The following is a 288,358-nucleotide window of genomic DNA, read 5'->3' as shown; positions in this document are numbered from 1 at the left end:
ACGTACACTCCAGGAAAGTGCTGCTATAGGAAATGCAGTTTTTTGGCAATAGTGAAGCAGACGGCAGGGATGGATTGGTGTGTGCGCAGAAACGGGTTTATACGAAGACAGGCATTTTCCCATTGCTGTTTCGTTCGGAAGGCTGTAGGATTTTATACGTCTCAGCCCTAGTTCTTACGTATCCTAAGCAACGTTGAATGCTTTGTTGTGCACGCAGCACTGGTTACATATCCGTCTCATTGTCTCGTATGCGTTTCTGTATATATAGCGTTCCGGATACCTCTCTCAACACCACACTTTCTCGTGCGTACCGTCATGATGTCCCTTTTCGAGATGGATAAATGTATCCTTCTACATTTCGTGCAGCTCTTTAGAACACCAAAGCTTGAGGATCCTAATGCGCAATGATACACGCACTGTTGGCCGTTTCATGCTATAATTTCGAAAGAATATCGAGCGTGAGGTCAAACAACGAGACTTACGATATTAATTAAAGTTCTTATTATTTTTCTCGTTCACATTTTTGAGCAGGTAATGTGCTTCCTTCCGTCCCTCGAGTGTCACCGTCTCTCTGACAGCGGTTGTGTAAAAGTATATATGCATCTGGCTGGATATATACGCACGTTCGAAGCATTTCTATGCTGGGTGACGTAACGGCATTTCGCCCCTACCTATCCTCCACTGGAAAATAACCAACCGCAAACATATCAGCGATGGTAGCGACTTTTAGTAGATTGGACCAGGGGCATATGGCCGACTGGATAAAGGCATCCGCTCGTAGGGGGGGTTCGAATCCTACCCCGACCGCCTGTGCCGTCTATGAGGTTTTCCGTGAGTCTTCCGGATAGACTTTCCAGAAGGATGTCGGCCCAGGATTCCAAGAAGTCACGCACTAGGACTTGCTGACATTGAATCACTTGCTTTGGGCTCAAAAGTCATGATTACCGTTTCGTATGACGTCACAGGGCAGGACGTCCTCGAGACACGACTTGAATTTCTTTGTGAGTTTTTGTGAGGCATAGTGAGCCCCCCCCCCCCCTCCCACATATAATTTGATAGCAACTTTCTGCGGTATCAAGAGTTTTCTAACAGGGTTCAAGGGCTCAATGCAACGAGGTGATAGATAAAAAAGATTACCTAAGAACCGGTACCAGGTCCTTTTGTAAGCCACCATTCCGGCTTGAATGCTGATGTTGAGTGACGCCTTACGATTGACAAGTTGACTGACATGTCGAATTGTAAATACACTTTCGTCTGGTTTTTATGTGCATTGGAAATAGAAGAAATAGAAGAGAAAAAGAGCAACATGCGGGAAATGTGGACTGCTGTGGAAATCAATACAATAAATAAATGGATGCCGGCTACTCCGTAGCGCTTAAAGCTGCACAAGTAAAAATAGAAGAAAAGTGGTAGTAAAAATAATTGAAGAAATTGCGTGAAGGACTCCGCCCCAATATGTGTAAGAAATTATAACAAAGCGTACAGTGCAGACCGTCTAAGTATACTGTGGGAAACTGAGCTTTACATTCGCTATTATGCACGCACAACAATCAATATGTTTATCATAACCGCATCGTCAATCCAGGTAACTAATATGATACTAAGACAACTAAAATGCGTCCTCTTTTTTTCCCCTTACAAATAAACAAACAAACAAAATGCGTAATGCACAATCTTTAAGGGTTTTTTTTAAATTAAAAATGTAGCATCTACGAAGTTTTGAGTCGACTATAGGCCTAGTAAGACGGTATTTCCCAGTTTACTGGCCTTCAGCGAACGATGTTTCATCATCACAACTCGGATCGACGTGGTTTGTCTTCGCCAACGTAGACCCGAATAAACGTTATCCTCTATGCTGTAATCAATGCCCTCTTCTGCCTCTGCAGGTGTTTTTGGCGCGAGCTACGCAGTAATATACAGTAATTACGGATTATATGTCGTAAGACAACCTTGACGAACTAAGAAGATTCAGAAAATAACTTCCCGATGTTTACAAACCGCGTGCTCATCCCAGTGGTGTAATAAAGACACGGAGGTACAATTTAACCATTCGAAGCGAATAATAAAGAAGGGCGTTTCGTGCAGCGTGCCATTTATTTCCAACGTCCGAATGTTTCTCAGAGCTTTCAAGAACCTTTCCCCTTCTAAACGTTCAACAGAAAAGTTTCCCGTCGACCTCCTGCTACTTGGACATGACATCTACGTAGTACGCCACGCCGTAAAAAACAAGTATAACACCGTAACATTATAACCCCATTCCTTCTAAACATTTGGACACACTACCGGAGATGTACCGATGAGTTAAAGCGGCTCGTGAAAGAGAGAGAAGGAAAAACCAGGAAAAGTATTTCTTAGGCAAGAGTCCTACATGGATGTCAACAATACGAGCGCTTCTTCCGCGTTGTATGGAAGAGGAAGAATACCAGAAACGCCGTGGACGGATGAACAACTCCACGTACCTAAACAAGGAAAGTAGGTCAACTTCCTGCAAGGCGCTCCGGAGGAATAATGACTCCCACCGAAGGAGCTTGAAGTGAAAGCGAAATACGGACATGCCAGATGTATGTTCCGGCAGTCACGGTAAGCGGACCAAAAGATAAGTGGACCAATCAATCACAGCTGCGACGCGAAGCAGAACTGAAGGATTGACGATGAGCAAAAGACGTCCCCGGGTCCTTCTGTGCAGAAGAACATTACAGACGCACTTGTATGATGCCTAATGCAAAATGGATTTCAAAGATGTTGGAAATATCTTCAAGTCGTTGCTCACTCATTCATCTCCGCAAGTGCACACTATTTACAGAAACAGACACGCACGTATATGTAATTGTAATGTAATTGTATTGCAGTATCCAGGCCGGTCGCTGCGTTATTGTGAGATCGATGAGGATGATGGGAAGAAGAAACACGGAGACGTAAGGTCGCGACTCGACAAGGGACTGGCTTCCCCAGCACTATTAGCTAATGAGAAGGAGCAAAAGATGTGGAAGAACAGAAAGTAGTAATTGGCTTTGTTTGTTGTTTAAGTTCTACCATTATCCCCATATTCTTCCTAGCTATACTTACATACTGCTTCATATGTTTCTTCCAGAATTGACCACCCCATTTCAAATCAACCGTTCTCCATGTATCCTATTTAGGCCCGGTTTCCCCAACGCCGATTAACATTTGAACCGAGATCAACGGTCCCTTAACTTATATAACATCAAATATTTCACGCCTTATTCAATACGAAGAATGATGTTGCAGTCCTTGGGCTATGCACTGTTAAGGTACGGAATCACGATCTTTTTGAACTGGTCTTCTAGTTGGAAAAGCAGGATTAACAAATCGTTAAATTCTGCCTTCAAAAGTGTAACATATGCACTCCCTATTTCTGTTGATGAAGACCGTACTCTTTCCCAAATTACAAGGATGCCAACATTCGATAACCTCATGTTGGAAACAGTTGTTGTAAAGAATTACTGGTCCAATGATTATACTAAAAGAAGACGTCTATACACGAGGCCCGTTAGGAAGCCGGAACCATTCTTCGTGCCCAGAATCATCACTAATTATGGGAAAAGTCAACGAAAATATTATGTACCTACATTTTTTAACTCTTTGCCTTCTGATGTTGTTTCCCTGACCACGGTCAGATAAATTAAGCTTTTTTTAAGTGACGTATTGTACTAGGCTGGTGCCTTACTGAGTGGTGAGGTTTTCTTCTTTTAATTGTTTATAGTGTTCAGTCTGTTAATTAGATGGTTCGTCACTTTCTAGCCGTCTCGAGCCCACAAGCCCCTTGGGGCTTAGGCCGGACGATATGTACAGTATGCCTTGCACCTTCAGTGAAAATAATGAATTGAAATGAAACTTGAATTTAACGCTTAACTCTGCTTCATTAAAGGGAGTTATTGTCACTGGTACATTCATCACGTAACTAGCTAACGTTTGTAAAAAAAATAATTGAGTGTTAACTTCAAGTTTTAGCAACTCTTCATCTTGGTTCAAAGTTAATCAGCGTTGGTGAAACCCTCTGGTGTGAAACCGGGCCGTAGTGACTCTAGGATCCTCCTGCTTGATCCCAGCAGTGCATATGTCTGTTTTTGTGTGTCGCGGACTGTGCTCTTCCCCATGCGGTGGTAACCATTACTGACTACCAAGTGTTGAAGAACACTTTTGCAAGTTACCTTTGTGTGTAGAGTATCACTTCCTCGTGTAACGCCCCACACTGACGAAACAGATGGTGGTGGTGGTGGTGATAGGGCTTGCTGTCTGACGAAACAGAACTTCACCACATAACACGCTGAAGGCTAACCACTGCACAGAATGCTGTTATCACTCGTGATTTGTAGAAAGCAATGGGCGTACGCCTTTTTGTGACAATTAACTCAACTGCATAAGCGTCACAAACTGGCGTACACTCTTAGAAATGAAAGAGGTACCCGGGTTCGAATCCCGGTGCCGGCTGTGCTGTCTGGGGTTTTTCCTGGGTTTTCTTCAGACGCTTTCAGACATACGTCGGCACAGTTCCCTTAGAAGTCGGCCCAGGACGCACATTCCCCCAGGCCGTCAGTCGTGACGTTGTCCACCTCTGTGAGGCCGACAACGGCAAGCCCTTTCCCCAGCACCACCACCACCACACCACCATCATTTCTAAGAGTGTACGCCCCCAGCTTTCAACAAGTCATGCGGGAGTGAACGATGTCATTCTTGGTGATGGTAGGCCTTTAGCGCTGTTTTTTTAGAGTGCATGGGGCCCTTGAGGCACTGCCATCGTAAATAAATTTTAACGCTATAGCTGTTTCCTCGGAGAAAAAGCAACACTACAGGAGCGCATTATATGTCCCGTAGCAGAAGAAAAGAGCGACCTTATAGGATCGTTCCACCAGGTGTCTATCACGACCGGCCACTTCCAGACTACTTCCTGTTTCTACCATTCATTTTGTTTTCTCTTTCAGGTGGTCAAAATAGTAACCGGCGCTGTCGTGACAGCAACTCAGGAAGCGAACCGATGGATCGGCTGGGAGACAATCAGCCCGAAGCTGGGAATGCGAAGAAGCAGGTACCTGACAATGACCCGCAGCTCGACGTGCTTTCACTGGGTGACTACGCTCACCAGCGGGGCGATATCGACGACGTTGACATCTTCAACCTGAGGTTCCTGGAATTCGTGCACCAATCACTACTGGTGGCAATGGAACTCTTGAAGATGCACGGTCAATACGCGTTTGGCTCTTCTTAATCTCCTTCCATGCCTGCCAAGAACTGTGTTCTCCTCGACGCTGAAGTCGTCATCAACTGTATTTCTAGTCATGCAGAATATGTAAGCTTACGCGGTAATGTTGCTAGGTCCGTAGATTACAGATGCACACAGGTTGTCTTTCCGCAACATTTGTGTAGTTGAGAAGCGCAGTTCATTGTTCTCAAATGAGAAGAATTGTGGGAAGTGTGGGTGTAGCTTTGGGTGCTTGTTGCGGTGTCTTCGTACTCGATAAGCAGTAATCCCTGTGACAATTAACCGAAACCTGATTAGATTAGATTCTAAGTTAGGTTAGGAACGGCTATATCGGAGGTCGTACTCTATGCGGAAGTATAATCAGGAACAGCAAATAAACACCTCCATAGCCCCGGAACAAAAGGAAGAAATAAAAGGAATGATCAAGCCATAAGAAGAAGAAACAAATCGGACAAAATAAATCAAGGACTGGGAGGGATTAGCTGCTGTCAGACAACAATGAAACACCACACGCTCTGTGTTTGTGTAGGGGCAGCAATGTGGAGGAATACGCTATGCAAGTAGGTCGCCTGTCTGCGCAGCTCCCTAGGTTCCCTCTCTCCCGTGTTGCCTGTGGAGCGACCTTATTGGTCCCTCTCCCAAATAAGCGGGGGGTGGGGTGGGGGGGGGGGGCTTTTCAAGCCTGAGGCGCATGTGGTTTCTTCTGTGAGCACATGCCAGCCTATGAATAACCCTTATTGCTGCCCTGTAAGTGGACACACCCTTTGTCAGGTTTGACCAAGCATGGCCCTCTAGCCCTCGCAGAAACAAACTGTCCTGGCGTAGGTATTTCGCACTATGCCAGTCAGGCAGCTTGTCTCCAAAGGTTCCACCAGTGCGTGAACGCTTGAAGAAACCATTAGTGACATCACCATAGCAGGAAGACGCTTGTGCACGAAGCATCTCGAGCTATTCCTGTGGAGTAGTACACATACCGTGAGCTGTGTACGGTTCATTAAGTGCAGCTGAAAATAGCAGTTCCCTTTCCTGGTACAATGTGTCTTACAAAACATCACCGTGCGCTTCATGTAACATTGCGAGCCCGTTTGGTTAAAGGTATACCGGAAAGCATGCAGCTTATGCTGACGGCGTAGTTTGGCAGGTTGTTGCTCATAGACCCCGGGCAACAAGTTATACATGTGACGGAGCACTCTTAATATTTTTAACTTGTTGGCAAACTCGCGGTAAAAGCGTTCAGGGCGACGTCTGGTGGGAAACAAATCCCAATTCGTCGAGCAATAGTGGTCTATGTACCCGAGAATGGGATTTGCTGCTCCCGGCTACGTGGCCGACTTTGTTTTAGACACAGTGTTATGCGCATGCAATGTAGTTTTTCCGCCGTACTTGACGAACAATGCGAAGTTGGTGGCAACTTGGATACGGTTTCGCTCGTAGTTTTTAATTTGAATTCTCTATTTAAAAAAAAAACTATGAGTGCAACTGAGACGAAAATTGTGACGGGAGAGTACTGAGGGCTCAGGCTATCAATTAGATAAATTTTCTGAGGTGGCACACTATTTTTTGGTACCCCCAGCCCATATTTAAGGGTGGTCTCTCGTCTCTCCCACACATACTTTAAACGTACGAGCAGAAGACTTTCACAACAAAATAAATTTGATACCCGTTTTGCATGGCCTCGTGTGATTTCTTTCAAAGTTATACTTACATTGACTGCGGAAGGAAGTCAATGGTCCTATTGGGGTCAATTGAAGTGTACGATATGCGCAATTTTGTGTTCAGTGAATGAAACGACGTATACTCTAAAACTGCAACAGCCCAGGAAGCATCAACATCAGCCCAACAACAACAGAGCTGCCCAGAGCCGCTCAAAGACAATAATTAGAGGGTCTGTCTGGTTCTGTGTGTTAGCCATGAATCATTCGGTACTGTATTAATCGTATACGCGGTATGGCCCGGTAGGAGTCCTCCTGCTTCTGCAGGACTACATCGGAACGCAACTCTTTTAAAGGGACCATGAAAGGATATTTGACAAGCCTGCGATATTGTTCCTTTTTATTTAAGCATTCACGCTGTAAAATATGAAGTTGAAAATCGTTTAAATAGCGAAAATATTCTACATTAACCATGGCCGTGAACGGTGAGAACCCACCTGCGAGGCGAGCTGATCGTGACATCATGCACAGGGGATGTTGCCGATCGCGGACGGTCTTTTGCGAGCAAATTGCAAACTTCGTCATGAAATCTGTTTTAATTTGACCTGGAACTAAGAACGTATCTAGCCACTGACACAGAATCCTACAAGAAGTGTAACGTAGCTGTTGATTGTCAGCATGGTTACCGGAGCACGTGGACCATCGTACGTTTTCCTCTCTGAGCTTCTTCTTCGTCAGAAAAGGTCTCTGTCGGTGGCCTTTTGGGGGCTGCCGCGTACGGAACGATTCTTAGACGCTGTGTGTGTCGCATAATCTCTTCCTCCATCGCTGACAATTTGCGTTTCGCCATATTTCTACCGATTTCGACGGCAGATATACGACGTTGTTGTTGTCCTATATAACCGAAACCATGCACACACGTGGTCACGCGGGGTGTGTGCTCCCGGTCGTCCACAATTGGACTGGACGTTGATGACGTAAGCCCGCTTCGAGGCGATGTATACGACGGCCAGCCCCGCTTTTTTTGCGTGGTAACTGCGCCCCCGGTGCACTGCATACGGTTCAAAGTCAATGCGTGTATGATGGTGAGGGATCATGAGAACCGTTTCCGCAAAGTATATCCGAAATTCGGGAAAATAATTTCATGGTCCCTTTAAAGGCGGGTCAACTACGTTGGACAGTCGCCAACCCGAGGAATATTTCACATTCCTTTCGCAACCAGCGTGATCCTAACTCGGGAACGGGTCATCGCTTAATTTATCTCTGCCAGGCCCCAAACAATATAGGAGCTGGTTAATGCAGAAACAATTTTGTTTATCGTCCAACGCGAAAATTGTGACGAGGTAATTTGATGCATATTCTCAGGAAACAAATCTTCCACAGAAGCAGTCCGCTTTAGCATCTCGGTTCGTTCGTCGAGACAAAAAGGACCAACGCCCTATAAAGTTCTGCCCGGTCGTCATCGTGACACTGCAATGTCCTTCGTAAAGTGGAAGTGAGGACAAGAGGTAAACATTTCACAAAAGGATGACAGAGACAGTATAGGACTACTGGGAAAAAAGTGTACGGTGCGCATCGCGAGAAGTCATAGCGCGCGTGTTGGAATCATCTCGTTATCTGCAGAGCGCCTTGTCAGTATTGGAGGTAACGTGTTTAGAAAAACCGGAGCAGGCTATCGGATATAGTGCTTTTGAAAAGCAGTTGTTCCTGCGAGCTAATAAAGGTTTCTGGTAATGCCATATTCACGCTCTTCGTATTTCTTTGATAGCGAATTCCAACTGACGTCAAAGTAGTTACTCTTAAGAGTATTTAATACTCTATCTTAAATACTTTTTTGCCCTGTGCTCAGTAATTTAACTTAAATACTTTTTCTGAGTATCTTGTACAAGCCTGCAGACACTTTTGTGACTGTGCATGCGTTTACTCGTGCAAATGTCGTGCGGTGCATGTATATTTTCCCCTGGTGATTCTCATAAGTTGAACTCCCTATCTACAGTAGGGGAAAGGGGGGCACATTGAAGCACGGGGTACACTGAAGCAGCTCTGGTGCCCTTCTGGAGCAAGCAGCTCCACCTTGCGACGGTAGCATCGTTCCACACTTCTGCTCCATTCAGAACAGCGTCACGGCGCCGCGTACCCTCTTCACCGCGTAGCAAGCTCCTATCCAACCATAATCTCGAACGATATCGTTATCTGCCCTCATTTGTTGAAAACGGGAGTCGTACCCCCTTTTCTGTGACACTTATGCTGTTCATAATTGTCACAAAAACCGCGTACGCCTCCCGTTTTCAACAAATCCGGGCAGATAACGATATCATTCGAGATGATGGTTGGCTATGAGCGTGCTATGCGGTGAAGTTCATTTCTTAGAGAATAGAGCGAATCGCACCCGAGGCAACAAAAAGTGGTTCCTGTCGTCAAAAGCAAATTTTCTCTGACAACACTTATTGTCTGTGGGCTCGAGAATGCTTGAACAAGAAGCACGAAAGTTTGGACGTACTTGTAGGTCCTTCTTTCGCAGTCTTAACTTCCCAAACTCTAGTAACTTATGGCGTCTCTCTCAACGGCAAAATGGCGTTTACCAGTGCCATGCATATCGCTATGGGACAAATTGCAACGAGTGCTTCATCTTGGAAACGTAAAGGTGGTATGTACATAGCACAGAAAAGCAAGACACAGCAAACGCCTAGGACGGAATAAACGGCGCCCAAATACTGTTGTGGATGACTTCATGGAATATTACTGTATGGTGTTACATGAAAAGTACGAACAGAAGCAGGAGTGGGTTCAGTGCAAGGTTTACAAAGGCTGGTCACGTTGGGATTGTAGTACCAAAGATCTATTATACGTTTTCCACGACTGCACGGCAAATCCCTGGAGTATAGCAAGCCGCCGTAGCGGTGGCTAACCTTTCCCTCCTATTTTTTTATATAATAAACATATCCCCCCCCCCCCCTCTGATTCCTGCCTGCGCAATACCCAACCCGTATCCTGTTGCTACGTGACCCAAGGTTGAGGCACATTGAAACACTCTGCCTTCTGTTGCATATTAAAAGTTTCTGGTCATATTGTCATGAAATATTCGCGTTATTTTTATTCCACAGTATTCATCGGGATCAATTCAGTGTGCTAGTTCACTGAAACGCCCGCGCCCCTAAGTACGTTTTAAAATAGGATCTCAAAAAATGTTTCAACTTGCCGCCCCTCTCCCCTACTTGCTTTCCCTTTAACTTCTGTTATTTCTTCTTATTTTTATTCTTATTAGCTAATCTGGATGCTGTGGTAGCCAGAACGTCCCTGTCGCAGTAATTTTTATGTCTTTTCTTCTCCTTGTGGGAGTAGCAGAATTCGTCAGTGACGAATTCAATATCTTCCGGTTTTTTCTATAATCAAACTCAAACTCAACTATGTCTTTTCTTCTTCTTCTTTTTTTTTGTGTGTGTGTTTTATGTTCCAATCATTACCGCATCATCGTCCAGTGCCTGCTCGCTTACTCACCAAGCCACTGCCGGCTCTGTCAGCACCAAATGCCGGGCGCACAACAGACAGAAAGGGAGCTGTGCACGTCGTCGTTCAGGAAATGCTGCTTTCTAAGTAATGGAGCCTCCCAAAACCGCTATACGGATGTCAACGACTATATTCCGTGACACAAGCTTCGACGGCAATTAACAGTAGATTTTGATGGTATCTACATGGGAGTTTGATGACGCTGACCAGCGCGAAGTGCTGTCTTGCGGAGAGCACAAATAAAACAAGGAGCTAATAACGATAAAACAGGGCGAGGTGATTACTAGCATGATGATGAACGCAGAGAAACATGGACAACAAGGACACGCTGTCTGCATCTGTCGTTTTGTCGGTGTCTGTGTATACGTTCATCATCATGTTCAGGAAAAGGAGCTTCAGCGCCGCCTGCCATACATCTCACGTGATTATCCAGGCTCAGTCCGTCCCGTAATATTTCGTAGACAGCACCCTTTTCCTCCACAATACCATTTTAGTAGCAGCGAACATCAGCAACAATTAAATTATGAGTGATGATGTCATGGCGTGTGATTATAGGCTACAGGACCATACAGCATGCAGTGCTTGAGGGTTAATATGATGAGTTAGCATGACGCTCACTCGAACGTAGCAGGGTTAAGAGTTCGTCCAGTATATGCCTGTGGCTGTTAGGAAAGTCATAAGTAATCAAACAGCCCAGCGCTTTGCGCGCAGGTCCGATAAGAATCTTGGGGTATTGCCGAACGGTCTGATGTGTATGTGTACTCGTGCAGCGCTCGCAAGTCACGAGCTGGTCAATGATGAGCTACTCATAATGTGCTCAATGAAAGCTCTGACAGCGCAGGTTGTGCACACCATTGTGTAGCTGAAGCTAAACTATGCCGAAACAAGTGCGTTCAGCCACACAGTCGAATAAAAATTGCAGTGTTTCGATCTCTGGATGGAATGAACTCGCGGGAGGCTTGGGATGTACATGAGGTGCGAGTTTTTTTGCATTCTGCCACTAAAGCTGGATCGTGTTTCTGCATCCGAACTGTGCAGCAGATAAGAGCGTATGGGCCGTGTTGAAAACAGCGACTTGTCTCAGACATCATGCTACTCATGTCCAAGAAAGACGCGAAATATGCATGATATGTACACACTATAGGTTCATACCATACGATAATATTCTATAGGTTCTACAAGTTACCTCTGATGTCTGACTGCGACAACGCGTGACGACTGAAAAGAGGCGACACAATGCGCGCATGGCCGGATAGCCTCGTTCCAGGACCCTGCATGGCTGCCATCCCGTACTGTTCGCAATCATAGCCTTTACGATACCGCCATCGAGTACTGTGGCGACGTACGTTTACAGTTTCTATGCGCAACCAGAAACGCACCGTTGCGCGTCATGTGCTGGTGCACGTTATACGCAGGAAACTACGGTAGTACTCGGAAATATGTATACTGACACGCAAACTCACAAGTCTTGTGGCATGAAAAGAGACCGGCGCGAGTCAGCTGCTCTCTTAATTTTTTCACCCTTATCGTAACTATATTATAGACATGTTTCGTGTTTACATGAAGTGCAATCTGTCACAGATTCGTTCACTACATAACCCTTACGTGACGTTCTAGTAGTCAGTAACCTTCTTTCTCCGTTCACACACGGCAACAACGTAAACCAAATCTCTCCCATGGATGTTCAAGAGCAATATGGGCACACACAGAGAGAACGTGGTTCGTTTCACGGATATATTTCGGCGTTAATGCACCTCATTAGACAGGTTTCGGTACACGATAACAAACTCGTCAGCAGAGTTCCTAACTCTCGGAGGCGAGGGCTCAACCGCGAGCCGGCAATTAGGCGAGATGCAGTAATGAACGAAAGCGCCTCTCTGTAATGCCCCGAACTACGTGCCGTGCATTCCGCCAGAGGCGCACACGGCGTATAGGGTTGAAAACGCGTAGGAGATGAATTGCGTTCGCAAACTTAGCACTTTGCTGTCACCTTCCCCTCATGCAAACATCCATACCTCCCAGTTCAATCGTTCAAGCCGATCAGACGTATAGGAGCTGTATATTGCCTACAGCACTTTGCGATTTTACACGTGTTTCAGCATTTGAAAACAACTGTTAGTGCGCAGGCGCACTAACAACTGCGCTCTAGGAGAATGGGGAGTAAATATAGGGAGTACAGGAAACAACTTCTATACCCACGAGATTTCAATTACTCCCAATTCTAATATCCCCTGTCCCTGAAATTTACTTCATCACCACTGCAAATAGCCGCTAAACTACCCAAGTGTTTCCCATGCAGCACAGTGCTAAAAATTTACTTCACCGCATAGCACGCTCCTAGCCAACCATCATCCCGAGTTACATCGTTATTTTCCCTGATTTGCTGTCACCGTGTTTGCTGTTAACGAGCGGCGTACGCCATTTCTCTGGCATTATAAAATAATGGTACACTCTTAAAACTAAACTTCCCCTCATTGCACGCTCCTAGCCAACCATCATATCGAATGACATCGTTATCTGACTTGATTTGTTGAAAACGGGAGGCGTACGCCTTTTTTGTGACAATTATGAACGGCATAAGTGTCACAAAAAGGCGTACGCCTCCCGTTTTCAACAAATCAGGGCAGATAACGATATCATTCGAGATTATGGTTGGCTAAGAACGTGCTATGCGGTGAAGTTCATTTTTAAGAGTGTACTGTGACGTTACACGTAAGGCTTGTCTGCGCTCTGTGGCGTACGCCCCCCATTTTCATCAAATCAAGGACTGAACGTTGTCATTCGGGATGGTGGTTGGCTATAGGAACCTGCTATGCAGTCTGCGGAGAATTTGGTTGAATAATGCAATGTAATTAAGCAATCTTCTATCTACCACTCTAAAAACTGAACTTCACCGCATAGCACGCTCTGCGCCAGCCATTGCCACGAATGGTAGGGTTGTCACTTCTGATTCGAGCAGAGAGGGAGGTGTACGCCTTCTTGTGTCAATTATCATGTATCCAAATTGACACAGAATGGCGTACACCCCCGCTCTCTATTCGAATCGAAAGCGATAACCCTATCAATCGTGGCAATGGTTGGCGCAGAGCGCGCTATGCAGTGAAGTTCAGTTTTTAGAATGTACGTACTGTGACTTTATATTAAACTGATATGGCAAGTTACAAGTTCTTGTGACATAGCATACACTCTTAAAAATGAACTTCACCGCATAGCACGCTGCTAGCCAACCATCATCTCGAATGATATCGTTATCTGCCCTGATTTGTTGAAAACGGGGGCGTACGCCATTTTGTGACAATTATGAACAGCATAAGTGTCACAGAAAAGGCGTACGCCCCCCGTTTTCAACAAATCAGGGCAGATAACGATATCATTCGAGGTGATGGTTGGCTAGGAGTGTGCTATGTGGTGAAGTTCATTTTTAAGAGTGTATGCTATGTCACAAGAACTTGTAACTTGCCATATCAGTTTAATATAAAGTCACAGTACGTACATTCTAAAAACTGAACTTCACCGCATAGCCCGCCGTGCGCCAACCTTTGCCACGATTGATACGGTTATCGTTTCTGATTCGAAGAGAGACGGGATCGAATGCCTTTTTGTGTCAATAAGGATATATATGATAACTGACACAAAAGGGCGTACGCCTCCCTCTCTCTTCGAATCACAAGCGACAACCCTATCCTTTGTGGCAATGGTTAGCGCACAGCGTGCTATTCTGTGAAGTTCAGTTTTTCGAGATTACTTGCATTTACGAACTCTTAAAAATGAACTTCACCACATAGCACGCTCGTAGCAAACCATCATCATGAGTGATATCGTTCTCTCCCATGATTTTATTTTAAAAAACAGGGGCCGGCCGTACGGCGTTTTCGTAGCGTTATGCATTTCACAAATGCCACAGAAATGGCGTACGCCCCCGGTTTTCATCAAATCAAGAGAGAGTATGTTGTCATTCGGGAGGATGGTCGGCTAAGGGCGTACTATGCGGTGAAGCTCTGTTTTTAGAGTGCATACACTCCAAAAACTGAACTTCACCGCATAGCATGCTCTGCGCCAACCATTGCCACGAATGATAGGGTTATCGCTTCTGACTCGAAGAGAGAGGGGGCGCACGCCTTTTTGTGTCAATTTGGATGCATGATAATTGACACAAAAAGGCGCACGCCTCCCTGTCTCCTCGAATCAGTAGCGATAACCCTATCATTCGTGCCGATGGTTGGCTAGGAGCTAGGTAGTACGCGGTGCAGCTCTGTTTTTAGGCCTGTGAGAACAAAGTCGTTGTCCACGTTGGTGAGGTACAGCCCGGTTATGTCTGTAGCGCGACTCAGCGCCACGTATACCAACTTTTGCGGATGACTCTTGGCTAATGGGTACACGACTTTTTCGTACATGCCTCCCAGAGATTTGTGAATGGCGATGGCGCTCGCCTGCACAACGGGTAGCTAGCATATCATCACCGATATCTTCGTCTTCTTATCGATAACGGGGGTGACTGTGCCCTGTTCGATAGGTATCCGGTTTTGCTGAATGCCTCTGTTGAGCGCCCGTAGCTGCCGCGATTTTGCTGCCGCCACGGTTCCTGTCGCAGGTTTGGACCCAAGCTCACCGATCTGCAACTAAATGCCCCCGTTCCAGCTTCCCGTGAGTCTCCTCCTTCCTCCTTGCGCCCTCTTCACTCTCGCCGTACGCTTCCCAGCAGCTTTCCTCCTCACGCTCTCCCGTACTTTCATCCTTCGCTTCGCTCCTCGTTCGCTCTGCCAGTTACAATGCCGACGCCGCTCAATGCAGTAACGGGCGCCTAAGAGCTGCGCACGGAACTTTAACGCAGAATATGCAACTAGCCAACCATCATCCCGAATGACACCGTTCACGCCCGTGATTTGTTGAAAACGGGAAGAGCGCACTCTTTTTGTGGCACTTAAGCAGTTGTTTTAAGTGTCACAAAAAGGCGACGGCAATGCGGCGACAGTGGCGTAGCCTGGAGGGGGAAGTTCTGGGGGCTCCCCCAAATCGTATCTTTCGTACACTCACAGAAATGAACTTCACCGCATAGCACGCTCATAGCCAACCATCACCCCGAATGAAATCGGTGGGTGAGCGATGGAAGCGATTAAGCCCCCAGATTTGTTGAAAACGGGACGCGTACGCAGTTTTTGTGCCAATTATGTTCCATGTTTGTGGAATTAGGAACCGCACAATGCACCAAAAATGGCGTACGCCCCCTGTGCATAAGTGGTACAAAAAGGCGTACGCCTCTCGTTTTCAGCAAATCAGGGGCAAGAGCGATTTCATGCAGGACGTTGGCTATAGGGGCGTGTTATGCAGTGAAGTACATTTTTAAGAGCGTAGTGAAATTTAGGAGAAGGAAAACGAGGCTCCTGTTTCTCTCCCCCCCCCCATGTAAAGTTCCCGTATAACACCTCAAGATTTTTTTATTTTTTTTCTGTGACGTTCTGTTCTAAGAATGAAGGATACTGGGGGATGCTCGAATGTTTTCTCCGGTGCACTCTTAAAACAGAACTTCATCGCATAGCACGATCCTAGCCAACCGACATCCCGAATGACATCGTTCTCTCTCCTGATTTGCTGAAAACAGTACGCAGACACCTTTTTGTGACACTAATGCAGTTATGATAGTTGTCACAAAAAGGCATACGCCTCCCGTTTTCAACAAATAAGGGGAGAGAACAATGTCATTCGGGATGACGATTGGTTAGGATCGTGCAATGCGGTGAAGTCCTTCATCCTCCATCCGTCTTTCTTCTTGTTTTTTTTTTTTTTTTTTGCTACAGTCGTGACGACGCCCACTTCTGTGTGGCCAACAACGGCGAGCCGATCCTGCCACACGAATGTCGACTCCCAGAGCAAGAGGACTTGCGTTCAGTTCCTTACTTCCCTGTACCGCCATCGTCTTTCCCTCCCACACTCATCTCTTTCCCCCTTCGCACTCGTGTTTCGAGCTTGTGTTACAAGATAGATCATTCACATAACTCTAATGAAATCTTGAACCGAATGACGGATCGCATTAGTCACGTCCGTACCAAGAAGTTCTTGAACCATTTCGAGTGCTGCTCATTGTACTGCCACACAGACGCCCCCCCCCCCTCCCCCTCTGAAATGGAACGAGTTGACCGCAGTCTACGTGGGAGATGTGCTATTCTCAGACGGCGACCCAATCAGAGCGTGAAGCCATTTTTCGCTGCTTTCGAACCGAAAACATCTTTTGAAGGAAGGATTTTAATCTGGCCACGTGGTCTGTTGAGGATATACTACTATACCTTTTCTCCTCTCTTTACGCAGCACTCCGCTTTGGTTTTTCTGCCATACGACTTCTATGAAACGCGTCGAACAGTATATCTATATTTTAAAGCCAAGTTATTTGTATATGCTTTCAACGTTTCCGGTTTGTTGTGGCGCTCCGAAGAGATTACGCCTTGCTCAAAATCAGAGGATGGGACTCTTACTTTTCTTCCTTTTCAAGTTTTTTTTTTCTTCGTGCTCTAACGTTTCAGTGATAATTTAAATGTTTTTTTTTATTTGTTATTTATCGTACTCGGCGTCTACAAAAGAATTGTCTGGAACCCATCCATGCACAAGCGAGACATTACGAAACAGGGTAATCTTCAGAAAGGTATAGTCAAGTCTGCAGGCTCGTTGTGCTGCTTTGAATACGTACCACTCCGAAAGTGCTCAGGGGAGAAAATCATAAAGCGTAGACAGCAATATGAACATTACGACCCCTACAACACGCAGCAAACGGTCACCTTCAATGATACAGCAGCAGGATGAATCCGCATGACTCCCACACTATTTCAAAGATGGCAAAAAGGTGATCAGAGCGTATGATCCTTGTATGATCCATTCATATTGTCAGCATTGGTCCCCTTCCCTTTCGATTATGTTGCGAGATTTGCTAATATACCCATGTCACACGGGCTAATTTAGTGTTATTTTCGTTAAGTGCACTCCAACCGAGCGAATGTCACTTTCACTACATACTTGCTACGCGGCTTAAGTAAGTGTCACTTAAACGATCACGGCAATTAGGCAATAGGTAAGAATAAACAGCGTCAAGATTTTTAGGTGTGCGCCACAATACCTTCCCGCGAAGGTTTTTCTTTGATTTAAAAACACTTCGCGCAAATCTTCTTCCAACATAAGACAAATTGTGAGAGCGGCGACGTTTCCTTGAGTCTTAGGAAGGACAAAACACAGCAGGAACACGGAACGCGGAGTGGACGACACGGGACTCAAACCAGACTGCTGGTTTGAGTCCCGTGTCGTCCACTGCGTTCGGTATTTCCTTCTGTGTTTTGTCCTTCCTAAGACTCGAGGAAATGTTGCCGCTCTCACACGTTCCAGTAGCTCACTTGCACCCTCCTGATTTGTTCATAAAACAAATTGTCCTCAAACATGTGCCCCAACAAAAATTACCGCCGCCGGATCGCCGAGAGCGCCAAGTTTTCACGGGCTGTTAACGAGAGTAATGAGAGTTTTTTTTCAACACTGTACTAAAATCAACTAAACACGTTGTTGAAAATACTTGTTTAAAAATCTGTCGTGTCGGGGCCCCGCTTTTTTTTGTTTTTGTTTTTCTTTTTCTTTACCTCTGCCACTAAGCCTGCTGTCGACTCTACGCACTCGTTTCGCCGAATAGAAGTGAAGTGAGTTTGGGGAACTCACTACATCGTTGGTGCACTTTCTGCCGAATGTCACTAAAAGATGCCGTGTGAGAGTACACGAATGACACTAAGTGCAGGTGTCACTCGTTGAAAGTGACACTAAATTAGTCCGCGTGACAGCAGGGGTATAAGTCTGATCTATATCAAATTGTAGCTTCCTCACTTTGCTCCGTTTCTTTTTCTTTTCCTTTTTGGGCCTTGACTTCACCTATGTGTCAGTTGTCCTCTACCCCTGTATCTGGGATATATCGCATAGTTTCCTATTAAGATTTTTCTTATTCTTTTCTCTCTCTCTCTCAGTTTTGTTTTTCTTCTTCTTTGTAGTGTTTGCCATCTTACAAGCATTGAAGTAGCCGACATCGTCGACTACTTCGGCGACATTGTCGGAGCTAACACCTCCGTGTTTTCATTTCCTTCGTAATCTAATCAAATCTAGTCTAGTAATTTTCGATTTGAGGTAGCTGCTGGTAGGGAGGTGCTACGCAGTGAAGTTCTGTTTCTAAGAGCGTGGCTGGCAGGCTGAAAGCCTTCCCCAGACGAAAAAGAAAAACTGCGCGGAAGGAAAAGGGCAAAAACAAAGCGGTATATATCTCACAACTTCTTGGGAAGCAAGCTGCCTTGTTTCCTCCCCTGCTTCTCCTTTGATCTGGGCATATCATTCGGACCTCTTCTGGCCGGCAACGTTGAGTTTTCGCACCGGCCATGGCCAATGGGTGAAACTTACCTCTGCGGATAAACAATATGCAGGCTAACATCGTACAGAGCACATGATGGGCAGCGTGCAAGATATTGGTGACAATTCTTACATAAGTGAGGAGCGCTGCATGTGAGAACAATTATATATTCCTCACGATACTATTGCGCGCTAAGATGCGTGAACTTCGGCGCACTTTAAAAAACCGTCAGGGGGGCAAAATTAATCCACAGACCCGACCACTGTGGCGTCGCTCGTGATCGCGGTTGTCTCGCGACGTAAAGTCTTGAATCATTATTATTATTATTATTGTTAGATGTGTGAACACGGTTGTTGCTAAAAATAACGTTACACGTAGCGAAACACGTCACACCTTCAACACTGATTTCACTGTACGTACTTTCTACGAGTCTTCCCAGAATGCACTGCGATGGCCTTTCCTTCTCGCCTCCACGCCTTGTACCATCCCAGCCGGGATTGGCTCACGACGGTTGGACTTTTTTGAGGTCTAAAGAAACGAAACACCGTCACCGGGGCAACGAAGCTTAGAACTCTAGTTTTATAAATCCGTTCGTTCAGCGCTCTTCCCCCACGCCCTTTCCACTTTTAATCAAATAGCCGCGTCAGGACGCATGCGCAGAATCTTTAAAGCATAATGTCTACGTAGGGTAAAAGGGGAGGCTATACCTGTATAAAAGTGACAAGAACTGGCAAGAACCTCGTCCAGAAAAAGCCACCCAGGTTTGATAACTACACTGGAGCACCAACTCGGGTAAGTCATAAGGGGAGGGGGAACGATAAGATTTGAAGTTGCCGACTGGTTGGATGTGACAGACGCTTACTGTGAGCAACGTAGTTGAAAACTCCTTTCAAATCCACTTTTCATTGCGTTGTTTCTTTTGAAACACGTATCGATAAAATCTCGGCTTAGCAAGTGTTTTTAACCGCTACTATTATTACATTTGCGGTTTCACTGTGGGTCATTGCACCGATTTCCGTCAGAAAAATTCCGCAAACTCAACGAATAGATTTCTCACTGTCCGGCGCTCGGTAACAAAAGAACCGTATGCCTGCGGTCCATGGTCAGTGATAGCAGGTATATGTTGTGCAGGCTTGACGGACACCTGTAGTCATCTTCAAGACGCATGAACAACTTAGTGTTAGAGCCCTACACCAACCAGCAAAAAATTATACCAAGTTCTTGAAATCGCTTCGGTACAAACAAGTTGCCGATGGTGTGTCGACGATAAAGGATTATTAAATATGTTCATGCGACGAGCTAGGTCCTGAGCGGCGCAAGAGCACAAGACAAAATCTATTTTGATTAAGACCGAAATGACCAAACACTAGCTTTTTCGCAGCAACGGTACGGCCGCCCATAACAAACCTGAGCGAGCATCGAACCTGCACTCTTAGAAATGAACTTCACCGTATAGCACGCTCCTAGCCAACCAGCACCTCGAATGACATCGTTGTGTGCCCTGATTTGTTGAAAACGGGAAATGCGTGGTTTCTAACAGCGTGCTTAGCGCATTTAGCGAACGCCTCAAGCGCCGTGAAGAGCGCTTTCCTTCCTCCGCACAGGTTACGTCATAGGTCACGCGTGTAGACGTCATGATGTGACGAAGGATGGGAACATTAGTGAAAGGCGTGCGGATCGAGGGAAACGGGAGATTGTTATGGTAGAGAGAGAGGGCAAGGTCATGCCTTGCGGATCCCACGTATTTTCATTTGCACACATAAATTATGTTCATAGGACTATGAGGACAAAGTGTGCAATGCGGACTGCACTCTAATGACATTCATTTAGTTAGTACCGTGCATTTTGTCTCGAAAAGGACTAATGGTTGCGACAATGCATCTATAGTCTCCAAAGTGGCTAACACTGCTCTATTTTAGCGTGCGTGTTTCAGGAAGTCATAGTTATGTGTCATAATTATTCGATCCTTTTCGTGCAGTCGTTTTTTTGCTCGAATGTTCAGTCATAGTATATATGTTTCGGTGTCATAGATTATGATTAGGTTTAAAGTTAGGTTTAGGTTACGTTTAGGTGGTTAGGTTAGGTTAGGTTTGCCAACGCCAATTTTTTGAAATAAATTCTTTCTCTCGGAGCAATATACCCCAATAGAACAATCTTTCATGTGACCTTGTCCTCTTTGACTGTATAGTGGTACCATTTCAAAATGGTTTATGCTTTGTTGGTTATCATATCTGAACGCGTAAGAGCTGGAGCCGCAGGCGCTCTTAGGGAAGCCACCTAGCTCCAGTACACCATAACCCAGTTAAACTTATCTTATCTTGTTGGTTATAAATGGTTCTGCATAATCATTATTGGAAATTTTGCTTATTTGTGTATTTCCTGTCAAGTTGATCAAGTGTGACAGCTCTAGTTCCCCGCGTTTTGCTCCTCTCTCCTGCACAGCGCCACCTAAGTGGGGGAGCATGATATTAATAATAAATAAAAAATTGTATAACTCGGGCTTCCAGGAAGACTAATACGATGACAACTGTACCAAGATGAAGGAAATTCCACAAGAATAATATCGATCAATCGGCTTAACTTCATTTTTATACCGAAACGTGGTCAACATCGACCGGAAAATTTGGCTCATACGATTAGCTCGGTCCGGGACGACCAATGCTTATGATCACAGGCCTCCCAACCAAAACTTGGCACCAAATCCATTCGAATGACTTGCCCACGTTGCTTTGGGGTCGATCCCCAGAGGTAGAAGCGACTCCCTCGTATAACGTGATCAGATCACAAAAACGCGATTCAAGGAATGGGCACCGCCATTAGTGCTGCCACCCCATGGTAGTTACAGGTGTAACTGTGCACGTGTGGACTGCCGTTTGCCGAGTTCCTTCATTTTCACGTGTTCATATCGTGCCCGTTCATTTTCTCCCTAGCGCTCGAGAACCGCTGTAGAAAAGATATCGTATCGGCCAGCACTCCTCACGTGAGCAACTATGCACATCGCACGCGGAAGCAAGCAGTCTTCTTTTTCCTTGAACTTTCGAACGTTGATACGCTGTTGTTGTTTACCGAATGACAATGTTACGTTATCGTCAGACCTATTCATTAAATACGGCGGCCACCACTATTCACCCCAATGGGAAGAGTAATTTTGGCAGTCCACCCTGTTGGTTTCGTCGCTGGGAACGAGGCTAGGGAGCGCAAGGAGATCGGTGGTTTGAGAGTAACGCAACAAGAACCGCAGTTAGTCCTTCACATGTTGACGAGAGCGCGATGTGACATGGTGGCACACCTGGTCAGCATTCGGAGAGGTGTGAGTTTGATCCCAGCTACCAGCACTCGTTGACTTCTCGTAGATTACCGTCTCATTCAGCCGTTGCAATTCCCTTTAATTACAGCTGTTTCAATGTAAGACCTTTATGAGAGCGCTACTGTTGTGACTATACTGCTGGAGCCCACAGTGAATTGCCAAATACAGCTAGCATTTCGTGGTGTCTTTTTCCCACCTTACAACAGTCTGCGAGATAAATGACGTGACGGGGTTGTCATAAGGCTATCGTTAGCTATAGGGCCATGCGGAGCGAAGGCGATATCTCGTTGGCGAGCATAAGACCAATATCAGGGGAGAGCAGAGTATATAGCCAAGATCATCAGTGCTGCGGGCGCATAGTCCAACTATAAAGAAGATTCATTCTTACGTTTTCAGATAAGTACTGAGAGTATGGCATAGATGCAGGGCAGTTTGTGGACGAACTCCACTGGTGGAGGCAGAGAAGAACTGACATCTCAGAAAGTCTGCAAGTACTGTATAGAGTACGGACTCTGATTGCTCCGCGATGAGCCGTACTTGATGTGCCTGTTTCCAACCGTGCCGCGCCATAGGAAATGCCTGCCAGTATGAGTGTCAAATAACGTCGCTGACTGGCAGAATGAACGAAACAATAGAGAGTTTTAGTATATGGTACGCTATTGCCTCTGCCTACGTAAGGGATGACGTTGGTGGTTCTGCGCACGCGCAAGGCACAGACATAGTTTTGCGCATTGCGCAGAGCCACCACGATATCCCTTACGTACGCAAAGGCGACAGCGTACGATAAACCATAAACTCACTAATAATTCTTATTCGTACGTAGAAGTATCGTTGACGGTTCTCCAAGATAAAATGTCAGGCAGGTCTCAAAACGGCCGGTTCTTTATTCCGACTGGACCAGAAATTATGATTCTTGACCTTTCCAATGCAGAAGCCAGGTCACCTTCCCCCGTTGTATAGTTTTCAGTCATATAGTTCATTACTCATGAATTGGGCAAGATAAGGTTTGTGTATTGCATGTCCTGTCTGTGACGAGCTAAAAACATTTCCCCACCCGCAAAAAAAAAGGGAAGAAAATGTTCGTTACAGGATGACTCGAGCCCTTGACTATATACTATACCATTACAACTGAAGACATGGGAAAGAAAAACAAGCACTGACCCATGCACGCAATGCTACTTATCCGCTTCTCGTCCTGTCCACCTTGACCCCTTTTGTTTCATTTCGTTCCGGTGCAAGTATAGGCGAAAAAATCCGACACACTTTGTCGGTATTTTCTGAAAGGGGCGGTAAGACTTCGTCCTTGCGCTTTGCCGAAGAAATGTAAAAAAAAAACAAAAAAAAACCGGTTATTTCGATCCATTCGAAACTGCACATTGCAGCAAAGGGGGTGATATGCGCGTAATTTGCTCAAGGGAGAGTATCTTGCCGACTACTGGAGTTCGGACCCGGGATCCCGAAATCCTGTTTTCCCGTCGCGAAGTCGCGGGATTTCGGGATAATAAAGTGCGGCTTTCCTCAGAACGAATGGTTGATGATAGGTGCGAAAAGGAAAGATCGGTTAGCGAAATTTGTCTTCAGGCGTCCCTTCCGCACGACCTACTCTATACTAGAGACCTGGACAGCTGGCGATCCCCTATGGGAGAGACGGGTCACGGGTTAGTTACGTTACTAACCGCTGCAAGCGCCACATAGCATTATTGGGGAGAGGGAATCACCCTTGCCACCGCCTTTAGTCTGCTACTGCTACGCAGGGATACACACGCTGTTGCTGAGCACGCGCTATTATCTCTGTACTGCTTCGTCGTTGTCAACACAGCCTACCATACATCGCCGCGGTTTCGACAAGTCACGTGGTAACGAATAGTGCGAGCTAGCGCCAAATCCCATAGCCAAGCGGCGATTGCCAGAACTACTACCCCGGTGCTGGGAGCATTGCGCATGTCCAGGTCTCTAGTATAGTAGTAGGTCGAGCCCTTCCGCGAGAGATAACCGTTGAAATCCGAATCCGAACCAACTGCGTCGTCCGCGACACATGAAAAACAGGTTAGCAGTTCACCCAACCCATAGCCAAATAGACACATCAAGTAGAAAAAAAAAAGAAAAAAAAAACTAATAAGAAATTACGAAGACTCTGTGAGGCTACACAGCACATTGCAGATCTCTCTGCTCTTTGTTCTTTTGATCCTTATTCAATACGTTGATTTGAAAGCGAAAAGAAAAAATTGAGACACCGTTGCCAGAAAACTAGACACGGCTGCTCCAGAGCGAAACACACTGTATGGTCACTACATTGGAGGACCAAAAAGAGAGCATAGGGCAACAACGCCCCAATAGGTAGGAAAGAATGGCGTGGATGCGAAAGTGGTTCCAGTAGTATACGGCCTCGTGGAAACAGTTGAACAAAAATCCCGATCCCGTCCCGTGACCATACATTAAGAAGTCCTGAAATTCCGGGATTGTAAAAACGGACAGGGATTCCGAACCCCGACTATATACGACACGTAAAAATATAATTGCCTCGCGACGTAAAGCCACGATTTATTATTAGTACAGTATACTAGTATTACGAGACAAATATTTTTTACTCGATACTCAATACAATGCGCACGTGATGTGATGATGAATGCGTGACGTGATGATGAATTCCCCTCTATATGGTGTACTCTACAAAATGCACCATTTCAAAGGGCATGCTCTACACGAAGCACCATTTAAGGAAGTGTGTTGCAGTTGGAGCACACTCTTAAAAACGAACTTCACCGCATAGCACGCTCTTAGCCAACCATAATCTCGAATGCTATCGCTATCTGCCCTGATTTGTTGAAACCTGGAGGCGCACGCCTTTTTTGTGACACTTATGCTGTTCATAATTGTCACAAAAAAGGCGTACGCCTCCCGTTATCATTCGAGATGATAGTTGGTTAGGAGCGTGCTATGCGGTGAAGTTCATTTCTAAGAGTGCACTGTTTAAGATAGCTGTTTTACAAAGAGCATTTTTTTTTTTTTTTTTCAAAACTGTCATTACACCTCTCAGTTGAACCTGCGAAGTAGAAAGGGACGTTTATTTACAGAGACACGCTGAAAGGTGTAGAAACATTCCTTTCCGACAAAGAGATACACATATAACTATACACAGTGGCGTCAGTAGGGGGGTGCGGTTCGCACCGGGTGACGCGACGGAAGGAGGTGACTCGTCGCACCAGTACTTCTCTTCCTGTGCGGCGACATGAGGAGCCCTCTGCGAGCTTTTTTATATTCTTCTTTTTGTTGTGCCTGCAGCAGGGTTTAGGAATGCGATCACCCATTCCACTCCAATTCCACTCCGAGGAATGAAGATTTGTGATAATTCCATTCCTTTCAATTCTTCGGAATGAAAACGTATGGGCAATTCCCACTCCTGGAATGGCTTGGCAAACCCCATTCCATTCATTTAATTCCACCAATAAAAGAATTAGGATCGGTAACCATACTAGCTAGCCCAGCAGTGCTATAGAGGATATTGACATTACCCAGCAGGGAAAAAGCATAAAGACAAGGTTATTTCGCCCTCCTCCTCTTCATTGGCATCATCATTACAGGAGTTTTCCACTAAAGTAACTAGTGAAAGCGATGTGGGGTTGCGGGACTCACACTAGTGAGGCCAAAATCTCAATTTTATTTTTTCTTAAAACCAAACCAAACCATCGCCCTTGACCGTGTGGCACCCAGACCATTACATTCCAATTCCATTCCGCCTGCGAAAAAATGCCTAATCCCATTCTCAGGACAGTTTCTGCCATTCCGGGCTCAGATAAATCTGGAATGATTCCGGAATCATTCCAACCCCGGAGTGGCAACTCCGCAACCCTGGCCTGCACTGTAATATTATGCAGCGCGTACCGTCTAGTGTGAAAAGCAATCCATTATGGGGGGCGGGGGGGATGACGCGTACCCTAGTGACGCCACTGTAACTACATATAGATTAGTCTGCGTATAAGATTATCGGGAGCTTTCTTGAAATGTCGAGGGCAAGAAACGCTACATACATGATGATGATGACATGTGCACTTTCTTCCAGGTAGCCTGCAATCCCCCACCCAGACGCCACACCATGAAGTTGCTGTCATGCGCACTGCTAGTCGTCAATGCGTTCCTGATGCTGGCCCTTGGGACTCGTGCTAACCCTAACGTCGCTGGAGTGGCACAGAGACCGCGCGTCAACGGAGCCAATGCAGCTATTGGACGGTGGTTCAGAAACGTCATACCTGGAGCAGACAACGTGGTCAGAGCGAACGACCTCGACGCGGACATTGTAGACCCCGGCCTACTTGTTCCCAGCTACGCCAAAAGGCGGGAGGACGACTACGGGCACATGCGATTCGGTCGTTCGGACGATTACGGCCACATGCGTTTCGGGCGGAAGTAGGATGACCTGCTTCCGAACTGAGATCTTCCGCAGACTTTCTCGGAGACCCGTCTGCTGCCAAAGGTTTCCGAGAGAAAATAATAATAATAATAATGGGGGTGGTGTGACAGAACTGGGACGAAGCGTCGGGAAATAAACATATTTTGAACCACTGCGAGGCTCTGGAAGACATCTTGTCTGCGCTTCTCTTTGAAGGGGACAGTCTCGAATCGCCAACTGATTTCAAGATTAGACTTGCACTCGGCTGCCAGGTATGCATGTAAACGGGATGGGCAGTCCGATGTTATTTTTAATCCGTGTTAGCACCGCGACGCCACTGTGGCCGTGAGCAGCGCCGTGTGCTGTGGCGTGGGGTTACGAAGGGGAAAGAGGATTTCACCCGCGATTCCTCCTCCCAAATGTACGATTTCGGAGGGGGGAGGTTGAACCATGGTGGTGGTGATGGTGAAAGGGCTCGCCGTTGTCGACCTCACAGGGGTGGGCAATGTCACGAGGCATGTTGCAGCATTATTGCTTTCTCTTTGGGTTCCGTCAGTTCCTACAGACTGCAACATGCACGGAGACGCGTCAACATGGAAATGGCGCTCTTCGTGCCCTAGTAACTCCGGCGGGGGGGGGGGGGAACTGTCTTCCCTGGTCCCACCTGAAGGCGCGCCAAAAAGAAAACGAAAATCAAAAATACAAGGGGGGCGTAAAATCCCACTGGTCCTCTCGGAGGTGACAAGTAGACGGCGGCCCTCGGAGCCCAGAAACCCATCGAAAAGATTTTCTGTTTCCTGCGAATTACGAAAGGATGTTACTAGACGTGACAACTAACACATACAAAATTATCTGTACGCATTATTTGTCTTGGAATAAAACGTCCCCCGAACATCCACGCGCGCGTTCCCGCTCGACTCGCTCTGCAGGCCGAAACGAGGAGGAGGAGGATTGTGATGTCATCATGGTTAAAAGGGAGACCGCCCTCCAATCGGAGCTGGCGCTTTTCTGGCCTTTTTTTTTTTTTTTCTAGTCCCAGTTCTCTGTGTGTAGCAGGCGACGCTTCTCCAAACAAGCAAACCAGTTAGCGGGTTGGACTGCGATCAGCTATGACGTCAAAGCGCCTCTGGCGGCTGTTTGCGTGCATTGCCACCGTTGCGCGCGGTCACGATTTTCTAAATCGAATTTCGCGATATGTATGCACCTGTCGAGCGAACCACTTCGCATGGTGCGTTTTAGCAGCCAGGTTAACGGCTTGGTTTAAAAGAATGGTCGTGACTGAAGCGCTTTCTGTGCTCCGTTAAAGTTGAGTAGTATAGTGACAGAAGAGCTTTTACAATCATATATCCTTACCAGCGCTCACTGCTAGCCTCTTTAATGCAAGACAAAGCATTGAATTTGGACAGTAAAAGAGGTGCCCCAGAGGACAATAAAACAAAAAGCGTGGCAGGAAAGCAGCGGCGTAGCCAGAAAAATATTTCGGGAGAGGACTTATGGGAACTTTACATGGAAGAGAGGGATTTCATCTCTTTCCCTCTCCCAAATGCACAAAGAAAGGTACCATTTCGGGCGGGAATTTACGCCAGTGCAGGAAAGGAGAAAGTGCCTCTCAGGTTCTAACTAACCATTATTCTGACACTACAATTTCACATGTTTGCAAAATACCGTTGATATATAAGATGTTATTTTCAGCATTTTTAAATCAGGTTATTAGCTGTTCTCTTGTCTTCACAGGGAACGCAGAGATCACGAGAAAGCAGTGTCACCTTGTGTCCCTTCAACATCGTGAAACTCGACTCATTGCAGTTTAGAATGCTCCTACTTTCCTCTCGTCACAAAAGAATAACGGCCGCTCAACGTTGCAGACTCGCAAAATTTACTGCCTTTATAGTTTACAGTAATTAGTTTCTACACCCCTGCATTCAGATTTACTTTCACTTATGGTCTGTTCACTTTGAGACAGTCTGGTATCTACAGTCCAACTGTTGTGAAACATCTGCGCACCGAGTCTTCAGCATACTTTCTCCCAAACAAAGCAATTCTACCCTGAGCGAAACAAAAATAAAGTGCCTTATAATTCAGAAGCATTCTCACCTGTATCAACGCTCAGTCGATCAATTTTATTTAACAGAGTTTTATTTCATTATCATAAAACAGTACGTATGTCACACCAGCAAAAGTAAGGGGAAGCAGTACACGTTTGTGTGCAAACTCCACTTCCAACAAAAATAGTCTACCTGACATGTACTAGCCATCTAGAATGTTTCGGTTAGGTATCACATTAAGATCGCTGTTGAATCTTCTCAATTCGAAGTAACACGTACATTTTAAACAAACAGCAGAATGAGACTGACAAAGAAGAGAGGAGGCAAGAGACAATGAAGAGGAGGCTGATGATGTGACAGTTAAAATTTTCTAATAGCTTCATCTATCTCCTCAATACGACCTTTGAGAGCATTCCACTGGTCCAGTTGTAAGCATATCCCTGCAAGAATATAAGAAACACACAACCAAGTTAGATTCAACTATTTGAGATACAGAATTACATCAACATAAAAGAAAGAGACTAAACACAAGAGAATGACACTCCAAATCTGGCAATGGAACACAGATGCCCCTGGGGGTGGTCAGCAGGAGGCAACAAGGAGCAAATCCAGAAAGTACCTGACTAGCACCGCCATGATTTTAGTAGCTTCAAAAGGAACGTAAGAGTCACCTTTCACATAATTAATATTTAATCCAGGTGGAGATGCAGTCGCTCCAAAACTCTGCAAGCTTGCAACCACTATATCATTCACAACGCCAGAAAAATGTTTGCATAGCCGCTCCTTAATACGCCCCCTGGCTTGGCAAACGTAGCAAAAACCCCAACCAAGAAAGAAAGTGTACGCAAATGACTTTTGCGATTGTCTAAGGGCTGTTGACCAATTTTGAGATTACAGTTGTACTTGACTGCAAGTTATGTGGAGGTACCAAACAGGGATGCCAGATTTGGCTACTTTGCAGCAAATTGGCTACTTTCTGGCTGTCATGGCACCAAAATTTGGGAAAAGGCGACTTGGCTACTTTCTGGCTCCCTTTGAGGGTACGTCTTTGCTTTACATTTGAGACTCCTGTGCACCTAAATCTGGATATTTTTCAGTATGCACCACATATTGTCGAAGTACGCACGCATGTACGCACAGCGTGTTTGTTCTTGTTTCCCTTGACGATTGGCCTTCTCTCATGTCTACGATCTCCTTTGAACTGTCTTGTTTGTCTGCTGGTGTTTTAACAGCACAGCCGCTATAGGGTACTTCCTTCAATATATGATGCACACAAGTGGCTACCGAATTCGCTGCACACAAGGAAAATTGGCTACTTTTGGCTACTTTCTCACGGCACGCTGGCAACTTTTCTGGATTTCGACCTGGTAGCCTGATACAAATCCAAAATGTCTAGGGTTGTGCAGATTTTTTAATATCATTGTTCAAATATCGAAGTGAATACAATTCAACCTCGTTAATCTGACATCCCCGCTTTATGACCGTTTTGCTGGGCAAATATGCCCTCCCCATGCAAATGCTCGTCATTAATACGACAATAACCACAATTTTTTGCACAATAGGGGACTGAATATAGTCCAATTGCCGGGAGTAGACATCTTTACTAGTTTCAACCGCACCGGCTTTCAACAAACATAACAAAATACAGTTAACGTTTCGGGTCCCATTCGGGACCCATCATCAGAATGACGCTGTCCTGGTCGTCACCGGGTATTTACGTAGAAGGGGAGCGTAGCATTCTGGGAGGGGGCCTGGTTGTCGATTGATAGCTTCTTTTGTTTTCTTTATGTGCCATGACTCCAGCTGTCTCCTCACCCCCCATTTGTTCTTTTTCGCCAGAATGCATGGGTTGTCCAGGTCTAACAAGTGTCCTGTTTTGCGCGCGTGTTCACACAGTTCTGTTGGGTTTGTTGCTGATTTCTCGATATCTTTCTTGTGTTCTTTCATTCTTGTTCGTGTCTTCGTTCCTGTTTCTCCGATGTACACGGCAGGGCAATCTTGACAAGATACCTTGTATACAACGCCTCGTTCTTCTTCCGGTGGTGTTCTGTCCTTGGGGTGGCTTAGTACGTTCCTCAGTGTTGTCGTGGGCTTAAATGCAGTTTTAATGTTCACCTGGGAGAGCACCCGTCTAGCACGGGAGCACGGGTGCTCTCCCAGGTGAACATTAAAACTGCATTTAACATGTGCCGCCTTGAACCAACAGTTAGTTCTGACCACGGAGTAAGAAGACTAGGAGATGACACTGCCCATAGAAGCAAGCGCCGACGGACAAGCGACAGTATCGCATGACCGCATGCTTCGCAAATTCTGTGTCGTCGTGCAACAGATGGCACTGTCGACTTGGGCGCGAAGCGCGCGCTCCTCGTAGAGAGTGAAGTTTCATCTCCTTTTCTTCTTACTCCGTGGTTCTGACACAAATAACTGTGCACGGCATCCGATCCGAATAAGTAATTTTCTGCGTCCTTAGCACTTTTGCATTCTTCATCATGCTCAATAAATGCAGATTCTTGGCCAATTTGTTCAGGTTCGGTTAACTCTTTCTTTTTTTTTTTTGCCGTCCGTAAAAGCAAGAATTAATGAGGTTTTGCTGTAGTGTGTATTTTAACTCAAATGTAAGCGAGTAAAGACAGATTTGCTGGCGCTCCATCCCCACTGAGTTTCAATCAATGATGTCACAAACATGTCTGTCGACATTCAAACTCTGATCCAGGAAATCAGAAAAACTTTGCTGAGATGCAACTTCATTGTGCATGCACGTCTATCTCCTCCTTGGATGTTGAAGAACATGTTTCTTGACAGAAAAAGCCGCAGTGCATTGGTCTTTTGTTTCGATCATGAGACTGTATATCTGTACAAGTTTATACATTCAAGGAACTGCCTATGAAAATGTGTGAGCTTGTTCAGTTTGCATCTCTGCTTCTGGATTTTTCCATTTCTGTATCCAGCACTTATGCTGTTTATGCGCTTTGGGTTTTGAAGACTTCCTCCATTAAACGATAATCCAGACACAAAGCGGCCATCCACACTGCAAGCCGTGAAACTGAGGTTAGGAATTACATACAGAAGACCCAGGGAAAAGACTGTGATGGTGTTGCCGCTGGCAGCTTTCGACTGGTATTACACATAGAAACAGCTTTAGATAAAAGAAGAAGAAAAATGCTCGTGTTATCACAAGTTCTCGATATTTATACGGAAAGAGGCTAACTCTCCAAATCTGTAAGGAATGTAGGAACTGCAAGAGGCGTGAAAACAGTTGAGACTTTCGTCCCTGGTCACCCTGTGCATCTTAAAACCAGAAAATTACCCTTTCTTCCTGGCTTTAGGTCAGCGTTGTTGTCCTCGTAGAACTCCCTAATATCCACCATAACTTTCCCCTTGAATTGTCGCACAGTGACAAAGCGCTTCTTGCCAATCTAAGGCGAGAAAATTACGAAATTGATTAACTTCAGCTGTGAATAGATCCATGCACTGTCTACAAAAACATTACGATACTTACAGAGAATGTATTGTCCTCATCTCCATCACCTGCACTTGCTTTACTGGCTGTCTCTTTGGTCTTGGGTTTTTTTGAAGCGGGAGTTCTCTGGGTGGGAACAGAAAACGCTAGTTAAAGAACTACGAAAAGAAAGTGGGGCTGCACATGTCTGTGGCAATGCTGAGGCTAACTAAGCGAAAAAACTTACATCATCCGGCCCAGAGTCAGAGTCACTATCGGCGGGTCTTGCTTTTTTCTTCGAAGACATAGCCGAACTGAACACGGAAACAAAAACAACGCCGACATGAATATATGGGCACTATCACAAAGACTGTTGGGGACAATCGTGTGTCCTAAAGGGTAGTAATCGAATCCCTACGATTGCGCTTCAATCCCAGATAAATGCTATAAATGAAAGAGCCGTACCTCTCGCGTGAATGTAAAAGCCGGAACACTATGTTTTGGCGGGCAATGGCCGTCTGTCTGCAGTGAACACGTACGTACGTAGCCTTTTACATGTCTGGCGACTCTTTTTCGCGTGTTGGAAACGTAAGGCAGGATTTATACCATGCTCAAAGTTAAAATTTATGTTACAGAAGAACTGTACTTACTTCTGTGTGCGGTGAAATGGACTTCCGGGTGAATCGGAACAGATCACAGGATTCAGGAAAGGAATGATAGCGGTGACGATTGCAATGCCCGTAGCAAATCAAGAATAAAGGAAGACTGCCAGCGCAGCTGTGCGCTAAAACAGCTGAGGAGTTTTGCTCGAAGCGAAAGATACGAAGATACGAAGCGAAATATAGACAACAACTTTATTACGGGATGATGATTGGGGAGCTTCATCGCCGGGGGCGATACTCTTCCCATTAAAGACCTCTCCCCCGAGAAACGTCATCATGACGTTGGTAGACACACTGAAACCGAAACAAATTGGAGGGGGAGGGCTGGGTTCCACGAATGGGCACTTGTTCGCTGCCTCCTATTTAAAGTAAAGTAGGACCGAAGGTCGCTTCCCTTTCAGGGACCATCGTAATCCCCTCAAGACCGTGGCTTTCCGGCGCGACCTTGTTTGCTCCTAGCTTTGAGCGTAGTTCAATTCTACCATTCTACCAAATTGGTGGCGCTGTCGAACACTATGACGTCATTAGTTTACAAACTGGGTGAGGTCTATTGCTGGTGGTGATGCGGGGAATGAAATAATGCCCCTTCACAGTATGGATTGAAGCGAAAGATACTTGCTAAAGTTATAAATGTAACTTGAATTTCTATAGCTCGATAAAAATCCAGCGCAGTGTCGTGTCTGGTCCTTTTTGTATGTTCCCCGGCACTGGGTGGTTTTAAAACTTTTTATTAAGCCAAGGTCATTGTAGGGTTCAACAAACTATATTATTCTTCAGTATAGATATCAGAATGTCCTCCTCCCGCGTCTTTTAAATGTCTCAGTTCACAACACTGCAGAGTTCCACAGGCAGAGAAACCATTGCGAATCACGGTACAGCACAGAATGTCTGAAATGGCCCTTGCTCCCTTTCTCCCATGTAGTTTCCAGATGCAGGTCTGGTATTTTTCTGATGAGAGGGGGTTCGGCTCATACACTAGCAAGTTGCATATTCTGCCAAAGACCAACTGAAGGACAGGGCAAAAAAATCTGAGGTAGGATCAGGGCATCTGAACCCTAATACATCCCCTAGTCCTGTGTACAGCGTTTTCTGTTATGGCCGCTACAAATAACAGGGAGGTTTAGAACCAAGAACAATCTGCTCCAAATTTCAATTGGAGCAAATTTTTTTCATATTTGGGGAACCGGAGAAACACAAATGGTGTTACATGCAGAATATCCGTGTTGTCATGGTGGCAACTCATTACATGAAATATGCTACACAACAAATGCATGTGAGAACACATTTTTTTGTTTTTTTTAGTGGTATCCTATCCAGATTGCATCTTACTTGTCTTCTACCCCAACTGCAGCAACTGTTCGAAGAGGGCTAAATATCTTTCAGTGGCAAAGGGCACTACTAATTTCCTGTGCACAAACATCAAATCAAACTTGCAATGATGAATCATTCAAGAACCCTGCAATTACTAAATAGATTTTCCATTCATATGTTTACCTTACCAAATTCCCATTATCCTAGTAAACAACTTTTTACAAGCGTTCATGTACAGTACTCTACAGTCGGCCCGCGTTTATCCGGATCCCGCGTTATCCAGACAAAAAAGCATGGGGACGGATTTCTCCCCATGTATTTCTCCCTCGTTTATCCAGACTTCAGCTTCCGGACTCTGACGGGAATTCCAGGGAACAGAAGTGACTAATACCCAACGATCGGCTTCAGTTATCCGGTCATTGTTCAGGAACGACACTTTGCCCACACCTAGTCAAGCGAGGTCGGGAACCCTTGTCGTGGCCTCCTTTTTACTGACACAACGAGGGTGTTGCTAGGAAGAATTTTCTCCCATTCAGACTTTGCACGTTACACAAAAGTAATCCCATGGTCATTTCAGACTGAGGAGGTCCGCAACCTGGACCCCTGCGTTGCAATCACAGATGACGATTTCGTCAGTGCCGTCGCTTCCGATAGTGTTCAAGAAGAATCTGATTATGAAAACGGGGATGCACCAGCTGCGACGGTAGAAAATGCGCGGGCGGCGCCGAGACCAGCGCTAGTATCTTTTGAGCAACAGAACAATATTTTGCGAGTTAATGCCATTAGCAAAAGTTTGCAAGAACTGAATGCGTGTATTAGAATGAAACGGACGCAATGGATAGTTTTCTGTGTAATGGTCAATAAAGATGTCCTGCTAGGATCACTCTGGGTTTTCGTGTTTCACTTATACAGTTCCCCCGCTATCCGGTCATTTTCACAGGAAACGGAGCCGTCCGGATAAACGCGGGTCGACTGTATAAAATTGTGTCCTTGTGTGAAATGGGAGTACTATCATAAAATGTATTTCTAGTCTTGAGGATGCCATGTGGTGCCCAACCTACCAACGTGTCTGGCAACATTGCTCCCCAAAGGTCAGTCTTCCACCTTCCACCACAGCTGTTGGCAGGCCTTTTAACAGTCTGTGAAAAGCAGATACGCTTGTGGGTTGCTCGGAAAGAGACAGCAACTCTCAATGACGTCACCCACTCTTCAAAAATCTGAATCTATGTACTTTTGAGACTTCTTTAAAAAATTCTTGGAAACACAATGTTCACCAACAGAGTTTATATTTTTCATATTGGAGTTTTGAGTTTGATTTATAATACAAAATAAAACACATTTTTTGAGCCTATAGTGGCACTTTAAACCAGGGAAAGGTAACAGAACACTTTTTTTTTTCTTTTTCAAAAATTTATTATGTGTCCCAGCTAACTGCAAACATACCTTTAAAGATTATATGTAGCGCTTTTCAGAGATGAAATCAATTGCAATATAGCATATGCTGAGGGGCACTCCTTAGGAGGGCACCAGCAAGCTCCTAAGGTAATGTCTTAGTTAACATTCAACAACAAACTTTTTAATTATAAAAGCTACGAAGTTGTCCCAATAATAACATCCTGTCCATTTCGTTCCCTGATATCATAGCCGTTTTCAGAACAAAAACCTGTTTGACTGGTCGTCCACAAAAAATTCATGAAGGAAAACTTTTTTTTTTCAATGCGCATCTTCAGAGGCGCGTCTTCCCTTCACCCTCAGTGTGGGAGGGTGAAGGAGCCTCGTGCGTCCTATAAAAAGATTAAAAGGAAACAGAAAATGAGCCCAAGACTATGGCAGCTCTGATAGCGTCACCCGATACATTTGTTTTGTTTTTGCAAGTTAAAGCTAATCTCCGACGCATGAGGCGCACTGTGCTCCTTCACTCTCTCACATTGGGGGTGAAGGGAAGACGCGTCTCTGAAGATGCGCAATGAACAAAATAAAGAAAGAAGTGGTTTTCTTTCACAATTTTTTTTTGCGGATGACCATTGACCGGATGGCATTATCAGAAGACTGAAGGGACAAGATGTTCTCATTAAGACAACATTATAGCTTTTATAATTACACAGTTAATTGTTGAAAGTGAATTATTACCGTAAATTATTTTTGTTTCCGTTTTAGGTATTCTGAGTGCACAATATCAGTTTCTGTTATCATTTCTGCTACCTCTCCCTGCTTGAAATCTGCCCCTTTCTTCAATGTACCTCGTCAACTGAGAATATGATCAGCACTTGAAGTTACAATACTTGTCAAACTTATACAATTTATTTCATTTGCATGTGGGTGGAAGTTTACATAGCTGCGTGGATCTTAAATATGTACAGCGTACCAAGAGAACTTCCTGGTGAAGAAGAGAGAATAGTGCTGATGACACTGACTGCATGACCATCACAATGTTTCGTTCAGTAGTATGGGCGCCTAGGATTGTTCTGGAAGAAAAGTCATTCACAATCACTCAGTTTCTAATCCTCACTCTTCCTTGAGATAGTTATTACTGCCAAATAAGTATTGCTGTAATTCCTTTCAACACACGCACATAAATTAGCTGCTCACAGACCAACTATCACATAAACCAGAATATAGAACGATCCCTCAATTTACCAATAATTTATTTGTTTATACCAAATTTATCAATTGTAAAGAAAAGAAAAGCAAAGAAGGAAACTCTGTTTGATAACCAATTTGATCGAGCACACAACAAGAAGGATAGCAAACACAGTGCGAGCACACTGCACAACTACAAGGAACAGGGGGCAAAACATGTTGGACCCACGACCCACTGTTGCTAGACAGTTTTTCTGCCACTGATTGGTGTGCAGTGTGTTTCCCCAGAAGTGTAAACAAATCCTATGAAAAAATTCTACTGGTTGGAACATTCTGGGGCCAACGCTCTTTATCTCGGAGGGGCTTTTGCCATGACATCAAAGCACTTTCAAGTTGAGAGAAATTGAATTTCCTGAATGGAACTCAGAAATTTCAAGCCCACATATTTCTGCCAGAAACAGAAAAGCATGTTGGATTCACCCCATCCCATTGCAAAATACATTTTGTACTATGAAGGTAATAACCGAAAAAAAAAAAAAAAAACACAAGGAGAAGCAATCGGGAAAACTCTCATTTGGAGGCACATAATTGTTGGCCGAGCTATTCAGCTGCCATTGCAGCAGTGAATGTATTTTGCAATGGAATGGGGTTAACCCGACACGCACTTTCTGTTTGTGGTGAAAAAACTTGGGGTCTAACTTGACAAATTACAGGGTTTATTGCGTGTACAGTGAACCCTCGTTAATATGACCACCACCGTTCGCGCAGATTTTGGTTATAAAGCGAATTGTCATATTAACGAGAAACGCACAATCCGCTGACCTCAGAGACCGCTTCGTTCCGGCCATTCTTAGGTGCACAACAGTAACAGCAGCACAGTGTGACCTGGTCTCGTGGTCACTGCTGTTTTAAGCACTACAGTGCTTTGGCAGCCCGAAAAGCGCTATGATTAATTCCGAGGTCAGCAAGATCAGGAGTCATCCCAAGCCTTGGCGCCCTACTTTAACACGTGTCACCCTCAGCATGAGGTATGTGTGTTAGAGCACTGCACGGGCCGACTTTTCCGGGCCCGACCCGGCCCGGGCGCATCGAAAAATGGCCCGGCCCGACCCGGGCCCGGACCTTCATATTTTTATGCGGCCCGGTCCGGCCCGGCCCGGTGACCCAGTGACTAGAGCCCGGCCCGGCCCGGCGTCTAAGCAAACAGAGCCCGGCCCGGCCCGGTGACCCGGCGAGTAGATCCCGGCCAAGTATTTCCAGCCGCGACGTACGCGTTTCTGGCGATTATCAAACAAATTTATAAGTAAATTTATAAGGAGAGAAGACAAACATACAAGTGATGGCGGTTTAATACCGTAACCGCACGATACCAAATTAAATCCAGAACGCACGGGGCGTTATCGTTACACTGTCAAGATTTTGCGGAGATAGAGCATGCTGTCGACAAACTGCTTCTCCCAGTCCCTATCCCTCTCACCAAGCTTTCCCAAAGTGATTGTGAAATATGTGAGGAGCAATGTAAAGTGGCTTGGAGAATGTTCTAGAGGGTCGAATCGTATGCATAATGCAGTACCCTTTGCTTGTCTTTGCAAAATATGCACAGGAATGACGCAAGCGCATGATGATATGAACTAATGTATCTCCAATGTGTGGAATTAGCTGCGTGGCCCGGCCGGGCCTGACTCTCGGGAACATATTTGTCGGCCCGGGCCCGGCCCGGCCCGCGGTGGTGGCGTATTTTGTCGGCCCGGGCTCGGCCCGGCCCTGAGCACACAGCCAATAACAAGCCCAGCCCGGCCCGCGGGCCGGGTCGGGCCCGGGCCCGTGCAGTGCTCTAATGTGTGTAGCCTCTCCCTGGGGCTACTCGGTCATGGGGGTCATGTGACGTGGTCATAATAACGAGAAGATAATGCCTGTGTTTGACCCTACTTGTGGCAAAAATCTCGGTCATTGTCAGATAAGCGGATTGTCATACTAACGAGCTGAATTTACGTGGCGGCGGAACGGTTCCCAAGAAAAACGGTCATAAAGTGAGTATGTCATATTATCGGCGGTCATATTAACGAGGGTTCACTGTATTTATATTTAGAAATAAACTACTGGAACATGTTAGAGCATTTTAGCCGAGCACAGACACATGTGCTCAGCCGAGGTGCACTCCTGCCCATGCGTTGCATCGGCACGACCACTGAAAAAAAAACAGTTCAGTTCAGGCTCTGTCCTACAGTGCCACATAGTTTTCGGGAGAAGGCACAGTGTGGACAGCCAGCCAAGCACACTCGAGCTGAAGTGTGTACGGAAAATCGAGCCGATCTTTTGAGAAACGTTTGATGTTGCCAATAGCCTTGCCAGAATTTAAATCGAGAAGATTTTGAAAGAAAGCAAACCCATTCAACCTTTCATAGGTAATGCAAGTAGGTGAGCTGTCGGCGTAGCTCCTCAGTTTCCCTCTTTCCCATATTGCCCTTGAAACAACCTGATTGGTTTCCCCCCCTTATTGCTGCAGTGTGTGGACAGACACTTTGTCACGTGGTTTCTCCAAACTTTACCCTCTTCCCTGCGCAGAGACAAACTGTCGTAGAGTAACTGAGTAGGAACAAAATACAGTTGAACTTCGATATAACGAAACTCAATGGGACAGCAATTTCTTTCGTTGCGTCGAACATTTCGTTGTATTGAACCGAAGGTCACAAATCGCAAAGGCCTCGCGGAAGGAATCACGTCGTGCCTAGAAGGTGCGCTGTCACACATTGTTTGTACGTCGCCAAAGCCTCCACAGCTTTCTCCACATCGTGTTGTGATCCCAAGTACATCTACATAAGACTCTCAGCTGCTATGACTGATGTTTGTCCCCATCAAGAAAATTATTTAGACTGATTTCGTTGTGTACATCATCACAGCTCCTTATCAACAGAATTAAACCAAAATAAAAATTGAGGCAAGAAAATAGACAATAACTGTTAATTTTCCATTACTGTCAGTGAAAGAGGTTGGTCGTAACACTTTTGTGTCTTCGTTTTTGGCCTATGCTGCCGAAATTCACGAGATATTTCAAAAGGCCCAGCACATGCTTTCCACCCACAAGCAGGGAAGGGTAACGGAAACAGAAACGGTATACATATTACCAAAATTGGAGATGGTAACGATAACGGAAACGGAAACACGTACCACTGTCTTCCATTACCGGAAACAGAAATGGAAACAAAAATTATCGTCCGGTATTGAATTCTGGTAATGGCTATTACTGATATGCAATGATATTTCAGTGACTTTTCATTTTATTTTTGCATTTTGATGGCCCCATTCCCTGTAATGCTCTAAATACTACATGACAGCATGGAAACAAAGCGCAGTATTGGATATGGAGTGTGAATCACTCGCTTACCTACTTGTGACATTACCTACCTACATGACATCAAGACATGAGACTTACACAACATAGAATACACGCACACTACTCCACCATAGCACGAGAATGACAGCATATGATTTTTTTGTTTTTTTACTTTCTTCATTTCCCCGTGGCTATGACAGTATTGTTTACTGCGTCCACCTACTAATGCGACATTGGATGAAGGTTATGCCCATCTTGGGTTGCTGGACTCAGAGAGACTGAAGACAGAAGACTGGCTGAAGACATGTTTCTACACTTCTTTAAAAATGTTGCAAGATGCGCGCATCCCAACGACGTAAAATTACTTGTGCAGTGTGTACGCGTGACACCAAAGCGGCACTTGGGCAAAACAGGGTGCTGACAGAGCCGGACGGGCTGTCCTCCTGACAGCCGTTCCATTACCGGAAACAGTAACGGAAACGTAACGGAAACGAAATTAAAAGCTGGTATCAGAAACGGATAACGGAAACGAAAATATAGCAGTAACGAAAATGGAAACGGTAACGAAAATACGTCCGTTATCCTTCCCTGGCCACAAGTCGCGCGCTCGTAAAGCGAGCTTCTCCTAAAGCACACAGGCGTTAGGTGAAGCCGACTTGCGAAACGGTGACGTGTAATGTTGCCAGAAGCTGTCCTGATATGTTCCCTCTACGTGTTCTGGTCGCTGTTTTTGTCACACAGCTTCGCGTTTTTTTGTTGTGAGGGGGGTAAAAAGGACAAAACAGAGATGAGGTTCCATGTCTATTGCAGGTTGAATGTCTGAGGTGTGTTTTGATCAGAGCAATGAAATTCTACCAATAAACAAGATTGGTAGCCTTTTAACGCATTTTTCCTTTGAAACATCCGTTTTAACGAAGTTACCTTTACAACGAAGATTTTCCGCAGTCTCCTGAAGTTCGTTATAAAGGAGTTTGACTGTATACAATTTTTTTACGCGACTATCCTTGCGTTTGTTGACCATGAGCAAAGGAGGTTCCGCCTCGTAGATGCTGGCCAATAGGAGGACGCGGAGGACAGTCACATCCGAAGCCTCTACCCTCGCCTAAGAGATGGAGCAGCATCACCGTTGTTTCGCGTGTCGAACCTCATATCCTCGGTACAGCCTGCCCCCAAGAAGCAGGTCGCACAATCGAGGTCCACAAATCCCAACTATGCTCCACCCACGTGACGAAGTCATCCTGTTGGACAAATGCCAGGAGGATGAACACCTGTTCTCCTCACATTTTATAGCCCTCGCCGAACCATCATCGGTGGTGCCAAGCGCGCCGCGCCAGAATGAGAAACGCTCTCAAAAAGTTCGCAATTCGACACTTGCTAGCCAAACTCCGTTGTAAAGGGCGCCAATTTCGCCCTACAGACTTCAAAATCACTTTGCCATTTCGGTAGATACGTTATAAATAGACCCTGAAGTTTTCGGGAAATATGTTTTTCTAAATTCGGGGGCGTATACGAAGAGGGGAGTCAAGTCCTGTAGATCACATAAACAAAATACAGAAGCCGACACTGAAGATTTTTGTTTAAGTTTAATTTGTACAAGCTTTCGCGTGGAGGTCCACGCTTCCTCAGGTAGGTACCTGAGGAAGCGTGGACCTCAACGCGAAAGCTTGTACAAATTAAACTTAAACAAAAATCTTCAGTGTCGGCTTCTGTATTTTGTTTAAGTTCGGGGGGTAAAAATCGGGTAAATAAACATGTGCTCCAAATTCAGGCGAATTTGGGTGAAAAAAACTTCCAGTACGCTAAATTCGAGGAGAAATCGGGCTCGGTTACTCAAAGTAACTGTACTGGTTTGGTACAAACGGTGATGTAACTGCATTTGCTGCCAAACAAGTTAGTGTGCATTCCTACAGACGTCTCATTGAGCGCAATTTGCCTGGTAAAAATCGGGTTTCGCCCTAAAGAGGGAACCTTCAATTCGGGGTGCAAATTCAGGGAAGAATCGGGTTAAACCCTAAAACTTCAGGCTCTAGTTATAAAGGAATTCGTTATAAATGTCCGAAGTACTGTATAAGTGGTTAAATTCGCGGGCTCAACAATTCGCGAATTTGCGAGGAGCCAGGATCAGACAATTACTCGCGGAACCTTAAATTTGCAGTACCGCAGTGCGTCGCCCCCGCACGAGGCGTCTTTGCGACTTTCCACCTTTCCAACAAAAGGACAACAACCCTGGACAATAACTCATTTCATCCCTTTTAAGCCCTTCTGACTCAGAATGCTACAATGAGGGGTCATTGCCGAATTTCCGTGTCTCCCGCCATTCTTGTGTCCGCATCGACGCAGTGAGCATCGTGACAGCTTCGTACTTTTCAACTCATTACCGCCATGTTCTTGCTCGGCTACTTGAAGCCACCGTCGCTGCGTCCTCCTCCTTCAACTAGCCACCACGTGCATGGACTGCCTGACAGTGCCGTCCTCCATACAGAAGGCGACTAACTTTTTCTGCTGCCAATGAACATGTCTCTCACGAAGTCGCTGACCGTAACAACCAGAAGCGTAAACATGGCAACTACAACAACTAAAGTCCTGAAGTCACATGCAGAACTGAAAGTGCAGTATAACGGCGTAATAAACCGCGTACATAAGATGTATCAGCGTCCAGGGACTTATTTCTTTCTCGTATTTTTCTGTCATCGCTTCGAATATTTCGCGGGACATTAAATTCGCGAAAAAAAAAGGGGCGTTCGCGAATTTCGCAAAAACTAGGTCCTCGCGAAAGTTACTACTTATATAGCATACATTGAATCCTATGGGCACCTGACCAGACCACAAAAAACGTTCGTTATAACGGTCTTTTCGCTAAAAGGCATTCGTTGTAAAGGAGTTTGACTGTACCTGCCGCTCCATCTTCGGAGGACACCAGTTATGTTTCAATGCCCATCAGCAAATTTTTTAGAACCATAAGATATATATATATATATATATACAGTTGAACCTCTCAATAACGAACGTCGATTTAACGAAATCCTCTGTTTAACGAAAAATTTTCGTTGCACGAACGCATCCCTATAGACGCCAATGTATTTTTGCATTCGATTTAACGAAATACATTCGTTTGATCACCTCTATTTAACGAAATCTCTGGGCTCTTCTGCGCGTGTCTTTCCCCTTCGCCACGAAGAAAAGGAGGAGAAACCTTCCCTCTCTGTTGTCCTTACGCGAGTTTTCGTTGGTTACTTCGGTTGTCACGTGCTGTAGGCACGAGCGTGCCGACATATATGCGTCTCCGCCGCCGGTAATCGTTGCGCCGACGCTGTTTCGAAACCGGCGCGAGGGTCTCTTCGCACCTGTTTTCGGACAAGAAAACACGCATTGCTGACATCTCGCGAAGTCTAATTTGCTTGTGTTGATGAAGACGACAGTACGTTGCGGTTTTGTGCCTTTTCATTACTTGTTTTTGTTCGCGCCGCTGATGCTGACGGTGGTAAAATGGGCATGATGCCGCTGCCGTTCAAGGTTCCATCTGCGCAGACGTCTACGTGACATGTACCCGTTTCTCGTTCTTTTCGGCGGTGTACGGTTGTTCTTTCCGGACGTCATGAGTGCAAGTGAACCAACCAAGAAACTTCGATACGCGATCGCGTAGGAGAAAGCAGTCGAGGTCATCCGGAGTTACGAAGGTTATGAATGCTCAGAACGATATTGTGCACAAATTACGCGTTACCTAGCGTTATGTAATGAATAAAGCTTGATATTTTGTGCCCTTCTTACCTTAGTACCTGTTTTATGACAAATGACGTTTTGCGGTACGCGCGGCGCTGGTAGTGCGGCGGCCATCTTTGTTTAACTTGGCGTGTTCCATTTAACGAATATCTCGATTTAACGAAATAAAGAGCCAGCATTTACAAATTCGTTATATAGAGGTTCAACTGTATACAGTAATCCCTCGTTACAACGAAGTCGCTTTATTCGAATTATCGCCTTATTCGAAGTTCCCCTGTGTCCCGTACAAAGCGCACGCAGTTTTAACCGGATTGTTCGAAGCATACTGTCGCCCGACTCCGCATTTTACGAAGCGCGAGCCGGCCCGTATGCCCCCAGCTCCCGCAGGACTCGCGGAGCGGTGGAGACACTGGGCAGCGTTCTCTGCGACCGTTCTTTCCCTCGTAGAGAAGAGGTGAAAGTTTCACACCCTCTCCTCTTTTTTGCACGGAAAGGGTAGCATGCGCGTTCCACTGTTTGCACTTCGCTCGATCGGCATCTTGCTCCCCGCGTAGTTCCCGCGTTTGCCAATGCCTCCACCGAAGATCCTACGGAAGTGTAAGTTGCGCTAAGAAGTTGAAAAGGCTACTATGCCTTTCGTGGAAGGAGCTGGCGGCAGCTAATTGCTTCGCGCACGCCAGATTTTCTAGGGGTCGTGTGCACGATGAACAAGAGCACGTCCCAGACATAGAGGACTGCGACGATCTCTACAGGCGAGTGCATGAGCTCGTCGGACAGGAGGCGGACTACGACTTCTCTTCGTTTGCACTTGAAGATGCGGACCTACCCGCCGTCTGCCCTACCAGAAACGAGGATATTGTGGACACTGTGATAGGATGCCAATGCGAAAGTGATGATAGTTCAGATGACGAGCCCCGGGAAGTTCCGACACGGGACATGCTCCGTTTGATCCGCAATAAAATTGAGTGCGGCGGTGGTGACGACGTCGGACGCAGCTCGCCTCTTTTTTTGTAATGAAATAAAAGTGCTACCATACTGATAACTTCCCAAGGTATGTGTCTTTTGGGATACCGTTGTTTGCGCGCAGTTCGGGCACCACTGGCAGCATTTTTAGCCGTTCCCGCATTTATCGAAATACTGCTTATAACGAATTTTTTTCCGGTCCCGACGACTTCGTTATAACGAGGGATTACTGTACATATATATAGGGGCTTGTAATCATGCGTGCTTCATTCATGCTTGCACGTGACCCAATGCTAAATGTGAGTGCAAAGCATTTGGACATACCAGAGGATTTGGCCGAAACCTATAGGCGAGCATCATTCTCTTACGGTAGGCCTCATATTCGTCGTCGTGTGCAGACACTTCTTGCGGCCGATCGATACCAAGTCCGGCATTTTCCACTGGAGCTATTGCCCTGGAAGCGCCCCCCCAAGAGATGGAGAATTAGCACCAGCCGTTCAACACAGAAGTCAGTTGACTTCCAAAATATGCGAATCTGAAACCCACTTGTTAACTGGAGCAGTGATCCCAGATCCATTGGCACCCAGGCCCTGACCTTCAGTCCATCCCAACTTCTGGAGCATCTGATAGCCCACATTGTCTTCCGTAATCTTGTGCTCCCTGTAATCCGAGAGATCGGGGTTTCTTCCGTCCTTGAGGGCATCATATTTTTCCATGAACTTCTCCAGTTCGTCAGGAGGCAAGAAGTCTCCAATGTGGTGTTTCCCTTTGGCTTGTGAAGTAAGCTCGTCGGCCCAGGCTACAGAGAAAAATTGCTCCATTCGTAACTAGCAAAGCTGAAGCATGTTAGAGGAAGGCCTCACATCTGCTTTTAGTTCACGTGTATTCAAACATGAACACCCCCCCGTAACGCAGAAACAGTGTGTCACAAGGCATAACGATCTGACGGTCCTCGATTAAGATGCTTCAGAGGATCATCACCATGCTGGTTGTATACTACACTTTTTTGTCTATCCTAGCAAAATGAAAAAAGAAACTTCACTTCCACATTTTTACACTTATCGAAGAATTTTAAAATAACATCTAGTTCCTCACCTCTTGTCTTTTCCATTTCCTCTGCACGTTTTTTGTGTTCCCAGGTACCACCTTCCGTTTCTTCATCGGAGTCATACTCATACTTGAACTTCCCAGCCATTGCCCTTGCTTCGTCTGCTTTCTTTTTGGCTTGCATCATCTCAAACAGAGCCCTCATCTGCAAAGAGAAACAAGTGTTTGTACCACCAAGCGTGTAACGTGCCAACCTGTTGAGGAGCATTGGACCCGTTTCTCTCTGAGGAGTTCACACGTTACACGCTTGATGACGCCACGCACATGTTCAACGGCCACTGGTTTCAATGATCATTGAGACCAATGGCGATTGAACATGTGCATAGTGCCACCAAGCGTGTAACGTGCCAACCTGTTGAGGAGCATTGGATCCATTTCTCTCTGAGGAGTTCACACGTTACACGCTTGATGATGCCACGCACATGTTCAACAGCCACTGGTTTCAATGATCATTGAGACCAATGGCCATTGAACATGTGTACAGTGCCACCAAGCGTGTAACGTGCCAACCTGCTGAGCAGCATTGGATCCAATTCTCTCTGAGGAGTTCACACATTACACGCTTGATGACACCATGCACATGTTCAACGGACACTGGTTTCAATGATCATTGAGACCAACGGCCATTGAACATGCGCACGGCGCCACAAAGCGTGTAACGTGTCAACCTGTCGAGGCGCATTAGATCCAATTCTCTTTGAGGAGTTCACACGTTACACGCTTGATGGTGCCAGGCGCATGTTCAACAGCCACTGGTTTCAATGATCATTGAAGATTGCCTGTGAGACATGGGTGTAACATCGTGAGAGCCTAAGGTAATCAAATGGAGTAGTGATCCTGGACCTTTACTTTTCATGCATGTCGCCTTGTATTCTGGCAACAGAAACTTCAACACTTGGACATGCGATGGATGTGGAACGTGCTTTACCTTTCTCTGATCTTCGAGTTGCTTCCACTGCTCAAAAGAAAGGTCAATTGAATTGAAAACCTGCCTTGCATATGCAATGAGACCAGGATCTGCAAAGCAAAAAGAAGATTTTTCAAACAAGTACACACACAAAGTGCATGAAGGGTGCTGCAGTTCAGTTTTGAAACATGACTACAACGCTACACTAGCAAAGGGACAAAGATTACAAGGATTGTAAGTAATGTGTAAGCTACGGAGGTGGGTCACTGACCGGACTGCACGAAGGGCGGCAGCTGTACTGCAGCTGGTCCCAAAGAGAGTGTAATGGGTGGAGCCACTTGAGCTTCCTGCGGTCCCCATCGGCTCTGCCTCTTCCTCTTCCTCGTTCCTTCATCAGCACTGCTGGCATTGGAGCTGTTTCCCCGGTTTTTGTTTCCAGAGTCTGAGACGAAAAACGTGCCGCTATGATGAAAGCTTGCCATTGACTTTCTTTCAACCAACGGGTGGTGGGAAGCATGTTTCTCATTATTAAATTGGTTTCTGGATGTGGTGGAATGAAGTGCTGTAGCACTGCCAGGTCCTACAAAAGTGGTATCTAGGGAATAACCTAAATTTGTAAGCGTACCTAATCTGCTGGCTGAAGGAAGAGCTCCAGATTCTTCTGCCCTGTGCTTGGCAGCTGTGAGGGCACACACTCGTTCTCGGTAGCGTTGGTAGTCTTCGCCATCTTTGTCTGTGAGAAACCTGGCAACAGACAGGGAACAACGCTAGCATTAGAGCCTTTGAGATAGAGGCCTGGCCCTTTTTGTCACATGACAGCGGGCATCCGCGGCACTCTTGTTGAAACAAGGTCGCCATGGCAACGTACTTGCCACATGGGCCGCAGAGTATTCACGTATTTCTTACCGATAAGCTGGGTCGTCTGCATGGCTAATCCGCGCTGCCTCTTCTGCGGACCCTCCATTGATTGCGACACAGATTGCAACACGCTCTATTGCACCCTGGACAGCTTTCCCGTCTGGAGAAGAAACTGGCAGCGTGCTATCAGATTTCCTGCCCGTCAACACCTCTTACCGCTGACTCCTTCGGTGTGACCATGACTAGTGGGGGGGACACAACAAACGCCACATGGCACACTGTCAACCAGCACCACATCATTAATACCACGTACTATGCCATGCTTCAATCCAGAAGCGAGGAAAAAAAAAATACTGCATACGGTACAGTCAACAGAGCACATTCAAAATTCAATGCAGCTTAATGTCCACCACAAGACCCTGGGTAAGGTCCCAGAGATTCTCATTCCCAGAATATGAAGATGATACAGGAGGAAGGACTGTAATTTCAACTGGCGCAAGATTTGCTGATGCACATGACACAATGCAGTGTTTAGTACATGTTACAATTGCATAGGTGCTGGGCTGTGAACAGTTGAGGATAAAAATTGAGGAGGATTGTGGATAATTATTATTTTTATTTGACCAGACTAGCACATGAACATGTACAACAATAAAAGACATCTTTATCCTGGAGGGGGGGGAGTGATGTAGCAGCAGCATTATCATTAGGGTTCCGGATTTTCGGATTTCATTTCTGGATGTTACCGCAGGATGTTTCAGAGTGTATCATTATTTTTTTTTTTTTTAAACAAAGTTTTCCGAAGTGTATGATTTACAGCTCAGTTAATATCCAAAATTCGGAAAAAACTTAATGACGCACACACAGTTGTGCAGCGAAAATGCAGTTGTCACATTTACTGCTTCAACACTAAAGAGCAACATACATACATTTCGTTTGACATACTTAGCTGTTCCGCAATTCCAAATGCACCCTTTCCGTGTGCAGTGCTCGCTGTTATGTGGCAGTGCTTACATACAACCAGGGAAGGATAACAGATGTATTTTGGTTACCGTTTCTATTTTCGTTATTGCTATATTTTCGTTTCCGTTATCTGGTTCTGATGCCGGCCCTTCAATTTCGTTTCCGTTACTATTTCCGGTAATGAAACCTGTCAACACCCTGTTTTGCCCAAGTGCCTTCGGTGTCACGCGTACACACTACACAGCTAATTTTACGTCGTTGGGATGCGCACATTTTGTAAGATTTAAAAAAAAAAGTAGAAACATGTCTTCAGTCTTCAGTCACTCGGAGTCCAGCAACTCAAGATGGGCGTAACCTTCATTCAATGTCGCATTTATAAGCACACGCTCTCAGTAGTAAATAATACCGTCATGGCCACGGTGAAATTTAAAAAAAAAAGAACAAAGTACAAAATAAGTAACTAAATAGTAAGCTGTCATCCTCGTGCTATGGTGGAGTATAGTCATGTGTTGATGTCATGGAATTATGAGGACTGGGATGATGTAAGCGACGGATGCACCTTCGAGATCCAATATTGCGCTTTCCTTCCATGCTTTTGTGTAGTATTTAGAGTATTATAGGGAATGAAGTCATCAAAACAAAAACAAAAAAAATAAAAAGTCACTCAAATGTCATCACACAACAGGAATAGTCATTACCCGAATTCAATACCGGACGATAAATTCGTTTCCGTTTCTGTTTCCGGTGATGGAGGACCGTGGTATGTATAACACATACCACGTTACCATAAACGTTACCACCTCCAATTTCGTTAATATACCGTTTCTGTTTCCGTTACCATTACCGTTACCCTTCCCTGCATACGACAACCTGTGCATCGCAATTGCGAAACTACGTGAACTCCTCGAAATCAGGGTGCTCCTTGACGTAGTCGCACGGCAGCTTTTGCTTGCACCCCATCATGTCGTCAGCACTGCAACTAGTTGCCCATGCAAAAAGACCACTCCATGTGACCTTGGTTTGACGCTTATTTCAGTGCCTAGGCCGCGCGTAGGACAAGGAAATCTGGAAACAGACTGGGGAAAAACCCGGAGGGTCACTCCTCAAGTAGTCGAGATGACCACTGAAGAAAGCGCTAGGTCACGGAAAGCATTATTATGTTATTATTATGTTGCGGTGGGGCCGGTACCTGAGGTCAGAAGAAACCCAGGACACGAAAGGAGGCCGGTTACCAGGGAAAACATCTGCCAAGTGGAGTTTTTCGGGATTAATCCAAATTGCTTAAAATTTCACCGAAGTAAGTTTTTTGAATTTTTTCGGATAAATCCGAAAACTCGGAACCCTAATTATCATCCACAATCAAGCGATGCGCGACATACGACAGCGCCAGCACTGTTGAAGGGTCACAGGTATATTGTAGAAGGTCTTTAATTACCTGCTAGGCTGAATGCTGAAGGTAAACTGAGTTGGTTTCTACTCGCACTGGTAGTGCTGTAATATGACACACACCGCTAGACTCTGGTTGATGATGTGGCTGCTACAACGAAAATGTAACACATGCCAATCGTTCATGTCTCTGCTCTGTTCCAGTCCCAGTCTCTGGGGCATATTGCCCACATCCAACTGCACCAGAAGCCAATGCACACGCATAACAAAACTCTAAACTGTAAGCAAGTATAGAGCTACTTGAGCACCAAACGCAGCCAGGTATGAGTAATATGGCCAGTTGTTGCAATAAACACAATCATGACATAAGTACAGACCATGTCAGGTAACATTTCTTCAAATACTGAATGCAAATAACTCCTGAGACAGAAAATTCACCATATTCTTCATTATTTTTCATGCTAACTATTCCAACATAGAACACCTGACAGAAGACAAATAGAACACCGCCCGGATTGACATTTAGTCACGAAAATGTCGCATCTTTACTAACAGAACACCGCTCCGTTTGACAGTTAGTCACGAAAATGGAGGGTTTTCTCTCCACACCAAATTTCTCTTCATGTACATTACTGCAAATATGGAAGGCTTTAACTACCCAAGCGACACCAAAGGTGTCCTCTGCTGCAATAAGTAGCGTGGCCTTTTGTTAGACGCGAAGAATTTATAATTAACTTTATAACTGATATCTACAGAAACATAGACGCTGGCTCACTGTGCAGTTCTAGAATTACGATTCTATTCCCACCTTTGCAACAAGTCAGTGCCTTGTGTTTGAGGACGAAATTTAGGCCACATTTTTATTCAGTTCCTCAAGAAAGATAAAAGAACCTGTCCAACCAAGGCTCATAAATAGAAGGCAGCACGGATAACATTGACAGTTTATAGGTAGAGGTGTGTGCGGGCGCAGGCATACCCGCATTATCTGTGTAGATATCCATATAACATTTTTTTATTAGGGGCACAAATGTTTGAAATCCACACGGATAAAATCTGGATGAAACCACACACTTCCACTGAGCTCACGGATATCCGGATTTTACTTGCAAATAAGCATTGCTGCCTCTGCAGCGTCTGCTAGGTGGAGCCACAACTGAGAGCATTTAATGAATCCGAAATGACATGTCAAGGTGTGCCATACATTGCACTGCTGTGCCTTATGGGATTTACTTCTCAAAGCTAGCTTATCCCCCAATGTGGGCCTGCACAGCCAAGTTTTTTCCCTGCTACCAACAAGGAATGAAAATGACACAAGCAGCAGAATAACTTTCATGCTCTTTACTGTACGTCTCTACGATTTCTCGACTCCTGCACTCCCTAACTCCCATGTCCCGCAACACCTCCCACTGGCCTTGGCAGCCACGACGTTTCCAGAGAAGGCAGCTACCGTGGCCAGTGGAAGAACCCCAAAGGAACATTGGTTGGGGAGAGGTCACAGACGCTCCGGGGACCCCACAGCCTTTAAAGGCTACATGGGAGATGTGGATGCTGATTGAGTCAATCTACCCGTGTGGCTCTCATGAAGACGACGACAATGACAGTGATGCTGATGAGGATGACAATGATGATTCTGGCTCATGATATATATGTATACCTACCTTCTTGTAGTTGGACCTCGTCTTCATCCAGTTCACTAGCCACAGCTGATGGTTGAAGTGCCCTGTTGAGAGTGAGAAGAAGGATGCTATGAGGCATACAGTCTTTGAGCAAGACAGGGCTCATCCTAACTCCTGGCTGAAAGTAACGCTTGGTGAACGTAATCATTTCCAAGCATCTCAACGTGTCACTTCAGCAAACCTACTTCCTTCAGCAATTATGTGCATGCAATTCAGCACCAGTGACACAGCAAAGATCAGCAAAGATGCCATTTTGCAGTTGAGTTTTATGGCCAGGCAGACGGAAAGATTATGTAACTACAATATGACTAATTACCTAAAATTCATTAATTAACTCTCAAATTGGGGAACTTCGAGCAAAAGTAAGATAGCAGAGTGGGAGGCAATCCTCGTTGAAAGCCATTACATTTTCTTTCCTTTTTTAAAATCCTGAAACGCGAACGTGTGTTAAAACATCCACTGTTGAATTCTGTTACGCAAATGAGCCAAACCGCTCCGATCAGGAGCACAGGGAGGACGGCACTCATTCCACGTCAGAGGGCCACATGCTTTGGAGACGATTGAGTAGGAGTTGAGTCGCCGGCCAGATCAACTGCTCAGCGGCCCAGATAAGCCTCCGCCGGTGAAGGTCACGCGCTCCTCAGGCATGCAGTTTTGGCTTCGGCTAATTTACACAGTGAAATTAGGCAATGGATATTTCACGATACACACTGGTTTCAGGATTTCCAAAGGTAGAATGGCTTTCAATGAGGATTGTCTCCCATTCTGCAGTCTCACTTTTGCACAAAACTCCCTACTTAAAGAGTTAATGAATGAACTTTGGGTAATTAGTCATCTCGTAGTTACATACTCTCTACGAGAGCATGTCCGCAGTGTTCTTATATTTAGTGTGCACTACAAGGAAACAGCATCTGAGTTTACTCACTTTGGTTGAGTTGGAGTTTGAAGTTTTATACAAAGACCAACATTTGAAGATGCTGGCTTGCTCTCTTGGGGAGCTGAGGTCTTATTAAGATTAGTTCCAATGGGCACAGACGGAGGGGCAGACGGAGAGCTTGAAGGGAGAGACGGAGAGCTCAAAGAGGCAGGCGGGGAGCTTGAAGGGACAGCCGATGGTTTTGCTAATGAGAGAAACAGCTTGTTCATACAGGTTTGACACGAGTGAAAATTATCTCACCTGTGTCACCTTGTAGTTTTCTGAACTGATCTAAAAAACTGCCATCATTCCTGAATGTGTTCAGGGCTGAAGAGCCACCCAAGGGAAGTGGTGCTGAAGCTGGCTTCCTCCTAGTAAAAGTTACGCAAATATTAGAAAAAAGCCAAATATAGGTCACAAAAACTACGCTGTCACTGAATGTCTCCTACGCTATTGCAGGGGTGGATCCAGGATTTTTCTGAGAGGGGGGAGGTCCCGCATTGGATAGCATGCTACATGCAGTACATAGGGTCCATTCAACACCATGAAAAGACAGAAATTGCGGAGGGGCTGAGCACATCCGGACCCCCACACTCTAGACCCGCGCATAGCACACACATACACATAAAAAGGGTAGATGTATCAAAAATGCACGGGCACCGCATAGCACAAGACACTGTCAAGAAAGCACGATAATCAGCATTGCAAAACTGGGTACTATTATACACTCACTCTAAAGGAAGCGGTTTGGGACGTTCATTTTTTAGGCCTACAGTTGACTGCGCTGCTTGTGCGCTTGCCTTTGATTTTAACTTTTCTTCGATTTCGCGCTTCTTCTGCTGTATCAATAGCTCTTGCTTTGCTACGAGAGATCCTCCTTTCGCCAGCTCTCGAAGTCTGTTCTCGACCACACTATTATAGAACGACATTGCTGAGAGCTACGGAGAAAAAGCCACAAGAACGACGACGCTAAATATTGTGGCTTCGGTTGGCTACGTCTACGGCATACGGGACGTGCTGCGTCTTCTGTTGACACTTTTGTCGACAGTAGAGTCAGCAGAGAGTCAGTTGACACTAGCGCTTGTGTTTATGTAGCGGAAAGACGTTGAACCTAGACCGTGGAACCAGTGGAACCGTGAATCGCTTGTGTGTACATGATTGAGGCACGCGTTCAATTGTAAAGACTATTGTTTTTTCAGAATCTCTAGCATAGCGTTTCCAGTCTTTCCCTGAGGCCGTTAGAACCAGTATTAAACGTATTGATGGCAAGCGGGAAGGTTCTCTGGACACGGAATAAGGTACGAATGCATACATCACGGTTGAACTTTCTCAACATTTTGTGTTCCATAACCTATAGAAAATCGTTCTTTTGATTACAGAACGAAGATGACGAAATATGGGACGATACGGAGATGATAGCAGCATACGACCGTGCGATGTCAAAAATCAAGGTTCGAGCTCGCGGGAAAAGTCTTTGAAATTGAACTGGATAGCTAACTTGTTTGCAGGCGGAGATGTCGAGACGTGACAAACAACGATCAGGTGAAACGTCAGCCAATAAAGAAGTCCAGAACGCAAGTGTTAACTTTACAGTTACATAGTCAGGAGCTGTCATGATAACCGAGAAATATCGTTTTAGGCTCGTGAATGGAAACAAGGAGACTACTGTAGATGCGTTTATTCTGGCGACAATGTGACGTACGAAGCCAAGATAAAATGCATCAAAGGGGAACACTGCACAGTACACTACATAGGGTACGGAAATGAGGAGTGCATTCAGCTGTCAGACTTGTCCCCATCCGAAGGCAAAAAGGCGAGACAGGTCCAGCAAGCAAGAGCAAGGAGTGTACGTACAAGACCAAAACGAATCGTGGAGTCAGTAATGAAATCGTGTTCTATATTCAGGCCGTTCACACGTCTAGCTCCAATCACAGTCCGAAGCATTCTCCTATGGACTTTCCAAGTTTAGGCTCACTAGTAAGGCACTTCAAGTTTATGCTTTGATATATCATGCTGTCTCCCATGTAACAGGGAAATGAGATCCACATCTTCATCCAGCACGTATAATTCGTATTGCGTGCAAATTACTACTCCGTGGACGTAGGCAATACCACGAATGCGTATACGCTTTCTCTCTCTCTTTATTTCCTAGAAGCGTTCACCACACCAGCACAGTTGGAACCACTCACCAAAGTCATATCCTGACATGATGGTACGTTATGGCATCAAAAACAAACAAAAAAAAAAAAAGCGTTACAAACTTCTTCGGAGTAGAGTACCACCCCGGGCACTCATCATCATTCAAATAAAATGCTTCTTGTTTTGTTCTTCAGAGACCACAAGGCATACTCCCGCCTCCACCTCCAGTCTTTGACGGCAGTGTAAGAGACGACGAGGCCCTCGCATCCATGCTCATGTCGTGGTATATGAGTGGATATCACACTGGATATTACCAGGTCAGTATATTCAGGACATAGCACGTAGTGCATTATGAGGCTACTGATGAGACTTCCAACACCGAAACTTTCCTTTCTTTAGGCAATGATGCACTCCAAAACCAGCAGCCAACATCAGGGCCATCACAGCTATAGCTGACAATGCAATAAAACGCTCTTTCTTTTTCTATAGTTCTAGCACACTAATTTTTCCACGCATTTATAAGCAGAGTTTGGCACCATTTACGTGGCACCAGAAGCGCAGTTAAAGAAGAATAGAAGAATTCGCACAAAAGTGTGTCTAAAGTAGTATGACAGCAGCACGCAATCCTGGTGTGCAAGAGAGCTTTCAGTCTAGTGGATTAGAAATGCTCCTTCCTTCAGCTGCCAGTCGGCGAGTCCAGTCAGTGAACCAATGGTGAGGCATGCACCTTCTTTTTCCTTTCTTTCTTTTTGCAGTTGCATGTCGCACCGTCCGTTCTGTGTCTCAACTGGGCGCTTTCGCTAGCAGGAATTCTCGGGCAGCCAATAAAAAGTGCCGACAGACTTGATGTCACCACATGCCAGGAGTAGCATGGGCGAGATCGCTGCCGCTGCGCGCATTCTTGCAAAACTATTTTCTCGGGGAATTCGCACTTCCCGAACAAAATATTTTGCGTGGCGGCTTCATATCACAAGGTGAAAGAATAGGTGCTGCAAGAAGTGCCTTCGACTATCCTTGATTTTGCTGACCAAGAGTGAGGGAGGCTCCGCCTCCAAATGGCGCGCCAATAGGAGGTCTCGGGAGGCGGAGCGCTGCGGCCTCTGCTCTTGCCTAATAGATGGTGCATCGGTAGCGCTCGGATCAGGTTATATGAGCCGCTGTCGTCTGCTGCTTCCGGTAGAGCTACGACCTCGAAGCCTGTGCTCTCGTGTTTGGCGCAACATTGGCGCTCGGTAAGGGCACGTGTGGTCGCCACAACTTTGAGCCTCGACCTTGAGACTGGCCGGTAACCTAAATTCCGACGACGCGGCGCATAACTATTATGCAGAACACAAGGGGCACACCACCATTGAAACCAAAACCAGACCCACCACGCACATCACATCCTAGACTAAAAGGCTCGTTTGATGCCAAATGCTTGTTCCATCCTTCGTCACACACAAACAAAGTTGTCTGCTTCAAGCAATCACGACAGGTGCTTTCAGATAGAGATCATCTACAGATAGAGGAGTGGGGCAGTGCAGTTGGGCTGGCCCCAATGGTGTTTTCTCTCCACTTGTCTGCTACTAGCTCATCGAGGCACGTCCGAGAAGAATGCCGCTCGTACACGACCTGATGGCATTTCGTACCAGATGTCACCACAGGAGCACTTGACTGTTTCAGCTTGCACACCTAGTAGGCGGGACTGCTGAGACAGAGGGAGCCACACGGAGTTTGCCTAGCAAAGTTCCCTTTGCTCGTCTAGCTGAATCGGGGCCAGCTGATGGCCAGGGAAAGCCGCAAGACACGTTTCGGTGTTCCTTCTATACCCAACTGGGGACGCAGCTCTCTCAATGCATTCATCAACATTACAGTAAGGGCACACCCAGTGATGGCTGTGGGCGTTGTGCGCTAGTCGGATAGAGAAAGAATACATCTGGTGAGGCTGTTCTTTATTTTCAGCCACCCCTGTGTGTGAACCAGGCAGATGAACGTGCAATTGAGCCGGATAGCTCAACAAAAGAGCGCACCGCTGTGCTGCTCCGCACGAGAAATAAAAATCGCTCGCAGAGTGTTATGAATTATTAAGGTGGGGGATTTTTGTGGAACACCCAGTAGGGACGAAACCTGTTTTCTGGAATTCCTATGTAGATCAGAAGTGGAAGTGTACAAAACATCAGGTACCAGGAGCAAAAGGCGAAGCCACTGTCGCAAGGCGTTTGTGATCCGAGCAATGTAGGCCCAATATGTATGAAGCCAGTGTGAGACTTCTTAAAGGGGCACCAAGATGCAAAAACAAGTTCACTTCAAATCAATTATATCGGGCTCTAATCGGTGCTAAGCAGTCAACGTCGTTTCTGCTCGTGCATCAGTGTTTTTAGTCCATGCTACGCGTGCCATGCCATGGAGCAGTCCCGGTGAAAAACAAAGTGCGTGTTGTGAAGCGGACCGACGTAGAAATCATGTCACAAATCCCACCCCCCACTCCCAAAAGCAGAAATGGAATATGTAACTGGGGGAGAGTGTCCTGAAGAAGCATTAGTTCTGGATAAGGTATCTGGGATAAGGTATCACACACTGTTTCTCTCTCACACACACACACATGCACAAAAAAAAAAAAAACCCTCCTTGCCAATCAGAGGGACACTAAAGTACCAAAATTTATCCTCGCGGAATGAAAATTGCGGTTACCTTGACACCAACACAAAAGCAACGGGACTCACCCATTGTGTCGTTCATGATTTATTAGCAAAAGAAACCGTAATTTACACTTACCGTCTCCCTCTCCTCCTCAAGAAGCCCAACAATGCGGAGAGGCCTCGGATGGGGCTCCCAAAACGATCTTGTGTCGTGATTGTACAAATAGTTTTCAAATCGGACCAATGAGAGCGTGCTCCACAATGTCGGCCTTCTTGGGAAGGAGAGGGAGAAGGAAGTGTAAGTTGCAGGTTCTTTCACTCATGAACGACACAAAGGATGGCTCCTGTTCCTTTTGCATTGGCGTCGAGGTAACAGCATCTCTCATTCCGCGCTGAGAAAATTTTGCGCTTTAGTAGTGCCCCTTTAAACTTTCCTCCTCGCACTGCCTTTGTGTATGGAGCTTTCTTTCCAACAAACCTCTAAGACAGCAGCGCCTTAGAAGAAGGTGAAAAATTTTTTGATTTATTTACACACAGTACCACCAAAAGTACAGTTTAAAAATCGGAGGGATGGCGAAGTCCCATTGATCCAGACGAAAGTTCAGGGAAGCTAGTGTGATCCGATGGCACGAGCAAAATTTTAAAATGTACCAGAAAGAAAATGCACACATCTGCGTGCATTTTGTTGCAGGGAATTTTTGTGAAGCTTGACAGCCTCAATGTCACTGCGTCATCACTTCCCACCTTCCGGAGTTTTCGTTTCCGTCGCTTTTTTCTGTTTTAGTCGCATCACTTCGGCATCCCTGAAAAGAGAAGACCAAAAACAGATTAGAGAGGAAACTTGTAGCCACATGCTCCTTTGAAACGAGCACGTGGAGGCTCTAGAAAAAAAAAACAAAAAAAAAACAATATGACAGACATAGTAGAAATTGGGATTATAGCTCCTGGGACACACATGCCCACAAGAAGTATGAGTGCAGCGTGCAATCCTTGTCCTTGGAATCCTCATGCCATCCTTGCAGAGGGCCTTCAAATATCGCGGGTCAGAAAAACTCCCTTCCTCAGCTGTCAGTCTGCGAAGTCACGTCAGCCACCCAATAGTAAAGCGCGTACGCTCATTTTTTTTCATTTGCGGTTTGATTTGGCAGCGCCTGCCCCACGTTTGAAACGTAGCAATTGACCGGTTGCCTTGGTAGCGGACGATTCTCGGCAGCCAATAAAGGTGCTTGACTGACCCGTCGTCACAACACACCAGAAGCTGGAGGGAGATCACTGGCACTCTTGTAAACTAATTTTCTCAGGAAATGCGTGCTTTCCAAAGAAAAATTTTGAGTGACAGTTCCTGAAGGTGGTATGCTCGTATCATGCAGTCAAAGAATAGATGCTCAAGATGCCTTCCATACTCCTATAAACTATGCCTTGTAGATAAGGATCCAGAGCATGAACTACAAAATGAATGGAACTGGATTGAAATGAACTGGAACTCAAACTCAACTCCAACTCTCAACTTTGAGGAAGATTGTCATACTGGCGAACTGTTGCTGTCGGTAATGCCAGAGCATGGCGGCTCATCCGTTCTGATCGGCACACGTGATTCGCTGCGCATCGTCACGGCACTTGTTTATGATTTTCCCCGACTTCAGTAGCCTTTTGTCAACTCCCCTGACAATTCCCAGTTTCCACGTTGGTAGACACCCTGCTTCGAGGAAGAGGAGGAACACCGTCCACAGAAAAAGAGAAAGGAAGACCCTATGCACTGGATGTTTTAGAAGTGGATCTGATAGATCTCCCTCGAAATACCCTCATGCAAAGTGGTGTCACTAGATAGGGTACCATATCTAGCGGCTCCAATATAAAGCTGCCTCCAGGTAAGGATGAGTTTGCCCATGTTGACCACCCAAAGTGGATTTTTCCAAATAAATCCGAAATGCTTTACATTTTACTAGCATATGTTTTGGGTTCTTTGGGGACAAGTAAAGAAAAACTGGAATCCTAGTTACAACACTCAATGTACTTAAGCATGCCGTTCCCTTCATATGGTCCGCGCTCCTTGCTCTGCTAGACTGCTTCTTAGAAGCAGTCTTACTAATTGAAACACGAACTTTCATTTGAGAGCAAGTTGTTTTTGCATTTTAGTGGCCCTCTACCTCCCCTAGGAGACTGTATTGGTATAGTTCCCTCGTGCGCAACACCGCCGACAGGGCACTGCTCAGCCACAGGCTGGAGGTTTCAGGCAACCGTGTTGCGAGCAGTACATTCCGTTTTCCTTGACTGACCTTTCTCTTCATTTTTTTTTGTTAAAGTACGGCAACGACACTTCTACTGCGGCAGTAGCAGGGAGGTGATGACAATGATGTTGGGCAATACCCAATATCGGGTTAGACCAAGTTTGCCTAGGTTACTTTAGTATAGTGTAGGTTATGTTAGGATAGGGCAGCGAAGCCCTTTTCTGGTTTCTGTCAGACCTTGCCACTGAAGTGTCACTGCCAGAGTTTATCCTTCCTTTCTTCAAAAAAAAAAAAACATGCACCTCCCCTGCCCCCCCTCCCTCTCTTTTCAGCTTCGTACAGAACGGGGTCAACTCCACCACAAAGTTAAATTTAACAAAATAAAACAAGCCAAACTAAATCAAACCGAGTTAAAGTTCAAGATACAGTCAAACTCCTTTACAACGAAACTCAGGGGACAGCAAAAAAAATTCGCAGTAAAGGTATTTTCGTTAAAAAGGATGTCCATTATTGGACCTATAGGGCTCCAGCGGGACCGCAAAAATATTTGCTGTAGTGGTATTTTCGTTAAAAAGGTGTTCGCTATAAAAGAGTTTGACTGTATACCATTCGTCACCAGTACGCTCGTTTCTCTCGCACATGTTCAGGTTTCGGCAATGTATGGATAATGTTGAACATAAGTGGAGTATGGCTAATGTTACCGCACCACCGGCGGCTTCCAGAATCTGATTGAAACTGTTGTCACTCTCAGAATTTAGACATCAAAATTCAAAATACCAAACCTGTGACGCCGCTCTTCCAAAGTGAGGCCCCTGTTGCCATCCTTGTCGGTGGCAGACTTCTTTTTCTGGTGTTCTTGCTGCTTTTTAATGTTCTTGGCACGAGCAAGTTCACGCTGATTTCCCCCTAATAACAAGCAAAAATAGCCCGCTGGAGAGGAAGATACTGTGCAGAAAAATACCGCACTGAGCAAGAACACACAATTTGTGCTGGAATTTTCTTCCTTGTGCGTGGTCAATGAACAGCTGAACAGTACGGAGTTTCATCACAGTGTTATGAACTGTTGCAATATGCAGACTCCATTCGTGAATCAAAATAATTCTTATCACAGACAACCACTAACACAATAAACGGGCACACTGCAGTTAGCGGTTTGTGTTACGTGGAACGAGAACAGGGAATTTAGCGAAGTTGAGTTTAAGCCTAACGCAAATGCCTTACTTGTCATATTGGGTAACTCCGATATCAGAAAATAAAGGAGGACCAAAGAAGGCGCAGCTCCTGCTCTTTTTTGGGATCAAATTGGACTTGTTGGTGTTCTCGAGTTTCGTCGAAAAAACACGACCGAAGTCACACAGAGACCGAAAAGCCCTAACACCCAGCCTTCTTTTACTTTTGTTGTTGTTGTTTTGCGGCCCTCGTGAACAAACGGCCCTCTGACGGACTGGTTCCGCGGGAAAATTCGAAAAAAGTCTGCGTGATGTCGAACCGAAACGTTTTTCGTGAGGGAGGCGGCGAATGGTTCAGATCCTGAGTAAGAAAAGCAGGGTTTCGAACCGGTTCTGATTCTGGTGCCAGCGGAGGCGCAGTCTATGATGCATGATGCTCTCTGTGAACCACTTCCGGATCGCACGCGTCCGAGGAAGCGAAGGCGAAGCGCGCCGCGTGCGTTCTGGGCAAAGGGATCGGGGATCGGGTCTCATGGGCGTCTCGATTTTCTTTTTTCTTATTTTAAAGTAGCACAGAAGTCATTTTAACATCCTGTTTTCTTTCTACAAACCTGTGAAGTATGCCAGTAAAATGCACCACGAGAAGTAATTCAACCCACGGAGCCATTACTATCGCAGAAGCGACAGTGTGCAACGGTGGTGGAGAGCAGTGCCAGCCAGTGACCTTGCACTTATGCTACACTGTCCGGGCTCGCTCATTAGTTTAGAGTATCCTCTTCCAGTACCGTGCACTAGAGTACTGCACGGGACTGAATTTACTGGCCCAATCCGACCCGTACCTATAGCCCAGAGTCTTACGTACCTGGCCCAACTTCCGAAAACTCTGTCCAGCCCGGCGTCTACCTGATGCCACGGAGACTTACCTGACCTGGCTGCTGAAAACCCAGGTTGGCCGAGGCCCGGCCGGTAGCTACATGGGCACATTTGCGATGCAATCCACCCAACAGGTTCAGTGCTTGTAGCAAAACATTGGCATCGAGTCTCGTGTGCCTGTCTGAGGGCGTGATGCGTGACCCTCAACATAGCGAAGTCGAAAACAATGCAATGTCTATGTTGTAGCATTTTAGCGGAAAGACAAAAGAAGGGCCCAGGCACTTGGCTGTTCTGTTTGCAAAACGAATGTTCAGGATTAAATAATCTGAAAGAACGCCGCACAGAAGCTCAGCCAGACTCATGCCAAAGAACTCTCTGACTGGACCCAAGCCTGGCCTGAACCCGCAGGTCTGCAGGTCAGGCTCGGCCCTTTGCAGTGCTCTACCGTGCGCACCCAGAAGCCATCATGATATAATGTTGAGGCATTCCTGGAGAGGGAGACCTCCTGTGAGTGATGTACCACGCAGAGCGTGCACCAGCAATTTATCCAGACTCTCCCAACCCCCCCCCCCCAATTTTTTTTCTTTACGACATAGCTGTAATCATGTGTGGGGAGAGGTTTTCCCTCTCCAAAATGCACCAAAAAGATATGAATTTGGGAAACGAGGGGGGGCGGGGGGAAAACATCCTCAACCCTCCCTTCCCTTCAGGCTATGCCACTGTTGCTTCCGCACTCTATTCAAGCATCATGCGAGTCTATACCTAAAACCCTCTGCGCTCCAGTCATCTAGAGCTTGAATGTTGCCCTCAAAGCGACAATTCTTTCTCTTCTAGGCAACTGCTGTGTCCAGTCGGCCTCAGAAACTGTGTTGGCATCTCACTTCTGAGGCAGCATTTGAATTCATTCCCGTGGAATGGTGTTTTCTTTTTTTGCACACAAAGTGGAAACTATCGAAATTCTCTGGCCCATCTTGCAAAGTATACTTTTAGAAACATACAAAACGTTGTGCTCAGGGACTGAAACCGAAACGAAGATCTGTTCGGTTACGGTTATGGTTATGGTTCAGTGTCAGATATCTGAAAGCAGTTTTGGTTACAGGATTCACCATTTTAATATTCGCGGTTACCGGAAACCAAGCAACTCCAAGAAAGAGTGAACTCTCTCTTCAACGCACTTTCGCTGTTTGCAACATTCCCCCGTAAGATTATTTCTTGCGATCTTTATTATCTCTTGCACATTCATTTCGCTCGTGCTGTAACCAGCTACAAGGCAAGAGGAACTGTGTGTTCAGCGGTTCAAACAGATGTGGAAACAAGCAACGTGCAACGCTTGTTTTCTTGCTTTCTGTTTTCGCTTGTTATCACAATAATACTGTTTATAGCTCATAAGGGACGTACATACGCAACACGTCATGTGATGCATATGTCATCCGATTATGGGTCCAAGCGCATAAGATGGTATGTTGTCTACACAACTTCTGAATGAAAAACACATGACGAAGACATCTACTTTAACAGATGCACGTACCACACCACTAATCAAAATTGTAAAGTGATACAAAGATCACATCCAATGTTCGCATTCACACTTGAACCGATTCACATGAACCGGTTACCGAAATCTCATTGTCTGGTTCAGGTTTCGGTTAATTGCCGATGGTGAATTGTGGTTATGTTCCGGATACGGTTATTGAAAAAATTTGGGTTCCCAAGAGGTTTTCGGTTCCGTTCCGGTTTCAGTCCCTGGTTGTGCTTGCTAGAAGCAGGTCTTGCACTTCGAGTGTAGCCAAAATACCTTTCGCACAGGCTTCCATGTGGCTTTTGTCCGAGCACCAATAGAAATTCATGAAGACAACACAACGATCTCAACCAGAAATGCCCAGTGCTGTCGCCTAAATTTCTCGGCAAGTGGGGCGCACATGCCATGGACAGGCTTCTTTGTTCTCAACCTGGGCTCCATCCGCTCATGTTAGATGTGACAACATAAATTCGCAGCCCATGAGACTCACATGCTATTAGTATTATATCAACGATTTGACTCTTAAGGTGGTGGCATGAAATGGGTGATAGGCTATAGTTTGCTTCAATGTAGTAAAATTCCCATTCATCACTATATATATAATACTACTATATACAACTGTTTAATTATGAACTGGGAAGGCTCCAAGATGTAGATATATCATTCAGGAGTCTCAGATGAACCGTTGATATGTGCTACATGGCGCTGGAGAGTTCGTTCACACGGTAATGGGTAACCGAAATCTCTTAGGAGGCTATAGCCTTGGGACCCGCACGACAGGCGCACTTTCAACGACTTGACGAGTGTGTCGGTCTCCCATCGTACTCCTCGAGCCGAAGCTCGCTCCAGCGACGTAATCTGGTCATCGTTGAAGAGGTTACCCAGCTTTTTCCTCAACTGGTCTTTTTCTCGTTCGCTTTTGAGGTATCTTTTCCTAGCGAGACCTAGTTTCCTATTCAATTCCTCTTGGAGGCGCTCCAGCTCAGATATTCGATCCAGCAGGGCCTTCTGTGATGCTGCAAAAGACACCAGGTTATGCCTTCCAAGTATGTCAAAACCATGACCTACTAGATTATGGCGACCATGTCATAGGCACCCCTTCCCAGCGCTGCATTAGGAGGCTAGCGGTGGCGCTACTAATCGGCCCGGTTATTGCCTCCTCAATTTCTGCAATACTTTGTACTTCAGCTTACGTATGTCTCACGGAAGATGTTTCATTCTAAAGTTGATTATCATCATCATTCTACGCGTTTTCCTAGGAGCTGTTGCTGTCGTCTGCTACGGTAGTCGTACAAGTCCGCTTCTGCGTGTTCAAAATTCAAATTTCCATCGTCCAGTCATGATTAGGGCCCGGAAATTTAGGCACCAAAAACGACAGAAATAGGCAGGCATTTAGGCCTCAAAAAAGGCCAAAATACGCAATAAAAAGCAAAACTAGGCACGTTAATCTGGTACGCTCTTTGGCTTTCTTGGTGTTTCGGAATGTTCCACCAAGGAAAACTTGCTCGTTTATAGGCTACAGTACCATATCAGCCTTGGCGTCTGGTACATGAATGCTGAGGCAGCAGGGAAGCACACTATGTTGAACAATACTTTTAGTTTTCCGCTCTCGAAGATCTTGAAAGGCCCAGAGAGGCCAAATCTTTAGATCAAATGTACGCAAAAAAAAAAAAAAAAAAAGGGAAGAAACACGCAACATGCAGTAACGAAAAGCAAAGTGCAGCACTCGCACTTACATCTCTAAAAAAGGCTCTTATGGCGTCTAAAAATGTTTAAAAACGCTACAATGCAATAGAGTCGATAAAAAGGCAGGCAACCCCGAAAATGTCGTATTTAGGCGTTTCTAGGCATTTATAGGCAAATGCCTAAAAATCCGGGCCCTAGTCATGATGTAGGTCTCGCGGGCCGATGTGTAGCGCCTCCTAGCGGGTCGTGCGGACGGGCTCCTCGAAGGGGTTGCCCATTATGACACGGTCGTTATAATCTATAGTAGGTCGTGGTCGAAACACATAGGAGCGTAACTTACGAGCGTGCTCATGGGGAGGTGCGACGGATTCCACTGTTATGACGTTCTCAGCAAGGATATGTGTGGTAGTGGGGAGATCTGCACGAAAGACACAGTGGCAAACACCGCAGCTGCAAGTGTTGCATCAAAGCTTGCATTTACCGTAACAGAAGGGCTGGTACTGCCTGGTGGCCTCAAGCCTGATGCTTTTCTCAGCTAGGACTAAAAGGATGTGGGAAAGAATTGCTGAATAATATAGCAACTCTATGCACGAATGCAATGTCTCTTACGGGCATGCCCATCGGAAGATGTAGTGGTCACTGCATTTGCGACGTTTCCTTCAGTCAAATATGTGGTAGTGGGGATGTCTGCGTGAAAGACATTAAAACTGTTGCATCGAAAAAGCTTGCACTTACCGTCACAGGGTGTCTGTTCCTGGCTAGTGTATTCAAGTTTGATGCTCTTCTCGGCTATGTGCATGAAAGAGGAGGTTGGCAAACACTGCAGCTGCGAGTGCTGCATCAAACTTGCATTTACCGTCAAAGAAGGGCTGCTCCTGGTTGGTGCCATCGAGCTCTTGGCTTTCTTCGGGTGGGACTGAAACGAGGCCGAAAGGCATTGCTAAATAAATATAGCCGCAGTGATACCGAAACTATAACAATATTGAAACAACAGACATCTTGGCAATCTTGTACCTTTTAATACAAAAATTGCAAAAGCTCAAAAGCGTGCACGCTACTCAATGGTAAGATTAACCATATAAACAGTGAAAGATGAAAGATATCTCGTCTTTCATCATTAATTTCTTAGGCAAATTGAGGCTTTGTATGTATCTGTCCCTTCTATTGTTGTTCCAGCCTCAGAACATCAGTTCTTTCACTTTCATGCGTTTAAACAGAACGTGGCACTATACACTGGCGACGAGCAAGCAAGATACATTGACATCTAAATGGTTCACTACACTGAACTTCTATGCATCGACAAATTACTCATCATGGGCACAAAAACGTCTCTCAAGGATTGCAGCAATGGTGCAAGCGTTTTGACTATTATCACAAAGCAGTCAACATAAAAGACGACCAGCAGAAAAGAAACTTGTTGCTTCACCTCGCTGGCCCTGAAGTTTAGGACATTCCTGACAGACTCCGCCACTAGATCCCAACAACACGATTACGACCACAACTAAAAGCAGGTAAAAAGAGAGATCACAGTATCTGGCTAACTGCCCCTACAGAACAGAAACATCATTATGCTTAATAAGGAACTACAATGAGAAGCTCTTGAGCAAGCCCACAGAGGACAGAGGGCATAACAAAGACTAGACAACAGCTTAGAGACAAAGTCTGGTGGCCAGAGATGAACTACGACATGGAAAAACATCTATCTTCATTCATCTTCAGAACTGCATAACATGTCAGCTTGCACAACACAGGCCCAAGCCTGAACCCATGCATCCAAGATCCATACCAAAACCACCCTTATGGGTAAAAGTAGCCATCGATAGTTGCGCACCATTCCCCCTGGGAAAACCCACCATAGTAATGGTGGATTACCATTCAAGATAGGTGGAGATAAGGATGACGGAAGATACCAGCACCGCAAACAACACTCAGATGGCTTCACATAATTTTCACGAGATTTTGATATCCTGTCCACAATTCACCTCTAAAGAGTACAAGAGTGGGCCGCCAGCCCATATTGGCCATGAGCCAATGGATTGGTAGAGAGGATTAATGTTACACTGCCCAAAATGATAAGAGCAGCTGAGACAGACAATAGCGACAGGAAGAACTTCCACTGATTCTAGAAGTATACAGAACAACCTCTCACGGAATGACTGGGAAAAGTTCTCTGGAACTTACTATATCCAGGCAAAACCACTATTCCCTCCACTGGCTTAGCCAGTGGGGGTTTAGGGAGTACAACCCCCCTGAAATTGTACCTTTGTGAGTGAATTTGGGAGAGGGAAATGAGGGGGAAATCCTCCCCCATGTAGAGTCCCCATAGAACCCCACCCAAAATATTTTTCTGGCTATGACACTGATTCCCTCTATTGATGGATATAAGACAGTAAAAGGAACATGTGTAAAAGAAACGACAAGGCAAACAAGGAAGTGAAAGCATTTGCTGATGCGTTGAAATGGGGTATGTCAAGCAGCATCAAAAAAGGTGACAAGGTGGTCTTAATTCAGAGGAAGGTTAACAAGCTCTCAACACCATACAATCCCAGACTGTAGTCTGCAGAAAGGGAAACCAGGTAAATGCAAAGGACACGTACAGATGAGAGGTACTAACAAGCGGATATATATATATTTTTTTAAGTTCCAATACAAGGAAACGGGAAAGAAGCAAATGAAGAGCATGATGATAACCAGTTCCCAACACAGAGTGAGACAAGTTGGAATCCAGGAAGAAATATGGAGGACTTCCAAAAAGAAGGAAACGCAGACAAGTGTGCCTATAAAAGGCTACATTTGTGTGTGTGTGCAGTTAATAATATGTAAAAGTTTAGTTTCATAAAGAAAAGAATGGATGTAGTGATACTGAAACCATAAAATACAGCAACAGGTCAAAGGTGTGCAAGCTACTCAATGGTAAGATTAACCATAGAACGGGGCATAGCACTCCACAATAGTCACTCGTGTATATGCGGGAACGCAATGTGTCTTACAGGCATGTTCATCGGAAGTCATGGCAGGCCCTAATTTCGTGCTGTTTCCTGCAGTCAAATGTGTGGTAGTCAGGACATCTGCATGAAAGAAGAGACTTGGCAGACACTCAAACAGCAAGTGTTGCATCATAAAAGCTTAACTGCATTTACAGTCAAAGAGTGGCGGCACCTGGCTGGTGTCTTCAATCTTGATGCGCTTGTCGGCTATGTGCATAAAAGAAGAGACTGGCAGACGCTGCAACTGCTATGTCAAAGCTTGCACTTACCATCAAAGAAGGGCTGCCCTTGGATGGAGCCATCAAACTCTAGGTTTCCTTTGAATATGACTGAAAAAGAGGGAGAAAAGCACTATTAAGTAATATAGCCACTCATGAAAGCCAATGTATGAATGCAATGTTCCCTACAGGAATGCTCATCGGAGGATGTAGCGAACTCTGTTTTTGTGACATTTGCTGCAGTCAAGTGTGTGATAGCAGGAAGGTCTGCATGAAAGAAGAGAGTAGGAAACAACTACAAGTGTTGTACCAGAAAAGCTTGCATTTACCATCAAAGAATGGCTGTTCCTGGCTGGTGTCTTCAAGTTTGATGTGCATCTTAGCTATGTGCATGAAAGAACAGACTAGCAGACACTGCAAGTGAAACTGTTACGTCAGAGCTTGCACTTACCATTAAAGACAGGCTGCTCCTTGCTGGAACAATCAAGCTCTAGGCTCTCTTCGGATGGGACTGAAAAGAGGAAGCAAAACATTGCGAATAGCTAGAGCCACACTAGAAGCAAGCCACTGTGCTGGTACCATTACCAGGGGAGTCATAAGCCAGGGGCAGATCCGGGACTTTTTTCTTTCTTTTTTTGGTGGGGGGGGGGGGGGGGCAGTTTCGGACAGCATGCTCCATGCACACCAGAGCTAGGCCACTACCTAGGGCCAACACTGAAGCAATATGTGTAGACATAAATTTAGAGGAAGGCCGGAAGAAATATGGACCTCCTGACCTCCCCTCCAGATCTGCACCTGGTCATAAATATTGATAGCCTAGTCCCTCTCACACCCAACAACTGGTCCCCCACAAATTAACATCTCCGCAAACTCAGCGACGAATGGAAGTTTGTCGACAACTTCTTTAGATGCAGATTGACGACACTTCATCAAATGTATTGTGATGCGTTATTTTTCACAATTTAGATATCGGAAATGAATGGCTTGACATGGGTCTTCTACTACAGTTCATAGCTGGGCACAGGAAGGTTGGACACAAAATGATGATATGCATGCGGTGAAACATTGACGGTGTGGTGCACCACGAGTTTGTCCCAATTGGCCGTGGCGTCTGGGCTGAGCTCAGCCCAACGGAAGCGAATGTATGGGGCTTAGTCCCGAAAGTTTCCTAACCCACTCAATCGAAGAGGGTGCTTCTCTTGTAAGACAATGCATCTCCATGTGTGGCACGGTCGACACAGAAAACAATGCCTGATGCCTGCACCCAACAGATGGCCCAGCTCTCACACCCTGTGATCACTGTCCTTTCTAGTCCATGGCTGTCCCGCACTTCAGGCTGTTCCGTAACCAGGGTAAGATGGAAGCTGGAGTCCCAGAGTTTTTCGCCGCTACACCGAAGGAGGGGTACCGCGTTTATGACACAAAGTTTGACTACGCCGAAGGAGGGGTACTGTGCATGATACAAACTTTGGTTACAAATCATTGAATATAAGGGTCTTTATCTTAACGATCTTTATTTCTATGATCGAAGACCATTGCCGTTTCTGTGTAGGGACTAAAATAAAAACCTCTTACAGTATCAATAATTATATGACTTACCCTGTAGTACTTTATAGGCTACAAAAAGTGTGATTAACATCACTACCCACTTTTGCTTGGGAGCTCGTGACTTTCTGGAGGGGATTTCTCTTGCTTTGGTGCAGTCAGGTGAGGAAAAAGTGTTGGAACAGCATTGGGTCTTAATTTCTTTTTTCCATATTCTTGTAATATTCGTGGCTCAAACTGATCGGGAGTAAAGTGGAGCTGGAACAGCATGACGAAATACTAAGAACACGTGTTGCAAGAAAAATATATGTCTCAGTCTCAACTGTGTCATATAATAATATAATTTAAAAACAGAAAAGCTGCTGTGATGCACGTAAGGTTAGCAAGATCTAAAGTAACAGAAAATTGGCACGGTACCTCGCAAAGAACTGTTCTTTTTGTGGGGTCGAAGTCTTTGCGACCTATGTTATTGAGCCACCTCTCTCTCCGACTGACATCGCGTTTTCCTTGAGGAATGGCGAACATCGCAAATCCTCTTTCAGGCCGGCTACTGCAATTAACTGCGCAACAACAAGGCATCACGCCAGCGGCTCCACGGTATACGCGCAAAGAGGCAACTGGAAGAAAAATGGCACCGACGAAAAAGGAATGCACGAGTGTCGAAAGGCGGGCGAGCTCGGGCTGTGTTGTGAGCGTTTGTATAGTCCCTTTTATGCACCTATCAAAACACAGGATTAGCGCGCGTTACCCGGACGACGGCGCGGTGAGCCAATGACTGCCCAGAAAAGCGCGGGCGGAAGAAGCGATAGAGCAGGCGAGAGAGGAGGTATGCTTGGTGTCCTCGTTTACCGGTGGCCACTCCCAATAATGTGCGAGCGATGACGAAGATCCAAAGACTCATTCAGCCGATGCAATGCACCCACACATTGGAGGAATAAGCTCCCATGTCGAGCAAGAAGCACTGCCTAGAGTCACAGGGGTGCCATACACTCGTAATTTTTGGAACCGCAGTGCGGTTGCTTATGGCAAAAAACATCTTGACAGGCACACGTCACAGGTAACATCATTTTTGCCGACATTTCCCTGCCAGCACGACATTACGAGAGTGTAATGGCAAACGAGCCGAGGCGTACTAGCTCTATTTTGGGATATTTTGGGTAAAACCAGTTTTACAACTTCTTGATGGTAAACCACCGGCAGTGCTAGGCAACATGCGAACAAGACACAGACAAAGAACCAGATGTACACACTGCACATTAGTCGCAACTCAGATTTTGTTGGCATGCACTTTGTTGGCTTTATGGTATATCCAGCAACCAGTACCCCATGTCCCCGTAAAAAAACAAAAAAGAATAAAGGAAGACTCCTAGCTCACACGCGCTAGCTTAGTATGTTATTCTATTCTTCAGCGACATTCCTTTCCAACGTGGGTTAGATAAATTGCTGTACTGCTGATGCACCTTTGTCCCGCTTTTTCTGTGAAGAATGCTTCTCGTATTTCTGATACATTGTTTCGTTCTGAAAAGTGATATCTCAGGCGATTCTGACAGTTTCAAAATTACATTTCAGTAAATGCGTGGCTGCTGTAAAGGCTATACATAACAAACAGTTAGGCAAGAAGAAGCACTTGACACTGTTTTTCTATGTCTTTATCAACCTGTTCAACTCAGCAGAAAAAAAAGAAAAAAAAACATCCGTGACAGAGAGTTCCCTCTTCAGACACACGGTACGACCAAACCGGTCATGGGTCACTTTTCATGATGGCACGCATAGCTCTGTAAATCCTTTTACTCAAAGTGGAAGTGCACGAAGTGTGATGTAACACAGTGCTTGAACAGAATTTCTTCGCCTACCAGAAGAAGCCATAAGAGCAACAGGATGCAGAGGGTGTTTGTCAAGCCATAGCAGTGTGGTACCTACAATTTGTCTTATGTTCTTTACGTTCTTCGAAATGTGTACCGTCATCAGCCACTGATTCCCCTGCAGCAATTCCTGGGGCAATGGCCTACAGGAATCACTCACTGATGTGGCAAGCTCACTGAAAGCCCGAACGAAATTTTCCCCCTTGTTGTCCGCATGCCTTACAATTTTTTCGGACAATTTCAAATTTGGACCAGAATGGGTTAAAACTTGTAGTACACGTGGTGCAGACACGTCAGAAACTTGTCAAGGACAGTCGCTTTCTACATGTTTCCCCCAGCAAGTGTGAGAATGGTGCACAGGGGGAGAATTTGTTGCAGTCGTGCACACATGCAGAACATGATTCTTTCGTGTGCAGCCTCACCCTACGAAGTTTGGGCTGTTCTCTCACACTGAACAGTCGATGGAGACGAGCTTCCAATGATGCTTGCTTCACGCACACTTGGTACACACTCAAGAAATTATGCACACCTGGATAAGGAGGGCCTATATCCATTGTTTTTAGAATGAAACACCTCCACCGTTTCATTGCTGGCAGACACATTACAGTGTTCATGGATCATAAGCTGTTATTCGCCTTCCAGACAGATCCCTGTCATGTTGCCACTACGAATGATATGCTGGTGTGTTCTACTAAGCGCATGTGACTATACCTTGGTATATCGGCCAGGTAAGCAGCATCAGAAAGCAAGTGCGTTGAGCCGTTTTCACTTGCCCACGTACGTCGATGGTCGGGCATCAGTTGGGGACGTACTAATGCTAGAAGCACTCAACCGTGACCCAATGGATGCCAACCTAGTGCCCCCCCCCCTCCCCCTACTCAACATGAGGCCTTCTTGTCGAAAGTATTGGAAGGCGTTGAGAGCAGCTTCTCAGATTGGAACGCTTAAGAACTCGTTCCCTATAGATCGTGTCACGTGAGGTTCCCGTGTCTTACTACCTAAGGAAGCTCGGCCCTTGGCACCACAAATGCTACACACAAATCACCACAAAGGTAGCAGCAATGAAGAGCAGCGTTCGAAGTCATTTCTGGTGGCCCAAACCTGATGACGACATCCAGTTGACATTTGCCAGACTGGGGCACAAGCATCTCCGTCCTTGGTGGATGAACACCCCAGGACTCCTTGGCCTATGGTACATATTCAACTCTGTTGGTCCAATAGACGAGTCCAGAAAATCCCAGTGCTCTTTGTGCATGAATTGCATCCCGGGCGCTTGCTGAGTGGGGGAACGAAGAATAATCCTTCACATTTCGCTTTCGGTGACCTTGAGATGTCGTGGACAATGGACCGGCAGGGGAGAAATCGGAACAGTTTGGAGGCCACCCGTTCCTTTCGTATTAATAAACTCCCACAGTTCAAAGGGATGCCCTAAGCGCTCTGGGATTTTCTGAACTCGTCTACTGACGGGTGGTCTTACCTTATCATCGTAGATTCATTCTTTAAATGGCTCGAGGTCAGACGACTGTGAAGCACTACCTCGGTAAACGTCGTCCAGCAGCTACGCAATGTCTTTGCTACATTCGCCATACGCCGTGTACTCTTCTCGGACAATCCGCCAAACTTCGTAATGGGGGGAAATGTCAGAATTCTGTAAGCGTAATGGAATCGAGCAACGTGCAAGTGCCCCTTCCACACAGCTACGGATGGCCAGGCAGAAAGGTTGGTGGCAGCAACAAAAAAAAAAGCACTTTGCAAGTTCACAGCGAACAGTATTCAGTGTCATCTTCCCAGCAACTGTGAAGTACAAAGTAGGGCAGCCTGTTTACGTTAGGATGTTTCACAGTGGGCCCCACTGGCTGCCCACTACTTTGCAAAAGCAGACTGTCGCTCTTCATTCGCTGTCAAGACTACTGACAGAGCACTCCATTGCAGTCATGTCGACCATAGTAAGCGTCGAATTCTAGACACAATGGTTGCAATAAGTGACACGCCAGACATCATAACTGCATCCAGACTCTTGAATTTTCCTCTATCGACTGAGAATGAACAGAGACAGACGACTTAGTCATGGGCTTGTCTCACCTCTAGTGACTATAGACCACACACACGTTCACACTTAAGGTGCTCAACGGCCAACCAGGCGGACCGGACACTTTGGTCATCGAGACTTCGGCACATTTTAAAGACTTCGTCTTAAATTAGGGGGGGAGGGGGAGTGTTAGGGTCTGGGCATTCCTATAGTATTCAGCAGGAGTGAAGGAGAGGAAGTTGTGTTGTGGAACAGACAGTGTGGACTGACGTTCTTGTATTGTTTGGGGTTCTTTTGTTAGCAAGTTAGGATAAATATACGTTCTAGCAGGACATGACTGTAGACTTCTTTCTCACCTTTGCTGCTCACACACAAAGCGTGCGGTCCTCGACAGTGCTTGATGGAAAACTTGCCAACCGCTGAACTACTATATGATCTGTAACGTCTGCTAAAAAAAATTGTGCAACACTGATTTCACTCACATCAAATACTTGGTCATTAAAATGTTTAGATCTGTTTCCACAGCCTCGTCCAGCATGTGGAATAAGTGCCACATAAGTTCATTCGCTCATAGCTTGCAATGAGCAATAGACTCACAATTCAAGGAAGCCACGAAAGACAGAGTGCACTACTGCCCACCCAAAGTAGCATACTTTGCAGAGGCCCTTTGTAGCTCTGATGCTTGGTGCACACAAAATAGTGCTGCCATCAACCTACTGCAGTTTCTACTGTTTTAACAGGTATGCATACAGATGGGACAGCATTTGTGACACTCCTACCAACAAAAGAAAGAGGGGGGGAGGGGGGGAAACGAAAATCCTAGGGTGTATGCTATGTGCCTACTACATGGATAGCAACTGGTATTTCATCTCAAGCTGACCGCCACTTATTACAGAAACGTTTTCAGCATGCTTATTTGTAGAGACTTGTATTCTAAGTAACAGCCGGTTTGTACCTACTGATTTGCATCGTCGTCACTTACGTAGAACCTGAACCCCCCTCCCAAAAAAAGCTTGCCAACGTGCACACTCGTATACCAGAGGGGCTGCTGAGATGGGTGTGAAAGGACAACCGTGTAAGAACACACAAGACATAGCTAGGAATCTCGTGTTTGTCCGAGTGAAAAGTGCTTTTTTTTCTGCGATTGCCATATGTTACAGCTTCTGAAATAAAACCCAGTGTCTGCTCCCGATTTTTAAAAGAAATAAAGCCTGACAACACAAGGGTCTACTTGTATCACATCAAGCGCACACATGGAGGACAGGCATGTGAATAATACTGGTTGTTGCTTCCCCCGTCTAGATCAAATTCTGTGCTCATTCACTTACTCGACACATGCATCAGATGAACCTTCTCGGAACTTGAAAATGTTTCGTAGTTGAGTTCTTTTGGAGCAGCAATTCATACTTGCATGTAATTACATTACTTCACATTGATCTTTATTGACTTGCAAAAGGTTTGTTTTGCAGTTTCTGTTTAACCAGCTCGAGTTCATAGGTATTGCTGAACATGTACATTAAAAATTTTAAAATATGCAGGAATCATGCCTGCAAAACACACATACACACGTTCATACACTGACGTTGGTCACTTTCTTATCGCAGAGTCAACAAGTAAAAAAAGTAGACTAGAAAACACAGTTAGTATAGACACAAACAGAGAGAGAAAACATTGGGCAATAAAATAGCATATAGGCAGGCAAGGTCGACGATGGATTGGGCAATAAGACCTAATAGCGTAAGACATCAAATAAAAGTAGAAAAGGATCAGATTAGAAAGAGAATGCAAGGAAGAAAAGAAATAGAAGATTAGAAACCTGGTGGAGAATCCACATATTCTCTCCTGTGTCCTTTGCTCTGAACATAAGCACTACTCAAAGACTGCCTGGTACACTGCACGTGATGTCTTCAGTGTCAAACACACTTTGCAAATGATTTTCTGCTGTATGCATGGTGGAATTTTCAAGAATTCTATTCATAATTAATTTCACATTATGAGACAATCATGATCGTGTAATGCCCAGGTGACAAACTGACAAAAAGGATGCAATTTCCCACTGGTGTAACGCGAAGTTGTGCATGTCGTTGCTTGCAAGTCATGCCACCGTTGTCTTCCCCAATTGGACTTGCTGGCGATCTATGTTCCAAGGTATCGGCACGCAACACAGTCGGTTTAGAGGTTGTTGTGGAAGAAGAGCTTGTACCACGTGAGCAACTTGCTGGCAGCCATGGCTAGGATCGAACCTGCAACCTTGGGTGAAGCGAGACAGAGGCCAGTGGGTAGGACATTCCACCTGTTCATTTAGGAGTGCCTGAATGTGAACTCCAGCCATGGCTATCAGTTCATTAATTAGCAATGTTAAAATTTTAGGCACTGGTAAAATCGAGGACTCAAAATAGCCAGTTTCTAGACCACAAGGTACTAGATCTTTCCAAAGATCGGATTTCCTCTAATGTGCAGCTTGTGTAAAGCATGCAATGAACTATATAGCAATTCGCTCTCTCCACCCAGGAAAGAGAGAGAGAGAGGAAAAACTGCACCTTCACTTGCTTAGAACTAGTTCAAAGGAGGAAGTCCTAGTCCCAGCTCTACCTGAAAATCCCACCATGTTGTACGTGTTTTACAATAGTTACTGAGATATTATGAGTTCTCCAAGGAACCCATTTGCCAGTTTGAAAGCTCTCTTGTAGCAGCAGTTTTGCAGTAGAGTACCCCCGCCCCGAGAAGTAGGTAGAAACAAAGGCTCAACACATCCACACAATTGTTCTGGAAGCACTTAGCCACTTGTCAGCACTGAAGGCTCCCTTTCTGTCTCATGTGTTCAACTGTAACATTTGTTTGTACAAAAATTGTCTTTTGAGTGCATAGGAATGCTTACACCACCACTGTGTCTTTTTGTTGTTACGCTCCTCAGCACGGTTGTGTGTGTCTTCATGCACGTTAAGCAGCTAAGGTGAGAGCTGAATAAAAGCTCCACATCGGGTGCTCCAGATGCAGGCGCAGCTATTGAAACGTAGGTGCTCCTACGTTCAGTAGATGCTCACGTTGCAAAAATCATCTTCAGATCATTTGACGATGGTTGCTGAATGCATCTGACGAGCTCTAGAATATCACAGTCTGCAAGCACGATCAGTTTCACACGATGCTTCTTGCAATTTCCACTCTAGTTTACACATTTCTTGTTCGTGGCTTAAATGTCATCGTCCCGATACGGCTTTGCCTTCTTAACATCACTGGCCCTGTACTGCTCCATTCCAGCTGGATGCCCGTTCTCTTCCGCAAACATGCTGGTCTGCGCCGGGAGCCCAGAGTATCGTGCCCCATTGGAATCGTGGCGACTACTCGAACAGCAAAAATTGCAGAACGAGGTGCTCGTCATGAAAAATAATGCCACAGCCCCCACAATAATGATGCACAGCGTCATTATTGAGATGGTCATTGCCCTGTACCAGCCAATCTCCAAGTTGAGTTTCTCCACCAAGTTTTTTGGCTGGCAGTAGCCTTCACCGGTATGCTCAGCATCAGGGTAGCATTCTGCGCATTCGTTGTCATTGGGACCCTTGCACACCTTGCATGAATAGTGGCAATGCAGACACGCGGGTTGGCCACGTTTCTTTCCCTCGTCATCTTCCACGTCGTTGATGGATCTGTAGCTGCCTGGTGGACAGTCGTCGACACACATGTTGAAGTAGATGAACTGTGACGGTGGGCATTCTGGAACAGATAGCATGCGGAGGTTGCGTGAAGTCAGACTTGTATATTTTTCGAGATTGCACCAATGCTACAAAACTAAGGTTAGGAAACATCAAGGTGGTGAAGAAATGAATAAATAAGTTGAGCAAACGCAAATTATTTTGTTAGTGCCAAAGGCCTGTTACATGGTTGCGGTTATTGCGAAACGTGAAACAAGCATTTTGGCTCGACAGAAAAGCAGGCTAAAGAAAGGTTTATCATGCTCCTGTTGCCTTACATCGCTTTTTAGATTCGATATCGTGTTTCAGTGTATTACTTCCTGTTCATCCACACTTGTTTCTGTGCTTTGTACGACAGCATTTATAAGCCCACTCTATTTTGTAATACCCTCAGCATCCTTCACGTATCATTAAATGAAATGAAATTTGGCTTCCGCTGCTGTAATACGGAACAAGCACTTTGTAAAGGCTGCCATATTTGAGTAACTACCATAAGATACTTTTAAACTTCTTTTTTTTTTCAAACCTACTGAAGGAAAGATAAAACAGTGAATGTGATATAGAGATCATTATGTACAACAAAAAGTCTAACCTTGAGTCCACTGGTGCTTGTCAAGAAAATAAATGATTTTACATGAATTTCAAGAATGGAACAGTGGGAACAGTGTTGTGCCTCCTAACCATATTGGTAGATGCTCCCTTCGGAAGATCCTGCGTTGTCGTTTTGTTGGGTTGTAGGTGCTTACTAACCAACTTCAAGTGAATTTAAACTTCAAATAAATGAGGAAAGGGCAAAGCACAAACAAAAATATTTAATCACGGAAGCTTGTGTACACGTGCTTCATTTCCTTGCTGCTTGTCCTTTCTTAATTTATTTTCAAGTTACTCTAGTTAATCTCAATGGCATTCAAAATATGTGAAGCAGCAACAGAACAAGTTCTAAATGATCTAAATTTAGTACGCTGAAATACATGTATAACTAAATATTCTGTATCGCCAAAATATTCTCCGAGGCGCAGTATTACCCCACGCAGCAATGTATTCAGTACCTTACTGCCATGGGACATTCCAGTTATAATTAGAGGTGAGCGCAAATAGGATTGACAGCAACCTACGTCCTCACGGTCAGGTATTTGTTGCAGGATTTTCACATCGGGGAGTGGGGTGGGGTGTGTGGACATTCTGTGTGTGTGTGTGTGTGTGTGGGGTGACACTTGTACCTGCTGTTCCTTTTTGCATTTATTTTCCATTTTGGAGTTATTTCAGCCTGTTGAGCAGGACATTTTTTTTGGGGGGGGGGGGGGGCGGGAGGGTGTAAGGTCTTTTAGGGTGTCGGTGTCTGTGTGCGTGGGGGGAGCTGAGAAAGTTCCATCTGCATGGCACCATGCATGTAAGATCTGCGTCCGCACCTGCAACCGCACTGGTTGAAATAGGTGTATCCACATTTGCTTCTTCGCGGATATTGAGCATATCCGCATACTCAGTGGTGGTTGCGTTTGTAGGGGGAAAAAATCCCCATGACGAAAATGCTATGCTACAAACTTTACTTTTTTTAAGCGATCAAACTTTCTCGGGAACGTTACGTCACCCACAGTCGTGCAATATGTAAGGGCACAGCAATTCATAAGCAAGTAATAGCAGTTGAAGTCGCAGGAGTGCAAGAGATGGTGCACTTCGACACCATTTTGGATTCGCTGCTTGGATTCAATTGGATTTTAGACTCAATTATCGCTCCTCCTAGGGGACGTCTGAGGAGACACTAATGCGTATTTGCAGATATAAAATGCGGATATCCGCACGTACCGCAGGGGCCACATTTTACCTGCGGGGATTTCATATTCTATCTAGAATGTTGTGCGGATCTGTGGATATAGCCGCACCCCCATGCACACCTCTAGTTATAATGTATCAAGGTTTTGATAGCATGTCAAGCACACAATGAATTGTGCTCCATGCACATGAAGATGCTCTGTGCTGTATCTGTGTAAAGAAAAGCTAATCAAGCTATTTTGCTCCTGGCTGAATTTTTGTGGTTTAGCTAGAGACTGCCCCGTCTCAAACAGCGGCAAGCTTGTAGAATCTACGTAACACATTTGGATATGATCAGATGAAGGGTGTGCACTGACTGACAGCACAGGTCACAAAAATGGATGTGACAAAAGCTCATGCAATATATATTCAGAATAAAAGTCTAACACCCTTCAGTGCAACAAAATACAGGTCATCCATGTAAGAAAGGATCCAGAGTCACAAAGAAAGCCTGTCTAGCAATCTATGCAACAAAAGTATTAAAAATACAAAGCACCGCTATTGTTCAACAATGAAAGCAAGACATGCGGCTAAGTTACATGCTCTACATGGGTCAACATCTCACTAACATCTCTGGAACATCTCCGAAAAAAGTGGGGTCTGGAACAGAAATCAGGTACTACAGGTAGTTAAAAAAAAGGAAAAGCAATCTGCAAACAAAACAGCTCAATTAGCAGTGACTCAAGAGACCACTATATCATGCATAAAACCAAAACAAGAAAAAAGGCAATGTTTGTAGCACAGCAGCATTACCAGCCAAGATAGAGAATATGTTAGTGTGTTAGTACAACATGCATAAGCAGAGGGTCACAGATAGACCTGTCGAACTGCACACTGAAGTCGATTTTACCTACCTTCACTCTGCAACTTCAAAGGTGTTTTGAGGTGAAAATGAAGCACTTCCTACACACATTTAACCTCACTAAACAGTGACAACGGTTGTTGCTGGGAACATTTTGTTTGAGTACAAATGCCTTTGGGTTTACAAGTTCTTGAACATTTGGGAGACTTGTGTTAACAGTGAAGTTGACATTGACAGAAGAGAAAAGGTGCTTAGTGTGCGCACAGCCTTTCTAGTGCCTACAACTTGTGTAGAGAATGCGCAGTACACTGGGATTAATTATTATTATGGTATTCGGGTAGTTAGCACACTTCAAACACCATTTTCTATTTTCTCCTCTGCAGTACTTCAATACAATGACTTCTGTGACTTGCGCATACCCTATGCACAGTCCATTTCATACAAATATCAAGTACTTGCAATTGCAAAGGGTTCAAACTTTTCATAATACACAAAACCCTTCAGTGCTAAAAATACTGCTGGGGGCACCGGGTCCGGTATCGTGGCTATAACCAGCTTTACGTTAGGATACATATTACTAGACAGTCAGCTTGCTTATGAAAGCGTTTTCCAGTTTGTGGCCATCAAGAGCCAGTGGTAAATTGAAGGGCATGGAACAAACCCGTCCTGATCCCAAAGGTTTCTGTGTCAAATGCATGTCTCTATGATCAGTGACAGATACAGTAATAGATCGCTGTATGATGGAGTGCACACGTTCTCGTACAATTTGCACTTTATATGGTATACCAAAAACTACGTCCTGATATAAGACATTGTTTTTGGTCACGACTCTGGACACATCTGATAGAGTAGGAAGTCTCATGAACAGATAGGACATGACTGCAGGTTGAATTTGGAAGAAAGTGCAATTATAGCCAGTTATAATACACTTCAAACAACTCTTTATTGTTTTAACATCAGACTTAAAACTGTATCCACAGTTACCAATACAACAAACAGTACTGGGCATACAGATATATCAATGCTTAATGCCTGCTCATCTACAGTCAGCTGGAACAATACCTTTTGTTAATTTGTTTTATTATTCTGCATGCCTTGTTGGTGACTTTTGCTGGCCTTCTAAAATTGTGATGCAAGCTTTCAGTAATGTCTCTGTACAAACAGCTGTCTCTCAGTATTAAACCACTATATTAAATGCAGGTTATAAGTACTACTCACAAGGGCACGCACCAGTGTAGTGTTACAGATACAGAAAAATCGTGAAGCAACATTACCCAGGAGGGTCTACATGTTTACAGATATATCAACATCCAATGACAGCCATGACCATGAGCCATCTGCATGTTTACATTTAGCTCAGTTGTTGGCAGTGATTCTGTAATGCAGCCAAATATGCATTACCAGGGCAAGGCAATGAGATGCATTCCTTAGTTAGAAACGCAATCTGCTTCAATACTTTACCAATACCGCAACAGAGTAGTGCAAAAGGGTGTGTGGCACAGTGCTCATGGTACACCAAAGTTCAGCCCCAGCGCCTTGATGGTAATTACTGTGTGCTCACACAAGTAACATCCCCACAAAATATGCTTGTAAAAGAAAACAAAACTGTGCACAGGACGGAAGACCTGCCGCATCTTATATACTGATCACTCGCACGGTGCCAGAATATCGGGAGTGGTGGCATACGACACCATAGGCCCTCTTATCTGCCACAGAATGTCTTGTGGCTGAGCTGCAGGATATTCACCAGTGTGATACCCCCCGTCAGACGGGCGCGCTTACGGCCTTAACGGTAAGTGCATACTGTCATTAACTTCTTGCCAGATGGTCAGCAATATGGCCTTTGTGGCAAAACTGAGATAGAAGGGCAACAGCGTTCTTGCAAGACAGTTTACTGCATTCCATCGAAACTGCCCAAGCCCCGTCACCAAGTGCCATAAGCAAGATTTCTCACATTTAATTCAATTCGAAATAAAATGTTTTTACACAACTTAATGTTTTGTCATCTTTTTTTTGTTGTTGCATTTTTCTGATGCATTTTTGCAATTTGCTTTGCTTTTTATCTCGTCTGTTCAGGTGTACAGTTCGTAGTGACACCCTCGAACCACTGCACGCGGCATCGCACCGTGTTGTCTGCATCCAAAAGGTCGGACGCCATTCAGAAAAACTATCCAGTGCACTTCAAAGCAAATGTAGTCTGCTGTCGTATCTTCAAAGTTTTCAAACTACCAACCAAATGTTGTTTTCGTGTACTCTGTGACAAAAAAAAAACGTGACTTCACTACATTACATTCAACGTTCGCAGATGTGTTTATCGATGTGGACATCATCGGCAAAATGCCTTCACGGATACCGTCTGGCAGCTTCCCAGAGCCTAAGGCCGTATCTAACTTACGGCCATTCTTAATGCCGTAGCCTTAAAGGCCATATATGTGCCCGTCTGACAGAGGTATTAGAAGAGCACGACGAGACATCAAGCCGAGTGCTCACAGACGTGGCAGCAGAAAGCTATGATGTTTTGCACATCTTCCGCTCAAGTATTCTTGGGAATGTCGCTTGTGTGAATACATAGTTACAGAAAGGGACCGACCATTAGGAGTAGGACTGAGCGAATATAGAGACTTTTAAAATCCTGAAGCAAATAATTGTATGTTCGATGCATGTGGACCAATGGCCCTTTCTTCTGGTGTCTTGGGGCTTGAGAATGCACGTTTGGTTCGGAACTTGAATCGAACATGGAATTCTATATTCAAATTTCCAACTGAAGCTGTGTCTCTTCCAAACTGAACATGTCTGAATAGTTTTAAAGCTGCACTCCTGAGCCCAAAAACATCAGAATAATGGGCATAAAAAAGTAAGTGCTCCTTCATCCAAAGGTCCACATGCATAATTCCACTTACATATGTTGTATTTCCGGATGTGTGCTGCACGTGTGTTCAGTTTGTTTATTCTACAATTGCAATCTATGCTACTATTCACTTCAGTTACATAACTGTTTCTTTTGTACTTGCTTTGGGTATATAACTATTCGCTTTGGTTTTAAAAGTGTTAATTGCACAGCCCTAATTAGGGGACCTTAATTTGGGGCCCTACAGTGTACATTGAGTTCTCCTCCCAGGTTCATTACCATGTGTAGAGCTAGTGCTTACAGCAATATTTAGAACTGCACCGATGCTTACAAACGTAAAAACATGCAAGTTATATAGTATGATGAAAACCAAAACCCTGCATGTTACATTACTTTCAATGCTATACTGTAACGTGTATAAATTTGACATCCGATGCAATCAGTTTCAGGGCGACTACAGCAGCACGTTTATCGGATTGTGATTCTTCGGCAACGCTTCTGGCTTGAGTTCACATGCATTTTCTTGTGTGCATCTCACACATGAAATGATCATGAGGTGTCTTCCATGAGGTGTACTATGTCTTATAATACCACGCTCACGAGGCTACCAGCACTTAATTGGGAATATGATGCGTTGCATGAGATGGCTTTTTTACGCATTGTTGCTCAATTATAGCGTACCACACCTTGTGATCAATGAGAGTGTACCAGCTCCGACAAGGGCCGTATTATGAAAGACAAGTTTGCGATGAGGTATGGCCCCATATTTCTCCCCCTGAAATCTACCCACATCCTGGAGTAAATCTCGAGTGTGCACTTTATTGTAAGTATAGTTACCATTACAGGGTACCTCACAGGGTGATCTAATCCTCTCACAGAGAGGAGCCGTAAGTATATAATACTAGGAATATTCCTCAAAACATTAATTGCTCTATTTACAGAAGGTGTACTGTCACATGTGTGCGTAAATACAGAAATATATATATATATATTGTGTGATGTGGACACAGGCCACTTCTGTAAATGGAAGCAGCTATATTGTACATAATGACCAACAACAAAACAAAAAAAAAGAAAAGAAGAAACTAGTCTTTTTGTTGAACCGTAAGTAAAATCTGGCCTAATATAATTGTTCCACGCAAAGTGTGTTAAAAAAAAAAGTTCTCCATAAAAAGCAGGGGTTGTACTCATAAAAACTGCATGACAGCTTAAGCTGCGATACCAGTATATTCTATAAAACTAGATTTTCTGTGACCAGTATTACTTTGTCATCCATATGAATACGTCCTACTTACATCCACTATGTACACGCTCTTACAACTGGCATAAAACTCGAGATGTGCTTCCTTCTACATCTATACAACAACTTTACACCGGACTGAAAGCGACGTCTCCAAATTTGGCAAGTGAAAAGTCTCCTCAATGCTCTGCCAGCGTTTGACTATCACGCTGACCAAGACAGCTATGCCTGCAGCACTGTTTCGTGGGCTGCATTTTGTGACGTACTGCTAACAGCACAAAAGCAAAAAAAAAAAAAAAAAAAAAGCTTATCTTACACCAGAATCCTTTGTCACACTGAAGTCCTGAGTAAGATTACTTGAGTGGGACTGCATAGTCCAAACATGAGGAATTTGACTACAGCAACACAGCTCGCAACAAAATCGATGGAACTAGAGCACATCACCACCAATGAAGCAGCATGTGACCCTGGACAAAGGAATGATGCTCTAGGAACTCTAGGTATCCCCAATACGATTAGCAACAGTTCACAGCACATGTGTTAGAAAAATTCCAAAATTGTCAATGTAACATACAGTCCTAACCATGTGTGGAAAACCTGTGCAGAAGTAGGCATGATTTTGTTAAAGGCTAGCCATAAAGCACTGCCAGTACAGTGAAATATATGAACAGTATATGAACTTCTATGCATGATTAACCAAAGCATCTGAATCAAATAATTTTGCGTAAAGCTAGTCTTCCGTAACTTAATCTTCTGTGGCACACATGTTCTGCGATGTGAATTCAGTTCTGCCCAGTGGGGCAGCACCTTACAACGAAAATACCTCCATCTGGTCTCCACTGCTATGTGCAATTATAAGTGTTTTACAATCCATAGCAACAGAATGAGGACAGGCGAGTACAGAATAAACCCTCTGCCCCTGTGGTTATTCCGCTGGAATATCGTCGCCGCTATGTCACATACACAAAGCACCAAAACACACAGTAGAATGTCTTGAGCAAATAAGGGACACACAGCAAGCTTCAGCAGCAGACGGACGTAACACTGTGTTGTTGGAGTTAGTAGTAGCAGGAGCACCCCCTCCACCGTTATAAGGCCAGCACTGCCATCAAGAGGCATGACCACCAACCTATACAGGGCGCTGCAATGCCGCAGGGCGAAGCAGCAGAATCTGGCGCCATCGGTTTGCGTTGCACATCGGATGACGACGATGACGGACTGCGGTCCGAGTTCTCGCGCGTCCCATGAATTGCCACCGGAAATCCTGGGGGGCTTGCTGAAAGACAACGGCCCTTAGACTGCACCGTGTCTCCTTCAGGCACACGTCCAGCACAGGCAGAATGCATTGCCTGGCAGTTTTTAAGAGGATGTGGCAAAGCGCAAACAAGGGACAGCACAGGTACATAGAGCAAGTGGCCAAGGCACTCATCGAGGCGCAGAGATTGGGAGAAGCACGCATGGGATGACTGCAGGTTATTGTAGGGTGGACTACTAATAAAACCAGGAAAGATGCCGTATGTCCTCGCTTACACATCGCCCTACTGGCGTCTATGTTCTAGGATTGGGTAAGGTACTAAAGAAGCAGCCATGAGCACTTTCCATAGTGCGGTTTTACAAAAGTGATTTGGCACCAATGACTCAAAGTAAATGCAAAGTTAGTACAGGGTAACGTGATGCCTAGTGTGATGCCACTGTGACGAACCTTATCAAAGATAGCAGAGGCACTTGATATTCATACACAAACCGTAATGTCGATAACAAAAACAAAAATGTCTATGCTTAATTGTATGTCATTACAAAGAATAATCAATAGGCATGCCTACGCAGCATAACTATGAAGAAGAGAGGCTGCTGGAACTATAGTTTATACTTGTAAGCTACTATTATAGTTCAGTAATTTTCCACCTCCCTTTGGCTCCCTCTCCTCCTCCCCTTTTCCGGACAAGAGAGAGAGAGAGAGAGATGCCATATCACATCACTATTATGAGCTGTACCGTTGCTGCCTCAATACTACTGGCTATAACACAGTCATAAGTATTTCATAGGAAGTATTCAATCTACCTAATATGATCTGCCTATTCTATCTACTCGTCACAATGTGATAACATCAGGCCTACGAAAGAAGCACACAGTATTCTCATTTTGCACTGCAGCCAAACCTTGCCACCTTCCATATAGATGTCCTGGATATGCTGTTCCCATTTTTATTGGTGCTAGATTTATGAAAATATAAATGATCTTCCACTGCTGCTACATCTCGACCATTACTACGTGACTAGCTCATCTAACGTCAGATACGGTATAGCTCCTGATAGGCCTGCAAGCCATGCTTACGTTCGGTGAATACGTTTCTTCCCTTTGAGCATGCAGAGAGAAGGGTGAAAGGGTTAGACACGGAGAAGAGAGTCCTACGATGGCTCTAGAGGCGTTATCATTGCTGCTTTCAGGCATGACAGGAGCACAAGGTTAGTAGTAGTATTGCAGCGATGAGGAACTAATGACGAGCGATATGAGCTAATGAGGATGTTGTCAGGTGTGGACCAAACGCTACTACGGCAGAAAAGAAAAAAAAAAAAAACTATGCCAATGCTGCAGCACCTGACGCAAATCAGTGAAAACACAAATCATACCGCGAAAAATACCATAATGCAAAATCAGTGGCTACAAACTTGGAAACGCACTACCCCTGGCTAAACAGACAGAACGTTTAAAACTTTACGTTTTGCTAGAAATATAAAACATTAATCCTTTACTATACATAACACTTAGAAGGGAGCTTACGATGTTCCAATGAGGCTAAATTTCGCACAGAGCTCAATAAGGGAGCAGGCTCTACAGAACTATAACCGAAGAAAACATCTAATCTTAGGTGTGTAAGTACCAAAAGCCAGAGCAGGACCAATATGGCAGAGTATTATAAAACATACTCTTCTATACCATCAGTACGAAAAAAAGCTAGACACCAAATAAAAAAATTTCCTAGGAAGATACAAAAGAGCATCCCCGAAGGTCTCACCTGGCCTTCGCGAGCCTGGCCGCAAGAAGTTGTCTAAGTGTTCTTGCTCATTCGGTGGCCGTTCTAACGATGGTGGAGGTTTCATCGGTCTGTAAACTGGGAATGTCTTTGACTCCACTGTGGTCTTTGCAGTCGGTGCTTGAGTTGTTTGTGGTGCTATTTCGTTCTGCGGCTGGGTCACTGGCGGCGGTTCCTTCGATGTCGCGCTCTCTTCCGGAACTTTCGGCCCAGTTGGTGATTTCATGAAATCGTCTGGGTCTTCCGTCGTGCCATACAGGATTAAGGACCATTCTTTCAACGACGCCCTTCCTGCTAGAATACAGCAGAATTACGATCAGCAGGATGCTGACCAGGATGCTGAACAAAATCTATGTGCCCATGTTTGTCAATGTTCAAAGTGACAGTGAATGACTGATTCTTAATGACCAACTATAGTGGGACATCGCAATGCATCTCGGGACCATTAAGGCTGGCTTACAGACAGACGAAGCGGGGAGGAACAACACATGGCAAGTCGGCGTGAGACGTCAATGGCCGTCGTTCAACTCTTAGTTCGGCGGTGTAAAGCAAAGCGTGGCAGAAGAGCCGTGTGTGACTGCATTCTCCGCCGTCCAACAACCAGAGCTTACTTACCAGGCGGTAGCCTGGATCACAGTGTACAGCGCTGTATTTCTCAACACGGCATCTACCGATGTGCCTATTGGTCGTAGCAATAACGGATCATCCGAGTCTATACAACACAAGTCGTATGGATTGCGGAAATTAAAAGAAAAGACATCAGTTGGAAAGACGCAGAGAAAAAAAAGATGAACTTTCAAGCAGCGCGTTCTGTGTCCCCTTTTCTGATTGTGTTAATGCGGTCTTTGTCTTCCGTCGCTGTAAGTAATGATGCTTCATCTCCTCAGTCGACGAACATAAGAGGCGGTGGACAGCCATTCGGGACAAGTTCGCCAAGGACTTGAAGGCAGACGAAATGTACGTAGTACCGTGTACTGTGGACGTAGACGCGTGTACCGTAGTATCGTCAGACTATGCCCGAATGAAACGACGAAGCGTGGCATTGTGACCTACGGCGGGCAGCTCGGCTGGTGGTGACCAATAAAGTGTTGTGTCTGACTGCAAGCCGGCACTTTTAGAACAGAACTTCACCACATAGCATTCACCTAGCCAACCATCATCCCGAATGACTAGAGGTCGTCAACTAAGTCGATCTGTCTATGTGGAGCTCATATCATCGCAAATTCTAGTTCCCATACTTTTTGATCCCTGCTACCAATATATAGGGAGCAACTTTTTCGGGTTAAACCTGATTCCGCCTGGTTATTCCCCCCCGAACTAACCTCCGACCAATTCGGATTAAACCTGATTTCTCCCCGATTTCCAGTCACTATGAAATCCTCAAGTGATGTTTCCACTGAAGACAAACAAAGGTCGCCACGTGTAACGCATGTAAGAATGGGTCGCTTACGTTCCCAGCAATACACCCATGAGTGTCAACACTGTCTATGCCTTCGGGGATTACCGTTGGAAGGTCACGATCCCGCAAAAAAACAAAAAAAGAGAGATTAGGAAAGGACTTGATAGACAAGAGGAGAAACAAAAACACCCGATAACACCCGAAGGCACAATTATCGCCTGATTTCTCCCCAAATTACCAGATTTAGAAATACCACCCGATTTTTACCCCCTGATTCTGAGAAAGGCATTTAACCCGAAAAAGTCATTCCCTACCTATATATAGGGCCTGACATTTTAGGGTCAAACCCGTATCCGCCCGATATTTACCCCCCGAACGAAATCTGTAAAATTTGGGTTTAACCCGAATCTACCCGAAAACATCCGGGTCGCGTGGCACACTCATAAGCGTGCATAAAAATAAAGTTTGATAACATTGCTAAACATTAGTTCCATGTTAAGACAAATTTTTATTAAACAAAAAAAAAATCACCCGAATACACCCGAATTCCTGACGACAGAACATGCCGTAACGGGATTTAACCCGAATACACCCGAATTTTCAAATGAAAAATATCACCCGATATTTACCCTCCGAATTTGGCCAAAAATAAAACCCGAAAAAGTCAGGCCCTACCTATATATTGTGAAGAAAGTTCCACCGCAAAATTCACAAACATTTCTACCTTTACAGTATCATGTTTAAAGAGACTCAGAAAATATAATTTCTCTCGTTTTTGTTTGTGAATACGCAGCCGAAGTTTTATGTTTCACAAGCAAACGGTTTTCTCACAAGATAATTTAAATGCTGCACTGAAGTTATATGAGGCTGACACCTGGCAACATGCCATGGTGAACGGTAGCAGGAGTGTGGTAGGAAGAAACCTGACTGTACCACTGCTGGGCACCTTTACGTCACCTCACTCAAACTGGCCGACACTCCTTTGTACAGGCTGTGTGCGGACTAGTGTGCGTCTAGTAGTCAAGAAGCGAGAGGATGAACGTGAGAGGAATGAGAAACGCGGAGGAGAGGTTAAAAACGGCGCACTTTAGGAGAAAAAAGTTTCTGGTGTATGAGTTCCTTGGCAGAGAGAATGGTTTTCAGCAAACATTTTATGAGGTGTTTGGAAAATTCCCCTTTAAATACCTTTCTTTGTCCTGCGCAACACATTTACGTTCCAATACAAAGGACCAAAAGATATTAAATTTTGTAAAAGGTTCAGGTTGGATCTCGACTGTTATCTTTACGAACAATTTCCCATTCTAAAACAGTTCTCATGAAAGAGGTCAAAAGGTGCGTTTGCAAATGCCAAAATTGCTCTTGAAAAAAAATGCTCTAAGGGCTGGAAGCGCTGACGTACCAAAGTATCGTCCGTCATTGTGCACCTGCAACTTCCAAATTCCGTTTGGGCTCTCACCCCAAGAGTGGACCGTCATGAAGGGCCATGCCTGAAAGCCTGAACGAGAATTATCGAGGGCCCGTTGTGCAAGAAGGGTCGACCTGGGAAAGAAGAATACAGGTGGGAGGCTTAGGAACAATGAACATGTATGTGTACACATGTATGTAATATGGAAATGTGCGAGGCGAGGAGTCAGCGCTGCACGCACCTTGTTCCTGCGGGAGACGTCAAATAAATATGCAAGTCGCCCCTCCTCGTTGCTGACAATGTGACCTTAGCCTGCACGTGCTCCAGAAACTTCACATTCAAACAGTTTACTTCCAATTTCAGTTCCACGCTGCTCTTCGGCGATATCATCCTGCGTGTAAGCGTCAATTCAAGGGTGAATGTTCGGGAGGTCATTACAGTCGCCGTCCGTTTTTTCGGACTCGGCGGGTTTCACGCAAAAGTCCGAACAACTGAGCAGTCCGAAAAAACGAATTTCGCTTCAAAATAAACTTTCTTAAGCACGAGTAGGCTGGAAAAGTTTGTCGATGCTTTCCTAACGGGCTTCCAGCTCTACCTGATAACATCAGCTTCTATTTCCCGAAGCGGCATTTCGTCACTGTATACTGACCGCAGTCATCAAGTTCGCAAGTCGGCTTCACCTAACGCTTGCGTGCTTTAGGTGAAGCTCGCTTTACAGCGCTGTCGCGCGACTCCGGACAGCACGTGCTTTGCCTTTTGAATCAAGCCGTTTGCCAAAAACGAACACGCAAAAGCGTTACAACAGACCTCTTCTACTCAAAGAAATGGAAAATGAACAATCATTGCCTATTTTTTTGCCTCAGTATTTTAGTTGGTTGTTTTCTTTTGATACGAATTCCGGATGACACCAATATGTTCTGTCACCCCAAGAGAGAAATTCGCTGGTAGGGCAAACAGTCCGAAATATCGAGCGACGGGGCTGCACGGCGTCCGAAATTTTGTACGTTCTTATACATAAACTCTATGGGACCCGGGGCCGATCCGCGAACGAGTCCGAATAATCGAGCATGTCCGAAAAAAATTGGGGTTCGAAAAATCGGTCGGCGACTGTATTCAGAACATGGCAACACACGAGGGTCACAACAACGTACTTATCCATGGGGTCAGCCTTAACCATACAGGTCTTCTGAGCAGGAACGGTAGTCCAACGTTTGGCCAGATCAACCATGGCTGCTGCGTCCATGAGGCCGTAACCAAAAGAGTGGCTCACTGTTATGGTAGACAAGCACACATTGTGATGTTGTGGCACCCCTTTCCTTTTTGCACCAGGATTTGAAATGATACCCTCACCATTTCGATTGACTCCATTCGTCAGCCAATCGCTGGCATGGAGATTTGCTGGCCTGGCTGTCCGGACTACAATGTGTTGCATGTCCCGCCACGTAAGCTTTCGGCTGTAGAAAGAAATAACAGTAAATTTAGGGTGGTGGCAGACGGAGCATATGCCCCAGGGCCTCCACCAAAATAAGGGCCCCCCCCCAATTGGAAAGTTGGTCTTTTTCTAAATGATATCTTTTTAAAAAGTCCTCACAGAAATGACTTCTATCTAGAGCCTGAAGTTTCAGGGTTTTACCCAATTCTTCCCCGAATTCGCACCCCAAATTGGAGGTTACCTCTTTAGGGTGAAACCCGATTTTTACCCGGCAAATCTCCCTCACTGGGATGTCTGTAGGAATGCACTAACTTGCTTGTTTGGCAGCAAATGCAGTGACACCCCCGCTTGTACCAAACCACTACAGTTAGTTTGAGTAACTGAGCCAGATTTCTCCCCGAATTTAGCGTACTGGAAGTTTTTTCCACCCGAATTCGCATGAATTTAGTGCACATGTTTATTTACCCCATTTTTACCCCCCGAATTTAGAAAGAAATATTTCCCAAAAACTTCAGGCTCTTTATCAGTCTGAATTCTCAGATAAAAAAATATTGGTGCTATGGTAGGATAAAAACAGTAATGATAGCATAACGAACGGTCCTCGTATTGTGACGACTACCTTGACATCAGGACAGAAGACAACTACACAATGGCAGTCACTAATGTATGAAATTTGGCATGGTGCCAATGGACCAAGTAAGTTGAAAAAGTGAATTAGTATTTTTTACAACAGTTAATAAACAGATTAAGTACTGTACGTTGCACTTTATTGTGTACATCAACATACGGCATAATACGGGCTATGCAGTAATATCAGCAGGTCGTACAGAAGTTAGAATTTCAGCAAAAATATATCCTCCTCCTATCCACAGGATCCCCCATGCACATGCTCTGGGTCCCTTACTGCTGTAAATCCGGCACTGGTAATGCTCATAACATAACTATTGGGTTTCGGGGTCTTCGTGGAGCCTTGCGGAGGCTATTCTTATATGCAAGATGATGTCCTTACTTTGCTTCTAATGCCAGGGCACATATGCCTGCAGCTAGTGGAGCAGATGCTGATGTCCCTGTGTGAGTTGATGTACAACTGTGATGGAGATCTGTTGTCACCTTAAAAAAAAGAGAGAAAAGGTTTACAGAAAAGCAGCCACTTCTAGTGCTGTCAAATGCTCTCCTTCAGTTAGAGTTTACTTGTAACCGTACTTCTAAGTACGGTTACCAAACAAGAGCAACATTCAGTAGGGGCCTGTGAACACATGAGAAATAAAAGTTCAATCAATATACTTGGCAGTGCTTTCAATATTACTTCCGCGTTTGGCAGATTACGTGGACCAGTGACAACAGTCCCGGGATAGTCTTTGGGATAGTCTTTGGGATAGTCTTTGGGATAGTCTTTGGGATAGTCTTTGGGATAGTCTTTGGGATAGTCTTTGGGATAGTCTTTGGGATAGTCTTTGGGATAGTCTTTGGGATAGTCTTTGGGATAGTCTTTGGGATAGTCTTTGGGATAGTCTTTGGGATAGTCTTCGGGATAGTCTTCGGGATAGTCTTCGGGATAGTCTTCGGGATAGTCTTCGGGATAGTCTTCGGGATAGTCTTCGGGATAGTCTTCGGGATAGTCTTCGGGATAGTCTTCGGGATAGTCTTCGGGACTCGCGAGACGATAAGTCCCAAAAACCGCGCATTGGTTATATGGGGCGTTTCATGGAGCCAACAGTTTTGTAAAAAAAAATTGGTAAAAAAAATGTATAGGAACTTTATAGGAAGGGGCTTACAATACATGCCCTGTGGAAGTTTAGTATAGGACACCCTTTATGTTTCTCGGCTGTAGGGATTATTTAAGGGTCTTTAAATGCAAATTCCCAGACATCAAATAAAAGTCCCCCACTGCCACCGCTAAACTGTATACGGGAGGGACTCCGACCCTTCCTCATGCAAAGTATGCACAATGGACTTGGACTAACGTTATCTTAAACTAAACTAATAACAATTCATAACATAATAGTAATCATAACAGTAATCATAATCTGTCTGTACTGGTCCTGCAGCATGACCAGTTTCGTAAAGCAGGCTTCACCTCATGCATTGAAGCTTCAGGTGAAGCCCACTTTCGGGAGGTGTCGTTCGAATTCCAGATATTGGGTATTCGATTCGCGAATGAAATACTTCGAGTGATTAATATTTGATTCGAATTCGAGAACTCGAATATCCGCACACCCCTAAAAATAAGGGATTCCGTGAAATTCCGTGCCAAACAAAGAATTCCGCGATATTTAGCGGAGTTGCGGAAAACCCCGGGGCCTTCGGATGTGTCACAAAGTCATAGCTTCCCATTTCCGAGATCTTCAGAAATATAGTTCCCACTAATGAAACCAGCTTTTTTCCCATGAAAGCATAGTTAAGGCTTACAATTTGTCGCTCCCCGGTGGATCCGGAGCTGTAGGTGGTAGCCAGGGTGGAAGAGCAAGCCTCGCTGTACCAAGGCACGAGACCGTTCTCCGTAGCACTGCTGATGGACAGAGTCCAGATGGAGTTGGTGTAGCCGTCGCAGTTGCAGTTGTCGCGGTCTCGGCCGCCGTTGCCAGAGGCCCAGACGAAAATTGATCCCAGCCCTCGGCGGCCTTTCTCGATGCCCTCGCGAAACGCACGTGTCGCCAGCTCCCCAGGACCGTCCACCGTCTTGCCGTCGTCGTCGGGCCCCCACGAGGCACTGTACACGTCAATGTGCTGGTTGTTCAGGGACAGGGACCGTGCCTCCACCACGTCTGTCACGTCACCATCCAGCATGCGCACACCTGAGTGATATCCCTGTGGTTAGGTCATTTGTGCAGAATATAATCTGCGCCATATATGCTGTGCAGCAGCATCACTGGTAAAACACATGGGGTACGACGTGCACACACAATTTATGATGCACGTCAAATGTAGTAATTGAAAATATGGCAGTCATCGAGACGGCGAGACAGTGGCGGCCATATATTTTCCCATGTTCATATTCCTAGGCACTTGAGGCTTGTTGTATTTGCCTGTTTGTGTGTTTCAGCTCCAGAGCAGTTGCTTTCCACCGTGCAGCTGAATGTTGTTCCAACCGTCAGACGCCAAATAAAATTCGAGGTACACAGGGCGGATGACAGATATTAGGGTCCCGGTTGGTACATTGCTGGCATTAGCGACAAGGAACAAAGTCACACTTTGAACCTTGAAAGGTTGAAAGTGCGACTCGTCCCGTCTCCATCCTTTGTTCCTTGTCGCTATATACCAGCTGTACAGGGCCCACATAGCACACAGAGGCAGGCAACATTCATTGCAGATCACTTAGGGAAGAACAAACACGCTCTCAAGAATGAACACTTTCGCCTCACTGTCTTCAGAGGGCTGTGACACGTCAATTATCATTGAAGATAGTATGGAGCACACATAGTTATGCACCGGGGATATGGCAGTATTTAAATACATTGTAGTTAAAATATAAATACATGTATTTATATTTTGTATTTAAATATAAAGTTGAAAAATGTATTTAAAATTATATTTACATACCCATTTTTGAGTATTTATTTTTATAAATACTTTATAAATACTCCTAAATACCCAATATATTGACTCATATCTTAAAGTTACCCTGCATTTGACCTTTTGGTAAGATGGGCAAAGCAGAGTTTGGAGGGCCGCACAGTTATGCTGTGTTTTCGCAATACTCATATGGAAATGTATCTACGCAGAGTATTTAAATACCTCTTCTGACAAAGTATTTTGTATTTATATTTAAATAATCAAAAAATGTATTTATGCCCATCCCTGCTATGCACTACATATAGTGTGATATATAAACATTCCCACTACATAGCCAAGTACAGTCAATTCCAAACCTCGGTTTATGAATCACTTTTCCAGGAATATGAACCGTTCATAAATCGAGAGTTGACTGTATATGTCTAAAGAGGCACACCCTGCAGTCCACCGTACCCTTCACCCAGTGTGCATGCCTCAAGCTGTCCTTACTAGTTTATCAGTGGACATGGCTTCTTCCCTCAAGGACCTCGGGGAAAATTCTGAGTGTAAAGAGGCACATCTCTCATGCAAGCACATGTTTCAGAACGCACATTTTGGTGGGTGCCATCTTCTAAGTGACTCTAAATGTAAAGATTGGATTGGATCTGGTAGGTCTGTAATGCAATCCCGTTAATCCGAACTCGAAAGGACCGACGATTTGTTCGAATAACGCGGAATTCGAACTAAAGGGAGCTGGTCTGAATGAGGGCTTGATGCTTGGCAGCGCATACCAGCTGCATCGAACACGCGTCACGGCTCGCGCCCCCCCCCCCCCCCGGTCACGCGATGCCGGAAATATAAGAGGTTCCCCCATTCCAAAATATTTATTTACAGGCAAGTAACAATATCTCAGAGCAGAAAATAGCCTTTTACACGCTTGCTTCAGCCGCGACTCCATCAACATCGTTTTTGCGGTGTTGAACCAAACCCAGTCGCAACTCGCGAACCCCGCGAACGCGAATATCGCCAACGCAATTCGAGAAAATACCAGCTGTCATCAACGTCTTTTTGTTGGATGTGTTGTCAACAGGAAGGGTCTTGATCGTCTTAAAACAGCGAGGCTTATATGTACTTCCTTTGCCGACCACGAGTAATCGACATACACGCACAACCATTTCGGTGATTGGTTCTTTCTTCCTCTTTCCTCTGGTACAAGTATCGCTTTTATAAGTAATGACCTTATAAGTAATAGGTACATTAAATAAGCAAACATGTCCCTGACACGGCAGCAGCGTGCCGGCCGCCGCGAGTACTCTGGAGTCGCGCGAGGCCGCACAATCTCGCTGCGCACGTTCATATGTTCAAATTACCGGGCGTTTTCCCCCACTGAAATACACATGACTTTGACGGGACCAGAGCGTCAGTTCGAATTATCCGAAAGTTCGAATTAACGGGATTGCATTTATTATGGCTTGTAACAAGGCCTCTTAAAATGTTGAGAACAAATATGTGTATAGTCAGCGAGGACTGGCTAGTGTACCCGGTAGGACACCAAGACATTTCCACACAACAGCAAACACAATGATGACGTCACTGCACCGCAAAAAGTAGTATTAATGAAGTTCTGGCATACCTCCGATACCAGCACTGTACGCCACGCCCACTGAGCAAATAGAATTGTTGTGCACCGCGGCAACTTCGCCTGCACACCTCGTACCGTGCCTGCAAACGTATGCACATAAAGTAAACCAATGAACAGAGTGACAAAATGAAGAAAACAGTAATGCTAACATGAGAGCCCACCTGTTAGAATCCACCATGTCGTATCTGGGCTGCGGATCAGAATCGTGATTGTTCATGTCCCAGCTGGCCTGGGGATCCTGTACAACAACCCACAATATGTAAAATGCATGAACCTTCACATTACTTTGTAACTTCTAACTACTTCTAACTACCAGGAAAGACCGTATAGCTATCGTATAGGTATTTCCAGTTTTAGGATGCCAGGCAACAAGTGTACATGCACTGTCTTCAATATGGTATAGATAGCGCTTTGCATACTGGTAGTATGTCACAAGGGAGTGATGCTACTGCTTCCTTGTTCACACAGACCTGGTCTGTGTGCCATCAGTGTGTGTATGTGTAAAATACACGTTCACGCTGATGTGCACTTGCATGCCAATTTTTACAGCAAAGTGCGCAGAAGACACACGTGGTATTTGTCGTACAGCCTGCTGCTGGCAGAAACAAAATAAGAAAATGATGGAGGACCCTAGTAAATGAATAAAAAAGGATATGTTGGTACAACATTTTTGGAACAAACGTCCATGTGAGTGATAGCTATGTCTACATCCTGTGAAACTAACAATCAATGTACTTTGACAGCATATTGTGTATCAAAGTTGCTCACATAATTGTCGACAAGGTCCGGGTGATCCTTCTCGAGGCCGTCGTCTAAGATGGTGACCACGACACCTCGACCGGTGATGTTCTTCTTCCAGACTTCCTCTACGTTCATGTCCAGTCCGCCTCCTCGGTTCTGGAATACAGAATTGGACGCCATCAAGAAAACAGTCTCTATTTCCCATGTACAGGGTATCCCTGCGAAAAAGGAGTGAGCAGCATACTGCAGCAGCATTGTGCTAAAATCTGATATACCAACAATGGTGCTCATGGAACAACACATGACATGACATGACAAGAACAACTTGACGGCCCGAATGAGTTCTACTAGGTAAATGTGGTGGCAGTCATAATGGCTGAAATGCATATTTAATGATGCACGCAATGTTAGACACACAGAGTAGAAGGCTGTCCAGTCAGGATGACTGCTACACGTATAAGTTGCACAGCAAATACTTTTACTTTGTGGTCAGTGAGCTTGCGAATGAAAACAAGAAGTCTTTCCTTTATTGGTTAATCAGTTAAATAAGACTACATAAAGGACATCTAAACAAAGTGAAAGAGGTGAAGCTCAACAGATATACAAAGAAATTGTTGCAGCGCGATAGTGTAGATCACTATCTGGTCAATGGTACCACTAACAATATAATTCCCTGCGAAGAAGTTATTAATGATATCTGATTTTTTCCACTTCCTAAATGATTCTCACTTTTCATTCGCAGTTTTGCAAGATGGCAAATTCGACATGTTAGCATCTGCATAACGAGAACATTAATTTTCATGTTGCAATTAGAATCTTGCAAAACAAATATTTTCCGTTAGCTGGCACATACTGAGCAGGAGAGACCATGCAAAATATTTAGGCTAAACAGCGTCTTATCACTGTGCAGTTCAATTTAGAAAGATCAGCAATGCAAGGAAGGCCCGATCCTGCTGCCGTGACGTGTGCGACGTCATCTAGCCGCTACCGCCAAGCGGGATGACGTTAACGACACCAGTCACCTGATGGCACACCCAGGCGCGTCGCGGAGTGACGTCAGTTATTCGGAAGGTGCGCAATGGATGGACTCCGCAGCACGTGCTCGGGCGCCCCTACAAGTCTGCTGCGATGATTGTTCCCGTGCAAGAACGCATGATATTTGTCGTACATTGCGGCCCGCTTGCACGAACGTCGAAGAAATTCCTCAATGTCGACCTCAGTAGCTTTAGCGGTGCTCTACGCACGAGCAGTGTTGAGGATAGTAGCGCATGCCCTACTGAGGACACCACTGAGGAACCACCTCAGTGTTCGTGCAAGCAGGGCGGCCACAAGAGAAAAGTTTATTGCCCTTCTCTTTCAATGGGTAATTATGACGAATTTGTCATCTGAGCTGTAGACCGAAAAAAGGAAAGTATAACGAACACACAAACATAGCCTAACGAATAATGGGCAAGAGATAAATGACGCACCAGATGACGCACCCCGAAAGTCGCTGGAGAGGCGTGTTAGCTTAGCTCAATTGGTAGAGCCCTGGACCGGCAATCCAGAAGATGTGGGTTCGATCCCTACAGCTGGCTAACCTTTTCAGTGACTTTCATCTTTCATCGAATAATGGGCGCAAGGGACGAAAATCGATTCCAGGGTCCTGTGAGATCTGGTTTAAAGTCGGAAATGAAAGACCGTGCACATACATACGCGATGTTCCATTCGTCGAAGCGGAACATTTTTATTTCATTTACCCGAAGTTCCTGACGCATGCCAGCGCAACAATACCACAGAGAAATATGTGACGTCCCTTTCAACGGGACAATGGGACCAGAGACGAATGGCCTCATTGCATCGATAAAGCCAGGCACGGAAATTTTAGTATTATGCAACTTCATTGCTGCACTTTTGTTCACTGTCTTCGTCGCGCATATTGCACTACCGGAGTGGCAACATGTGGCAATTTTTGGAAGGACAGTTTGGTGTAGTAAATATAGGGCATTAGCGTATGCCATTACTGGCATGAAATTATATCTTCTTTTTTTTTTTTTTTTTTTTTTGTAAATGGAGTTTCACCTCACTGTCTTGGCTCGTTAGATGTGGTTTCACCGCATAACTATAGTGGAAGTTACGAGAAAATCATTCCTTGTACACTTGATTGCTACCCGTGCAACAAATTGCTAACTGATTTTCAAATCGATTCTTATCAGCAAGGATAGCAGGGAACGAAGACACGATAAACGCGCTTCATCCGTGGATGCAGACGACACGCAGCTTCGATTTCCAACTTCGCAAACTCCCTCTACTTCCAAGCATTCCAAGAGCAGCTCGCTTGATGCCTGACTTTATGCCATCCTATATATGGAGAGAGCCTTTGGAGAAAGTTTGCGGAGTAAACATATGAGGAACTTATCGACAGATTCCTTCGTAGCAGACAAGAGAGCCGCCTGAGCTTCTTGAGGAGAAACAGCGTTACGCTGTGTGAGTATACGGGCTTGCATTCTGGCGTATGTCGTTTAACTAATTGTATTTTGAAGTCAACCTGACGAATATGTGCTGACGGAGTGATTTGAACCAGATCGATAGAAATTTAACAGCGGTTGAAAATGTCCTTTACACATCGTTTCCTAAGTGATGCTGATGAAGTCCAGTGACGCTGAGAACATAGCCGACACCGCAGAGAAGAAGAAGAATAGGAAACGAAGCCAGTGGTGTGCCTGATAATTTTGAGAACGATCTTTACAAGATGACAGGTCCTGACCAGTTTCTTTCTTTTCTTTTTTTTAACGGGAATATTTGTGAGAACGAAAGAAAAATAAATATTAGAACCATATTTCAGCAAAGAAAGAAAAATATAGAAGATATTCGTTCGCCACTTCTCGGACGAAAAGGCGTTGTTCCTGCCCATAGCAAACGTGGAAAATAATCCCGGTTATCGCTATCAGAGCTCCCGACAACTGTTATAAAGCCTACAAATAAAGCAGAGAGGCATGTGCCACGTCCTTATCTCTGCACCGTGCGAGTTCTGCGGTGGGTCATCATTAGAGTCACTAGTCATCATGAGCCAATTATTTTACGTAGGGCAACTCTATGCTCTGCAGTGTACGTTACTGCCCAAAATATATAGCCTCCATGAATAAAGCACAACGCAGACTGTACTTTGTCCACTTCCACACGCGGTAATCAGGATATAGCTACGTGAGCCTAGGTATTAAACACAAGAGAAAAATAATAAAGACGAGCCTTCCACATCAGTGGTCAAAGAGCTCTCAACACTGTACCAGAAAGAAATAAAGAAGAAAAAAGGGAAAAAAATAACAAAAACACGACGACACGCTGCCGAGGGAGCCCTTGGAGCGAGGAAAAGACAAAACGAACAACACACACCGCTTATATCTTGGGAAGCTCGGGCTGTTTCCTTTTCAAGGATTCCCGCAAACGGAAGCCGCCCTCTCGGAGCTGAACGCACTACGTATAGAGTACACACTATATTGCCTTCTTCGTGTATCCTTAAGAACAGACGGGGAGAAAGCATATAGATAGAAACGGCGAGCTGCCCTCATTATATAATGAATACATTTCTTTCATAGCGTTCCCTTTTCAATGATGTAAAGATAGGCGAAGGCCTCCTCCAGGTCCTTCTTCCTTCGGAGTAATTAAAATTTAATTTCGAGAGACTCTCACAAAGGAAAGCCGCGTTAGACTGTCTGTTGCGAACGAAAGACCCGCTGGGGTTATTACATTCAATATGGATTTGAAAGGTTCTCGTTACGCAGGCTTTATTGGAGTCCTTCAACCGCAGCAACTGCATACTTCTTTAATGATGATGATCGGGATGCTTCATCACCGCTGGCAGTACACTACCGATGTACAAATTCGATGTTTGTCGCAGAATAAAACAACAAGATAAAGCCCGGAATGATAAGGGTTTAATCGACAGTCACCTCTCTGCAGTGACACAGTCGACCGGCTACTAGAGGTAAAGAGCTACTTCTGCGGTTATTTGTGCAGGCACCGTGTACTGTCAAATGACAACACGATTTTACTCGTGTATTTACACGAGCCACATTCCCCAGAATACTCGAGCGGAAGTTTCTCAAAACGTCAGAGCTCGGCGTAACCATGGGGAATCTACCTAATTCACAATGACCTATGCGCATGCGTGTGACCTTGGGTCGCCGGAGAGGGTTATCTCCGTCTTCACTAGATGGCGCAGTATGGGAACGACAGAAGTGGGAACCAGTGGGGAGACCGCACGAACGGCGCGAGCTCGTCGGTCCCACTACGGACCGTTTTTTGTCCTTTGTGCTACCCCCACGTGGATTTCTTTTGACGAGCGCCCAGCATGGTTCGCTGGAGAGCCGCTAGGATACGACGCCTATGTGAAAAAGGCCCATTCGCGCCGAGATCAAACGGTGTCGGCGCGCTGCGGAGAACGGAGAACTACCAGAGTGTGGACGCGTCGTCTGCTTTTACGTGTTTATTCCGCGTTCAATGCAGTAAGTGGAGCATTGGGGAATCGAACAGTGTCGTACCATCGCGGCACAAGTGAATATACACAAGAATTACGAAAAAGAACCATCAACTCCGAATATCGGCCCACGGGTTATCCACAGTAGAATGGTGAGAGTGTCGCCCCCTATAGGCCGATCTCGCAGCGAATACCACCAATCACCTAGACACAGAAAGCCTGCTTACTCGTCGCAGTGACGTAAAACTAAGAGTTAGCCAATGAGGATCGTGTTTTCAACGGCCGTAGCCAATCGCGAACGTGCTTTCAGCGGTCGTAGCCATGGAGACGAGTTACCGTCAGCCGCATGGGTGGCCACTGTCGTCTGCGAGTAGTGAACGTCCCCGCGTACTAAATATGAAACAAGATAAAGCGCAAAACGTTTCCAAATGTTTTCTCAAGACTGGTTTTCTGGAAAGCACGTTTCACTTTTAGTCTATAGGTACAACTTTGCTCACTTAGCTGTGATCATTTTCGAGTTCTTGAATTCGCAGAACGGCGAATTATTGTAGCAGACGAATTCTGACTATATGTGCCCACGTAGCAATGAGGGAGAGGAGGCACTGTGCAGGTCTCCCATACCGTGCGGCTCAGCAACGAGATATTCCGTAGCAGACGACAAGACCCATGGTGTCGTCTGCTACGCGCATCACTCTCGATATTTCGGCGCCGCGATAATGTTCAACGTAAGAGACGCGAGAACTTCCGCTCCGAGAACAGTTTTTTTTTCTTCCACTCGAATATTCCGTGTGGATGTCGCTCATGTGAATACACGGTATAGTAAGTGGGTGCTACGTCACAACGAAAAATTAACCGAGGCGGGCTACAAACATGGACGACACACACACGTAAGCGCCCAGAATCAATTAAGTCAAACAACTCGGGGAAAATCAGAAGGCCCAGGTTCGAATTCTGTCAGTTTTACGTAGTAAGTGGAGTTCTATTCAAGTCACGAGAAAAAGAAAAGATGACTCCGCCGATGAAAGAGCCCGACACTAACAGACGTCGCTCAGTATCCATCGCCGACCAGTTGAAAGGGCCCATCCCGCAAGTGATGATTGCTCCCACCAAATGATACGTCCGAGCTGTTATCGGGCCACCGAATCGGCTCCGCGCCCACCACCCGAAACGCGGTCCAGCGTACGCTTCCCCATTTGCAACCCGATTCTCATCGCCTGATGCACTCGGAAAGCGTAATCGAACGGTGCATTCCCGGCCGGTGGCACCGTGCTGGTAGTCACTGAAATGAAATGGCTATAGTATATTGTGCGGCACAAGAGAGGGGGGGGGGGATGCAGAAATGGGCCGCACTATATATACTTCTCGCGCAAGTTCTGCAATGTTAGCGCATATCGTAAAGCCCAATGTCGTAGCGGAATGTTGGAATTACGTGCGTTGAGGGTGGGCTCCCGTATCGGCTGACTAGTTGCGATGCATACTCATATAAAACATATTCATACCAGACACTTTTCTTGTTTGTTTGTTTTGGTGGTGTTGGAGGGGAGGGGAGGAGAGGGGGAGGGCTAAGAAAATAAATCCCTGATTTCGGATGAAAGACTCAACAGATACAGAAGCCGACGACGGAATACCTTCGGCTCTGTCATTTGTCGTTTGCAAAAACATTTCCTCCTCGGTGCATACCCAGTATACTGCATAGAAAACATATTTCCGTCCATTCGTGTCTCTTGTCTTCTTCTCCTACTGCAGACAATGTAACCGTTCCGTGCGGAATCAACGGGTTTCCGCACGGGTCATTTTATCGGGCGAGATGCCGTCGGAAGCGCGAGACGTGGGAAAACAACAACAACGTCCGAGTTTGCCGAGTGAATCCTCCGCCCCGGGAGGATTGCGTCTGCTTTGTCCATCTGAATATTCCTTCTTCCACCGCCTCTCTCCTTGCGTCGTCTGCTAGCAGCACAGCTTCGAGCGTCTTTCCTACTCGTTTACAAACAAATCTCCCATGGTTTATTCCACCGTCGTTCGGATACTCTTGGCATTTCTTACGCGATATCTTCTTGGCGCGAGCTTTTCTCCGCGCTTTTCCTCCGACGACGTCTCGCAAGATAAAAGTCGCTCGTACGGACAATCGGTCACGCGACCGTTTTTTTTTTTTCTTGTCCGCGCGAACTGGGCCTTATCTTTGAACATTTACTGTTATCATAGGCTCATACCTGGCCTAAACGAGGAAGGTCCAGCGGCGAATATAGCGTGTACGTATATGATACTCATTTTCGCAGCATTTTAAAGCACTTCTGTAATTTACCGGCAAAATAGTCTCGACTTATCTGCACCGACTAATGCCTTCACTGATCAGTCTGATCAGTGATCAATTTCACGGCCCGCAATGCTTAAGAAGTACACCCCACCGCGAAGTTCGTCACGTGATGACTCCATTTCGCGAACCAGAGATGCAGTACCAAGATAGCAGCTTTGACGTTCGGCAGGCTAAGAAACAACCTGCACAATCCGAGCGAGATATAAGCAACAACATCGCAGGAACCATTACATTTCACTACTTTCAATGAACTTAGAATGCTGTAGTTACCTGCGTCTTCTTCCGGATAAAATATTGTTTACGAGAGTTCTCAACTTCTTTTTTTATTATTCCTCTTATCTTTATTGCTTTTACGTCCTACTAGTTTTAGGCGGCTTTCGTCGGTGAACAACATCGTCGGGGCAAATGAATATAAAGAAAAAGAGCAACACATATATACGTCACCAACTAAGACCTGATGAACTATATGTGTCAGTATACAGTGCATAAGAGATACGACGTGCCAAGCGTTCAATCTTTATCTGTCCGAAAGAAAGAAAGGGGATCGAAGGAACTGCGCTTTTCTTTTTTTTTTAGCATTGGGAGGTCTGAAAAGAGAAACATTGAAAGGTTTCCTCATTTTCTGTCCGGCAACGGAATCGATATCAAATCCATTTAACGAGGCGCTCTATTTGGTATATTTCCTTTCACTTTTCTTTTCAGTTCGTATAAATCTCACGTTTCATTATGTACGAAAGATTTCACGTCACCTGGGCACTGAATAATTCACATTGGGCAACCTAATTTAATTTTCGTGGTTGTTTAAAGAAGAAGAGAGTGGAGGGATTTGGTTTCTCGGGGGACTGTCCGTCGTAATTCCTGCACTGGGTCGGTAGAAACAGGTAACGTGATGCAATTCACTGTGCTGCGACGCAAGATATACAGGGTGTTCCACCTAAAGTGATAAAAAATTCTAACTGGCGACGTACTCGTCGCTCGTACTTTCGGCAATTACGTTCTGGAAACTTTCACGACTAGTGAGGAAGGCTTTGAACAATTTTTAATTGCGGGAAATTTATTTTTCAATTGAACTGTGAAATTGCAAAGCGAATCCCACTTTTTTTTTTTTGTACGGAAATATGAAGTCCCTTACGGACAACCGCAGACCCAACAAAAACTATGCGCAGTATCGCAACAGAAATAGTCGAAACAAATTGTAAAAATTACTCTTTAGCCCTGCCTGCTTGACTTTTGCAAAGAAGTGCGTGCGAAATGTGCGTCTAGAGGAGGAAGCGTCCCCGCCTTTATTTGTTTTGCCTTCTTTGTGATAAAATGTTTGCTTTAGGTTGTCACCAGCATCAAGATCCAAGCGGGTGAAAGAAAGGTAAAACAAGAGGCGGGAACACTTCATCCTCTCCCCGAACCTTCCGTGCGCCCTTTGCGACGATCACCCAAGCAGCACAATGTATTGAAACTCGAGTGCAATAGGGGTGGACGGGTAGGTGGAAGGCCTTGAACAGACTTGTGAAACTAAGGAACATTGACAAGACACATACCGGCCACCCCTATTGCACTCTTTCAGTACATTGTGCTGCTTGGGCAAGCAGGCAGGGCTGAAGCGCAATTTTTACTATTTTTTCGACTATTCCTCTCGCGATACTGTGCATAGTTCTTGTTGGGGCTATGGTTATCCGTAAAGGACTTCACATTTCTGTAAAAAAAAAAAAAAGAAAGGGGTTCGCCTGGCATTTTTCGAAGTTACATTGAAAAAATAAGTTCCCCTCAATTAAACATTGACTAAAGCCTTCCTTTAGATGGCAGTAAAAGTTCCCAGAAAGTAATTGCCGAAAGCGCACCATCGCGACGTCGCCAGTTAGATTTTTTTTGTTTTTGTTTTTCACTTTAGGCTCTGTATACTAGGACATGAGCAGAACCTAGCGAAATATGTGTGCATGAACATCAACGCTCCTCCAGTTCTTTCCACGCCCTAGTCGTTCATCCTTTTCACATAGAGCATGAAGTGAAAATTCTCGGGAATGCGGAATCGCCAATGCTGAAAACAGGAAGTGGGGAGCGAGAAGGTAAATTATTTCCTGACCCGCTCCATCCGAGAGATTCGCGTCTGGACCTTTTTCAAACTCGCGCCGTATCTTAGTGGCTGTCCAGCGAAACACGACTGGCGCGCGCCAAAGCACAGCCGGCACCATATTGGCGCCATCTTTCGAATATGTAGGGAACCTTCTTGGGCGCAGTCATGGTCAGAGCATGCGCAGAAACGTTGTGAAAAAAGTCCATTGTTGCAAAGCATTGTGCTCCGTTTCGGATAGCTCGTGATGCGACCATCTCTTTCATCTTGCCACTTCGTGCGTCCGTAGTTTTCAAGAGCATCGTCATGAAATGTTGTGCCACATCGTCCCGAATTATTCAAGCATTCTGTATACTTTTCTTGACGAACAAATTTCGATTCCAGACGTTAAAACTTCGAAGTGCGAATGAAAGTCGTTGGAAGGGAGCTGAAACGACGGTCGGTTTCAATTGCAACATACTGGTCCCCGTAGGCACAAGTTTAGATGTAAATTCTCGGAATTCCAGCTCCTCTCCAGAGCGTAAATCAGTCAACGTTCGCGCGGTAGCCTCTAAAGGTATCGTAAAACAGGAGACGTGCAATAGATGATGATTTATCTATTCGATAGCCCGAACCCTCAGTATTATTAAAATTGAAAATTACGGGCAAAACTGCGCATTCCTCGTCAAGTACGTCGATAAAACTACATTGCATGCTCATAACAATGTGTCTAAAACAAAATAAGCCGGCTACATGTCGACTACGTAGCCGTCAGGGGCAGCAAATCATTCTCGAGAACATAGGTGGTTGTTGCTTGACGAATTTGGGGATTATTTCCCACCAGACGTCGCCCCAAGCCCTGTTTTGTCGCACTTTTGCTAGCAAATTAAGAAGAAGAAAAAAGAACGGTGGTTTGTCACTCATGTGTGTAACTTGCTGCACTGGGTTTACAAGCAATAAACTGTTAAACGGCGCCGCCAACATGAACGGCTTGTTTGCTGATTTACAGTGCCTTACCCCTCAGAACAGTTATTCCCGGGAGAAACAAACCAAATTTCCGAACGTCTCTTGTAAGAACAAATTTTTGCACTTTTTTTTAAACCGGCTAAATATGTTCCAAACGTCAAAGGGGATAATCATTACTGGCTCCTGGTGATCAGAGATGCTAAAATGTACATGAAATCGGTTCGCCTCTGGCAGGCAATGCTGGTCTGGACGAGTAGGACTCGCTATATTCTCGGTCCGCCCTCAGGGCCCCCCTAGAGACTAGTGCGCCAGAAGCCATTCGGGGACCCTTAGAGCCTATTGCGTTTCGAGGTGCCCTTCCTGTGACTCTCGAAGCGCACTAGGCTCTAAAGATCCGTGACGGCGGAGCGAGAATATAGAGAGCGCCCCACGAAGCGCAGGGACCCCTGAGGACGGAGCGAGAATGCGGCAGCAGTTCAATGCAGTCACACAGGACAGGACAGGACAGGACAGGACAGGACAGGACAGGACAGGATAGGACAGGATAGGACAGGACAGGATAGGACAGGACAGGACAGGACAGGACAGGACAGGATAGGATAGGATAGGACAGGATAGGACAGGATAGGACAGGATAGGACAGGATAGGACAGGATAGGACAGGATAGGACAGGATAGGACAGGATAGGACAGGATAGGACAGGATAGGACAGGACAGATCGCGCGACAGTCCAACAGAAATGGAGCCTCCTGCTCCCTTAAATAGCTCGTACATGCAAGTCAACAACCACGAACGATGTGACAGCGATTTCTGTGGTATTCTAGCCGATAAAATCATTGTAGTCTTAGGACTTTTTAAAGAGGTGGCTTTAAAAAGTGTCTGGGCCCTGGGAGTGACGAGGGAATTCTCTTTTAATGCCGACCGTGTTCAGTAGCTGCAGGCCTTGGGCTATACAGTACGTATACTTCGCTGTGTGTTCACTAAATTTTTAGTTGCATATAGCTTGCTATCTGTCTTCGTAGTGTCACCCGTCACCTGTTGGCCTTTTTCATGAATGCAGTGGTTTTTCTGCTGACCTTACACCGACAACTAGCTTCATCCGCTAACGACCTCTTCGCGAGGGTGTTGGAGACTTTCAGCGAATACGAACGCAGTGGACTGTTTCCATTCGCAAGCAATGAGCCTAAGTAACGTATATATGGAGGAATGAAAACGGGAGTACGCACACAGAATTACAGATGTTCAGGGCGGGTCACAAGTACGTAGGTATTATAATACCCCGTCCGTCGAGCATTCCAAGTCATTCTCGTCCACAGAAGCAAATTTCATACGAATCCCAGCAGAGCCAAAAAAAGGACACACGTTCCGAAACGGGCCGATAAAAGCTGGAAACACCAATTCAATCAGGATACCACTTCTGAGAATGGCAAGTTTCCGACGTGACTGTCAATTCTAAAAACGAATCCATCTCGAATCGTCCTCAATGGTCCCTATGCAGAGCCGAACAAGAGATACGTCACGTACAACTGTAGCTCAACCGTAAACGGGACAGGGTCGGCATACCGAGTGCGACGACCTCTCGCGTAAGTCACGTGACCTTTCGCTATAGCCACCTGTCGTCATCCGATCCGCACCTGTCAACCAATAAAACCCGTAATGAGATGGGTAAACTTCGACGATGGGTGTATCGCGTGGCCACACACCATCAGCGTCAGCGGTGGGAGTGTTCCGGGCTATATTCTTTGAGAGGAAGATACTATAGTTTTCGCGAGACCTCGTTGGATAGCCCTGCTTTTACCGGATACTTCTCCGAGCGTAGAGGTGTGCTCTGCAGGTGGGACAATATTGGTCGTAATATATTTCGCCGGAGAGCCCGCTGTTGCAAACGTAGTTTGCATGGATTCTTTCGTTCTTCTCCCATATAGTCTGCTTAAAATCTGTTTTGTATGTTCACTCATAATCACCAAAATAAAGTGATGTTGTTTTGTTTCCTCTGGCCACTTCGGTCTTTGAACTTTCTGTACCACTGGACATCATTCTCCTGGGTTCCGCCGAGTAGAGATGTATATACCTATCGGGCCGACTTCAGGGAAACTGTACCGACAGCGGCCTGTCAGACCAGAATACGAAGAAAAAAAAAATAGTGCACACGCCGAGGGCCCCACCACAGAAAGTCATGCACGTTGCCGCTGTCCTGCTGCAACGGTAAACTTCAAAGGGGGAGTCACGTTTCGGTTTCAGTTTGTTTTGCTTGATAACATCGCCTTTCTTGAGTCAGTTAATCCGACATTGCCAGCATAAGTGATATAGTTTTTTTTTTTAATTCCATGTTAGCACCGCGAAGCAACTGTGACTATGAGCGGCGTACAGATGTGGACAGGAAGCAGTGGGGGGACAGGGGGGTTAGTATGCGTCCTGGGCCGACTTCAGGAGGAACTGTGCCGACATTCGTCTGGAAAGTCTTCGGAAAACCCAGGGAAAACCTCAAACAGCACAGCCGGTGACAGGATTCGAACCCGTATAACCTCCCAGTCTCGGCATGGAAAGCGATCATCTTAACCACTATGCCACGGGAGCTGGTAAGTGATATAGTAAAAACACGATTTGTCTGTAGAGTATCGTTTCTGGCGATGAAACTCCTCATTCATCGTCTCAAAATAAAGTTGTTGTTGTTCTGTCAAGGAACAACAAGTGTTGGCTGAATGCAGAAGGAGGGTGGGAGGAAGACGTTTGGGGAAGGTGCGTTCAGCTTGCTCACCGATGGAATGGGCGAAAGAGGAGGAGGGAACGTGGTGGTGGTACAGGAGAAGGGAGCGGAGCGTGATACCTCCCGCTCTTGCATTTGCACTGGTCCAATGCTGGATAAATATTGTACCAGTATTGCCAATATTCCGCCGATATGGGGCCAATATGTTGCGCTACTTGGGGAAACATGTGAGCATGCTTCGGCAGTAGCTTTCAGGGGGTGTACCCTGGACCACGACAATCGCCAGGATAATTGGTGAAGTTGCTCGATGACGAATATGAAGAGAGCTTCGCCTGGAGGTGAAGAGAGAATGCTCATCCGTGTCAGTTGACGAAAGACTGGATCAGAAATTTCACACTCCAAGCACTGACTTTCAACGAGCCTGTCGGGTACAAAAGGAATCAGTGCAGGGGTCGGTCTACCTTCCCGCGGACTGTTTTCATAGCAGAACGCTGACGTCTAGACATTCAGGAAAATTGTCGGTACGAAAACTGTTACTGGACCAAAACCTTTCCAGGACGCGCGAAATTTCAGCAGGCTTCGATCGAGCAAATAATGAATGTGACATTTTTGTACCAATAAGGCGATAAATCGGGCTTGTTGGTATAAACGAGCTGCAGCCCTGCGTCATTGATTACGTAACGCAACCCCGCAAAGCATGCTGGTGTGCACTATCTCCTTTATCAGCCTATCAGCCGACGCCTTTTTCCCGCTTCTTGCCCGCCGCAACAAAATATAACCTCAAACCGGATCGACCTACAGGGGGTGACACTGTTACATTTCTAGCAGAGTCGTCTATGCTGTCTACTGTGAATGACACGCGGGCCGAGATGATGGTTCTTTTCTGTAATTATTGTGTATATTCACCGGAAGATTACTTGTGCCGCGATGGTACGATACTGTTCGGTTACCCAATGCTCCACCTACTGCACTGAACGCGGAATAAACGTGTAAAAGCAGGCGACGCGTCCACACTACGGTAGTTCACCGTTTCTCCGCAGCGCGTCGACAGTGTTCGATCTTGGAGGTAATAAGCAGTTTTAGCAAACCGTTGGCAAGGGTCAGGGTTGCGGAATGGGATCATTCCAGTTCCATGCCGAGGAATGGACACTTGTGATAATTCCATTCCTTTCAATTCTTCGGAATGAAAAGGTGTGGCCAATTCCCACTCCTGGAATGGCTTGGCAACCCAATTCCATTCCTTTAATTCCATCAATAAAAGAAATGGGACCGGTAAGCGTGCTGGGTAGCCCAACAGTGCTATAGAGGAGACTGACATTACCCATCACGGAAAAAGCAAAAAGACAAGGTTATTTCGCCCTTGACCGTGTGGCACCCAGACCAGTCCATTCCAATTCCATTCCGCCTGAGAAAAAAAAAGCCTAATTCCATTCCACTTCTATGACAGTTTCCGCCATTCCATTCCAATTCCATTCCAGGCTCTGATAAATCTAGAATGATTCCGGAATCATTCCAACTCCGGAGTGGCAACTCCGCAACTCTGGCAAGGATATATCGTGCCTGTCGGAACCAATCGTAGGCGTGCGTGGCTCAGAACCTATCCACTGATTAGTTCCGGTTGATACGGTTCGGTGGAAGCAACGTTATCAACGGTTTGCTAAAACTCTCTAATATCGGTTACAACATACAGTGATGAATAACGCAACAAAGAACAAGGAGCGAAGAGCAACACACACTATAGTACGTGTTGTTCTTCAATCCTCCTCTTATGTTGATCACGACAATTTGTGATATTTTTGGATGCATACACCGTTCCCATCTGTGCACGCATCTAGTCTGACGTCGCGTGTTCGAGATCACTAGACGGGCGAGCAAACGCCTTAGGTTGATGGACGGCCCGTGTATGTGGACCACATCATCGCTCTTTCCTATAATGGGCGGGAATTATTGCGCCGATGGTGCACGCTTCCGCGGGGAAGGGTGGCCACACGACACAACACCGTTGACATCCGCTGTACCACGCCCTCATAAATAGGCCCACTTGTATGCACCGGGCCACTGCCCATGTCGCAAGAAGGATCCGGTAGCGACAAAAGATCACTCAAAACATTGGTCCAGGACGACCCGAACCGCTAATTAGAAACCTAAAGTTTTTTTACCTCCTTTTTTTTTTTAAATTTCGTGTTAGCGTCGCGAAGCAACTGTGGCTATGAGCGCCGTACAGACGTGGACAGATCGAGAGAGAACAGCAGGAAGGGGTGGGGGACAGGGGGTTAGTATGCGTCCTGGGTCGACTTCAGGGAGAACTGTGCCGACATTCGTCTGTAAAGTCAGAAAACCCGGGGAAAACCTCAAGCCGGTGACAAGATTCGAACCCGTGTCACCTCCCAGTCGTGCATGACGCAAAAAAAAAAAAAAAAGATGAAAAAGGTGCGAACTTTCATTGATATGGTTGCGTATCAATGAAGATGAAAAACGCCTTTGATCTTGGTTTGGGACAGACTAGAAGGGGTTCTATGGTGCGTATAGACATATTTTGCACGTTATGGCATAGTATTTCGCATAAAAATGCACGCAAATAGTGAATATGTTACATATATTTAGACGATTGGATGCGAAAGCCTCCTTTTCCTTATTCAAAAAATGTTTTTTTTTTTTTTCTGGTTCCGGGAAGACTTAGGGCCCTCTTTCAGGAAAATTTCGGTCACAACCTAATATTTTCGTTATTTTGACGGGGTGGGGGTCCTCAGTTACCTGGTTGCTCCACTGCGCGAAATACGAATATTCTGCCTCGAAGCAGTGCCGAGCACACGATGTCCAAAAACGTTCGAGAGCTTTTCTTACAGCGGCGCTCAAGCCTCGTCCCGCGTCGGAGCGCGTGCGCTGCGCGTGTATTTTTGCCTTCGCCACTTTCTTTATTACCTTTGCGAAAGCCGGCGGCGGCGTTCTCATTTTAATCTGCACTGTGGGGCACTGCCGAAAGCAAAGCCTTCAGTTGCTCGATTTCTATCTCTTGTATGAGTCTTCTTTGTCCTGTACGAACGCGGCTTTAAGTACTTAGCTTTTACCAAGATGCACTGCTTTTATACCAAATGATGAACATTCCGTGTATTCAGGGTTTTTACTATATATTTCGACGATTTGCGAGGTACGCGTAGTTGTATGCATATTTCACGAGTTTCTACTGCATATTTATTATCCGCGCAAAGATATCATTACGTACATTTCGGACAGTGAGGTATTGACGTGGCAGTGACTGAGCCTTGCAAATGAGTCGCCACATAACACTGCCAACGGCTACTCAGAACGATATCTTTATGTCTCCCGACTCGTTGGAATTAGTAGGCGTACGCCTTTTTGGGACAATGGTTGCAAGGTGAAAAGTGCCGAGACATTGCTGTGTTGTGCGCGTTCAGGGGTTCATTGTTTCAGTGTTTGTGTCGTCCCAAGATGGAGCCCCCTTCAGAAAAATCTCCTTAGAGACACTCGTCCCCTTCCTCAGTATCAGCTATCTTTCTTCTTTGTGCAAAGCGTCCAAAAAAGGCATACTCGTTCCCGTTTCAACAAATCAGGAGAGAGAAAGAGAGAGAGTGAGAGATAGGATTACGTCATTCGGAAACATGGTTGGCTAAACGCGTCTGGTGCGCAGTTGGTCATATTGGGGTCCTGGCGCGTGACGTCACGGTGTATATGGAGGTATACATGTATTGCTATGTATTCAGGACGCCACCAACACATTGACATGACGATGACTGAACGTTGAACACGGGGATCATGCAACAAACGCTCTTTTGCTTCCGTTGTCCTTTTTCACCGTAATCTATATACAGTTAACCCTCGTTAATATGACCAAGACTGTTCCCACGGATTTTGGTCATAAAGCGAATTGTCATATTAACGAGCAACATGTATGATGCTACAAATAAGCTCTTCATAAAGGAAATCTATTTGGCTCAGTCTCATTTATGGAAGACGCGGATATTGCAGGCACAGTATTTCAATTCAATTCATTTTGTTTTACCGACACAATTTTTTTATTTACAACCTTACGTTCTATTTACAATTTATGGATGAAAGAAATCCGTTAAAAGAGTCAGCTGAGAAAACTGTCTACCGTCAATACGTTGTTTTTTCACTGTCTCAATTGCACGGGCGATGGCGAATACATACCGCGCGTACCTCATCCCTTGACCACTTGACTTTTGGGTCAAGAGGATGACTCGGTCTGTGGTGGACGGTCACAATAACGGGGCAGAATACACTGGTTCTCCCCAATTCGTCCCCAGAAATATTGGTCATAGTCGGATTATCGAGTTGTCATAATAACCAGGGGCCTATGCGCAGGGCCTCCATTGGGAACAAACGGTGCCCCAGAAAAATGGTCATAAAGCGAGGATGTCATACTAACGGGTGTCATGCATGTCGACTGTACACCGTTTTGGGTGACCGAAGATGCAAGTCATTAGAGAGTTTTAGTACAGCGTACGCAAAGGCGATAGCGTAAGTAACAGACAGCGTTGGTGGTTCTACGCACTGCGCGAAGCTCTTTCTGTTATGGGCGTGCTCAGAACCATCAACGCTATCCCTTACATACGCAAACGGGATAGCGTACGATGTACTAAAACTCTCTATTGTCCACTTGCGTAACTTCCAAGGCACTTTTTCTTTTCTTTTCCAAGCAGCACTGCTCAGAACCAGAATTAATTGGCTCCAAGTTGATACGTCAGAGAAAGTCTATCTTCTATTCATAGCACATACTTATCTAAGTACGCGCATGCGATAGGTCCACGGGTGTCCGCGTTACGTACAGCCTCCCTGCGTCGCGAACGATCGAGCACAAAGCTTGAACCACGGGGATCCAAAACCATCAATAAAAAGGGAGCTGTCGGCTGCATCTGGCCTAGCACTCATTCATCCTGTTACCCGCAGATATTCCGCATCCCTACACAGTTACGCGCGTGTTACGTGTGTGGAAAGACTACGGGAAGGCTATTACTCCATGGTGCCCTCCATGTACCGGCTCTGCACACGTCAAGTGACCGATATGGAATTCTTTTTATAGAGGTAGTCATAGAATGTGAACCTTACGCAAGCTGGTGTCCGCCGAATCCGGGTGGTGGGCTGTTTGGTTCATCGGTGGCGTGTTATTCTAGAGAGATCTGCCTGCCGATGTGGACGCATGTTGCTCGGGGCAGAGCGTGTGACCAGGGCCGACTTCGCGGGGAAGCGTGTAGACATTGTCTGACAAGAGCCCAGACAGCATACTGCAGGGATTGGAAACGGGAACACCTTCCAGTCTCGTCGTGGAATGTGATCGTCTTAGCCACTATGAGCAACGACAGCTGGCCAGGTCCGTGTGGCTCAAATGAAACGACTACAGGGTAGCTACCTATTCGTTACGAGATTGACCTATAGGGGGCGACACCGTCACCTTTCTAGTGTGGATAACACGTGGGACGATGTTCGGAGTTGATGGTTCTTTTCCGTAATTTTTGCGTATATCCACCCGAAGATCACTTGTGCCGCGATGGTACCAGATTGTTCGGTTTCCCAATGCTCCACCTACAGCACTGAACGCGGAATAAACGTGTAAAAGCAGACGACGCGTCCGCACTACGGTAGTTCATCGTTTCTCCGCAGCGCGCCGACACAGTTCGATCTCGGAGCGAATAACAGTTGACCCATACAAGCGCCATACTCACCATACTAGTCCATGGTGGGCGCCGTACTCACCAATTACTTAATGCAGGTGGAAAATTCCTGTGTCCCCGGGGAACTCTTGGTACGCTTCATTGTGGTAAATTACAAACCGATTCAACATCGCAATCCAAAGTTACAACAAAAAAACTCAAAATTCCCATGGGAAAACAATCAAGATGGAAGCCATGTTGGGCAAACTTTTATAACCTAGGACGCAAATCGGTGGTGTGTCTGACTAAGAGATCGATATTCTTGCAAAATAGACGAAACTTCCGATGCGCTCTGCAGGGTGCATTGCCCAGATGTACGAATTTGCATTTGTGACCATTTCACGCGTTCCTTCTTCTCGTAGCACGTGCACCACCTACACAGTCCCCAGCTGCTGGCGGTGGCTCTTTAAATAAACAAAATAACACGGAGTCCACCCCATGGAACAGGGCAATAACGTTCCCTGACCCATCATTCGCGCACATCACCACCACCGCAATTGGTGATGCGTCATTCCCGGCTTGTTCTGGCCATTAACGACTGCCACAACGTTGATACAACGCCTAAGCACCCACGCGCAGTTTGTTAGTGTAACGCGATAAGGGGCTCGTAAATTAAGGCCGCGAACGACAGACAGCCGCTAAATTCCTCCCTCGATGCTTACCCCGGTCCACCGCGTGCCAACTTTCAAACACGCTTTCCGGGGATCGAGGTCAGAATTCAGCGCATTGGTGCATTGTGTATGCCATAGATGCGTGCATGGGTGAGGTTTACGATCACCTCGCCAGTTATAGAGAAGGTAGGATATCGAGCCCCCTATTACCCGCGGACAACCCGCGCTTTCCTGCGGGTTGCGGATCCTAATTTGGTAGCTGTGTCAGCGTAGCGCAGTGGTTAGTGCATTCGACCGGCAATGGAGAGGAGCCTGTTTCGAGTCCCGCTTTCGAGTGCCGATCTTGTCTCGAGTACTCATATTTTTCTTTACGCATGCATCGCACTTCAGTCAAATTTCACTTTCTACGCTTGGCTCCTTTTATTAATGCGTTAGCATTAGAGTCCTCGCCACGGAAGAATCGCGGTGTGGTCTGTCTGTAGCCCCGGCGCAGCGCGCATGCGCGGCAAGTGGAGAGAGAACGAGAGCGCGCGTGGAGAGCGCGACGCGGCGCCAGCATGTCGGCAGTGCAGCTGTGGTGGTCGACAGGTTCAGGCGTGTCTGCGCGGGCGCGCCATGGGTTATGAAAGCTGTGCGGAAGAGCGGCGGCGAAGGAAGGCTGGCGCTGCGAGACGGCGCCGCCAAGCTGAATCGGAGAAAGCCCGAAAGGCTCGTTTGGCTGCGAATGCTGTCTTGCGTTATTTCTTTTTTTTTTTTTCTTACGTGGTCGAAACTCATACCCCTGCAATGGCCAATGTGTCATTTACGAACAAAAAGGCCGCTATATATGCCCTGCGTCGTTGCCCGTCCTCGTCCGGGTGTAAATGTAAATATGAAGAAATAAATAATTGGGAGTGAATCCACTCGTAATTATTTATCACGAAGAAACGTCGCCTATACTCTGTCTGCTCCTCATCCACCAACGGAACGAAAGAAGGCGAACGCTAGGGCCCAAAAACCTGGTAGCGCATATTAAAACATCTCAAGAATCCCTCACAAGTTCTTCCGCACCTGTCCCCGTAATATGTCCACGCTGATTCGGTGGTTTTGTGGCCGAGTCATTGTATTTCAAATACGACATACGCTTAAATAGTATATGACTCTCCATTGGCCCCCCTAATACGGACAACGTAACGTAGTAAATATCGGCTTGTCTCGCTGATATCCTTTCACAGGATTGCTTCTCATAGGGGGTCTGCCCCCCTTCTCTCCGGGAATGTTCCGGGGAAGCCCCACGAACCCGTCTCTATATGTATATGTGGAACGGAGTGACAATGTTGTATGGTGTGGTGCGGAACCTACCGCAGAACGGTGTGTGCAATACATTTGCAACTGAAGGTCAATACATTTACAGCCGTACACATTTACCGCGCAGTCACGAAATATGTGCATCCTTTCGATCGTGCGCCCTCCGCGAAGCTTCTTCAGTCCTCACTCGAGCACAATCACCCTAATGGAAACCGCAGTCATACAAGAAGGGAATGCTTAAAGTCTAGAGTCAGCACACGGCACATTCTGAGCAATGAGCCTCGCTCGCTCTCTCTCTCTCTTATCGCACCTATCGGACTGTGCTGTACCTTGCGCAGGGGGTTGATGAGCGTTGGTCCTGGCATTCTGTGTTAGGAATGCGTCCCGCGTTCGTTCGGCTGGTATTTGCCCAACGTCGTTAGAAATATGATCCCTCCGCCTCTGAGAATGTTATGCTCCATGTAGTCCCTCTACATAATTACAGAGTAACGTAATTGGCAGAAGACTCCACACTTAACTGTACAGGGGGTTTGCTCTTACGTGTCCAGAAATTTTATTTAAAGCGAGCGATAAAAGAGAAACGAGCGCTACTTTTCAGCTACGTGACTAAGAAACAGGTGCTAGTAGTGAAGAAGTACCTGTTTCTTACTCAAGTAGCAGAAATGTATTACTTTTATCGCTCGCTGTAAATATAATTTCTAGACACGTTGGAGCAAACACCCTGTATACCTCTCTATAAATCGGCGGAAGGCGAAACAGTACAAAACCGACTGTATTCTGTGCACAATGCAATGACCGATACACCGTGGGAATGTTACAATGCTACGGGTAATCGAACTGATATGCAGAGCCAACTTTTACACCACAGACAAAAGTTCAAATTGCATGCAAATTCCGTGTTCGGCAGAGAACGGTAACCACCTGCCGGAGTTTTCAAAGTATCGCCGCGAGAAAGCTGCCTTTGCGAGGCTTGACTTTCGGTGATGACGTACACAAACGATTTTCTTCAGAAATCAGGTCGTTATACAGCTTGTTTTTTCCGCCGTAACTGCCTTATTATGTGATCGCTAACGAGCACCGAATAACGCTGCAAAAAGAATTAGACGAAAACAGAAACGTTTGCGCTGCTCACATAACCTCGCAACTCTGGAGCAACCAGAGGTTACTGTATACCGCTGTATATCCAGTAACCAAACTAAGCCAACGCCACCTGCAGGTAAAGAACGCCTGCTCAAGCTGGGATGTCGCCTGCTTCAATCAATTCGCCGCAGACGATTGGCTTTCAGCGGCTACCCATGTGGCTGATGGTGGCTCGTCTCCATGGCTACAGCAACGCCAACAAGATAGAGAAGGCCTGCTTACTGCCTCCTCTCCCTCCTTCGCTACGTGGACATATAGAGTCAGAATTCGTCTGCTACTGCAATTCACCGTTCTGCGAATGCAAGAACTCAGGTATGATTGCAGCTAACTTGGAACCTGTAGGCATGAATCTGTAGACAAAAAGGGTAACCCGCCTTCCAGAAAACCAGTCATGAGAAGACGCGGGGACGTTCCATCACTGCTCGCAGACGACAGTGGTTCGTCTCCGTGGCTATGACCGCTGAAAGCTTGTTCGTGATTGGCTACCGCCGTTGAAAACACGATCCTGGTTGGCTGACTATTAGTCACGTGGAGGAGTAAGCAAGCTTTCTCTATATCTAGATGGAATTGGCTATAGACTCACTTCAGTGCGTGACGTCATAGCGATGCGGCGGCGCTGCTCTCCTGTTTGGTGGGCAAAAACTGTGCGATCGTCGAGTCAGTGTGTTTTCGGTCGTTATTAAAGGTATGCCGCAAAGTGGTGTAGCTATTGCATGTGCTACGCGGTACAGATAGGCCAGGCACGCCGTACACACCATGCGGTTTCCTACTCCCTTTTACCCACCAGCGACGTCTGCTACATGCGCATGCGCAGATACGCCCTCGTGTTTACAAACTGAAGGGGGTCCATACAACCGTCGAAGCACAGTCGTGATTATCAGACTCTAAATGACTACGTCACGTCTTCTAGGCGACCAGGCTTTGCTTACTGACGTTGACTAAACGCCTTTCTACGTCGCTCCGCGCACTAAGGGATTAGGGGCATCACAACTCACCAAGTACCACATATCCAGCCATCGCGCATCGTTCAGTGGAGTTGCGGGCGTACGGTAGCCTCTTTTCGTACGCCGCTTCAACGTTTGCTGTGAAAACCAATGGACCTGAAAAGAAGAAGAAACATTTATATCAGGTAATCCTTGTGTGATACTCATATTTTAAAAGGTTGAATCCCGTTTCTTTGTGTTGGTGTCAAGGTAACAGCGTCGTTCATTTCGCGAAGAGACATTTTTGCGCTTCAGTTGCCCTTTTAAACAGACGCCAACAGCTTATCGAAGAAGCAAGAGGAAAATGTGAGCGGCAGAGCACAAAGCAACGACAGCGCAAAACACCACAAGAAGAGCCGTTTTTTTCTCTTTTTCTAGTTTTGTATTCTTAGGCCGCTACCTGGAACACACCTGCGACGCCGTCTGGGGAATTTCTCTGACGAAGATTTTTTTTTTTTTGCTCTCTCTCTTCGTTTTCAATTTCGTACCAGAGCAACGCGGATGCCAATGTAATGTTGAGAAAATGCACCTGCATGAGGTGATGCTGCCAGACGACGATGTCGCCAGCGGAAAGTCACTACGCACGACTGACATGCGAGGGTAGTGCTCTTTCGTGCTTAATATAGCGTTCTGTCAGAACAGCCACAGTGTTGTTTCAACCGAACACAATTCCCACAAAGAGGCTGTAACCACCGCCTAAAACTGTTATCTGACAAAAAGAAAAAAAATAGAAAAGCGCAATTGCAGCTCGCAGAACGAGTGCAGGTGAGCTGTTTTCTGAGGTTTCTGCGTCAGCTATGCTTAAGTGGAGTGCTTAAGCTTCTTAAAGTGGGGGAGGGAACCGGCTTGCAATCCGCAGCCGAATCCACTTTTGTCGAACTACGTAGCTACAACTCCCATATTCAGCGTGAAATATCCTGCCTCAAAACACGACCGAATTAAAGCGGATCCAGAAAGAAAAAGAAGAGAAAACAAAAATACAGGGCGAAATTGATCACGTCACTTCACAAATTCTCCTTCTTCCACAAAAACCTGCTCGCATTCTGAAAAAAAAAAAAAAAAAAAAAAAAGAAGAAGAAGCAAGAGAAAAACAACCCGCAGAGGTGCACAAATATGACCTCACCTCAATTTTCGCCTCAATCTTTTTTGAGAAAATTTACCTCACCTCACCTCAGCCTTTGTACTCAACATTTGTTTTCACTTCATCTCATCCAATAAATAAATAAATCCCAACGTTCGTGAGCTGAGACTGAGGATGTCCCACCCTTCATCCGGCCCAACGCCACCCTACGCTTCGTCCACACAACTGGAATGAAGTAACACAACGCGAAATGAAAGGAACTTTTTTTTTTGTTCCGCGTTAGTGCCGCGAAGCAACTGTGGCTATGAGCGGCGTACGGACGTGAACAGATGGAGAGAGGACAGCAGAAAGGAGTGGGGACCACGGGGGTTAGTATGCGTCGTGGGCGTACTTCAGGGGGAACTGCGCAGGCATTCGTCGGGAAAGTCTTCGGGAAAACCTCAGACCTCAGGGAAAACCTCAGACTGCACAGCCGGTGGTATAGGATTCGAACCCACCACCTCACAGTCTTCAGCACGACCAAATGCAAGCGATAACGTCACTGGAACACAGGTCATGAACGAGTCACGCTATTGCACTGTCCCCTTAACATGCGACCGTTCAATTAAGAAAACCGAAAAGCCAAGCTCATTCATTTGCTGCGACGTCTTGACGACAAATTAACTCGTTTCGGTCGTACAGAACACAAAGGTCTTCGATGGCTCCCTCTATTCTCTAGAAGTTACATCACTGGGAAAGAGGCAGCTCCGTTAATAATATGTCATCGCGTTTGCCAGCGCGGTCTCGAGTGTGCGTATGAGTCGACTATAATGTTATAATGTGGCACACAACCACCACTCAATTATGTCGAGTGCCATTCGTTGAGGACCAGGGTTAGTTGATGAGAACGTAATTAAATTTCCACGGACTACATGCAGGGGAAAGATGATATACCGAGAACAATGTGCCTATACTCTTATAAATGCACCGAGGGTCGTCATGAACAGGTTTTATAACTTACACGGCCGCATACTGTTCTTCACAACAATGCGTGTTCGTTATGAAACGGCTCCAAGGCCGGGAAGTTGTGCTATAGGCTAATTATCCGGTCAGGAAGAGAGCCAGGAAACGTGTTATCCCTATAGCCTTCCGTATAGGAGATGATTGCCATGAGGAGACCGCAGTCCTCGCCACCCGTGTACACGTACCACTGAAAACTGTAGCCCTTCAATGAGCTGTACGCGGCCATATCTTAGTTGTGATGAAAGATGAAAGTCACTGAAAAGGTTAGCCAGCTGTAGGAATCGAACCCACATCTTCTGGATTGCCGGTCCAGGGTAGAGCCCTGGACCGGCAATCCAGACGATGTGGGTTCGATCCCTACAGCTGGCTAACCTTTTCAGTGACTTTCATCTTTCATCGTTGATTTCTTAGGCAATTTGAGGCTTTGTGTGTATCTGTCCCCTCTTTGTTGTTCCAGCCTCAGAACATCAGTTTATCTCTTGTTAGTTGTGATATCACGCGTACACGCGTGAATAATTTCTAGACCTGTGGAATATTGAAACTGTAGCGAATACGGAGTGACATACTCGGAAGGAAATACGGAGCAGTTATAGTTATCACGTGAGTAGTCATCATAGCGAATAGCCAGCAAATAGCCGTGGAAATAATGAAACTTAAAATAAATAATATTGAAAATTAATAAAAATAAAAATGAGAAATCATAGAAATGAAAATAGTCATAGTAAATAGCCAGTTTAGTCATATAGGTAGTAACGATTATTCTCAGATGTCGTAATGTGAACCTCTGAACATCCGGACTGTCCGAAGCGTCCGTCTCCAGGGAAAGAGGGGTGTTGGGGGTTGCACGCTTTGCCCCCCAACCCTTCCCCCGTAAGCACTTTTGCCCCCTTGGAAAAAAAAAATCCTGGGAACGCCCATGGTCCTTATACAACCGTATCGAATAGTAAGCGCGAATATAACCGGACCGGGCACACATGCAGCACATGTTCGCAGCACTGTTCCTACCTTACAATGTGGATCTGTTTGGGACACACATGGTACCACACATGGTAACTAACACAAAGCAAGTTGAAAGTGTTCAAAAGCGCGCTACCAGATTTATTTAGATATTTTCTATTTACTACACATCTGTTTCGTTTTTATGTTACAAGGATAACCTTCCTACCCTCTATTCGCTTTTACAGGTTGCGAGACTCGAGCTCCTGCACCAATCTTTAAATAACTCAGTGCGCTACCTACCAGTGTACCTTTTGAATACCCTTGCCCTCTCGATATAAGCACACATTTAGTCTAGCAGAAAGAACAGATACGTTCAAATTTTCCTTCTTCCCCCAGAACAGTGCATGACTGGAACAGCATCCCACCTGCGGTGTTTTCACATTTCAGCCGATAATTAATGTGATTCAATTTTGTATCTACAGTCTCTTTTGTATGTCTGCCACACCTGCAACAGTCCACATGTGTTAGACTAACAGAATTTTGAAATAAACGAAAATAGAGTTCTTCACTTCGGTAATCGAAATTCGAATACTCGCACCTGCTTCCTTTATACACTTCTGATTTGACAGCACTGAATAAACCGTGCAATTACCTCGTTTGAATCAGAATAACATGAGCAAAAAATTTGCATTCAAGAAAGGAAAATTGGGACATTTTTATTTTTTTAATAACACGGGAGTTAACATCGCTATTTCCCTCTTTATACAAAAACGCACACAGAGGAAGTGTCCTCAAGACCCAGCGTTGCGCTTCAGAAACGTTCATCATTTTCACCTCCTAGTCACGAAAGCAGTTCAAGGGCGGAGTCGCCATAAAAACCGGCATTGACATTTACATTAGAGACAACACGCCCTAATAAAGCCCAATAAAAAAAAAGAAAAAAAAAAGAACGGAAACGGGTTGTCGGCAAATTACTACGGGTCGCAACGACACCGTCGTGATCTACCGGCCCACCATTTGCTTTCCCTTTAATCATGTGCCAGAGTCACGTCCCTTTTTTCATCCACTTTATTCGGCAACGACCGAGGCGGTAATTAGCCCACAAATTCAGGGACCGGTGATTCATACTGAACTGTGGGCGGCGCGAGCGGCGGGAGGGTGACAGGGATTCAATCAGCGAGGAAGCAAGATCGATACTTCTGGTCAGAATTACGGGCGAAAGCGGGGCGTCCCGGTTCTAAGCTCCTATATAGAATACACCAAAGTTAGAAACTTTGAAGTTTGTAGGCTTTGGAAATGTCCAAACTTTATTTTCGAGCGCAACGTTCGCTGTTTTCGGAAAGCCTGAACGAGGACTGAACACACGGAACACAGCATGCGAATACGGTTAAAGGTAACCGTTCTGAAGCTGGAGCGCACACACAGACACACAAACACAAATAAATGAACGATGAGATCGACACACACGCACGCACACGTACAAGCACGCGCGCGCACACACACAAGACACACAGACAGAACACAGAACTTGAACACACAGACAGACAAACAACACAAGCCTCAAGTCGCCTGGGAACATGAACAGCTGAAAGTATGACAGTCATCGAAAAAGCTAGACAGTGGCGGAATTTGAACCATGCATCTCTCGATTACCGGTCGAGCGCCTTGACCAATTCGACCACGCTGGCATCCGCTTTCCGACGACTTGTGAATAAGGGGTCTCATTTGACTGACGGGACACGCACTCAGCACACTGACTCCTACATTTCTTCTCATTCACACACATACATACATACGTACGAAGTACGAGGCAGCTGCATCTGGTAAACAAGATGCCCTCTAAGGGGAAAAAAATAATAATAATAAAGAGAGAGAGAGAGCAATTGGAGCTTCCAGTCCCCAAGATTGCAATTACCCCCGTATTACTCCCTTAGCCACGAAAGTTATTCCCCGGGGCTGCATATAGTCACCGAACTTCGTCAATGGTCTCCCGAATTCAACAGTACGTAAATATGTGCTCTTCGTGAATTTGAAGGAATAACGTTATACAAGTTAGCTAAGCTAGCGTGCAAGAATGCATTTAGTCTCTAAAAGGACTAAAATTGCTCTTTTTTTTTCTTCTTAGAGTGTGGAAAGTAATTGTTCTGAGGCTGGAACATACAAACAGAGAAACACAACGCAAGCTGGGAACATGAACAGTTGAAATATGGGCAGTCACCGAAAGAGAGAGAGAGCGGACCTTTTGATTACTGATCAAGTGCGCTAATTGCTCGTGTTCTCGGGCATCTTGCGGGGCTTGTGTCGTGTCTTTGTATGTTCCAGGCAGCCTCAGAATAATTAGTAGTTCCCATCACGTCCACCGCATGTGGTTGTCTCGTCCTATGTTGCAGAACTCTGTGCGTGAGTGGGAAAAACATGTGGGAGGGAATATGAAGAGTGTGTATTCGTGCCCTGTTTCGTTGAATAAAGCGTCATGCCAAGTCGTCGCTAAGTCGGGCTACCGTATAGCGTAGTTGCTATAGCGGCACTTCACCGGTAATCAAGAGGGGCAGGTCCTATTCCTACCGCCGCCTGGCTTTTTCGACAACTGCGACACTTCAATCAGCACTAAGGCTGGCCTAAACAGCCTTTTTTTTTTTACACCTGTGTGGTGTGAACGTCTCTTCCTGTGAAACACATACTTTGTGGTGAAGGTTTCAACCTATGCAGAAGGGCGTTTTATTTTTTATTTTTAAGAACTCCTAGAAGCTGTTTTATACAAATAGCACCATTTCAAACGGCATACTCTACAGAAAACACAATTTCAGGGGAGTTGTATGCCATTCAAAACACTTTTTCAAATGGGCGTTTTGAAGATAGCTTTTTCCGTACTCTAATTGCGCCTCTCAGTCGAGTAAAGTACAGTTGCTGTGTGCAGTGAACATACACGCAATGAGAGAGACACTCGTGTGCAGTGTGCAAACGGTAAATACGCGAAAAGAGAGTGAGCGAAGCTCTTCACTCCCGTAATATAAGACGAGCAAGCATTCTACTGACACAGACTCTACCGAAGAAACAATGCCAAATTCGTAACTTGAACGATCATCCTTTGTCGTGTTCAGACGTCTCGTTCACCGCAAAGTCTGAAACCCGACTCTGACAAACACAAACACTGACGAAACAGCTGCCGTTTTGAGAAGCAAAATTTCATCCCTCCTCTCGAGGCTCGAGTACAATATGGGCGGCGAGGTCCAAAAAGGCATGCGCCGCGATGTGAGCTTTCAGGACAAAACTTTCACGAGACTCACATTATTTCGAGGTAATCCGACCTCGAAACGCGCCGCACAAAAGCTCTTCATCATCGGATTCCGTCAAAGAGCCCTCATTCATCCCATCGACACACACGCACAGCAAAAACAAAATCCCAGTATAGAACGTGAAGATGCCTTTCGAATGCAGTTTCAGTGGGACGGTAATGGAGCCCTGATTCGCTCATACAATATCTCTATATACACTCAATACAAAAAAAAGTATACACGGTAGAGTATGAAAAGAAAATGAAAAATAATGCTGCAAAAAGAACGTTTTCTTTTTCTTTTTTTTTTTTTACCACTCAGGTTCAAACCGGAAGCGCAAACAAGCAGGAGCTTTGGCGGAGCAGTCGAGCATGCAATGAAAAGCAAAAGTATTTCCGGTAACTTTTGACGTGTTTTATGAAGTTATATACACGGAGGCCGCTGTGATGAGATTCAAAGCAGAACCTGCATCTCGCTTCCCTTCTGCACACGGCTGAGGCACCGGAATGGCTTGTTATCCTCATCACTCAAAACCACTTTCACCGAGGCCCGTAACTATCACGCCGTCCAGCGCGGAATATTGTTCACGAAAAACGGGTTGGGACAGGTGACTGTATACATGTTACCGGCAAAGTAGGCTTTTTCTTTTGGCAAAGTATGAATTCTTGCTTCCCGGTAAACGTCCTTGACAACTCTGCTTAAGCATTCTGTGCATTGCCAAAAGCCACTTATGCAAAGTATGAAAAATGTTTGAAATGGTGAATGAAAACTCATTTTCGTTATTTTTTGCAAATTCTGGTCTGTGTGTTTTTTTTGTTTTTTTTTGCATAAACACACCACCAGCGTGGGTCCACGTAGACTGTTAATGCGTTGTGACTGACTGACTTGATTAGTTTTGGTCTGCATTTTCGCGTAAACACATGACACGGTGACGCCACGACGAAAAGAAACATTTTTGTATTTTACCTGCCACAGCCCTATGGCATCGATTACGTAATGTCGTCGCGCAAAGCATGCTGGTGGGCTCCTATTAGATTTATCAGCCGACGCGTTCCTCGAGCTTCTTGCCCACCGCAGCAAAATATATCCTCGAACCGGACTTCTCGTGACGTCCCACGTCTGTAAACAGAAGGTCGTCTATAGAATGCCTAAGGCAATGTATGAGATGCGTTTCATTTCGTACGTTGCTGGCTATTTCGGGCATTTTTATGAATTGAATGGCGGATTTAAGGCTTCGCCGGAGACTTCACCCACTTCACTTTCTGAATTGCCGTATTTTTGGGAAACTGATGAAGGCCTGCGTAGTCCCTTACTGCACGCTTGTTGCAATGAGGGACGAAGCACATTTTCTACTATTCGGTTGCAAAGTCACGTCGTTATTCGTGCACCAGCTGCTGCTTCACCCGCCCCATGATGAAAAGTACCTGTCTTCACCCACACCTGCGAAAATCAATCAGAAACGATGGTGACACCTGACTGCACGCACACATGCACGGAGACCGAGGGCGGATCCAGACCAACGCCACCTCGATACAGAAGACCTTCTCATTGCCTCCCATTCCCTTCTTCGATTAAGAGTCAGAATTCGTCTGCTACTGCGATTCACCTTGAAGCGAATGAGTTCACTGTTTCAAAGGGAGTGGAAGGGCTCTGGGAAGAGTGCGCTGTTAGCGACACAGAGCGGTAGCTTCAACGTCCCAGGCACACCCAAGCGACACCGGAACTACCGCTGTGTGTCGCTAAAAGTGCACCTGTAGAGGAGGTGGTGTTCCCTTACATGAGTCCTGACCGGCGATGATGGAATGTCCCAGCGGGCAGATGGACGTGGCCTCACACTAGGACGGTGCCGGTAGAACTGCTGTGCCAGCGCCGCAGCGCGTGGCAGCAGAGGCACGTCATCGTCGTCACCGGGCCGCCACATCACTCCCCCCCCCCCCCTTCAGACGCGGAGCGGTGCATGCGGTTGAGGTTCGCGTCGATACCACGATGAGAATGATGACGGCTCGTAGATGGTGGACGGCTGGGCATACGGCTTGTGCCTGTGGCTGTTGATGCAACAGCAGCGGGATGGCGGGAACAAGAGCGCTGCGATCCGGGTGGGTTCCAGTGATGAGATGTGAATGCCGATTGGTTGAGTGGTTGCTGATTGTCTGGTGAGTGCGTTGAGCCCTTGTTGAGTGCGATGAGTGCTTGCTGAGTGCGATGAGTGCTTGCTGAGTGATTGCTGCCGAGCGTTGATTGTTGCTGAGTGAGTTGCTGAGTGGGCGACAGTACCGCGACCGGTACGACAGTGTGACTGCCGGTTGCCGCCAGAGAAGTGCCGGGGAGGAGCATCATGAAGCAGGTGAAGGCCGGAAAGTCAGCTTACTGTGGTCTCCCTGCGGGTCCCCGGTAGAACAGTGGTCCCGGTGCGCCTTGCCTGCTAGAGGGTGGTTCGCTGCTGGTTTGCCGAAAAATTTAGGATGTTGCATGGCCGAATTACGCCGAACATGGTGTTCGTTGTTCGGGTCACCAAATGTGGAGGAGGTGGTGTTCCCCTACATGAGTCCTGACCGGCGATGATGGAATGTCCCAGCGGGCAGATGGACGTGGCCTGACACTAGGACGGTGCCGGTAGAACTGCTGTGCCAGCGCCGCAGCGCGTGGCAGCAGAGGCACGTCGTCATCGTCGTCCCCGGGCCGCCACACACCCTTCCATCCCTCCAAAACAGTGAACTCACCAGTTATCGTCAGCCGCTAGAGTGTCGCAACGAAGAAAAAGTACGTCGCTCGCGTGTTCCGTAAACTTTTGTCCCACAACCTGTTCCTAACTTCAAACCTCTAGACAAAAAGTGCAACGCACTTTTCAGAAAATCAATCTTTTAGTAAGATATGCGACCGTTTTGCGCTTTATTTTAAACGATTTTACGTACTGACATAAGACGGGGAGGAACTTCCGCACAGTTATCGTTTTTTTTTTCTTCCACTAGAATATTCCGTGGTGATGTCGCGCGTGTGAATACACGGATAACCCAATATCTTTCTTAAAAGTCGTAACCTATGAGCTAGATATGTCAAGCTGAAATGCTGCCGCCTATGCACTGCACCTACGAGAGATTTTAGCGTGCGGTTCGACATCCCGCGACCTTGCTATTAGCCCCGGAAGGTGGCACGACTGAGCAGACATTTCACAAATAGTACACTCAAGGCCTCTGTTTAGTAACCCACATTTATTTCATTTTCCGTGCAAATGACGAGGTAAAATCTAATTATCAGCTGCAGCTCATTCGATGGACTATACCTGTCAAAAGCTGACAGCAATGGCTCGAAGTAGAGCCAAAAGCATAAAATGAGCATGAAAGGCATTCTCGAAGATATTTTTGTTTTTTTACCGCCTGATACGTACACACTACCTTGAGGAACTCCCACGTAAAGTATCTCCTTTCGGAAATGCACATTTTGATAAATTATGTGTACAAAAATGCGCGCAGCGGCGGCCCTCCCCGTCCTCCTTCGGGCGCGTAGTGACATCAGATCGTCCGAGCGCTTCTATTGGCTAAACCGGAATCGTCTGCCACTGCTCTGCATCAGACGCGGAAGGGGCAGCGCTAAATTCAATGGGATAAAGAAAGAACGAAATGAATGAAGACGCGCGTCTAGGTGCCGTCTTTCAAGAATCTCAAAGCATAACATGAGCTTTTGCTGTATCACTTTTAGAAAACATGCCTTCCAGAGCTACAAAGCCCCCACGATTCTCCGCTTATGAAAATGGCGGAATAGAGCACAGTGTATTGAAAAGAGAGGCTTTTAATTCTTAGTTGACAGAATTTGCTAAAACCTGAATTTTTTTACATTGTTTTTTTTAGCAACCAATACATCACAGGCAAAAAGTTTCGGTACCTGCCGCGCCAGCGTATTTTTTTTTATTATTTTTTTTTCGGAGCTGAAAGAAATATTGTACTTTAACCGCACCACATTGTACGTGACCCAAACTACCTTTACGCTCCAATTGAGTGAGTGAACCTGCTAGTAATAAAAACGAACGCTGCACGTATCTGTGAAAACGTAGCAAAAAGAAAGCTGTTATCGCAAACTAGACGCCTCCTATTTGTCAGGAGAAAATACAAGAGGCGAAATGAAGCTGTCAACTGGACGAGCCCCCCGGGGACGGTGTAAATAAAGAGGAAACAGCCATCATCAAAGCGAGAATCATTTCGTCGCCCGTTGCCATCCTAAAGCGAAGCTCTTTTCAGCTTCCATTTACTCCCTTTCCTCCCTTCCGAAAGTGTGCTTTACGGAGGAGGGCATTATCGCTTTCCCATCCATTTTGTTGACGTTCCACAAGTAAAGAGTGAGTTCTAGAAGAAACCAAAGAACCCGAAGAGGAAAGCGGGACGTCTTCATGTTCATATGGCACGTGTATTTTACGAATCAATGTCGTTTCCCTCCTATGTAGTGCCGTAGACGGGCTTACGGCTTTTTTTTTTAAAGGAAGTCAAACACAGAAGCGCAAATGCTTTTACCAGAAAGAAGAAAAAATAAATAAGATGAAACACGTACGATCGCCAAATACCGCGATGGAACATATACATATTAAGTTTTATCGTCGGTTCCTTCAAGGTGATCCGCCATGTTTACTCACGAGGCAACGACATCTCGGCGGCATAGTCTGATGCCGGAACCGCCTAGAACGACCGCTCCTTGACACCCACCCCACCTCAGTGCAGGAGAGAGAGAGAGAGAGAGAGAGAAACCTAACCTAATGCTGTTCAACTTTCATCCCTGTTACGGAGAGCAGAAGTCGCCTTGCCGAAGCAGAAGTACATAACGGCGTTTTATGATGACAATACCTTCTAGCATACACTTTTTCACACTTTTAGATTCGGCATGACAGCCTAGTTTACTCAATAATTCTGAAAAGCCAGGTGTCCGCGTTCGAAATTACCTACACCCTTTCCCTCCTTTCTTAATCTCGATCTCGTAATCTCGATGAAAAAAAAAAACGAAAAAACACGAGGGCATGCGGTGTACTCTGTGCGTTTATCTGCCAGCTTACTCCAGTGTCAGGCACGTTCCAATCAATGACGATATCTATAGAAAGCTATGCAAACAATTTGACTGGATTCCTCGAGTATACCTCGCTTCGGAGACATAGACGCCATTGCAGATCTGCATAACATTATAAACTTGATAGGCTATTACGCGAGACCATCGCAGCGAGCCTTTAGTTTTCTTTCGAGTAGGGCAATAAAAAATGATAAAATCAGTATCGAACGGACCACATTACGGCAGCTGCGCGCAGATTTCGTATGCGTCCAGCCTCGTAATGCGTAAATATACTCTGCCTGAGATGCAGTAGAACACCTTAATTATCGGCAACGAGCTAATTTTCAGGCAGATTAATGAGCAGACGAGTTGTCTTTCAGAATGCGTTGCTAATGGTTACCACGGGATATAATGCCACCCAATCAGAGGTCCAGTTACGACTATTAAAGGGGGGGGCTTGCGCAGGATATTCATTTGAAAGGGTCGTTGGAAATCCTTTCGGGGGGCAGAATAATTATATCTTACTATTATACTACCCTGCATAATCAGGAACTACTCATTCATATGTAATGTGACGAGACGTCCCGATTTAGGCGGGACGATCCCGCTTTCGGGGCCGGCTGTCCCACCAGCCTACGACTGGGTCGGTGTTCTGTCCCGTTTTTGGCTGGAACGATCCGAGAATGGAAAAAAAAGAAAAAGTGGCGAAACAAAGGTTTTCTACTTCCACGTTGCCTTCTTGCGGCTCATATCGTTCCACGATCTAGCAAAAGGTATATTATGATGCGTTCGCTAATAAGCCATCTCTATAACAGTGCGTTATGCAAAAAAAAAAAAAAGAAAAGAAAAGGATCACCTGCACACTCTTTGCCCACCAAGCTGCGTCCGCGGGAGGCAAATGGTCTTGTCAATCATCAATTCATGTGATCAATCATCGGCGACGCTGACGATAATGACGAAATGGAAGTTCAGCGATCCAGCAAGTTCGTTTTCAGCAAGATTTTCCGTTCATATGCGTACATTCTGGTAAAAGTGTTCAACATGCGCGCTCGGCAGGTACAAATATTGCAAACTGTAATGACGGTTAACCGCCACGCCGCAAACGAAATACAATACAATCTTGCTCAAGAATATACAAACTCCTACCCGAGACTCGCCCACTCCGAATACGTGGGCCTCGTTAGTGTCCAGCTAGACAAACTTCAAAAGTTACTACACAAACAATAAATAAACGAGAAAAAGAACAACAGGGTGATTTCACGCTGAATCAGGCAGGGTGGTCCGATCGACCTCTCCATTTTTTTCTTCTTTCAAACATATATTAGAGCCTTGTCCCTAGGAGGCACATTGGCGCTGAAAGTATAGTTGAAAATAATTGGTGGTTATTTTTTAATTAATAATCATTCAGATGTGGGCATTTCTACCACTGCGCTTCCTACGAAGTTTGACGCTACGTATCTTCATAATTATTCAACATATCCAGCTGTTTTTTTTTTGTTGTCTTTTTTTTTTTTTTACATATCGTCAGGGGTGGGTAGCATTGTATCCTATAAGTTCTGCAGATTCTAAGGTTTGCTTTGAGGAGATAAAAAATCGCAAAGTTGCCTCATTTGTAAAATATGGTACTTTTGGAAACCTCACTAGTCGTCTCCCAATTGTGATACTCGAAAGTAATCTACATCATTGTGTTCGTCTCGAAATGCCCTTTCTTCTCAAAGCAAGTACATCGTATTGTGATTTGGGGCAACGCACCCAACAGTCTTTTTGTGAGGGGTGTCTACCGAAAATGCGTAAATTCGACAGCGGGCATCCCATATGTTCCAACTCGTGACATCGTTCATATTAGTCGCGTACGTTCTTCCTGACGACTCAAAACAGCACATGATTTTTTGATGTCAGCACATGATTTGATGTCAGCACATGACGACTCGAAACAGCACATGATTTGTCAGGGCTCAAGGTCCTGACAATACGTGAAAAACCATTCAGCTGAATATGTTGAATAGTTATGAAGGTACGTGGCGTCAAACTTCGCAGGAAGCGCAACGGTCGAAATGCCCACATCTGAATGATAGTTTATTAAAAAATAACCACCAATTGTTTTCAACTACTTTTAGCGCCAATATGCCTCCTAGGGACAACGCTTTAAAATATGTTTGAAAGAAAAAGATTGGGGAAGTTGACCGGACCACCCTGCCTGATTCGGCGTGAAATCACTCAACAATCAAAATACAGGGAAACGTAACGGCACTGGGAACTGGTGAGGTGACACGGTATTTGATTTGCTGGATACCCGCTCGCAATGTCCCGCCTTGGGGTCGGAGAACTATGGTCACATTACATATTGAATTTTTTTTTCGGGGAGAGAGGGAGCGTGAGTTTGGGGGACGGAAAAATCCCAATGATCGAGATGCCTTTCCCAAAATGGCAGACGTGTATAAAAAACCTAGAAGGCTTGTGCATTGGGCCTGTGGGCCACGTACACCGCTAGAGTGCCACAATGGCCACAATACGCTACGACAGTTTGTCTGGGTGCAAGGGAGAGGGTAAAGTTTGGAGAAGCCACGAGACAAAGTGTCTGTCCACTCACAAGGCGGCAATAAGCGGGGTTTCGTGGGCAAGCATCGGTACACAGAAGAACCCACGCCCACTTCACTTTGAAATGTTGAACACAGATCCCATATTTGGGAGACGAATCCATAAGGCCTCTCCACGGGCAGTAGGAGAGAGAGGGAAGCTGGGGAGCTGTGCAGACATCTGACCTAGTTGCATAGCGTATGGCCCTATCTCACCCTACGCTCTTTGGCTTCAATAGTGAGTTTTAGTGCATCTACGCGACCGCCTTTGCGCACGTAAGGGATAGCGTTGGTGGTCCTGCACACGCGCAAAGCACAGAGAGAGCCTCGCGCAGTGCGCAGCACCACCACGCTATCCCTTACGCACGTACTGCGCATAGCACGCGCTATGCGCACGCTCGTGCACACCTATAGCGCAAATTGACTGTGCACTATCACTACTACCGTGTGCCCCGAACGCAAGCCGACGGTCTTGGTTTTGGGTGCGCACGCTATTACTCGAACACAGCGTGAGCAGCAGGGATATTCCAAGCACTTCTCATACCCCCCGCCCCCCCAAAAAAAAGTAATACCCCGAATGGCCAAAATAGTTGTCATAAAAGGCACTCCCCCAACCAACATGAAAATTCAGCGCAAATCGCTCGTAGGGCTCCAAAACAGACTCACGTATGCGTTTACGCATATACGTAAAGATGCACGTAAACGCCTTTCATAAGCATATCGCAACTCAATATGCTTACAAAGGCCGATTGCTTGGGGATTTCGACGAGTCTTTTTCTTTTGTAAGTCTAACGGCGCATTGTGAAAACCATACCGGGGTAGTAATGTAATTACAGTAATGAATTACTTTTTCTGGTAATTTGTAATGTAGTGCATTACCTTTGACATCTTGTAATTTGTAATGTAATCCAATTACATTTGGGCAGTAATTTTAATGACATTACTCATTACTTTTTACAAAAGAATCGAGTAGTCAGGTTAACGGTTTGTGGCATTGGGGAATCATTGTTTGCGGGCCCCATCCTCCGGGCAGTCTCCTGTTGCCGTGATACATTGCGTCATCTTTGTCTCTAGGTTGTGAAACGGTACGTCATACGTGGCACCCTGACATGTAGAAGAGACAAATAGAAGAGTGTGATCAAGCTCGCAGTAATGACTTAGTAATGTCATTACTTTTTCGTTGTACTTGTAATGAGTAATGTAATTTAATTATATTCTAACTGGAGTAATGAGTAATGTAATTTAATTACACTTTAAAAGTAATTTACCCAGGTATGGTGAAAACCCTATTCCACAAGCACAGAACGAGGTCGCTGCGTCCATTATAGCGTTTGCGTTTTGGGTGCCCTCTTCTCACGCACGCACGCAAGCAAGCTATAATAGACGCAACACTTTCTCTTCGTCCCTTGCCCACGATAGGGTAACATATCTTTCCTCACAGTGTAAAAGAACATGCGGCGAAGGCATTATCGGAGGTGCATCCAAAGAGCATTCCGGAGTCCGCTAACTGCCGTGAAAGCGCACGTTCGGACTACATTTCCTCGAAGAGAAGAAAAAAAAAAGGCGAACTTTCGCCGACGAAAACGTCGCTTTGACGCTTGAGAGGCCACGCGGTTCTCGCGTGCACTTTCTCAAAAGGATGGATGCGCCCGAGCGAGAGGGACGACGTCAAGCGGGATGGCAGCTTCCTTTCACCGGTACTACGTTCCGCAGGCGCAGGAAGCCCCCCCCCCCCCCCCCCCCAAAAAGAATATCCTGTCTCCCTTCCATCAGAGTACCGCAAAAATGTGTGCATCAACTGCTCATCTATGCAGACCACAGACGCAAAAATGAAGGAGGAGGCGTACCGCACTCGGCGGATTTTTACGATGAGACAGGCAAGATAGGCGCCATTGGCTAAAAAGTTACGCGTTTTTGGTGAGCAGGTTTTCGCTCAAAAGCAAAAATAAAAACAATAAAAATAAATAAAGTAAACTACCAATACGTTTTCATCCCGTACACGCTAAATGTTTTGGCAATTTTTGGTATTTTTTTAAATTTCGCATCTTTTTTTTTTTTTTTTTTGCCTTTGCCGTGTAAACAGGGTGCTTTTGTAAGTAAACGTGCATTTTTCATTCCGCATGCTCAACTGAAAGGTTGCAAAACGTGTTTGCAAACCGCCCACGTTAAGCTTTGGTTTAAATGGAATGCACCTCGCTGAAATGGTGTTTTCTGTACCCATTGAAATGGCGGTTTCTGTGGAATACACGATTCGGAATGGGCTGTTACGCAGAATCTGCCGTTTGAAATTGTTTTCCTTTTCCCTTCTTTTTCTTTTTTTAGGATACACCATTTAGGAGGCTGTTTTGCACCCTTCTGTATGGGTGAGGAACTTACACCACAAATGTGCGTGCCATGGGACAAAACATTTACACCCGAAAAGTGTAACAAGATTTTCTGTACACTGCTCAGCATTCTTGCAGTTGGAAAATACACGAGGGGAAAAAGAAAATCGTGAAGTGGCGAACGACGAGGGCCAAGTACGAGCAGCTCTAAATATGCGTAAATGTCACTTCTTTATTTTTTTCATTTTCAGTATACTGCACGAAGAATTAGATGAGTAACCTGATGATGAATCAGAGGTATCCCGGAAACACACAGCAAAGTGGTGTCGTGCATTAGTAGAAGTTATACAATTTATTTGTTTAGTTCCAGAATGACCTAACGCATCGAACCAGTATGTAGCACACCTAACTATATGAAAGTGATGCGTATAATCTTGTCGCGGAAGATAGCGTTGTGTAAGTAATTTTCATGCATTACTCGGTTACTTACGTTGGATTCTTGCTGTAATGACTTGTGATGTTGTAGACTAGGCTCGAGGGAGCGTTTTGCCAGCCTCTTGTGTCGGAGATGATGATAATCATCGAAGAGCTGTAAATAAGCAAAACGAAAAGCGCTATAAGGCAACATTCACAACGTTTACACTTGAGCTCATTGCTAACGCTCGAGTTCATTCGTGTTCCGCAAAGCCTGCGTCCTGCAAGGAACTTTGCTCTATCGACTGCATTGGTACTATTCGCTAAAGACAAAACACTCCATCCAAAGTCTCCATGGATGCCTCAAGCCATCTGCCGTGGGATCTATCAACGCCATCCAGACTAAACAAGACCGTGATGTCGTCTGCTTCAGTCAATCGCTGCGGACGATTTCAAAAACAAAGTCTGTGGCTACGAATGGCTGCTTATGCGGATTTTATCGGCTCGATCGTTGCCATGGGTACGGCGGCTGGAAGAATGGCTGTTGCTGTCGGACTCTTTAGTGACTGAGGCCCGGTTTCACCAGCTGGTTAGCTTTGAACCGAGATGAAGGGTTGCTAAAACTTCACGTTGATACCCCTTCCTTTCCTAATTCCTTTTTACAAACATTAGCTGGTGGCGTGATGAATGTTTCAGTGACAATAGCTCTCTTTAATAAAGCGGAATTAAACGTGAAATTCAAGGTAAGGGACCGTTGTTCTCGGTTCGTTGGTGAAGCCGGGCCCGTCGATTACCGAACTTTAGCCGTTTCCGCGATTAGCCCCCTTGTGGTCTACATGGCGTTGGATCTTGTTGCCGGTGTAATCATAAAAAAAAGGAGTGCAAATGTAACCATGAAAAAACGATTACCAATTCATGAATACGAGCACACAAAGGATGCCTTCAAGAATGATCATATGTCTATTATATTGTTACGATATACCGGTGCTCGGCACAACGTGTCACAAAAATCGTTTCTCCTTTAATCAGAAAGGTCTTTTAAAATCCCACATGGGTCAACGATATCTCTGGGAACTTTTGCGACATGCTACATTTACTTTTATCTAACGCTAATTAAAATAACTTCAATTTCTTGAAATGAAATGGGAAATGTTTTAAGTTAACCCAACGTTTTCTGGCTAAGATCTTGAAGCGCACTGCGTGTTTACCCAAAATCCACCACAAAATACGATCACCTGAGTGCGACGGTAACAGCTGGGAAAATGTTACGAACATTAAAATTCCATAAAATTACTAGTAGTAATTCGGATTGGAAATAGCATCAACCAAGGTCCACCAAAGGCTTTTCAAGCATTGACGGCCTTTTCAGACTTCAGTCTTCCTTGAAAAGCTAAAAAGAGAGAGAGAGAAAAAAAAAGAAACCGAAAAAGCCGAAAAAAGGCCCACTGAAAAGCAGTCTCCCTTGACCAGTTTAGTCTACCCCTGAAGAAGCCGCACGGGCTTCGAAACGACCGGACCCTCCTTTTGGTGGACGCTGGGTGGTGCTATTTCCAGTCTGAATTATTATGACCCAACCAGACACATCGGTGTCGAACCTTTTTACGTTAAATTACTGGTAAAGCATAGCAACAGATCTCCGAAGATAAGAACCGTTGAAACCCATAATTATCAGACATGTAAAGACTTTTTTCACACTGCGTTAGATGAAACGTGAAACACCCTATGTATATTGGACGAAAGAAACTTTCTAATCTAATCCCGTTTAATAGATTCAGGAAAAAACGTAATCGCCCGAGAAACGAATACATTAATTCATCTTTTTCGCATTGCTGTAATTGAGACGCATCCGTCTAAAAAACGAAGCTCTCTGGTGCGTGACGCAAGAGCATATCTAAACATTCCTTCCAAGCGTACAACCCTTATGAAGATTTTGTTTTTTAATGTACGTGCATCAGATAAGGCTTTATACGCGTATAGGTTTCGCCCATTTTTCTTGCGACCCTAGTGTAATCGCTACGCTGTTTTTTTTTTTATATCGTTCAATGGTTTACGCAGTTCCTTATCAGCGCAGCCATCGGACGTCTGTCGCTGTGTCCGAGGCACACCTGTACAGGCTTCGTGGCACGTGTGATGCCTCGTGTACACTAAATTTCTCCACGCAGGTGTGCTACTACAAACAGCGACCCTCCTGCGAACAATGAAACAATCGCTAGCACGTCACCATCCATTGTCTCAATTTAGATTAAACGCACTACACTTCGTCTAAAGGAGATCACAATGGCCCAGATAGGATAAGGACTTGCTCGGAGGGTAGACTGTATACCTGGGGCCCTGTGTTTTAGGTAGGGTTCCGACTTTTTTGGTGTTTTCATTTGTCAAAGATCGGGAGGCGCCCACTGCGAGCCCTCAATTACTAGAAAATTTGGAGTTTTTCGAAGGTTCTCCGAAATGTATCTTCGAATAAGTCAAAAATTTCCGGAAATTGAAGACTCCCCCGACCACTGCCAAATGAAAACACCCAAAAGTTGGAATTTTAGTTTTAGGGTAACCACCATCATCACTCAGGGTAAAATCTGGGAAAAAAAAAAATTAAAACGAACACTGCAAAGTGCCAGTTTAGCCACCAATACGGGCACGGCCTATTTCTCAATTTTTTTCTTTTCTTATCAACTCAACACAACTCAACGGGCACTGGAGACACTAAGCATTGGACATTCAGCACATTTCTTCCGCATCTGATGTCAATCTAAAATGCAGAAAGCGCTTTTTTTAACACGAAAATCTACTTTTTCACAAAATATCACCCGATTTTACGGCTACTCCAATAAAACCCGATTTTTACCCCCCATTTAAACCAAAAAGCAAACACACAGGGTTGTAAGTATGCCTGACAAGTAGAAAAAGCGTGTTATGGAGACCGTGGTCAACAATCCAGGTATAGTATCTGACAAACATCCTGTTAAATCCCGTGGAAGATACTAAGTCGCCTTTGTTTCGACATGAACGTATAGCCTATTAAGGAGACGGCCATTCAGCTTTTTATCGTAAAGGTTACAATAGAGAGTAGTACACGTAAATGAGTGAATACTTCACTAAAAGCAAGCGTGCTCGGGAGCATGTTTCGCTTCGTTAGAAAGCACACAGCCTATAGACCCATGCCGTCACTAAATGCTCTACATACCACTTATATATGCGGAATAAGTTGCAAGATATGAAATAAACGTCCGTCTCTATAGTCGTGTTCAACCTAAGAAGGAACAAAAATCTAGTCCGTCAATGTCCATACGCCGTTGGAGATAAGGAGAAGCAATAGCGCGCCAGGATAATTACCGCAGCGCCACCATGCGTCATCAGTAGGGGAGCACACTTTCTGCCGCAGCGTACCGTCATGCGGCCAGTCTTCACAGCCAATACGGAAGCAGAGTGAGTGTGATGAATTACATTATCTGGCCCAAGGAGGGAAGGTGGCCTCCCTGCGTCCAGCCATCCTATCCGCGGCTCAGTAATATTTTGAGAGCTGACGGCATTCGTGGTAAACTTACGTCTACCACGAATCGTTACAGACGTAAGTCTGTATGCACAAAGCTGTTTTACCCGGATTTCAAAACTGCACGTTTTTATGGTGCAGCATGAAACAAAAAAGAGAGAGAGAGAGAGAGAGAGAGAGAGAAGGAGGAAACTGGGAAGCAATAGACGAGTTCAGAAAATCCTAGTGCTCTTTGCGCACGCATTGCATCCTGGGCGCTTGCTGAGCGGGGGAGCGAAGAACAATCCTTCAGATTTGGCTTTCGCTGAGCTTGACACGTCGTGGACAATGGACCGGTAGGGAAGAAATCGCAACAGTTTGGAGGCCGCCCGTTTCTTTCGTATTAGTAAACTCCCACAGTTCAAAGCGACGCTAAGCATTCTGGGATTTTCTGAACTCGACTGTTACGGCTCCTACTCCCCTACATTGCAACAATACTCCCAATTTTAGTTCACTGCACTGCAAATAGTCACGAAACTTCGCATAAACTAAGCTTCCGTACATTTAGTCCAGAATGGTTGTGGGAACGCGTCTATAGTCCCTAAGAGGAGTAAAAGGACTCTAATTGTCCTTAGAGTGTAGGTTTGAAGTGCATGCCTTTTCTCTTCACTTCCTCTTTGGTCGTGGCACATATTGCGGTGGTTGTAGACGTGTTCCGTTGTGTGGAGAATGTTATCTAGCCAGCTTTACGATTTCCTCTGTGGAGTTTCCCCTGCGTTCACAATCACTGCGCTGTTGCGATGGCCGTTGACTGAGTTATTGCTTATGTTACGAAGAATACGTTTCGTGCACTGAGGTAATCGGCGACTACACTATAAGTACTCTCATTGTCCTTAGAGTGCAGTAAACAATAACTCACTCAAGGGCCATCGCAACAGCGCGGTGCTTGTGAACACAGAGGAAAATCCACAAAGGAAATCGTAAAGCTGGCAAGATAGCATTTTTCAACGGAACATGCCTACAACCACCGCAATGCATGCCACGACCTACGAGGAAGTGAAGTGAAAAGGCATGCACTTCAAAGTAACCTATCACTGTTTCGGCTCCGTCATCTATTCGCGCCTGGGAATGTTTTCTTAGCACCGCGAAGCAACTGGGCCCGTGTACTGTGTGTATAGAGACACGTACAGATGGAGAAAAGATCACGGGGTGCTGGAACCATTCTTCGAAAACGATACATACTAGGGGAAAAAATAGTAAACTGGAGAGCAAGTACAGCTTCTAGTTTCCTAGATTGCGAGTACTTCCCATTTTAGGCCCCCTGAATGCGTAAATATGAGCTCTGCGGGAATTTGAGGAAGCAAAGGAAAGCAATGCAATGCAATCAAGCAATGTTATGCCTACACAGTAGCTGTTCTTTCTTGACACATTGTGTCCTATTGCTCGACATATCACAGTTTGACTTCAAGTATTGTCATTCATGCACGTGCATTATGTGCACATGACCGTGAGGCAGTGATGGGCAAACTACCCCAAAATTGTACGTGAAATAAAGTACGAAGTAAACTGTACGAAGTACTGGAAAAAGTACATTAAAGACACATCAAGTACAGTAAAACCTCCAAAGTCGGACACCTCCTTACCTCGGACAACTCCCCATGTCGGACAAGATTTCATTGCACGGGCAGGCTCCCATTGAAACTACACGGGGACGAAATTCTCTATATCGGACACCTCCCTATCTCGTAAGTAGGACAGGGTTTTCCCTGCTAAGTCGGACAAAACCCTGGCCAAATTACCGGCCCATATCGGCCCATCTTTGCACCAAAAATACCCAAAACGAGCCAGTGGCCTTGACTTTCGCCCCTTTTTTTCCCTATACTGGTCTCAGAATTTTGTTGCTTTAGTTTTTCCGAGTCCAAAAACAAGTGCTCTCAGTGTACATCGTAATTCTTTGTGTGAGCACTTGTCTTCGGTTTGTCTAGAGCCTTTGAACGTACACTGCACCAAAGCAACGAAAAGTGGGCTGACGCTTCAGAGACAAGTGATCGCTGCTCAAAAAGCTCCAGAGGTAATGCCATTGAGTGGAATCTGAACAGAATTGAATCTACTAAAATCAGATATAATTATCAGTGAAGAGTGGGTAGAGGTACCACTGCCACCAGGTACCACTATTAGGCACCACCACCAGGTACCACTCAGGACCATAAATTGAAGGGGGACATTTCTGGCAACAGAGCTGTGATCTTTTCCATTTTTTGTTTCCCTCATATTCTATAACTCGGACACCTCTATAAGTAGGACACGCTTCTGCTGCACCGCAGGTGTCCAACATAGGAAGGTTTCACTGTACATTGCAACGTTTGCATAGCGCCACATGCCGCAGTTTCATATTGACAAAATGTCATAAATTGATTACGTTTTTCTAGGTTAAATGTCAATGTAATGATGTATTGCACGTGCTACTTCAGGAAGCTCTACAAGTTAGTTTTTGCCTATGAATACAAAGTGTAACAGAAGGCATAATTTTCGTCTACTACAGCGAAGGCAACCAGCTGTGCTAGTGGAACATGCTGCAAACTAATCCACCGAGGCCCGTGTGACAAGAAAATGGCGTTGCTGTCGAACCGTGAATTACACGGTACCCGAGCATGAGTACGTCCTCCGCTACAAACATATATGCTAGTGGTTCGTCCGACCGGGTTCATATCTCTCCGCTAGACGCGAGAACTCTGTCAGAGGCCACAGCTCGCGTGCTGCACGTAAGCCTGATTTGTGCTGTAGGTCGGAGAGCGCTTACTGCCTTAAGACTAGGGACGACAAGAAAAACATCCAGTGAAGCAACGGTTCATGATAATCCACGACTGCTTGGAACAGCGAACGAGAGAAAGTCAAGGTGCAGCAATGTACAAGAGTAGAGAGTATGTGCCGGAAACGTTTAAAAATAGCAACGAAGATACTGTTTCAAGCAGAAGCTCAGCTGTGTGAACTTCTGCTTAGGAGTTGTAAACTTGTCTGGAGGCCGGTCTAAAACACGCGGCCCGCATGTGGCCCGCCATTCTCTATTCCGTGGCCTGAGGGCCCTTGACCACCAAACAGAAGGTGGCTGCTGCCCTCTTTAAAAATAAATAAATAAAAAGAAACAGTTATGAACAAACGGCATCGTACGGTATGTTAATTTTTTTTTAAATAATCACATTAAAGTAGCAAACTCGAAGCCATCCACTGTCAATAATGTCAGCTAGCTGTCTCTATCCGATGTCAGCAGAGACAACAATGCGGTGCGTCAACAGGTGATTCCTTTTTTTTTTTTTCCTCGTCCAACCGAAAGAAAATGAAAGATTGAACAGAGAGAGAAGGAGAGAGAATGAATTCAACTTTAGTGCTCCTGAGCATTTCATAATCGTCTGTGAAGAACTACGCATTTTTCTCGAATTGTTTTTCATAATTTCAGTACTCGATTCGGAAAGGCAGCTTATTCATTTCGCTTTGTGTATCAAGGGAAGTTTTTCAGTGATGAATTCTGCACATACCGTCCGGGCCCACAATAACTATACACTCCTCCAACTCCTCCTGCTTTTTGGATATATTTGTATGGTATACTGGGCCATATTATGATAATTACCGTCATGGCTTTTCTACGAGGCCCTCCATGATGTGACCTATGGTCAATGCGGCCCAAAACCAAATTTGAGTTTAGCCCATGTTTATGATGTTTCATTACTGTTTTCAGAAGCGCGGAGAACTTATTCTCTCTCTCTCGGCCTGCCACTCTTTTCGCAGGTATTCCCAACCAGGCAATCCATTCCGGTTTCCACAGGGTAACACGCAAGAACGGGAACTTCTCCGCTCACATCCAATCACATCACATCACTCCAATCATACATGGCGATGACACCAACCGTTCTGTGAAACGTCATCTCTTCTCTATTGTTTGTCTTTCTCTGAAGTGTACTACCGCAATGAAGAGAGAGCGATCCCCGAGGTTCAGCACTTCCACCAGAATAGAGTGAAAGCAAAATATTTAAAAAAAAAGCAAAGAGAAAGAAAACAAAAGGCGAAATGAGTCTCGGGCACCCAGAGCTTCCGTTACAGAATTTTAGCATAGCGTTCTCGACCCCTCACAGCACACTTTTAATACACCGTACACACGCGCGCAAAGTACGCAAGATATCTAAAAATAGAACGTTATGGTGTCCACGTTGAGAGAAAAAAAAAAAAAAAGACGCGCCACGTGGCTCGCTCGCACGAACGTCGAGGATATTCCTCAGGTGTGTCCTCAGTCGCTTCAGTAGTGCTTGTGCACGCGCGTACAGCCCTGAACGCTGTTAGTGCCCAGAGCACTGCTAAGGCTACTGAAGGCGGCACTGAGAAATTTCCTCAACGTTCGTACAAGCGGGCCCTGTCGCGTGGTCTCGCGTTGCCAAGGAACCAGAACACAATAAGTTGGACACAGAAACTACAAAAACTCCTTGCTTATCAACACTTTAGCGAGAATGCTTGCATACGTGCCGTATTATAGCGTTAAAGAAAAAGTTGACAACGTTCCCCTTTCCCTGCAGCTAGTACAGCTTCTCTCAGAGTCACTAAATAAGCTTATTTAGTGACTGCCTCCTCTGTTGCGTGTACGGCGTCGTTCAATCACAATAACCAGGAACAGCGAAGGAGATTGAGCGAAAAGTGTGAGAAAGAAAAGTCCATAATCGGCCTCACAGAGTCGAGCAGCTTTGCTTAGTACAAAGAGGTTCGCGCCCAAGGTTTCTTTTGCCTAAAGCCATAATAAAATTTCGCTATAAGAAAAGGGAGGACAAAACGGCCGTTTTCCAGAGTTTTCTTCGACGGTTTCCTTTATACGAGACAAAGTTTGCTCTTTGTTTCTCCATCTACCTGCTGAGCGGAGCGAAAAAAGCCAGGGTGAAATTTGCTTTTTTGAAACATGCAGAGTGGTACGGCTAAAGCTGAATGGAATCAAGGCCGGGGAGACTCGAGTTTTGCTTTATAGTTTTATTTATTCGGTTAACTGCTACATATACTAGGATTTGCGAACCACTGTTCGGACCCGTGGCCAAAGAGTAAGGTTTAACTATAAATGATCTCTCTAAGGTCCTCATTCAGCCAGCCTTTAGTTATTCTAGACCGTACCGACGTGCGCCTTCGTAGAGGCACACGTCACATTAGGCCCATCGGTTAGAGGGTACCGCACCCATCCGCACGACATTCCCAGTGAAGTCTTTAAATTAAATTAAATATAGTTTAGCTAAATAATTAAGTGAAGCTAATAGGCAATCGCTCAGACATGGGGGGCATGCGGACTAACAAAGTCTGAGAAAAGTAAGATTTCGTTTCCACTTTTTAACTCAATTATCCCTGTTCCGCGTAATACTTGAAGCAGGAAGCACACAAAAAGAGAAGGGGGAAAAATAAACTGAAATAAAACGCGCCTTAGATAAGGCTAACGCAATTTACGTGCCATAATCCTATTCACGTTACCGCTTGTCGACTTCCGTTACGAGGATGGTTCATTACTGTGGGGAAACGATGAAAATGAGCTTATTTGACTTTAAACATCTGTTACTGGTACCTTTCCTATACAAGGAGTGTAACGACTCCAACTCGAAGAACGCGCTCTCCGATACGAAATCGCGGTGAGGAGTAGCGAACTAATCATGTTGTCGAAACTGCCGAATAGAATGCCTGGTAACTATATGTCAAGCACGCAGAGGGTATGCATACCGCCAAAGCGACATTGTTCCGACCGGAAAGACACAGTGGATCAACGAGGATCGCCGATGACGTGATAATGTATCAGATCTGTGAGAATTTTGATCAGAATGTATCAGTTTGTCCTGCCGTTCTTCGTGAGGATTACGGCCACACAGCTGAAGATGCCGACGTCATGTTGCTACATCCCTATGTACTCTTGCGTTGCTCGTGCGCGTTAGAGCCGCGAAGCAACTGCGCCTATGAGCGGCATACAGGCGTGGACAGATGTAGAGAGGACAGCAGGGAGGAGTGGGGGACAGGGGGGTTAGTATGCGTCCTGGGCCGACTTCAAGGGGACTGTGCCGGAAAACCCAGGAAAAACCAGACAGCACAGCCGGTTCGGGGACTCGAACCCGCGTCACATCCCAGTCTCGCCGTGGAAATCGATCATCCTAACCACTATGCAGCAGGAGCTGGTTTTGTTTTTTTTACTGTGATGGTTACTCTTGGTTGGAAGGAGGCATCGGCTGATCCCGTCCTCACATCAGGCAGATCTCCAAATGCCCCATCGTCCTATTTCGCCCTGTAACGACGACTCTATTTGAATGATGATGAGTGTTGACTTTCATCGCCAGGGGGACGATACTCTACCGACTACCCTATCGCTGGCGGTAAGTTTAACACGCCTTATAGAAAAACTGATGGAGAGGCAATAGACCCCACTGTGAGGCTTATTATATTCACCAAATGACCGCGAGCAATTGGGCAGGGTATCACTAGAGGTCACTCTAGTATCACCATGCAGCGGAGATGAGACATCATTATCATCATCCAAACAAAGTTTAATTGTTTCCCACATACTGTGAAATACTCGTACTTTTCGGTTAGTGAAACTTGACGTTCTGGTCGTGGATACTTCGTGTGTTACATACGTGTGCTGTAGACAGAAAACTGCCCCCCAAAAGAGTCAACGTAAAAGTAAGTTTATAAAAAGAGGCGCGGTGAAAATTTTGAAATTTTTCGAAAAGTTACAACGTACAAAAGTTCACTTCACCAGTTTGTCGCCGGTGACACAGTCTTCGCACACTTCGCGCTACAGATCGTGAAGGTGAGAAGAAGAAAGCAGCAGAGTGTAGGTACCTTGAGAACGCGGACCTGTCGGACCAGCTCGAGTGGCTCAGTGGTTAGCGGTCTGGCTACATCACGACGAGACGGACATATGTCGGTACAGTTCCCTTAGAAGTCGGCCCAGAACGCACATTGACTCAGAACGTTAATCGTGACGTTGCCAGCCTCTATGAAGCCGACAACGCCGAGCTCTTTCAGAAGCACGACCACCACCACCACACTCTGAGAAAAAGGGGGTAAATAGGGAGTAACTTCCCACTTTTACTCCATTTTCACTCCCCTGTCAGTGAGTTACTCCCTCCTGCTCTCTGCATTTGCCAAGTAGCTCAAAGCAAAATGCAAGAAATACCGTGGGAGATTCTAGAGCATGTGCAGAAGTTATGGCATGAACCCGTTTAATGGTGTCAGCGTGACACCTGTGACTGGTGTCATAGTTACTCATTGTAACGACACAGCTTTTTTTTTTTTTTTTTGCAGTGCACCACGGGATTTGTCAGGACCTACTTTCACTGCATTCGTGGTTCTGGCTTGAGGTGAATTTCACGAGATGAGAATGGCACACAGGTCTGTCGGGCTTCCATACGCCGTCCACCTTTTGCTATTTGTTTGTTTGCGCTGACTGCGTTTGCACTTCCAGCAGCTAGTCAGCGAGTAACGACTCTGGAGAGTGCGCAGGGCAGCATCTTTTCTTAGCACCATCAAAGACACCAAGCGAAGCGTGGCAATCGACATAGGCACCGATCGAGGAAAGGACCATATTCCCGAAATAGCCGTGCGTGCGGTTTAAACGAAGGGCGAAAAAGAAAGAATGAAAAATTGAGTCGATACGACGCAGTCCTTTATTTCCTTCTTTCCACCAGGTGATTTCCTCAGCGCCACTGGCTTTCTTGTGCTGTGTGGCGCTGCTGTCTGCAAAGCTGGCATGATTCACTTGAGGATGAGAAGAAGCACAGCCGCATGAGGTATGTCGCGATGTTTTAAACGCAGAGTCTCGTGTTTTTGGGTGAAATCGGCCAAAACCTGAAAACCAACTGGCGACTCGCAGTGCAAATTCATCAAATTCGTCTGAAATGCGTCACGACCGCTTTTTAAATTTTCCATTCCAAAAACTTGCTTTTCCACCTGGCATGTATATCCAACGAGCCAGATTTTAGTCTATTTTGCAGCTCCTGCAATAAAACACAATTTTCTGCACCTCAATTAAAAAAGAAGAAACGAAAAAAAAAACAGCTCCGGTGGTATAGTGGTTAGGATGATCGCTTTCTACGCCGAGACTGGGAGGTGACACGGGTTCGAATCCTGTCACCTGCTGTGCTGTCTGAGGTTTTCCCTGGGTTTTCCGAATACTTTCCAGGCGAATGTTGGCACAGTTCCCCCTGAAGTCGGCCCAGGACACATACTAATACCCCGACGTTCACTCTTTTCTGCTGTCCTCTCTCCATCTGTCCACCTCTGTACGACGCTCATAGTCACAGTTGCTTCGCGGAGCTAATACGGAATTAAATACATAAAAATAAATCAGTTTAAAAAAAAAGAAGAAACAAAAACCGAAACCACAAGGGTCTATACCGAGTACTAGACAGTGTAAGTAGACCGTTGATAACATCACCGTGAAGTTATCGTACCTAGCGGAACCGATGGCAGTGTACATGTCTCAGAATCTTATCAGTAGACTGGGGATGCGATAGACACGGTGGCTTCGGGAAGCCACGTTATCAACGGTCTATACTAAACTCTCCCTGTAATCACAGAAGACGTTATCTATTTTTGCTAGTTTGATTTCCTCCTGCATGTTCCTAATAGACACAAAGAACCTCAACCGCTATGCAGATCCTATATAAGACAGAAGATACTCGTCTCCGTATTGGCGCAAACTTTCAAGGACCTGGACATCCAAACAATGAAAAGCCATAGCAAACACTCGGAGATGCCCTCCAGCCCAACAAGACGCAATCCCAGACTCATGTTGACAGCTCCACTTGACGCGCTTTCTCGGAAACCGACAGCCCGTTGTACCTTTCAAGACAGGAAGCTCCACATAGTGCGAGAACACAGATAGCGATAAAGGAAGGTGAACGTGTTATCACGCAAACTTTGTACGGGTCGATGTAGTTATCGTATCGGTCTAAGGAAGGGGTCTGGGATGCGTTCCACGGCAGCCTACGCATTTGTTTGCCATCAGGTACCTCGTACGGGAACTTGTCTCGTAACATACTCTCGCTTTCATTAATTTTTTGCGGGAGACAGGAAGGTCAAGAAAAAAAAAATATTAACCTCGTATGTTTCAGATGGGCACTATGCCATTTACATGAGCATGCATTTCATCTCAGATAATCAGGGCTACCCCTCCTTCTGCGGCATAGCCTGCAGAAGCGGGTGGCGCCTCAGGTTAGTCAGTGGGTACAGCTTCTTCCAACCTTATCTTCAACACGGTGCCGGCCTGCGGAGCAAGAGGGTCGCCACCCTAGCTGCAGCTGCCGGCCTAGGCAACTGATGTCGCTTCGTGCGATGTTGTCGAGGACACAGAGCACATCAGGTGCTCTAAGTATGCCGACTGTCGCAGGACAGTAGAAGCAAGTCTGGCTCGCCTGGACGCCAGGCCAGTTGACCTTGGAAAGCTTTCGGGTCCTCAGTCATTCAATCATAAAGCGGCTGCGCTGAAAGCGCTCCTACGTTTCCTTGAAGATACGCATCTGATTGACACTTCGTGTCACTTTCTGGTCCCTCGTTTGTGACAAGTGTTCCTACTAGCTCGGGATGTCTGTCTCCCGCCCCTCAACTACTGGGGTTTCTCCCCCCCCCCCCTTTTCCCAAATAACTGCGGCTAAGTGGTCTGTGGTAGCCAGTCTGACTTTGTCGTCAATTAAATTTTTGTTTCTTCTGCTATCACATCACATCACTGATGTCGCTTCACAGCGATATCAGATGGCACAAGCTCGCGTAATCACTGCGAACAGGCTGAAGCGATGCGTTGATAGAGACTAATTTTTCTAGAGCTGGGCGGTGCGCCCAGCTCGCAGACGGGCACCCCCGTAACGCGAGTAGGACAGCCCTCAATCGCAGGCTCTCTCTATCTAGGTGGTGTTGGCAGTGTCATGGACAGTTTTAACAGCCAATATGGAAGCAGATGTGAGTACTACATTATCTCGCGGAGGAGCGAGCGTGACATCTCTATGTCCAGCCATCCTATCTACGGCGCAGCAATATATTTTGAGAGCCGACGAACTAGATTTAATTTCCTTCTTAAGTTGAACACGACTACAGTGGCATTGCAATGCGTCTCGTCCTTCCAAAGGACTAAGATCACACCTCAGAGCGTACAGAACGAAAGAATAACGTAAAGAGTTAACGGAATAAAACAAACTTTTTTTTTATTGCGTGTTAGCGCCGCGAAGTAACTGTGGCTACGAGCGGCGTACAGATGTGGACAGACGGAGAGAGGACAGCAGGAAGGAGTGAGGGACAGGGGGATTAGTATGCGTCCTGGGCCGACTTCAAGGGGAACTGTGCCGACATTCGTCTGGAAAGTCTTCTGAAAACCCAGGGAAAACCTCAGACAGCACAGCCAGCAGTAGGGTTCGAACCCACCCCCTCCCAGTCTACAGCACGACCTTGGTTACCACCAGCGAGCGGACGCCTTAGTCCACTCGGCCATGCCGCTGGTATAAAATAAATTGAATTCGTATAAAATAAACTGAAATCGTATAAATTCACACTTATCTCCCGATAACGTCAAATATGCCAATGCGAGTCGTCTTCTCCAAGCCCTTTTCTTAACCAAGATGAATCCATCAAAGTTCTAAAGCTCGCGGAGAACGCGGTTACGAGACAGTGTGGTGCTTCCCAGACCATGGCTGCGGCGCTTATGCGGGGCCCAATATTGGAAACGCAATAAGTATGTGTACAGAAGGGCCCAGACGATGAATAGGGGGCCTCTCGCTCTCTCTCTCTCCTGGAATTCGTCATCCGCCATGTTTGCCGTCTCCCCAGGAGACCAGAGGTCAGCGCTCATTGGAGGAGAACACACTTTCATTCCCTGCATTCCTCGCAGAGGTATATAATCCGGGACAGAGGCTCCCGTGGACGTCACTTCGTTATGCAAACCTCTCTTCCTCCCAACAAAAGGACGGAAAGAAAACAACGAAAAAGTAATTCGAGACCCGAAGACGGCCGGTCTTCAATGAAACAGGAAATTCCTCGCGCAGTCGGCATTACTTTATTACGAAGTACGGGTTTGGTATGTGAGGAATTTGCTGCGCACTTCTAAGGGTGCTTACAATATGCGAAATGACGAAAAAGAAAAAGCGAAATTTCGTTAATTGAATCTCCAATAATTCGAATCTCCGTTTACAGCAGGGCACGCAGGGAACCAGTGAACGGATTTCCTTTCATATGATATTGCCTCGACGCCTCAAAGTTCGAATTCGAATTAACGAGGTTCTACTGCACTCGTCACCGTTTAAAAACGTAGCAGTGCGCAACATAGGGAAGAATCAAGCTAAAAGGTGCAACTTGATAAATGTGTAGGAAGAGATCGTAGCTGGGTTGACTTTGAAGCAGACAACGTCGGTATATCCTCCCAATTTTAAACGCACAAATATCCATTGGTTAGGTAAAAGAAAGCGATAACGATATAACGAACTGACTCGCCATAATGTCAACAACGAAAGAAATATTAGTCGGAATCAGAGTGAGGGGATCCGGATATCCGATCCCCGTTCAATTTCTGCCGTCACCGAGTACATTGATCTTGGGCTATGTATGTAGCATGACTCCTATGAAAGAACGTGTATCCGTCTCTGATCCGAACGGACTCTTCCATTTCCAGAAGCGTCAACGTGAATTACGCGAAATATTTTGAGAGATTACGAATTTTCTCTTTGGTAAATGCAAAAAGCAGGAAACCTCTAGAAAATTACAAACCCTTTCAGAGGCTCAACACCCATATAGTTATAGGGCCGGTACGAACAGCTGTCGTGAGTTTACAAACCCAGATAACAAGCGGCCTATCTCGAGTGACTAAAAGTAAATAGGGTATACCTATTCAGGTGAATCTGAAAGGCAAACGCGTCTCTTGAAGCGCGCTATGAAACGGCGAGTGAAACCAATTACGAGGTGACCGGAGGGCGTACCAACACCCTTGCAAAGAATTCATTAACCCCTGCAAGATGAGAACCTCGTGAACCTTGACCGAACAAGAACAATGGGTCCGGAAATGATGCGGACCGATTCGCGGTCACCACGCACGCAACAAGTGTTGTAGGTGCAACGGCACTGTGTGCTTCGTATATTCCTCTCACACTGCCCACTAAGAGCTCCAACAAGGGTGTCCTATGAACAGCGGCGCATGCGCAACAATGGCCATGATTCGCAAAAGGGTAATAATGACCAGTGTTATACCCGTTACCGAAATATGGTATCGCGATACCGATACTCGTTACTTGAGTAAAAAGTATCGAAATACCGATATCGATACTTCTTTTTTAAAGTAACGAAATACCGCTACCGTTACTAAAAAAAAGTAACGCGATACTTTGGGCGATACTTTTGTTTGAAATACGGATATGGCGCAACACGGAAATATGCTTACGTGAACAGTTTTGCAGTGAAAAGACAGCATATTTCATATGTAGCTCGGAAACGTTATGCTTGACTTGTATCAATAGCTGGTTCTTGAAATCGTCTCCTGCCATCCTTGCAAGCCGTGGTGTCTCTGGCAGCTGACAGAGGCCAGTGTGACAATTAAGTTAGTGTCAGACCCACACAAACCATGGAGTCCAATGACCAAGGAATCCTTCCGAAGTTAACAATGCCACAGTATATGTGAGCGTGACTCAGTGCGACACGGCAGCTTAGCAGTGGAATCCAGAGCGCACTGTCAAAATCTTGACCTCTGTTCGTTGACCTCAACTATTTGTTGAACACAGCGTGGTTATTTCCTTCAGTTTGAAAGAAAAACGATGAACACGTGTTTGGTATAATTTCATAATTCCGGTTACGGAGCACGTAGGCGTGTCCACAAGCTTCTTGTCGAGGGCAATAACAATGAATAAGAGTAAGAAATATGGTCGGTGAAGAAAGGGTGGGGCACTAAAAAGTATCGGTATCGGTAACGATGCGTTACCATAAATTTGTAACGGAAATACTTTTCCGATACCCACTTAAGAAAGTATCGCGATACGCACTCCGATACCGAAAAAGTATCGATTACTGTAACGGCGATACGTACAACACTGATAATGACCAACGGACCTAGGAAGGAAAGTCAAAACAGCAGGATGAACTATGCGCGAACCAAAAGCTCACGTAAAATAGGTAAAAGTCCCTTTGCTGTCGGATGCCGTTAGGCGTTGTCCCTTCTTCCAGGTGCTATACTGCGAACGTAATGAGTGAAGTACAACACATGCCGGGACAACAGGGACAAAATAACCGCACATGACACAGCATGGCGTTTTGTCGGGTATGGTTGTCTTGTTGCTGACCTCTCTTCCTTTGCTCTGCATTTGCTTTTGTGTAGCGGATAACACGAATAATTGATTTATCTAATTCTCTCTCTTTAAACATGATATGCACTAAGCCCAAGGTGATTTCTTGAACAATAAACGCGCGACAAGATGTTTCGTGTTCTGATTGGTCACAGCGTGAACAACGCGGAGACTCACATCAGGCACGTACCAGACGCTTGCCCGTATCTATTGCATCTCTAATACCTTGAATGGTTAGGACAATGCGGCATGACCTCCCTGATAGATAGGCAGTCTCAAATCTCTGTACAGTGCAGGACAATCAAATTCTACGTTTCTTTTGGTTCAAAATGTGTTCCTCTTGATTTTCTAGGAGTCCTTCCTCAGGTACAACGGCCTGCTCCAAGACGGATATGTCGCAAACAGGCTTATACTTTTTTTTTTTCCCTCGTTGTTGAGTAGTTTAGTTTAGTCATTAGTTTTGTACATGGTTGCAGTCGCGTTCTGATAAAATTTTTAGTACAGTGTGTCTCAACGATGGAAAGTAACTGTTCTGAGGCTGAAACACACAACAGACGAAAACAACAAACAAACAAATTTTGTTGTTGAAATTGAATTCAACAAAGCAATTTCAATTGTATGTCTCCAGATCTGGACTTTCTTGATTCCTGTAATGTTACGCGATGAAAACGGTTACACCTTTCCCCAGCGGCATGAATTTTTTTTCCTTCTGTCGCAGTTGTCTCGCGACGCAAGGCCAATAATTATTCGTGGATTTCTCCTTTCCTTCCTTGTTAGAAGATGCGAAGCCAATGTATCCTCGGTGCTGAAACCCACAAATACCGTAATAAAATCTTCAGTCCGGAGAAGGTATAGACGTGTCCGAATTTTCATCCATGCAGCATTCGAAGAAGGTCATTCCAAACACTCGTCCACATTTCACATCGTTGTAACACATATGGGGAGGTCGCACATGTTATGCCCATCGAGCTGCTGGGCTCGATCAAGAGCTTGACGTACACGTTGGAACTCTTGGTATGGGGTGACGGCGCGGCGCCGCTCTATCAAACATCAGCCAACGCCAAATGTCCCCGTGCGGGGATTTCAACGAAGGCGCTACTTAAATAACTCAATGACGAACTTTCATTAGCATTCAGGGGTTTAATGAAACGAACGCCTATTATATACTGTTAAGAGATAACCTCACCACATAACACGCTGGAGACCAACCACTATACACAGAATGATACCGTTACCACTTTTAATTTGTGGGAAGCGCGGCGCGTACGCCTTTTTGTGACAATTAGCACAACAGCAGAGGTGTCACAGAAACTCGTACGCTTTTCCATTTTCAAAAAATCAGGGCAGAGATCGAACGATGTCGTGCTGGATGACGGTTTCCTAGGAGCGTGCTATGCGGTGAAGTTCTGAAGAGTGCAGCAGTGAGTTGGGAAAGACAACAGTTGGAGTAGGCAAGTTCCAAGTATTCTCACAGACGGCAGCACAATCCCGAGGTTGCCAGAGCAGTTTATGGAGGTTGCGTAAGATGGCTTTCACGTCACGATGGCTCGCTGAAAATGACAGCACGATAAAGGCTTCGTAAGCCATCTGATCGGTGACGCAACAGCTGTTCGAACGTAACGCACGCGATGACATCGGTCAGGGACAGCACGCTTCAAACCTTGCTGTCCAAGTGCCTGCTTATTCACAGGGGGGTCTGTCTGCATATGCGCTGCCCTGCGCTGTGTCTGAATATGGTGAAAGCACGCAATTACGCGGATGGCACCACGCTAGGCTAGTCCGTGGTAAATTATGTATCTATCAATCTATGGGCAGGAAAAAGGGTTTATCACGAGCATACATGGCGAACTCACGTTACAGCTCACCTTCCTCGTAAGGTTATGCACTTCCTGTTACCAGCCTGGTAATAAACTTTTTCCCACGATTAATGAAGCTTTAGCGAAAGCAACTTTCACCGGCACCGCGCATCTGGGTCAGCGGAACTTTAACCACTAACACTTTTTTTTCTTTTTTTTTTCTGTGTGGGACAAAACGGGTAATATATGCGCGCATATGCGAAGACGGGAAATTCGCTTTCGCCCGAAAGAGACGCGCGCATCAAAAAAGGGCGGAAGGCGGATATAAAGGGAGCCAGGAAGCCACTTCCGGTCGAGGGTGCCCGACTTCCGGTCGTCCCTCACATCCAAAAGGTGTGAACAGAAACAGTAGAATGTCGTCCTCGTGCTGTCCAACACGGATGCGCTTTCTTCATAGCAAGATTCACAGAGCCTTTTCGCTTTTGCGCAGCTTTTTCAGCGTGATAAAACATGCTAACGGGAACGCAGCTGCGCAGTTCTCAAACGATGTAGTGAGCGGGTTTTTTCTAGAGTATCGGGCGCCAGGGATACACCACAGGTTTTCTCGTAATATGAAATCATGAAATCAAGTACGAGCCATCAGCATTCATGACGCGACAAAAAAGTACCAACCTGCCGCCTTAGGGCAGTTATGTAGCTTTATTACGTAGCAACAACAAACGTATTTCAGTAGCATCCCGACCGTTCCGCTTCTGTCGAGACAATCAAGTTGACCCAAAGTCCAAAAATGTACCTAATGACTTTATGCGTTTCACGACCACAAGGTCCACTTGGATGGCGGAGCAGAGAGAGTTTTAATTACATAATAAAACTTAAATTTTATAGAAACTGTAACGTTGTATTGAAAGGATAGGATTAAGGTTTTACGTGTTTTCGACTCTAAAGAGTGGTCAAAACCAGGGGCGGATCTATGGGGGGGGGGGGGGGGTCAGGATGTCCTGACCTCCTCCTCAACTTCTGTTTTCATATAGCGTTTAATTGACCTAGATGGTGTATCTACCATGCTGGAGAAGGCTGAACTCCCCTCTCAGGAAAATCCTGTATCCGCCCTTGGTCAAAACCTTGTATAGTGTCGCGTACTCGCCAATTCCAAAAGAAAGCATGGAAGTGTACTTTTATTTCCACGTTGTTTCAAGGTCTCGAGAAACGTCCTTGCGTGAGGCCCACTAAGAACGCATCCCGGTATCCAATTTCAGGAAGGAATCCACAGGATCACATGGCCGCATGAACAGCCTATACGAAAGGGATTCCGCTTAGAATGTCTAAGTCAAGGCAAAATGGAATGGCTGAACAGTTGCCCGATGCTTCACCTCCCTCATTCGCTTCGCGCAGTCATTTCAAGGGACGCTCGCATCTAGAAACCCATCCATGGAACCAATACCACTATGTTCGGCATCGGCCTACAATCTACCCGTCTAACTGTTTCGGCCGAAAAGTGCTTTGATATTAAATAAACGAATTTCAAAGATCAGCGCTGCATCCGCGGCCGCAGAAGTTCCGGCGGCGTGACGTCACTCCCTAAGCGAAGGAGTGAGAGGGCGGCAGTCAGAGGAGGAAAGGCGCCTTCAGACACCCCGTAACTCTATGACCTATGGGTAGGTATCCGCGTTTTCGGTTTTAACCGAAAAACACCGAATACACAGGGACCATCCAGGAACGATGACAGAGACAAATTGCTGTACACGCCCAGCAAGTTGTTGATGCAGATCAGAAAACCATAAATAAATACGATGGTCGTGAAAAATGTCCGTTTACGCTTTCGTTAGCCGTAAAAGGCCACCACAGCTGCCAGCGCCGTGTTCAATGAGCGTCTTCCGGAAATTACATTGTGATTTCTATTCGACGATAACTGTGGGTTAAGCGATGTACACGCCCAGGAACAACATCGAATAACGCCGATTTCGTGAAAATCAATAAACACCGAAAAACGTACCCCGAATCCGCCCAAAAATAAAAACCGAAAACCACACCTATGGGACACCCGCACGCTTTTTTTTTCTCAAGGTCGCGCCCTCATTGGTTCTTAGGGATTGACGTTTTCTCGTTTTTTCCGGAGAGGGAATTCCGGAATACTCTCAACACCCGGCGTATTCCGACGAATAACAGTCAAACTACGCCACTATTTCGCGTGGGATTTTCGGTACCGTGGTCCCCGGCCGTCTAAAATGACACTAGAGTTTCGAAATCCACTGGAACGGATGAGACCGTCCATTTAACTCACGATGTCGTCTGCTTCAGCCAAATAACGCGGACGACTGCAATGGCTATCTGTGTTTGGCTACGAGCGGCTACGGCTACTAGTGGCTGCCAATGTGGCGCGTCTCCGTGGCTACGGATAACGGTGATAGCGTGGTTGCGACAGGTGAACTTTTTGGACTGAGGCGTGGCGTCTACGTCATATGGATTGCGATCAGACCTCGCCTATAGACTCAATGGCGTTGGCTGTGCTGGGCCAACACGCATCCTGAGTCTTTTTCTTTTTTATTTTTTATCGCCGACTCTTAAAGCTATAGAGCAAGAAAATACTCGTACTGCGGGTTATTTTTCGTAAATTAATTCGTTCCAAAATTTAAAACGGAAGAAATTCTTTTGCTCCTTCGAACGTCTGCTGTCATTTATCAACAGCTTTAGCCGCTCTATTCTTATTCCATCCGAATCATTCAATCAAGTAACGCAAAAGCATCCCGCACAAAATATGCAGATCGAAGTCACACAGTTGTGACTAGGGTTGTCAATCGGGATATCCCGAATCCCGAAATCCCTGCCAATTTTTGACGTCCCGAAGTCCCGGGATTTCTTCCGGAAAATCCCGGGATTTCGTGAGAGCAAATAAGACAGGAAAATCAAACACCTGTAGGCCACCAGGCACAGACTCACCTCTTCGTAAGGAAATGGCACTTTTTATGACCGCAGGTGGCAGAGGACCGCTGCCTACACGTGCGTACAGATACTATATGTTGACTGTCATTTCTTCTAGCGCAGAAGCTGGACGGACCTTCAGTTTGACAGCCAGTATTTTCACAAAAGTTCGCTCCGAACTGGGGGACACCACCCTCAACGCTCTGTGCTTTCTCAGGTCGTGTGTCAATCATTGTACAATGTGATAAGCATGATAAGCACGCATAGCGACGTTGTTGTAAACTGTTTAGTGTTTCGTTTCTTTCCATTCGTCTTTTTTGTTGCTGTTCCTCATTCAAGTGGAATGTTACACAATTTGAGGAAATTATTAAGTAATATTTCCTGTTACTTCAAGTGTAGCGGTACTCGCCTTCTTTTCACGTGCAACAGTGAAATGCACATGAACAGAAAGTTAGTGGCATTCTCATAGCAGAAAAATAAAATAAAGTATAAGAATTTCGCCGTCACTATTTTACCAATGTGGTTACACTGCGAATTTTCGAGCGCTTTCATTCAGGAAAAGGTAGAATTGACAAAGCATATGAACTGCGTACAACACGCCGATATAGCCACTTGAGGTAAATGGACTTGGTTAGATAATGGCGGGTTAGATAATTCTGACCCGCGCAGGACTATACTTGGAAGCACCATCTGAATTCGACACAATCCCGTCCCGGGATTCCGGTATTGACAGCAAAAAATCCCGAAATCCCGGGACTGCAAAAATGGCTCGGGATTGACAACCCTAGTTGTGACACATTAGTAACGCAGCTGTTGACAACCTTGCCACCAAATGTAGAGGAGATGGTGTTCCTGTACAACCTAACACAGGCAGACACATATGGAAGGACGATTGTGTCTTGTCCGTGTGGACATCTTACCAGACTCAGAGAAATGTTACCAACAATTAGCCTGCACCATCTCGTTTGCAGTCAGTTTCTACGTTCTTGAAGCTACAATTTTGTGTCGAACACAGAATCAGAATTTGACACGCACATCTCTACATGCATGAATCTCTATATCTCACGCATGAATCTCTACATGCACATCTTCCCCACTTCAATTGGATCGTAGACGCGGTTTACGCGGGTGTACCTCGAAATAAAGTGATCGAATTCCCCGTTGCAAAATAAACTACTGGAAATAAATGCTATCTGATTATAAACGCACAGTCACGCGCGGAAAAATGCCACCAGACAACGAACTTGGTCTATAACCTAATAATAAATTAACCAAGAGGGCGCTCCGTCGAGTCCGCCCCGGTAAGCCTAACGGCCGCTAAAATGTGAACTTCATCAACACCACCTAGATACAGAAAGCCTGCGCGGTCGTCGACGTGACGTAACAATTAAGAGTCAGCCAATCAGGATCGTGTTTTCAACGGTCGTAGCCAATCACGAACGTGCTCTCAGCGGTCGTGGCCACGAAGAACGACCGTCGTCTGCGAGTTGATTGAACGTCCCCGCGTATACTAAATGGGAAAACTTGGAAATAAAGCACAAAACGGTCTCAATCTTTCTCAGAACTGAATTTCCGGAAAGTGTCTCGCACTTTTTGTCTAAATATATTAGGTCTGCAGGTTCCAGGTGAGCTGCAATCATTTGCGGGTTCTTGAATTCGCAGAACGGTGAATCGCAGTAGCAGACGAATTCTGACTATATTATGTCCACTTAGCGAAGAAGGGAGAGGAGGCAATGCGCAGGCTTTCTCTATCTAGGCAGTGTTGACTTCGTTCGCTAGCACGATTTGAACAAGACATCGAAAATCCATGAATTTCAGTCACGTCATGCCATCTTACGAAGCATATTCGAGCTGTTTCTTTGTTTCGAGGTCGTGAAATCGGGAATTTCACAACCTGGGATATCGAGGCCCTCCCGTTCACGACTGTGTTGTCGTGATACCTCACCGAAAAAAAAAATCGCCGCCGAACCGCACGGCTGTGACAACCGCGGAGTGCTATAACTCATGACAGGAAACTGCATTCGCGAGTTGTCCATCAAGTGATACGCCCTTGAAGAAGATACAACGCAGTGGGAATAAAGAGTGGTGTTTGCGAGAAGGAATATAAGGGGAGGGAAGATGTTCCTCTAATTGCCGTAAGTGAACTTCAAGGGTGGAGCTTTGCTTCTTTTCTTTTTTTTTACTAAGATTGGATCATGATGGCGACATCACGTGCCAGCTGATGACACCACAGACATTGCCGCCTTGATAAATGGGGGGCTAATCTTGTGGGAAAATCGTTCGCAAAGTACACACGCATCGTCGCCAAACAACGTCCCAGAAAAACTGAACGTAATTACGGGTTATAAAGACAATACAGATGGTCTCTCATCACACAGTTGCGATGTGCGTCTGAGTCGGAGAGCGGCTTTCTTTTTTTACGCAGTAAAGCGGGACACGTGACCCTCCCTAAATGTGTTTGCACTCAATGCTTGTGTATTGTCTCGGTTGAAAACATGCCACGATGAGACAGCACGCGTGAGAATGTAGATATAACGGACGCTTCCCAGGCTTAATGATGAATTCAATACGGTCACTGAAAGAAATATGCGATTGGGGGTATATACCGTATTTTCCGGTGTATAACGCGCGCCGTTGCATAACGCGCACCACAATGTTGCTTACACGCTTCTGTACTGCCACCTCTACAGACAATAAACAAAGGCAGTGTATATTATATGCATATGCAGGTTCGCCTCGATGCAAAGAACGGTCCTTGCATTTGCCCAGCATAACTATTGGATAGTACGTCGCTTAAGCAAGCAAGTAGTAGCTGTCATTGCAGCTCCCCCTTCTCACCCCTATTGCCTGTGTTGCGACATCATTGGTCCCTCTCCCAAATAAGTGGGTAACATATCAAGCTTATAAGGTGCGCGTGGTTTCTTCAGTGTGTCTGGGAATATCCCCTCATTGCTGCGCTCACAAAACAGAACTTCACCGCATAGCACGATCCCAAAAGCTAATCGTCATCCCGAATGACATCTTTCTCTCCACTGATTTATTGAGAACGGGCGATATACGCCTTTTTTTGACACTTGCGACGTCCATCTCAAAATAAAGTTGACACTTGCGACGTCATTGTTAATTGTCGCAAAAAGGTGTACACCCTGTGTTTTTCACAAATCAGGAGTAATAACGGTATCGCTCTGTGCAATGGGTGGCCTTTAGCGTGGTTATATGATGAAGTTCTGTGAAGTTGCTTTGTGAGCGGACAAACACTTGTGGTTTCTCCAAACTTTACGCCCCCCCCCCTCCCCCTCTCCGGCGTGTAGGCAAAGAGTCGTACCGCAAAACGCAAATTTAGTAAACAGTTGGAAACGTCAACGTGAGGTTATCGTTCCTGGCGGAACCAATCGCATTCACGCCTGACTCAGATTCTAATACATTCGCTGCGAACAGTAAATACCGTACTTCGAAGGCCATATTAGAGAGTTTTAGTGTATCGTACGCTATTTCCTTTGCGTACGTATGGGATAGCGCGGTGGTTTTGCGCAATGAGCGAAGCTCTCTACGTTCTGCGCGTGCGCAGAACCACCAACGCTATGCCTTGCGTACGCAAAGGCGATAGCGTTGGTGGTTCTGCGGTGGTTCTACGCAAAGGCGATAGCGTACAAAGCACTAAAACTCACTACTGTCTTAACTTCTCTGTCTCTCTCTTTTTTTAGTAGTGAAACTTGCCGCCTTTGCTGAGCACGCAGACCTCACTTTTATCCATAACTTAGAAACCCGAGACTAGGGAACAAAAAAAGAAAGAAAAGTAGAAAAAAAACGACAACACAGACAAGGTCTCAAAGGCCTTGTTTGAGACCTTGTCTGTGTTGTCTTTTTTCTTTTTTTGTCCCCTAGTCTCGGGTTTTTAAGTTATGGATCTATATCACCTGCTCGCTTGCTACCTCTCTATCCTCTCACTTTTATTATTATTACTATTGAACGTCATTCCCCCTCCCCCACTCACTATTGTAGACTCTCTACTGACTCACTCTATCATAGCAGGAAGCTATTCCTTCCCTATGCGCGAGATAGTGTACTGAGCGGACTGACTTTCACGAGTTCTCGTCGACGAAAGAGGTTCTTCTCCCGTTCCACCAGAAAGCTGCCTCCACTCAGCAAAAAAGACTGAAGGAAAGGAATGACCCGATCAATTTATCAACCTTGAACACACATCCGCCCGGTTGTTATTTTTAGATCCCTCCTCTTTTTAAGGCTACTCGGATGTAGCGCTGATATCAATAACGGCAGGGATCGATCGAAAACGCACCAAGATATTTTTTTCCCGTCTCAGGTGGTACCAGTGTCCACTTTCAGAGGAACTAAAAGTGAAAAAGTCCAGCTTATTTTGCCTTCCTTGTCCAATTCTCGAGAGTTTCCGGGGAGACGTAAAAGCCACGGCGAATATCTGGTCCAGAATCCCTTCACGTTTGTGTTGCCGGACGAACATAGCTAGCTACAACAAATGTGGATTAAAAGAGTTCAGCGATGGAAACTACGCATTTATCAGCAATCGATATAAGTCTGTATTCTTCCCTCAATGGGGAGGTGGCAGTAACTCAACATTCCGCCAACACTTTTTGTACATAACGAAGTGGGAAGAACCTAATAGCAAGTTTGAGTAGATTGCAAACACTCTACGAGAACGATATAGGACAAAGGAATGTCTCAAATCCAAGTTCAGCAGCAGTACATGACGTCAGCCAGTTGAAATTTCAGCTAGCGCTTTCGTCTTATCTTGTTTTTAGAATCGTTATCGTGAACACCTTCCGGACTCCCTGATAAAAAAACAGTACCATTACATTATTTTCAACGTTACTACAAAACACAACACGGCAGATAAGAGAGAAACCGAAGCAATGAACTGAAAAGAAAGTCTTGAAAACCAACATAGCGCCAAATGATAAACAGAAGTAATAAACCAGAAAGGACGTAGACCTGTACGCTGGAGAAACGCCTGATGCGATTGGCACTTTAGACTCGTTCACTGCGCTCAGCTGGCTCAAGGGTCAAGAGTGCGTGTCCTGTATTCATACGCGCATCGTGCTCATCACTTTTAAACTGGATATTTCGAAATCCCAAGTTGTCATTTGAAGAAATGTAACTGATAACAGTACAAACATGAGTAAGAAACATTATAGCATGCTCCGCCGAAAAGAACATCGTGTCGCCCATAAACTGTCATACGGAACATTACCTTCCTAAGCCTAACCATGATTTATTTTAACAGCGTTTGTTTTGAAGTCGTGTATTTTGAAGCGGTTTATTTCGGAAAATGGATTTTGTAGGGTGCAATTTTAAGCGTGGATTTTGTAATGTTTTATTTTAAAATATTTATTTCGGCGTACAGCCCGCGCGGGAACCTTCCCTCATAACCAACGAACGTGCACTGTTTCAGAAACCCCATCGTATCGGGTTCCTGGTATAGTCCACCGTCTTGACCACGAAAAACAGCGTGAAAGATTGCCTGGACGGACGTCAGACTCGGTTTCGAAAAGTGTCCTGCTCAGTGTCTGTACATCCGTTCTGCTGCCTCCGGGAAACGCACGCATCAAGCAGAAGGAAAAGATATCTCGTCGTTTGCACAAGCGGCAGAAAGGATTCAAATTTCCACGGTGTCGTCTTCCAGTCGGTGATGAGGAGCGACGACGCAAAATACGAGGCCATTTACGTCAACCGCGGACAGTTTATAATTGTCAGATGGCGTGCCCAGCACTTTGATGAATAGCGTAGCTCCGCGTGTGGCATCCAGGGCCGACAGCGCCACAGAGTGGGAAATTGGATGCGCGCGGGGAAGCACACCTGGGATGATGGAAGAGGGCCGAGCAAACTGACGGGGTCTTTTTATCATGCGGCAGGTTACTGTTTTCACTGCGAAGACGTGATTACCCTTGCTCACGTGACCATGTTATCGAAGCAGTGTTATAATTCCGAGAAAACCTGTCACTGTGCAGGTTGCCGTTTCCCCAGGGATGATTTTGGGTAGTATAGGAGCTGTTTTCGAAAGTACAGTTGAGCCCACTTATAACGAACTTCACCGTCACGCGGCAGCTGTTCGTTATATCCAAGCATTCGTAGTAAGTGGAAATTCTCCCAAAAGGCCACAAAGTACGGGGTAAGCAAGCGCACGGGTTTATTTACGTTTATTTATATTACGCATTATTATATTTACGTTTATTTATATTGTTATACGCACGAGTTTATTTGTATCCATACGGACAGACCCGATCACGGATTGAAAGTAACCCATGCAGTTCAGCCTACCTTGCCTACCGCAGCCATCAACGCTTCGCTGGTAAACAAATGAGACTGTCCTTGTTCTGGGCCCAGAAGAAGAACAGTCTCTGTTCGAAATATCGGCGGCTCTCGACCCGAGGCAATTCCCTTCATACTTCACTACCAGTTCGCCGGATTTCTACCCGTCTGCCCTTATTCTGTTGCACTACTTTACTTAGAAAAGTTTATTGTCCGTCTGACTTCACAAGCATGTGACGTAGACAGCTAGCTCTGCTGTACAGTTTTCATCCGCAGTCTACCGCAACCGTCTCGCAAAGTGTACAGTTCAATCAGAGAATGACAGGAGCTAACAGTAAACGCTACTGCTACGTGAGTAGCATGCCTTCCGCCAAAAGTGCGTTCATGTTCATGAGGACCCAGGCAGAATGCTTCCATGTGCACGTTGTGTATGCTGAATGTTCGCAAAACATGGATGTCCCACCAGCTGCCATTTTTACGACTACCCATCAAGCAGCATCAGCAGTCGCTCGTGGCAAAATCACCAGCTTGTCATTGCCACACGCACAGGCAATATCATTTTGAGGTCATATGCGACTTCGTATTCCGTTTGGGCGCTTCCCGAGGGATATACTTTGCCCGTGCTAATTGCGCTTCTCAGTGCTTCTTATAGTGGCTTATTCCTCAGAAGTGTATGAGTGTATCGCACCGGCTGAGTTAGTATCAGCGCTCGTGTCGTTACCACATCTTTGGGAGTCTTACTGCAGTACAAGGCCTCGGTTGGAAATCAGCGTGTTTTACTGTGGGGATATTGGATAGAAGCTATAATTACTAGGGCTCGGAAATTTCGGCACTAAAAACTATGCAAATAAGCAGACATTCAGGCCCTCGAAAACACCTAAATAGGCAATAAAATTCAAGAATAGGCACATTAATCTTGTACGCACTTTGGCCTTGTTTGTGTTTCAGAATGCTCCATCCAGGAAAACGTGCTCGTTTAAAAGGTGCGGTACTGTACAATCTTTGACTTCTGGCACACGAATGTTGAGGCAGCCTAGAACCATGCTATACTGAATAATTCGTTCTCCGAGATATTGAAGGCCTAAGGAAGGCCAAATCTTTTGATCAAATGTACATGAACCCCTTCTAGCAAAAAAAGGTACTGGAGGAAACCAAGTCAATAAATAAATGAATAAATAAAAGGTGCAGACACGTAGAACAGAAAGCGAAATGCAGCACTCAGCATGAAGCTGAAAGGAGTCTCAAAATGTCGATAAATAGGCAGGCAACCCCGAAAATGTCGCATTTCGGCGTTTATAGGCAAATGCCCAAAATTCCGGGCCCCACTAATTACCGAGGACAAAAGAAAAACAAATTTCATTTTTACGATGATGAATAGGAGTTTCATCGCGAGAATCAAAGGTGTGACGTTTGCAATAAGGTATGATGAGACTAGAGTCACTCAATACGCTTCGCTTCAGAGTATCGACACTGAGTTCCAAGAGCGAGCATGCGCCATCTTGTTTCCACGCCACAGTAGCCACGCGCACACTCTGGCGCACGCGAACTTCAGAGCCGTCTGGCGAACTAGCGAACTTTAGTGTACGATGCCATCTATCGTACGCGGGTGAAATGTTTCTTTCTCTTTCAAGCAGCTCATCAAGGTTGAAGGCCTTGACACCCTCGGGAGGCTCTGGTGGACAATACATGAATTATCGTACAACAATCATACGCGCTTCTCTATCCCACAGTGAGCATTATGTTAGTCGTCTTTGATCCTCAGCCCGGGATGGTACCGGTGTGGTGCGGAAACAAGATGGCGCTCCTGCTCTCCCTTGTACCTCAGTGTCGATACTCTGAAACATAGATTGAGAAGTTACACGTCAAAAAGAACTCGTTTCGAGTTACGTTACCGTGTGAAAAATGTAACGAAGTTAATAACGAAGTTCTTCAGCCCGAAATGTAACGAAGTTAATAACGAAGTTCTTCAGCCCGAAATGTAACGAAGTTAATAACGAAGTTCTTCAGCCTGAAATGTAACTCGCAGTTACGGAGTTACTTAAAAAAAGAACGAGTTACTTCCAAGTTACTTCGAACACAAAATAGCACTACACAGGTGCAGCGCGCGTCAGCAATTGAGTTAGACCTTGAGTTGCCTGCGGAGGGGTGCAACACGCGTAGATCGTTTTCGTTTATGTCCTACAATTCGAACGCTGTGCATCTTACTCCCTGTGGGCGCACAATTGTTCAGCTTCATTTCAATGGCAGCGGCTCTTATACTTCCTGAATAGAATACTGTCATTGAATGAATATCACGTTCTGTGGTATAAAATGCCATGAAAGAACCGGAGAGAAAGCGAGAAAATAAGTGGACGTGAGTGAAAAGCGAATTAAAAGTAACTCTGAACTTAGCGTAAGTTACTTTGCCAAAGTTACCTGAAAAAGAAACGAGTAGCTCTGAAAGTTACCACGGCGCAAAAGTACCGAGTTAAGTTACAGGCTACCAAAAAACGGAACTTGATTACAGTAATGAGTTACCTCAAACTCTGCTCAGAAGCGAAGCTTATTTAGTGACTCTAGATGAGACTAATACCCTGTTTAGAACGAATGGCACAGGCTCCCATTTATGGATCGACACGTGGTAGCGCACCCCTGTGGATCACAAGAACAACGTCTTTGGAACATAAACTGTTGAAAATAAGGCAGTGGAAAAGAACTTGTCCCTGTTGCGCGCTTGTTCCCGGATTCAGCGGGGAGTAAGCTATATATCCAAAACAGAAACGCTACGGGACAACAAGAAGCTGCCTTCCATGCATTTAGATTCGGTGTACGCTAGACAAACAGGCTGCTTTGTGAACAGTATGCGAAAGCACAATTGGATTTCTCCTCGCTTCGATAATCCGGTTGACTCGGGGACGGGGGGACTTCATCGGGACATGCAAACAAGTATGTGCAGCGCTTCGGCGAAATTGTTTCTGTTCGCTAGGAAAAACGCTGCCACACAAGGTTCGTGCCAAAAGGGCTATCCACGTGAGCCACGATTGTGAGCGACGCGTACCCAAAACCGGCAAGACGAATGATCCGTCACGCGTGAGATGTGCATTACATTCCACTCAAAGCTGCGTCTTTCGGAGATAAATAATACGTGAACGTATACGCAGTACTATATCTATGTACAGGATGTTTCTTTTTATTTGCAACAAATTTTTCAGGGGAGTTGCCTTAGGACGCTTTTACTTTTGTCATTGGATTACTCGACGGGACTGTTACTACTAGACCGTATTTTTTTCTCAGTTAGGGTACTAATTAACGAAGATATTTTAATCAACTTTTTACTTATTGACTTTAGGGAGCACATTGCAATTGCGATATTAAAGCGTGATGCCCACATAATGTGCTCGAGGCACTGATGTAGCACAAAAGGAATCACAGCGCGCGCTACGGACCTAAGTATTTGACCGCAGTCGTCTACTGTAAACCGAGTAGTGGTCGGCAAACGGGTGTTGCTTCCAATGCAGCCCCAATAGACGGATTATAAATAAAATAAATAAACAAATAATCCGTCAATTGGGGGCTGCATTGGAAACAACACCCGCTTTGAATCCGAAATGCAACCTGCCAGGCTGCCACATGGGTTCGGCCACACCGAAGCCGACGTCGGCAGAACAGTACGTGACAATCGACCTTGCTTTCTGTGGCACGCGTGCCAACACATCGCGCGTGTGCCACACCTGTGACCCGCACGCAGGTTGTGCACGGAGGGATTTCCGTTCGGAGAAGCGACTCATGCTCAGAATGTAGCGGAGATAGTGTTCCTCTAAGCAACGTCAGCAAAAGGAGGCTCAACAAAAGCTGTTCATATACTGAACATTTTTTCGCACGTAATGTATCGAACTGCTTTGGTATCACTCGAGAAAGCCCTTGTCGAATGCCGACCCGAAAAAAAAAAAAAAAATCGCCTTCTGCAACCCCATAACGACCTTCGAAATCCCGACCATAATCACACCACTCCTTCGCACTTTCTCCGAGACAGACCTTCAGCGCCGCATCCCCCCACTGTTCCTTGGGCCGTAGAGAAGGTTCAGAAAGAAGTACCGTGTCACGAAAACGCATGATCACCAGGAATCTCCCGTCCCGCAGTCTACTGCTTTCATTGTTGGTCGCTGCACAATGTGAACGTCACTTTTCCCTTCAAATATATAGCGCGCGAAGGACTGTGGCCAGAACAAAGGGCCACTCGTGAAATCCCCCTCTCGGCGAGTTCATTGGCGAGGGTGGTAACAGGCGCCCTGCTGTTCATTCACCGTCAAGTGATGGTGTGCCGTGATGGACGTCTTCCGATAACCTCTTCCCTTTGTGTGCGGCCAACCAGGGAGGGCGAGAAAAGGGCACCTTTGGTAGGACAATGTTGTAAGACGAGACGATGGACGGTTCACTGGCGACGCGCCAGTGGTGTGTCCTTTAGTGTATTTTTTTTGCAGACAGCGACTGCGTGACAGTACTGGAAGAGGGCAATATCGTTCTTCGTGAGAGTGTTGGTAAAGCTCGAGCTTGTATTTCTTCGTGGCTCTCTCGTATAGGCATGTGCAAAAAGACGGGCTCACACAGAGCGCTTCCAATAAAGCTTCCCCGTTAAGACACGATCAGCGTAACGTTCCGTATTTTCCGGTGTATAACGCGCGCGTTATACAGTAAAAAAGTGCTCTGAAGAGGTCCTGCGCGTTATACACGGAAATATTTCCCTACAGAGTTCCTTCTCTGGTCGGCGACGTACAAATTCCGGCCTCTTCCAGGGTCTTTTAGGGTCGGTTGACAAAGCCGGCGAAAGGGCGCTGGACTTCATTAAAATTCATGATGCTGCTTAAGGATGCTATTGAGCAGTCAATAATCCTGAATCCATATCGGAAGGCTGGCGTGATTGAGAAGGGACGCGAAACTAAATATGTTTCAAGTAAAGCATATGCATATGTTATACACCGCCTCGGTTTATTGTGTATAGTGGTGGTAGTACAGAAGCTTGTAGCAACATTGCGGTGCGCGTTATACACCGGAAAATACGGTACGTTACCAGTAGCACACCACCGGTACGTCCTAGTCACGTGCTGCAAGACGTAACCTGTGTCCTCACTTGCCTCTATGGGCACACTCTTAAAAAATATACTTCACCGCATAGCATGCTCTTAGATAAACCATCATCTCAAATAATATCGTTATCTGCCCTGATTTGTTGAAAATGAGAGGCGTACGCCTTTTTTGTGACACTTACGCTGTTCATAATTGTCACAAAAAATGCGTAAGCCTCCCAGTGCCACACGAACGAATTTTGGGAAATCCTGATCGCAATCTTCCTATTTCCTAAGTTTCTTAAATGCTGTTGAAAAGTAATTCTTACATAGAATCGCGTATCTACACTATAAATATGAGCCAATATTGCAATATGAGCTACAGAAATGCTGGCTAGTTCACGCATACGGCAACGGTGAACGACGACGGCAAGGCGACGTTCTGCCGTCGCTTGTCGCCGATGTTCACACTGTCGCTTTCCCCGCCGTGGTTCATACGCAGCCCAATTGGTCGCCGGAGCGTGGGCGATGTCACGGCACGGCAAGAGCTGGACAGTCTCAACTTCTTTTTGCATTGCCGCGGAGGCCGTCACAACGGTGAGGAAACTGCGTGATTTGCAGTGCCGTCCACGGTCGCCGTCCGCCGTATGTGTGAAGATCGTGCGCAGGAGTCGGCAGAATAGATCTATGGGATGGAAACATTCCTCCTGTCAGCACAAGGTATCTTTTCCCAGTGAGCGAGCACTGTGCCTAACAAGGCTATCATTTTGTTTTGTTAATTTGTTCATTTTCCTCCCAAATGTGCAAATGCAAATTCATCGTTCATTTACGTGACACGACGTAGCCAATGGGAGTCCCGCCAATCACGGCCATTGTTCACGTACGGCCGTAGTCATGGAAAGGAGTCGCCATAACCGGTATGCACGACCACTCGAAGCAGCAAGCTTTCTGTGTATTACATCAGCATTAAACATGCCCCCCAAGACGTGATAAAACGGGTTTACAATAAATAAGTCGAAATAGTACGCATTCTTTTACGGTATACTATACGCGCGCTCTGCTGAACCACGCCCAAAGGTCGTTTAAGCAGCTCACCATGAATTAGAACAATATCGATTCAAAAAGAAAAAAGAAAACGTCCGTGTCACAGAAGTCCCTATCCGTCATTGGTACTGCCAACCAACTTGCAGCACAACCAACAGAACGATAGCAACCACAAGGAATGTTCCGACAAGAGATTTGACACATTCCCCACCGAATGAACGGCGCTGTCGACAAAGAATTCGACGCAAGCAGAAGAAGAAGATTATTCGCTGGAAACCGCAGCTTGTCAGTCGCGAAAGAAGTATAGGTACGTAAAAGAACAAGGAATAAGAAAGGCTCGGGGGGAAAGAAAAAGAACAGGTTGGAGAGAAGAGCTTTACGTCACGGACGAAGTTGGTTCGATACTCGAGTATCTGGAGCTTCCTTTAAAGTGATTCGGTCTTTCCGCAAGAGAAAAAAAATAATAACTTTGTCCTTTCGGATAGGAGCGCTCCAAGTAGAGCCGAAAATGTCGCAATTTCACGTCATTTCCTGTGTAGGCCTTTCTTCTTGAGCAGACGACTTCTGAACTTTCGGGAGCCGTCTGCTTGCTTGACTGCTTGTGAAAGACAAATCCACTTCTCCGTATTGTAATGAAGGAAAGGATCAACGCACATCCGAGGTCTTTCTGTGCCTTCTATACAAAAACACACCAGACCGGCTTGTCGAAAATGAGCTACGAGAGAGAGAGAGAGAAAGAAAGAGAGAAAGAAAGAACAGTGAAGAGGCGCAGGAAAAGCAAGCAAGCGGGTATTGAGCAAATGAGAATCCTTCAGACGAAAATCTTAGGGACGTGCTCTGCCCCTTGCGCTGGAGAGTATGTCACTAACGTCCACATTGAGAACTATGAATTGAGGTGGCAAGCCTTCATCAATATTACCACCTAGAACATGATGGGGGGGGGGTTCGATTTAGGGGCTTTCGTTTTACTGGAGAGGTTGCGTTTTAAAGAAGTACGCTATATCCGAGCATCGTGATAGAGTTAGCTTCACGTATAGTTGGCACGCGCAGAGAACAACCAGGATTGAGGAGTGTATGAAGAGGAGAGTTCTTTCATACAAACATCAGTGTAGGTCAATTTGTTCATTTATTCATCAAGTACCATTAAAAATTACGGGACTGTTACGATTGTGTAACGCAAATTTCAGCGGTAGCTGTTGTGCGTGGATGTTGACACTTTCATATATCACACTGATATATGCACAACTACTTTAGAGTACGTGACGAGTACTGCCTTGTGATCTGTGAACTGAGTGGTGATGTGTAGAGCTGGGATTAGCGGGACAAAAATATTACTAAAATCGGGACACCATCCGGGACAACGAACCAATCTCTGAGTCAAAGTCAAAAGTCTGATGTCAAAACTGCTTTTATTAGCTTCACATTATTTTTACCTGTTTTGCATCACCGAAACAGACAGTCAACAGACAGAAGGAGACAGAGAAGAAGAGGAAGACAGAGTATTTTTTTTTTTTTTTTTTTTTTTTGCGGAGGGTTTTGTGCTACAACCACAGCGATTTCCCGATACCTTCCACGTTAACAGCAACTGCTGTGAAAGTCTACACAAGGCAAATGCGTTAGATTAGGTTCGCTCCTGCACTGCTCCGAAGAAATCCAATTCAATTCGCCCATTAAATAATTTCAAAGACACAGGTACGGACCGTGCAGTTGCAGCCTTCTTCCGAGAACTGCTGCGTTATCAGTAAGCGAAAAACGATTTTTTTTATTAGGTCACACCGTTCAGGGCCATTGTGGGAGCGGGGGCGGAACTCATTACTCTCTAATGTAGAGTAGCGCGCGTCGCTGCGTTTGCAGACTACGCAGAAAGGAGGGACATCCTATACAGATATCGGTCACACGCATGGGAACGTTCTGTACAGTAAAGGTCACGTGCATTCTTGGAAAAACGCCGCCGTTCTGAAGCTTGCGTATATTGTACGCAGAAGTTAGAGAGTTTTGGTAGATCGTAAGGGTGTTCACAACGAAAGTTCCGAAAACGTCATTAGCCAATCGCATTGGCAGAGCTAAAGTTGCTGATCCTTGATTGGACGGCTTCTTCTGTCGTATCGATTTCATTTTCGTATTCCGCAGGTCGTTTTCGTGTTCACACTCAAGTTAGCGTAACTGTAAAGGAATTCTGTTCTACAGTGTAGTAGCTCATAACCTCCAAACACCCATATGCACCGAAAAAAAGTTGGTAGTTTTGAGCGTTTGGCGGAAGTGAGCAGGGGGGGGGGGGAATCTGCTCATAAGCGCCAAACGTCCAGAACATCCGAATGCTCATGCATATGCACCGAAAGGCGGGCGACCACAAAGGCCACATCTTCCTCTCCCGCATTTGTAACTAGGTCCTAGTCCACCTTTCTTCATCTTTCTTCATTTTCTTCATCTTACGTTACACCACCACCCAGACAAACTGAAGATATTGCTCAATATGCTAAGAGAATAAGAAAGAAGCTTCAATAGTTAGTTTACTAAACAAGTTACGCTCAAACGGTTCTCACGCGGCATTGTGGAGGCCCCATGAGATGAGGGAAATGGAATCCTATGATATTGGGCAGCGGCAAAACCGTTCGAGAACCGCTTCGGTGAAAACAATGCACTTTGTCTCGTCGTAGGAAAAATATGGCTACGTAGACCATTTGTAATGTGGCACTTTTTGTCTCACAACGGGAGGCTACCACAACTCCGTATGTTTGATTTGTTGGCAGGTTGGCGATTTCCGTGCCGGGACGATTTTCATTTGAGGTGTATTTCGGAACTAAGGAAAAGTAGTTAAACGCAAAAAAAAAAACAAAAAAAAAACAAGAAATCGACAGAAGCGACAGAAGAATAGCGCACCTACCTAATAATACCATAATAACAGACCGGATTAACTGAACGAAATATTATGGGACGCGTTGACATCATAATACGAACCCACGTCATTGCGCTCTATGAAACCTTTCAATTTTTTCCCGAAAGCTTTCGCATCCTTCGAAGCTGCATAGCATTGACGTACATCGTTAAACGTCAGTTGAGCGCAGATTGCGAGAAACAAGCGAGCGAAATGGGTTTCGTCTCAGCTCATTAGCAACAAAGACCTCGTTCCCTAAGTGCTCTTCGATGCGTGCATCCACAGAGAGCTTTCCTCCGCTTTGTACGGTTCCTTTTAAGTACCATCTCGCAAAGTCAGATCGAACAGCAGCACACTATAATTAAGCATACAGTGGATCGCAGAACTGAATACAGCGACCACGGTCTTTTTGAAACCCGCTTCCGAACGGGGGCGTGTTATGACATCTCGATAACTGTCGTGTAACTCAAGCGATTGATTATTTAATGATATGAACTGATGACGACAAATTTCATTGCCTGTTTGATGCTGCGTGGTGTCTCTCGTCAATGTGTTGACAGACACTTCTCGAATATTTTTTTTCTTTTTCTAATTCTGTGTTAGCGCCGCGAAGCAACCGTGGCTATGAGCGGGGTAAAGACGTGGAGAGATGGAGAGAGGACAGCAGAAAGGAGTTGGGGACAGAGGGTTTAGTATGCGTCCTGGGCCGACTTCAGGTGGAACTGTGCCGACGTTCGTCAGGAAAGTATTCGGAAAACCCAGGGAAAAATTCAGACAGCACAGCCGGTGACAGGATTCGAACCCGTGCCACCTCCCAGTCTCGGCGTGGAAAGCGATCATCCTAACCACTATGTCACGAGAGCTGGTCTTCTCGAACATGTGGCTGTGTCAGAGACCATATTCTTTATGTGACTGAATCACAGGGATTTTCCTTACATACCCTTGGTTTATTGCAACATCCCCGCCTGAAATTTCTGAGACTCTCCAATACGCGACAAATACGTTGACAAAACTCGACACATACGTTGGGATCGAGCATTCTATGCGGTTCATGATACATCCCGTGGTGCAAAACTCACGACCGACGAGATTATAGCGAACACGTCATACGGGCTTTTTCTCAGAGCCGGATTTGTAGGCTAGCGGTGGCGCTACTCATCGGCCGGGTTATTGCTTCCTCAATTTCTACAATACTTTGCACTTCAGCTTACCTTAGTATGTTTGTACAAGCGGTGGACGTCCCACGGGAGATGCTTCTTTCGCAAGTTGATTATCACCATCAATCTTCGCGTTTCCATATACTGTCGTAACAACTGTTGCTGTCGTCTGCTACGATAGTCGTACCTCCGCTTCTGCGCGTTTAAAATTCAAATTTCTATTGTACAATTACGATTTACATCTCGCGGGCTGAGTACCGCCCCTAGCGGATCGTGCGGACAGGATCCTCAGAGGGATTGCAGATTATGGCATGGTAAGTCTAATTATAGGTGCCACATATTGACTATTTAGGTTCGCAAGCAACTGTTGTGCTTGCCACGTTCAATCAGAGTTCATAAAAATTATTCCAAATATGCGGGCGAAACTCGCAGCTGTGCACGTTCAGAGTCTCTGTGTGCAATATGACGAGAACGGAAAAGCAGCTCTCCGTGGCATCGGCTGCACAAAAAGCAGAAAAGCGGAAAGAAAAGAAAACGAAAAGTATACCAGGTAATTATATTTTCGTAATAGACTCGATGCCGATATTTACTTTGCACGATAGTCATACTACAGCGCTACAAAAATACAATGCAATTTTAATTCCTTCGGGCCTTCGCGTGTTAGGAACAGCTAACTCCGTAATATATATATATATATATATATATATATATATGGCATTGAGGAGTGCTCAGTCACCCTCCCAGGTGTATAACGCTCTCTGAGTGACCCCTGATTTGCCAATCCCGAACGATGCGCAGCTACCCAGGGCCGACGAGCCGCAAACACGGCGAAACACGTGTCCTCTGGTGCTGTCGCACCGTTCAATGAGTATCTATATATATATATATATATATATATATATATAAAAGCAAGAAACCCGCTGCCGACGTAATCGGGCCATATTTTTTACCCCGGAACATCTTTTCCGGGGGCTGTTCCTCAGGGGACGTTTTCTTCTACACTCAGCAATACGTCTATTATCTAAAATGTCTAATTTTTTTTTTCAGTGCTGCAGAGTAGGCCTAATTTCAGAAATGTTCCGAGGGACATCGAACGCGTGCCTATTAATTATATATTTATATAAATATTAATAATAATATAATAAATGTATAAAAATAAAATATTTGGAGCGTTCACTGGAGCTCCACACTGTCACGAACCCTTTGCCTACTTGACGGAATCCATGCTACAAAAGAACAGGAAGAGAAAGGGAATCAACTGGCTTTTACTCGTACATTGTTACCTTGTTTGCGTGCATCCTCCTTGATCACAGTATTCTTTTTCCCTCTCTCTCTCTCGTAGCGGGTCCATACTCCGAATCGGGGCTACTTCCCAAAAGGGACAGTCCTATATAATTACAGAGCTGTCTCAAGGTTGACTGAAAAGGGGCCACAAAGGCCCTTCAGCCATTTAGGCTTCGCTCCACTTCCGTTCCAATCAGAGGACACTATAATCTTGTCGTGACGTAACGCAATTTTCGGGGTGGAACAAAGAGATACTTCAACGCACCGCCGCCATTTTTTAATTGAAACGCGTCCGGGCCTGAACTGCAGACTGTCTCGTCAAAGTTGGATCGCTAGCATGTAGCCATCGAAAGAATGATTGAAAAATAAGCGAGCTGGAGACAAAAACTCAGGGCAGCAGTCCTTATTCGAGCGCGCGCTTCTTGTAGTGCGAGAGGCCCAGAAGAAGAACAGTCTCTGTTCGAAGTATCGGCGGGTCTCGTCCTCAGGCAATTTTCTTCGTTCTTACCCAAACGGTATGTTACCTGTACAACCGCTGTGTTTCTTGCTAATGAAAGAACCTACCGTAACTCACACCTATAAAGTAGCGACTGAAAGTCACCGAATATGTACTCCATCAGAAATTCGTTAAAAAAATGAATATGATTTGGGAATAAAAATATTTCAACAACTGCTTGGTTAAGAAGAGCGCAACAAAATTTTTGCGAATGTTCAGAACTGAAGAAGGGGAAGGTCTTGCATAAAACAAGAGGTGGGGTATCTATAGGGTGAGGTATGTACGTCATTCTAGCAAAACAGAACACATCTGACAACTTTCTCAGTTTCGTGAACGGGGGCACCCATCCGCGGCGTTCCCCTCCACCAGCGGTATGACATACGCCCTCTATACGATACGACAGAGTGAGAGAAACAGCTGCCATCGCGTCTCTCTTCATCCGTGGCGAAACCGAAAAAGAAAGAAGTGCCTAGCGAGAAAATGGATCCACAAAGACGAAGGGTTACACCAAACGGGTCACTCGAGAGTAAATGAGAGTAAAGTAAAGGAAACCACAGCCCATTGAACCCAAAGACCTAGAACTAGGCAGGCTGCTTCAATTCTTCGCTTGAGTTACATTAACACTTATCAAAAAAGAGCAACTATTCAAACTTCCTCTTGTGCAACGTGCTTTCCTCAAAGGTCACTCTCCAGGATCTATGCGTCTGCTACGCGTCACAAGTAACAAAGCGCAATGAAAGGCAGGCGATCTCAATCAACCGAATCAACTTTCCGCAAAGTGGCTTACATCATTATTTTTTGGGTCATACTACCGTTCGTGATGAGTAAGAAGAGAGGATGATTACCGACGACCACGACTGCTAAGAGGAAGGTAATCTCTCTCTCGATGAAATGATTTGCATCGACAGAATGATAATAAGGGAGGTTGGCAGAATATGACGTCGCTTCCATATTTATGCGACTATTTCACGAGGAGAAGGAACGAGGACGGGTTCGCAGGTCGGGTGCAGCTGACTTACGTAAAACGCGCTGTGTTGGCGCTTTGCAGATTTATCGCACGTCTTGCGCAACTAACGTAATCTGTGCGAGGATAATTCGGCGTTCCTTTTTACAGAACAGCACCAACTTTCCCTAGACTATAAGACGAAAAAAAAACGAGTAAAATGGGGAGTAACTTCAGCTTCTAGTCCCCTAGTTTGCAGTTAGTCCCCATTTTAGTCCCCTAAACCCGACATTTACTCCAAAACACTGTAAATTGGCAGTGAGCTTCACAAATGGTCTTCCGAATGCAACAGTCTACGTTAATATGTGCTCTTGGTCCATTTGGTGGCATAAGGCTGGTATAGCTCAGCCAACTTCATAGTTTTCCACCCACACAGAGTAAAAATCAGTTAGGGCAAAGTATTTTCACGCATGCATGCGCACGAATTACGGACCTGGGACTCTTAGAACAGAGCGTGAAATGCAATCTCCACTCTGTGACATTCATGTGCTCCCGCGCATTTACTCCTGAAAGGGACTATGTTTTTGTGGCAATGCATTTAGTCCCCAAAAGGAGTAAAATTACTCTTTTTTTTTTAGAGTGCAGGGCTAATGTTTTACACGTGGCACAGTCAATTTAACGAGACTAAATATTGCGGGCACCTTCGATCAGAGCTCTATAGAACCCTCATATATCCATGCATGGGTAAGGTACCTGCCCTGGTGGTGAAACTCCCCAATGATCCAATCATCATCATCATCATCATCATCATCAAAGCTCTTGTTACCCGCTGAAGTTGTGATCGGCGGTGCATTTTTCATTTCCAACGCCATCGTACCGTCGACGGTACGATGTATGCACGATGTATGCGCTCGCTCGCAGCGGTATCTCCCATCACTCACGAAGCGCGCTCCCACGTGCTCTGTGGAGTTCTTGAGGTACCCGTATGCTGCACGTAACAGCACACGCGCACCATAAGTCATTTTCGTGCCGCTGGGACTAAAAAATAAGTTGCGCGTCTCCGCTCTCCGCTCCACGATGGAAGACTGCCAGCAGCTGTCACGAGACGAAAATCGACCCAGCGATGTTGTCAGACGCATTTGGCGGACTGCGTACCATATGGCCGTACTCCATATAACGTCACGTTTCACAACACTAGAAATTAATTTTACGAAGGGGTTTCGTAACGGGCGATAGTAACAGGCTGACGCTGAACGGAAAGGCGCCGGTTGCGGACAACACAAGACACGAACAACGAAACGATTTTACATAATTTTAGGTGCCCTTTAAACGGTGCATGACTACAGCAGGATCAAACCGCGGATCTTACGGATGTGCCAACCGAATCCGCGAATCCTAGGCAGGGATTTGAGATTCGGGAATCCGAATCCCTGTGCCCAAAACGGCGAATCGAATCTTTCGATTCCACCAACCACGTTTGTTCGTTTCTTTTTCAAATTGTCGCCTCCGGGGTTCGCGGAAAGCCTCATTGACCGACCGGAGTTTTCTTGTTTCTTTGTTTGCATTGATCTGGACTGACAGAGTCCAGGCAGGAACTGTTACATATTACAAATTTAAAGGCAATATGGTTTTGCTTTCGATTGTTGCGTTAGCTTTATGGAAATAATTCAGACTCGAGAATTGATGTAATTTTTCTGGTCGATGATTATATATGATATTATGATGACATTATTTATTTATTTTTTCCATTAAACAAATGTATCATATTCTGCTTCAAAACGCTTTTCAGTTGTTTTTTTTCTTGGCTTTTTTGTTTTTAAAGAAAGGCTTCGAAAGATTCGTCGATTCGCAGAACCTTCCTTGGATTCAGATTCGTCCCAACCCTAAGACATATCAGCCTTTAATGCAGGGATTTTTATCTGGGGAGGGGGGAGGCGTAGGGGGGTGCATCGCTCAGATCTGCTGCTTTTCTGGCGTTTTTTTTTTTTTTTTTTTGGCCTTCCAAACTGGTATTTTGGTGGTGTTGCAAGATTTTTTTTCCTTGGTGGGGGACACTAGGGAGGGGGTGCTGAGAAAATGCCTGCTCTAATTGATCGTGTAATGTTCTTGTCATGACCGGAGTACACGCAGGAGGAAATGCGCGATTGCCAAATGCATCCTGTCTGATAATACGTACTGCACTAATTGACTCAACCTTAACTCTTTGCCGGAAAAGCAACGGCAGTGGTATCGCACTTCGGAAGTGCGCACACTTGTTCTGACATTGCGATCATGAGTAGTACGTATTAACGAGGCGTCTGTTAAGAAACGCCCGGGGTAGCACATACAAACTGATAGCAGAAAAATACGGCTACGTGGCAAGGATCGATGCAATAAAAAAAAAAAAAAACTTGAGAAAATGAGGAATACGCCACGTGCGTGCAGTGAACACAGATAACGACGCGTTTTTTTTTTATATAAATATTGCAGCATAATTCATATATTACAATATGTTTTGCAACAATATTTACAACACACAATACCACGGGACACTTGGCATGTTGGATTCAAAGTTTCTGATTCTCACAACAGAACGAAGGTTGATAAACGCGTAACAAACTTGCAAGAAGAACCATGGGGAACATTGATAATCACCTCAGGCCGACTGGAATAAGGCATCCGCTCGTTGGCGGTAGACAAGGTCGCGTGCTAAAGACTAGCAGGTAGCGAGTTCGAATCCTATCACCGGCTGTGCTGTATGTCCCCCTGAAGTCGGCCCAAGACGCATACTAACCCCCTATACCCCCACACCTTCCAGCTATGCTCTTTCCGTCTGTTCACGTCTACGCCGCGCTCATAGCCACAGTTGCTTCGCGGCGCTAATAAAAATAACTGATAATAGCACGTACGCATTTATTTAGTTTGTTTCGTTATCTGTTACTAATTTCGATTAGTTTTAATTGTTTACTTAATTGTCTCTGCACCGCCAAGACAAGTGCATGAAGCAAGTATACGTATACCCTTGGCGCTGAGGACTGCCGTTGCATAAATGCGTACTAAACAACGTATTTTCATGCATGCATGCGCACGAATTACGTACCTGGGACTCTGACATTCATGTGCTCCCGCGCATTTACTCCTGAAAGGGACTATGTTTTTGTGGCAATGCATTTAGTCCCCAAAAGGAGTAAAATTACTCTTTTTTTTTCTTAGAGTGTAGGGCTAATGTTTTACACGTGGCACAGTCAATTTAACCAGACTAAATATTGTGGGCAATGGGGTAAAGTATCGCCTGTGGCGATAAAACTCCCCACTCTCCAAGGTCAAAAATAAAGTTGTTGTTTCTTTCTTTTTTTTTTCTTTTTTTTCTATTGCATCGTGCCCTGTCTCACCGTAACACCAACGCACGACACATGACAGCCATGAAACGACTGAAGCGGAATAAAGACCAGGGAAAAGGACAAATCGACGAAAAAGTTTCCTCTTTGCGATTGAAACCCACTGTTTACGTGTTTCTTCTTTTTCCTTCGCTCTTTTGTTTCACTGGAGGAAACAGAGTAGGTATTCTAGGCGCCGTAACGTGGGTCATGTACATAGGAACAACGCCTTCAAGCAGGTCGAACGGTCAAAGAGTCCGCGGATCACTAAGGACTGCATTTCGCCAAGTGGACAGAACGCTACTACATAATATCCGGTTTCTGCTCCACTGCAGATGCCTCAATTGGCCGGCCTCATGCACCGGACGTCGTCTGCAACGATATGTCTTCCTCTCAAATACCAGGAAGAACTTCATTTCCGACGACGAAACGGCAGGCTGCAGTAGGCGTTTTATCTCAGCATTACTAGATTTGCACTTCAACAAAAATAAATAAACAAAATAAACAGAAAAGTTATATACGGGAGTCAGGAAAGGAAAGCTTTTCGTTGAACAATAATCTTTGGCCTTTGAATCAACAACAGCTTTATTTCGAGATGATGACTGGGGACCTGAATCAATAATCTGAATCGTTGAATCAATCAACCATCGTTGAATCATCGTTCGAACTGTAACCGCATATTATGCGATCTACCACTTTATTTGCGGAGTCGCTTGCAACTCATAGCGTCGGTAAAAACGTCTGGTAGGCGTGCGGTTCGTATGGCAGTGTTACTTCACAGCGCGGGCTGCTATGGTGCTGCATACAGGGGCGGATTTAAGGGGTGCGGGGGGTGCGACTGCCCCCCCCCCCCATGACAGTTCCTTAAATCCGCTCCTGGCTGCATAGCGTACTTTGTGTACGCGAGCTCAGAGTTCACTAGTGTATAATTACGCGTCCCCAATTTCCGAAATAACCAAGATGTTCGAGAGCCCTTGTCTATCAAGCAAGTGTCACGGTGGTGGTGGCATCACAGTCGCGTTCCCGCGCATTGTTTCATGCTCTTAGTAGAAAGAGATCTCCTTACCACTATGCTTCTCTCCACACGTAATCAAAACCGAAGCGTCGTATATTGTCTGCCCGTATACTGTAAGTGTGTAACTGTACTATACCTTACAATGCTACGCATTACGGGAGTGATTGTTTTCCCATTAATGTTCTCCCAACTTCGCTTCTCTATAGGGGCTGTACCCAAATCATAAATACGTATACCAGGGTCTTTAAGACACTGTAGCCTTCGGAGTCCCTGACTTTTATAGGTTTTCTATTTCAAGCGAATGCCAAGACTGAAAAAAGAAAGGCAACTTGGTATCTGGTCCTACGTTATTTATTTATTTACATACCCCAAAATGCCCTCACAGGGCATTACATGGGGGGAGGGGGGCACATAGAGGTCGGTAGGTACAATGCAGTATAAATACAACTTCAATTGTAAATACACGGCTACGCAGAAACACATAAGCGATTAGATACTGCGGTGCGAAATTGATGAGATAATATATAAACATATAATTTGAGATAAACATAATTTATTGAATAATTGAATAATACGGATCATTTACTGAACTCTAACAAACAAAAATACAAATCCATGTTTCTCCTTACTGTTTAAAAGAACCGATTCTCCCTGCAATAGGGATACCCCGTACTATGCCTCATTTATGACCCAAGGGCCATTTGTATTTTTTTTCTTCTTGTTTCGTTAAACACCACTTATTAGTGAGGCTTCCCTACTTTTCTGCCCCCGAGAACCTTTGCTGAGCGGCGAGGCCACTCAAGCGCTCTGATCGGCAATCACGACTCGCTACATATCGTCGTGGCAACTTGTCGGCGATCTTCCCTGACTTGAGCTGCTTTTTGGCAACCTGTTTGACAAATCCCCCGACTTTTCCAGTCGCATCAAGATTCCCCGACAATTCCCGGTTCTCCAGGTGGCTAGACGCCCTGTGGGATACATGTGTGTTTTTCGCCCATTAACTGTACATGTAGTGACAAACTAGGGAGAAACAAAAGACGAGGCTCAGCTGTCGTTGGTGACGCAAACGGCGTCGCACGGAGCTACACAGAGAGAAAATTATCACGGAAGCGAAATGAGCTTTTGCAACGAAGCATATCCGGTAAAACTGCTTCCGCGAACGGCCCCGATCCACGTGTCAGGGCCATGGGCGCAGATATTGTACGTGAACATTTAAAATACAGAAATTAAATATGGTCAGGTTTCATATGTACGCTGCGCGCGTAATAGGGTATAGAACAGGGCATGTGACGTGCGAGGTTTCGACCCATTCTGAAGTGATACTTACATAGTGGTCGTTAGCTGTGTACCTCGTTGTCGTCTTAGTATCAATCAGTTGGGTTAAGGCATCGGCCGAGCAAATTTGACACGGAGTCTTTTTAGGGTGAAAGAAATGCAATATCAACGGTACGTAGAATTAGCACTGTGCACAGTTTTTTTTTCTTTACACCTTTTACCGTGTACATGCAGCGTTTTTGTAAGCAAACATCCTTTCTTATGCTGCCGGTTAAACAAAAAGGTAATAACGTTTAAAAAGATGTTTGCAAAACAATGTTTCAAAACACACCCACCCAAAAATAGTGTTTTCTGTAGAATATGCCCTTTGAAATGGTGCTTTTTGGAGAATGACTCCAATCAGGAAGGTGTTTTAGAAAAATGCAAAACTTACACCACAACGGTGTGTTCCATAGGAAAACACATTCGCACCCGAAAGGTGTAACAAAATGACTGTGTGGAATAGGGGCATAAGGAAAGGCTGGGTACACCTCGGAAGTTCGTGGGGGCACAGAGATCAGCAACAGCCACACGATCAGGAAAAGTCTAAGCTTGAGAGAGAGAGAGAGAGAAAGCGGGGGTTATTTCATTATTTATTTATTCCTTCATTATTATTTTTTTAGAATTTGGGACATACACGAAGGGTCACTGAATTCGTGCGGTTTAAACAAGAAACAAACGTACCATTGTTTTCACACACAGACAATATAAAACATGTCAATGGTTCAAACGCTATAAAACCGGGACAGGCCCCAAATTCATTGGTTGGACGCCAAGTCCATTGGACTTGGCGTTTTCCGTGAACACAGTACGAGATAAAGAGCTGTATATATCTATCGTTAACGTATTGTACTGATTAGAAGGGAATCTACAATCACTTGTAGTTCAAATAATGTTTGCCGTGTGACGGTTATTCCCTCGATGCAACAAAGCGCAGTTTTTGCATTTGCTACTAGGTGGGAGGAGCGCCGTGAACTCGACACAAAAGAAATATTAAAAAACGAAAAAGCAGAAGAAGAACGCCCCTGGAAGCAACACCGCCACGTCAATACTGTTTCCGACAGACCGTCAGAGCGCTAGACACTCCCTTCGGCCAATGACAGTTTAAGCTGAACGCTTTCACGGAACCGTTACTTCAATCGAAGCTTCGAACAAAGGACACACGGATCACTGCTCTCTGGAGTCAATAAACGCTATTCAGACAACCCGAACAGCTGCACAAACTAAGCCACGATAACTGGACAAAGAAGTATAAACATTGTTCCGGACCCGGAGTAATGCCAATCAGGGAAGCACATTGGGGCCTTCGGTTCCGTTTCAGAACTCCTTCAGCACACTGAGAACTCGAGGCAATGGTATCAAGACACATGTAAATCGATGGTGTACACAAGCCTTTCGTAAAGATGTCTTAGGCTAGAAGCCAAATTATTCATAGTTGACTTTGGCTGTAAGACGGAGAAACACAGGCTCCTAAAGCAAGGACCAACGAATACAATTGGAAAACAGCTCATAGGGATTCACTCGAGGGGCGGGTCGGAAAAATGCATAGATCGAAAAGTTACCCGTCAAAAAGAACTCGTTACGAGTTAAGTTACCGTGCGAAAAGTGTAACTAAGTTAATAACGAAGTTCTTCAACATGAAATGAAACTCGCAGTTACCGGGAGTTTCTTAACGAGTTATTTCCAAGTTACTAGGGACACAAAATAGCACTACGCAGGTGCATGGAGCGCGCGTGAGCAGTTGAATTAGACCTTGAGGTGCCGACGGAGGAGTGACACACAGTTAGATCGTTTTGATTTACGTGCAACTATTAGAACGGTTTGCATCTTACTCCCTGTGGGCGCACAATGGTTCAGCTTCAATTCAATAGCAGCGGTTCATACTTCCTGAATAGAATACTGTCATTGATTGAATATCACGTTTTATTACATAAAATGCCACGAAAGAACCGAAGAAAAAGCAACAAAATATGTGGGCATGAATGATAAGCAAATTAAAAGTAACTTGGAACTTCGCTCAAGTTACTTTGGTAAGTTACCTGAAAAAGAAACGAGTTCCTCTTAAAGTTATCACGCCGCAAAAGTACCGAGTTAAGTTACACAAGTTACCCCAAAAGGGAACTTTTAAGCAGCGAGTTACTTGTAACCTCGAACTCTGGAAAAATGACGTCGTAATACAACGAAAGCGCACGGGGTTAATACAGACACTCGTCGCACCACGCTCGGGTTGTGGCAATACTACCCGGAATTACAACTGCATACGGTTCCGGGAAAGCAGGTAATGTACTACTCTGTGTGACGTCTGACGGTTGCGTCATTCGAAACAGAATATCGCTAAAAAAAAGTTGTGACTTTCCTCAAAAAAAAAAAAAAAAAAAGAACATTGCAATTATAACTTCCGTCAGTTTCACTTCAGGATGCTCTTAATTTCTCCCTTTTTCCTTCGAGCGGCACGCAAATAGAATAAGCGGTCTTCAAGTAAGAGAATAATCACCCCTTTTTTTTCTCTCTCTCTCTCTTTCACACTTGCTGTGGCGAATCTCCTCAAATATTCGAAATACTATAGTCATTTTCTTTCCTCTACACCCGCTTTCCAGTATTGAAGTCACGCTGTGTCTTCTCTCGTTACCTATACGCCAACCCTCAAATGAGTACGTAATAAATATATAATGAAATAAACGAAAGCAATGCTCATAACGTACTGATGACAGATGTCGCAAGGTTACACAACGTCTTTACGGCTCAAGGTTTTCTGTCACACGTGCAAGCCTGAAGTACCATCACGAGGAGTGTGTACCAGAGTGTACCACGGACGCTGACTGCAAATATAGAACCGCAGTACGTATCGCTAAAAGGGTCATCAGGAAGGAAACGAGGAACAGGTCACGCACCGGGAAAGCCGGTTGTGGACGGACGCACTCACTCAATTATCGCTTCGTTTTACTTGTTTGCCTGCCAGGAAGAGGGGGAGGGATGGCAACTCATCGGAAAAACTCGTCGAATATTGCGTCAGTCTCCATGTAGTGTAAAATGAAGAAACTGTGACGTACTCATTTGCTGGTTGGTTGTCTTTGGGCCTGTTCCAATATTCGAATTGCTCGAATACCGAAGCGAGTAATTCCGTACGTATTCGTTTATTCTAGTTACGAAACGGACACAGAGTTCTCTCTATTCGAAATTTCTCCTTTTCAAGCCGAACATATATTGGAACAGTTGCGAATCTGCACGTGAAAGTCCTAAAGCACCACAGGAGAAGGCATATACAACACAGCAGAGATGGGGGAGCACTGCATTTCAAGGTAATGCATTACCGGTAATGCGTTGCATCTATATAGGTAATGAGTTATGGTAAACATTACACTTCCTGGAGTAACGTCATCACATATGCGATAGGCAGTGTATCATATACTCATTACTTGGGCTTAAAATTCGTGCATTGTCTAAAGCCCGCAGTTATGCATTGTGTCTGGCGCAGTTAAGGAAAATCCCGATGCTACTTTTACATATACGTTGTCACTAGCCAATTAATCTTGTCTACGGTTGTTCATTTAGATCACGCATCATACGTATAGATTTTGCAGAAACTTCAATACCTATCACCGGTAGGCGGTAGTGCAACGAAGCAAAAAAGAAATAACCCAATAATGTCTGTTTAGAGAACGCGCTTCTAACGCCACACCGGGCTGTGTTAGAAACTCCTGGGAAAATATAATGTCAAAGTAATGTCATTACTTGATGAAAGCAATGACATTGTTGTACATCATTCCTCTGCACGAAAACGCGACGGGTAATGCAATGCATTAGAAAATAAAAGTAATTTCCCAAACGCTGCAACAAGGGTGTGCTCTATAGGCACACAACAGGGAGTCGTAAACGCAGCTAATGCGTTTGAAGCAGAAGGACAAAGTGGCCTCTTCTAAAATCGCACGACGAACCTAACCTCTGAGGAAGGACTGTGGCTGACAACTCTTAACCCGTACGAAGAAGAAGAAGAAGGAGGACAATGAAATACTTCTTGACTGCCCTGTCCGAGCTGAGTCCGTACGGTCAACGATACACCAACCTAGCGTATCAACGAACCACCCGTGTAACTACACAAGGCGCGTTTTTATTCCCGAGATCCTTGTTATAGCCCGATTACTTTCTGGGGCTCCAGAACCGGCATACAGGAAGAGATGTAACATGAGTGAACATATTGTCTTCCATGACGCCAGTTGTGTTCCGGGACACTAAATCAAACACGTGGGATGAGACACTACAATCGGAAAATCATTTGCCACATCGATCGGGATGCAGGACGTTAATTCTCTGGAGACCGATGAGGGATTGCACCTGAAAGACCACAAGCCCATCTTGAGGCAGTGAACGTCACCCAAAGGAAAGATGCCGGATATGAGGATAATGCGGGTTGCCAACCATAAAATTTATTCAATTGGAAAGGAGAGAAGGGAAACACGAAAAATAGGGCTTCCCCGCTTATTCGAAGAATGATAAGCCCATTACGTCCAAGAAGAAACTTGTCGGCAGACGAGTATTTTTTTTTTTTTTTTTACATTCCTCCTCGTTTTGAAAAGGGAAAACAAGTAATCACGCATGCAGACGTTTCGGAAAAGCGTCAGTAAAGACAGAAACACCGCACAGCTGCAAGCCGCAAAAATGTTTGAACACCCGTCCCCACACGAGGAACTGTTGTCAACATTTTACAGTCAAAATAAACGACGTCAATATTGAGGCTCGAGTTATCCGGTAAGAGATATGCTGGAAGTAGACATGCACAGGCCCTGAGCCAGACCAAACACGCGCACAAGGCGTATCATTTTTCACGTTTTCGAAGACGACAAACAGGCAACACATTTCGTCTTTACGCTGCAACGCGTTATCGTCTAGCCCACGGATATCCAATGCCGTGTCCAGAGTTCCTGACCAAGCAGGACGACTTCGCAGTGAACGGTACGTTCGACGTGGCTGAGAGTCTCTGTTGCAAGTACAGTGCAGTATCCTTTCGTCCTTTTGTATATAATTTTAAGCGCTGAAATTTATCGCTTTTAGTATGGACCTCAACAAACAATTCCAAAATCGTCACAGTGTCCAACCACAGGCTCAGCCGTCCGAGGTTATCCTTAGAGCTCAACGTAAATGGCCTTATACCAACGCACAAGCAATTACCTGAGACTTTGATATGGTGATGAGAGCGCGGTGTGTAATGGTACAGCACGGCAGACTGGCAGTCAAAGAGGTGTGGGTTGGAATTTCCGCCACCCGCAATCGGTGACTGAGTAGTCGTCAACCGCCAGGTGTCGGCTAGAACCGCAAGATGTCATGTCCCTAGAATTCCCGGCTGTCTTTGCAGATAGACTTCGCAGTCATACACCGTTAGAACAGAGAGGTGGGAAGAGGGTAATGTCGAAATTGGCTCGCCGTTGTTGGCCACGCGCGAGTTGGCATCGTCACGACTATAGCCGATGAAGGGTGAAGGGCTGGAGGTAAGGTAAGCACAGGATGAAACAACTCAAACAGAACTTCACCACATAACATGCAAACGGGGGACCATCGGAAAGAATGATGCCGTCATCATACCTGGTTTGTGAAAAGTACTACGTCAGGAGGCGTACGTCCTTCTGTGACAATTCACGTTACTACATAAGCGCCGCAAAAAGGCGTACGCCTCCCGTTTGCAACAAATCAGGGGAGAGAACGACGTCATTCTGGATGACGGTTGACATGGAGCGTGTTTACTCGTGCCGTATGGACTCTCTTCAATGATCATTGAACATGCGTGTAGCGCCATCACGCGTGTGACGTGTCAACTTCTCAAAGAGCACTGGATCCAATGCTCCCTGGCAGGTAGAGACGTTACACACTTGATGGCGCTACGCGTGCGTTCAATAGCCATTGGGTTCAATGATCACTGAAGATTGCCCGTGTGGCAGGGGGATTATTCGATCAAGTTCAATTTTTTTAGTGTAGTTCCCCCGAACTACACTCTTAAAAATGAACTTCACCAGATAGCACGCTCCAAGCCAACCACCATCACGAGTGACATCGATCTTACCCCTGATTTGCTGAAAACGGGGGGGCGGGGGGGGGGGGGCGTACGTCATTTTTGTGGCATTGCGCAGTTCATAATTGCCACAAAAAAAGGTGTATGCCCCCAGTCTTTCTCAAATCAAGGGACAGAACGTTCTCATTCGGGACGATGACTTGGCTATAAGAGCGTGCTATGAGGTGAAGCTCTGTTTTTAGAGTATACGTTCAGGACACATATCAAGCTCCCTCTCTTCCGTTCCTCACTGCTGTTCTCTCTCCATCTGTCCACGTCCGCATGCACGCTCACGGCTTCAGTTATTTCGCGGTGCTAAAAATTTCAGACTAGAGAATGGAACTGGAAACCCTCTGGAAGCGAAAGTGTCCCAACAGCTACACTCAGCTTATAACGAACGGTGCGTGAGCGCAGGTCAGATATTTAAACCCGCACGCAAACAAAGGTAGACATAAATCTGGCGATTCATTCGCGAGCACGGATGGAGTTGAACGGCACGCCGGCGATGCGTGTCGTAGCATCGCCGCCACGGCTTCTTACACCACAATAGAGCGCGATAGACTCGAAAGTTTCGAGACGGAAAGCCCACACGTCCCCCCCCCCCCCCTCCCCGTCTAACGTCGAGAAATTTGAACGAGCTGTGCGCGAGATTGCACCGTGTGCAATTTCTAACACTTTTCTCTTCGTCCGCATCGAAGTGCGAGTAATCTTCAGTGAAGAATGCCGCGCGGTAACAGAGACCGATGGGCACGAAACCGGCGTTCCGTGAGTGGAATACGATCGAAATTGGCTTTGACCATAATGATGCCTGAAATGGACACCATAGTGAGAAAAAAATATATATATGCTCCTCGCACAATGAATAATGTGTCATTTCCTTGACAGTAATACAAAAGGAACCAGAGTCATCGGTCCTGTAATTTGGGCTTTCCTTCTCTCTCCAAAGGCACGGCAATGCGGGGAGGCCTCCCATTGGTCTCCGCAAACGATTTGCCACGATGATTGGACACCCTCTTTCCACACCTTTTGAGAAGGAGAAAAGAGGGAAGAATACTTTTTGTATTGCTGTCACGGTAACGACAGCTTTCATTCCCGCGACGCTACGTGACAGCAATGGTGATCACATCACGTACGTGATGGCTAAAACTGTAACCGCCACAGTTGTAATTCAAATGCAATTCAAATAAATAAACCGCGGTAAGTTAATACAACACAATAAATCCTTCAGTATGAGTTAATTTCACTCCATGTAAGGGGAGGGGGATTTATTGGCAGAAAAAATGTGGGTATCAATGCACGAATAACGTATTTGCATCCCATAAGCAGCCACCTATACTCTCGCTGACGTAGCATAATGACCCAAGTACCCCCACTTCGCGAAAGTCACAAGAAAGAGCCACATCATACGAATCCACATACATTTTATCAACAATGTTGTGAGGCAATCCACTGATATGCCCCCTCCATGTCCAACCATTCCCAAGCCGCACAACATGCTGTCCCAGTATTGGGCCGACCTTGCCAATATTGGTCCAATATTGGGCTGACTTGTTGGGCTGCTTGGGAATGGTTGGGCATGGAGGAGCGGAGCCGGCATTGCCAATATTGGGCCGACATGTTGTGCTGCTTGTGAATGGTTGGGCATGGAGGAGCCGGCATTGCCAATATTGGACCGATACGTTGTGCTGCTTGGGAATGGTTGGGCATGGAGGAACCGGCATTGCCAATATTAGTCCAATATTGGGCCGACATGTTGTGCTGCTTGGGAATGGTTGGGCATGGAGGAGCCGACATTGCCAATATTGGGCCGACATGTTGTGCTGCTTGGGAATGGTTGGGCATGAAGAAGCCGACATTGCCAATATTGGGCCGACATGTTGTGCTGCTTGGGTTCACAACAAAAGGAAAAAAAGAAAAGAAAGCGCTTTCCAGGGGAGATTTTAAGAGAGAGACTCTGCCAGTCAAACAACACCCACGACAAAAAAGTACGCGAACAGAAAGGAGAAGAAGAAGAAGAAGAAGAAAAAAAGTATTTTCTTTTCGTCACCACCTTCCTTCGTCACCTTTCCCGTTCCTTTCTACTCCACTACGGAGCGTGATTACCCTAAAAGCTTTGTTCCCCGCAAAGAGCGCGGCGAAATTACACCCTCCAACGAGCCCATTAGGGTAGAGAGAACCTGCATACAGTCGAGGAAAATGTGGCAAGTGCAAACAAATCGGCAGCCGCACGCAATTGTCGCCACAGACCTGGAATTTTATTCGCATTTCTCGTAGCGCGCTTCCCTATATGAAAGGCGACATCAGACTATACTTCGTTCTTCGAATTAAACACGCAATTCTTGCTTCAAAAAATTCATTCAGATTTATGCCATGTACGGTGTGTCATTTCAGTGTAAAGGAAAAGCCGCAAACCTACGTCCAGAGGTTCAACGGTAAAATTACTCAATGAATATTAGGACAGTACCGGGTACGGCAAAAAATTTGTAGCAACAGATTTGCAACACGGGCTACAACCGCAGTCGACGCTTTGTGGTCGCAGGGCCTTTATGACGGGTTGTGGACCACTTGTTATACAACTATAGGAGGAGGACGGGCAGTTGCCCAACAATGAAACGCCGAAGCCGGACAATCGTCATTTGCACGTGTACAACAGTATTCGCATTTGCATTAGAACGATACAGATACGGATTCAAACAAGCTTCAAGAAGCAAGCTCCTCATCAGATGCACAAGCACTTTGAAAGCTAAGTTATTCATTCGTTCCCAATAATGGAATATATTTATTGAAACAATTGTCCCGCTATATATGCCACCCACAAGACATGACCCATAAAGTGAAAACATATGGATGAAACGGTTGGTGGGCGTGTGTCCGTCTTGAGCCTTTTTTTTTGGGGGGGGGGGGGGTGAGCAAATGCCCCGGAACTAATGCCGCAAATGTATTCTCGCTGCAGTCAGCCTGCCTGGGGAATCGTGTGTCCTGGGACAACTTCATGCAGGACTGTGAATTTGTCTTTGGAGCCTCTGACGTAAAACCCAGGATAAACACGGCCCGTACCAGGATTTCAGTGTCTGCGGTGTCTGAGCGCAAAGTGGTTACCGGCCTGCTAAGCCATATGTTTGCACAGGACCTGCTGCAAACGAGAGCAAATTGAAGATAAATAACTGCGTTCGCGCTTAGAGGCCACGTATAAACCCTACTCGCCGTCCATCGATTATTGATTTAGATGTACCGGTGCATCACACAAACATTGGACGCAGGATTTCGTACCCGTGAACGAACTTATTTGCCTTGGAAACCGTGATCAGAGTTCCTTTGCAGCGTCGCAACGCGAAATTGGTGTTGGATTTCGGTGCAGCTGCGCCGAGATTCGGCAAACGACGCCAAGGCACACTTCCCACCGACTCTGATGCGACGCGATCGTGTTTCTCCCGTTCCACTGATACCGGAGGATTGAAACACGCCGGTCCTCTTACTTGATGGCTCTTTAGATAACACGCCCTCTTCTCGATGCTGTCGGGTCACAGGGAACAACGTTGACTAAGCGGGCTACTCCATGATGATGACAAGCCAACAAACAAACACTGGATGACCCAATCAGACAGTTGCGTGCGTTTCTCGCAGCACCGAAACGAATTACCGATCGCACAACGCCGATGACCGGAGGTTTAGTTCGAAACAGCCAAATGGCTGCCTCTAATTCGAACGCACCAGACCGTTGAAGACGGAGAAACTATTATTGCTCACGTTGAGGATAATTCTGGAAGGAAAGCTGGCCTCGTGAATCAATCTTCGCGCTTAAAAAAATATTTCGGAAGCAGTCAGCCATAAAAGATACAAACTGGAATATCGGTAGACCTACTTACAGATTCAAAATAAAAGATTTTCACACGCAAATGAGGGCAAATTTGCATCGATTACGCAATCGCGTTCCCTGTTCACTCAATCTCGTACAATACAATCGTGCAGAGCGCGGACAAATCTAGGTTGTACGTAAAGACAAGCACCACTTCACACGCAGCGGTTCCCCTAATTGCTGCATACGATGCCTGCGAATCGGCCACTGTCTGTGAAAGATTTGCTTCACATCACTCTGGTGTCACTGCTGCACCCGGAATATGGCACACGCTATCGCGCAATCCTTCCGAGGAAAGAAAGAAAGAAATTGCTCTCTGGCCTTGTCTGTCTTCGACCCTGCTTCTCGACTGTCGTCCTGTCAGTGACATCTTAACCGTGGAACAGATGTTGCTAAGCGAATGCTTATTGGGTCAACTGGGTCCTTTTTCTCGGGTACAGTGGGCATAGAGATTTAACTTTGTGAGCCGGATAACAAAGGACTACGATTTTTGGAAAGTCGATCGACCCTATATCCACCGTTGTTGGCTACGACAAAGGACAGAGTGGCCATGACCCAGAGCAGGGGGCTACAGTTTGTGCTCCCGTCCTAGAATCGCCGTAAAACGGTGCGTGAATAGATACTGTACCTCCTTGGTTTCTTGCACAACTGCCGGACAAAGTAAATTTTTCTATTCACGAATAGAAAACCTAACGAAAACCCCTTCTCAGTTTCGTTTTCGCTGACACTTGGTAGGCTAGGAACCAAGGAGGAGACATCAGAATAGTTTAGAGACATTCTCCAGCATTCTGATAAAGAAACTGCCATAAAGTGGCTTTTAATGATCCACGGGGATTTTCTGAGGTCCTCTATCAGAATTGGGAGAGGGGGGGGAGGGGAGGCAATTCCCACGACGCGTTTACAGTCCTACACATTTCGCTCTGTCAATCCTCCCGTCGAAAGCGACAGTAAGCGATGAACTGAGTTCCTCCACGGAGGTACTCAGCAGATCGGAAAAGCGCTTTATCTGCCCGTTTCTCTGGTGCTCAAGCAAACGAACTGTCCCAACATGCACCAGCGGTCGAGAGAATACACTATCTGTCTGTTGGTGGTGTCTTGCCTGAAACGTACCAGCCTTCCTGCCACTCCCAGTCTTCCATGCTGTCCTTCGCCTACGTGTGCACACCATTCATAGCGATAGCTATTTCGCTGTGCTCACACGGAATTGAACAAAAAGAACGAATAAGCCAATTACTGATCCGCAGACATTTCATCCCGATCAGACTCGTACGCATCTTGAGAACCGTGCTCAAAATGTACTGTATTTTGAATACTTTCGTCGGTACTTTAGTATCTTACTAAGTACTCATCCCCAAAGGTACTTGTACTTCATTTAAAACACTATTTTCACTACTTTGTACTACATACTCGCTAATAGTTTACTGTCGCACTGGCCTTAGATGCCGATGCGCCAATAACACATCGACACTTGAATTACTTTGTTTGTTTGTCTTCATACCATGTTCAGAGTTCCCAGAGTGCGTTGCTTGTATGTTTTTTTTTTCTTTTTCTGTGCATTGTGGAGAAGGACAATAACTTATTGATCGACTAGAATACTTTTCAAATAACGAGAGAAAGGCAAACTGCCGAACACTGTGAAACAAAAATCCTACAACGAGTCTATAATGTTCACGCTAAAATAATCACTTAATCACTTTCCTGACCAACACTGAAGTACTATCTCGAACAGGTTCGAGTCTAGTGTCTCTTGCATGGCTGATCCCGATTCCACTAGTTAGGCGCAGAAACCACGCAGACTAAAGACTTGTGCATTTCCTGGATCGACCACAGACGGAAGTTCATGATCGTCACGTGCACAGCATACTGGCAATCCCGTATATGAGCAAAATAAACAGCAGAGGCAACGTCCGGACTACTAATGGCCTCTTCCATAGAGTACGGTGACAAAAACATGGGGAACGACAACCCGTACTTGAGAATGTTGCCCCACAATCACGTCGTCACCACAGATGACGTCGCTAGCGGTCCAACCTTGAAAGGCATTGCGCGGACTCTCCCTCCACCACTTGCTTTCACGTCCGGCGATCACTGGTACAACAAGTCTTGCATGCAAATAGACACGAATGCGCGAGTGGCTTTCTAGATAAGAACGCTAGATATGTACGGGGACAAATTAAGTGCCCCAAGAGCCTCGATGGCCCCACTGGTACACGACAAGGCCAATCGAACATACCGGTCAGCGAAATCATTATTTCCAACTGCTACGGTTAGAAGTTCTTTAGACGATGTTTCGCCTGGAGGACACAAAACTCGACGAATGTTCAGATATCAACGGGAGTAACGGAAGAGACTCTGGAACAAAATCCGCAAGAAATAAAACTTAGAACTCTGATCAAATCAATCAATCAATCAATCAATCAATCAAAATCACACGTCATGTTTGAACTCGCCGTAAGCTCGAAACGGGAGGTCCTCGATATTCCCAGTCGCGAAATCCCAGATATCGAGATCCCGAAATTTACGTTCTCGAAACAACGACAATCAAGGAGATTGCTCCACTGATTCGTATGGTATGGCGTATTTTAAAAGCGCGACATCACTATTGAACCACTCAAATTCACATGTTTTCGATGTGTGTCCAAGTCGTACTAGCGAACGAAAGCCTCATTTTAGCGGCCGTTACGCAAAGCAGGGCCGAACGACGGAGCGCGGCATGTTGGTTAGTTTATTATTAGGTTCAAGTTCGCTGTTTGCAGCTTCCCGGGCACGACTGTGCATTTTATAGTCCGATAACATTTATTTGTAGTAGTTTATTTTACGACGGGGATTTCGATCACTCGATTTCAAGGTACACTTGCTCATCCCTCACCCGATGTCGAAACCCGAACGCAGAGAAAACAAGATGAAGCAATCGATATCCTTCATCTTCCCTGTCTCCAAATAACAGACGATGCCAAGTTCAATTCAAATATTTGCAGTCTTTGAAAAGGCAGGACATCGAAGGGATTCGAACCTCGCACCTTTCGATTGCCTCTCGACGCGAAACTGTTCAATATTTACATACACCACTGCCGCACGCAGAAGCATCCCTCACTGCTTGCAGCTCACTCTCTTTAAATTCCTCCACGAAGGAAAAACCTTTCCCCCTTCAACTTTCTTCCCTCCGTGTGCGCATCCAATTATCATGAAAGAGCACTCCGCCTTAGTTCATTCGAGCCAATAGCAATAAAAACGATCACCACAAGGTCGATTCTACTCCAGAGATAAGAACCGATAACAGGTAAAGAGCCGTAGTAGAAAGCCAATATAGCGGCCATTGTTATGTCAGGATGATGTATTAGCGTCCCTTCCCTGAGTGGATAGACTGGATGACCGCCAACCCGCGAAAACTGGCTGTCGTGACACTCAACACTGGGCAAGTCGAGCGCTCGTTTTCAAGGTCCTTTCAGCGAGGAGCCAAACGCCAGTCAATGTTGCAACTTGAAAGGCGTCGCACAACAAACTCGTTTTTTCTTACAAATATTTTTTTTAACGAAATATGTATGAAATTAGATAGTGGTCAGGTTCTGCTTAACATGACCAGCATGATGGGGCTCGTAAGCCATACCATCTGTGTGTAAGCGTACTATTGCTCTGTGTGCCTTGCGTCTTGACTCATCCAAAAGGGAATTGACCAGAGCCAGATATTCAACTAGTCGTGACGCAGTGCGACATCCCCATAACGCCCGTGAATCGCCACGGGCTCGTGCGCGACCATTAAAAAAAAAAAGAAAAAAAAAGAAAGAAGAAGAAAAGAGAAAAACTTTGGAGCGCGCGAACTTTAAATATAACGATAACGCTCGCTATGTCACAGTACAGTTCAATATCGGGGCTCTGGATCGATCTTGTAACTCCCCGAAAGGGAGAGGGGGGGGGGAGCACACTCTCGTAGGACACAGTAAAGCAAGACGTGGCTTGATGTCATCCACTTCAATGGAATAAGACGATTGGCTTATCGGCTTAAAAAGAAAAAGGTAAATAAATTCATTTTGTTGAAAGAACAGTGCTGTGTGGTTTGTCCTCTGTATTTGTAGCGGAATGATTGCACCGAAATTTTGACGCTTCAAAGTCAAAAGTAATCGCAGTCACGGCACGACACTTGCGCAAGCTTCTCGCGCACGCGCAACAGTCTTCCCCCGTATTCCTGGCATTCATATTCTATTGGCAGCAACCGTGGTCAGTAAACCAATTGAGCAGACATACACAGAAAAAGAAAAACTGGCAACAGACTCAACATCTCACCGTCTGTTACCGTTAAGGCGCTCCTCGCGTATACGTTCTTTCTCGTATAGACACGTCGTCAAGAGGCCATACTGCGTCTCGTCCTACGCGCGCCCCGACATATAAAAAAAAAAAAAGTAAGAGCGCAGAGCTATAAAAGCACGAGTGCTAAGCAAGCAGCAGAGCTGTACATTATCCAGGAGGCCGACGGACAGATAACAGTCACGGTGAACGCATAGAGCCACGCGTAAAGTTCGCGAGGACAGCATACCGAAATACAAAAAAAGATCGGTACATCCACGAGCTAGCAAGAAATAGGGAAATTTCTGCTACACGCGCAACCAGACCCAAGTCTGGTCGTACAAATGAAGTAAGGGGACAGCACAAGCTTTCCTTAATTAGTTAAAGCTTGAAACCACATCCTTAAACTTCTATATACACGTATATCACAAGCGTACTGGCCCCTGCATCCGATGACTTTTCGTCGACCACCACGTTTCACACCCGGAAGACCTCCACCTGACGAACAAATTACTGAGTGCCTCTTCCGAGCTTGGTTATTCTAAACAAACAACACGTAGCCTCAAGTGCAAAACATCGAACATTAACTCTTATGAACGCAGCCCTACGCCCCTATTTTTCGCGTATCTTTATGTACCGTGTATCTATTGCACTACGGTAAAATGCAATAAGATCACCCATATTTTCCCGTTTTCTATCACACCTGATATGATCACACACACGGCGCGGTACATTGCGCATGGTTTGTCATCTGTAAAACCAACTGTTACTGTTCAGGACCTGGCGCAATGCAAACCTGCTTCCAGCAGCTCCGTGGTATTCCCTCTACTCACGTGGTATTCACTCCTCCTCTACTTGTGTTCAGCGGTATTCCCATTTTGTTACCTCAATGTATGAAACCTCATGTCTTCTGTGAGGAACGCGCGATATTTGCGCACAAAGTACAAGCGTAACTTTAATGATGTGCAGTACAGCTGCTCGGAAATGGAAAGCTAAGGCGACAGGAACAGAATCAGCGTCGCTAATTACCGTTGTTGGTTAATGGGTGTATAACTTGTCATTACCCATTTTCTGTAGTTATAACTTATCCACGATGCTTCTGCCGAAGAACATGCTTTTTCTGTACCCAACGTGTGTTACAAAATCATAAATTCCACTTTCCCACTACACGACCAAAGCAAGCCTAGCTTCTGTTCCCGTGGGAAACAGTAAACAGCCAGAAGCTGTGCAACCAGAACAGAATTTGAGTAAGCGAATGACAGATTTCGCCGTAGCAGACGACAGGACAACGCTATTGGGATGTGACCGCTGAAGCAGAAGACAGATTCCACCCACCCCCCGCGCAGAAAACGCATTTTCATTCCGAGAATTCAGTATGTTGCTTACACTGTAAGCTGCCGGAGTCCCATATACTAACGTGACTGCGTTCGAATCCACAATGATAGAGCGATGGAACGCGGCCCATTAGGGCCTTCTTTAGCTTCCTGGCAACAAAAACGTGCAAGCAAAAACATTGGCCCAGTTTCAGTGTTGTTGCTGTGATGAGGGACTAAACGAGAGAAATGATGGGCCCGCATCGCCACGCGAATGATGTCTGCGCGAAAGTGGATTTTGAGGTAAAGGCCTCTCGGTTATTTCCAGCGAGCTCAATTCGCTGCCCATGGCTTACATTCACGCGTGGTCCAGCAATGCAGACAAAGGTCGGCTGGGTGTTCTAATTCACACTTCCACATACGCGCACTCAGTGATACACGGAACACTGACAGATAATTCTCTGGTAGATGAGCAGTCACATATCATACGGAGCAAAAATACAAAATCCCCCGAGCTCAACATTATTCGCCGAATTCAACATTATGACGATATTCGCCGGATACTGGCAATGCTGGTCCGACGTTGGCCCAGCATTGCCGATACCGGGGCAAGGTATTGAGCTGCTTTGGTGAACGCAATGATTTGACAGAAGGCGAGAAACACAATGGGCAGCAGCACTTATTTATGCGACAGCTTTTTGTAATATAAAAAGAACCGCCGTGAATAGTACCGCTGAAGGAAGGATACCTCTTGGCCGCTTACCAGCTAGAGGGAAAACCGTGGACGTAATTCACATTCCGGAGGAAGACAAACATCGCTTATCACGCCGGCCGGAGGACCGACCATGTACGTGTGTTGAGGGAAGCGGGGTTAATGCATGCGTGTCATCACGAATTTCATTCGGGGTGGAAAGGTCATTGTCAAGAAGGAAAAAGAGAAGAGGTACAATTACGCAAACTTTCACTAGTCTTGAGGAAACAGCGCGTCCATCGATGCTGGTGACAAACGCACTCTCGTGCTTCTAATCCAAATTGTGTCCGTAAGACACAATGCAGACGTAGATTGATGGAGAGAGGGCAACAGGAATTTTTGTACTATACGGGTGTTGTTATGCGCCGTGGGCCGACTTCAGGGGGAACTGTGCAGATGTCCGTCCGGGACATCTGCGGGAAAACCCACGATAACAGTGATCGAGGCAGTCGCCGAAAAAGCCAGAGACCGTCAGGAATTGAACACGCACATCTTGACAACCCGGTCAAGCGCGCTAACCACTTTTTTTTTTTTTTGCTTTTTCAACGATTGCCATACTTCAATGCTCTTATGCTCCTCGAGACTCGCGTTGTGCTTGTCAGTTCGTGTGTTCCTGTTCCACAACACAGATACATACTCTCCCATTATGTTAGTAATGAAGAATTTCCGGCGACACCTATCATCCACGTCGACAGAACGGCTCAATGCGGCTCAACCATGTGAAGCACACACCTCGGAAAGTGAGAGCAACTTAAGAAACAAAAATCGACAATGTCTAGACAACCATAAGTGATAAAGTGTGCGTATATTTATTTCTTTGGTTTTACTTTTATTTATTTTTTTCGCACCTGTGAACCTATTTTGGTGATCTGCCCTGCGTCGAAAGGGATTGGGTGCGCGGCACTCTACTCGAGAATTGTTCGGGCATATTTCGGATTCTTCTGCCGAGTCATCCTGACTTTTCCACGAAGAAATGAATCTACACTCCTCCGATGAGTTACCTATCCATGTAGCAAGAGGGCAATCATGACACCGCAGTCCACACCCTTTGAGAGACAGGTATCGTATTTCCGAACACCTATTACAACGCGCACTGTACTGTGCAATAGGGCGTGGTACACCTGTCGCAATGCGCTGCTATGAGTCGAGAGGCAGCACGCGAGGCCTCCCTGAAGCGTGACGTCACTTCCTTGGATTTGCATGAATGAGAGGGAACGTGAATCGTGACGATGATTGCGTCTGAGGCGAAACCTGTCCGCTTAACGAGACAGGTGTCCAATCGGGAAAAACGCGAGTCACGGCGATGCTATCCCGCTAAATTTGATTCGTCATAAATCGAGATAAGTACATAGTGGCAATGATGATGTGGACAACACGAAGAGCATTAAAGCAGAACGCCGGTGATTACTGGTTCATGTAACACATGCCTCGTAAAGCATCAAACACGAAAGACACTAAAATTTCTCCCACCAACTTTCATATTCAACAGCTGGATAAAAATGTGGCAGTTAAATCGGTCGGTTCCACATTTTAATGACGACTGTGTGGTAATAGTATTTCGGGTTTACGAAGGACGTAGCTGACACGTAGCTACACAGAGAACTGGACCGTATGGATACAAAACATACGAGGACACCCCTGGTTTCCCGAAACGTATCAATAAAACAAAGCCAGATTGGTCATATTTAAAACAGCTAATAACAACGTTGTGAACTAACTGCACTGTGCATTTTGACAGCAGACTATCTGGGTAATCTAAAAGATATCGCAGATCTGTATGTAAGATTTGAAATCGGGAAATGTGGTGTCGCTGCTCCGGTGTTTCCCGAAATACAAAACTTGAAGCTGCGCAGCTCTCGAAAACGAATGCCGCACGAAGAAAAGCACGTTCGACTGCCCCATATATATCAATGCTCGCCGTAATTGAACCTCTGTATGCAATAGGGGGATAAGTCGACTTGTCCCCTTTTTGCTGCAATGACATCTACATACAAGTATATACCTGGCAAAGAAAATTTAGTACCGTATTGTAATTTATTGGCCCGCTACAGGACGGTAAAAAACGGGAAAAGCATGTGTGAATGTGACGGACAATGAGATTAGGCCCCTTCGCTCGGTTTGCGATTTCCCGAGTTATCCCCATATGGCATACAGAGGTTCAATTATTCAGAGCCGCAAATAAATGTGCTGAGATATGAACTGACAAGATAAAGAAACAGGGAACCGCACATTCACAATACGCAATAATTCACGCTGAATGAGACCGAGATGAGACAAGCAATCGGGATGTCTGAACGCAATTAGCCAGCTTAGTCACTCTGACAGGGCAGCATGAAGCGGCGTCAATGTTCAGGGACCATTCCCAGTCATCGCTTGTCACATCTGGAACGCACGAGATCACGATTTATCAGCCGGAGGCAACCTGGCACTACAGCGATCACGCTAAGGTTATCGTCATGACGTGCACATAACAAATGGCATAGCGCTTGTTCGTCTGCAAATATAACCGCGCCCTCCCCGAGAACAGTGAAAAATTTTTTGCACGTCCACAATGAGCATGTTCCATAGGATCGCTCTTTGATGGGGTTCACGTTCAGGACCGTGTGCGGTATCTGTCACAAATGAGACGGCCGGATCAAAGTCCGTCTGCAAACCAAACGGCACCGTGAGGGAACAAACGTAAACAGACGGACTGCGCCACACATGGATCGCATCTCGTCTCGAGTTGACATCTGAAAGGGTCAAACGCCCGTGTCGCTGCACCTGGATGTTGAACACGCACTCGGGCACGAAAACCTGGGCATCCCCCGGCATCTCGAAACCGGTTTCGGCTACAACACAGAGCGATGAAGGGGCAGTCGAGGAGGTATGTTCCGATAGCGCAAACGAAATAAATAAGCGTACAGGGGGCAGAAAGTTCTACTTACGTTTCCTAAGTAGGAGAAGCCATGCTTTTCCGCTAACTCCCTTGCAACCCTCGTCCCGCCTTGTACGTGCACGACGAACTGGTCTGTGTAAATCTCGGCCGACGCTAAGCCGACAAAGAGTAGTAGGAGGAGGGATGATGACACTCGTATCCGAGCCATACCAACGTGTTGCTTGAAGTCCGAGAGCCGCTGTGCGAGAACCACATGTGCAATCCAACAGAATGTGTGTTGCCTTCACTACACGGGTATCACGTAAGTGTTCACAGTGATAGTTAGAACTTGTGGGCCGAGAAACGACGGCTAGGGCGGAGATTCACGGGAATTTTCACTGAGCCATGCTGTAGCCATCGATGTTGTCAAAGCGGCACTGGTGTCTGCGCTGAAGGCTAAACGAGCACATGCAAAGATACCGATAGTATGTAGCGATGAGGTGAGAAGTGCAGGAAGATGAAACGTGCGCCCCAACCTCGCCTTAGGGCACTCGTACTAGCGAGCTACCGACGACGACGGCTTTGCTGGGCTTGCCGCGGGATGGTGAGGGGCCTTGTTGATATCGACGGCAGCGCCGCCGCTACGCACGCGTTGTGTGACGTCAGTATAAACGACGAAACGACGTCACATCAGTTCTTGTTCTTGTTAAGCACATAATATGTGGGGTCAATGATATCTTCTAAAAAAAAAAAAAAGTGGAATCTCTTTTTCTGCAATCTTTTTCGAAACACCATGTCATACAGTCCGCAAATACAATACTTGGTGCTGAACACTGAAGCACAACACTGAACACAATCGAAGCACGTTTTGACAGGCCCCTCGGTAGTTGTGAAAATATATAAATTCAGTGACAGTTTTTTAGTTGGCTTGATTTATTAACGGAACAATAATAAGTGACAGCGGAAATCGAAACCATACTTGCTGGCCGACGTCCGTCCCACCATCGCCAATGACATTTGAAAATGGCAGCGCTCACGTCGCTTCTGAACTTAAACTTTCGTAAGAACTTCCCGGATTGTTACAACTAATTATATATTTAATCTTTATTATTAATCCAGAAATACGTAAGGACGATGTCGTGCTTCTGTTAGCAAGACCCACTAAATTCACGTAATTCTTCGCAATGCCATTGAAACTGACTTTGTGGGAACCCCTGTGCAAAATGCGTCTGCAATCCAACGTAACTTCGCCCAAACTCTGGTTAACCGTCGTAACCCGTCGTTCACCTGAACTAACGTATCCCATTCCATTTTCAACCTACTGCAGAGAAGTAGTGCGACAGCGAAACAAAGTGAACATCGTCTCGGGGAACTTCCCATTCACCTGAAACACATCATTGTACCTCCCCTCAATGTTATGGAAATACTACCTAGCTCACATTTGCGCCAACTCGCCTTTGCAGCAAAGGAGCTTAGGCTTTCACTTTTACAGGGTCGCGTCGTCCGTGTGATGCACAACTGAACTGTCCACGTACAGGGAATTTGGGGAACCAGACCATGGCAGACGCATGTTTTTTTGACGTGTTTTTCTTAAGGCTTGCAGTGCCAACACTTGCAATTAGTGCAGACCTCTTATTACAGATAACTGTGCCAGAGCCTCTATTTATGGCCACTGGGAACACAAATATTTTTTACTTCAGACATTGCACTACGGAGTGTGGTATGAAAATCTGTTAGAGTAACAAGTGATGTTGTTGCATATATGACAGTGCATGTTTGCAGGAAATACTCAGTTATGTACGGACTTGGGTAATGTAGGTTTCTGAAAGTGCTTGTCACAAGGTCACTGCAGTACAAAAATTGTGAAACTTAGAAATTGCAAGGAAGTGTGCACCATACATATAAATTTGTTGTCAAAAGCGCAAATTCATCCCGATTTTCTTAGCTTTAGCATAAGTCAACACTGTTATAAATGAGTCGCTCCATAATCTTTGAGACCACCAATTTGAGGTCCTAATACTAGTTCCTAAATATGGGACTCATCATGTAAAATGTAAGTTAACATACGTAAAAAAAACAAAAAAACTTCTGTTTCTCTCTGTTATTAGGACTCCCCAGCTTGTCGCCTCTATCGACGCAAGTTCGGTACCGGAGGATACAGAGCAGAAAAATTCGCGAACCTCATTTTGAGCGGAAGGCGATGATAGAAGTGTGCAAACCAATTATTCCGCGTGACACGAGACCATCTTGGCAGACATGCAGTCTGATTATGCGGCCAAAAACAGAGCCTCCTGTGAGTACTTTTTTTGGACATTTCTAGGGTAGTGTGCATGAAGTGTTGGTTCAAGTAAAATTTCTGTAATCCAGACACAGCTGTCCTGTACATATCAAGGGCACAATATTACTGAAGGCTACAGAAGATTCCTGTAAAATGTGGCAGTTCAGGTTCTACGTGCTCCCAACTAGGGTTCGGAATCCCGAGCCGTTTTTACAATCCTGTGGTTTTTAAATGTGGATCCTGGGACAGGATCGGGATTTTTTGCAACTTGTCCCCAGGATGTCATATAGGACTGTATCCACCCGCACAGCTATGCTATCACAAATTGCGATACAGAGCACATATCTTGTCATCCCCACGTTCTAGTGGAAGAAACGCAAGAACAATAAATAAAATAAACAGCTTACGGGGCAGAGAGTTTCGGTATTCCTTATGCCGGAATATCGACTTTGCACTGGAACGCGCCTCTCCTTGTCGTCTGCTACGGAATATCTTGTGGCTGCGCCCTGGACGTCTCCCGCGGTTAGCATGTGCACGAAAAGATATGATGTTCAGCACTTGTACTTACGCGGCAGTTACAATCAGTGCCGTTTTTGGCACCTTCTGCTGGAGTATTCTGGGGAATGTCGCCTGTGTGAATACATGGAATGGTGCGTTTGCTCTTCTCCCTTTTTATTCATCCACAGTAACTGACGTCCAGGAGCAGCCCAGTACAGTTTCCTGAAAAGGCTGTCTCCATGTTTTCTTGCTGCTTTCCAATATACGTATTGAGGAAGATCAAAACAATGAAAAGAGAGATTCTGCAGGGAGGGAAGGAGAGAGAGAGAGATCCTGCAATATTTTGTGTAGCATTATGGATCGGAAGACTCCGTTTGACTGATATCTGGAAGACTGATATCAGTTTATGTGGTCCTATCCAACTGGCTCATATAGGTGGCACAATAAGTAACAATGGTTGATAGTTTTGTACTGCATGTGTAGCACATTTTCCAGTTACTTTCATTTTTGAGCCATTGAGACAAACATCTTCAGAGGTGCTTCGACCATCACACTCTGCATACATGTGATGAATCACACTGTGAATGCAAGGACAGTCTACTCGAAATGTGCAGGGTGCAACGTCTCGCATCCTGTACAGAAATGTTTGTAGAGTCTTTTCAATGTGAGAGTGCTTGAGATTACAAATAAACGCAGTCATATGCGGTGCAATCATTCCCATAATCGAGTATTCTTCTTCTATCTTCCATCTAGCCACACCCATACAACAAAATCATGGGGGAGAAATTGAGAAGCGAACTTCACAGTGCTGGTCTGATTTGCTTCTTCCATGAAAATCCGATGCCAGCTGAAGATAGAAGGCTAGTTCACAACATGCTTTTCAAGAAGGTGAAGATACTGCAGTGCAAACTATTTATAGTAGCCAGTGAGTTTTGACAGGTAGGGCCAACCCGGTGTGGAATGCAATTTATATAGTCCCTCGTGTTTTTGGGTACTGTTTTTGCCAAATTGGTGGGTGAAAATCAGGCTTTGTGTTTGAAGGTGTAATACAGGGTAAACAAAGACAGCAATAAACTATACATCTGTCAAGGTGTCACAGCACCTTTAAGAGGCCCATATGGTTTTGAAACTGTGTTTCATACAATGGAGCTTGCATTACTTAAGGTGAGCCCCGACTAAATACTAAATTGTTTACTCTAGGGATTCTTTCTGAAGTCCTACAGCAACACAGCTGTCCGACTCGCAATCACGGGGACAAAATTTGAGTCAGCCATGCCATTCACAGAGTCGAGGAATGCCCTGGTAATAAGTGACACCCCAGACGTTAAGACGTTGCTCAAGCTGACAAAGAAGATGCCACATTTTATTTTGCTCGGTGAGTTCTTGGGAAATTACCTTGCTGTACACCGAAAGGGAGACTGGTAGAGATCGATGTGTATTACTTATGTTACTACTGGTAATTTGCTGGAGTGAAGTTACATAACTGAAGCAAATATGAAACAAATAGTTATAGAATGAAAGCAAATACAAAGTGATTGCTGACATGCAGCATGTATACGGATATACAGCACATGTGCAGCATATACATGTGATATACAGTCTAACCTCGTTAATTTGACCATGACCACAGAAGAAAACATTGTACCTGAAACCCTGAATACAGAAGAAAGAAGCTTTACTGCAAAACAGGAGGCGTTGTTGAAGCACATCTTACAGTTTACTTGTCGACGACATCCTATAAAAGTCTCTTAACTCTCAAGTCACATTTTCCAGCTGTACTTTTTCCAATGATGCTATTGCATGGTTAGTGGAACATACGTACTGCATGACTTTCTGTTGCTCCTGTATGACTGCAGCAAGTCAGTATGACCAAGTGATGAGGGGCACTCCTCTTGTAAGCTCGTTTGCCAGTGCCACAAATAGCATCATGACCCATTCTGAAGCCAGGCAAGCGGCTTCGACAATTTATGCGAAACCACAGGGCACTTACAGGTCAGGAGGACCACTTGTTCAGTGCCGCTGGCGGTCATGATATTGAAGGTGGAGCACTCTCGTTCGGCCCCCTATTTGTGCAAAAAAATCTCTGCCATGGTCAGATAGGCGAATTGTTACAATAATCAGGAGCATTTACATGGGGAGGGAATGGTTCCGAGCAAAATGGTCATAAATCGAGGATACCAGATTGACGAGTGTCATATGAACAAGGTTTGACAGTATGCCCACAGGTCCTCGTATGAGGCAACACTCACTTTGCTGCATACATTCTGTTGTGGCATTTTTGGGCTTATGCATACAGCTTTGGAATATTTTTACACTTTTCCTCATCAGCGCTTGTCAAGAAGTGTGAGAAAGTGTTAAGTGTTGTTTCTTTCACTCATAAATCACTGACGATGTAACCGATGAGTCTAATTTCTTTTGTATTGGTGTCAAAGTAGAGACACGTTTCATTCCGTGAGGGGAAATTTTGTTCTTCAGTGCCCCTTTAAGTGCCATGGAATAGCTGGCATCTATGTCGATGGAGCTTACATCCCCATGAGTTTTTCTTTGTATAAAAAGGAGAAGTGATGTCATCGTATTTTAAAACAGCCAATCAGGATAAACATTGTGTGGCTTGCTACCGTTTCAGCCGGAATTGCCTACGACCGTTTTCTTAGCCGAGACGAACTGGAGTGGCTAGGGACGGTGCCAGATGTCCAGTATCTACTCGGACAGACGTGCAGCCTCCTTTCTGCTTCAGCAAGCTCCCTGTACAGTTCTACGTCATACCACCAAACCAAGTTGTCCCTATTACTGGCATCTCACAGCAAGCAGGAAGGAGGAGATAAGAAAGATGACAACCCATCGGTATAGTGTACAGCAACTGTTGTTGAAATAGCTTTTAAATAAACATACCCAAAATGTGGAGAAAAAATTAAGGAAATGTTGTGTACTTATTAGAGCCTGACTTTTTCGAGTTATATTTTCCAGCAAAAATCGGCATGATACACATGACACACCAGTAGATGCAGAGCATCAATATTTAGTCTATGCATCTAAGTGGCAGCAGAGTCTCTGTTTTGACAGTTTGTATGAGCATATTTAATTATTTATGCATTTACAACACAGTTTCCAAAGTTGTGTGTTAGTTGTGATGACTTCGGGTTCCCCTGCCCAACAGTTTTCGGGGAAATACCGGGTTAAACCCAGTATTTCCGGATTTGAACCGGGTATAACCCTAAAAAGTCAGGCCCAAACTATAATTGATTGTGTACACAGGAAGGCCCATCGTGAGTAATAGATAAAACAGCATATACGCAGGCAAGCTGGTATACAAGCTACATGGTAAACATCTGGTTTACCATGGAGCCCATCGTGGGTACCGTGCAGACAATTTGCCATGTAGCTTATCAATAAATTGAATTCCACTGACGTTAAAAATGCCATTTGCAAACAGTGGGATCAGAGAAGGTACTGCACAATGCACGGCACTGCGATCAGTCTTTTTTCTTGGATTAGAACGACCACACAGCGTACATAGCGACGTAGCCTCTCCAGGACTCTCAAACTCGTGCCCTACTGCAGATTCTAATACTTGTAGATGTAGCACTTTTTTTTCATGAAGGTAGTTTAATGGCATTCCAATCTACACCGATACAAAAACACGGGGGTGGGAGTCGTACGCTTTAGGAGTTCATGTAGAATCCCGACACTCTCACCTATGATGGTAAAGTTGAGGAACATAATTATAAACGATCCTATGCATTGCATTCAGCTCTGTTGAATTTGTCTTTTTTCTCCATGTTTCAATGGCTTGTACTCTCTCAGTACTTCTAAACTATAAATGTGTCTAAGGAACATTTCATTTATTTAACGTATAACAAAGCTACATTTCAGCTGTGCCTCTATGCTGATGCAACACGAAATAAATATTAAATATGTTGAACATGAGAGAACTGATATTCTGAGGCTGGAACACATAGGAAGGACAAATACATACACAATGCCTCAAGTGCCTAAGAAATTAACGATGAAAGATGGAAGTCACTGAAAAGGTTAGCCAGCTGTAGGACTCGAACCCACATCTTCTGGATTACCGGTCCAGGGCTCTATCAATTGAGCCAACCTAACACACCTCTCCTCCTTTCATCGTTAATTTCCTAGGCACTTGAGGCTGTGTATGTATTTGTCCTTTCTATGTGTTCCAGCCTCAGGACATCAGCTCTCTCATGTTCAACAGTTGCTGCTTGCGTCGATCCCGTCGTACCATTGTGTGTATGAGTAAGAAAAATGTAAGAGTGAAAGGGGGATGAGTGAGAGAGAGTGGTTGATTTGTCCCTTCAGATGACACGCCCTTGGAAGTCGCTCAGGAGTTGTGTTATCTTAGCTCAATTGGTAGAGCCCTGGACCGGTAATCCAGAAGATGTGGGTTTGAGTCTTACAGCTGATTAACCTTTTCAGTGACTTCTATCTTTCATCACTAAATGTGTGTTCTCACAAGATTTGTTTAAAAAAACAAAAAAAAATTGGCTGGTAGCCTACAAAATTGCTACCATGCAGATTGGGCACATACACTGCTGCATAGCTAATTTTAAATGCGATAGCATCTATGACTGAACCCTCAGAGTTTACTTGTTGAGGCGGAGTATGTCGCATCATGAGCCCTGCACTCATTTGCTGCTGCTCTGATATCACATGTTCAAGTGTGGCTACAAAACCGCTGTTAAAGCTCCCATGGCCAGATCCTGGTTCCTACCTAGTAACTACGACGGCATTCCACAATGAGACTGGGAGGTGACCCGGGATCGAATCCGGATGCCAGCTGTGCTGTCTGGGTGTTTTCCCTGGGTTCTCCTCAGACGCTTCGAGACAAATGTCGGCATAGTTCCCTGTGAAATCAACCCATCGCCATCGCCCCTGGAACTTTAGGTTAACCATTAGTCTTCCCCCTCTCCTGTCCCCACTTGCACGCATCGATAACCAAACTGCCCCCCCCCCCCCCACACACACACACGCAAAATGAGGGTCTGCATCCGCCCCTGCTTCTGATGTGTTTCCCATGCAAAGAGAGATGACAACCGAAGTGCCGGTGCCGCCATCTACTCGAGAAATGACAAAACTATCTTAGCGATCAAGATAGTCACTCTCAAAGCTGCTCAGAGGCTCTACGCTGCTGACGCAGCAGTTAGTGACGTACGCGTCGTAGAGAGGAAGGGGAATGATGTTTGGTGAAGGTGTAGTCCGCCTGCTCGGTGGTGGTGGCTCGGTGCACCCAGGGGAGGGGAAGAGGGAAGGCTTAAAGGGAGAGGGGAAGATGGCAGTACAGGAGGAAGGGGTGTGCAGTCCCTTTTGCTCTCGGAATCGGGTAGTCGCGGAGAACTACCCACCACAGAAAGCACACGAGCATCCCTCTGTAGCTTTCATTTGGATGCTCTCTGCACTACAGTAACTGCCAGGACGATAGGCGAAGTTACCCCACTTATGCGTCATAGAAGTGGTGCGTCACCGTGCTGGTATTACATTACACAGGGATCCTCTAAAGGCAGGATCAAGAGGTTCCTTCAAACTAAACTCTTCAATTACTCTGCAAGCATCACCTTCATGGAAAACTTGCAGGAACGCAACATGCCCATGATTGTCATGGGGGACTTCACTATAGACATGGAGAAGCCCCAGAACAGCTGGTTCGCAGACTTCATGAAGGAAGTCTACGATTTGCACCTAGCCACCGACGATAAAATTCCCATACCCCTGTAGGGAAAGTGTTATAGATTGTGTCTTCATCAAAGGCATAGATGAGCTAGTGGTTGCCAAGTACGTCGTCTACTTCAGTTTCCAAAGGCCTCTACTGTCCATCGTCAGAGAATGCCCGCAATGAGCTCATAAATGCTATCACATTTCCATGACAATACACACAGCCGTAATTTCTGCTGTAACTTTTTAAGAATTATTCGTACTTCGGGTGACATGATATGTGGAAGAAAAAACAACTTCCACGTAAAATGCATACAAAATTGCATCTGCAGGTGATCATTTTGCCACTTTATGCAGTTATGCAGAACGTGCAACGTCCACAATAAGTGACACCACAAAATGATGGGTGCCGAAGTCGTACACAGCACTCTTGCGTAGTTGCATTACTAAATGACTATTGCTCAGCGCACACATTATTTGTTATTCGAGAGATTGCTCATAAAAAGTCTCTAGAAAATAACCTTATTGCAGATTTCATCCCACGCTGATTAGGACACCTGTTCTTCTGTTCGATGAGGTGTGGTGGGTCGAAAGAACAATCCACAGAAGGCATCTTGCAATGCCCTTTGACAAGCATAGTCTGAGATAAAACCCCCTGCCTTCTCGGAATCGGCCGCAGCCCTCACGTTAGCCGTGTAGTTCGTGAGGGTTTTTGGACTCGGTGCTTGTGGTCCGCACAGATCCACCCCCAGTGCAGTGTATGTATACAGTGGACCTTCTTGAACCTGCAACGATAACAAGCGGTAAGAAGCAGAATGAAACGGCAGAAATGCAACAGTGACAATGAAGACGGACGAAGGATACAGCTTTCACCATTGAACTTTGGGCCCGGTGAACATAAACACAATACACACTACGTGGATCTGCACTCAAAGAATGTCCTACGTCCACCAAATTTCCTTGTTCAGACTCTTTCTGCCAACAATGGAAAATATTAGGCCCGTGCTAATGGCTAATTTAAATCCGAAGCGAATACGAAATGTGTAGTACATACCCGGAGCAAATATGAAGCAAATAGTTATAACTGAACCGAACCGAACACATATGCAGCATGCGTACAAATATCTAGCATATGTGTGCGATATATAGGGCATTTTTTATCCTTTACAGAATTTTTATTAAAAAAATCTATAAGAGCAGCATAGGTGTCGTTTTTGCAGTTGAGTTGTACCGTCGGGCGGACATCCTCTCGAAGAGAGTATGAAACTACAAGGTGGCTAATTACCTAAAATTCATTAGTTAACCCTTTAATTAGGGAATTCTGGGAAAAAACGATAGCAGAATGGAAGACAATGCTCGTTAAAAGCAGTTCTATGTCTTAAAAATTCTGAAACGAGTGCATGTCATGAAATACCAATCTCTGAATTTTGCTATGCAAACCAGCCCAAACCAAACAGCGTCCTTCGCCTTCCATCTGTGCCTGTTGTCCGAGACAGACTTACTATCAGCTCTGTTACTGCGCAGACTAAAAACAAACACCTGCTCAAAAAGTAGAGGAACACAACGAAAGAACTAAAGTACCAAGGAGGGGGAGAACAGTTTGGGGGGGGGGGGAAGAGAAAAAAGGTTAAAAGTAGCAGTTAACGTTTCGAGCACTTGCTCTTCATCAGAACCAGGGGGAAAAGAGATTCGATCGGACATCGGATCGCATGGACAAGTCGTTTCTAATAAGAACATCAATCGCCCCTCTAGGTTAGGTTACGTTGGGTTAGATCAGGGCTTCCCCACCCCCTGCCATGAAGGACTTCCAACGCCCCTGCACATACTAAGAGAGGCATGGAATAGCCGGCCACCTGTTTCTTATTCGATCCCTTCCTAATAGCTAGCAGGGGGTTGCTCTGTTGAAGAAATACGTAAATGCCGTAAACTTTAGTCCCGTTGTACTTCTGCACGTCCGAAACGTCACAGTGACCACACATGGCATTGTCACATGCAGAAAAATACACCATATCTATGACTGATGTCAGGGTTATGATGATTGTTTTCCCGTCGGTACATTTTAATATTAACGTACATTCTCATGTACATGTTTGTTTCAATGCACATTCAGTGTATGATGTACGTTCTCATGTCAATGTTCAATCGCTGGACACAGCTAATGAGCCTTATTAAAAATCAAGCCCATCAAACTAGTCGCTATTATAATTTTTTGTGTGTGCATTTGAAGTTTCACTTGCTTCTACAATAATTAACGAGCAAAAATATTAAAACAAAAACCAAAGAGGACTATGTATGACCTGCTTCCGGGTGTATCTTTGGGAACCACAGTCAGCATAGTATTACAAATGTTTATGTACAACAGCAGACTCCTAAGAGACCAATGTGCTGCTTTGCCATACAACTAGGAATGCCGCCCGACCAGTATTTTACCAGCCCAGCCGGATATATGTTGCTTGTGCTGGCTGTCGGTTGAAAGGCATTACCGGCAGCGTTTTGCTGGCATTTCACCACACAAGGAGTTTTCTGGAGAAGTATACAAAGTACATGTTTCAAAATTTACTACCACTGGTAGCACTTTCCCCCGTTTCCAAGTCTTGCCTCCTATGCTATAGTAACTCGAACAGTTGTAACGAAACAAACAGCAAGTTTGTGTGCACACTGTTGAATGAGCACTTTCTCTGTTAATATGCTTCTCTTTCACCCTCTCCTCTCTCTCTCACCATTTACCCTCACTGAACCATCTTCCTTTTGGTTTCACTCACTCAGACTATATTTTTCACTGTGAAAGGTGGCAACCTAGATACAACACGTGTATTAACGAGGTCGCAGGGAAACATAAGCAACAACGGCACATGCTTGAGAAATGCACAAAACTATGCTGTAATTCACAAACGGGAGAAACTCTTTTGCCATCATTCGCTAGTGGGTGACTTTAGAAATTGAAGTTGTCCTGAAAATTATTCCATCTACTGTACAATTTCGCCACAGTATTTCACTCCAATTGGTTAGGCAAAAATGCACAGTTTCGACCACATAACATATTCGCTTCGACGACACCATGCGTGACGGCATTCTACTGCACAGGCGGATATCCATGCCCATGCTCCACTGCTTATTCGTAAACCACAAATTTTTTTAGGTACGTGAGGTAGCAAAAGAGAACTGCGGAACATCACCTTTGGGACAGGTAGAAATGCTTCTCGATGTCTAAACTTAATTCCAGTTGAAAACTCTGCTGTAGTAGGCTTTGGTGGTAGAGGTTTGTTTGCCACAGCCTTGCTTCTGTCACCGTGAGTTGCAAGAATCTTATTCGCTGGAAGATCGGAAAACATGAGGTCGTCGATTAACATTTCCTTCTGCTTTATCTTCTCTCGCTGCGCCTCTCTTTCCTGTTCCTGCAGCTGTTGCCGCCGAAGTTCAGTTTCTTGCTGTTCCTGTTCCAGGAGTTCCTCCAAGAGCTCTTCATCGTGCGAGAGTTTAGATTTGCTCTTTGCTATCTGCGTCTTGTTTTCGCGCTTATATTGCTCCACTTTACGCCGTGTTCCCTCCGTGTCGATGTCATGCGTTAAGTTATAGATGATTGTTTCCACTTCCTCCAGGTAGTCGTTGTAGGCCCGTAGAGATTCAAAGTCTTCTTCACGCTTGTTGAAATCCTGTAAAATCACGATGTAAGTAACGATGAAGACATAAATGCTCCGATCACTATTTGGGAACCTCAAGATGATGTGCCAGAACTAAGTTCGTGTGCATGCAACCTGTGTCATTCACATACCTAGTGGTGAACTGACCTTCAGTATTTTCTTTCTGATGTCGACTCCCTTTTCGACAACAGCATCCTCGAATACCTGTAATCTGAAGTTAGCTCGTCGAAGGGCGATGTTGCATTGTGGACAGGCGTTAGCGCCCTTTACAAAAAGGAGCTCTACGCAGCTTTCACAGAGAGCATGTCCACAAACATTGACCATCAACTTCAAGGACGGGTTTCTGTACTTGGTCGTCTTGCATCTGGGACAGGCGATTTCGTCCATTCTTTACTGGTGTCTGTAACGGCACGCCAAAGGGAACATGCAAGATTTTTCAAGAACGCTTTTGCAGGAACGCTTTCGTAACGGTATAAAAACAGGAACAATCACTTTGAGGGTGGGAATTGAAGCGTCTCAACGTACTCCGCACTTCGTCAAACTGAGCTGACACCAAGTTTATTGCCAGGTCTTCAAGAAATTACGATGCGTGTACATAAATGCATTTCCCGCACAACATTGCACCCATTCATCAGCCGATTCCGTTGGAGTCTCTGCATGACTCTCCGTTGTCTCCGTCTCTACCGTATATTGAAGTCGTGAAACTTTGTTGAAACGTGTGGTTTGATTAACCCCGAGTCGAATTTCTAGCTTTCATTGACAGGGATCCAAACGCATTTTTGCGATGTTATGTTGCCAATTAATAATTGTTAAATTGTTAATTCCAAAAGTTTCGTTGACGTGGCGCCCCGGTCGCCACAACAGAATTTCGTGGAGGGTTCTCTCCGGCAGATTCTTCTATTCTGCGAGAATTTCCGCAAAGTAATGGCAATAACGATATATAACTTGTTCGAAGCTGTTTTACTATGCATAAACGCAATGGCAGTGCTTCACGAAAAGCGGTTCCTAGACAAAAGTAGGCGCAATTCTTATATTTCTTATCCCATCTTCGTAGTTTTGTTGGTAATCGTACAACACAGGCGATATTTTGTGTCACAGTTAACTGGGGAAAAGCACAAGTGCATCCAGGGTACGAAGCTGGTCCCAAGGCGAAACTGGTGAACCTGATCCATTCAGTGAGGACTGTCATGCGAAGTAAGTATCGGTCGCACATGGTATATGTCATAGTGACAGCTTGTGATGTGGCACATGTAGAAAGTGTCAAAATTGCAGTTATCTGTGTACGTCATCATACTCAGTATGTACGTCAGTATACATAACAACCGCACATGTTCGTGATCAGATGACATCATGAGGTGTTCCACTGCAGGAGTCGCAGTGCCCTGTCCCATTACATTTGTGTTATTGTGTGAGTGAGATGTGAATCAAATGGATGGCAGGGGCTGGCCTCGGAGTGGATATGGAAAGTGTGATACAAGCTACATGTAAATAAAAGGCACAAGGGCTGCCGCCAACTACAGTTCAGTCTACCAACAAGCCCACTAGTCGTAACCGTTTTCCGGGTCCCTAGAATCTGTGCAGTAATGGAGCCCTGAAGCCACAATAAATCATAAGATCACTACACCCCTAAAGCATCTCCAACAAGTTGGTGGTTGTCAAGAGTGTCAAATTTATTTATTAAATTTATTATGTATTTATTTAACATCATGATTTATGACTTGAATAGCACAGCATCTGGGATGCGGGATTAAAAATGACTACGCACATTGAACAACAACAACTTTATTTGAGTGCTGATGATTGGTGAGTTTCATCAATACTGTATCCCATTGCTGGCAGTGTGGTGAAATGGAATAATAACTCACCTCACAGTGAGGATTGAAGTCCTATGCACATTGTAATTATGTTGCGTCACGCTAATGTTCAGCTTCCTTTGCAGTTCCGTTGATATTCGTCAATGCAGTCGTCATCGTTTTCAAGTTGGTGCTGGGATGATCTCACTACATGCCAAGAAAAATAATGAACTGTAAATTGCCTCTCTTGTGTATTGTTTTCCTTTTATATATATGTCTGTAAAATAAACTGTTTGCCATTTTTATTTTAATTTTGTCTAACTATAATGCGAGCCAACTGAGGTCGGCCAAGGCATGAATGTACAACATTTCATTAAGTCGCATATATAGCATCTAATCCATCACAAAAAGACTGTGACGACTGGGCACATACAACACTGTTTGGAAGAGCATTCTATTCAATAGCGGTGCAGTGAACGAAAGAATACTGATAACAATTCACCCTCGGTTGAAATGTGTCTACATACCGGCAATGGCGAATCCTGCTCTGTTGAATGGAACTCAGCAAAAACAAATTTCGATAATCAATTTTCAATTCGCCAGTTAAAATCTGAAAAACCAGCTTCAGTCTATGCAATTTCCGACGGTGTGCCAATGGCTCAATACTAACCTGTTTGTATAGAGCAGTAACAGATGATCGCATATCGTATGAGCCACAGGTAAAGCTAAGGGCGAGCCTTTGCGTGCGTTCCAACTTTGTAATGGTGTAAGGGTCCCAGACCTTGTCGGCATAGAATTTTGTATGATACATACACATATTAAATGATTTTTGCATCAATGTATTGAATGATGGCAGTTGAAGAAAAGGTTCCAGTGACAAAGCTCACGACTGGCCATTGTGACGCTTACGTTGTGTTTGTCCTATCTTTGATTGCCTCATCCACTAGAACGTTACATGACATACACATATGTTGCATCTGTATGGATGTACTATAGAAACACACTCTCAACGTATCCTAAATATTTCCCAAATATTTCACACTCGGCTGTTTTGCTATTGATAGACACTTCACGACTTGCCAATTTATTTTACCAGATACTGAAATCATGTTATCTCACATTGCCATGTCTTCCTTTGGATTTGTACCGTACCCTAGAGTCACTAAGCGTAGCTATAGTGACTATAGCTATCTATATCTCTATAGTGACTATAGCTAGCTATAGTGATATATTGTCACCATGTCTGTATTCTCAATGTTTGCTAGAATAATAGAATTAATGAGGTGTAGTAGAAAGATAATAATCATATAATAGACACAGTGACAAAACAAGTTACTCTATTGAACGTGGAAGTAAAATGAAAGTACTTTTGTCCTTCCAACCCAAGCTCAGGGACATGTTGCCAACATGAAGTTACTGTAAACCTTTTCTCAGACAGAGGTGAAAGCATTGGTGACATGTGAATTCAGCAGCCATTGCTTCAACGAATCACATGCAGTTCACATTTCAGCTGATTACTTTATTCAAAATGTTATTTGAGCGCAAAGTTTTGGGGAAAACCATGGCTCTCCGCCACGAAAGTACACGTTGAACAACAGCCCAGTTTAATGACTACTGAGAAGCGTTCCAGCTCCCATAGACTTCTAATTTCTAATAAACCGGTGGTCTTTTAAGAATCAACATATCAACGGAAATTAGCATCGACAGTGTACGAAACACCCCCATCGTCCCAAGTCCTAATCCCTTCAAATTCGACTTCGTTTCCCGCCTTGTATTTGGTTTCGACCGCTGCGGAATGATGGCGCCACCCCTCTATGTATCGCTTTAGTACAGTTAGATCTTGGTCGTGGAGAGAGGGGGTTCGGGGGGGGGGGGGGGGGCTTTGACTCAGGGATTTGCGCAGGATTTGCATCTTGCAGTTGGGGCAGGTTGGGGTGTTGGAATTCCACAGAGACCACCGCACTCGAAAAGGTGTTTGACATGAGAACTATGTCCTGCATTTCGGGCTTTTTGACCTTTCTGGCAGGGGGCTTTTGTTCTGTTCTTTCCTTTTTTTCCTCTTTGGGGGAAACATATCCATAACTTTTAAAGTGTGATGACGTGCCCGATCGCCGCGTTCACAGCGTATCTCCTGCGGTTTTGTTTCGCTTATCAGGGCTTGCGTTCACGAACGTTGAGGAGATTTCTCAGTGCCTCCTCAGTATAGTTTTGAGAGTGATCCCCAAAGAACACACATGATCCTCAGGATGTCCCCACAGTGTCATCGTGTCCTTTTCCTTCGAGGTGGATCCCCATAACGTCCTGAGGATAATACTCACGGACTGTCCGAGTCATTCAGGTACGTCCTGTCCTTCACGAGAGTCATTCAGGTACGTCCTGTGCCCGTCCCTGCGGGTAGCTAGGGGGTCGAGAAGATAATTTTGTTCAGTTTACCTGCTCAGACTCCTTAAGCACATTTGTTTTCTGTTTGGGCCGATCCTGGGAGCTGACTGACATTTTTGTTAAATAAAGGGTGGCCCAGCATAAAATTCCCTGCCGCCAAAAGGAATGACTGTCTATCATACATGAAGGATTTCTTGTGGAAAGAACAGAGACGCGCGATTCTGTCGCACTACGTTTCACTTTCAAAATTCCTACCTGAATGTCTCAAACCAACGTGAGTAAGAAACACAGGCTTTGGAATGAGGCAAACCTAATACTTCAATCGATACCACGCTTTGAGTATTTTTTCTTTGCGTAATCTAAAGAAACATGTAGAGCTCACCCTTCGTTTTGCGTAGCAGGGAAGCAGGACTCCCGTGTTTACGAAGGGACGCGTTGTAAGCAACAAATGGTATCTGTTTTGATTTCGGAAGAGAATTTCGGAGTGGGTTTCTCAGTGTGCAAGCTTAAGGCTGGAGGAGGAGGAGGAGGAGTGTCGTTGGGAGGAACCCGAGAGGTCTGCCTGCCTGATTAGGCGGCATGTTTCTCGGGAAGGGAAAGATGGTGGAGAGGAGGAAAGGGTGAAGTGGAAGACCGAGCGGAATCCGCTCGGGGGGAGGATAGCTGCGTCCATGGGCCGACTTCAGGGGAACTGTGCCGGCATACGCCTATTACACATCTGAGGGAAACCAGCTCCTGGAGACTGGGAGGTCCGTGGTTCGAATCCGCGGGCCGGCTGTGCCGTCTGGGGTTTTTCCTGGGTTTCCCTCAGAAGCTTAAGGCTTGTCCCACCCTTACGAGGATTTCTCAGACTTAGTGTCCTTCACAAGATTCTGTTTCTCACTGGAACAAGAAAAACGCTCCCATATCTTTGGTGTGATTGCAGTTTGGTGTAACTTCTGTAAGCACTTGGCGGATGCGCGTGCTAGAAAAAGCAAAATTAAACAAATCAAAGCAGAAAATTGACGGAAAGCATTGTCCTTCATGTGTACTTAAACTGTCCCAAATTGGTCCCTGAGGATGGGCGAGGGACAGCCTCGGGGACGTCATCTCATATGCCAAAGTGGCAGTATTATGACATTCTGAGGATCAGATTTTGACATCCTAGGGATGCCATACCTATTCCCATCTGACAACCTTAGGATAGCCCTGGGATGACAGTGTGTTCTTGGGGATGGGCCCAAAAGAACACACGCGGTCCTCAGGACGTCCCCACAGTGTCATCATGTCCTCGTCCTTCGAGGTTATCTTCAGAACGTCCTGAGGATAGCCCTCTCGAACTGTCCATGAAGAGTCATTCAGGTACGTCCTGTGCCCGTACCTGTGGGTAGCTAGCGGGACGAGAAATATTACTTAGTTTTCCTGTTCAGACTTTCTAAACACATTTGTTTTCTTTTTGGGCCGATCCTGGACTTGACTGACATTTTTCTGAAATAAAGGGTGGTCCAGGGTAAAATTCTCTACATCTAAAAAAGGATAACTGTCTATGATAAATAGTGCGCATTCTCGTGGAATGGATTGAAACGTCGATTCCGTCGCACTGCTTTTGACTTTCACAGCTCCTACCTGAACGTCTCAAACCAAAAAGAGTAAGAAACATAGACTTTGCACTGATGTGGACCTAATACTTCAATCAATTTCTCACTTTGAGTATTCTTTCTTTGCGTGATCGAAAGAAACATGAATAGCTCACCCTTCGTTTTGTGTCACACGCGAGCAGGACTCTCGTATGATAAACTGTGTCTGTTTTGGCTTCGGAAGAGAATTCTAGAACCTTTCGGAGTGGGTTTCTCGGACTTCGTGCCCCTGACAAGATTTTTTTAAAGTTTTTTTATATTTCTGTCTGCTTTCTCTTTAAACGGCTGCGCTCATTGTACTAGAAACAAATAGCGAGATTGTATTGCGGAAGTTAAGTGTATGGAAAAAGAGAAGTTATCAGGACTGCGTCTGCTTCCGCATAAATTATACGCAGAAAAATGAAGTACAGGTGGGTGCAGGTGAAGTCCTCACAAGGTCCTGCGAGTGTTCCAGGTCGACACCCTGAGGATGTGCAGGTGATATGACCGGGAGTCCCACTTTAACACGGAGGTAACACTGGGAGGACCAGTTGATAACTTCCTGAGGATGTCATCGTCGTCCGGGGTTGACATCCTGGGGACAATTACAGGACGTTTCTGTGTTGGTTCGATATAGATCGCCAACACAAAACAACCATCACGTTCGTACAACCTTGTGTGCAGCGATTATGCTTTGCTCTTGCAGGGTACACTGCCAACACATGCACAACTCAAAAGAAGCATAGGTCCTTCCTTGTAAAGAACCACTCATTGAGTCAAATGGACCATATCATTTTCTCTACGCCTAAAGGAACCTCGCCCCAGTAGTCATTAGAGGAACCTTCCAAAATTATTCGCCTTTTGTGTTTGCGAGAAGATATCCTATGTAGAACAAGGGAAATAATGCAAGTGAGCTGGTATGGAAGCGAACAGGACGAAGTCTTCGGCTTGTCCCATTAGTTCATGTCGTCCGGTCCGTCTTCGCCCCAGACTCATGGTAATGTCACAGTCGACAAGATGTCCTACTGTCTCCTTCTTCATTGAGACATTGCGCAGACAGAGAAGTGGAGGAAGGAGACCTGCAGAATGTCGACGCCCCACGGGGGCTTCCAGTCGCCTTCTGTTCTCCTCAGTGGCGGATGCAGGGTGGGATCGCCCCCAAATCATCAGGCCAAGATAAAAGATGAGGGTCTGGATCCGACCCTGGCTCCCCTTAGATCTGTATGCACCCCAGTGTTCCTGCCATTGGCGTGGAAGATAGTTCTCTGCTGAAGTGCAGACTATGGATGTAACCTTCCGCTTTGAGCCCAGCAAGATCTAACCAGGGAATATTCTTGGAGGTGGGTTTGAGAGGTACAGCAGAATGGTTAATCAGTGTATGAACATACGGTGACCGAGATCGCCCTGTGAAGGTCACGTACTGTGCTACTGCATTATCGAAGGCGTAGCAGAGTTGCAATGACAGAAACATTTCGAATGCGCGTATTTGGCCCCGTAGAAAAAGCAGACGCTCCTGAATTGCGCGTTGCCAGTTGTGCTGAGGGTTTATCCCCGGCACAAGAGCGAGCCAGAACTGTGCCGTGGAACTGTCCCGGTAGTCGGAGCCGAGATCGAATCCCGGCCGGTACCGGATGTGCTGTCGGGTTGTTCTCACTGAGTTTTTCTCGGTCACCATAAGGCAATTGTCAGAAGTTCCACATATGGTCTGTCCAAGATGCACGATCCCTCTGGAGCAACATGATACCCACCACCCAAGCAACAAACAAAGGTTGGGCCAAGCTAGGCTATAGTTAGGCTGGCCTACCTGGCCTTGCTTGGTACATCATCGGCCAACAAGCTTGTTTCTGGATACGGATCTGTACCTTAGGCAACGATTTGCCAAGCATTGGCCAGCCTACGTTGTACTAAGCTTGTGCCAAGATACAGACCAAAGCATTCCTGCGGCGTCCCTCATTTTCAGACTCAATTGTCTCGCGGCGTAAGGTAATGATTTCCCACAACGTTTCCTAAGGAAAAAGAGATATTATACATAACTTGTCCAGCGAGATTCCCCAAATTCGAGAGACCTGTTCGCGTGTGTGTCAAAATGAAGGGTGAGGCGTGTCTAAGTTTAATTTGGCGCGTACACAAACGACACTGAAATGATGAATTGCTTGTCGTATTAACTCGCCATGAAGGTAATGCTTCTGTTTCTTACTGCTTTAGTTTTGAGAAATTCCCTTGGTCCATCGAAAGTCGAACTTATGCAGCGCTAGACCATTCTACGTTTTTCTCTCCCCCAGGCGAGATTGATCAAAGCTTTGGCAAGTGCTTGGCCAACGAGCTCGTTTCTTGATACGGATCTGTACCCTGGCCGACGGCTTTCCTATCCTCGCTCTGCCTATCACTATGCAACGCTGCGCCAACGTTGGATGGCCGAAAGAGTCGTTGGCCAACTGTCATCCGACCTTTTGGCAACCGTCGGCCATCAGTCATTGCTTGCTTGGGCAGGCGGGCAAACGGCTCGGTAACATCGACACCATCACCGCCACCCTCTTGTGCACGTGACGAACTTTACCATGACATTACCATACTACTGAAGGTGTGTTTTGAAGCTAGCTGGCTATGGTCCGTACTTGTAATTGTTTCTTCTCTCGTAAGGCGACCTTCTTGGCACCCGGTCGGGCGAATGGGTGCTTGACAGTTAGAGACCTCCCTGTAGCACTGTTCCCGCGACCACCATGTGTCAGCACCAGAGAGTCCAACCGAACCCGAACCGAAAACAGTTGTTAACCGTTAATTTTGGCCGAACCGGAACTGAACCGAACCGAAACAGTCGATGCCACCTTGGAGTTGAACCGGGACTGAACCGTTAAAAAATACCGGTAGCCGGTTCAAATAACGTTTCATACGGAACTAAGGGCATGTTGTGCAAAACTTTTTTCGTCTTTTTTCTTCTTTTATTAGCTTCGTAGCCTTCCTCTTGCTTGCCGAAAAAGTCGTGCCCTGCAGGAATGCTCCGGATTTTCTCGAGTCGCGAAATAACAATAAAGGTGGTAACTGAAAAGTCTTATGGTTACTAATGTCTAAGACATACACATGAATATGCAGGGTGCGTCAAGTAAGACTGACCAGAATTTTTATAAAAAAGCTACGAGAGCAGCATAGATGTTGTTTTTGCAGTTGAGTTCCGCGGCCAGGCGGACGTCTTCCCGAAGAAAGTGTGCAACTGCAAGATGGCTGATTACCTAAAGTTCATTAATTAACTTTTTAATTAGGGGATTTCGGGCAGAAGCGAGATGGCAGATTGAGAGACTATCCCAGTCGCAAGCCATTTAAGGTTTAACAAATCCTGAAACCCGCACGTGCGTTAAAATATCCATCCCCGAATTTTGATATGCAAATGAGCCGAAAAGGTGCTGCATTGTAAGATCAGCCCAACACAGCATCATCTCATTTATGTGTGTGTGTGTGTGTCAGCCTGTTTGTAACACAAACGTGATAGGAGAGCTGTCAGTTTTTCTTTGACAGCGCTATATACTAGAGAGTCATTTCTACAGTTATCGTAGGCATCCTGTATATAAATGCGAGTACGCGAACCAGCCGATGGATACGTCGTCGGCTGTGTGACTTTTGGTCTTTCAAATTTTATCTTCTTCGTTTTGTTTTTTTGTTTTTCTTCTTTTGTTCTTTTTTGTGCAGTGCACTGTGAAAGCAAACTATGTGAGCTCAACTACAGCATGGGGGTGGGTGGGTGGTGATGTAGGGGGAAAGTGCGGTCAGCCTGCTCTGAAGTGGCGGCTCGGTGCACCCAGGGGAGGGAGAAAAGGGGAGGGTGAAAGGGGGAGGGGAGAGATGATGATGGTGGCACAGGAGAGGGAGGGGTGTGCTAACTCTCTTGCTCTGGGACTAGGGTGGTCCAAGAGGACTATCCATCACAGAAAACATGCGAGCATCCCTCAGTAGTCTTCATTGGGATACTCCATGTACCACGGCAACCGTCAGGATTATTGGCGAAGTTACCCCATCAATCGAACTACAGCATGTGCCCGTGTGTACGACGCTGTAGGATAACTCCCACCATGCGTGTGTGACATTGCATAAGTCCCTTAGAAGGTAAAGGGCCAGCCGCTCTCATGCTGGTCAGAATGAAAAGAACATAGCAGTCTGGTTTTCTTTGTGCATTTGAAATAAAAGAAGTAAAAACAATCATACTGACATCGTATTTAAAAATCACCAATAATTGGTGATATTTATATACGATGTCAGTATATTTGTGTTTACCGTTTTTATTTCAAATGCACAAAGAAAACCAGATTGGTAAGTTCTTTTCATTCTTATTGGGCGAAAATGATTCGAACTCTCTGTTTGCACTTACTCTTGCCCGTGCTTTGTCTTGTTCCACAGACACTTCACTCTAACGGTGACATGGTAGCACGGCGGCGGTCAGTGATGACACGATAACTCGCCTTTTACATAAAGACCCCGAGCTCTGAATCGCACCATTCCAATCCACCTACCATGAAGCGTCATTTGCTGATTAACGTGTATTCGCATCTCACGACTGGTAAACAATAATTTCAATGACTTAGGCCAAGGTTGCAAGATTGGTTGACTGTTAATTATCTTCCTGACGAGCAACCTGGTGGGTTAGTTAACCACCGCGACATAAGCTACGTGCGGGGACAGTCAACCCAAACCGGTATTTCATGTGGTTATGATCCTGTCGTAACCACTACTAATCTTGTCTTTCATATCGCGCGATGTCTTAGCTTGAACGACCGTTGACGTCTTCCTGCCCACTTCAAGCACCACCACACAAACGGAAGTGCGATTTAATCTACCTGTTATGCTTCATTCCCACCCGTGGCCCCTAAACCGGTTCGTGAACCGAACCGTTTAAAAAAAACGGTTCGAACCATTATTAGTTGCCTTCCGGAGCTGAACCACAACTGAAACCTTATCGTCGAACCTAAACTCGAACTGAACCGATAAACGTTTCGGTTGGACTCTCTGGCCAGCACTATGGTTTCAGCACATGTTAAAGAATCCCCACAGAATACCTTTGGGCCCCATAGCTTGCTCGCGTCGTTGCTTTCGCGGTCAGGGGGGAATCCGTGTGAGCGTGTCGTCTGCAAACATTAAAAAGAAACAGCTTTTGTTTTACGATACCAATTATTTTTGCTACCAACGAAGCACGACGTTTATTTATTTCTGCTAGGACTCGGTTGTTAGCCGCAGCGGCACTGCTACCGCGCCGTGGTGACCTACTAAGATCAACGAAAGCCCGCACAGGTTACCCATTAGGCACCATCTTAACATACAGAAAAGGAAGAAAAAAAGAAAGAAAAAGAAACCACCTCCATCTCTCATACATTCACTCTCAAGGGCGTTACACGCGCAATACAACAAGTCTCGCAGGTTCAGTCAAGTTAGCCCATAGACTATATGGTAGACGCATATGCTACGTCAAAAGGATAAAGAAACACCGCTAGTCTTCAATCCTCAAGCAGTCTCTCAGTCTTCAACCGAAGTAACACACCAGGAAGGAACAAATGAACTCGCCGTTCTCCTGTCACATCCATTAGACATGCGCGCAGTGAACGGGCACAGTATATACGGCCGTAATTAACGTAAAAGAAGCAACGAGATGGATGTACGGCCACCAACGCCTCATATTTTATTGAGAGCCCTCCTCTGACCATCTGTGTCTCCCTTTCCGACCACCCTTCTTCTTCACCGCCTTCATACACACACTGGCCGGGTTGGCTGATGCGATTACCATTGATTGGGCTCGCGCGGGTAAAGTGTTGCTGCAGCCACCTGACCGCACATTTTCTCGCGCTCTCCAAACCGAATTATGGGGCGACGTTACAGATGTCTTTTCAAGTGGGAGCAGAACCTTTCTTTCTTGGCTTTTTGACCAGTGCATGTGCAAGTTGTTTAGCGCGTTATTATTCGGTCGATAAGCGCGTAGAAGCAGCTTCCTCCGAGCACTTACCGGGGGTCAGTAGCGGGAGTGGGTGGACGCGTCGTGGTCTTGGAAGACAATTGCGTAGAGTGCTTTGACGTTAGGTGTCGCGTCGTACGGCTGCATTTGGGTTGTAAGTGGGCCGCGAAGATGTCCCCGGGGGTAACCTTGTGGTCAGGCTCGGGTTTTCGGGTAAGCCCGAGCCCGTGCAGTGCTCTAGTGTAGACACTTCGGTCGCTACATTGTCGACAAATGGTGATTAAATAATTTTACGACAGAGTTTCTACTGACTGTATTTTATTGTTTGAGGAAATTTATTTAACGTCAACACTAGTATACACTATTACACGATTTAGAATTCATTACGATGAGAAATGCGCAATGCTACAATGCTAAGATGTACATATGTGATTGCATGACTGTGACTATGTACATATATGACTGCGCGACTGTGACGTTCAAAAAGTTCGAAGCCTCACCCAGAAGGAGTTGCAGAAACAAGACAGCTTTTCACAAGAGAGAACTGATGAACAAGAGTAGCTCGTAGTAGAGAACATCGTAGCTTTTCACAATTTTTCTACATAATCCCCCTTGACATCAATGCACTTGGTCCAACGATGCTCAAACATTGCAATCCCATCACGGAAAAAGGTGGCGTCCTAGCCCTCCAAAAACTCGTTCACAGCACATGTGAATTCATTATTGTTCCCAAAATGGCGACCACGTAGGCGGGATTTGAGTTTAGGAAACCGGTAGAAGTCTTCAGGAAACAGGTAGAAGAAGAAGCAGATTTCACCGATGCCATCAACCATACATTCAACTAAGCTCGTTGCATCCCTTCTCGTTGCTTGGCTCAGCGCCGTTCTTTGGAGGCAGCTTGTTGTGCAGGCGACGCCTTGGGACGTCTCGTCCTGACTAGCTAATTTCGGCGCCTCTAGGCAACACATTCCGCAAACAGAAGAGAGAGACCACACCACACGCACGAACGCAGAGAGGGCGGGGGGGGGGGGAGGGTTTTGTGTCAACGTCGACGCGGACGCGTGAAGGTGAGCTGCCGCTGTAAGAAGCTTCGAAAGACTAACCGTGAGCACCAGCTCCCGTGGCATGATGGTTAGGAAGATCACTTTGGACGTCGAGACTGGGAGGTCTCGAATCCCCGCACCGGCTGTGCTGTCTCAGGTATTCCCCGGGTTTTCAGGCAGTGTTTCCAGACGAATGTCGGCACAGTTCCCCCTGAAGTCGGCTCAGTACGCATACTAACCCCCCCCCCCCCCCTGTCCCCCACTCCTTCGTTCTGTCCTCTCCCCACCTGTCCACGTCTGTACGCCGCTCATAGCCACGGTTACTTCGCGGAGCTAACACGGAATACACCTCTCCCCGTTTGTAAACAGATGACGTCATAGTGTTCGACAGCGCCACCAATTTGGTAGAGTTGAACTACGCTGGAAACTAGGGGCGAATAAGGTCGCGCTCGAAAGCCACGGTCTTGAGAGGATTACGATGGTCCCTGAAACGGACGCGACCTTCGGTCCTACTTTTCTTTCAATAGGAGGCAGCGAACAAGTGCCCATTCATGGAACCCATCCCTCCCCTTCCGATCTGTTTCGCTATCAGTCTGTCTACCAACGCCATGATGACGTTTCTCGGTTAGAGTTCTGTTAACAAAACTAACTGTAAGCGGAGCGGCGTGATGTTGGAGGCCTGGCCCTATCTTTTTCTGTGACGTAATCAGGTCCGTAGTGACGTAACATTGCAATAATTGCAGCCACGACGTCTCATTTGCCACTGAACATTCGCCTGCCATGGATATGGCGCGTTGCTACTTGCGGTGGACTCTCTACGTCACGGTGTGACGTCAGCATCACTCATTTATTTACGGGTTTCTCTGAAGGATGGGATGGCCGGGCTTTCTACTCTAGAGGGTGTGCAAATCAAAGACCTCTCGCATGCGCAGCAAGTCAGGTACGATCATTATTCTTGCGCAAGAGCGCGTGTTGCGTGTTGCACAATACGCTGCGACAGTTTGTCTCTACACGTGAGAGAGAGTAAAGTGTGGGGAAACCACGTGACATCCACACACAAGACACCAACGAGGGGATATTCGTAGACCAGCATGGTACTCCGCATGGGTCCACATAAAAAACCACGTCCGCCTCACCTTGAGCTGTTACCTCCTGATTTGGGAGAGGGACCAATGAGGTGGCTCACCGTGTAATAGGGAAGAGAAGAAAACTGTGGAGCTGCGCAGACAGTTGACCTACTGGTATAGCGTATACGCCACAGCCCAAAACGGAAAATTTACGGAGTGGGTCTCAGAGCTTCTTTAAAGTAAGGAGTTTCCTATCGAATCACGATTTACGCTCCACTACATACGTGCACTGTTGTGACCTTTGGCAAAAATTGTCCGCAGTGCCGCGTTGTACCTTTTTCATGAACATTGCGTTCCACTCACGATCTCAACATGAAAGTTATCCTCAAGAATTCAATGTCCACGAGGTCCCGCTAAGCGCGCGAAGTAGTCACGGCCTTATCGAACAGATGTTCCAATCGTATAACTCCGAACTGCATGCCAGTTTCTTTCATATCCGGTATACAGGCATTCTAAATCCTCTCTTTCTCTCGTGCAAGTAAGGGTCTGCAACAGAGCGGCATTAACTTTCTCCTAAATTTCCCGCAGATCTGTTCGTCAAAACATAAATTTGTTTGTATTCGTAATGAACCACATCGACAGGAAAGCTCTCTGCAGCTGCATTTGCTTTTGAAAAATTGCTTGTGGCACATAAAGGTGACAACACTCTCCATCGTCCATCTCTATTACAGATATGCTCGCCATAAGTTACTAGTACTAACCAGGTGACAAATTAGCTATTGCTGCGTTATTTTCTATAATTGCTTTTGTGTCCAGGATAGCCTGTATATTTGTACACGTGGTGTATGGAAGTATGGAAGTATGGAAGTAAGGTGTATGGAAGTATGGTAGTATGGTATGGTGTATGGAATGGATATGTAGTCTCGTAGTCGCATGCCTACATGGGAAGCCCTCAACGAGACGGATGAACTTCTTTTGAATTACGAGGATTTCATTAAAAAAAAACACTCATTGCGGCTGTAAATTTAACTGGTAAGTTATCCTGCATATCATACTCAGTACACTGGATGCTTCTGACCGTACGAGATCCATGGACTACCCAGTTCATCGAACCAGAAAAATAAACTCCTAACGATTCAAATGTGTCAACGGTCTCAATATTCATATGCGCAGGGTAAATATCGGAACATAGATATATGAGAGAACTGATGTTCTGAGGCTGGAACAACATAGAAAGGACAAAGTGACTTCCATTCAGTGACTTCCATCTTTCATCATAGATTTATGATTCGTTTTTTAGTAGGAACAAAACGCATTTAGTTTACGTGCATTGATTTTTACCTTATTATTGACAGACAGCGTAAATAGTTCACGCAAGACGATGTTCGCTTTGCCCTTCACTTCCGTGCCACACGTACCAGCAAAGAACGTACCGGTATCGTAAAAGTATCAGCACCTATACCACATGCACCTCAAATTACGACCGAAATGGTCAGTGCTCTTCGCGTTTCTAAGTTAAATTCTTTTTCACCAGAATACTACATAGAAGGTCAACCGGGAAAGATGTACAACATAATTTCTTGTATAGAGCTTCAAGTTAATGCTGATATACTGCGCCATACACATTTTAGCATTGTCATTTCTCACATGAGAATCTAAATTCAAGTCTGTACGTAACGTATGAGACCGATGATGATGATGATGACAGAAGGAAAGATGAGGAGGTGAGTCGCGACTAAGCCGGGCTGGCTAGTACCCCTAGTACACCTATGTAGAGCAAAGAAGACAGACAGAGAGAGAAAAAATAACGTCGTTAAGAAGAAGAGTTCCGTCGGTAAAAGAAGACGAAGTGCGAGTCACAACAACGTTTGTCGGTCACAGCAATCACAAGGCACAACATATACGGACGCAATAGTGCCGTAGGCCTAATGTATAGAAGTCACAAATTACAAAGTATACTGATCAACTTGCTTGACTCAAGTAACCGCAGCAGAGCCTGCAATTAGGGTTGCCTTTTTCGTCGGCAAGTATACCGAACACGGCGGGGAGAAGGAGGGGGGTGGGGGGAAGTTGATTCTCGCGCTTTGCAGCAATATCAGATGCTCATCACGCAGTAGTATGCACTCGTGAGACTCACTCATTACTATAGGAACTATAAGAGCGCGTTCGTTTCGCGGCTTCGTACTTTGTTACAGTGTGGTAGCAAGCGCAACGCAGTGAACTTTGTATATACGTAGACCTTTGAATCAATATGATGTATGAAATGTCATGTTTAGTCAAACGTTGCATTTAGTTATTTCAGACTATAAATAACTGGGCGTCAGGCGGAAAACCAGTAGAAGTCGATGATAGCTAGGACACGCCGAAAGGCGAGACAAATTAAGCAGGAAGGCACCTGATTGGTTGTCTGGAACGTATAACGTCGCATTTTTATTGGTCCAGTCAATTTATTTTACATTGTGCCCAGTGCTGTGTGAACCATCTTAAACTATGGGTTCTATGGAGAGCTGTTACTGTTGGTCCCTCCCACGCCTCCCTTCATTTTTTGCCCTGTCTTGGATTGTATGAAGTGGATTGTGAGGGACCGTATCAAAATCTTGAGACTTGAAAGCTAAGCGCAGGGTATAGAGGGTTCTAAGACGAGAGGTTGTCTATACAGCATCTTCATGTGGCTCAAGGAAGCTTTGATTTTAGCTCATTTTAGTTATCGCTCAATATTTGGCGACGATGACGCAAACGAAAAACTCAAGGCGTAAGATTTTTTACTCCGACTTCGCCAATTTCCGAACATTTCATGTCCGGATTACACCTTCATCCGGACCCCGAACGCAAACCTCGAATTTCCGAACTGTACGACTGAAATCCGGACAGGTGGCAACCCCGGGTACATGCAATGCGACCGCTTGCTGGTGTGCTGGCCAAGAACCTAAAATTTTCGCAGCGTAGAAAGCGGCGGGCATCCTGACGAGCTAAGCTCACTTCCGAGACCGGCCGACCATAATGAGACCGAGTCTAGTTTCATTTCTACTGTTACTGTTGCGAATATTCCTACTTTCGTTCTCGTACTAATTAATATAACCACTGCTGACGGTTCAGAGGAAAAGAAATTGATTGAGCGAGTTCTATGGCGTTGCTATGGTATAACGACAATATGTTTTTCGTGCAGTCATATTTCGTGGCTATACTCTTTTCATCTGTTGTCGTGCGTTTATTGTCCTGCTAGTTGTGGCCAGGCTCAGGCTTTTCACATTATGGCGTTAGTTCACCAGATGTCCTGCATCTATGCCATGCTCTCAATTCTGAAGAAGGCCTATAATGCCGAACCGGCCCTCTTCATTGGTTTCCTCAAACGATTTGTCCAATCATAGCCGAAGAGGGCGTTTGAGGAGACCAATCCGAGGCCTCTCCGCATTGTCCCGCTTCTTGAGAAGGAGCGGGGGGAGAGAGAGAAAGCTTAAAGTGGCGATTTCTTTCACTCATCAGTCGCGAAGGACGCAATCCCGCGTTCCTTCTGTGTTGGTGTCGAGATAACGGCATCAGTCATTACGCGAAAATTTTGCATTCCCTTTAAAGTTCGCCTCTCGCAACAGTTTCATTGTGTCACTCCCAGCATAAACTCTTGCCACCTCTCGCTATATTATGAAGCCGCCTTCGAGTGGCGGCCGAAGTTTCTAATATTTATAACTCTTCGCCAGGGGGCCGGTCGTAATTCGGTAGGGCTCCCATTAATTCCGCAGCGCCGCTGTCGGGGCTCAAAGCCTCTCGGCCAAGGCATTTTTCTTAACGCCGACTCCTGCTGCCATTTATGAATTAGGCAGGACTCGCACCTTCGCTGCTGCTCGTCCGTCGCTCAGTGAATAATGAATGGCCGCAGCGCAACTGCTTCGGGATAAGTTAAGTAAGGTTGGGAAAGCGACTCGAGAATTCGGCATCATGTTGTATTATGGAAACGTGGCTTGTTTTCAGCTAAGCTGGATGTGGTCCGCACTCGTTTGCCTGTGTCAGTAGAGTTAGCAGGGCCCAGAATGTGCTCTGAAAAATGAAGCAGTCAACTCCTGAGTGTCTGCAACCGTATCTGTGTTCCGTGCGGGATAAAACGATGCCTTTCTTGACGAGGAGGGAGATTACCTTGCACTCGCTGGGTGCGAGGGCAGGGCAGAAGCAGAGGTAATTTGACACTTCATTATTGGCTCGCGAATATTTCTGGCCACGGGTGAGTAACAAAAATACGGAAATAAATTACTACATAGGTGGCGCTTTCACCCTCTCCCTCAACATGCGGGGTGGATAACCAGCCATTACAGGTGCATCTCCCTTAACATTGACACTAATGGTGCGAAAATATCGGCAATTTCGACATCGATAATTATCGATATCTGACAAAAAAATATCGATAAAATCGTTAAAATATCGATATATTATAGATGTAATATTGATGCTTATCTCAATATAATATCGATATTTATATCAATATAGTATCGATATATTATCAAAATTTGATATCAATATTCGCAAGAAAAAATCGACTAATTGATACCTGATCTGAGCTTTGAGATGCTTTGAGCGACGATATTAGTCGCCGAGTGAATTGGACCCGTAGCTTCCCAAATGTTAATTGATCCGTGCTAATTGCTCTTGCATAATAAAGGCAACTGATGCGCTAGCTTAGCCGAAGATCGACTTCACACACGAAAGTCATGTCGAATGATGAGTGAAGAGCGCTGACGAGGACAACTACGGATATGAAATGGACAAGACAAGCGCTTGTCTTGTCCATTTCCTCTTCGGAGTTGTCCTCGTCAGCGCTCCTCGTCCCTCGTAAAACCGAGTAACTTTATTTTTGCAGCGAAAAGTTTTGTTAGCAGAAGTGAGCTGTACACTCTTAAAAATGAACTTCACCGCATAGCACGCTCCTAGCCAACCATCATCCCGAATGACAACGTTCTCGCCCCTGATTTGTTGAAAACGGGAGGAGGAGTCTATTTTGTGCCGTGCATAATGGACACAAAATAGGCTCCTCCTCCCGTTTTCAGCAAATCAGTGCAGATAACGATATCATTCGAGGTGATGGTTGGCTAGGAGCGTGCTGTGCGGTGAAGTTCATTTTTAAGAGTGTAGTGTTGGCAGTAGCAAGGTAACTACAAGGAATTGATTCCCATTGCAGTTCAGTGAACGACAGACAACGAACTTACGAGGGAACGTAATGCACTGAAATGCAATTTTCTGTTACTTCGGGCTAGCGCCGCGTAGCAACGACGGCCATGAGCGGCGTACAGACGTGTACAGATGGAAAGAGGACAGCAGGAAGGAGTGGGACAGGGGGGTAAGTATGCGTCCTGGGCCGACTTCAAGAGGAACTGTGTCGACATTCGTCTGGAAAAGTCTGCCGGAAAACCCAGTCTTAGACAGCACAGCTGGTTGTGGGATTCAAACCCACCACCTAGCAGTCTTCAGCACGACCCTGGCTACTAGAAACGAGCGGCTGATTTTATCCATAGAATAGAATAGAAGAGAAATAGAAAGAAAAAATCAGGGTCGATCCATTAGTGGATCCGACGGAAAGGCGTTAGCATTAAAACTTGAAAACCCTTTGGGAACTCCCCTTCACAACACTACACAACCCTTCACACGACCCTACACGACGCTAACGCGAAACAGCATCCGCAGCCAAACGAGCCTTTCGGGCTCCCTCCGATTCAGTTTGGCGGCGCCGTCTTGCACCCTCAGCCTTCTTTAGCCGCCGATCCTCCGCACAGCTTTCATAACCCATGGCGCGCCCACGCAGACGCGTCTGAACCTGTCGACCACACAGCTGCACTGCCGCCGTCGCGCGTCGCGCTCTCCACGCGCCCTCTCCTTCCCTCTCCACTCACCGCGCATGCGCGTCGCACCGTGGCTACGGACAGACCACGCCGCGATTCTTTCATAGCGAGGACTCTAAGGCTAACGGATTAAAAAATGGAAAAGTGCTTTATCCACACGACCGTGCCGCTGGTCTGAAATGAAACCGAAAGCAAAATTGTTCACTACTTCAGAATTTAATTTTCCTGTGATATGTCACGAAATTCTCGCAATCTACGCGTGGTTGGGGATTGATTTGTTGAGCAACGCATTAGCAATCAGTTTTTGTAAGTTATTTTTTCCCGCTATGTTTCTTTATATTGGCTACAATTACACAACCAGCGCGCACACCATTCAATATCATTCGTAGGTAATAACGTACTACATACATAGGCGTCCCGTCGCCGGACGCACGACGTCTTCGTACTTTGAATTTGTCACCGCTGAAGACGAACAATATCCTCACGGAGATCATGAGCCACTGAGAGCGGACATAATGAGCAACTACTACCTAGAAAACCACTAAAGCGAGACGGTTTATAATGAGAACTGCTGCACCCTACTTACTGAAACAGATCTGCTATAGACAAAGACATAGCAGCCAAAATCATTGCAGTGACAGACATGACAGACATGATACTCATGTCTTCCTTGTTACCGGAACAACTCAACGATTTTTGTTCTCGACAGGCGGCGCAGGTGTAGCGTGCGGAGGAACTTGGCCCCCTAACCGCTGTGCCCGATTACGTCAACGACTACGTCACCGCTCACCGCAAGGTAGGCTCATGATTGGCCGCCGCGCCCGTCCGCAAGCCGTGTGTCAAGTGCAGTAGTCAAGATGCGAGAGGAATGGGGAATGTGGAGGACAGGTCCGGAGGTATCAGCGTCTGGCATTTGACAGAACCATTTTCACAAAAAAGTTAATGTTTATGTTATTGATGTATGGTATGTATTATTTATGTAATGTGTATAGTGCAATGTCAATGTAATTTGTGTAAAGTATGTAATGTATTATTAACATTGAAGTTAATGTTAACGAAAATTTTTAAAAAGTTATGGGTTACGGGTTTTAAAGTTAAAAGTTCCTTTGTGGGAGTAGCAGAATTCGTCAGGTGACGAATTCAATATCTTCCTTTTTTTTATATATAATCAAACTCAAACTCAAAAAGTTATGGGGTGTGCGACAAATTTCATATTCCTTTTAACTCATTCTAACAAACAATTTCGGCATCTAAAACATATACAATTTTAGGCACCCGTACGCATCTAATAGGGTATAGCATGTAACTCGCACTTAATCTTTTTTTTTTTTTTTTACTATCCATACAAAAAGCAAATATCATAAAGGGACTATCGCATCCGGAAAGGTGGTTATGAGTCCGACACGGTAATGTTCGATATGACTTCACAGTCTATACTTGGCCAAGTTTCTCTTCCGAAAACAGCGTACTTATTAAATAAACGAGTTTCAAATATTCGCACTCCCTCTGCAGCTGAGCGAGAATGACGTAAGGCGGGCACACGAATGAGAGCGCAGCGCAGGTGATTGCTTCGCGTTCGCACGGCAACATACTAAGTGAAAAGACGTCGGTAAATATATGCCGACCTTCGCTTACCAGTGCGAATGCTGATATGACCATGTTTCGTGGAACGCGGTGCTACGCTCCTGGCTGTATACAAACACGCACGACGCTAACAAGAAGCAGCATTCCTCGAGCCGACCTCAGGCGTCTCCGCAGATCGCAGACGCCATTACTCCCGCCCGGCGATCGGACGCCGAGGCCTCTCTGCCACTCCCTGATTGGCCTTGTCCGCGCCAGAAGGCGCTCGCTGATTGGCCTTGTCCATGCGACGTTTACAGAGAGGGTATTCCCGAACGCTCTCAACATCCGTCGTCTGCTCTTTCCATGCGTTGCATCGAACTGCACAGGAACAATTCCACTAATTTTCGTCGGATTTATGGCGTCATTGTCGGTGATGAACCAGGAGTAAAATGGCACTGCATAGTTTCGGAATCGACCGCGACGAATGCGATAGGCCCTTTAAGGGAAATGTTACCATCAAGAGTCAAGCAGAATCAGCTTATGATAGTGTCTTCCCGGAGCGATTCAGTCTGCCTTGTGTGATGACACCTTTCAGGGCACACTCTAAGAAAAAGAGAGCCGTGAAACGTCGATAGTTACCCCCTAGGTCAACATAGCATCTGATAAAGGGTGTAAAAGGGTGGTAAAACCAATTATCATATATCCAAATTGCTATGAAAAGGTGTACACCTCCCCCGCTCACCGAATCAGAAGCGGTAACCCTATCATTCGTGGCAGAGAGTGAGGTAGCAGGTAGAACTTTGCAACATTTTAGGCACAACATATGCGACAACTATTACCTCCTCCTTCCTACACCTCCTAAAAGGTGTAAATACCAGCTCCCGTGGCATAGTGGTTAAGATCATCGCTTTCCACGGCGAGACTGGGAGGTGGCACGGGTTCGAATCCTGTCACCGGCTGCGCTGTCTGAGGTTTTCCCTGGGTTTTCCGAAGGCTTTCCAGACGAATGTCGGCACAGTTTCCCCTGAAGTCGGCACAGGACGCGTACTAAACCCCCAATTCTTTCTACTGTCCTCTCTCCATCTGTCCACGTCTGTACGCCACAGTTGTTTCGCGGCGCTAACATGGGATAAAAAGTAATAAAAGGTGTAACTACTGCACCCTTTTATCTAAGAATGCACCACGCACATCAGAACGTTCGGATATTTCTCGCTGGCACCTTTCCTTGTACTGTAGCTTACAACATTTAATTTGTTCAGAGCACGTGTATGGATCAGCTCTCCGGTGCTACTCAGATCAACCACAAAAATCCCAATCATAAAAAAAAAGCGGGGAAAAAAATCACTCGCGACTGTGGAATATCACGCAGAGTATCGTACAGAAGCTAAACGCTGCTTCCATTAGCTCATTAGCTCCTCGTGGGGCTTTAAAGCCGTTATATCAAATGATGGAGACTGAGTACCACTATATGATGAAACGAGAGCCTCTTTCAGCCGCCCCGTTATAAAACCTCCGTTTCGTACTTATACCAAATGAAAACAGAAAGAAAGGGAAAAAGGGCAGCACAAAGAGGAAAGTAAATGAAGTTAAGTGAGCAAGCGCTGGAGAGGTCATCATAATGATCTTCTAACCTTTAATGGTGACCATGTATTAAAGGGGACGTCCCCTCCCGAAGTGGAAAAGAGTCAAGATGTCTGACGCACTGCCCCGTCTAATTGAGAATAACGCGTTCCACTTCGACTGTGCACTTCTCATTCTTTCTTTCTCTCTCTTTCATTACTTTTCTCGGTTCGTTCGTGCGCTTTTTATTTCAATTAGTTCGATGGCTGATTGATTCTTTCTAGTAAGGGAGTGCTTATGGGAAGGGGATTGTGGTGCGGTTTTGAGAGATTGGGAGAGGGTTTTTCGTAATGAAACGTAGAATTTTGAGGGGAGAAGTAGAGAGGGGAAGGAAAGAGGGGGATTCGGTAGGGATTACTGGTTAGGCGTTCATTTTGCATCAAGCTGGGAAACGCTTATGTTCGAGTGGATGAACTGTGGCCGTGCTATTTTCTGAGAACAGTGGACACACAGTAAAGATTGAGCTTCATGTTTGGTACTGTGAGCTCCTGAGAATTTGCTACAATCTGTGACAGGAAAATCAATCACGACTTCCTGTTGGTTTGTTGCGAGGTGGCATCTAGCACGTACATCAATCCCAGACCTGCCGTGAGCTCGTCTTCGGGTGTTGGCGTTGCGATGGTTGTAGACTAGTGCGTTTGTTGCGTTAAAGGGAGCCAGCCAATATGGCTGGTCTTCCACGATGATGCCAATACATATGTCTTCCACCTTGATGCCAATATATATATGCAACTACAACACACTAGATTTAAAATCCATGTCTTCGTACCACCTGTAATTACGCCACCAACTGAATAAATTTTTCCCACACTACGTTCGACATAACTGCCATTCTTGCTTCGTCTTCCCATTTCTTTCGATCATGACTGTAATGTGATTCCGAAGCGCCTCAATACAGAGACGACGCGGTTTAAGAGTGAGACTGAGGTGGTTTCCGAGGCCCGTGAGTGAGGTTAAGGAGAGGTTCGCGAGGGCGTCAGTTTAGTACGGCCGTTATGCTTTTCATGGCAGATATTTCATTTGATTTATTTGCGTTATCTACAGGAATTTATGTACCCTTGCGCAAAGAAAATATGATTCCTCGTATGGCAGGAACACACAAATAACGCGTAAATTTACGAAAGCAACATTGTACATTAATTTTCGCTGCGTCGCTACACGCCGACGCTTAAGTGGGCTGCTGCATAAAATAAATGTTGATCATCTATACCTTGATGCAAACAGCCTGTGGATCATACAATGTAAGGTAAATCTAGCTAACGATACAAACGTCTCTCAAATAATCTCCAGAGTGATCTACGGACTCATAGATTCACGTAAGGTTTTTCTAAGATCACTGAGGTATACAGTGTGGGACAACCTACCATCACAACAATGATTATCCGTCAATCATGATAGAAAACTGAGGTACGATAGAGATTGACGAGATTGAACTAACGTGTTGGTAACGTGTGGGCGTCATGAGAAAGTAAAAACGCAAGAAAATACAAAAAGAAATAACGAGACAACGTCACCTTTTCTGAGAAGAAGCCAATTTCATTTTCCTCGTGTCAAAATTCTGGCATTAAGATGGCGTGCGACTATGTCCAGTAAAATAACTTTAAGTAGTTGTTTCAAGGGCAGCGACGACTTTCAATTGTTCAAGTAAAACATAGATGCATAACGAACAAGCTCTTACATACAACAACACTAAGCTTCCTTGACACTCACGACCCACTACGATATGGCTGAGGATAGCGGCGTTCTTTTTGTTGATGGGTGGCGCCGCCCCGCGGACAGCGGGGAGGCCATTTTGTCACGCAAACATGTCTACCAGCCCCATTCCGTTGCCCAAGGTCCCCTCTCCCACGAAGCAAAAGGCAACGAGGCTATACCGCGCGCTAATTTGTAAAACTTGTAAGCGAGCGCGCTACGATGAACACTGCTTCGCGAAAAATGTTAATTAGAAGCGGACATCATTTTTCACGTTGGTACATATTCGGGGAAGCATCCATTGTTGGAGAGGCGCGCACTGTTCCGGGAAGCATAAATCTGCTTTTAAAATGGCCGGATGTGGTGGTGACGGCGCCGTACGTCCGACTCAAGAGAACATTTGGAGCGAAGATAGCGAGTGGACAAATGTGACACGTGACACGACTAAGAAACGGCGTAAGTCGGGGAAAGTTCGAGCAAAGTGTTTGTCAGGGCGCGGGCCTTTACCATTCAACTTCAGTTCCCGCACGTTCTCCGTCCTGCGTCAGTTTGTGTGGGCGTCTTCTCCGCACTACTCCAAAGTTATGCAGTCAAAGCACGCTTTACAGTGTAGTTACAGATGCTTTCGGTATAGCCGGTCAAAGGCACGTTGGACGACTAAGGCGAGAGATACCTATTCTTCCCTCATCCCTTAATTGCTACTCGAAGCATGCTGACATCATATGGATGGAAGTCGATCCTTTCTAATTTCGAGCTTTCAAAAAGTAGATTGTGCTTCCGCAGACCCCCCAACGAGTTTGTTGCATAAGCAATGCAGAAAGCTGAAAACAGATCGAGAAAGAGCATGACCTCATTTTATAATGGCTCAACTAAGTCAACGACATAGAACCGAACGCCTAAGGCAGGTGAAGACCACACTTCAGCGGTTTTTGTGGTCTACCACCTTGTTTATTTTGTACAGTTGTCTCTCCCGCTCTTCTACACAATCCGCTTTTATAGTGAGGCGCTGTGTACACCATTAGGTATTTTAATAATGGTATTCATTTGATCCTGTTTCCCACCGCATTAGCTTAACACTGTATGGCTCACTTTTCGAGTCGGTATTTAGTAATTGTAACCACGCTTTTCAAATGCGTTGTACGTACTTTAATAGTCTGTACAAAAAATAAAATTGACTTTCTGATGAGAGTGATCGACTTCGAATAATAGGCTATGAACATGGCAAATGTACCTGGTGAACCTCAAACGGAAATCAGTTTGATCACCTCTCTCAAGAACAACAACAACTTTATTTTCGACCTTGGAGAGTGGGGAGTTTCATCGCCACAGGCGATACTCTACCCCATTGCTGGATGGAATGGGGGGAATAAAATAACGAGCCCCTTCACAATAACGATCGAAGTCCGATGGTGTCCAGAAATGTCAGAAGAGCTTTGAGCGCAGAGCGTTGCTGGGCTGGATTGGGCCAGGGACCAAGCAATTTCGGTAGGGAGAAAGGGCGAGAGTCCAGCTGACGAAGAGACTCGGAGAGTGTGGTTCGGGAAGGTTCGTAGTGAGGGCAATGAAGAAGAATGTGCTCCAGATCCTCAAGAGCACCACACTGGCAGCAGGTGGGAGAGTCAACTTGCCTCAAGCGGTAACGCCACTGAGCTGTAAAGGCCACATCGAGGCGCATTCGGTGGATTAATGCAGCATCTTGACGAGAGGTGTTTCGTGGCATGCGGAAAGCGAGCGTGGGATCACCTCTGTTCAACATAGAGGGGGGAAGAATGTCGGTTGTCCGTTGGCGGGAAGCCAGGGGTGTCACTAGGCGTCTCTCAAGAAAACCGCAAAAGTTTACCTTTTCCTCCGGAGAGTTGAAAAAACATTGAGAGAGAGAGAGGTCTACGAATTTTTTGGGCGTAGAATTTACTTTGATGAGTTTTAATCTAACTATTTTATCTTACCTATTGAACTAATATACTTACAATTAGTCAATTAATAAAAATCCTCAGTTGATTACATTAATTCAATTAATTTAGCCCGTGCAGCACACCGTTACCCCAGAACGTTACGTGAAATTTCTTAAGTGACACCCGCATAAACGATCGCAAAGAGGTAAATTCTACGAAAATAAAAAACGAAAATGGGATCCTGGTCTCGGAGCAAGCGAGTGCATTGGAGACCAGATCAGCGAAGCTGCAATGGTGGTGCCCGAAGCATGAAAACCTAATCGATAATTGAATTTTATTATAGAATATATTTATAGTGAATGGAAGCGGTAATTTTCGTGGATTAAGGAAAAATAATCTTTCGGAAAGCGTAGTACTTCACCATTGACCTTCAAGGAAATAAAATAGGAAAGCAAAGCATGAAAGCACCGTTCTTCAATACAGTATGTGATTAATACGGTAGAGCCTGTCGCACAACGTCTGAGTAGAACTGCAAGAGCCCCCTCCATGCTATCCCGTGTTGTGTGCAGAATTTATCCCGCAGACTCAGCTATAAATTCTGTACTGATTCCCGAATCGACGTTTTCGACTAAAACACGCAACTGCATAGTCTCATCCAGCCATTGTGTCGGGTAACACGGGAGAAATAAAGACAAGCAGAAACCTCGGCAGCAATGTGTCCATGCTGGGCTTGAAGGGCAGCTGCTGGACGACGGATTTGTCAACTTGCACGCACGTCCGTCTGACAGTTGTGACTGGAGATTCCGAAGGATTTGCCGCATTATCGTCCTGTAAGACTCCCACGCACGTTGCACTGGCCATGAATCATACAGGAACGTCTATGCGGGGGATGAGGAGGCGATGAGTGAGACGAACAGGTGGGAAGCGAGTGGCTTTGCTGGCGCTACTGCCTCGCAGGTTCAGGGGAAACAATGCAATTTTGAAAGTTTGAGTGAGATATGTGTTCGAGTGATTGGGCGCCACGCTTTGCTTGATACTTTTCAGCATGGTGGTACTTGCTTTGATTAAAAATAAAACAACAACAACTTTATTTAAATGATGACGAGTGGGAAGTTTCATCGACAGGGACGATACCCTGCCCCATAGCTGGCGGTAATGTTAAAAAAATTGAGGTAAAAAAAAAAACTGCATCATAGAAGGCATTAAGCAGTTCCATCCAGCGTTGACCCCTTGTGAAGTATTTGAGAGATATCTTTTCAACAAATAGAAGCGTGCAGTTGTTCTTGAAATTAAGGCCCGCGCGTTCCCATGCACATAGAGCACTTTGCTTTATAGCCCAGCAAACAGCGTTGTTATGGTGCACTAGAATATTCTAGCGCAAAGTAGCGCTGTTCTATCCTCCTCCCATCCTACGGTGCCGGAAAAAAGCGCTCGTCGGAGTTGAGCTCACGCCAACTTCACCACCGCTGTTTACAGAGATAGACTTCGATTGGCCAATCAAGATGCTTCGATAGTGACGTTGTGGAAGTTGTGCGATTGTTTTGCTTTAGGATAGAAGTGTATCCGAGTGGGTTACAGCAACATAACACATTTAATACTAATCAATAGGGCTATATGTCGAGTACGAGCGAGTAGCTCCGATGCTCGAAGGAAACCGACTGCCTAGCGAGGTGAGAGTCCATCCCGAAAGCGGAGGTACACTCTGACCCGATGTTATGGGCGCCCCGAATGTGGGCCTCTCCGTGTGGAATGCACCATTGGCGTGGGTGCCGAGACTGTCGCCTTTTTGCCGCATGTCTGGCACACAGCAGGATTTTTTCGTAACGTGGCCGCATTGCGTTATTGGAGAATAACTTTCTTATTATCTTAATGTTTGAACTTGTGCATCCACACTAGTTTCTCTACAATACATCTTTCTGCTGGAAACTGTAGGATGGGACAAGCGCGATGCTTGCCCTGCAGTTGACTAATTTCAAATATACATTAAGCGTAAACAGCAAGTAAATGTCGGCGCGTCATGTCGTGAACGGAACCTCACGCGATTCGAGCTATCGAGCTCTACTGTGATGGCGAGAAGAAGGAGGCAAAAAACAGCGCGCCTTTTTAACCACTGTTTTCGAGCGCTGTGAAGCAAACGAATGGAAACGTGCCCTAAGGCAAAGTGAATAACGTTATTCGATCACTGGGCGTTGCATGAAATTCAAGAGAAGTAAAGAACAGCAGTCCGAGGATACGAAATAATGTCGGTCGGTATACTTAAGGACGTGGTGTTACCCAATCAATGGACCCATTTGGCGACGCCTTGACAACGACGATAGAAGCCCGTGATCGAGAATGCTTTCAAGTGGTTGCAGTTCTCTCACTTTCAATATTCGTTTAGCGTGTGGTATGCCAGCCAGGTGGCAGCATGCAGCTCCTGGGATCGTGCGTCCTGGGATGACTTCGCAGGGAAATGTACCGATATTTGCCTTAGAGCGTTTGAGGAAAACCCAGTGCAAGCAGCGACACAGCACATAGTTGGTGCACAGAGGGATTCGAACCTGGTTCACCTCGCTGCCTGTCATCTTGTCGGTAAATGTTTGGTCACGCGATCACTACCACGTGGTGCTATAAAGCTGCGAACGGAACTACACGATGTTGCTGCTTCCTATATGCTCCTATATGGCCCTATAAAGTTGCTGCTTTAACAGAAAAGGTGCGGAAAGAGTGTTCGGAAGAACAAGAAGAGGTCTGCTCTCACTGTTTGAAGACCAAGTGAAGTTGCCAACAGAGAAAGGAGAGAGAGAGAGAGAGAAAATCAAATTTCGACGATACGTCTGAACGCGCCAGTTCCAAAATACCCACATCAAACAAAAATTGGTCGTTGCGATATTATCTTCTGTCAACCAGACTGCTGCGCCAATATATGCAACTCGCGGTTGACTGAACGTCCTCTTAGCTTCTCCCTGCAGGGACACGAAAGCCAGTAAAGCAAAGAGCGTCGAAGAATCAGCGATAACCAAAAGCCTCTGCGCGCTGGCCAGTCAACCACGTGGTTAGCGCATTAATCACTTGACTAAATGATTTATAGCGGACGTCGGCAGATTGATCTCGCGTCCGCGCCTTTGAGCCTGTACGCCACGTTGGCCGTAACATGGCTCGAGTGTCAGGGGCGAGGCTGTCACTGACCGCACGAGGTGCCTAGCAGATAGATTGCCGCGGACTTTATGAAGACAGATGGTCGGCAGCAAGTCAGGAGCGAGATAGCCCTTTCCCGTCATACATTACGTGTTGTGACCAAGACTGACCGACACAATTGATACTTGCTGCCACATACCTGTCGCCTTATATGCAGTGACAATTAAGCTGCGCGTTACAATATTAAGGAATCTGTTAGCCGAAACTGATATTTATTTGCAAAGTACGGCTTGTATCGTAAGACGCCACTTCCAGCATTGAAAACTCCATTAACGTTCACAAAGCCTGCTGAGAGTAAATTTTCCGGAAAATCGCTTTCACGTGTATTAGTATTAGCGTACTAGTGGTCGTATGCAGAATGCAGCAGACCTAATGAATAAAATAATAAAAAAAAAGATTGCGTAAAACCCATAGTGAAGCGTCGCCGAGGTTCATTACGGTAACAATAATTTAGTTTACTTGATATAGAGCAGATAGATTTTGATGAAAGACTGTAGGTATATAACCCTAGCAGAATGTTCCATTCCCTTATCGTGGTAGCAAGCCGTGCATTTCCAGAGTAAATATCCCGCAAATATGTGGTCGTGATTAGTGCACATGTAAATATACCTCTCTCGTATATATCAGTGAAGCTGACGCGCATATTTCCCACGAGGAACATCGTGCGGTGTACGTTTGAAATACTGCGAAAATCACATTAATCTTTATTGAAAGTGGAGAAGCGACCATGCAGGTTCTAAGTGGGGGCAGTGAAAACGTAAGGCACCAAAGTACCATACCAAAGTGCCACAGTCTCAAGGTGCAATCGAACAACCTTTACACTCTTAAAAATGAACTTCACCGCATAGCACACTCCTAGCCAACTATCATCTCGAATGATATCGTTATCTGCCCTGATTTGCTGAAAACTGGGGGCGTACGCCATTTTTGTGACAATTATGAACAGCATAAGTGTCACAAAAAAGGCGTACGCCTACCGTTTTGAACAAATCAGGGCACATAGCGATATCATTCGAGTTGATGGTTGGCTAGGAGCATGCTATGCGGTGAAGTTCATTTTTAAGAGTGATAGGCTTCAACACTTGGGTTCACAGGCGACATTTACATTGAGTAAGCTTTGTGAACAGAAAGGCGTTGGTACAATACATTAAATGCTCACCGTGGTAAGAACGCAAATGGACAAGACGATAGACGACGGACTGTCGTGCAAGTGTCCTTCAGGACAGGACGACTTGAACTTGCTCGTCACGAACACGACATCTTGGAGTTGTCCGTCACGGACTTGTCTCGGACGAGACAAGTAAAAACGCAAGTCCACACGAGCAACACGCTCTTGGTCTCCTAGCTCTCCCGACATTAAATGCACTCTGAAATTTAGTTTTGATCTTTACGAACACTTTACGAAATTCTCAGCGAATACTGTCCGAAATCTTAAAGTAAAACGGAAGTGTTTCAAAACACACTAGTTTCCCTATTTGCAAAAAAAAAAAAAGGCTTATTTTATGGGTGTCGAATTAAGGAGAGGAGTATGCAAATACGCTATGTCCCTAAGATATTAACTCTGCATGTCCTTCTTGGGTGCTGGAACAATTCATCGTCCCAACGTTAGGCCATTGAAGACTTCCGGAAGGTTCCTGATGGAGACGACATGTTCTTATCGCCTTTGACTGTGTTGATTTTGGCATCACCAGTGCTCCAGTGACACACCTGTTATTAAAGAGGCATATAATATTAAAGGCATTAATATTAAGGACATTAAATATTGTTATTAAAGAGGCACTAGAGTTCAAAAAATTATCATCGCGGAATGAAAGATGCCGTTACCTTGACACGAACACAACGGGAACGAGACTCAACTTTTGCGTAGTTCGTGATTTATGAATGAAAGAACCTGTACCTAAGCTTTCCCCTTTCCACTCCTTCTGAAGAATGCCGACAATGTAGGGCTCTCATTGGTCTCCTCAAACGATTGGTTCAATCATAGCAGGGGATCGTTCGAGGAGACCAATCCGAAACCCTCCGCATTGTCGCGCTCCTTGATAAGGAGAGGGAGACGGAAAGCGTACAAACATTTGCGCTTTAGTAACCCTTTAACATTATTCGGCGTATTACTTACTTTCTGCCGAGCGAGTCAAAGTGCATTCGTATGGGTCGTCGAGCATCACTTCGAGTTGAGTTCAGCTGATAAGAAAAGAAGAAAAAAAAAAAGAGAAATAAGCACTCATTACGAGAGCCGGCTACTCCAGATCACTTAGAAAAACACAAAATGGCTATCTGCAATAAAACAAATGAGTGACAAAGACACTCAGTCAGTCACCGACACACACTGTCCACACACACTGTCAGTCACACTGTGTCCACCAAATTGGAGTCTACGCAAAATCCCACAAACGCCTGCATGGCGTGGAACTGATGGTCGGGTGTCCAAGGGCCAAGAACCTTAACAACATCAATGGTCTGCCATCCAGCCGAGCTAAGGAAGCTTGTAGAGATTGTCTGTGCTACTGATACCGTGGAGAGGATAATAAGATATGTTCAGTGTCCTCAACAGACCCACAGGTGCCACAGGTAGGTGAATCCGTCTTTCCAAGCGTGTGAAGAAGACGTCGGCTGTAGGGCACGTTGAGCCGGAGCCGGTGGTAAAGTGACGCAAACGACCTAGGGAATGATGTCGGGAAAGCAGAGGTAAGCTCCGGGTCAATGCGTTGTAGCAGCGAGGCGACAGAGAGCCATTGTGCCTTAGCCAGCATCACTTTCATTAGCGACTTCCGATAGCTTCTGTTCTGCCTCCTATACCAGCTCCCCTGGCCTCTTGGTTATAGGATGATCGCTTTCCACGCCGAGAGTGGTAGGTGATACGTGTTCGAATCCCGGCACCGACTGTGCTGTCTGAGGTTTTCACTGGGTTTTCCGGCAGACTTTCCGGACGAATGTCGGCACAGTTCCCCCTGAAGACGGCCCAGGACGTCTACTAAGCCCTTGTCCCCCACTCCCTCCTGCTGCTCATAGCCACTGTTGCTTCGCGGCGCCAACACGGACTTTAAAACAAAGTTTAGTCTCCGAATGCGAGAGAAGTTTATAATTATACAACATTTCGCTCCAGCATTTCGTTGGGATCATTCTGTCGAATGCAAAACATATACGAGTAAAATTCGGCAGTCAGGAGCATGCGTTTCCCAATCCCCGCTTATACATTAAATTCATTACATTACATTCATTACATTCACTGCATTCATCGTTTTATATGCGGAACACGCTCGGTTCAGTACGTGGCGAATTTCCCCATTCATTATCATTAATTTATTTGTTGTTGTTGTTCAGTGCAGCTCAGTCTAATAAGTTTGGTTCTTTCCGCGTCATTTTACAGGCGGAGGGATTTCTCACTCGATAAACGTTCACAAAGCATGCGGATAGTAAATTTTTCGGAAAATCGCTCTTTATTAGTATTCGTGTATTAGTGGCCGTAGTGGTCGTAGTGGTTAGTAATTTTACTGAGGATTGTTGGAAACCTCGTGGACAGAGCACGCACGCGAGTAACCTTGAAGGTTCGAAGCACTCTCCCAAAGGAAGGCGCGCAATGATAGACTAAAGCAAAATACATTTTCCAATTACCAAAGGGGAACATTGCGCCCTGCTCTATCACACGTATCGGAAACCATCGTACAGAAATTAGTTCGGCCTATAATCACCCCCTGTCTCTTTTCTGCATCACCTAAGGGTACATTATCATCGCGGGATTCGTGATTTGGCGATTAATAACAATTAGAGCGGAACTATCTCTTCTACGGCACACTTCTGCAATATTTATCTGGGGAACTTCGATTCGAATGCTGTCAGAATATTTCCGTCTATAGGGTAACCATGCCAGAGGTTGTTTTAGGAAAATAAATACAAAGACGCCCGTTTTTTTCTTGCAAGGATAAGTGAGCAGGCGTCTCCGCTTTCAGATCAGTGTAAGTAATTAACATATTTGCGATGGAAAGGTTTTTGTCGCAATATAGTAGGCATCAGACATATAAAAAATTACGTTCCAGAGGTAATTCAGTTACAATAGGAACTACATACTCGTAAAATAATCAAATTACAAAACTTCGGTTACACTTACAAAATGGCAATTGAAAGTCGACGGCAGTTACAGTTATTCTGAAAAATAACCGAGTTACATTCACACAATATTGATGCATAAGTTTAATCGTCTTCCCTGGAGAACGCAGTATGTGGAAATATTTATCGAAAGTAAAATGACTAGTGAGTAGCCAGTCCCGAGTGTTTTTGGGACTAACATCTCCACTTTGCTTCTTTTTCAAATCAATCAATGGCTAGTGACGATGACAAGAAATCGATGCTTGGCAGAGACAGGAAAATATTGCGGAACTGACACAGCAAAAGCACCACAGAATGCCTCCATTCCACATGTATACGTATGTGTACTGATTGGATGTCGTCTTGTGCGTATTACTCCTGTGTTGTCTTCTATGCTTGAACTCGCCTCTGTAGCACGCGTTCGTATCTATACCGATTTTGTTCTTACGTGTAAATATACTGGTAACTGTTATTCTTTCGTTGCTATTGTTCATTCAAACGATTTGATGACCAGTAGCATCTCTTACTGGAAAAAGCACCAAAAACGTTATTGGGTGCCTGCCTGTGAGTCACCAAGTGCCGGCCATGCACGCACTTATACTATTTTTGAAATCGTCCGACCTTGTTGACACCCTCCGAAGTCACCGTGTTTCCCGGTTGCTGCCTTAAGGACGAAGTCTCTTGTGCAGTGCGTTGAGGGCCATCGGTGTATTTAGTCCACGGTCATTTGAACTATTATCTCACTCACTGAGACAGTTCTCCAGACATCAGCCTGGAAGGTCTGCTGGAAAATAAATCGAAACCCTCAGAGAGCATAGCAGGTGGAAGAATGAATTCGAACCAACCACCTCTCAGTCTTCAGCATGACATTGCAGCTGCCAGCAACGACGGCTGATGCTCCAGGACGTGCATTGCATCATCCGTCCACGCGAGGCGCTTGCGTACCTTGCTCGAAGAGTCACCTACACCTGTGGGTGACCATTTTTTCTTCTTCTTCTTACATCAGTGATAGAAAGAATTGGCGTAATTTTCCTTCGATAGGATCGACAATCTGAATGAGTCTCATTATGTAAATGGGAACGTCTTTTGACGCCTTATCTTACGACCCTTAAGGCACTTGGTAATAACCAATACTTACCGTACACTACGCGAGACAGGCAGAAGTTTTTTTCAGCATGAAGCGAAGCAGCTGTTTTGGACACAGAGACACGCCCATGAGATTAACAGGAAACCTCAGCCGTAGATACAGCATTCGTATAATTTCGCGTGCGGCTATACAGTAACGATGTTCCAGAAAGACCTGGAGCAGACTGCAGAAAAGAAAAGAAAGGGGTGAGAGAAATAGAGAAACCGGGTACCGACCCCCTTTTTTTGCGAGGAACACAGCGAAAATGTATAAAACACATCGCCTTCCGTATAGGGTGTACCCTGTTATAACGAAATCGCTTTTTTCGAATTATCGCTTTATTCGAAGTCCCACGCTCTCCGACAGAGATGCATGCGTTTCGTTGCGAATATTCGAAGTGACCTACCTGCTGACTCGGCTTAGTTAGAAAGGCGAGCATTACAGCACTTATTAAGTTGTTCATATGAACAACTTAATATACCCCCTCAGGATATATAATAATACCCCCTTAACTTAATATACCCCCTTGTTCATATGAACAACTTATAGTAACTTACACATGAACAACTTAACTTCAAAGGTTGCCAAGGTGCTCACCGCCAAGGTTTCTGTAATCGCTTAAACGTCTTTCTGCGCTTCCGAGGCTCCTGCCACTGTTTTTGTGGTACTTCCTGTTTTTATCAAACTGCCGCTTATATCGAATTTTGTCCTGGTCACATCGACTTCGTTATATTGGGGGTTTACTGTAGTCATATACCCTAAAGAACTTGTTACTATTAGCGCTCTCTACTCTAAGCAAGAGTGATGATGGTATCACTCGGGATGTTTAGGTTTGATCGCGCTATGTGGTGAAGGTCTGTCTCAAGTGTGAGGCCGACAACGGCGATGTGTTCACACCATCACCCCCACCTCCACAACTTCTGTTTTAAGAGTCCAGTGAGGTTCTATACTCTCCACTCATTTCGGTGGTATAGCACACCACATGAATAAAATGAGAAAAGTGATAAAATACCCAGGGGACAAACAAAAAATCCACAAAACACTTATGGTGGACACCAGAGTTGCGGAATTAAAATTCCAGAATTGGAATGATTCCGGAGTTCTGCCCCGTTTTTAGCGCACCGGAACGGAATGGGAATGGGAAGTCACCAGCTGTTGGGAACGGAATTTCAATGGAATTAGACCTGTTTGGGGCCGGAATGGAATGGCCAGTGAATGGTGTTAAATTGATGGCCTCCAGCACGCTGGGTTTTGAGCAGAGGCCACTCAAAGTAAGTGTCTGGCAACCATTCAACCGAAGGTCGTCGAATTACAACGCAAGAAAAACGTCCGCACTTCGGACGCTATTGTGCTGGCAATCTTGCTCGTAAACGTTCGTCGCGGCGCTGGTTCTTGTTTTAAGATGTTAATGTTGGAAACAGAGGAACATAAAATTCATCAAAATAAAGCAGTATACAATTTTTCGTCCGTTCGCTGTTGGTGGGATATCTAGTATCCCGCCACACGTTCCTTTTCTTTTTTTTTTTTTGCACTTACCAGTGCACCAGTTAATAACATATAGTGCATCGCTTTAGCCCCGGAGTGGGAATGGGAATGCACCTTTCCTTGGATGGAATGAGAATGAGCCTCGTGTCTCCATTCCGAGGAATTAAAAGGAATGGAATTTCGACTCGCGACCACTCCTCGGAATGGAATTGGAATTGAATAGATCGACCCATTCCGCAACACTGGTGGACACACACACAAAAGACGCTCCTAAATCCATCCGCGGGACCAACCACTGCACAGAATGATTGCCTACATAAATGAAAAAAAAAGAAAATGACTTTGAATTAAACTGATAACAGGAGTTTTAGTTCACACTCTCACTTCACCGCATAACGCCGAGTGATATAGTTATCGCATCTGATCTGAGGAGAGGGCGGGGAGTTCGCTATTTTGTGACAAATACCATCAACGCATAAGTAGCATAAGAGGGGCGTACGCCACGCGCATTCAACAAATCAGGGGAGAGAACAGCGCTATTTGGGATGACGGTTGGGTAAGATCGTGTTGTACATTGAAGTCTTGTCTTAAGAGCGCACGACACAGCCATGCGAGACTGAAATACACGAAACATTTAATTTGAATTAGATCCTTATTGTTTCGTCAATTTGAATTTCTTGCTGGTTCAATTTGGTTATGTCGCGATTACATTTTATTGGTGCGAGGTTTCTCCACTAATTTGCTAGCACATGAGCCATTTTATGAGCTATAGGAGAACCGCCGGTACAAAACCGGCAGACCATCGACATATTGCAGTGTTACTACGGCACAAACTCATCTTTCACTAAAGAAGAGGTAACACAAAATAAGCGTAACGCAAAAAGGAAAAGAAGAAGAAATTATCAGAGACTTTCGCTAATCGAAACTTTCCCCAATTTAAAGACGACAAAAGAGACAATTAAAAAAAAGGGGAAGACGGTATAGGAGATAATGAAGCCAGTTTCAGCGCCGCTGAACAAACTCTGTCTTTGCGCGAGATTGGCTGCGATGTCTGAGTGCGGCGTGTCGCTTCGCAATTAACGAATAATTTATCGATTTTGAACGCCTGGCCGCTCAAGAAGGAGGCGATGCTCCAAAAGTTTCCTCTTCGAGAAGAACGGAGAGAAAATTAAAAATTAATGAGGTGGACGAACAAAAGTTTGCCCAAGAACCACAGGGAGAAGAAAAGCCGTGGACCGTGAAGGACATGGATGGACAGCCACTTGCGTTACACTCTCTTTAGGGGCTTTAAAGATAACTCTCGCCCTTTCTGGATGTGAGATAAATGATGGCGGGTTCGAATCTAAACCGACAGCCTGTACCCTAAAAACCACGCTACACGAACCGTCATTCCGAATGGTGTCATTCTCTTTGCCGATTTGTTGAAAAAGGGAGGCGTACGCCTTTTTGTGACACTTATGTCACAAAGTGGCGTACGCCTCGCTCTCTCCTCAAATCAGAAGCGATTATTCGGCGAAATGGTTGGCGCAGTGGGTGTTAGGCGGTGAAGGTCTGGTGCGAACTTAAACTCCTGATATCAGTTTAATTCGAGGTCAAAGTATTTTCAACTTCACGTAGACAAGGCTGTGAGGATAACACTTGAAACGCAGTCTCCACTCTGTAATATTTATTTAGTCCCATGCATTGAATCCTGAGAGGAGCCAACGGTCCTGGCGACATATGTACCCCCCCAAAATGACTAAAATTACTCTTTTTTCTTCGTCGGGTGTATAATGGGATCCGAGGTAATTCACGAGGAAGGAAAAAGAAAAAAAAAGTAAAATCGTAGATAGTCTCGGATTGGGGCAACCGTTCAATTCTTTTTCTTTCGTTATTTTTATTTTTTAATGTTTACAGCTCCATATATTCACTCGAGCCAGTCGTAGAAAACGAGAATCCGAACTTTCTTAGTAGGGTACCGTATTCATGAGCAGTAATAGAGAGAGGGAAGAAGAGACCTATTTTACTTTCTTATATATTTTTTTATTCAAGCATACTGCAGGCCCTGCCTCGATGCCACGAAGGTACAGAAAAATAAAATACAGCTGAACCAGAAGGAACTACGAAGTAATGCCTGTGTACTCACAGTGTAAGAAAATAGTACAAAGTAACCACAACATGAGACAGGAGACGTATAATTGTGACGATAACAAAATACTACAACAACCAACCACAAAGGGTTATTTAAACACGGGCTGGAACCCTTTACTAAATGTCGCCACAGTACTTATTGACACTCAAAATAACTTCACAGGTTCGAAGGTGGTCTGCAAGGTAATCCTGAGGTATAACACTAGCCGCAGGTATATAGTACCGGTCCGCCAGATAATACTGGCAAGGCAGTTGACAAAAGTCCCTGTGAGACCCACGCATTCGAGCGCACCTCTCTCCATATGCATTTTCCGGGCGATCTGCCTTCGAGACACGTGGGACGCGATGCTGAGCCGGCTGGGGCCATGCTAAAACGAGATCCAACCCTTTACTCCCCAGGCCACAAACTCAATTAGACCCGGATAACCCTTCCACGCTCTGTTCTCCACAGGTGCGCATCTCGCAGGCGATTATAAAGCACACTGAAAAGCGCGTTAAACAAAAGTGAGCAAAATTTAACACTTTTCTTCTTCTCGTTCAAGCGCAGGCCCGAATACAGATGCGCGCCGGGAGGATGCACCTCCCTCGCTTTCCCGACGCCCTCTTCCCTAACACCTCTTCCCTAACCCTAAAAACAAAGTGAAACGAAGGCGGCACCGTCGTGAATAGAAGAGCAGGTCTAAATAGCTCTCTCTTGTCATGGAATACGCCGTGCGCGCACGGTGATGCCGTTTTTTGACTTTTTATTTTGCACTCCGTATTATGCCTTCGCAAATCGAACATGCCTCGAGGATTTTTCGTCGCGCAGTACAAAGACAAATCGGAAAGGGGAGTGGGGACGAAGGATGCTGGAAAGAGGAAAAGACAGGGGAGAGGGCACTTTACAACATAGTAGGGGTTGGGTAGGGATGTATATATAACGGGCGAACGCCTAAAGGGATATGGAGGATTATTAAGTAGACGAGAATTCAGGAAAAAGGGACGGGCAGTGTGGCTCCTGGCTGAGACAGGACGGAATGAATGCCAATGCGGGAGGGAGGGGGCATTTTTTCTTCTTCTTCTCTTGTGATGGTCTGATTGTCTTACGAAGCGTGCGCTGTCCGTTTGTAGGTCGTCAGAGCCTGTTCGTTTTCACCGAGTACTTTTTCCTTTTTGTTTTCGTTCTCCGTTTTAAATGTGAAACGAAGTTTAGAAGCGCCCTGGAGTATTCAGTGTGCTGGACTCGCGCAATGTTTTCTAGATTTTTGAATTTTCGTTTCGATTGTGCCGTTTCTTCGTCGTCGTTTTCGGGGCAGCTTTATTTTTTTGTTTCTTTTTGTTTTCTTATTTCGCTGTAAGACAGGGTGAGATCCAGTTAAGTTATTTGGAATTCGAGGCGGTGGTGATCGAATTTGAACGCTTCGTTGCCAGACGGACCATGTACAACATTCCAGTGTTTCTTCTCTGGAGATGTCGTTTATAAGTTTGCTTTGACTGTCTCGGAAATGCCCTCTTGTTTCCGTTAGTATAGTTGGAGGTGACACTCTGTTTGGACCCCGATATTCTCGAAAGATTGAAATCAATTTCCTAGACACATCAACTGGAATACACAGGAAATGTGCGCCCAAGATTATTGTTTTGTTATGCTGATGATTTTTCTGCCGTTGAATTGTCTATTATCCGCTACTACAACTGACTATCCAAGACCGTACACAACAACAATTGTTGTTTATTCAAGCAGGATAACGATCAGTGTATTCGCGGAGCGGGTGTGTCAAGATGACTGGCTACGAGGAGCTAACCGACCTCCCTCCTATGTGGTCAGTTCACTTCGTCGAACGCTATTTCATCGAACGGCGTTTCGTCGAACTGTATTATGCTCAGTTACCTTTCCAAATTCGCGGTGCATACTTTATGTCAGCAAGAAAGATAGATGCGATAACTAAGTAAGTCATAACTGTGTAGCAAAATTATGAAAAGTTCAGTACACACCACATGAGAAAACTGGAACACATTGTGTCATGATGTGCCTTCTGCGTGTTACGTGGTGAAGGTTAGTGGGGTCGTTACCAAATGGAGTGCGGTGACCCACTTGGAACGTGACCTCCGACTGCCGATGATATGCAGAGCCAGCCCTGCTGGCAACGCCGAAATGTATCACTCTCCTATAGAGACAACAAACAAGGAAAACGTAGCGGTCGCTGAGAGCTGCTGCAGCTCACCGCTGTGTGCCGTACCTCCAGCTTATCCCCACCCTTCCCCACAAAAGTCGTCCACGGGGAGTCCCAGTGTACTTGGACGCGGTTGATTACGTCACGGAGGACTCACTCCGATGACTGATCACATGACTGATGAATGACCGTACCTCGTCCTGCCAACTACTCTTCGGTCCAGCTCATTTTCTACACCGCGCGTCTCTCTGCGCACTAATGAGAAAGAATTGCACCCTCCCTCACCCTTTTTCCCCCTTCTTATTTTCACGCTTCTCTACTACACCCTGATTGCACCCTTATTGAGTAACGATCTTGCGTCACTTGGACAGGCAAGTCGATGGTCATCCGTCAAAAGAGAGCCGGTCCAACGCGGTGGGGTGGGGGCGTTGCGGACACAATACCAAAGTTTAGGCCGCGTGGGATAAGTCTCATGCTAAGCTTGAGTCCGTGAACTAACTGTCTGCTCGCGTAGCGACAACAGCAAACGGGAGACCGCATCGAAGAGGAAGGAAATAAGTGAAGGTGGTGGATTGAGAAGGGAAAGAACTGCACTCTAGAAACAGAACTTCACCGCACAACACCCTCGCGGCGAACCATCACCTCGAATGACATCGACCTCTTCCCTGCTGTATTGAAAAAGTGGGGCTTACGTCTTTTTGCGAAGAGCAACGTAACTGACAACATAATGAATGAACTTCATCCCATAATACACGCTCCTACACTCTTAAGAATGAACTTCACCGCATAGCACGCTCCTAGCCAACCATAATCTCTAATGATACCGTTATCTGCCCTGATTTGTTGAAAACGGGAGGCGTACGCCTTTTTGTGACAATTATGAACAGCATAAGTGTCACAGAAAAGGCGTACGCCTCCCGTTTTCAACAAATCCGGGCAGATAACGATATCATTTGAGGTTATGGTTGGCTAGGAGCGTACTATGCGGTGAAGTTCGTTTTTAAGAGTGTAGTCAACCCTCATCCCGACTGACATCGTTCTCTCTTATGATTTGCTAAAAAAGGGAGGTGTACGCCTTTTTGTGACACTTATGTGCGCATAATTGTCACAAAAAGGCGTATGCCGCCCGTTTTCAACGAATCAGGGGACATAATTTTGTCATTCGGGATGATGGCTGGCTAGGAGCGTGCTGTGCGGTGAAGCATTGTTTCAAGTGTGTGTCAAGTCAAGAGTGTGTGCGTCAGAAAAGGGAGTACGCCTCTAATTTTCAACAAATCAGGGAAGATAACGAAATCTCCATGAATGACGGTTGCTTTTGAGCGTGTCATGCGGTGAAGTTCTGTTTTTACCAAGACCTACTAAATAGAGAGTATTCTATTTATAGGATTTTATCTCTCTATTTAGTAGGCCTTGGTTTTTACAGAGAAAATATTTCGTGGACCATACGGAGCTAAGCCGCTAAACATTACTGGCTTTGTTCCGGAAGAAAAGACACGGAACGTAGGAAAAAAAAAAAAGGAAATCAAAAAAAGGGCGAAAGGGGACAAAACGGAAGAGAGAGAAGTTGGGAGTCACGGTGGGTCTGGCGAGTGACCAAGTCATCGATCAAGTGCCAGGGGATGATGGCGTAAAAAGGAAAGCACCATGGCGGCGATTGTTTCGGCAGATAAAGACTGATTGCTTCGGATCAAGATGTCGACTGTAGGTTTTGGACGCCTCTGCTCCAAGCTCTGACTCGCTTGTACGATGGTCGCTATAAAGAAAACGGGACACGACTGCGTTGGGCTATGACACGGATTTACCGGTTACAAAAGCAACACGTTTCGAAGGCAACGGAAGGTCGTTGGATTCGTTGATGCTTCCGTTGATGTATGTCTGCGCGCAGGTGGCGAAAGAATGAGAATAAAGATAGTGAATTCTCTACTCGTACCCGAAGCTGCGTTTGAGAAGTGTTAGTTTTCATCGTGAGCTTAACTGGTGTGAGAGCCCAATTTTTACAAAAAGGCGTCCCTTGCACATAATTATATTGGCCAACTACACTTTTGAAGCAGAACTTAAGCACATAACTCGTTGAAGGGCAAACATTGCATAAAATGATACCGTTATCACCCCCGATTTGAGAAAAGCGCTGGGCGTACGTCTGTTTGTGACAATTAACATAATTGCATACACAACAAAATTTCCATGCCTATCGTGCATGGCGTCCTAACCACCGCGCCGAATGACACAGTTATCTCTTGTTATTTAAGGAGTGAACTTGGCGCACGCCTTTCTATGACAATTAACATTTAGCTAAATCGTCACAAAAAGGCCTATCATGCTCAACAAATAAGAATGGAGAACGATATAATTCTCAATGGTGGTTGGCTCTGTGCGTGTTATACGGTGATGTCGTACTAGGACGCACGTACGACCCCCCCCCCCCTTGATAGTCGTGACGTTGCACGCTTAAGCGGGGTACGCAGTCCGATCTCTACCACCACCCACCACCACGTCTCTGTTTGTAGAGTGTAGGAGGCAGAACAGAACTTCACCGCATAATAAGGTGTAGGCCAACCATTGCACAGAATGATGCCGTTCTCACCCCCTGCACGGTTTGTGGAAAGTGCGTGACGTACGCCCTTTTGTGACAATTAACATAACTACATAAGTGTCCCAAAAAGGCGTACGCGCTCTACTTTCAGCAAATCAGGGAAGAGTACTTTGTCATTCGGGATGACAGTCGGCAACGAGCGTGCTAAACGCGGTGAAGCTACGTTTTGCCATTGGCTATTGACGACACCGCACCCCTACGTCAGAGATTACGTAACGCCGCACGGCAAAGCGTGCTGGTGGGCACTATCAGCTTTATCAGCCGACGCGTTTTTCCCGCTTCTTGCCCACCACAGCAAAATATAACCTCGAACCGGTCTTCTCGTGACGTCACATGTTTGTAAACAGACGGTCGTCTATACCATACTGATTACGCCGGTTCTCGTTCGATCATAACAGGTTTTAAGAGAGTAGAACACGACTTCAATTCCCTCGAATTAGCACAGCACACGGCTGTAGAAATCGTGGCAATTCGTGATAATTCGAGACAAATTATTGTTATGTTTGTCTCGTTAAGCAATGCGACTCAAGGAAACAAAGAATCCTTTTGCGTTGCATCGTCTCGAATGTATAGTACTATTTACTCGAGCCTCTTGCACGAGCTTTTTATTTAAAAAAAAATCATTTGAGAGCTCGCTCTAAAAACCGCGACGATAATGCCATATCGAGTCGGGAAAATGAAATAGGCAAATTCCAATCTAAAGAAAAAGTCACTCTACGGATAGAAAAATTACAATAAAAAATGCAGGAATCGCGGGAAGATCTGGCGCGAATTGAAGCGAAGTTTCATCATCTATGAAAGATGATCCGTGCTCGAGAGACTCATCACAGCGCTTTGGGCACCCAAAAAGGAGGCAATCATTGGTCGACCTATGAAGCAGCTTCGCGGGGGAGTTCTGTATATACACTTTATCTATCACCTCTCTCATCCCCTTTTCTTCGTCCTGTATATTCGATGGAGAGCGCATATTTCATCGCTAAGCGTGGCAGCGCGAGGTGCGTGTGAATATTTGATAGAGGACGCAAGAAATATGGCGCATCTCCTCTCTCTCTCACCCTCGTGTGGGAAGCTAATAGCCGAAGAAAAGTCTCGAGGTGGATGTGGACGTGATCATGTGCTGGACCCGGTGCTATATATGATGGTTGTCGTGAATGGGCGCCAGATGGACGGTTGAGAGTATGGATAGTCGATGGTAAAGTATAGCTGCCTCGAATGTCTCGTGCGTTGTTCAGTGCAGGGTTATACAGACGTTCCATCTCCTTCGCGGGGAGCATATCGTAGTAGACAAATTATACACGATAACATTTCCAGGTACGATGAACGTCATTGGGATGCCTTGAACTCGATGGGGAATGGCGAATTTCCCCATTCACCAACCTGAATTTATCTATTGTTGTTGCTGTAAATTGTGAATGAAGGGTATAGCTAATACAGGGGGCAAGGATAAGCCCGGATATTTATGCTCACACACTTTTCTGTATATAATGTATACAACTTGGAAATGATGGCGCATATTTCACTCAAAATCTGCGCCCTTAGAAGGAAGGGTGGAGCAGTTAGACCTTTTAGGAGGTAATAGTTGTCGCATATGTTACACCTAAAAGGTTGGTTCCACCTACTACCTTCGAATGATAGGGTTACCGGTTCTGATTCGGTGAGCGAGGGAGGCGCACGCCTTTTTGTAGCAATTTGTATATAGGATATTTGCTTTTACCACCCTTTTACACCTTTTATGAGACGCTATGTTGACCTCGGTGGTAACTACAGAAGTTACCACCTTTTCACACCCTTTTTTTCTTAGAGTGTGCGCAATCTTGTTACTGCAGGGTATGCCTCTCCCGTACAAACTTTACTGTTCTTTTGCAGTTTGTCGTGCCGCCGCCGAATGAGTTGACGTAAGCGGCTATTTTTAATATTTTTTTGTCATTTCGATAAAGGAAAGCCACGGCAATGACGAAAAATACGTTAACTCTAGCTGATTCCATCGGAAGTTCTTCCGATTCCATCGGAAGAAAGGGAAAAAAAGAAGGAAATGAATAGCAGGGCGATAATCGAGATTATCTGAGAGTGAAGTGCAAGCAAAAATAGGAGGCGGGAAAGCTAATACTTGGGTCAGCTGGCGGACATGTCAGAGAGCGGCTGACCGCTCATATTCTCCGGGAGACTCAGAAATGACCAGCTTGCAGGTCCACAGTTCGAACCCCCTCGGATTTCCCTTCCAAATGAGATTCCCGGGTTCAAGGTGTCCACGTCGAGCGCTTAATAGTGGACGCTTCATTGGAATTGCTGATGAACTCTGCCGTCGTCTCTGAGGAGGAATCACGTGACACGGAATCCCCCCTCGATTCTCGAAAAGGCTAATCTGGAACTGGACGGAAGCAAGAAAATCGTTGCCGTTGGGAAGCGCGTTTGGGGAGCTGTTTTTTTTTCCTTCCCATTTTTTTTAGAGGTTTACGATAGGTGAGGGAGAGGGGGATATTGTTCACAGAATGCCAGCAGCTGTCGTGGAGATCACATGCAGACTAAAATGAGATAAAAGGAATTCGCCAGGAGACTGCTGACGGATGATAATAATTCGCCGTTCAAAATGTTAAGTCATTAGAAAATGTAATGGGTTGATAGACAGTAAAAATGTGAGACTTAGATATGTAAACTTCAGAGAATAGTGTTATTATTAAGTTTTCATCTACCGTATGAAGTAAGTACGACAACATGGCGCTTATGTCGAAGTTACCATGTCCGTCCCGAAATGACGTTTGCTTCTACAGAAATGTCGCTACCTTCTATTTGTAGGCTTCCCGTGGCAGACGCGTTCCCCTGAATTTTCTTATAGGGCATGCGCAATGCAGACGTAAGGAGGACATAAAATTAGGCTTGTTCATATTAAGCGATTAAGCAAGACGTAATTCCTTAGAACCAAGAGAAGTATTCCCATACGCTTCTAATTCGGTGAACTTGTTCATTTTATAGCTTATCCGTCAAACGCATGAGAACATTGCAAGTAGTCGAACTGAAATGAAGTTATTAGCAAAGCAGTGTTCGGAATATATAAAAAGGTGGGCCTTACCTAACGCTCTAGCGTATCAGGTGAAGCCTGCTTTACGTTTTGGCGCGTATTCTTGGGAATGCTTTTATTCTGCATCGAGGGGGGGGGGGGGAACGCGCGTATAGCACTGCCATGTCGACTACCATTTCACACACGTTTCTTGTGAGCCGTAGTGCTTCTGCGGTAACTTGGAGGCGTGTAACAGTAAAGGCAGTGATAACTGAAGCAGAAACGGTACGTTATCAAAACTGGAGCTTGTAATGGTAGCGAAAATAGACAACAACAGCAGCAACAATAAATGATGGAAAAGTGATGAGACATGGGATGCTTTCATGCGGGAGCCGCAGAACCCTCCCCCACTTCAAAGAGATTAATATGAGGTGATGAAGTAATTAATATGAGGATGCGCAGGGGTGTTCCATGGGTCAAAGGACTTTGGACAAGCTGAATGGTCTGTGGTCAAGGAGTTCAAGTTGGCGTCGAAGCACCGGTCGTTCACACGCGTACCGGTCGCAGTCCTCGATTATATGGGGAGTCGTAGTGTGACGGTCCGAGTTTCTTGACAAAATCGGTTTCACAGACTTTTTCCAATTATCTAGCACCAAAGGGACAGCGCGCCCTGTTACTTCCAAACGGTTGCGAGAGCTCGTGTTCCCCCACAGTTGAAAACCATAAAACTTTAGTTGGCATGTGCGCAGTGTCTCTCCGTGGGAGGGGTGACATCTGCTCCCCCTTGGACAGTGTTGTTTTCCCCTAGAGGCGGCTTTGTGTAGAGGGCAGCATAACTGTATGTTAACGGAAGCAGTGGCAATTACAGCGTTCTTCGAATGCAGTCTCGGACGCACATGTGTTTTTGGTTTGGCGTACGTGACTGACCCGGGCTGTGTCATGGCGCGGGAAGGTTATATAAACCATGGGTGACTTCGAGAGAGGGAGAGAGTGGGACAGTCGCCGAAACAGACAACCGTAGTTTTACGTGGAGGGTCCGAACCAGCGAAGAGTCGTCGAGATGTGATCCAGAGCGGGAGCCCGGACGGATGCCCGGAGGGAGATGGACGACGGCGGCGCCTTGATGCCTGGAACCCACCTTCGACCTGAGGGTTCGTCCCCGAAGTCTCCTTCCACCAGCGCTGACGTCCGGGCAACCGAAGTTACGAACAAGAGGCCCAGCTGGCGGTGACTGACCGGAAAGAGGTGCACCCGACGACGATGTGGCGAGCGAAGAGACGGATCGACGAGGGCGGTAGCCGAGCTCCTGGGACCGAGCCTCCAAGTGGGACGGTAGGCCTGCCGCCAAGTCGCCGTCTTCGCTATTGTTTGACCCGGCCGTGGACCAAGAATGGAGACCAGGGCGGATGAAGATCGACGGAAGCAGCAACCGAAAGCCACAGCATGGAAAGCCGGCCGCGTAGGTCACTGCTGAAGTCATCTTCCGAGCTCGTCTGCCACGCCATCGTCCATGGCCTGGTGAAGATGTGGTGTCGTCGGGATGCGCAAAGTCAGGGTCAGTCACTTTTGCCGCCTTGTTGTGTCTCCTACGTTTGCACACGATTCACGTGTTCATTAACCGCGCGTTTTGTATAACTGTTCTTTTAAAGTATACCATGTTCGCTTGATATCATGTGTGTTGTTGCTGCGATTTGTATTATCCATCATACGAACTGAATAATGGCGTAGTGCTTAGTTTTATTCATTAAATCATGTCTTCTTGTTGACGAGGTGTGTGGTTGTTATTCCTTCTCGCCTCTGCGGGTGCCCATGCGTTGAGTGTATCCCCCTTTCTTCGGTAATTTTGTGCTCCGTCCCTCCTTACGGCTACGGCGCGCGAGGGACGTCACAATTGGTGGCAGCGGTGGGATCGCTCCTGTGAGTCCGCAGAGGAAACCGTTCGAGACCCCTTTTTGCCCTCGAGCGGGGAGGAGGAATGCCATCCTTTAGATCTGTACTGTAGCGTGTCATAGAGTGCCCGCTGTAATGTTATTTGTGCGGAAGAAATTATACAGGTTGCAGGCTGCACCGTTGAGCGTCGTAGAGTACCCGTGGCGACATGGTTCGCACGGATGGAATGTTAGAAGCTGTTTAGCTGCATTTTTTAGCGTCGTAGAGTACCCGTTGCGACGTTGTTCGCGCGGATGGAACGTTAGAGGTTGATTAGCTGCATTGCTGCGTGTCGGAGAGTACCCGGGCGACGTTATTCGCACGGATGGATTTGAAGTTGTGAGATTTATCGTTGAGCATCGTAGAGTACCCGTGGCGACGTGGTTCGCACGGATGAAGTGTTAGAATTTGTTTAGCCGCATTGCAGGGTACCCGTCGCGACGTTATTCGCACGGAGGAAAGGTACAGTTTACGGAACTGTAGTGTTGCAATAGAGCGCCCGTCACGGCGTTATTCGGGCAGAAGAAATGTAGAGAACACGTCTCATGCATTCGCGAAGATATGTTGCAGTAGCGTAGAGAATAGCCTGGCTGCAAGTAGGCAGACCGGATGACCATGTGAAGTTCGGTGGCCGCACATCCGACTTATTGTGGATGCAGCGAGGTGATTTGACTGAACTATGACGCATTTGTTCGAATGTGGCTCATTGTGGGAAGTTGTCCACAAGTAATTTGATGATGTTGTGAATATTTGTTGCTCATTGTGTGATAGTTATGTGTGTATATTGCGCGTCATATAAGTCGGAGACAGTACGTATCTGAAGTGTGGTTTGCGTGTAATCTGTGAATGGTGAATCTATTGTTTCGTTCTATGGTTATCGAGGCGTTTGCGCCTGCTCTTAATTGTTTCATCTGTTGCGCGACCGTGCAGGTTCATTGTATTATCCAGTTTTCAGTTCAGTTTTGTTGTTGGACCTAGCACAGGACAATGGACATTTTCGTGAGTGTGTGAATTTTATTTCGTGATTCGGCTGTGCATTGTGCGTGTTTTGTGAAGAATGTAGCCGAACTTTTGTGGTGGCCGACGTAACGATTTGTACTGTTTGGTGTGTATTTTGCGGATTTTCACGTTATGAAAATCCTTTCTTTCAGGGGTAAGCGAGTGTGACGGTCCGAGTTTCTTGACAAAATCGGTTTCACAGACTTTTTCCAATTATCTAGCACCAAAGGGACAGCGCGCCCTGTTACTTCCAAACGGTTGCGAGAGCTCGTGTTCCCCCACAGTTGAAAACCATAAAACTTTAGTTGGCATGTGCGCAGTGTCTCTCCGTGGGAGGGGTGACATCTGCTCCCCCTTGGACAGTGTTGTTTTCCCCTAGAGGCGGCTTTGTGTAGAGGGCAGCATAACTGTATGTTAACGGAAGCAGTGGCAATTACAGCGTTCTTCGAATGCAGTCTCGGACGCACATGTGTTTTTGGTTTGGCGTACGTGACTGACCCGGGCTGTGTCATGGCGCGGGAAGGTTATATAAACCATGGGTGACTTCGAGAGAGGGAGAGAGTGGGACAGTCGCCGAAACAGACAACCGTAGTTTTACGTGGAGGGTCCGAACCAGCGAAGAGTCGTCGAGATGTGATCCAGAGCGGGAGCCCGGACGGATGCCCGGAGGGAGATGGACGACGGCGGCGCCTTGATGCCTGGAACCCACCTTCGACCTGAGGGTTCGTCCCCGAAGTCTCCTTCCACCAGCGCTGACGTCCGGGCAACCGAAGTTACGAACAAGAGGCCCAGCTGGCGGTGACTGACCGGAAAGAGGTGCACCCGACGACGATGTGGCGAGCGAAGAGACGGATCGACGAGGGCGGTAGCCGAGCTCCTGGGACCGAGCCTCCAAGTGGGACGGTAGGCCTGCCGCCAAGTCGCCGTCTTCGCTATTGTTTGACCCGGCCGTGGACCAAGAATGGAGACCAGGGCGGATGAAGATCGACGGAAGCAGCAACCGAAAGCCACAGCATGGAAAGCCGGCCGCGTAGGTCACTGCTGAAGTCATCTTCCGAGCTCGTCTGCCACGCCATCGTCCATGGCCTGGTGAAGATGTGGTGTCGTCGGGATGCGCAAAGTCAGGGTCAGTCACTTTTGCCGCCTTGTTGTGTCTCCTACGTTTGCACACGATTCACGTGTTCATTAACCGCGCGTTTTGTATAACTGTTCTTTTAAAGTATACCATGTTCGCTTGATATCATGTGTGTTGTTGCTGCGATTTGTATTATCCATCATACGAACTGAATAATGGCGTAGTGCTTAGTTTTATTCATTAAATCATGTCTTCTTGTTGACGAGGTGTGTGGTTGTTATTCCTTCTCGCCTCTGCGGGTGCCCATGCGTTGAGTGTATCCCCCTTTCTTCGGTAATTTTGTGCTCCGTCCCTCCTTACGGCTACGGCGCGCGAGGGACGTCACAGTAGCTGGGGTGTGGCAAGCCGAGCACATCATCGTGTTACTGTAACGCAGCCTAGCACGGAACACACGGGTGAAGGCGACGCTGAGTCGTAAACGCAGCACAAGTGACGTAAACCTGCGAGGGAAGCCATCTTGAATGACGGGTCCACTGCATAGAGGAGCGACCATTGAGTGATGTCATGACACCATTGCCGTCGGGCCAAGGGTGACACCGACGCAGACAAATAGAAGCGTCTGTCGTCGTTGGAGAGGGTGATAGACACAGCTCTGCGGTTACGGTGGGCCACAGCAGAAGTCAGATGTGCCACCGCGTTGCCTTGAACGCCAGTGCGGCCGGGGACCCACTGCACGGTCAACCGGTGTCCATGTTCCCCAAGAGTCTTGAGCACCGTGAGGATAATCACTTATCACCGGGCCAACGAGCTGCGGATGCTCATGCTTCCTACCCATTGCAGGGCTTATGCTGAGTCAGTGTGTATTGTAGCGCCCTTGGTGGCCAGGCTAGAAAGGAAGGACGAAGAATAAATGAGCGCGCCCAGTTGATTCCTGGCAGCTGCTCAGCACGGACTCTTGTTCTGTCCCGCTAGTTCTACAGTATCACCCAGGAGCGAAGATGGTAGTTGAAAGCAGACTTCACAAATAGCAAGACGGCATGTAGCTTCGCAGAGGTCGACGAAGTACGATGTGATAGGCGAAACCCACATGATATGGACTCGTCGGGTATGACAAAGGCAGCGGAGGAGCCATCCGACGTATAGAAGAGCCATCTGTAAAAACAGCAGCGCGGCCTCTGTACTTTGTATCCATCATTTCCAAAGTCGATTGTGTAAAGTGGGATTCCGCAACAGAATCACCACAAGGGTTGTGGTATATCCGTAACCTTTGGGGTGTCAGGAACATGTGCACGAAATATCTCGTTCCAAAACTGTGCAGGTTTTATTCAAACGAATTTATTACGAAGCGAGCGCTTCGTCTCTGTGAAGCGAGAGGGCACTGAAAGCAACACACTGCTAGGGACCCTACATACTTATGTAGGCTCCCTACACACTGCTGAGATCATCCGGCATCCGGCAAGGGAGAATGCAGGTTGCGAAGCAGATGACAATGCTATGTGACGTCACGGTATAGTATGGAGCTCTGTTTTCTGGTCTTCGCGTTTCGGTTTCGGTTTGCTATTGTCAGCATTTACGAATTAATTACTCGAGCAAAATGAATGCGAATGTTCTATTCGGTATCGAGTGGGTGGTTCGTGTTCAGTATGATGTTCACCTATTTTTTCTTTTTCGAATCATTGCGAACCGAAACTGGGATCTGGCTGTTTCGCCTCAAGAGGTCAGGAATGTACGTCGAGAGGGATGGGCACGGCAGTGTCCAAGGTGGCACTCATGGGCGTACCGAGAAGGAGGGAAAAAAGGGGGGGGCGTGCCCCCCACCTCCCTGGAACTCCAAGGTCGCTTGTGAAAATAGTGCGCTCTTTAGTCATAGATCGTAATGATTGTTCTCCGATGTCATGATAGGAACCTCTGAACACCCATACAGTGCGCAACGTCCGCCTGCAGAAAAATATGTGGTGGTGGTGGTGGGGGGGTTGAACTCTTACCCCCACTGGAAGCACTTTGCCGATCTTGGAAAAAAATTCTGGGAACGCCCGTGGACCGCCACTGAAGTGGCAACACGAAAGACAGGGATGCGGCAAGTTGCTGCTTTAACACGTATCGAGAGTTTACTGTGCTTCCGCCTACGTAGCTTTTGTAGCAGAGAGTGGCGCCGCAATCCCAGCAAGCTGCATAACATGGAGCCACGAACCAGCGTTTTGTGGAGCACAACAAGATCGCGCTTTGTGCAGCCCCAGCGCATACCGGCAAAGTGGCAAATTTCCCCAGCGGTGAGCTTTTGAAATGATGAAGTCAATGTACTTTCTCAACAAGAGGTTGTGCTCCAAGCTAACACCGAGGAACCTGCGAAACTTGACTTGTCGAAGGGGACAGTCGCCGACCCGGAGCTGGAACATATACGCATCTCTCTTCGGGTAAAATGAAGGATAGCGCCTTTCTTCGGTAGAGACATCCATCCCCGCGTTCAATAAGAAGTTTTTGACGGCGTCTACTGCACACTTTGCAACCGGCGTTGAATTGCGGGCCGAGACTTTCCAACAGTCCAAACACACACATCGTCCTCATATATGGAGAGACTGACTCCCCTCGGGAGACGCTACTTGCGGTCGGTCATGACAATACAAGACTATACAAGACAATACAAGAGACAACAGACAAGACAACAAGACAATACAAAAACATCCCTTTGGGCTTGTTGGTGATAGACTTCCATAACGTAAAAGCGCTAAAACCAGGACGAACACAGACACACACAACATCGAGCGCTCACTTTCAACAACTTTACTGACATGTCACATGGCAAGTGCTTGTATTCATTGCAACAGGTACTCCCTTTCCCTTTCAGATATCGAAACACTTTCCGAGCTAACACACGTGTTGCCCGCTTTCTTGATCAGGCAAGCCTCCCAGATCTCTCGATCTCTCTGCTTTTTATATCTCCCTCTTACCTCTGTTTTATCAAAAATGCCATCACAGCCGCACTCTCTTGTGTGTATATACAAGTTACCTTGTTTACTATTTTTACAATTTTTATGTTCTTTTAGGCGGGTGTTCAGACATCTCCCTGTTTGTCCTATGTATCTCTTCCCACAACTTAATGGAATCTCATACACCACTTCTTGTGCACATGGTACCTGAGCTTCCAGATGCCTAACTGTACAACCTATTCTTTTATCTCTGTTAATAGCTGCAGGTAGAGACGACAGTTTTTTATTACGCCCACACACGACCCGAACATGATGTGTGTGTCTGTGTTCGTCCTGGTTTTAGCGCTTTTACGTTATGGAAGACAATACAAGTCTATTGACTGACGTAGTGTGGGGACGGTGTGTACATGACTGAAAGATAGCGACAAAACCACACACAAGACTTCCACAACGTCGTACTTTCAACCCATTTAATGTCAACACACCAGGAAACACAGCAACACGAAAGCTACAATCCACAAGCCGTGGCGGCAAAAATTACTACCACGGCCCTTTTCTTTCTTGGAGCTTACCATGGAGCTACCGAGCGATGGGAGTTTACAGTTTTTGGATGTGAAGCTGTCCGTCGCTAAAAGGGAAGCAGGAAACCAGCTCGGCTGGAAGTTTTCGCAAAGGATGAAGAGAGCGGTTCTCCCATTTACATCTGGACATTCTAAGGTTGTTATAAGGTTGTTATAATATCTCCACGTTGCTGGGAAATGCCCTGACGAAACCGTTGACACACTAAGTGGAAACCAGCTATAACGAACAATTCGAAAGGTTGAGGGAGGCTCGGTTCCCTCACGACTTCGTTAGGGGGGTAGTTAGAAGACGAGCTTCCGTGTGTCACTTTGACATATACACAAACCACGATTCATAGGTTGAAAAGAGTAGCTATATCGGTGAAGAAAAAGTTAGGCTCTCTTACAGCGATGGTAAACAGTGTTCAGAAAGAAGGGGGAAATTGTAAGGTGTGCCACAAAAACAAACGTGTTCCGTGTACGGAGGGAGTGGGCTGTGCCATACCCTTGGAGTGCGGAAAAAATGTATATAGGGAAGACAGGCCACTGTCTAAATGAGCGCTTACGTGAGCACGCGAATAAGGTAAAAAAAACTGTGAGGAAAATACTTCACATTTGCCGGCGCATGTTATGGAGTGCGGTTGCGCTCCGGTCTTTGGGGCTACCCAGGTTTTATTCAGAACTAGGGATATCCACTTAGGACAGGTTATGGAAACGTGCCGCATAAAACAGCAAGACAAAAGCTATGCGCCAGTGCGTCCACAGCTATCTTTTCCCGGAAACGGGGGGAATTACTTAATTGAAAAAGGAGTGAGGTTTGGATGAGAGGGGTCGCATTATCAAGAAGAAAGAAAGAGGGTGGGGTATAGGAATTTTTGCCACTGTTTCCTCGTGTATCGACATTAAATTGGTTGAAAGTGCGACGTTGTGGAAATCTTGTCTCGTGTGTCGTTTTGTCGCTATCCTCCAGTCGTGACAATATTAAATAATAAAGGGCTTAGGACACTTTCCTTGAGGAACACCCTGCGGTACAGCAGTCTTCTCTGTCTCACCCTCGCCTGTTCTGATAAAACTTTTCCTGTGTCTGAGGAAGTCGGAAAGCCATGCAAGCATCTTCTCAGGCACCTTGTGCAGGAGCAACGGATGGAGAACACCGGGGTGACTTGCGGTGTCATACGCCCACTTGATGTCCAAGAAGATATCCAACACTATATGCCTCCGCGGCTTCGTTTCCTCAACAGCAGAGACCAAATCCATCACCCAAGCCATGTAACTATACGATGCCGGAGGAAGCCTGACATTTACTGGGGGAAACAGATCTTCTTTTAAGCCACCACTCGGGTCCAAGCAGCGTCAGCCCTGGGACTTTGCCTATGCAGCTGGCAGCGATGGACAGTACTTGAAGTATCAAGTACTCAAGGAGTACTTTAAGTACATTTCTGTTTACTTGTACTTTACTTTAAGTACATTTTAAACCGTGTACTTTGTACCGTACTTAAAGTAGTTTTTTGCAAGTACTTTCCCATCAAGTACTCAAGTACCCAAACTTGGACTCCAGACAAAAAATCACAAAAGATTATAAAAAATACACCCTACTAAAAGCGCTAAAATGACAACAGGAAAACGAAAACACACAGATAGCGCGATCTGTGTGTTTTCGTCTTCTTGCCATCACTTTTGCACTTTTAGTGGGATGCAGTACCAATAGCCCCAGTCTGACATGTTACCAAAAAGGATTTTTGTGCTTTTAAAGAGCATATTTGTTGAAGCAAATCTATTGTTGAGAGGCTTGAAATGTTGAAAAAGTATCATTGCTTCTATGATTATGTGAAACGAATGGAATGCAAAGACACGCACACATTATGACACTGCAACCGGCAGCACAATGACTTGGTCAGTTGTCATTTCGGTTCTCCCAATGCAGGGTTCTATGCGTTTTTTATATTGTTTCCTTCATTGGCAATTAATAATCATTTTATATCACAATGTGTGATTGCATTACATGATGAACATTCGACAGTCGTATAAAAATGAAGGCTTAGATCCTGCTTCATCCTTTTTTACTTTCTTCATAATCTTTTTTTAAACATGTTGTATTTCAAAAAGCAGCTAGGAATGCCCAGAAATATATAATCTCTATTGGCTTGTTCATTTTCCCCTTGAAATTTCCTAGCCTGTTATAGCAGAAGATTAGTACCGGAACATCACACTAGGCGGGTAATCTTGGATCAGTCAGGGTATAATACTATTTTGCACAATCACAACACAGCTGGCTGATATAATTTTGAGGTACTTTGCCCATCACTGGCAGCTGGTAAGGCTGACAGGCTGAAAAGACGCCAGATCCGAGGGATGTTTGTCCGCTTTCAGGATTGAGACCACTCAGGGACTTGTGACCAGGGACCACTTAGGGACTCTGCATGATTTGTGGTGGATCTCTAAGAGTACCAAAAGGTAGGTGTCATTCCCGTTACGGAGCGCTGCTTAGGCGACCATGTCCGGATCAGGTGACGACTTTTTCCGGGAGAACGCTAGGGCAGCATTGAGTCGTAAAGTCCTCATCTCGGGGTCAGAAAATGGATGAGCTAGGCTAATAGCGCGCTGTAGCTGAGAAACATGTTCGTGAAAGACTGCACATTTCCTTCTCAGGCTTGGAAATCGAGAGAGACAGAAATCACAGCGGGATCCTCGCTGGAGGAGCTTCCCCGAGACTGCGAGCAATCCGCCATACCTTCGCAGGGCTGATAAAAGGGGTCGGGGACGCACGAAACTAACGCCATCTACGTACGTCCACGGCCTTCAGGGCCTTCTGTACCATTACGTTTGCACGACGCGCATCTTGGACGCCAGTAAATTGGCCAGATTGCCGAGTCTTTCGCTCCGCCCGTCTCCTATAAGCACCCCAACATTCCACTGCCGGATCCGGATCCGCATGACCCGCGGCGACCTTAGTAGCCGTACTGGACGACATTATGGACCGCACAATGAAATCAGTAATTTCCTCTGCCGTCATTCCCACATGCACATCTTTCATGCTCAGGTTGCGAAAGGACCGCCAATTTTTCAACCGAGCGATCCTGTGGCCCGCACCGGAAGCATACGTGGAATGCGGAAGGAATATGGGAAGGTGGCCGTTGCCTCTACCGTCGAAATCCGTACTCCAAGTCATGTGCAGAAAAATATCCCTGGAACAAAGCGAAACGTCCCTAATGCGTCCGTCGAGAAGTCCCGACGCAGGAATGCTGGAGACCCATCATTCAAGACGCAGAGGTCCAGATCTTCAATAACCTCGCACCACAGGAACCCCTTGCCATCTCGCTTACGACTTCCCCACAGAGGAAGATGCGCATTTATGTCACTATAACGACAAGTGAGGAAGCACCCGACCCAGCAAGAGCAGACCGTAAGTCATGCAAATTCTCACCGGGACTGACGGCGGGGCATACATGCTCAGAAAAGACAATGCAGTTCTCCCAAGCTGGACTCTGCAATGCCCACGGTCAGACGAAAACAGAAATGCATGCCACGTTCCGCAATTACCGGAAGCGTCTTGTAGAGTAAATTCCAAGGATACAGCGGTTCCTCAACTGGTTAATGAAACGGTGGAATAGGGCATTGATATCAAAAAGGTGATGACGGTTTTTAGTACGTTTCCCTTAGTTTACTGAAACAAATCTTCATTCTAAAACTTTTGGCACGATATTTTTTTTGCACAGCGGACGAAACACAGTACTTTGTCTTTGTACGCTCTGTATATACTAAACTTAACTACCATTACACTTCTCAGGAAACCGCAGTCGAACGGATGAATCGATTTATGAGGGAGAAGAGAAAGAGAGAGAGAGATAAAAAAAATTCTAGCAACCGAAAGCCATCCCCCTGTATCTTTATATAAATTATTTTTCTGCAACAGTCACGATACTCTCACTAAATACTCGTCACGCCAATTACACGGCCACGTGCGTAACTTCCGGTCGCGTGACTGCTCTCGTCGGACTTTACGGCAACTGACGTCTCTCAAGTGGAGCATGAAGTCTTTCGTGTTTCAGACTTCCGACGCGAGGAAGGCACTGCGGCTGTGTGCATCCACGGGTGTAACAAGCGCGACGTGCAAAGGCAAAAAGAGAATGATGGTCACTCATGAACAGGCCAGGTGTTGTCCGTTCTATGGATAACGGGAACATCGGTGCCGTCCCACGGCTTTTGGTCAGAGAGGGAGGGACTGGGTTGGGTGCGTGTGGTTACTCAACTGGCGCGTGCGATATTGGAGAGTTGTCGCTTCCGCCGGATGGTTCTTCCGCTCAGGTGGTATGACAGAAACTATTCTCCATATTTCGAACAATAAATGTACATTTGGTTGTCGTGAATAACGGTTACGTCATTGAACCCACGTTTTTTATTTTTTATTTTGCTGTTCTATAACGATAAATAATAAAAAAAGAGAGAAGCGAGCAAATTATAGTTCATTTGGAAACGCAAGTGACAGTGCTCTGTGGAACATAGTTTTTTTCCGACGATGGTCTACGATCTAAATTTCTGTTACTCGCGACTCAGTGTACCTTAAGCCCTTCATTAAATATTCTGAACAGAAGAGCACATCCAGGCTGCCTTGCGCAATAATCCGTTGAGCAGCGGTGAAACAAACGAATCTCGCACATACTCTAAAATGAGCCACATAAGAAGTTCATAGCTAACCACTCCACCGAATGATAGCGTTATCACTTCTGATTAGAACAACGACTAGAGTAAATAGTGGTAGTGACAATGAGCGAGAAAATTTTCCACTTAATTTGTGGCTCACTGCTCCATAGCACACTGGTCAGTCAGATGAGATGTGAAATGATGAGGGGATAAGGGCGATGGGTGAAGAATGATACCATATCCAAGTCCTTAGTATGACGGGAAGCCCTCATGGACAGATAATGTCAGTGTACAAAGGCCAAGTCCAGCGAAGCAAAAGAGTGTGTAAAGGAGACCAATGTTTCCATTAGGACTTCCAGGAAGAAGAGAAGCAGTGCCCGATAGATCTACATACTGTTGGACGAGTGGCGAACACCGATGATAACGTGAACTGTTTCTCATTGATGTTAATGGAGACTGTTAGTATATCGTACGCTATCGCCTCTGCGTACGTAAGGAATGACGTGTATGGGAGTTCCGCGCAATGCGTGAAGCTCTGCGTGCGCAGAACCACCAACGTACCCTTACGTACGCAAAGACGATAGCGTACGATGCACTAAACCTCACTATCCATTCAGTCTCGTAGCGTCTGTCTTGCATTACGATATAGATCAGTGTCCATGACCGCACGCACGATGTCTGCCTTACACAGTATACTCTTAAAGCAGAATTTCACCACATAGCACGCTGAAGGCCAACCATTGCACAGAATGATACCGTTATCACTCCTGATTTGCGAAAAGCGCGGGACGAACGCCTTTTTGTGACAATTACCACAACTGCATAAGTGTCACAGAGAGGCGTACGACTCCCGTTTCCAACAAATCAGGGGAGAGAACGACGTCATTCGGGATGACGGCTAGCTAATATCGTGCTATGCGGTGAAGTTTTGTTTTAAGAGTCTACAGTTGCACTTTTAAAACAGAACTTCATCACATAACACGCTGCCAAGCCAACCATCATCCCGAACGACATCGTCCTGTCCCCTGATTGGTTAAAAACGGGAGGCGTACGCCTTTTTGTGACACTTATGCAATTATGTTAATTCACAAAAGCGTACGCCCCGCGCTTTCCACAAATCAGGAGTGGTAACGGTATTACTTTGTGCAACGGTTGGCCTTTACCGTGCTATATGTGGATAGGTTCTGTTTTGTGCGTGGCTGAGTGGTTAGCGTGCTGGCCATGTCACGTCGAGACTGAGAGGTACCCGGCTCCGAACCCCGGTGCCAGCTGTTCTTTCTGGGGTTTTTCCTGGGTTTTCCTCAGCCGCTGTAAGACATATGTCGGCACAGTTCCCTTAGAAGTCGGCCCAGGACGCACATTCCCCCAGCGCGTTAATCGTGACGTTGCCCACCTCTCTGAGGCCGGCAACGGCGAGCTCTTTCAGAAACGTCACCACCATCACCACCATCTGTTTTAAGAAAGGTTACGCGCAGGCTCTGCATTCACCAACTCGCAGCTACGCAAGTTCAGCTCTAGGGATGATGCGAGCTGCGGTCACTGTCACCAACCTCACACACTCGAACATATCCTGAAAGAATGCAGCGCACACAACACTATGCGAAAAACCTACCTTGCACACTCCAGGACTGGCACATTGGCGAATATCCCATATACCCCGGAGGTTGTTATGCAGAACGATCTACAAAAACTCGTAATCTCGTGCGTTTTCTCCAAGAGACGAGCCTTTTGCAAAGACCGCTCTAGCGCACCCTCCATCCACAGTGCTCTTCGGTCCCATCGGTTTCATTCATCCTGTTACATACCTCACATTCAACCCTTCACCTTCACAGACAGGAGCAGGCTGGCTGCGCCCCAGGTGCGACTATTTCTTCCAGAAGACGGATGGGGATCTGGTGAGAGGTAACGCTTGTTCCATTCTACGACGCATCGTGTAAGACATAGACAACTGATCTTTCTGCGGCATCTTGCAAGACTTTACCCAAGGTGCGCTACCTGGACGCCACGTAATCTTCCCTGTCAGGACCATTCTATACCGACTACGACTTAATGTCGCCAGGGTACCTCTGCTTCTCTATAAAATGAGTGTTCTCCACTCGCCCAAATGCTCCACTTGCGCAGTTGAAGCTGATGTTCCCCACCTTCTCATCGACTGTCACAGATTCGACACTCCTCGAGCCCCGCTCAGACGACGCCTACTCCGAACTGCGATGCACGGACTTTTCTCTGACCACTGTGCTCGGTCCAGTATGACATCCCACACAGCGGTCTGTGACCAAAGCAGTTTTGACGTTCCTGAGCGACACAGGTCTCATGAACAGCCTGTGAACTCAAGTCATGCCATCTCATTGTTTAGTGGCTCCCCACCCTCACCCTTCACCCTCAACGCATTAACCTAATCTTGTTTTTTTAAAGTAATCTTTTTTCTTTAACCTAACTCATCCTTCTCTCACCGTTTGTTAGTCATGTTTGTCTTTAAGCTATCTCATCCTCTTTTAACCGTTTGTTAGTTTATCCTTTATTTCCTAATTCTTTTATTTTATTTTTATTTATTTTATTCTTCTTTTATTCACTACGGCAACTGACTACTTTACGTATTTTGTACCTTGTTTATTTTTCTTTTTTCTTTGCGGGATAGCAAGCAGACGTCCCGTTGGCTAACCTTTCCTCGTTTTTTTTCTTTGTTCTAATAAATATACCCCCCCCCCCCTTGTCAGGATGCGGCGTTAAGTAGTCGTATGCGGCACAATGCCTCTCTTACGGATCAACTACTCCGCTTGCAAAACAGGTGGACTATTCAGGCTGTCCCAACTATGGTAACTTGGAAGGAAGACCTGGAACATGTTCTTCATTTATGCTTTTTTTTTTCCCCTCAGCCTTCCGGGGCCACGCTTGAAGTGCCTTGAAATCAATTAGACTGTCTGCCTCTCAGCATAACAAAAAACTTCATTTTTCCACAAACTTTATGTCAGCATGACGGCGGTGGTGGTGATGATGAAAACCGGTTTGCCGTTGTTGGCCTCACTTATGTGGGCAGCGTCACGACTGTAGCCAGGATGAGATAAGATGAAATGAGATTATGATGATGATGTGATAACAGATGAAGGAATGATAACGACCGAAAGTTGAGGTCTAGGGCAGTCATTGCCAGAATTGGTGAGAAGTCCGAGCAGTGCTCATAGTCTTTGAGCGAGGCGAGACTCCTGGAGAAAGCAGACGAGGCTGTGCATTTTGGCAAGTCTTTCCGTGAAAGAGCCTCTGGGATGTATAGGACCCCATCCACCGTGCAATTCCTGCAATGGCCAAGGTATTTCTCCCGCACCACAGCATACGCACAGCAATGAAGCAGGATGTGTTCGATAGTTTCGATTTGCTGACAATGTATGCAATTTGCGCTGTCCGGAAAGCCGATCTTGAATAATTGTGATTTAGTGAAAGCGCTTCTTGTTCGCAACCTGAAGGTCAGGAATTGTGTACTGCGGGAAAGTCCTTTCAGCGGGAGATCAAGTCGATGATTTTCCAGGATGTCCTGGATCCCAGGGTGCTTTGTAAGAACTATCACATTGATAACAAATTCTGTGTCACTGCCTCCCGGGGTTGACAAACTGGGGCTAGTGCTGTGGTGTGTTGGTGCTAGGCTCAGCATGACAGAATTGCTTTGACTATGGTCATATCCAATAACAGGAACAACAAATAGATTATGGCAATCACGCGGTCATATCGAGCTCGTCCATGCACTGCTCAAAAGGCAATGCTTATCTTTCTGACGAAAGGGTAACAAAAGGCTGCACAAGACAACGTATAGGTGCTGTTTCTTGTCATGCTTTATCTAATCGTGTTACACTCTAATAAACAGGACATAACACGACACCCTACATAACGCTCACTCTTCGCCAACTTCCGTAGCCTAGGATATCGTTCTCCCATCTCATTTGTTGTAGACGCGAGACCTTTTTTGTGACACTTCACATTCATGTTAATGCTGCAAAGCGGTTTGTCTTGCTCTCTCGTCAAATCACGTTTGGTAACGGTATCATACACATATCCTATCCAGGGCCAGTGCTAGGGGCGTGCGGGGCCAGAGACAACAACAACAACATATATATTATGATGATGAAGTGGGGAGGTTTTCCACTCTAGGAGTGGAACGCTACCCCATAGCTAGGGGTCTAATGGGCCAGAGACAAAGGCACATCGCAGGGCCTGTTTCATGCGATAAAGTGGATATACTTGATGTTTAAAAAAAACGTAATCCCTGGTTGAGGGCTTCGTGCGCGGGGCCTCTGCAAGCGCGGGACTTAAGGTCGCCTTACACGTCCCCCGTCCCCCCCCCCCCCCCCCTATCGCCGGTCCTGATCCTATCATGCGAATTTCCAAAAAATCGTAGTTTTCTAGCCGTTCGTTGAACCTTTCCTTTTTGTTTGTTTGCTTGTTTACAGATTTCCAGTACAAACATATCATATCGATAAAGTTAAAAGCGTTAGTACGTGACACTGCGGTTGGTAATGCTGTTATGAACACGTTGAAACGTAACCGTATTTATGCATTCGTGTTACACGCCCATGTAACACTCTACCACCAATGTCTTCCACGGTGTGGCGTGGCATCCAACCGCGGGGCCGCGACGTCGATATGTCCGTGCTCACCACCAGGCACGGCACTTTCCACCATACATCACTCTCCCCTTTCCTCCTATTTGTCCCTTAGAAGCCGCGGAGCCGGAAAATATTTGGTCAGAGTCAAAAAGTCACGGGCGCGACAGGGAATTCCACTTCGCTCGACCCCCCCTTCCACCTCCGCGAGCCAAATGAAAACGAATTACTCCTCCCATAGAAACACGCCACCGTTGTATCCTGTACCCTACATCGCACCCCTGCGTGACACGTTTTATGCGTTTCTTCTCGTATAACGGCACTTAAGAGGGCCACTATGATGAGTTCGCCGTGAGTGGATGCTGCTCTGACGTTAAATCACGCGCTGCAATGCTTGGCTTATGTAACCGCGTTAAAGGTGCGGCTATTAGGAGGGTTTGTTGACGCTCAGTTCGGAGTGTTTATATAAAACTGTGTTGGTATGTGGTCGTTCTCCGGTGGTCGGCGCGTGATATATATACACGGCGCTTTGTTGGGGAGATACGCGCTGGGATGAGTGCACTGTAAAAAGCTCTGGGTGATTTACGAACGGGGGGCTCTTTAGGGTGTTTAAAGGGGGGGGGGGACGGGCTTTCATTGTGAGTGCGAGCGCTGTTGTAAGGGAAAAAAAAGTGTTTACAGTAAATGGCTCAGAAGAAATTACGTGGCGGTGCTTGTAGGTGTAAGATAAGGTGGTGGCTTAAGTGAGCTTCGCGGCGCTGCCTTGATATAGGTGCATCAGTTTGAAATGAAAACTGTATTGCAACATACCCTGACTGACTGCTCTCGATGCAGTTCACATCGTGATCTTTGTGTCCTGGTCCGACCAGGCCCTGTTCTGTTAGGCTTGAAGAAGCTGAGGGGAACTGGCTGGGTTAGTTTAGCTGAGACGGCGAGCGATGGGAGCCCTTTTGGAATTTCTTATGGACATGGTGGCCACTAATTATAGCTATGTTATTCCACTTCTCTCTCTCTCTCTCTCTCTCTCTCTCACACACAAGCATACACACTTATTTACACTCTTGAAACACAACTTTCCACCTCATAGCACGCTCCCAATCAACCGTCTTCCCGAATGACACAGTTTTCTTCCCTGGTTTGTTGGAAATGGTAGGCACACGGCTTTTTGGGACACGTACGCAGTTGTGGCATTGCTATGGTTGGCCCCCACCGTGTTATGTTGCAGAGTGTACAATACAAGCTGAGGTTGACACACAAGCAGATAATCACGAAACATTGAGCAACAATCAAGAGGTATTGAGTTACTGTCTTGCTTCTTCGACGACTGCGTTATTTCAGTTTTTCAATGTGCATAGGCGTTGATTGATTGATCGATTGATTTCTATCTTATGTACACAGTTCTGTCGTTTGTTTTTTTCGTTTTTTTGTCGTGAGATTTGCCGTGGTTACTGTGGTGATTCTATTTCGATAAACTTAACTACAATGAGCATATTTTTACGGCGCACAGTCAACAACGTCAAGCCCCATGACAAAATTGGCGAAATGAGTCAGATCTCGGAACGTATGCAGCGCGCGCCGAAGGGATGTTCCCCAAAACTCAATAATCGCCAGCGAAAATGTCCTCCTCCTTAAAGGCAACACCGGACGACAATTCGCAGAGCTACACCCAACTCGGACGGCTTCCCTTTCTAAACGTTTTTTGAAACGCCACGCTCTTGCGAACTTTTGAGGGGGAGTGGAAAGAAAAATTCTCGAACGGCCTGTGTCCATAGGCGTCGTCCGAACCAAATGGCGATATTATCGCCCACCTGACGCGATTCGTGAAATAGCAAAATTAAATGGCGCGATAACAATAATAAAAAAAGGAAGAACGGTGCCCTCTGTGTGAGTGCGAAAGCCCGACGTTTTTATTTTTGTAAAAAAGTGAAAGAAAGAAAACGTTGGAGGGGCAGTTTGATATCGCTTTGATAGCCACGTAGTATTCCGTTTGTCACGGCAGCGGTGCTTCATTTTTTTATATTTGTTACTTTTTACTCCCTCTCGTACTGCGTTTATGTAACACCGTTAGTGGAGCCATTGGAGCTGTATTTCCGTTTCCGCCGGCAGATGTCGTTTGTGTCGTCTGCTGCAGTTTGGGTGTCTCCTTGCAGCAGACCTGTACTGTTGTTTCTTCTTTCTCTCTCTCTCTCTAATGGTTTACTTTCTTTGTGTGAGTTGTTTCCCGTGTGTTTTCTGTATTTTTTAAAAATAAATATTTCGTGCAAGCGAAGATGCTTCTGTGCTCATGGCGAGCGGCGTTAATATTTTTGAAGCGTCGCACACGGGAAACGGTGTAGAGTCCATGACAGAACTCATCAGTTGCTTTTTTTTTTTTTCTACGAATGAAACCGCCTAACACCTGATGTTGGGTGCCGAACCTGTTCCTCAATACGTGTAGAAGAAGTGACCATGTCACATCACTTCATGATGACATGCATGAAAACCATTTTCATTCATGGATAAACCTTATGCTTACTTTCTATAAATGCCTGCAGCATCACAAGTAAAAAAAAGGAGGGGGGAGCATTCTTACTGGCAATGTCATTTTCATTTTTACGGATATAACTCTAGCAGACAGATGTCAAAAATTAAGACACATATTCAATGGTGAAGGCACAATGAATATAAAACAACGTACGAAGCTTTCTGTTTAATATGTGTACAATATTTCATCTACGAAAGTACATACATTTCTTCATCTGAAGAAATGTTGTCTCCCACATGAAAGCTTGTGCATATAAAAAGCTTCATTGTTGCATATATCCATTGTGGATGTAACTGTGCTTCAATTTAATGCCTCAGCCGGAAACTGCACATTTCATGCCGGCACATACCGACTTAGCATCTTGTGTTCCAGTTCCCTTAATGATAGCATAAAAATGGTCCCACCTTAAGCGGTGTCCCCGAAAAAACTGCATGTCGAGAGAGAGAGAGAGAGAGAGAAAAAAAAAGGAAAAATTACTCACCACCGCTGCGGTACAGGTAGGTTTGCCTGGACAGTGTGAAAAATGGATCTCATCATCCGGGAGTAGCTGTTCAAAGAAACACACGGGGGGTGCTGCAATAAATGGGAAGGACGGCTTCATTAATTAATGTTCTGAGCAGGGATGTAGTCTGGGAGGATGAAAGTATATATCTACTCGACCACTGGTGATATCGGGGAAGGAGGAAAGTGGAAGTGGAAAATCGGTTAAGTGTTTCAGGTAACGATAAAAACGGCGGAATATAAAGCTGAACATAATTACACGCGAGTTTTCTTTCCCCTATTCTCTACATATTGTTTTCCGCAAATACCCTAAAATTAACCCCAGAAAAACGATTGAAATATATATTTGAACACGTAAGAATCGAGGACGCACAATATATAGGACAGCACAGATGGTAATTTCTGAAATGCTCAGCATAATACCCATACCATCACCATCATGATGATAATCATCATCATCATCATCATACATCATCTCGCGGAATCATCTCGCGTACATGGTGAGAGGGAGAACAACGGGCACATGATACATCCTTATTTTTTCTTTATCACATCACATGATACGATAGTACTCATTCCCGTTTTGACTATTTCTTGTAAAAAAAAAAAGTTCTATAGCTTGCAGGCGCAGTATTTCTCCACTGTCTGAAGCGTTAGTAGTAGCGATTTATAAAAAACAAAATCAATTGCCTAATCTACAAAATCAATTGCCTAATCTAAATTCGCGTATTTACGTGCGTATTTATACATGCGGCACGTATGAACTTCCGCTCATAAGGCTTTTGATTAACAAAGCAGTAGAAGGCAAGCGAGTTGGTATGGATACGTGAAATGGGGAATATTTCCTCGAGCCCGAGCAGAACATTGAACGCCACACACAAAAACGAAGTGGTCACAGAGTTGGACACAGTTGGACGAGGTGGACACAGAGCCCCTTTGTTTTCGGGTGTGTCGTCCAATGTTCTCCTCCGACACACGGAAATGTTGCCCCTTTCATTGTCATGTTATGGCATTTAGCATTAGAATTGCTCACTTCAGTATTGTAATGGTGGTGGTGGAGGTACAATGTTCAAAGAGGATTAAGACGAGAAAACGGGCTAGTTGGTGATTGATTATCCATGACGGCAGCACCCCCATAGAAAACAGGGACAGCAAGAAACAGGGACAACCAGCCCTTGTCCTTGTTTCTTACTGCCGCTGTCTTATATCGAGTGCTACAGTCATGTTCACGGAAGATGTTCAAAACATTCCAAAGCAATAACAACACGATGGTACGCAGTAAAATATGAAGAACAAGACGTCACACACAAAATAGAAATTTCTGCCACTGTTCCCTTTCGACAGCACATAGGCAATGTTACTTGCCCTTCGTTGCAAAAATAATAAAGATACGGTAATTTATATTCCAAGGAGTGCCACCTTCCTTCGGTGGGCCTTCGTCTATCGCCCAGAGCGATACCTTTTGTCACTCTTGATTTGTGGAAAGTGCGTATAACATACGGATTTTTGCGACGATTGTGACAACTTTTTTTACGGGATTTTCCTGAGACGCTTTCAGACAAATGCCTACACAGTTCCATTAGAAGTCTGCACAGGACGCACATTCCCCTATAGAGCGTCCGTCGTGACGTTGCCCGCCTCTGTGAGGTCGACAACGGCGAGCTCTTTAAGCAGTACCACCACCACAAATAACAAAACTACGTAAGTAGCACAAAAAGGCGTGAGCATCTCGCTTTCAACAAATCGTGAAAAATGGGGGACTTCATTCGTGATAATGGTTGGCTACGAGTGTAATCGCTATTAGATTCTGCTTTAAGAGCGTACTCCCTGGTGGTTCTCCGCGTCTATAACGTGCCATCGCTTCCGTTTTCCATTAGAAATCTATACACTCATCGAGAGTTAAATTTTTTTTCTCGTAATCTATCTGGCGAGTGATGGGAGGATGTCTCCATATTTCCGCTGGACGGGCAATAATATCGCCTGGTAAAGCGTAGCTCTTTCTTTAAGCACGAAAGGCAAATATAGCATGGAAGTAGCAATGAGACGGAACGTGCAAGCGGCTCCGGATAATGATCCGTGGAAAAGTCCGGGCTATCAATTCCGTTCCGCTTGCTTTGATTCCGAAATTGCCCTAATATACACGGCGCACCTCAATGTGCGTACGTGGAGAGCATATCTTTCTGCCTTAAGTGCTCGTTGCGACTGGCTTCGCAGCGATACAGCGTAATCTCCATACTGGACAAATGGTAACGCTGCCGATTAATAAGAGCGATAATACTAGTAATTAGGGCAATTACAGCGGAGGAGCCTCGGTTATCTTATGCTGTAACTGCTACTGGAAAATCCTCAGGTTGAAAGCGCGAAACGTGAAATTGAACTAAGTAGGTGACTCTTGTTCGCAATGCAGCATGGCTCCTCGGTTTTTCATCTAAGCGTATACGTATACTCTATACATGACATTCTCGGGTAAAGATAAACAAGCCCCCGCCACAACTTCCGATCGTTCCGCGACAAAGGACGCTCGGAATCAGCCGCCATGCAGGATTATATCGTTCGCTTTCCTGATTTGTTGAAAACGGGAGGCGTACGCCTTTTTGTGGCAATTTGAATTGCCACAAAAAGGCGTACACGACCCTCTTTCTCCTCAAATCAGAAGCGATAACTGTATCAATCGGCACAGTGGTTGGCGCGGAGCGTGTTTCCTGTGAAAACGGCATGTATAAAAGCAGAACGTCACTCCATAGCACGCTCAGAATCAACCGTCATTGGAAATGAAACTGCTGAAAATAGGAGGATGAACGCCTTTTTTTGTGACAATGTCTAGCATATGCGTCACCTGCCACAAAATGGCATACGTGCCGCTCTCTCCTCATAACTGTGTCATTCCCGTCAACGGTTGGTTGTGAGCTTCTTATGCGGTGACGTATACTTATACGCATGACGTACTTATGAAGCATACTTATATGCGGTGTCATGTATTATTTAAAGGACGCCTTTGTAGAACACCTTCCATTCACGCTCAAGTTCACAAGAAAGCATATACGTCTCGCCTTTTCCTCAAGACCTGAGTGACAACGGTATAATTCTGTCATTGAGCAGGCGATGTGGTAAAGTTAGCGAACACAAAATCACCGTCATCACCACTACCTCCACTACCTTTGTCACTATCTCTTCTTCTAGAGTGTAAGGGGGGAGGGGGCTGTCTGGCTTCCACTATACAGAACTTTAGCTTGGACCAATATTATGACATAAAAAAATGACGCTAGAAATTATGCATCCAACTGTATATGCGTTTGAATCGCGCTTATACGCCTGTATACGAGAAAACAACAATCACCACCCGAACTCAGACGGCACTGAGTCACATAAGTTCCGTACTTCCACGAATACCTCTTCGAACAAACCCACACATATTAGCGCATGCGCCTCACATAAATTAGGGCCTTCTTTGATTAAGGTCCTTCGATTTGTGGCTCACGCAAAAGGCGCCTTCGCGGGCTAACAACGTGCAAGCAAATGGGTTAGCGTTTAAAGATGATAGAAGACGGCCATCTCAAGAGGCACGGCCAAGAGTGTTTGCGTTCTCACAGCCAAAGTGACTGAGGGGAAATAAGGCGTCAGGAGGGAGTTAAATAGCGGATGGGCACGCCAGTCACCACTCAAGGGAGCGGCGCGGGAAAAGAAGGTCTGCAACACCTTAACGCCGATAGGGAAGTTTGCAAATAATGAGTTTAGGAGAATGCTTCCGCCGGGATATTTTGGCAAAGTTCGCGGCTGAGGGGAAATTATTTCGCGAAGGTAGCTGCGGGTGTAGTATGTGAAGACCAGGAACAGCATCACCATTAATTATGTGCGAAATGGGATGCTCAATGGAAAAGAAGATGAGGTTAATGTGGCCTTGACTCGTTATGAGCCACACGCTCTTAAAGGGGCCGTAAACAGGTACAAAAGGTGCACATTTCTTTGTGTTATATTATTGGAACTTAGGCAGTGAAAACTCCTTGCAATTACTAACGGTCAAAAACAAAAGGCGCTTGCATACGGATGAAATATTCACTGCACTCTTTCGCATTTTAGCTCCGCCCCGCGCTCTAACTTTACGTCATTTTGACGTAGCGCTTTCCCCACCAATTACGATTGAGTGTTCCACGTATGATTTTATTTCAAATGCGGAATTGGACTAGATGAACGTGAATCCTCTTCTATTCAAAATCTAAACAGTTGCAGCTTCAAACTGAGAAAGAAATGCGTATAATTTAGGTATCATACGCGCACTACGTTTTCTGGGCACACCACGAGCGCGAATGAATATCCGGGACTACAGTTCCGGAATCTTCGGTAGGTGCGCGATGGAACATCTTCGTCATCTTCGAATGGTTCCGACAACTGGGCTGCCGTACTTTGATTTGAGCCACGCGGCATCGCGTCACCAGCTCGCGTGGTACAGTGGATAGCGTGCTGGCCATGTCACGTCGTGACTGAGAGGAACCCGGGTTCGAATCGCGTCACGTGATAGCAGCCCAGGTGTTGACGTTTGCACCAGGCGGAGATGTTGATGATGTCATGACGTTAAATTTCGGAACCACGGAGCGCGAAACGTCGTTTCACACAAAGAAACTGAGCGCTCCGACTCACAGCTGATAACGAATTATGTTTATTGGCTGGTAATTTGAAACGTCATGTGCGCAGCTCGGCCCCCCGATTGGACGGCAAAACGCTACGTAGCCATGTGACGTATGCGTTGTGGAGAGAGGCTCGCTGGTTACTCATCTTTGAAAGCAGTTATACGGGTCAATGAGCTGGCACAAGCCGAACGAAATGTATATTTGGGTATTATGAGCTGCGTTCTTTCATGGGGTATCATTATTTCAGAAATGTTTGGTGGCCTGTTTACGGCCCCTTTAAAGCAGGATTTCGCCTAACTCGCTGAAGGCCCATTGCACAGAATGATACGGTGATTATCCTTTGCGATTTGTGGAAAGTGCTGGGCGTAAGCCTTTTTGTGGCCATTAGCATAACTACGTGACTGTCACAAAAAGGCGTATGTCTCCCGTTTCTCAAATTAGTTGAGAGAATGCTGTCATTCGGGATAATACGGTTAGGAGCATCTTATCCGGTGAAGTTCTGTTTCAATAGTGTCAAAGGTGAACAACAACAACAACAACCAATGCGACCATCCATAACTATAAGACGGAATTGGCTGCATTAGAACACTGCGCGAGCAGCATTTTCGGGCCCAGGCCCGGTCCGATCCCGGGCTTCCTTTGGCTTACCCGCCCGTGTCCGGCCCAAGTTCGAAGAATTTCTAGGTTACTCGGCTCCTGCCCGACCTGACTCCGATAAATTCCTATAGGCTACCCGGCCCAGTGTAGCGGGCTGTAAAAGTTGACCGTGGTTAGCTAAGAGTGCAGTCGTAAAACAGGACACCACATAGTATGGTGAAAGCAAACTTTTCCACAGAATGATACCGTTATTACTCCCGAACTGTGGAAAGCGCGGGGCGTACGCCCTTTTGTAACAGTTAACATGACTGTGTAAGTGTCGCAAAAAGGCGTACGCCTCGGGTTTTTAACCAATCATGGGGCAGAACAGCGTAATTCGGGATGGTGATTGGATGAGAGCGTGCTTTGCGGTGAAGTTGTGTGATTATTAAGGTGACTAAGGCCGTTTTGCTTACGGACTCCAGAAGTGCCCTCAACAACGTGATGAACCCCGTGTGTGGTAGCATCCTAACCCGATGTATAAGGAGGTCGTGTGCCCAGCGTAGGCTAACCGGAGGTGAGATTACGCTCCAATGGATCCCGTCTCATGTCGGCATCAGAGGCAACGAACGAGCGGACCAGCTAGCTTCCTCAGCACACCACAGCTCCAGCCCATCCTTACCAGTCCCGGCCGACACTGACAGGCACATGGTCGTCAAACAGCTAGTTGAGGTGCGTCATCCTGGCATACAGGACATCACGCAGAATCATCGACCCTCTCTTCCCACGAAAGATCTTCCCCGTGGTATGCAGACAATGCTCCATCGATTACGCACGGGATCTGCGTTCACGAACTCGCAACTGTTCGAGATCGGCTCCAGGGAGGACTCCAGTTGCGGACACTGTAATCATCCGGAGACTATCGCGCATATCCTGACAGAATGCAGTGCATACCATACTATGCGGGAAACTCATCTTCCCCATGCCAGGCCTGGCATACTGACGGACGTCCTCTTCCCCGAAGGTTGTTGTGCGGAACGACCAGTGATGGCCAGTAGTTAACTACATGTAGTTAAACTACTAGTTAAACTACCTGATTGTAGTTAAAAAGTAGTTATCAACTACTTGCAGAAATGTAGTGGCAACTACTAGTTAAACTACTATTTTAAGTAGTTAACTACAGTAGTTAGGTTACTGAAGGCGCCAACTACTTCCGATTTTGCCGCAAGCTTTACGGCACGATTGTGCTTCCGACTTTTACCTTGAGCTACTTGTTTGATGAGAACGGAGGTGCAGAGCAATTGTGTCGTGCATGTGTACTAAATTTTCACTTTTAATGCTTGTCTAGTGAAGCCTCATTTGATTTGTTGTGAAATAATTCTGCAACTTACCTAGTTTATCGCGTAGGCACAGAAAGAATCCCGCCGCAAGCTTTGTATTTGACGATCGTAGCAATGGCTTGAGCCAAAATTTATTATTGCTTGTGATTCATATTTAGGTGTCCAAGAACACTACAAGGGATTGGATTTGGTGGACAACGTTAAGTAGTTATAGATGTAGTTAAACTACATTGCAGTAGTTAAAAAAGTAGTTTTAACTACTCCCCCGAAAAGTAGTTGAACTACTAGTTAAACTACTCAATCACAAAGTAGTTAGTAGTTATAGTTAAACTACTGTAGAAGTAGTTAGTAGTTATAGTTAAACTACTGTAGAAGTAGTTAGTGGCCATCACTGGGAACGACTTTCAAAAACTCGCGACCTCGTGCGCTTTCTTCAAGAAACGGACCTAGCGGAAAGACCACTCTAGTGCACCTCTCACCTACAGTGTGCTTCCGTCCCATCAGTATCGGTCATCCTGCCCATACATCACTTTGAAGTCCTCAACACCCCTCTCCCACTTTCCTTTTTTTGGCTATAGTCGTGACGATGCCCACTTGAGTGCGGCCAACAACGGCAAGCTACCTCGACAAACACCATAGCCAGCTATCATCACGAACAACATCGTTCACTCCCCTGATTTGTTGAAAATGGGAGGCGTACGCCTTTTTTTGACACTTACGCAACCACCGTTAAGTGTCACAGAAAGGCGTACGCCACGTGCTCTCCACAAATCAGAAACGATAAAAGGCACCATTCTGTGCAATGCTTGGCCTTCAGCGCGTTATATCGTGAAGTGTTGTTGAAGCCGTATACGCTTCCTTCAAAACGCTGAACGATCTGAGAAATTCAGCTTTGGTTGGTCATCCTAGTAGCCCGACTCCCGCCCTTCCAAATCTCGAAGCCACACAGTATAGATCATCAGCTTAAAACGAAATACATAAAGCCTCTAACGCCACCTTTTATGCTCGTCACGGACATGACACAGTTTACCAAATGTTTACATGCATTCTTCTCTCTATAGAGACATATCTCGGCAACTTGCTCGTGCACACACACACACATGCACAAAATGCAACGGGGCACCTGGACGACTTCTGTTTTTGCTTTTGAAATGCTTCTGCAACGTGAGACTCCCTGGGATTTCAACTTCTTACAAAGCGTGAAGAAAAGCCGGGGGAGACTAGTGGTTAAGTATACATTGTGACACTTGGGTATACCCAATGGTCGTCTATTTGACGACATTCCCCTAGGACACACCTGGGTTTATATACCGTTGCAAAGCTGGGACCTTTGTTGAACTGTGTTTGTGTGAGGAGGAGGTTGCGCAGTTTTGAAAGGAGCCCGTGGGGTGGAGGTCTTACGTGAGAACAAGTCTATCTTGCCAAAGCTGGCATAGGGTGCTGAGTACACAAAAAGGAAAGAGAAAAGAGAGTGAAAGTGAGAGGCAGCGCAGGTTCCATAAGTCGAGCACAAAACATACGAAGGTGTAAAAGCAGATGCAAAGTATATGCTTATAAGACATCCTGAGAACGCCTCATGAACTTCGCTACGCGTATACTATAAGGCTAATCGTTTAAGGACACCGGGAATACTGTCCGTTATGCTAAGAACATTGTGTTATTGCGCGAATCAAAGTACGTTGTCCTACTACTGACAACTATACAGTAAAGGTCGTACTGTGCCGCTCTTCTGGAGCTCCTTCCAACGGCGAGCTCGGCTGTGCCTCGCCCGATCGCGTGGCTTCATATTACGGCCGGCTGGTTGGATGCGCGCCGTGCAAGCTTGCAGTGGCGTCTTGCACACGACGTTTTACCTCTAAGGGACAGGTTGTCCCGCTTTGGTTTGACCAGGCTTTTTTGCCCTTTCTGCCCTACCTTTGAAACGTCGGAGCACGCTTTTCGCAACAGTCTACTCCCGGATTTTTTTGTGGCACAAGGCTGAGGTGCTTTACGGCATTCCGTTCATTCGGTGGGGCACGGTCCAGTTACTGAGCTCGCTCCCAGTTCCGGTCGGCGATAGACGCCAGTTTCTACTCCTGGCGGTAGAAATAAACTACCAGGTCTGGATAGCACGCTGCATAGCTGTGCACGGTGGCCGTGCTCGCACCGCCGTTGAGGTACTGAACAGGGTCAGAGCGGGCATCCGTAGAGTGTTATACAGGGAGAGAGCAGTTCTTGGGGCCGTCCAGTTTGGTAGGCGGTGGCAAACATCAGCGACCCTCTTCGAAGAAAGCAATGGTAGGTATGTCATTCGCTTCTAATATCCTTCGTGCTGCTGTCCCACGAGCAACTCTCTGTGAGTTTTGGTTTGTTGCGAGGTGGCATTTAGCACGTACATCAATCCCAGACCTGCCGTGAGCTCGTCTTTGGGTGTTGGCGTTGCGATGGTTGTAGACTACAGCGTTTGTTGCGTTAAAGGGAGCCAGCCAATATGGCTGGTCTTCCACGATGATGCCAGTACATATACTGTGACTTCTAGCTCTATAGGTGACTCATCTAATCAGCCAACAACAACTGGAACAGAGAAGGATATAGGGAATGGTAGGTTAAAACGATAAGGAAGATGATGTGTGCAAGTTTACGCGTGGCCCATCCTACAGTTTGCAATACAAGGAAGATGAGCTCACTAATTCTGTAACTCATCTAATCAGTCTACAAAGACAGCCAGTCTGTGTGGATGGTCTTCCGCTGTGATGCCATGAGAGGCATGGAAGTTGTACTGGAGCTCTCCTGCTTGATGACAATACAAACTAGAAGAGAGGAATTGCTATTAGCGTTGTGAACGTAACAGTAAAATGGTAGACATACGAAGAATTACCGCGGTATTACCGGTCCCGATCGTATACCCGCTCAGAGAAG

The 288,358-nt window shown here is 45.8% G+C and overlaps 7 protein-coding genes across 18 annotated transcripts; 2 read left to right on the top strand and 5 right to left on the bottom strand.

Annotated features, from left to right (window-relative positions):
• Positions 1–28,532: 28,532 nt before the first annotated feature.
• LOC135388732 (activated RNA polymerase II transcriptional coactivator p15-like) lies at positions 28,533–32,676 on the bottom strand. 3 transcript variants are annotated; one of them, XM_064618485.1, is made up of 6 exons: positions 32,568–32,674; positions 32,383–32,439; positions 32,165–32,231; positions 31,978–32,064; positions 31,786–31,894; positions 28,533–28,918 (listed from the first exon to the last, which is right to left on the bottom strand). In XM_064618485.1, exons 3-6 carry the CDS (start codon positions 32,222–32,224, stop codon positions 28,839–28,841), a joined length of 336 nt encoding a protein of 111 aa, XP_064474555.1. In that variant the 5' UTR covers positions 32,225–32,231; positions 32,383–32,439; positions 32,568–32,674; the 3' UTR covers positions 28,533–28,838. The 3 variants fall into 3 exon arrangements, with proteins under 3 accessions (XP_064474555.1, XP_064474556.1, XP_064474554.1); XM_064618486.1 differs by having other exon boundaries at positions 32,383–32,485; positions 32,568–32,654; XM_064618484.1 differs by lacking the exon at positions 32,383–32,439 and having other exon boundaries at positions 32,568–32,676.
• Positions 32,677–36,169: 3,493 nt separating this feature from the next.
• On the bottom strand, positions 36,170–53,301 carry LOC135388731 (SURP and G-patch domain-containing protein 1-like). The gene is made up of 12 exons (XM_064618483.1): positions 53,033–53,301; positions 52,562–52,671; positions 52,310–52,505; positions 51,367–51,428; positions 47,408–47,531; positions 47,127–47,245; positions 46,773–46,943; positions 46,523–46,611; positions 45,583–45,739; positions 45,034–45,286; positions 44,812–44,941; positions 36,170–36,355 (listed from the first exon to the last, which is right to left on the bottom strand). The coding sequence occupies exons 1-12, from the start codon at positions 53,227–53,229 to the stop codon at positions 36,329–36,331; spliced, it is 1,635 nt and encodes a 544-aa protein (XP_064474553.1). The 5' UTR covers positions 53,230–53,301; the 3' UTR covers positions 36,170–36,328.
• Positions 53,302–53,357: 56 nt separating this feature from the next.
• LOC135387423 (survival motor neuron protein-like) lies at positions 53,358–54,927 on the top strand. Of its 3 annotated transcripts, none has more exons than XM_064616632.1 (9): positions 53,358–53,446; positions 53,500–53,598; positions 53,680–53,751; positions 53,809–53,874; positions 53,940–54,146; positions 54,206–54,277; positions 54,453–54,512; positions 54,634–54,756; positions 54,839–54,927. In XM_064616632.1, exons 2-9 carry the CDS (start codon positions 53,563–53,565, stop codon positions 54,893–54,895), a joined length of 693 nt encoding a protein of 230 aa, XP_064472702.1. In that variant the 5' UTR covers positions 53,358–53,446; positions 53,500–53,562; the 3' UTR covers positions 54,896–54,927. The 3 variants fall into 3 exon arrangements, with proteins under 3 accessions (XP_064472702.1, XP_064472703.1, XP_064472701.1); XM_064616633.1 differs by having other exon boundaries at positions 53,367–53,442; XM_064616631.1 differs by having other exon boundaries at positions 53,386–53,598.
• An 8,525-nt stretch (positions 54,928–63,452) lies between these two features.
• On the bottom strand, positions 63,453–70,130 carry LOC135387422 (uncharacterized). 3 transcript variants are annotated; one of them, XM_064616627.1, is made up of 14 exons: positions 69,700–70,129; positions 69,387–69,540; positions 68,189–68,248; positions 68,067–68,120; positions 67,927–68,004; positions 67,789–67,848; positions 67,673–67,726; positions 67,523–67,600; positions 65,389–65,448; positions 65,268–65,321; positions 65,142–65,219; positions 65,014–65,073; positions 64,873–64,950; positions 63,453–63,862 (listed from the first exon to the last, which is right to left on the bottom strand). In XM_064616627.1, the coding sequence occupies exons 1-14, from the start codon at positions 69,859–69,861 to the stop codon at positions 63,507–63,509; spliced, it is 1,386 nt and encodes a 461-aa protein (XP_064472697.1). In that variant the 5' UTR covers positions 69,862–70,129; the 3' UTR covers positions 63,453–63,506. The 3 variants fall into 3 exon arrangements, with proteins under 3 accessions (XP_064472697.1, XP_064472698.1, XP_064472700.1); XM_064616628.1 differs by lacking the exon at positions 67,927–68,004 and having other exon boundaries at positions 69,700–70,130; XM_064616630.1 differs by lacking the exon at positions 69,387–69,540 and having other exon boundaries at positions 69,700–70,127.
• Positions 70,131–74,590: 4,460 nt separating this feature from the next.
• On the bottom strand, positions 74,591–201,580 carry LOC135388728 (furin-like protease 1, isoforms 1/1-X/2). 4 transcript variants are annotated; one of them, XM_064618475.1, is made up of 15 exons: positions 201,018–201,580; positions 135,621–135,719; positions 118,921–119,025; positions 96,737–96,865; positions 96,130–96,206; positions 95,960–96,048; positions 93,244–93,629; positions 91,844–91,944; positions 90,753–90,856; positions 90,554–90,671; positions 89,644–89,793; positions 89,397–89,536; positions 86,581–86,892; positions 84,694–84,840; positions 74,591–76,887 (listed from the first exon to the last, which is right to left on the bottom strand). In XM_064618475.1, exons 1-15 carry the CDS (start codon positions 201,174–201,176, stop codon positions 76,364–76,366), a joined length of 2,640 nt encoding a protein of 879 aa, XP_064474545.1. In that variant the 5' UTR covers positions 201,177–201,580; the 3' UTR covers positions 74,591–76,363. The 4 variants fall into 4 exon arrangements, with proteins under 4 accessions (XP_064474545.1, XP_064474546.1, XP_064474547.1 ...); XM_064618476.1 differs by having other exon boundaries at positions 86,581–86,889; XM_064618477.1 differs by lacking the exon at positions 84,694–84,840.
• Positions 201,581–201,843: 263 nt separating this feature from the next.
• LOC135388730 (large ribosomal subunit protein uL10m-like) lies at positions 201,844–206,661 on the top strand. 2 transcript variants are annotated; one of them, XM_064618481.1, is made up of 5 exons: positions 201,844–202,007; positions 203,056–203,240; positions 204,477–204,611; positions 204,924–205,098; positions 206,350–206,661. In XM_064618481.1, the coding sequence occupies exons 1-5, from the start codon at positions 201,971–201,973 to the stop codon at positions 206,571–206,573; spliced, it is 756 nt and encodes a 251-aa protein (XP_064474551.1). In that variant the 5' UTR covers positions 201,844–201,970; the 3' UTR covers positions 206,574–206,661. The 2 variants fall into 2 exon arrangements, with proteins under 2 accessions (XP_064474551.1, XP_064474552.1); XM_064618482.1 differs by lacking the exon at positions 201,844–202,007 and adding an exon at positions 202,838–203,000.
• A 3,059-nt stretch (positions 206,662–209,720) lies between these two features.
• Positions 209,721–213,718, bottom strand: LOC135388729 (CDK-activating kinase assembly factor MAT1-like). Of its 2 annotated transcripts, none has more exons than XM_064618480.1 (4): positions 213,527–213,718; positions 213,182–213,434; positions 212,570–213,046; positions 209,721–210,178 (listed from the first exon to the last, which is right to left on the bottom strand). In XM_064618480.1, exons 2-4 carry the CDS (start codon positions 213,419–213,421, stop codon positions 209,942–209,944), a joined length of 954 nt encoding a protein of 317 aa, XP_064474550.1. In that variant the 5' UTR covers positions 213,422–213,434; positions 213,527–213,718; the 3' UTR covers positions 209,721–209,941. The 2 variants fall into 2 exon arrangements, with proteins under 2 accessions (XP_064474550.1, XP_064474549.1); XM_064618479.1 differs by having other exon boundaries at positions 213,560–213,717.
• Positions 213,719–288,358: the final 74,640 nt, after the last annotated feature.

Source organism: Ornithodoros turicata, chromosome 3 (assembly GCF_037126465.1).
Source record: "Ornithodoros turicata isolate Travis chromosome 3, ASM3712646v1, whole genome shotgun sequence".
In the NCBI taxonomy this organism is placed as follows: Eukaryota; Metazoa; Arthropoda; class Arachnida; order Ixodida; family Argasidae; genus Ornithodoros; species Ornithodoros turicata.
Note: the sequence above shows the minus strand (reverse complement) of the source record. Positions and strands in the feature narration are given on the sequence as shown.

Coding starts and splice junctions, on each gene's coding strand:
- LOC135388732 (XM_064618484.1), bottom strand. CDS start 32,224: ATGTCTTCGAAGAAAAAAGCAAGACCCGCCGATAGTGACTCTGACTCT. Junction 32,065..32,164: donor CTGACTCTGGGCCGGATGAT/GTAAGTTTTTTC, acceptor GTTCCCACCCAG/AGAACTCCCGCTTCAAAAAA. Junction 28,919..31,785: donor CCTAAAGCCAGGAAGAAAGG/GTAATTTTCTGG, acceptor ATATTCTTGCAG/GGATATGCTTACAACTGGAC.
- LOC135388731 (XM_064618483.1), bottom strand. CDS start 53,229: ATGTCGTTCTATAATAGTGTGGTCGAGAACAGACTTCGAGAGCTGGCG. Junction 52,506..52,561: donor AAAACTACAAGGTGACACAG/GTGAGATAATTT, acceptor TTCTCTCATTAG/CAAAACCATCGGCTGTCCCT. Junction 51,429..52,309: donor CAAACTCCAACTCAACCAAA/GTGAGTAAACTC, acceptor CACTCTCAACAG/GGCACTTCAACCATCAGCTG.
- LOC135387423 (XM_064616632.1), top strand. CDS start 53,563: ATGGCAAGCGGGAAGGTTCTCTGGACACGGAATAAG. Junction 53,599..53,679: donor TTCTCTGGACACGGAATAAG/GTACGAATGCAT, acceptor TTTTGATTACAG/AACGAAGATGACGAAATATG. Junction 53,875..53,939: donor CCAATAAAGAAGTCCAGAAC/GCAAGTGTTAAC, acceptor ATATCGTTTTAG/GCTCGTGAATGGAAACAAGG.
- LOC135387422 (XM_064616627.1), bottom strand. CDS start 69,861: ATGCCTTGTTGTTGCGCAGTTAATTGCAGTAGCCGGCCTGAAAGAGGA. Junction 68,249..69,386: donor TCACGAGCTCCCAAGCAAAA/GTGGGTAGTGAT, acceptor TCCTCTTTTCAG/TCCCATCCGAAGAGAGCCTA. Junction 63,863..64,872: donor ACCTCCCCATGAGCACGCTC/GTAAGTTACGCT, acceptor TGTCTTTTGCAG/CATCACAGAAGGCCCTGCTG.
- LOC135388728 (XM_064618475.1), bottom strand. CDS start 201,176: ATGGCTCGGATACGAGTGTCATCATCCCTCCTCCTACTACTCTTTGTC. Junction 89,794..90,553: donor AAGGCTGACCCCATGGATAA/GTACGTTGTTGT, acceptor GCTTACACGCAG/GATGATATCGCCGAAGAGCA. Junction 89,537..89,643: donor ACGTCTCCCGCAGGAACAAG/GTGCGTGCAGCG, acceptor CTTCTTTCCCAG/GTCGACCCTTCTTGCACAAC.
- LOC135388730 (XM_064618481.1), top strand. CDS start 201,971: ATGGCAGCGCTCACGTCGCTTCTGAACTTAAACTTTC. Junction 203,241..204,476: donor GGCCAAAAACAGAGCCTCCT/GTGAGTACTTTT, acceptor TCTTCCATCTAG/CCACACCCATACAACAAAAT. Junction 204,612..204,923: donor ACAACATGCTTTTCAAGAAG/GTGAAGATACTG, acceptor TGTTTACTCTAG/GGATTCTTTCTGAAGTCCTA.
- LOC135388729 (XM_064618480.1), bottom strand. CDS start 213,421: ATGGACGAAATCGCCTGTCCCAGATGCAAGACGACCAAGTACAGAAAC. Junction 213,047..213,181: donor TCAGAAAGAAAATACTGAAG/GTCAGTTCACCA, acceptor GTGATTTTACAG/GATTTCAACAAGCGTGAAGA. Junction 210,179..212,569: donor CATTTCTACCTGTCCCAAAG/GTGATGTTCCGC, acceptor TTATCGTTGCAG/GTTCAAGAAGGTCCACTGTA.